Genomic DNA, 275,935 nt, shown 5'->3' on the forward strand with positions numbered 1-275,935 from the left:
GTGCTCAGCTCCCCCCACCAAGCTCCCTGTTGTGCCCCCTCTCCCCGCAAAAAGGGTAACCCCACCCCCACCCCCCAGACCTCCCTGGTCAGCTCCTTCCAGGGCCTGAGGTTGCCAGGTCAGTCTGTTTCAGCCCTTCTGCCCTTCCGCATTCTCAGAAAGCCCTCAGGCTCTCTCCTCTCCCACCTTGGGAGGGTCTCAGGATGGAGAAGACCCATCCCCCACCCTTCCCTGCCCATATTAATGATCACATTTCTGAAAGAGCCTGGAGGGGAGATTCCCAAACTCCTAGTTGCAGAGTTTCAGGCTGAGGATGAACAGATAAATAATGGCTTGCCAAATTAATTAATTATTTTATTAGCCTGAGTAATTATTAATCAGGTCATTAATCACCCAGCTGTGCACTATGAATAGTAATTGCATTGGTGGGGGTGGGGGGAGCAGCGGTGGAGCAGGTTACAGCTCTAGGGCCTGGCAGCATCTGGACCTTCTCCTGGCCCTGAGAAGGTTTGGGAAGGTTTAGAGGCGCGAACTTTCCCCCTACCCTCACACCCATGCTTGGAGACTAGGAACTGAACAGGGTTTACCTGGATCCCTTTGCAAGGGCAGGCATCAACTTCACCCTTCTCCTCACTTCCGGGGTTCAGACTGCTGCAGGACACAAAGGCAGGGACGTGCGCACAGAGGGAAAGGGAAACGAAGAGAACTTTTACTTGCAGGTGCGTGTGTGTGTGTGTGTGTGTGTGTGTGTGTGTGTGGACATGGCGAGACTAGGGCAGATGTGATGGGGAGACCGAGACAGAGGCACGTCCTGAATGTGCCAGATGTCCCACAACGTCAGTCTGACCGGTCAGTTGATACGTAAGGGCAATGCTGCGACTGACTCAAAGTTTTGCCTTTGAACCTGATGCTTTGGGATGGCGTAGATGCCACCAAAGAGAAGTAGAGGAGGGAGAAAGGCCGAGGTAAGACACAGAGGGGAGGAAGGAGGAGGGCAGGATGGTAATGGTTCTTTACCTCTGGACTTGGACCCCTGCCAGCTCCAGTATTTCTTACTTTTCTCTTGCTGGGGCATCTGATGATTTCTTGTGTGCCCTCTTCCCCGCACAACCTACCTGCTCAGGACCGCCTCTCTCCTGCGGTTTGGAGTGGGCCCCAGCTTCTGAATCTTTCCCCTTGGCTATTTCCTGGGACTCTGCCTACTGCCCCTATGGGGTTGGAGGGAGGGGAGATGGGAGAATAAAGGGAAGGGGAAGCGGTGGCAGATTATACTTGCCCTTGACACCAGGAAGTGATCCTGTATCGTCTCCATCTGCTTGCTGTTTAGTGATCCTATCAACTCCTACCTTAGCTCTTGGGCCCCTTCAGATAGCAGTAAACTCCTGTTCCTCGTGTTGTCCCTCTCCCAAATCCTCTTTCTCCCTGGGTCAGGTGTTCCCAGGTCCCCTTCCCTTCCCCACTCACTTGGGGAGGGGTCAGTGATCTTGTTTTTAAGCCTCCCTCCGTGATAGCCCATTTCACTTCTGTTTAGGGTGAATTTCACTCTATTTACAGAAGGTCCCGCTTTGTTTATGACCTGCTTGGGGTCAGTTTCATTTTTGTGTCTCCAGCCTCTTTCCCATGCACTGTGTGTTTATTCCTCCTCTTGGTGCCCTCCTTGCAGGCCCTTCGCTAAGGCCCCACTCTGAGAGGGTGCAGGGGAAGGGAGGGCCTGGGGCTGAGAACGTGGACCCTGCCGCCTGAGGAGATGTTGGGGATGAGAGGGGGCTCTGGAGGCGGGTGGTGGTGGCTCTGACTCCTGGTCCGGGGAGGGCGAATGGAGGGATACCTATTGAGGAGCAGGAACCAGGTAGAGGGCCCCTGGGTCGTGAGAAGGCCTTTCAGGAGAAGGGGCCTTACATGCCCAGGCCACTTGGTTGGGGAGCAGGCTGCCGTGAGAACATGGACCCCCATACTCCTCCAGCCCTGGCCCCCTGGAGGGCCTGTCCACTGCACATCCCTGTTCAGTGTATCCTCATTGCAGAGCTCTGGGGTCAGGCGCAGGGGCAGCTTCTGACAAGACAGAGCCTGTCCTGAGATAAACACAAACACGGGGCCTGGAACCAGCTTCTTGTTTGGAATTCTTGATGGCTGGGGGGTGGTGGTGTTGGGGAGGGGCCTGCTGGCGGGAAAGGAGTTGGGGGGGGGGGTAGGGAAGACCTACTGGAGGGTCTAGGGGCACAGAAAGAGGGGACTACAGCCCTGCAGCCCTTGAAGTTGCTCAAGGACTTGTTGCCGACTTTGAGGAAAGGTGCAGCATCCAAAGTCCCCTGAGATTGACCAACCTTTGCAGGAAACAGTAGTGGGCACGGTGGGTGAGCGGAGGGTGAGAGATCTGGGGATTCTCAGCACCGCGGGGTCAGGAAGGGGGAAGGTAGCCCGTCTCAGAGTTACAAGTTCTTCCTCTTGTCTGACTTCCACCCCTCTGGCTGTCAGGGACTGGGGGGGGGGGGGGGGGGGGGGGAGGAGGGGGGGGGAGGGAGGGCAGGAATGTGAGTGGAGGAAGCAGGTTCTTTGCTCTTCCCAGCGGCCTATTATCATCACCAGTTGTTCATCTCAGCCAGGTTCTGAGTGTTATCTGGAAGACACTCCAGGGAACCAGCTCCAGTTCTGCTGGAGTTTTTATCTTGCCTGCAGACAGACTCAATTAACCTCTTCCCATCCTCAGTGTGTGTGTGTGTGTGTGTGTGTGTGTGTGTGTGTGTGGGAAGGGAACCCTCTGCCCATCCCTAGCAGCCCGGCTTTCCTGTGTCTTTGGGGGCATCACGGACATTCTTCTTTCTCCATGTTCTCTCCTGTCCCCCATCTTTGACATGGCTGCAGAGGAGGTGTTGTGTATTTTCTCTCCCTCCCTTCCCCTGAACCATCTCTCTGTATCCCTGGGAAGCCCTTCCCCAAGACCTTCCTTCATGTCTTCTCTGCCATTCTGTTTCATCTGCCCCAACTTGTCCTTAGAACCCAGGCATTCTAGGGGTGCCTGGGTGGCTCAGTCGGTTAAGCGTCTGACATCGGCTCAGGTCATGATCTCACAGCTTGTGAGTTCGAGCCCCCCGTCAGGCTCTGTGCTGACAGCTCAGAGCCTGGAGCCTCTTCAGATTCTGTGTCTTTGTCTCTCTCTCTCTCTCTCTCTCTCTCTCTCTGCCCCTCCCCCGCTCACACTCTGTCTCTCTGTCTCTCAAAAATAAGTAAACATTAAAAAAAATTTTTTTAAAGAACCCAGGCATCCTAGTCCTAGACTCCAATTTCAAAACAACTCTGGGCTCTATTGCCCTTGGTCCTTTTATGGATTCTGTAGAGGTTTTTCCAGACACTTGGAACGCTGGAGAGAACCTCCCGGCCTGCCTGGTCGTCCTCTCCTTCCAAAGCTTCTGGTTTCTCAGTAGCAGAGGGAAGAGGAGTGTGCAGTTCTCCCCACTGCCAGCAGAGGGAGACACACTCAAGCCCAGGTCGAGGGTGTGGAGGTGAGGGGTATGAGGTGGGGCCCGCTGTGAGGAGAGGTAGGACAGAGGAAGCTTGCAGCATAGGGACTGGCTTGGGGCAGAATTAGCAGGAAATTCCTAGGACCCTAAATGGGGTGGGAATCTTTACTTTTTGCCTTATGTACAAAATCTATAGTAGCTAATAATATTGGCTACGGTTTGGGGCTGGCACTTTGTATAACATGTCAGAGTCTCAAAATAAGCATGAGGTCCTATTATTTTCATTTCACAGAAGGCTAAGCGGAGGCTTGGAAAGGTTAAATCACGTTAGGGCATGTGCCCAAGGTCACACTACAAGGAACTGGCAGCACTGGGATGTAGTGGTCCTTGGGAGGTGGCCCATGCCTGGGGGTCTGCCTCCTCCCCAGACATGCAGTAAGGAGCCTGGAAGGGGCCCTGTGGCGCCCACCCAGCCCCCTCCTTCCGGCACCCAGCAGGGTTCAAAGGAGGGGTTGGGAGGCTGGGCGGGGGACCCCTGCCCCCACAAGCCTCCCTCAGCCTGGCCAGATGCCTTTGGGGCCTGGAGACAAGAGCTGGAGAATGGGGCTGCCATAAACAGTGTCCGGCCGCACCGTGAGGCTGTAAAACCAGCCGGGCAGAGGCTGGAATGTGGAGGGATCCAGGAAGGATTTTCCGGCCTGGGTCTGGCCTGATAGCATCTTTGGGGCCCTGGGGTCAAAGGGGAGCCCGCCTCCCTCCCCTCCCTCTCCTGGCCATCCTGCTGTCTCCCTACCCCTTTCCTGCCCCCTCCCCTCCCACGTTCCTGTCGCTTAGTCCATGTGTCTCTACCTCTGCTTGGTCCCTCTCAGCCCCTCTGAGCATTGGTATATCCCATCCCCACCCACCCCTGCGAGCCCGTTGGCTGTGTAATTTTGCGACTTTTTTTGCCTCACTCCCTTCATCTGTAAAATGAGGAATAGTGCTAGTACCGATCTTAGAGGATAAATGAAGTAATATTTGCACAGCACTTAGAACAGTGCCTGGCTCTTATTAAGTGCTACCTGTCTGTTAATAAAATAAAGATCAGTGTGTTTCTTCCAGTTTTCCTTCCTGCCCAGGGATCCGGGTGCGCCAGTGGGCTTTCTTCTAATTTCTTCTCACAGCCTTCACTGGGATCTTGGAAGGGAAGCAGCTGAGGGGAAGGGTGGCTCTAAGGACAGGGTGCATGCTGGATGTCCCCACCAGTCCCCACCCCAGGCCTGGCTCTGCGGGCCAGGCGGCCATCCCTCCTCCAGCCAGCAGGGGGCAGCAGATGCCCGGACTGTGTGATGCCCAGGAAGGGATGTCCCTCAGCTACCTGGCCCTGCTGAGCGAAGGGGCCAAGGAGGGTGTGTGTCTGGGGCAAGGCCAGGTTGATTCCTGGGTGCTTCCCTCCTGCCCATGCCTCTCTGTGTGTGAGGGTGAGGGAGGGAGGAGGGTATCTTGCCCTGTCCGTTACTATGTTGTGACATGTTTGGGGGCAGGTGTATGCTTTGGAATGTACCAGAACCACGGTATCAGCATGTTATAGCCAGAAGGGACTCCGACATTGTCTAATGGTCCAATTCTCTGCTTCAGATGAGGAGATCGAGGCCCAGAGAGGGCAAGCTACTTGTTCAGGCTTGCACAGTGAGTTCGTGGCACAGCTTTCGGACTCCCACTCTGTTGCTCTTACTAGTGCGTGTGCGTGTCGGCACGATCTACGTGTGTGTGCCGTTCTGTTCAAAAGCCTGGGCTTCAGAACAAGGGCCTGCTCGGTTCCCAGCCCCTGGGGCTGCCTCTGGGAAGTGGTCCTGCCCGCTCCTCCCCTGGCTCCCCTTCCAGGAGGCTCTGCCTCAACCTTTTCTTCATGGCCAGGATGAAGATTTGCCTTCTTCCCCAGAATCTGGATCTCCAGAGATTGGAGCTCCTGTATAATAGCAGCCAAAACATTTGTAGAGCCACATGCATCAGACCATTTAACTCCTTAATCCTTCCACAGCCTTACGAGGGAGGCACTCTCGACTACTCTCAATTTACATACGAGGACGCAGAGGCGCAGAAAGGTCAGAGGCCTGGCCCAAGAGCACACAGCGAGCAGGTAACCAGGCTGTCCTGAGGAAGCTCCGAGCACTGAGCGTAACGTATCCTCCAGTGGCGCAAGCCCTAGCCCCGCTACCCTGACTGCTGAGTGCTCCCCGCATGCCAAGCGCTGTGCCAAACACTTCTCTCTAGGCGTGGGCTCTCATCCCCGCGACGGCCCTGCGAGGTCGGTTGCATCACCCCTACTTTGCCGAGAACAGAAGTTCAGTTAGGAAGCAGAGGAGGCACGCCTCTGCCTGCGCTCTGTCTGGCCCCACGTGAAACCCGCACACTTAGCCATTTGCTGGCACAGCGCTCTCAAACTTTACATCACCTGGGGACCTTCTTAAAATGCAGATTCCGGTTCAGGAGGTCTGGGGCAAGCCCCAGGATGCCGCATTTCTGTAAGCTCCTTCCAGCGGTGCCCATGCTGTTGGCGCATGGATCATACGTGGAGCGCTAAGGGTCTATGGATCCTCCCGATCTCGGCATTATGGGCTTTCTCTGGGCCTCGGTGTCCCCATCTGTAAAAGAGGAGGATCCACAAGTCCGGATTCTTAGTTCAGGGACTTTCCATCCCCACCCCCCTATTATCACTAAGCATTGCCACCCCGTGTCCCAGGGTGGAGGAAGTGGAGGGTGTCTTAAAGACCTCGTGGTGCGCCCTGTTTTCTAGCAGCTGGGGCAACTGAGGCCCTGGGGGGGGGCGGGTGTCCTTTCTCAACATTACAAAGCACATTCGTGGTAGATGTGGAACTGAAACCCACGTCCTTGACTCCCAGTCAGGTGCTCTGCGCTCTTCCTGAAAGGGCCTCGGGTGCTCTAGGAATCCACAGGGAGTCCAAACCACTGGGCAGTGAAAGGGCTGGGGGCTCCCATGAAGGGCTGCATGAACCCTTACTAAGCCCTTTAAGTAGCTTCGAAAGGGAAATTGAGGTACCTGGAAACAGGTTGCCCTCCTTTCCCTGGCACCATCCCATCTGCCTTGGTTTCTTTCTCCTTCTCTCCTTCCTCTCTGCTTCCTGCTGTCCCTACTCCCTATCCACTCGTGCCATCCCAGCCCACCAGCATCCAGAGTCACAGGTGTGACTTTGAATGGTCATTGACCAATTTGCACCAACAGCCCCACCCTCCCTTTCTCTGGCTCGGTCTCATCTTCCCATGCTCCGTGCCCTCCAGCAGCCCTTCAGCAGGGACAAGCCCCCTGCGGCTGGCAGAGGGGGACCTGTCTGCCTGGGAGGGTCTAGAGAAGGAAGGTGAGTCCCATCCAGGCAGGGATGGTCCTCCTACAGAAGCCAGGCTGGAGGGGGGGCCCCCAGAATTTCGCCCCTGCATTCAGTGGCAATATTCAGGTTGATCTCTCTCTCGGCCTTTGGCAGGGGTTGGAGCACCCATAACCCTTGGTCTTTTCATGCTACCGACAGTCTGGTCTCCGGAGGGGTCTGCTGACCTCACATGTCTATCTAGAGGATGAGTGAGACAGCCGCCCGCCAAGGAAGCCCCGTAGCAGAGCGGAGTCCTGCTCTCTCTTGGTCCCTGCATAAGGCTGAGGAGGGACTGGGAGCCAGGGCGTCTGGTTCCTGGCTTCCTGTAGGACTCAGACTGGAGGGAACAGGAGCAAGCAAGCCTCCTCCTGGCCTTTCCCCAGGGACTCTACGGAAGTTTCTGCCACCTGGGCAGAGGCCAGGAGGGATTGACTGATGGAGTCATTCATTCTACAAACGCCTATTGAATACTTTCCTTGTGTTAGGTGCCGGGATGGACATCACACACTCAGGCCCAACTCAGATGCTGGTGAAGAAAGAGAAGGGATCTGTTCCTGCACTAGAGGGTGGAAAGGAGGCCTCAGCAACATCAGGACTGAAAGGCAGGGCCAGGAAGATCTTTCCTGGAGTCGGGGACTGAGGAGGCATGGAGAAGTGAGAGGCCCTCCCTGCCTGCACGTGTGGGGTCCAGTGTGCAGCCGGTGACCTGGGCAGGTGTCTGTGCTTCTCGGGGCGTCATTTCCTTTCCCTGAAAAATGATAGTGTGAGCCGAAGTCAGCAGTTCTCAGGTGCTGACTCAGAAACACTGGGGGTTTGGTGTGTGTGGGGGTGCTGGTTAGAATCCAGATTCCCAGGCCCCTCTTATCCAGGAGCTCTGGGGTCTGGACCTAGTCCTGTTCCCCTAAGCCTGCCATGGTCCTGATAGGCAGCCAGCGATGGGTCGTGGAGCTAGGAGGCTGGAGGACCTCCCTGATTCACTCGCTGGCCTGTAATTGGGAGGAAGCACTGTGCTCGACTCTTTAAAATTTTTTTTTTTTTTTCAACGTTTATTTATTTTTGGGACAGAGAGAGACAGAGCATGAATGGGGGAGGGGCAGAGAGAGAGGGAGACACAGAATCGGAAACAGGCTCCAGGCTCTGGGCCATCAGCTCAGAGCCTGACGCGGGGCTCGAACTCACAGACCGCAAGATCGTGACCTGGCTGAAGTCGGAGGCTTAACCGACTGCGCCACCCAGGCGCCCCTCGACTCTTGACAGTGCTGGATATTGGCTGCATTCGCTTAGATCCCCGACAGGCACTATTGGCCCCAGGAAAGGAAACCCAGGAAAGAAAGACCAGAGCTGTTAAGTGAGACAATCCTGAGCTCCGTAGGTCCCCGCTTCAGGCCTGTGGCTTTTTTCTCCACTCTCTCTGTGCTGGTTTCTTTTTGTGGATGAGACACTTCCCTTTTCCATCTCCTGCCGTGACCCCTTCCTCTTCCTTTCCTCTCTCGTCCTGTCATTTCCAGTTTCTAATAATCTAAAATATTTTCAGAGGATGTCCTCATCGACCTGGCCCCAGTGTCCCCAAACGACCCTGTCGTTTGCACCAAGTCCCTCCTCCAAGCGGTGTCCAATATTCCTTGCTCCTTCCCCATAGATGGGGAGGAGAGAGGGTCTGAAACACCACCTTGCCGACTCTCACCTGTCTTATCTGACTCCTCCTTGCCTCCTGCTCCCTCCCTCTCATCCATCCTTCCTTCCTCTTCAGGTTTCAGAATTGTTTGGTTTATGACCAAGGCAAAGAGCCAGAATAATGGAGCCAGCCTCTCCAATCCCAGCTGGAAGGATTGAGGTTAGATGCCTGGAAGAACTTCCAAATAGCCAAAGGGAGCAGTCTTGGAAGGGGGCTGTGGGTCCGGGAGGAAGCCTGATCTCTGTCCAGGTTTATGACCCTCTTCTTCTCCCTAGTTCCTCTTCTTCACCCCCCCCCAAGTCCCTATGGGGTGACTCTGTACCTGACCTCTTCATGGACGTTGGGGAAGGGCTTGGTGGTCATGGGTTCCTCAAGACCCCACTGGTCTCACCGTCCGCTCCAGCCATCCCCCATCACGGAGGGTCTGCGGGGGGGGGGGGTCATCCTCTCTGTGGAGCCAGGGGTGTGAGGGGCCGTGTCTGGGGATGTGGGCACGCCTGGGTGTCCCCGTGTGGTTTTGTGTCAACCCTTGCCTGGGAGCTGCAGAGGCCCCATCGTCCCGGGGTTAGCCATTGGGTGTGATGAGCTCAGGGCTGCAGACTGGGCCTTTCTCAGAAGGTGGGGCACCAGGGTTTGCCCCTCACTGGGTCGGTGCTCCCCCACCCCTGCTCCCTGGCTCTGAAGGCTGGGCATCCGGACGCGGAGCTGCCTGTCCTGTCTCCTCATGGCCACAAGGGGGCTCCGGGACCAGGTTTTTCTTTTTTCCCCTCGGCTGGAGCTGCAAGGGTTCCCAGCAGCCCCTGAACACTGAGCTTTTCTGGAAGTGTTGGCCATCCTCTGGCAAGTACCACTGAGGAAGGGTCTCTGCCAGGCTGGGAGGCCATCGGAGAGGGAGGTCGCCTTTGCCCTTCATAGTCCTATTCTGGAAGTACCCCTTTTCTCTGTCTGGAAGTCTTTCCATCTGTCTACCTTCCATTTCCACTGCTACTAGGGGGGGAAGAGACAGGGCTCAGTTAGCCACTTAAAAAAAATTCTTGTGTGTGTGTGTGTGTGTGTGTGTGTGTGTGTGTGTGCATGATCACTCCTCCTTACCCCCCAGGCTTGAAGTAAAATATTTATTCTCTTCCCCATTCTCTGACCACGAGAGCTCAGATTCTGCCCTGACATCATAGCTAAGGACTGGATAGACAGCAGCAGGAAAGATGTAAGCTAGACATTAGGAAGGACTTTCTGACAGAGAGCTTCTGAAAGGGGCTGTACACAGGGCAGTTGCCTGTTCACCTGCGGTGAGGCTCCGGTTCTGTGGGGTTGGGAGAGTCCCCGGTAATCCACAGTCCTACCCGCACTTCCCTGGTGGGGATCCGAGAAGAGAGGAGGGCTGGGTACGGTTACCTGCCACTGTGCATCTCCGAGCCTCAGAGGACCATGGACGTTTCTGGGCCTTTGGGTTCTGGGGACAAGGAAGAGATCTGTGTGGGGTCTTTCAGAGGAAAACACCTGACCCACTCCCTCTGCTGGCTTGGTGATCACCGGCAGAGGGAAGGAGGAGGGGCAGTTTTCTGCCTCCTCTTACCTGTGTCTTCAGAGCCCCTGTTAAGTCTTTAGATTTTTAGACTGAGTATCATCAGCCTCTTAGGCAAAGACTGAGTCGATGCAGGGGGGCTCTCCCGGAAGTGGGAAGTGACACCACAACCTCATACCCTTCCACGGGGTGGGGAGATGACTGGTCCCCCCTCTCTCCTCTGCATCTTGACTTTCAAGTGTGATGTGAAATGTTCTCTCTCTCTCTCTCTCTCTCTCCTGTCCATAGTGCTGAAAGGGCCCTGGGGCTGTGGGAAGAGAAGGGTTTTGATGTCAGACCCCGCCTCCTGGAGGCAAATGGAGTACCTACCTCTCTGCCTGGGTCCCTCACATCTGTAGGGTGGGAGTAAGTCCTGCCTCTCAGGTGAGTTTTGTGAGGAAGGGGGTGTTAGGGGCCTTGGGGCACACAGCACAGCGGGTGCTTCTGTCCTCTGCCCTCTCCCCAGCCTCACTTGTTCTCGAAGAAGGAGAGATGTGCCCATTACCCAGACAGGAAAAGAGGGGCAGGAGTGTCACGAAGGCCCAACTTCCGGGTCTCTGCTGCGCATGTTTGAGAATCGGAAGTTTGGGCTCCCTCCTTCTCGCCCCTCCCTCTTTCCTCACCGGCCTTCTCTGACCCTTCTTCCTTCTGCCCCTCACCCCACATCTTTCATTCCTTGTTTTCTTCTCCCTGTCTTCCTTCTTCCCCACTTCCCCTTCGGCTGTATTCCTCTGTTCCTCTACCTTCTTCTCTCTGTTCAATCATTTGATTAGCTTTTAGAAAACCCAGAAGGACACATCCTGAGCCCTTGGACAATCTTCTGGGACTTCTCCTTTTACATACGGCGCCAACCTCTTGGTCCTTCTGTTTGACCTCCCCAACAGGTTGATGCCTCTGTTCCGTGGGCCTGCCTTGGAGAAAGAATGTGGTAATGAAATCTGGTCCAATGAAACGATGTATGCTTTGGCGAAAGAGCCAAGTAGGACAAGTCCCTGAAAGGCTTGTGGTTAGGGAGGGGGGCGGGGCTGTCAGTAGCAATGTGACAAGTACAGCATGCCAGGCTTAAATATGGTATGTGTGTGATGGTGTTGGGGGGGGGGCGGAGCTCAAAGGAACGTCAGGGAAGCCTTCATGGAGGAGGCAACAGCTCAGCTGGGTTTTGAGGGATGAGCTGGAGTTTTTCCAGTTCATAAGGTGGTGGGAAGAAAGGCAATCCTGTTAGAGGGGCCACCATGGGTAAAAGCACGTTGCTGAGGAAGGGCGAGGAGAATTCAGGGAACTGCCAGTGATTTGGTGTGGCTGGATCCCAGGGAGCTTGTGGGAGACTACAATCCCAGCCCAGAAGAGGGTAAGCAACAGTATCTAACGGTTAGCTCACCGGACAGCAAGAGGGGTGCAGAACAGGGCATTGCTCAGGGCCAAATGAATGACAAGGAGAGGGTAGAATGGAGACGTTCAGAAGAGTTCTCATTTTCTCCCTACTTGCTGACCATACTGCCCTGGGAAAGTTACTTAACAGATCCCAGGCCTCAGTAGCCTCATCTATAAAATGGGGATAGTGGTGCATCAGTTACCTGAAGACAGGTAAGGCAAAACGGTGTGGCTTCCTGAGGTGCCTTCCAGTACTGAGATCTGTAGTTTTATGATCACTCTGGACTGTGTGACCAAGGAAATCTTCATGGAAGAGGAGGGCTTGGGGCCTGACCTTAAAGAATGGCTAATGTTGAACTAAACAGAGAAGGGGAAAGCTGGGGGAAACGTGGGGACAAGGTTAGAGGGAGGACAGCGAAAATCATGTCTGGAGGATAGTGTATGGCTGGTGCTGAGTACCGAAATGCTGTCTGTAAGGGAGGAGAGAAGGTGTCCCTTGGCAGGGCAGGGAAGTGTCTTGTGCTGGCGGGAGATGTATGACAGACTCACTGGCACCAGTGTGTGGACCCCACCCTCGCTCCCACCCACCCTCTCTCTGCCCCCAACCCTCCCGGGGGCCAGACTGAGCTCGAGAGAGCCTGGAATTGGAGGGACAAGGTCTGTGGGATGACTGGGAATCAGGGGCATGCAAATGAGATGCAAACACCATGTAAATCAGCCACTCCCCGCTATACCCCTGCCTGAGGTCTGTTTTGTCTGGGGCTGAGCTAGCGGGAGGGTGGGGGGAGCAGAGGGTCCTTCCCCTTCCTGCTGGAACTCCTCCTGCCGCATTGGATAAGCCTGGCCAGATATGGGGACACGGTTCTATACTGCCCTTTCGGTTCTGCAGGCCCAGGAGCTGTCCCCAGAGCTGGAGGCCTTGCCCCTCCTGTCTATCCCTGGAGGATCGGCCGGGTTCCTGTGGGAGCCTCCCCAAACCCACAGGAAGTGTCTGGTCTCCCTGAGAGGGTACATGACGGGCAGGTCAGAGAGATGGCCCCAGACTGGGGTCGCTGGGATGAGACCACAGAGAGGGAAACTGAAGGGACAGGGACACGGCATGGAGAGGCCTCAAGAGAACAAAAATTCCCAGGAAATGATAGTTGTGGACCCAGTGAACAAAAAGCCCCAGAGATCCCGAGAGACACATTCCGGCAGAGACCCTGACTGGCAGGGACAGACAGAGAGAGCGCTTCTCTGTGTCCAGCCTGAAACATGCCGCAGCAGTCCCCTGTCAGCTTCCTCTCGCCTGTCTGCCTGTCCCTGGCTGACGGTCCCTTTGTCTGTCTGGCTCTTTGTTTGTTTGTCTCTTTGTTTGCCTGTCTCTCTCCCAGCCTCTCCTTTCCCCCCTCTCTGCTGTCTGTCTGTCGGCCCCGACCTGTCTGTCTGTTGTTGCCGTCTGCCCTGTCCACCTTCCCAGGGAGACAAAACTGCTCGTTGGGACCGTGGGACCCCTGGGTCCTGGCCTCCTGGTCTTGGACAGGTTCTCACTTTTCTTCCTCCTGAAGCTGGGCCTCAGTTTCCTCCTTTCTGGGATGGCCCCATCTTGTGCCTCCTCTCATACTTATAAGAATCAGGAGTGTGGGTAGATGGCCATATTTATGATTACTCAGGCATTGGAACAAAGCGTCTATAATTCATTGGAGAGCCGACACTGCTTTTCGACCTTCTGAGGACAAAACAAGAAGAAAATAATGGCTGCAGCATGAGGCACAGTGGTTAGATATTCAGAGGGACTTCCCAAAAGGGGGGTGTAGGAAATGTGAGAACAGATGAGCAAAAACGATTTAGCAACCATGTTCATAATCTCCCATGGAAGAGCCCCACGGAAGGAAAGGTGATGGCCAATATGACCTTCCCGGGTCCATGTAGTCTAAATGTCTTTTAATGTCGTAAGGTAGCAGGGACTTGCATGAGAAGTCCAAGGTACCGATCTCTGCCACCACCTACCCGGGGAGTGGGGGGGGTCTCAGCTGTATAACCTCCTAGGTGGCTGGGGGAGGCCCTGAAGGGAAAGGGGTGTGGAGGAAGTGCTATCTATCTCCCCACCTTCACCGTATTTCCCACCATCTTCCCAAGCTCAGGACCACCCCGCCCTTCCCTCCCCCCCCCCCCCAATCCATGAGAGATGGCTGCTGGGGACGGAGTGATGTATGTAATGCAGATAAAATGTCAGCAATTCTAAATGGGTCCGGAGATGCAGCCATGGGGGGGGGGGGGGGAGGGAGAGAGGGCGGAGCAGGGGGGAGAGAGGAAGGGAAAATGAGATGTGGGTCCTTACCAGGGATGGCAGCAGGGGCAGACACCCCCTCCCCCCAGCAAAGGCCAGCGGAGGGCTGGGCCCAGGCGGCAGGAGCCCAAATGAGATTTTGAAGAGGGAGCTGGAGGGTGGGGGGTGGAGGAGAGGAGGAGGCGGGTGGGGGCAGCGGGGCCGGAGCTGCTGATGTATAGCGGTTTCATAACTTCCTCAGTATTAAAGGCAGGTTCATGGGGAGGGCAGCGCCATTAATCACCAGGCTGAATGGGGCTGGGATTTGCTGAGAGACGCGCTTGCTGTCTGCTGCGCCCGCCCCGCTCAGGGCGGGAGGGGGCAGGCAGGGATGCCCCTCCTGAACTGAAGGGTAAGACCCCAGGAATCTATTCCGGGTGTTGGGCAAGTGGGTCCTTGCTGGTACCGGAGGGGGCTGGGAGGGGGCATCGGGGACCTCGGCAGGAAGAAGGAAAAGGATGAAGGGGGTTGTGGCAGGAGCTAGGGGAAGTGGGGTAGGGGCTGGGGGGGGAATGATGGGGATCAGAGGCTGAGGGGGGACCCCGGGGGAGAACAACTGGGTGGGGGGAGGGTTGTGCATTTGAACATGAAATTGATCACATGTAAATATAATGCAAATAGCATGCAAATGAGCACAGGATTTCTCTGGGTCCATAGCTCAGGCATTCTGTTTCTTGGACTGAGAATTGGGGCCAATTTGCATCCAGTTGCATGCCCAGTGCCTCGTTTCTTTATTATTAATATTTTCAGAGGGAGAACTCAAGGTCTCTCTTGCTAAGGGGGTGAGGAAGCCAAGGTGAGGCTGGTCCTCTGGGCTCTCGGCAGAAGGATGGGGCCACCTCCCGGGAATGGTAGCATCAGGAAAAAAATGACAGGCCTAGTGACAGCGAGGGGGCTGGGTGGTAGGACTCCTGGGCTATGCCTGAGATGGTGGCTGTCAGAGAGGCAGAGGCTCAGTAGTGAGGCAGAAACATGGAGAGAGACAGATCTCCACAACTTTGGAGACAGACTCTGAGCAGATAAGACCAGGATGTGTTGCGGATCCTTTACAGTCGGTTTTGTCATCCTCTCTTCCAGGGGAAGAATGAAATGATCAGCTCAAGGACATACAGCTGGTAGTTACCGTCGGCCATTGCCAAACCCCCAACTCCCAAGTTTCCCCCAAAGTTGAGTGCTCCTTCAACCCGCCGTACGGGCATCTCTGAATGAGATAAACAAAAATGCACAGCAGATATTTTTCTGTTTTCAAAAGATATTTATTGAGCACCTAATAGGTACAAGGCAGTGGGCTTGTGCCCAGGAGAGAGGGGAATGATTGCCGACCTCTCAAAACAATCGAGCAGGGGCTGTAAGGTACGTTAGCAATAAGTGAAACACTTAAGAGTTGGTGACAAGGCTCCCCGGGGATGCGCAAGAAAAGGGAGGATCAGAGAATGCTTCCAAGGGGAGTGAGTAGAATGTATTCAGTGCCAGAGATGGGGAGGGAAGAATGTTCCAGGCGAAGGGGACAAGATGGGTCACTGTGCAAAGGCGGTAGAGGATGAATCAGCAAAGCTTTCCAATGTGTCATGGGATAGAGTGTGTGGAGAGGCGTGAGGAAGGTCAGGCTCAGATGACAGGGGCGTCAGGATATGAGAGGGTGGGGAGGCCAAACCGGGGATGTGGATGTCACCTGGAGGCCAGCCAGGAGTAGCAAAGAGGGTAAATCACTCATTGGATTGTCGATTCGGTCAACGGACGTTTCTTGGGCATCAGACACGGACCAGAGCTGTCCTGGTACCTTAGGATGCAAAGACCACATGTGGTCCCTCCTTCAGGAAGTTCAGTCAGCAGCAGTGTCCTCGTCAGTAAGCGGGGATATAGAGTACGGCCCTTGCCGTGTTACTACGAGGAGCTCGCGTAAAGTACTTAGGGCGGTGTCAGGTGTAAAAGGAAAACTCAGGAAAGGTTCGCTACTGTCATCATCCTTATCGCCGTTCTGAAAGGTGTGAAACGGAGGGCAGAGGCAGAGAAAGGGGTCAGCCGTCCATTGTGAACTTGGGGAGAGATGGAGTAGGGCAGCGGGGACAGGTTCAAAAGGGCTGTGGAGACAAGAGAAGGCAAGTGACAGAGGCAGTGACAAGGGCAGGGACAGCATGGCCTGGGAGCACTGCAGGGAGGGAAGCAGGGCTTGGAAGTCTCCTCCTCGGTCAAGTCCCTGTTCGGCTGCTGGTTCCTTGGCGGTGCAGGGTAGGGCAGGGCTGGGTGGAGGGTAGGCCGGAAGGTGGTATGTTGGGCCTCCTTCCTACTTGGCTAGGTGGCTCCCCTCTCACAGACTCATCTAGACTCTTCTCAGTGGCTTAAGTTGGCTCACCCTGCGGGAGAGGCTCCTCCCACTCTGCCACAAGTTGTGCTGCAGGATTTGGGGACCAGTCCAGTCCCCTTGGCTGGCCGTCCATCTGAGATCTGTGTGGTCCCCTCAGGATAATTGCTCCGGACAACTCGAACACCACTCAGACGGATTGCCCGGCCTCCCGGCCCTGACACCTCCCACCACCGCATCAAGCCAAATTACTTAGCACCCCCCAGCCCCGGGCTCCGGCGAAAATCCGATTAGTGAAGAGAGAGCCGCGCTGAGCTGACAGCTCCTCCGATAATTGCTTCCCAAGTAAGCGATGCAAATCAGCCCATCCAGCCTGTCCTGCTCCTCTCCGGGGGACCCCGGCGTCCAGGCCCCAGGAGAAGGAGAACACCTGAGTTGGAGAGACCTGGAAGCCGTCACCTGCCTTCGGTTAAGTGACCATCAATCCGTAAAGCTGGTCTGTGCTGCCTTGGGGCTGAGGTGGGGGTGGGAGGTGGTGAGGCTGGACCAGGAACCCCACTGGCTCTGCATTTCTGTCTTCTCTGGGAGCATGCCACTCTGCCCCTTATCTCACCCCTTGGAGAAGTAGCCTCTGTACCCATTTGCCAGTAAGGTAGAGGAAGGCAGAGCGATAGAAGACACGGGAACAGGGTGAACCTGTTAACAAAGCAATGGATGTGTCCACGGCCAGGCTTCCCCAGTTCTCCCATTCTGGGAGGGAGGGGAGATCGGGACAAGAGAGCGTTCTCCCTTTGTGAGTCACCTCCCCACAAGGTTGGGGGAAAACACTGAACGTTAAGTCCCCACAGAGCTGGCATGGGCCTTCGATATGATCTATTTTTGGAGGACTGGGAAGCCTGGTCAACCTTGAGACTTTTGTGCCTGTACCAAGGAGGACATGTTTTTGGGATGTGGTGGCCCTTGCTCACCCCACACGTCAGGGAGTTCTCTCCCCTCCCTTATTCAAGGTCCTTTGAAGGGCCTGCTAATACCCTTTTTTTTTTAGTGCTTTTCCTTCCTACATCTTTACCTCAAGTTCTTTCTTTCTCTGACCCTCTCATCCAATTTCCTGATGATCTTCGAGAACTTCCCTTGCAATCCTGAACTTCCGGCCCCCACACCTAGCCCATATGGGTCACTGTCTCTGTGGAAATCTCCAGGGATGTATTGCCCAGTCTTGACCTCTGTGCTTGTGCGTCTGATATGGCTCTGTGGCCTGGATCTTGGGTTGTCCGACTAGCATCTGCCTGAGACCCGGACACACAGTCGCAACAACAATAACTAACCTTTCTAGAACACTATTCTGTGCTAGCCACGGTACTAAGCACCTATGTAATGAAGTCATTTTTTTTTTATTAAAAAAAATCTTTATTTATTTTTGAGAGACAGAGCGTGAGCAGGGGAGAAGCAGAGAGAGAGAGGGAGACACAGAATGTGAAGCAGGCTCCAGGCTCTGAGCCGTCAGCACACAGCCGGACGCGGGGCTCGAACTCACGAACTGTGAGATCATGACCCGAGCTGAAGTCAGACGCTCAACCGACCGAGCCACCCAGGCGCCCCTGTAATGAAGTCATTTAATTATCACCAAAGAAAAGATGGATTACAATGACTATCCAATTTTACAAATGAGCTAACTGAGGCACGGAGAAGCAGCTTGCCCAAGGTCAGTAAGTGGCAAAGCTGGGATCCAAATCCAGGCAGTCCTAGTCCTGAGACCACACTCTGAAGGCCTCTGCTATGCCACCTCTCCTCTCCAACGCTTTTTATTTTATTTTTGTTAAGTTTTATTTATTTTGAGAGAGAGAGGGGTGGGGGGGGGGAGAGAGAATCCCAAGCAGGCTCTGCACCGTCAGTGCCAAGATGGCTGTGGGGTTCAAACTCAACAACCACAAGATCGTGACCTGAGCTGAAATCAAGAGTTGGATGCTTAACCGACTGAACCACCCAGGCACCCCTCCAAGGCTTTTTTTAAAAAAAATGTTTATTGGGCTGAGAGAGGGAAACCCCCTAGTGTGGAGGAGCTGGAGGATATGGTTAGGCTGAAAGTCAAACACCAGAAGCCCGTTGAGGTCCCCTAGGGCAGAGGTGGCAGGAGTTACCAAGGGTGACATCTGGTACTTGGGGAGGGGGAAACGCGGCCCTCACCTCTTCCAATCCCTGATACCTATTTTCTACACTGGAGCCGCGCAGCTAGGAAACCCCCCTCTACTCTGGAAGCATGGAGGCAGGGGAAGAAGGGCTAAAAAATCCGCCTAGAAGCCAATGAGCAGAGAGTCAGAGCTAGGACCACCAGAAGCCGATAGATGGCGCTCGTGGCCCAACACAGCCTCGGCAGCTCCAGGAAACCAAAGGAAAACAAGCCCTCCCGTTAACCCCTTCCTGCCTGGGCTCTGGCCCCAGGAGCAGCCTGCTGGGCAGCAGAGGGCCCTGCCCCAAGCCTGGCTGGACCCTAAGGAGTGGCCCAACTCTCCAGGCTCTGTCCAGGCTACAGGTCTGCTCCTGCTCCTGCCAGGTAAGTTCTAACCATAAATCACAATCGGCCAGGCTTTGGAGACTTCCCAGAGGGCCAGGAGACTAGGACACAGGCAAGACAGGTTGGCAGCCCCCACCCCAGCCCAAGTTTCATCTCTTAGGCTTTACCTTTTGAAAATCTCTCTGTCTCTGTTACTAAGCACCCCCACTTCAGGAGAGTTCCTCACCTCCATCTTCCCTGAGAAGGACCCACCAGGTGGGGAAGAGCAGCATGGTCTAGAGACAGAGAAGGCTCCCAGAGCCCTGCGGGGTCAGCTACAAGAACTCACTGTGGGGTTGCCTGAGACTCAGTTTCTGCCTCTGTTGGGACTCCCTATCTTTGGGCTCCTGGTGTAAATGGGCTTACAGGGACAGAAACAGTCCTCTAAGTCTTTCTGGAAGTTGACATTGGGAGTGGGGGTCCTGGGGACATCTCTGTTTGCTTGTCACTCATTTTACTCATTACTTTCTTACCAGGAGTGGCCTTGGAATGTGGAGGGGACGCCATGATGATAAACTGGAAGCAGCTCGCAACCAAGTGGCAAAGGGATGGGGTGGGCAGGAGGGTTGCCCAAAGGATGGTGAGGCTCCTAGCATTTTTAAGCAATAAGATGACAACACAGTGTGGTTCCCCCACCCCGCCCCCATAATTTTGGTTCAGGGACATACAAACGCATAGATCTGTGAAGAGAGAGGAGCCTGACGGGGCAGTTGGTTCTAGAAGCTCAGGATACTCTTATTTCAGTCATTCCAGAGAAAGAAGCAGAGGCATGGGGATAGATGTACACAGAGGAAGACCGAGACACATAGATACAGAGAAAAAACCATCAAGAGAGTAGGGATAGAGAGACATTTACATAGGCAGAGAGAGGCAAGGACAAGCAGGGAAGGAATCCGACACAAGTGCCAGCTCAGGGAATAACAGACTGTGAGGTGGATGATTAACTTTATTTGCAAAGTCTTGCAAAGGTGGGGTGGTTTTTCACCTTTGGTGTCAGAGGGTTGCTGCTCACAGTTCCCTGAAGCTCATGCCGCACCCAGTTAAGTTTTTGTCTGTTGGTAGGAGAGCAGGGGAGGGTTGGGAAGGGGGTGGCATCCTTGTTCTCTCTCCTTTTCCTGTCCTGGGGTTCACTGGTCTCCTTCTTTACCACCTGTAGGGGGACCTTGCTTCTTCTTGATCTCAGTCATGGCTGTGCTGAGGGGTGCAGGGGGTAGGGGGTGGGAGGGATTTAGAAGATAATTAGCCTTATGGGGCTTCCCGTGTAATGAAAATCTTAGAGTCAGGACACAGAAATATACCCAGGTGGGGGACAAGAACAACATTAGGAATGGGACAGCTCTGGACATTGTTTTGGGTTGGGGAGGTGGGAGGGAATGGACTGTTAGGTGCAGCCATGGGATTAGGATTGGTCAGGGAAGGTGTCCTGGACAGAGTATTTGAGGGGAAGGATTTGGAAGGATGGGAGATTATAGGGCTGGGTAGACGGCACAGCAGAGGAGAGAGAGAAATCAAATGGGAAAGCCATGGAAACACAGGCTTGGGCAGTAATGGGAAATGGAAGTGTCTCAAAGCCACTACTAAAGAGTTGTCAGCAAAATAAATAAATAAATAAATAAATAAATAAATAAATAAATAAGAATAAAGTTGTTAGCAGATTCCAGAAGTGCCTCCTTGGATTTTCTAGATACTGTCCTTTGAGGGCTGCAAAGAAGAGATCTCTTATCCCTTGGGCAGCAGGAGGACTAGAAATGGCCTTTTTTCATTTAATACCCTCAGGTGAGCTTCGAGATTGGGGAATGGTTGAAGCTCCTTGATTCGCAGTCCTGTTGGGAAAAGTCTTGTCGATGAACTTTTGGAAGGGTGCTGCCCTTGAAGGCTAACGGCCAGGACCTCTGAGGTCTTTAATGAGCCTGGTCTCTCCTAAAGCCTTCTTGATTTTGCTCTGATGTAAGGAATAAACTACAACCCCCAGAGTCACTTAGGGCTAACTTAGCACGCCTTCCGGGGATTTGAGTATTTCCGGCGGAAGTTGCCGCCGCTACGCCAATCTCCTTCCCTAAGCAAAGTAGACTACAATTCCCTCTGTCCTCCGCGCCCGGGGGCGGGGAAGGGAACCGGAAACCGGATGGAGAGCTGAACCAGGTGAGGAAGTAGGGACCCGGGGACCTGGGGTGCTGGGGGGCCGGCTTGGGGCTCTTAGGGTTGCGAGGCGGTGTCGAGTGGGGAGTCAGAATGTGTGTGTTTGAGGGACCCTTGCTCCGTTTGGGGCTTGCCCCGGCGCAGGGGGAGTCGAACCTCCCTGAGGGCCTGCGGAGACGTGGCTTTCCCGTCGGGCGGAGCCCTAGGGCGGACGCGGAGGTTTCTTACGGACCCCTAGTTGGCGGCCCTCTCAGAACCAGTAGGAGGGATAAAGTGGTGTTTTTAAGTCCATGACCTACTACTGCTGCTATTCGTTTAAGGATTGCTGATTGTCCCTGTGGACTCCTTGGAGTGCCCCCAAGGGATAGGGGAGTGGATAGTGTCTAGAATTACTTCTTCCACTTCCTGGATTTAGTGTCAGAGAACCTAGATGGCCAGACATTGCTGGATCACCCTCCGCGGCCTTTGCACCTAATACGACGCTGTAATTTATAATGTATCGACGTTTCTTAAGTCTCTGGTTCTTGGTGACTTTGGATAGGACTTCCAAGTTCCACCTTTGGGTTCTCGTAGTGCTTTGTTTAGGACAATAAAGCTCAAGTCACAGTGTATGAAAATTGTTCTATCTGTTTCTGAGCGTGGCCTCCATTTTCTTATTATTTATTATTTCTTCTTCAAGAGATGACCACAGTGCCTTTCATGAAGAGACTCATAAATATTGGAAAAAATAAATGAGTTAACAGCTTTTGATAGGTCGGATGGAATTTGTGATTTCATAGGGACGAGAGTTAAATGGCTTGCGTAAGAGAAACTTAGAAAACTAGGGCTAGAAATTGATTCAGTTGACACTCAGACTGTGGTTCTTGTTATCAGATTAGGCTCTGAAACTGGAACGCTGAAAACAAAGCCTTGTCACTCTTTTCATACCCCTCAGCCTTGCTGTCCCCAGCACAGGTCTCTAAAGGTCAAAGGTAGGCTCAGTGGAAGAGGAGAGAGATCCCAGAGCTGGAACAGCCAGTCCACTAACATTGGCACTACATGAGGAGATGCCGAGCAGGGGCCCCTCGAGACATTTGAGTTCTCCACAGTTCCCTTCTGGGCTTTTGTTTGAGCCCAGTTGGCCCTGGTTAGCCATCTGCACAGAGCAGTTAAAGACTTCTGAGATCAGTCTGGGGAAAGATTGTCTAAGTTTGGCCCTGACTTTTTTTTCTCTTCTGCTCCCCTAGGCTGAGGTCAGAGAACAGATTGATGGATCAAGCTGTTCAGTCAACCCCTGAGGTCCCTTCTGGGAGAAGAGGTTGCGAGGGAGAAGAACCCTGACCCCTGCCCTATGGGAGGCCCAAACAGGTTGGAAACGTCCAGAGCCTGGCAAGCCCTCAGGAACAAGCAGAATGCCAAGTGGACAGTTGAACCTTGAGTGAACTCAGGCTGTAGAAATGGAGAGTTCCTCGGGAAAGACTCTGAGGTAGAAGGTAGTTTTAAACAGGATTGGAAAAGATGGAATGGACAGAGCTGAGCAGGTGTTTGTTGATTACCTAATAAAAGCTAGGATCTTGAAGGTATAGAGGGAAACTGAACAGGGCACCCTAGGAAGTTGGTTTAAAATACAGATTCCCAGGTCTCACACCAGACCTTCTCATGTGTGGGGTGGGACTGGGAAGCCACGGCAAATGCCACAGTGTCCTGAGGTGGGAAGGGACCAATGGGATCTCTGGAGCTGCATCTTGCAGGATGGGGCACGATTTGGATGTGTGGAGAGGCAGAGGGGTCACAGTCCTGGTTGATTCAAAGAGTGTGTCTGGTCGGATTTGAAGAAATGGCGTGTGCAGAGTTTTGGGAGTTGGGGTAGGAAAGGCATTTTGAAAGCGTGAGTGGAACGGTCAGGCTGGAACACTGGGTTTGCGGGGGAATTGTGAGAAGGAAGATTGGGAAGAATTGCCTTTGTAGGCTGTAGAACTTGCCGGAGTGCTCCCTCAGCCTCCTCACCCCCATCTTCCCCCTTTCTCCTCTGCTTCTCCACTTCCTCCCCACCCCACCCCCCACCCCCACATCCCTTATGTTACTATTATTGAGTGGATATTATTATTCTTAGTATTTGGATGAGAAAACCTGAAGCTCTGGCCATGGTTACATGGTTGTAAGAGTCTATTCTGAGTCTGGTAATCATCCTACTCACCACTGAGAATTCTTGACTGTGGGCAAGAAGCTGGGCTGGGTTTGGGTGGGGCGGGGGTTGTTGGATGAGCAGGGTGGCTGACTGAACCGTCTCAGGCAAGATGAGATGGGTGGTTAAGAGCGTAGCCTTGAGCCAGACAGATTGGGTGCAGATTTCAGCTTCATTACTTGTTAACTGCATGACCCTGGGCCAGTTACTTGGTCTTACTAAGCCTCAGTCTTCTCACCTGTAACATGGGAGCAATAATAGTCCCCTCATGGGGTTGTTAGGGGGACCAATGAGGTGTACCTGGCACAGAGCAATTGCTCACCACCTGGAAGCGATTGTAATTAGCCTCCTGTAATTAGTCTCCAGGCTCTGGCTGTGCACCTGCATCTCATTCTTCAGCACATTGGTTTTCAGGACACAGCCCATCCTGGCTGCGCTTGTTTTATTAAGGGTGACATTAGAGGCGCTGGAAGTTTGCCACCAGTAAATATATGCTGAACACCTACCATGTGTCTAGCATGGCCTAGGAACTAGTGACTCAAGACCTATGCCTGATGAAAAGGAGGTTTGGAGTGGGGGACGATGGCTTAGTCTAACCAGGTAACATATGGAGAAGAAGTATACTTGAAGCGGGGGGAGGAAGGACCCATCACTACCAAGAACTGAGATGAACTCAGTCAACCCTAGGGGGTTGGGGGACGACTGACAGTCTCTTCTGAGCCCAGGAAAGGGCAGCCCTGGCCAGTCTGGATCCCTCTCACTCTAGGGCTGAGGGCTGATGAAGCTTCTGTTCATCTCTTTTCCAGGTGGCAGTGACATGGCTTTACCCCAGGCTTATCCACTGGGGCCCCTCCATGAACCTGCGAGTGCCCTAATGGAGCCCCAGCCTTGCCCTCAAAACTTGGCTGAAGGCTTCCTGGAGGAGGAGCTTCGGCTCAGCTCTGAACTGAGCCAGCTGCGGTTCTCAGAGCCCGTGGGCATCATCTACAATCCTGTGGAGTATGCGTGGGAGCCACACCGTAGCTATGTGACCCGCTACTGCCAGGGCCCCAAGGAAGTGCTGTTCCTGGGCATGAACCCAGGACCCTTTGGCATGGCCCAGACTGGGGTAAAGGGCTTGGCTTCCCCTGGCGGGTGGAGTGGGAGGCTCCAGGGTGGATGTTTGGTCGTGTGTGCTGTGGGGGGAGGAGCGTGGGCCTGGCTGTGCACATGTGTGGGTGCGGGCCCCCTCGTCCCCTCCCAGGACACATGCTGGCTCCTGTGGTTTCAGACGCTCTCCTGGCCTTGCCGCCTGTAGTTAACCAAGCACATTAATGGTAGTTCCGTTTCCCCTGTGAGCTGTCCACTAATTGCCTCTGCGAGCCCTTCCTTCCGCCAGCTCCATCTAACCCTTACCTTGCCGGATCTCCTCTTTCCCTAGAGCATGGTTGGGGTCGGGAGAGGGACCAGGACTACTGGGTCCTCAGGGGAGACTGGTCGACAGGGGTGGGTATGGAGGAGACGCAGGGCATCCAGCCGGCCTGCTTCTGTTTCTTAGCTGAGGAGAGATTGAAAACAGAGCTGGCTCTGGGGCCTGCCTGCTTTCCTTTCAGACCTCAGGATGAGTGAATGCCCCTCAGTGGGGGTGCTTGGCAGATGGGGGAGGGGAAGAGGCTTCAGGGCAGGAGGCTCAATCGCTTTTATTGACCCCAACTGGGGGATGAAAGGTGATCAATGATGATCGATGGAAATGACAACCTGAGGCTTGGGGCTGAGAGGGCGCCCAGAGAGCAGTGGTCAGTCCTGTCCTTGGGCCTCCTCTACCCCTGGCAGCTTTCTGTCTCAGACCATCTGTCTGTCCCCAGTACTACCCATCATATCCTGTGTAGGACCAGATATTCCCATATAGTCTTTGCATGTGGTCCCAAAGGCAGGTGGGGATAGAAGCAAACAGACAGATTCTTCTGGATTGCAGTCCACAATGAGAAGTTGGAGAAAGATGAGCAGGATCAAACCTTAGGGCCAGAATTTTTGTCTCGAGCCTTTGGGTGAAGGGGTGGGGGTGGGGTGTCCAGACTGGGTCCTCATGCAGGGTGGAGAGGGGTCAGCTGACCCAGAACCCAGGCATCAGGTCTCCGGAATGAAACCCCCGTGTCTCTCTCCCTCCCGGCAGGTGCCCTTTGGGGAAGTGAACATAGTTCGGGACTGGTTGGGCATCGGGGGGCATGTGTTGACCCCTCCCCAAGAGCACCCTAAGCGACCAGTGCTGGGACTGGAGTGCCCTCAGTCAGAGGTGAGCGGTGCCCGGTTCTGGGGCCTTTTCCGGAAACTGTGTGGACAGCCTGAAGTCTTCTTCCGTCACTGTTTTGTCCACAATCTGTGTCCTCTGCTCTTCCTGACCCCCGGTGGGCGCAACGTCACTCCCGCTGAGCTACCTGCCGAGCAGCGAGAACAGCTTCTTGGGGCCTGTGACGCGGCCCTCCGCCGGCAGGTGCAGCTGCTGGGGGTGCGGCTGGTGGTGGGAGTGGGGCGGCTGGCAGAGCAGCGGGCACGGCGGGCTCTGGCAGGCCTGATGCCTGTGGTCCGGGTGGAGGGGCTCCTGCACCCCTCACCTCGTAGCCCTCAAGCCAACAGGGGCTGGGAGGCTGTGGCCAAGGAGAGACTGAATGAGCTGGGGCTGCTGCCGCTGCTAATGAAATGAGTGCCTACGTGGCCCGGCACGGGACACGTTCAAGGTCCCCAAGTCATTCTGGGGCAAGCCACGTGCTTCCTGGACCGGAGCAACAGAGTCTTCCCGGGCTCCCTCCCTGGTTGCTGGGACCTGGCGTGGCAGTTTTGACACTACTCTGGCTTGCTGCTTCCTTCACCTTCCTTCCAGCACTGCCTCTGGTCATGTGGTAACCAACTCCACAGAGACCTGCCATCTGCAAACTGCTCTACCTCAGTGTTCCCTTGGGAGCCTCTGGTCAGCCGAGAGTGACTTCTGAGGTCGTGTTTGCTGTGTTAGAGAAAAGATCCTGCCAGGATCCCCACCCGTCCTCATAGAACAGCTTCCTTCAAGCTGAGCCTTTTCCTCACAGGGACCAGGACAAAGCGAGAGGCATGGATGTTAAGAGGAAACTTCCCCACGGGAGACTGAGGCTGGGTCAGAGAAAGAATTCAGTGTGGCAGAGTGGGGAAAGACCAGAAGACCCGGATTTTCATCTCGGCTTTGAGACTTTACGGCTTTGGGCAAATCAGCGAACCTCTCCAAGCCTCAGGATCCTCATCTGTAAAACGAGGATCCCTAACTCATGCGGTTGGTGTGGGGATTAAGTGAGGGAACACTTGAAAGTGGCTTGCGCAGTGCCAGGCAGGTGGGTGCTTGTTAATCTCGCTTTCTTGCCTCTTGGGTGGGGCATTGCTATATCACACTACAGTGGGAGCTCCCGCGCTCTGCAGACCTTGCTGGGTGAGGGGCAGATTCTTGCCCTGCCAGAGATGGACCAGTCACTTCATGAAACCCCCAGCCTGTGATTTTTAGTCTAAGCATGAAAAGTTCCTAAACCCTTTTGTGTGGTCCTTTTTTTTTTTTTCCTTCCTGCATATGAGTCCGAAGTGGTGGTTTAGATTTTCCCTTCTCTTACCTCTTCACTGTTTGCAAAGGGTTCTCATGGGCATCTGGGAAGAGATGTAAACAGGTCTCTGATTGCCTTACCAGAGCTTAAGGGTCTCTGTCAGGGGTTCGTCTGCTACTCAGGGCCCTGGGGGAGCAGGCAGTGAGTGGGCGGATGGGAGCACGGTATCTCCACCTAACTCATCTCTTCTGTCTGCTGGCTGGCATGCCCCTTTAGGAGGACTGGGAAGATGAGTCAGTCTGGGAATAGGATGGGTCTTGAGGCCATCTTAATGACGACACACTGGTCGGACTCCCATCTCCTGGGACAGGGCATCTCCGGCTTTCAAAATTAATAAGATTTTTACTATAGGGGAACCTGGCTGGCTCGGTCAGAGGACCATGTGACTCATGATCTCGGGGTTGTGAGTTGGAGTCCCATGTGAGGTGTAGAGATTACTGAAAAAACATACATATAAAATAAACTTTAAGAAACGTGAGGTTTTTGTATAATAAAGACTTTTTTTTTTTTGGTATAATAAAGAATTTGGCTGTTGTCCTTGGGTCTTGGGAGGGAGTCTCTCAGTCCTTGGAATTTCCCAAGTAATAGGAGTGTCTTTGTTATTGATGGAGTGCCCCTCAACCACACCAGAGGCTATGCGGAAATTGACTCTGGATGAGGGCTGACTGTGCCAGAAAGGCCAACCATTTGATTAGAGGGTTGGGGCTATGAGCTAGGTGATACCAGCCTGCCCTGGGTGGGGGGAGGTTGGAGTGAGGGCTGGAGATTGAATTTAACCAAATGGTCCATGATTTCGATTGATAGTATCTCTGGAAGGGCGCCTGGGTGGCTCAGTGGGTTGAGCATCCGACTTAGGCTCAGGTCATGATCTCACAGCTCGTGAGGTCAAGCCCCACGTTGGGCTCTGTGCTGACAGCTCGGAGCCTGGAGCCTGCTTCGGATTCTGTGTCTCCGTCTGTCTCTGCCCGTAACCTACTCGCATTCTGTCTCTGTCTCTCTCAAAAATAAATAAACATTATGGGGCGCCTGGGTGGCTCAGTCGGTTAAGTGTCCAACTTCAGCTCAGGTCACGATCTCGCGGTCCGTGAGTTCGAGCCCCGTGTCGGGCTCTGGGTTGATGGCTCAGAGCCTGGAGCCTGCTTCCGATTCTGTGTCTCCCTCTCTGCCCCTCCCCCATTCATGCTCTCTCTCTCTCAAAAATAAACGTTAAAAAAAAAAATTAAAAAAATAAATAAACATTAAAAAAAAAAAAAGATAATACCTATGTAATGAGACCCTAAGGAAAACTCAGGACACAGGTTTTGGTGAGCTCCCTGGCTGGTGAACACACGGATGCAACAGCAGGGTGATGTGTCCTGATTCTGTGGGGAAAGTACATAGAAGCTGTGTTTGTGACTCACTCAGACCTTGCCTTATATATCTGTTCACTTGGCTGGTCCTAATTCGTATCCTGAATAATAAAACATGTTATAAGCAAGTGCTTTCCCGAGTTCTGTGAGTCATTCTAATGAATTATTTGAACCTGAGGGGGTCATGGGAACCCCTGAATTTGTAGCCAGTTAGAAGTGTACTTTTTTTTTTTTTTTAATGTTTATTTGTGAGAGCCAGCGGGGGCGGGGGGCAGAGAGAGGGGGACAGAGGATCCAAAGTGGGCTCCGCACTGACCACAGTGAGCCCGATGCGGGGCTCGAACTTGAGAACCGTGAGACCAGGACCTGAGCTGAAGTCTGACACTTAACCGACTGAGCCACCCAGACACCCCCAGAAGTGTACTGACCTGTGGCCTGGAAGTACAGGTCTCCTGGGGACCCCTGAACTTACAGCTGGCATCTGAAGTGAGGGCGGTCTTGCTGGGGACTTGGCCTTAAACCTGTGGAGTATGTGCTCCCTCTGGGTAGTTAGCATCAGAATTGCATTGCACTTTTGCACCCCCTCATGCCTCTGACTCCTTTCCTCCGGGCTGTCAGTGCCGAGTAGTTACTGTCACATGTGGCAGAGCACTAGATTAGACACGGAAATAAGCGCACAGAGATTGTTCCCTTATGTGTGTAGCTGAGGTAGTCAGAGAAAGCCTTCTGGAGGAGGTGGCACATCACGTGGCCTGAGAGACTGGGAGTTTCGGAGAGCATCGTTATGTTCAAGGGGTAGCAGGTAGATTAGCGCGGACTTGGCCAAGTTGGGGGAAGAAGCTGGAGAGGTAAACTGAAGCCATCTTGTGAAGGGTCTCGAATGCTAGACTCATCTTTGAGTATTTGAAGTCCAGTGCGGAAAGACATGCACAGAACACTCACATTTAAAAATATCCAATAGGGGCACCCACGTGGCTCAGTCGGTTAAGCGTCCGTCTCTTGATTTCAGCTCAGGTCATGATCTCACAGTTTGTGAGTTCGAGCCGCCCTCCTCAGGTTCTGTGCTGACTGTGAGGAGCCTACTTGGGATCCTCTCTCTACCCCTCGTCTTTCTGCCCCTCTCCCACTCATTCTTTCTCCTCCCCGCCAAAGAATAAAAAAAATGTTAAAAATCCCCAACAGATAGGGATGAAGGGACAGGCCCTGTATAGGAGGCAGTGTCGGTGCAATGGGGTCAGAAAGGGAAAGGGGAGGGGGATTATAGGGAAGGTGTCCTCGTGGGACAGCAGAGGCTAGGTGGAAGTCTAGAATTAGCGATGGGAATCATGAAATGGGGTAGGGGTGGGCAGTGTGTAGGGACACTAGAACAGTAATGACCAGGATGATGGCTTGAAGACAGATGTGGCAGAGTCACTGCTGGATCTGCCTTCTAGTAGGGCTGCTGTTCCTCGATTCTTGGGCACATCTTGTCAGCAAGAGACTGATTAGGGACCTGGGCCTACTTTTCCTAAGGACACTGTATCAGTTGGCCAGGGCTGCCATCACAAAAACACCACAGCCTGGGTATTTAATATAAAATAAAATAAATAAAAAAATAAACAACAAAATAAAATTATAAATAAATAAATAAACAACACATTTATTTTCTCACTGTTCTTGAGGCTTGGAGTCCAAGCTGCCAATGGCAGCGGGTTTGTTTTCTCCCGAGGCCTCTCTCCTTGGCTTGCAGACGGCTGCCTTCTCACTGCGTCCTCCCGTGGCCTTTTCTCTGTGTGTGTGTGTGCCTCCTGGTATCTCTTTTCTTATATTCCACCAGTATATTGGATTAGGGTTTTACCCTTAGGATCTCACATAATCTCAATTACCTCTTCAAAGGCCCTTTCTCCAAATCCGGTCATGTTAGGAGTTCTGTTTTTAACACGTGAATTTGAGGGGCATGGGAGACACAATTTGGCCCATAACAGGCATCTAAAGTCATGTCCCTGCTTTTCCTGTCCCCTACCAATATCAACCTCTAACAAAAGAGGATACTCAGGAGTGCCTTCCTCCAGTCTGGGGTAGAGTGGTGTAGTGGCTTAGCTACCCAATAGGGCTGAATCCATCAGACCAGCCCCTACTCCCTCAATTCATTCTAGAGTAGTTTTTTCAGTGCAAATCAGAGTGTCCTTAGGGAGCAGAAGCTACTGGGCCAAAGGGAAGGGAGACTGGAGCAGCTACACAACAATATTATGAGAAGTATTTAAAAAAATTTTTAACATTGATTTATTATTGAGAGAGCATGAGCATGGGAGGGGCAGAGAGAGGGGGAGACACAGAATCCGAAGCAGGCTCCAGGCTCTGAGCTGTCAGCACAGAGCCCGACGTGGGGCTCGAACTCACTGTAAGATCACGACCTGAGCCAAAGTCAGACGTCAACCAACTGAGCCACCCAGGGGCCCCTTGTGAGAAGTATTTAAAAGCCACATTGAAGTGATTTGGGATCATCTAGAGTTTGGGCTGATACAGGAGCCACTAGCCACGTGTGGCTGTTTACGTCAATGAAGTAAAATTAAAAATTCAGTTTCTCCATCACTAGCCATGTTTCAGGTGCTCAACAGCCACACATACACCACAGATATGGAATATTTCATCATTTCAGACAGTTCTGGATAGCGGTGATCAAGAGATCAGTAGCGTGGTGCACAAGGGTGGTTTGGTTGGTTAAGCGTCCGACTCTTGATTTGGGCTGTCAGTTTGTGGGATCAAGTCCCGCATGGGCTCTGCGCTGACAGCACGGAGCCTGCTTGGGATTCTGTCTCTCCCTCTCTTGCTGTCCCTTCCTGGCTCATGCTCTCTCTCAAAAATAAATAAATTTTTTAAAAATTAAAAAAAAAAAAGATTCTCCCTCAGTTCTGCTCCCGTTCTCTCTCTCTCATTAAAAAAAAAAAAAAAAAATCAGTCACTTACAACCCTGCCTGTGAATCAGAATTCGCCTGTGGAGGTTTAAAAAAGGCCCAGGTCTGAGCTACACTTTAAGAGCTTTCGATTCGAGAGGTCTGCAATGCAGCCTGGAATCTGTTTTTCTCTTTGTGCTACAGATGTGCGGCCAAGGTTAAGGCAGGATTGTACTAGGTGCCCTGAAGGCAAGGAGAGGGTCTCTTATATTCCCTACCCCAGTAGGTAACCCAACACCAGGCACAAAGTGGGTGTTCAGGACAAATATGCAAGTAATGCGCAAATGTGGCTTTGGAGATCCACCCCCAAGGTGCCCATCCAAGTAACGTGTGTCCCCAGAGTTTGTTGCTTTTGCCCAGCGACGGTGACCGAAATTCTGGTTCAGAGGAGTGATGGAAGCTTAGAAGTCCCATTCCAACACATGCACATGCATACGCACACTCGGTGGTAGAGGCCGAGCTGTGCTTGGGGTCGCGGTGCTTCTGAGACTGAAGGATGGAGCGTGTTGAAGAAAAAAAAGACTCTTCCTACTGTTTTTATTTGTATTTTTTTTCTTACTGAAACAGGACGGTGTAAAGGAAGATTGAGTCTTGCGTTTGACTGCTATGTGATCCTTCACTTTCGTTTCTTAATTTGTCAAACATTTATTAACTCGTCTGCTGTGTGCCATTTCCCGTGCTAGTTACCATAGGGAGTGATAGAGGTGAATTACATGATTCTTTGCTGCCACGTTGCTCACTGTCCGGTGCTGGGAGATACAGGCATATAATTATAGTATCAATCAATGCGAAAACGTGTTGGGAACAACTTCTAAACCCAGCACCCTGGGCGCACTGACTGTGGAAGTGATTAGCCCTTGGACTGTAGGCAGCAGGTGCGTGTGCCTGTAAGAGAGGGTGGTGATGCAGAGCTCCCTCATCACTTGCCGTCTTGCCACCTCCACTGAGTTCCTGTTCGAAAAAGGGGACCCCTGTGGCAGATCTCCAAGAATTTCTCAGCCCCAAACTGCAAGGGGATAGGAAACAGGATGAGGGGAGTGGCTGGGGGCAAGGGATTGGCACAGCTAAGGGCTGGGGGGGGGGGGCCGCTCTGTGGGACACTCAAGAGGGGCTTCCTCTTTGATCTCTTGCTCTTGAAAAACTGGGTGGTTGGGTGGAAAACTGCAGCAGGTTGGGTCAGGGGGTGTCCAGGTGCGGGAGCAAAAAAGACCAGAACCCCAGCCTGGGCACAGCTGGGCAGAGAACATCAGTGGAATGAAGGGAATAACAATTGTGGCCCCAGTCCAGACTAAGTCTCTACTCCTCAAATATTCTGGTTTAGGAGGAGGTAGGCCAGGTGTTTTGTTTTCTCTTTTTTTTTCCTAATGCCCCAAAGAAGGAAACAATTTCAGTTGGAGTATGAGACACTGAGGTTAGACACACGGATAAACTTCCCAGCTATGACCATCAGGTGATGCAGAATTAAAGAGTTTTGGGGGAAGCCGAATTGCTTTCTTCTTCAGGAGCCTTAATGCCAGCCTGGCCTCAGCCCAAGCTTACCGGTCAAGGTTGAATTATAATGTATTCGGGGAAACTTTCCCTCCCTTCCTGTTTTGACCCTTATTCTGTCCAAAACAAAACAACTGCAATAGAATTTTCCTGCATATCTTCTTGCTCATTCTTCTGCCCCTACATCCTGCTCAAGGATCTCAGCCCAATGCCAGTCTCTAGGCCCAGCTTGCAGAGGGGGTGGCTGAGAGCCCAGAACAGTCCTTCACAGCGTCCTGTGCCAAGCCGGGTTGCCATTTCCATTTTCATTAATTGAAGCAGCTTGACCCTGATCATTTCAGGCCAGCAATTTCCTGTCTACCGGTTGGGAGTGTGCGGAGGACATGCTCGGCAGGTCATTCTGTCCTTCCATCTACCTTGATGATGCTAACTCCTAGTCCAGGCTGCAAAAATGGGTCTCCCACTGATAGGGCAGAAGCCCAGCCTCACACACATGCCCAGCCTCCCCTCTTGGGATCTCAAACCTTCTGTTTTTAGGAAGGCCTTCCTGGTGTCTACCCTGAAGCCCACCTGTTGTAACTTGGGCTCAGGTTTGTTTGTGTCTTTGTTCAGTGGTAAGAAATTTGATGCCCGGTGCAGTCGCCTCTCAGGACCCCATCTGATGATGCTTTCTGCTGTGGCTTGGGAGAACAAGATGTCTCTGGAGGAAGAGTGTGCCTTCCAACCTGGAAAGGCACACAGTCAGGTGATTGGGGGCGTCATGGCCTTGCTCTTGAGTGTGAGAGTGAATGTGTGTTTGCCTCTTTACCTAGCTTTAAGGAAGGTCTGTGTGTCACCCCAGGAGGCCACTGAGTCAGCATGATCTTGTTCCCATGTGTGCTACTGTCTGTCACTTTGTAAGAACCATTCCAAGGGGTAGGGTGATGTGTTTCTTCTGGCGGGTAGGTCCCCAGTGTATTCCCCACATTTGCGGACTTTTGTGATCCACTGGATCGTTCTCGGCTCTTCACTTTTTCACCTTCCAGATGGACACTTGTGTAATTTAGTGTGACCCGTTTTTTTGGTTTTTTTTTTTTTGCTGCTCTCGTGGCTTTGTGTGTCTGCGTTTCCGTGCGTCTTCAGAGGACTTGTTGTGTCTTTCTGAGTGTCCTCTGGCTCCGTTCGGGCGCGGGTGTGTGTGGGGGGGGGGGGGCGCGCGCGCGCGGGTGGGGAACAGGAGAGGGAGCCCAGACGCGCAGGGGAGCCGTCGGGGCGGCGGGGGGGGGGAAGCGTGCGGGGAGGGGGCGAGCTGCAATCTGTGACTCGGAAAACAGATTTGCGGAGGAGGCGAGCAGCCCGGGCGTGCGGCGCGTGCGGGGCGGGGGCGGGGGGCCGCTCTGGCCCCCAGCTCCTCCGCAATCCAATTAAATAACATTTAAATGCATAACCAGCCCGCGCGGCGATGAGGCTGGAGATTGGAGCGGGCGCGGCGGCGGGCCGCGCGGGCGGCGTTTTGTGGAGCTCAGCGATTCTGGCGGCAATTTCCCCGCTCCGCGCGGCTTTTACGAGCCGGCTCCCGGCGCCCGCCCCGCCCCGCTGCGCCCGCCCGCGCCCGCGCCGCCGCCTCCGCTCGCTCCCCCGCCCCCTCGCCCGCGCCGCGGCCCTTCTGCTCCGTCCGTGCGCGCGGCTCCCTTCCGCGGCGCCCCTCGGCCCCGCGCGCCTCCCTTTGTCTCGCTGGTCCCTGCCCCCCGCCCGCCCTCCGGGGCCGGCCGCCTCCGTCTCCCCCGTCGCTCTCCGCCGCTCTGCCTCTGCCTCCCCGCTCTGCCCCGCCACCGTCAGCCGGTGTCTGGCTCTCTGTGGCACCTCCTGTCTCCGGCTCGTGCCATCTGGCACCTTTTGCTTCTCTCCCCGGTTCTGCCTCTGTGCGGCCCCCCCCCCCCCCTTTTCCTGGCCGGTGCCCTCTCGGCTTCTCTCGGGATGGCCAGCTCCTCAAGGGCCTGGTGTCACTGCCTCTGTGACCTCCCACAGCCTTCCCCTGGAGCTCACTGGCCCTCCCCGCGACTCAGGGACCTGGGGCTGGGCCCTCTGGCCTCACCCCTCAGCCTGCCTCCACACCGGAGCTCATGGGGGTTGATGACCGGGAGCAACAAGGAGGGGCAGAGGAGGGAAGGGGAGCGGGGTGGACTGGGTGGGCCAGGCCCTCCTGGTCGTTGGTGGAAATAAGTAGTCATGAGTGAGTGACCGAGGAGACCCGTTCTTCCTACCCCCTGTAGGAGCGCAGCAGGGAGGACCGCCACACTGGGCATCAGGCGGAGCATCAGGCATCAGGCCCACGGAGTCCTGGAGGGAGGTGATGTCATGGGGCCTGCGGTTCTCCTGAGGGTCAGCAGAGAGTGGGGTCCTTCCCGAGGAACCAGAGAGGGGCCAGACCCCTCCGAGGAGGCAGACAGAGCGTGCGGGACAAGCCATTTTGTGTCTTGTGCGGAACCAGACTCCGTTGTCTCCTCTTCCTCTTCGCTCCCCTTCTCATCCCTGCTCAGGCCCCTCAGCATATGGATCCTGCCTTGTGCCAGATGCTACGTACCCGTGCAGATTTCTGGGGGAAGAGCATTCCTGACCCAGGAGCAGCAAGGGCAGAGGCCCTGATGGGAGCCTGTGTGGCATGTTGGAGGAACAGCTAGGAGGCGGACGCGGCTGGAGCAGAGATAGTAAGAAAAGAGAACAGGTGACGGGCCTGAGAGGTAATGGGAGTCAGACCAAGATCTACCAAGCTGGTGCAGGGACTCTTGAGTCGCAGGGAGGCCTGGCTTTCGTGCTGAGTAAGGCGGGGAGTCACTGGAGGGTTTTGAGCAGGAGAGTGACATGACCCACCTTGTATTTTTACAGAAAATCCTTACTGCTCTGTCGAGACTAGGTTGAGAAAACAAGGGCAGGGAGCCCCATTAACAGTCTTCTGCAGCATCAGGTAAGAGATGATGGTGGCCTGGACCACAGGGGTGACAGTGGAGGTGGGGACAAGTAGTCACATTCTGGATATATATCTCTTGCAGAGAGAGCCAGGGAATTTGCTGATGGGCCAGATGGAGGGTGTGAGAGAGAATGGAGTCTGGAGGAGGCTGGGGATTTGGCCTGAATGACCAAAGCCACGGAGTCCCCATGAAGTGACATGGAGACAGCCTCAGCAGGAGCTGGTTTTCCGAGGGGATCAGTTTGGGACCTGTTAGGTTTGAGGTGCCTGTTCAGCGTCCAGGCAGAGGTGTTGAGTAGGCGGATGGATTCACAGCTGTGGAGGTCAGTAGTGAAGGTCAGGCTGGAGACACAAGTTTGGGGGTCATCAGTGACACTGAATGAGATCCCTGAGGAGTGAGCACAGAAAACAGAGGACACCCAATGACTAAGACCAGGCATTTCAATATTTAGACATGGAGTGGCAAAAACCAAAACAAAAATACCCCCTAAATGCTGAGACATCACGGCAGGAAAGATTGGGGGATGGGGTGGGTGGTGGCTCTTGGCTTTGTCATTTTTCTTCATTCTTGGCCACCCTGGTGGGCAGCCCCTCCCTGGCCTGTTTCTGCATAGTCCCAGTTCACTTACTGGGCCTCGGCTTCCTTCCCCTCCAAACTCCACACTCCGGCTGGACTGACCACCTCATGCCACCCCTGCTCTAGAACTGACCAGGGCTCTGGAGAGCTCAGCGTTCTGGTCTCAGGGCCAGGGAAGGATAAACTGGAGTGAGAAAGGACTTGATCTTGGTTTGCCTTTATTGCTTTGCCAGTAGGGAAACAGTGTCTTGTCTAAGGTCCTTGTGTCAGTAGGTGGCCAGCGCCCCAAGACGTAGTCAGGTGCACTTTATATCACCCTGTGCTGCTTTTTGGACCACTTCTCAACAAGCACCAAATGTTTACTGAGTACCTGGTTACACCTGCTCTGTGCAGGACTCCGAGGGCCCCGGTAGAAACAGATGATGCAATTCATGCCCTCAAGAAGCTTGAATGAAGGCCCCCTGAATAATTTCCCCATTTTTTCCCCGTCTCTTCCCTTTCGTTTCTTATGACTCCTGGGCACCTAGGTTTGAAGCATTCCCCAGTTTTATCTCCAATGCCTAGCCCAGCACTTCGCACCCAGTGGGTGCTTATTAAATATTTATTGAAAGGATAAAGGAATGAATGAATGAATGTCTTAAGCGTCCAGCTTCCCTGTTGGGCCCCTGGCCTGGCCTTTTGCTTTCAAACTTTAATGTGTGTATGAACCATCTGGGGATCTTGTTAACCTGGAGAAGTGGATGGACCAGATCCCGACTGGGGCCTGAAAGTTTGAATTACTAGCACGTTTCCAGGGATGCTGATGCTGCTGGTTCTCAGATCACATTTTGAGTAACAAGGCTCTGAGGGGAGGTGTCTCTCAGATGGAAGGAACATTCCATCTAAAATTGAAAAAGAGAATGATGAAGATGGAGAGAGTGAAAGAGGAACCAGAAAGAAAGGAAGCCTACCACCACTGGCTTATGGCCCCCAAAGCCTCTCAGAAGCCCTCATCCCAATGGTCTCAAGAAGCCCAGAAGCACCCACAGCATCTCCTGAAGCCTCTGTCTCCGGGTGGCCCCAGCCCTGACTTGGGGGAAGGGGACTCCGGTGACAGTTGCCAGCCCCGCGTTGGGCGGGGGTGGGGTGTGTGTGTCTCAGTGGGGTTCTCCCACTTCTGAGAACCCTGTGAGTCACAGAAAAGAAAGCTGGGCAGAGAGCAGGTTTGGAATTTTTGTTGGCTTCCACAAACTACCCAGACTACCTCGCGGCACCAGGCACACAAGGTGAACAAGACCTGGGAGACGCAGCTAGTGGGGAGGGAGACAGCTTGCATGAGTGAAAGCAGCTGAATTGACTTTGACCTTGGAGGGAGATGGGGAGAGCTTTGATGAGCATCTGGGAGCCCCAGGGGCTGGTGGAGAGGTCACTCCGGGCAAAATGGGCTGGAAGGAGGACGGTTCGGGGCATGTTCCTTGAGGAGAAGTTGTAGGGGCTCTTCTGGGTCTGCACGGAGGGCTCTAAATGCCAACTTGAGGAATCAGTACTTGGACGTGAATGCAGGTTTATTCTGGATGCGTTAGGGAGCCGTGGAAGGGAGCTCCATGAGATGTGTGTATTGGAAGAGAGGCTTCCAGGAAAGACTTTGCCTTCTGTTGGTTTCCCTGGCCTACCAGGGAGGGACCCTTCTCTGTGTGTCGTCTTGTTAGTCTGTCTGCACTCACTGGAGGCTTGGTCAGGCTTTGAAGTTGACAGGGTGGCGCCTGGGTTTTGGAGGAACTGGGTGTTTCCCCCCTCCCCCACTGCTGGGAAGAGCTAATTTTGTTATGTGGGAAGTTTTAGGAACTTCTGCCATAATCCCAGGTTCTTTGTTTTGTTTTGTTTTGTTTTTAATGTTTATTTAATTTTGAGAGGGAGACGGAGCAGGAGTTGGGGAGGGACAGAGAGAGAAAGAGAGGGAGACACAGATTCCGAAGCAGGCTCCAGTCTCTGAGCTGTCAGCAGGGCTTGATGCGGGGCTCGAACCTACAAACTGCAAGATCATGATCCGAGCTGAAGTCAGACGCTTAACCAACTGAGCCACCCAGGCGCCCCTCTTTTTTTTTTTTTTTTTAATGTTTGTTTATTTTAGAGAGAGAGAGAGAGAGAGACAGCATGAGCAGTGGAGGGGCAGAGAGAGAGAGAGAGAATCCGAAGCAGGCTTCAGGCTCTGAGCTGTCAGCACAGAGCTTGATGGGGGGCTCAAACTCACAAACTGTGAGGTCATGACCTGAGCCGAAGTCAGACGCTCAAGCTCAACCGACTGAGCCACCCAAGCACCCCCAGGTTCTTTTAAGCAGGAGCCCCTGATGAGGACACGCTCTGCTTCAGGAAAGGGACAGGGAGGGAAAGATAAGGTCAATTTTTCACGGTGGCTGAGCAGGTAACAGCAAGGCTGGTCTGTGCTGGTGAATGCTTGAATGCACCAACTCGTCCAGGAGTGTGCTGCCATCTGTCTCACCAAACGCTCGGACCCCCCTCAGAGTGTTTCAAGGCCTTGGAGTGGGTGCTCCTGGGCATGTCGCCGGTGCCACATGCTTAGAGGCTTTCCTGCTTAGGAACCTCCAGCACTGGCCAGGCCAGGTGTCAGCCTTCCTAAGAACCAGCTTTTATGTTTAACGTGTGTATTTCATACACAGGCATAGATCGGGGTTCCCCAGGCCCTTTTCTTGCTGGCTGCTGGGGCAGGGGCAGCATTTTTGTGATTGTGGGAGGGAGCCCCACCCCTGCCAATCTGGAGTTTTCCCTAACAGGGATCCATGTCTTTCCTCTCTGTATGTCCCTGTCCTCTGTCACTCTCTTCTTACTTGTGCTCGTTCCTTCATCAGCTAGAAATTATGCCAGCAGGGAGGGCAGATTTTGTTTCCCTGGGAGAGCCGGCATATCATTTTCCTCTGATGATCCCCATGCTGATGTGCTAATGAGCAGAAGCAGCCAAAAGCAGCCATCTCCAGCATTGCATGGAAGGTGGGTAGCTAGACGGGCAGGCAGGGACTTTGTCTCAAATAGGCCACTTAGGAGTGGGAGGGGGGCTGAAAGGGCTGTGGGGAGAGGGCAGGGAACCCGTTCGAGATCTGTCACAGACATACCTCAGCTAGGTCTCAGCTCTGGGACAACTTTGCGTGGGCCTCGCCTCTCCCTGCGTCCCATGGCCTCTGACTTTTATGTTCCTCTCTGCCCTCCAGCTCTTTCGGCTGAGTCCTGCCAGTTCTATAGCAGACGTGTCCAGAAAGGTCTGTGTCCTCGGTATGGGTCCCATCGTTGACCACGCATGATCCATGGATGCTCAGTATGATCAATGAACACGTGAAGGGGCTTCCGGGGTAGGGGAGGAGGGGTTTAGGCCACTACCCAGCCTCATTTATTGTCGGCCTTAGAACGCTGATAGCTAAGTTTTAGGTTCCTCTGTGGCAACTCTCCATCCTTCCGGCAACTCATCCCTCCTGGGGAACATTTTCTCACCCTCACTTGTTTCTCCCTTCTATTTCATGGGTGTTTTGATGGTTCCACTCTATCTGTTTCTTACCTGGTAGATCATCTCAGATCTTTGGGGGGAGGAAAGCGGGGGAAAAACAGCATCTCTGAAGATAGTCATATTTCTCTCCACCCTGTTTTCTTTTTGTTCCGGTGGGTCCCCAAATGAAGGGGCTGCCCATCAAATGCAGTCACACCAGGTTTCCTGCTGATCACGGGGCGAGGCGGGGTGGGGGGAATACCTAGAGAGTGTACAAACATCCAATTTGAAGTTTGGCGAGGAAGCATGATGGGAAGAGGGGCGTCAAGGGAGGACAAGAGAAGATGAGAGAATTAGAAAGAGGGTCACGCAAAACAATGGGAGATCAGAGATGAGGCAAAGGCAGAGGGGCATAAGATCTAGACCTCAGCTTGTCATCTGTAAAATGGGGTTAATAGGGCTGTTGTCAGAAATAAGAGAGTTAACACAGGTGAAGTGCTTAGCAGGTAGTGAGCATTATAGAATTGCTTGATGATAATGATAATAATAAATGGGGCGATATTGCCTACATCACCAAGGCTGTTGTGAGACTCGGGGCTTGCACAACACTTGTGAGCTGCAAAGTGTGAATGCTGTAGCTGCTATTATTATTATTCCACTCTTGCAATTCTTTCCACTGATGAGGGGGAGCCACCAGAAGGAGGCGTGGACCCCTGGGTTCTGTTCTGCTTTGGGGACTATCTCCTTCCTCAGTTTCTCACCCCCTGGTGAGCAGAGTCCAAGCCCCTCACCCTCCCTGCCGCCTCATCTGCCCTGGGGCACAGTGCAGAGAAGGTAGAGGCTGGCAGGAGGGATATGGGAGGGGGGCGGAGGGGGGGAAGCCAAGCTGAAAATGAAAGCGGGGAGGGGGCAGCGGAGCTGCGTGGAATCATGTTTGCGTGACAAGCTGCACCAGCTCTGGCTTGCTGCTTTTCCACACAGAGCTCTTTCTCCTTTGTCTCTCCGCCTGCGCTCTGGTCTCCTTCCTTCTCTCTCCTCTCCAAGCCACGGCTCCTCATTTCCCTTGCCCCTCGGTACTACCTACAGCCCCCTGCCTCTTCCCTCTCTTCCCTTGACTCCTGCCCCGAGGCTCCGGTCTTCGTTGTCCCTCCTGATCTGATCCTGCGCCTCCCTATCTGCCATCCATTCCTCTCCCTGTAGAGTCCCCCCCCCCCCCCCCCCCCGCACCCAGCTCGCTCTTTTCTCTCAGCCTCCAGGTCTCCAGGTCTTACCTGCCTGCTTCTTTCTTCCTCTTCCATAGACTGGCTCCCTTTCTCCTTAGGGACCCCTCTGCCCCCACCTCCAGCCTTCACCCGTGCCCTCCCCGCTTTCCCTGTCTGCTTTACTGCTTGGATTTAGGGTTCACTGTGTGGCCCTCGTTCACTTGCTGAAATGATGGTAAACAGCAATTCTAAAATGGACTGGGCACTTCCTAGGAGCAAGGCGATTTATGTATGAATTTGTCTCTCATGTAACCCTCTCAGTAACCCTGTGAGGTATTATTATCATCCCCATTTTACAGATGAGGACAGTTGGGCCTAGAGAAGTGAAATAACTTGCTGAAGGTCTCACGGGTAATAAGTGGTGGAACTTGAATGCAAACCTGACTGACTAGGGAGCCTGTGATCTTAACCCCAGGAATCCATGCTGGCCCTGGACAGTGCTGCTGTCACTTTCTCTCCAGTGAGCCTGAGAGCCCTCTGTCTTGGGGCGCCTGGGCGGCTTAGTTGGTTAAGCGTCTGACTTTGGCTCGGGTCACAATCTCATGGTTTGTGGGTTCGAGCCTCACATCGGGCTCTGCCCTGACGGTGCGGAGTCTGCTTGGGATTCTCTCTCTCTCCCTCCCTCTCTGCCTTTGCTCCACGCACACACGTGCTCTTACTCCCTCTCAAAACAAACACATAAACTTAAAAAAAAAAAAAAAAAGAGAGAGCCCTCTTTCTTGAAACATCATCTCAGCATCCCCAGATTCCTCCAAAGGTCATCTGGCCCCTTCTCCTTTCTCTGCACAAGACCAGATCTAACCTAGCCTCAAGAGCTTCTTCTCTGTGACAGTGAACAGTCCACATCACCTCATGTAATTGCCATAACTGCAAGGTAGCTGCCCTCCTCATCCACGTTTCACTCGCGAAGAAACTGAGGCACGGGGAAGTAAGTGACTTGCCCACAGTCACACGGTTACTAAGTGGCAGAACCAGGATTGGAACACAGGCGTTTGGCTCTGGAGACCTTCCCTAAGCCGTTTCGCCCGGCTCTTGGGACGGCAGGCTTTGGTCTCTCCCCACGGTTCGCAGGCCAGCTGTTTGAGAGGCTCTTCCGTGCCTCCCATCCCTGGGCCGCAGCTGGGGTCCGTGGGCACTGCCCACTGCGGTGCATTCTCTGCCAGCAGCACCAACAGCCCTCAAGATTTGGTCAGGCCTCCAGCCCTAATCGGTGCCTGAGGGGATTTATTGGCTGCTGCCCCCAGGGAGCGGGGACAAGTGTTTTCCTCTCCAGCCCTGCTGTGCCGCTGCCCGGCCTGACAGCTCCCTCGTTCCGGCCCATCGCGGCAGCTGATTTACCTCGGTGGCTGGGGGATTTAGCTGCTGTCCTGGCTCCTACTATAAATCCCCAGGCAAATAACCGAGCTCTGCATCAAACCGGCCGACAGGGGAGCGAGTGGGAGCAGATGGCCGCTTCGGCTGTGGGGTGTAGAGGGCAGGGGTGGGCGGGGAAGTCTCCGAGGCTCTCTTGTCCACCCCTGGCCACAAGGCCAGGTTGCACCTTGCTCAGGCCCACGGGGCTCCCCCTTAACTGTCCAAGGATGTAACCGCCCTATCCTGGCATCTATCCACCCTCAGCACCAGTAGGTTCTGGTTGATGTTGGGTCTTATGCCCACTGCCCCATCTGAGGTCTATTTGCCTGACATCATGGGTGCTGGTGAGAACTGACTACCATTCCTGGGGTTGACGAGACTTCAAAGAGTTGAACATTGTTTGGCGTTCTGGGGCCCTGTTTGGCACATATTGGATGTAGGTTCTAGCCTCCCGGGAGAGAGGCTCAAACTGAAACAGGCAGGGGTAAGAACTTCTCAGTGGGAAGGGGGAAAAGGTCCCAGGTGGTAGGTGACCTGAGTGGCACTGAGGGAGACCTCCAAAAAATAGGCTGAAGTAGATTGGGTGAACCCCAAAGGGTAGAGATACTTCGTAAAAGTGAAGGAGGGAGGGTTGTGGTAGCCATGGTCGGGACCCCCAAACCTTCCACACCGCGATCTGGACTCAGGAGGACAATATGGCTGCTCGGGGGTCCACACTGGAACTGGGGATGGTGGGACCGGGTAGGGGTATCCCTCCATCAGTGCCCCCTTTTTTCCCCCTGGTTTCCTTCTGACCCCTCTTTGATTCCACCAACATCTCCCTGCTGCTCCTGCCTGGTCCCCTCTGCTCCTTCCTATTTGCCTTATCTTTCCCATGGCGCCGTCTCTGTACCCAGAAAGCACTTTTCACTTGACTGACCAGCCAGCGCTGGTGGGGTTGGGGCTGAACCTTGGGGCTCTGGTCCCACTCCCCAGAACCTCTCTCAGCCTGGAGCCTGTCCCTGGTGTCCGTGCCATTTTGTTCTTCTACTCCTCATCCATCTTCGCTGTCCCCCTCCCCGCCCCCCTGCCACGGCTGCCTCCGCCTGGGAGATTACAGACCCTGAATCAGCAGCCAGCTCCAGCGTTCTGCTGACAGGGGACTTTCTGCCTCTGAGGGCTCCTTGGTGGGATCAGGGCCCCCTCCTGGAGCCCGGGGACTTGGGGTGAAGGGAGGCAGGGCTGGGGAGAACAGTGGGTGGAGAGGGAGAGGTGAAGGGCAGAGGGTAAAGGAAAAAGGAAGGAGGATGGAGAGATGGAGGGAATGGTGGAAAGAAGAACAGTTTGGAAGGAAAAGAAAAATCTAAGAAAGATGAAAATCCAGTGAGGGAAATAGAAAGAGAAGCAGAGGGGGGGAAAGAGGGTGAAAGGGGGAGGGCTGGAGGGTGTGGCAGCTCAGTGGGGGGGGTGAGCCCTGTTCACCAGTCTGCAAGCCTAGGCCCAGCTCTGCTCTCTCCTCCCCCACAGGCACCCACCCAGGCAGGACCCGTGGAGGCCCAAGTTCACTGGGACTGGGCTGCAGGGTGCAGGCTGGAGCCCACGGGCCCTGGGTCTGGGGCTCTGCCTTGCGCCTCCCTCTCTCCCTCTCACGTGGTGGTTTGTACTTCATCTTGTTTGTGGGGCGGCTGGGCCTGCTCTCGGGGTTTAATGATCTGTGCCATTATTTATAGCTTTGCGCGCCGAGAAACACACTGAATTTATCGCTTGCTTCTATAAATAACCCTGGCAAACGGGTGCCCAGGGAGGAGGGCGGGAAGGGGAGGGAGAAGCAAAGAAAGGAGAGGTGGGGGGGTAGGGCAGGGGAGGTCTCTGTGGACTGTGTCCCCAAAATGGGGTGACGTGTGCTCAAGGACAGCAGAGGCTTGCAGGACTGCTGAAGTGTGGGTGTGTGTCTAAGGGCAGGTTGATATAAACAGGACAGTGTGTGTCCCAGTGATGAGGAGAGTGATCATTTGGATGTTTCTGAGGGTGTGTGTGAATGGACTGTGCGTGCGTCTGCGTTTGTCTCTGGTGCCGTGTTGGTGGCAGTGAGGTTGAAAAAGCACAAGGCAGCCCCAAGGAATGGCTGCTCTATAAAAGGATGTCCAATGGCTGAGAGGCAGCAGCGGCTGGAATCAGGCTCCTTTCTCTATGGTTGAGGTGACAGAAAAAGACCACAATGAGACTGTTTTTCCCAGAGAGGCAGCAGAAGGGAGAACGGAGGGTCTAGGAAGCGGGCTGTGTAGAAGTCTGTCTATGTCAGGTGGCGCCAGTAGCGTCCTATGGAGCAGGTGCCAGGGTCACCTGCTCTAAGATCCAGAGGTCGCCAGGCTCTTGGGCTCGGTGGGTGGAGAGGTGGCAGTGCGGGATGTACACCTATCTACAGCATTCCTCAAAGGACCCAACTGGCAAGGCCTGATCCAAGGGGGGTGCTGCCCACCCAGATGAAGCCAAGGGCCAGAGCTGTGGTCTGCTGATTCTGCTGTGCCTGCACGTGGCCTTCACTCTTACTGTGGGCTCACCTCTACCTCACCCCACCCCCACCCCTGCTCAGGACCACCCAGGACCAGCCCTGGGGAATGAGGGCCCTGGCACCGCTCAGCCAGAGGGCAGTGGTCCTGCCACCACCCTCTCCCCCAGCCCGCAGTCTCCTTCTGCTCGGCATCCCCACACAGACAAGGCTGCAGCAGCCATTAGCTCCGGGAAGCGCTCTGCATCTCTAATGAGGGCATTTGCATATATAACGAAGAACCTTCACAGGTGTTGGCGAAGCTGCCCCTCCTCTTTTCCCTTTCTTCTCTCCTGCCAGCTGCCACCCTGACCTGTGGTCCTAGGGGTGGGGGTGGTGGGGGGGGTTCCTGCCACTCCGCTGGGAGACATGCTGAGGGGTCCCAGGCACAGGTGGGTTGTGGGGTTCCCCTCTTTGGGTCAGAAACAGGCAAGGTGAAAGCCCATTGTGTCAGTGTGCTTGGTACCAACTAAGTGAACACGAGCCTCCGCACACACAGAAAGAAGGTCAAGGTCAACATGCCCATCTCTGCCCAAGTGTATACTGCAGCATGTGGTAATCTACCCAGGTTAGTGCAAGTATGCAAAACACGTCCCAGGCTGCCCCCCACCCCCACCCCCGCGAGATGCGCCACGCACACGGCTGCCAACACACCCTCCACATTCACACCCTGGCACCGAAGCCGGCAATTAGAGAAAAACGCACCTGCACCCACACTTCTGCCATCCAAACACAGCCCCCTCCCTCCCTCTGTTTCTCCCTTCGAACCCTAACCTTACCGCGGTGTTTCTCATGGAGTCACCAGCCCCTATTCAGACCAGAAATCGACTCCCTACCCCCACGTGCTCATTGGGACTTATTAAGCACACAGGAGGCCATTTTCCTTTGTAAAAAAAAATGAGTTAAGAGGGGCCCTTGCACCCTAGAGAAGGGGCTCTGAAGGGAGAGAGAAAATGGCAAGGTGAGGGCTACTGGTGGGCTGTGGGTTAGGAACTGGGGGAGGGTGGAGGGGGGTCTAGGGAGGAGCAGAGACCGGGGGCTAAAGTCCCCACAAGGTCATTTTTGGGTTATCCCCTACAGCCCTCCACTCTCCGTCTGCAGACCAGCCAATCCCCAGCTCCACGGCCTCCCCCAGCCCTGCTGTTGGTCCTGCCTAGCCACGTGACCCTCCCCCTCTCTGGCAGCTGCCCCGATGATGGATGCAGGTGCTCAGCTGTACCTGTTGGGGGACAGGGACCGCACAGCTCCTAATTACCTCCTTCTCTAGTCTGGGCTGGGGGCTGGGCTGTACAACAGTTCCCCCTTTGCTCTGCTGGGGTCAGGGCTGACATCCTGAGCTAGAGTCTGGCCTGGAGGCAGGCATCCCCTGAACTGCTCTGGGGTAATGGGGATGCTGGGGCCCTAGCCTGGGGTTTGGAGTCAGAAGAGTGCTTCTGGAAGGCTGACAGAGGGAACGAAAGCACACTACAGCTCCATCAGTGACCCAGAAAGCTGAGATAGGATTTTGAATAAATGACCTTTCTCCAAGTCTTTCTCACCGAGGGTGAGATTCAGGTGAAACATGGAGAACTTCCTGACAGTCTGGGAAAAGATACACTTGAGCAAAAGTCAGAAACATGGAAGCAGAGGGTTTGGAAGCCTTCTTAGAAGTCAGGGAAAACAGGGCATCCTTTTCCTGCCTGGTGGGAGGCCCGCAGCAAATAGCTGCGGAAGAAGTAGGCTGGAGTTCGAGTAACCGGGCTTGAGGGAGAACTTGGAGTTGTTTCTTGGAGGGGTGCGGATGGGTGACCCTGAATTGGACGTTCGAAGAGGTTGTCACTGATCAGCGTGGGAAGCTGTGTATCTGGGCTGGCTTGGGGAACGATGGAAAAGACCTTGGGATGGTAAAGACGGCAGAGCTCTCCCAGCCTTCCCCATAGGGGCACCCGAGGTCTTAAGGGGCAGATAGGTGCCTTCAGCAATTTGCCAGGGCAGTGGGTGACTGGTGGGCTTGAATGCCCAGGCTGGAGTTGGGAGAACAGATGGTTACAAATGGGTGGGACCTCTACAAGATTTGTTCTGACTCTGAGATCCTAGAAATCCCCAAATTAGGATTCTCCATGGGTTTTAAGAAAGGAAACCAAGGGGGCGCCCGGCTGGTTCAGTCGGTAGAACGTGCACCTCTTGATTTTGGGGTTGTGAGTTCGAGCCCCGCGTTGGGTATAGAGATTACCTAAAAGTAAATAAGTAAACTTAAAAAAAAAAAAAAAGGAAGAAAGCAGCAATGCCTTTAAAGAAAAATTTAAAAATAAATAAATAAAAGGAAGGGAAACAAGGGATGGTGAGCAGAGAGCTGGTGGAAGTACCAGGAATCCTGGCTGCCAGGCCCCTCTGCCAGGGGTGATAGGTATGATGGTGTGGCTGTCATAATTGCTAATCGCTGTTCTGCGGGTCACAGTAATGACCGCCCCACCAGGATTCATTAGTCATAGTCCCCCCATATTTGAGGGTCTCTTGGCTGAGGGAAGGGAGTGGCCTGGACCCCTTTATACCCGAGTCCCAAAGGGGGACAAAATAAAACAGCTGTCCTAGTAATGCAGGTCCCTTCCTTACTTCAGTGAGAAGGTTGGCAGGAGGTAAGGGGCACATGGGCTCCTAATGCCCCCCCGCCCCGCCAAGAGACCCCTCTTCTGAGCGGTGCCCCCATCTCTACTCTGTCTCTCCAGGGCATTTCCCCCTCCTCTCTGAGTTTACATGGGTCTTGGTTGGTTGAACTGTTCTCATCAGCAGTGCTGCCACACCTGTCCCCTACCTGACTCTCACTGCCCTTCTGAGCTCACGGGCTGCTGGATGGTTAGCCCTGGGTGTTCTTTACTACCAACTTGAGATTTGGGGGAAGATGTCAGGTGAGGAGATGCTCACTCTGTTCCAGGTGCGTGTCTGTTTCTAGGAGGGTTGCTTTCATGTGCACGCAGGGGTGTAGCACTCTTGCCCGTTCAGGGTGGTTGGGAGAGGGAGGGAGACAGAGGGGCGGGGAGCTGGTGATCCATCATCTCCCCCCACCCCCAAGCAGACCAGGGTGGTTTGTGAAACCAGACTTTCCTGATCTTAGCATCATGCTTACGTGCATACGTGCATACAAGCCAGCCCAGACATACAGCGCACACACACACACACACACACACACACACACACACACACACCACCCACAATAAATGCACACCTAGAGACAGCACACCAGTATTTGCACTGACACCCTTGGTGTCTCGGGTTTTCTTTCAGGCAGTCTGCCATGGAAGCGGCTTCTAGGGTAAATTTCCAAATTAACCTCTTTGCTTGGGTCCCCCTCCTACCCCAGGTGAAAGCTTTTCATGATTCCCTGGTGCCCGTGGGATGAGGCTCAGACTCCCTAGGCTAGCATTCAAGGCCTTCTCTGATCTGGTCCCAACCTGACCTTCCAGCTTGGTCTCCCATCATCCTCCACCAGGAGTATCTTCCTAAAGAAATCCATGTCATATACACTTGCATTTCTCTTCCTGCCTGGGTCCCCCGGAGGATGTGCCCTCTTCCTGTTCACATCTCTTAGAACTGGGTTAGGCTCCCCTCTTCCAGGAGGACTTTTTGACTGCCTCAGCTGATAGCAACTTCTTTCTTTGTTTGGTTTTTGACATTTGGAGGAGAAGTCTTTCCACAGCTTGGATGAGAGGGCCCCACGTTGTCACTTCTGAGCCTCTCAAGGCAGGGCCTGTATTTGTTCATCTTTTTTTCCCTGTGCCAACTTGGCGCCTGGCCTCTGTGTATGTAAATAGCTGAGAACCTGGCTCCAGGGAATAGCATGGTCTGAACTGGATCAAGTCCCTGCTCTGGCTCTTTCTGGCTGTCTGAGCCCAGGCAAGTGGCTTACCTTCTCTGGTCACCAGTTTCCCAATTGTACCATGAGAAGTTTAGACCTCCATATTCTCAGATTCTGTGTTTTTGCGGTGGTGAGGATGGGGACGAGCATCCTCAGATAGATGCACAGATAGCCTCCTTCAGCCCAGAGGGTAAGGAGGCTGGGGTGGTAAGTAGCTCGATGGCAATTACACTCAAGGGTCCAGAGACTTCTCACTCTCCGGGAGAAAGCAGATTGGTGTCAGGTCTAGACAGGTGCGTGTGATCCTAGACCACTTCCTTGACCTCTTGCACCACCAGTTTATGTACATGGAAAATAGAATTAATGTTGTAGGCTGCTTTGGGGCATTAGAGAACATTAAGTAGGTGGGAGCTTAATTCATGCACAGTGGAGATAGGGACACAGTTATTTGCGGGTCTGGGTCCCCGTCCCATCTCATTTCTCCCTGTGCGGGCTCCGGTCTGTTTCTTTTCTCCTTGATCATTGCCCAGGAGAACCCATACTCACCTCTCCTCAGATCAGCCTGAGTGGCTTGGCATCAGGCCTTAGTGGTGTCCCTGGTCCATAGCCTGCTGGCAGGGTCTGGGCTGCAAAACACTCTGGTGGACTTTTCTGTGCATATGCTGCTATGAGGGGATCACAGGACTTCCCATCACCCCAGATTCCCAAAGTCCCAATTCCCCTGCCTCCGGGACATCCTGCCCCCAACTCACCCTGACCTCTGGGATCGCTCCCAGCCTGAGACATGTCCCCTTTGCCTCATCACCCTTCCCTGGGAATACTGAGGCTGGAATTGTCCACAGAGACCAGAAAAATTCCTTAGAATGTGAGGAAAGGGGAGGGGTCTTCAGTGAGGGGAGACCCCTGTCCTATATTTTGGCCTCTGTCTCCCCTTTGCTCCCATATCACCTTGGGGGGACAGGTTAGGATGAAAGCCCCACTGTGCACCCCCAAGCCCTTATGCCCCAACCTCCAAAGGACCTTAAAGGCAGGAAATCTTTTTTTGTAGAGAGCTGAAATGTACCTGGAGTATGTTCAGAGTCTGGCTTCCCAGGCCCTACCCACTCTGTGATCTCCAAGGTCCTTGGGTGCCTCCAGACTTGGGAGCAGCCACCCTGTTTACGGTGTGTGGGGGTTATTCCTCTGAATGAGTCTCAGCCCAGGGCTCTTGATGGAAGAAGGGGTGGGCCGCGGGAAAACAGAAGAACCAAGCCAACTTTGGAAGGAGGTGAGTTGGTGACTTTTCCCCTCCTTCCAACAGTGGGGAGGATCTAGTAAGATCTAGCACTTTCTCCTAGGAAAGAAGGACCCTAGAAAACCAGCAGGGGGATCAGAGCGGAAGCTGAGGGGAGAAGGGTCAGTAGTTTGTGGGGTTCTAGAGTTGCTAGAAGTGCAAAGTAGAGAGGCAGTAACAGAAAATGTCAGTCAGCGGGTGCTTGGCTGGCTCAGTTGGAAGAGCATGCGACTCTTGATTTGGGGGTTGCGAGTTTGAGCCCCACGTTGGGTGTAGAGATGACTAATAAATAAATATCTAAACTTAAAAAGAAGAAAGAAAATGCCAGTCAGGACTCAGCAAGATTTGTTTGGTTGTGAATGCAAGTGTCCAAGTATCCAGGTCATTGTGAATAAGTGTGTGAGGCCCTTGAGGCTGGGCTGAGTCACAATGTTTCATTTTTCTGCCCGGGACAGTCTCCTGCTGTGGGAGGCCCAGAGAGGGAGGAGGGTGGGACAGAGACGCAGCACTTGCCTCTGACCGGGGGCTGTCCCGGTCTGACTGTCTTTTGCTATTAGTTTCCCAGCCACTCTTGATTTTTAAAAAATTATGTATGTGTGTGTGTGTGTGTGTGTGTGTGTGTGTGTGTGTGTGTGTGTGTATTCTCCACTCTCCTCAGTCTCCCATGCTCCCTCCAACCCCTCTTCCCCCTAAATAGTTATGTGTGAACTTTGACCCCGGGAATCCGCTTGGGGGGAGCATTTTGGGAAAACATGATAGAGCCTCGTAAAGAACTCTGACAGCTTGCAAACAGCCTGCGCTAAATTGCCCCTTCAAGTCAAAATTAAAGCAAATGTCTGTTTTATGGCCATGTTTTCTTGGGCTGCAGCTATGGTGGGAGCGCGGGCCGCTCGGAGCTGGGAAGCGTGCGGAAGGTGGAGGGGCTCAGGGTGGCTTGTACCTGGGTTGTGGACTAGCCACTCTGCGTGGAGCCTTCTGGTTCACTCCCTGCATCCCTCCCTCCTCCACCCCTTTTCTGTGCAGTGAGGGTATGAAGACCATCCTATCCGCAGAAAGTCTCTCATCAGGTTCTTCCTCCTCTCCCAGTGTGGTCTGGAGAGTTCTTGCTCTTTCGCTTCCTAGACTGCCAGTGGAAGCCCTGAGATCATTCTGGCCAAGGGCTTGACTTGAGGTCTGGACACCCCCAGTTTCTCCGGTGGGACTCAGGGGTGGCTGCTCAGGCTCCAGACTACCCCCTGCCCTCACACTAGTTTCTCCCCACCTAGTCCACCCTGGTGTATTGGCATTCTGAGTTAGGTTGCTTTGAAAAGAAATTCTAAGGCGATGATGATGATGATGATTGTGGTGGTGGTGGTGGTGGAGGAGGAGGAGGAGGAGGAGGAGAAAGAAACCACTGGTCTATTTTATTCCCTTCATTATTCAAACGAAGAAAGTGAGGCCCAGAGGGGACGTGTTGGAGAAGATCCTTGAATTCGGCCAAAGGAAGTCTGATTCTGACCCAAATCAGTTCCCCTCTTCGGGTTTTAGTTTCCTCACCTAGACACATAAGTACCTAAAGATGACAACAATAGCCCATGTTTATTGACCCCTAGGATGTGAGGTCTTAAGTGTTATGCGTTTTCCATGGGCCATCCCATTTAAGATTCAATAACTTTATGAGCTATAATTATTCCCATGAGAACACTAAGGCAAGGGAGGTTAAATAAGTTGGCTGAGGTCCTTCAGTGGCAAAGGCAGAATTTGAACCTTGGCGGTCCCTCTCCAGGGCCCGGGCACTCAGTCACCACTCGCATGAGGACAGGATCCAGATGGGTCAGCTGGGAAGCGGGGGCTCAGCCCCACTGACCCCTGGGCCAGTGTTCATGCCACTGGGTCAGGCTGTGTACTCAGCCAGGGCAGTGCGGGTCTTAGGTCGTCTGGAGGCTGCTGGGGTCCTCTGTACTCAGGGCTGTGACCATGATACTCAGCACACACCCTGGAGCAGGGAGCTTTGGGCCAGAGCGGGGCTTTCAGAAGGAGACTTGGAAAGGCCGAGGAGAGCTTTTAGGTTTGTCATGAGGGAATCCAGGAAGTGTAAGGGTTCTTGATCAGGGCCGTGACTGTACAGTATTATAGAGAAGCCTCTCCCTGCTCCCTCCCCGCCCCCAGGTGGCGTGCCCACTTAGGAAGTCCTCTAGTAGGCGGCTCAGTCCACAAAGCCATGCAGTGACACCCCCTCCCTCACCCAGTGTGTCCCTTCCACCCTGGTTATTCCAGCTTCTTCTCAGAGGCTTTACTGCTAGAACTAGATGTTGGATGTGGCTTCCTCCTCAGAAGACAATTTATGGCGACATGTCGGAGACTCTGTTTTAATGAAGTTGCAAAAGTAGGTTAATGGGCTGTGGGTGTTTTTCATTCCCTTCCCCCTGCCCCTTCTCCACCCCTGGGCAGATGAATGATGCCTCTCCCAGCACGACTCAGAGTCGGGCTGAGGTTCTTGGGCCTGGACGTGTATGCTCACATATCTCTTCCTTGGCCTCCACTGGAGCCCTCAGTACCCTCCTCCCTGCTGCTGGCAAGGTGCTCAGCACATCTAGCCCCCATCCCTCCTGCTGTAACTACGGCCTGAAGATGCTCCAAAGTCTGCCCAGCGGGAAAGAGCATGGCATATTTGAGAGGCAGGAACCAGGGCAAGGGCTGGGGCAGGGCTTGGGACCCTGGGGAAGAAGGCAGCCAGAATTATGGCTAATGGACTTCTTTTGGATGAGAGAGGCCTGGAGATGGGAGCTTGGCTGGCATGGACCTGGGGAATTCTGCAAGCTGACGCTGATATTTTGGGGGAGGAGCTGAGTTTCTGAGGACCTCCCCCATTGTTGTTCCTCCTTCTCTAATTCATTTCTGTGTCTCCTAGGGCCATGCCTGATGCATGGCTGCCCTTGCAAATAGTCGCCGAGTGAATGATGGACACAAGAGTGAGTGGGCCTTTTTTCCCGGTCCCCAGTCTCTGGGGCTGGAACTCATCCCCATTCTTGCTCCCTTCCCACCTGTCTTCCCAGTGCTTGCCCCACACTGCCACCTCTGAGGACATTTTCCATGACTAAACTGCAAGAGTAATTCTCCATTTATTTGTCTGGGTCCAACATGAGGGTCTGTCATCCTGGAAGAGTGGGGTCTCCAGGGGGAAGGGTCTATCTCTTTTCCCTCCAGATTCTCCCCTAAGTGATCCCCACGTAGGGCTCTAAGATTGGGGTTGGGGCCCAGAGCCTGGTTGTACTTGAAGGCACACATCCAGGAGGACCATCCTGCTGTCTAGGCCCCTCTCTCCAGTCCTTCCTCCCTATAGAAAGCCGAGAGCACTCATAGTCTCTGGCCTGTAGTCACTTCCAGGGGAGAAGGACCCTTCTCCACTCCCAGCCCCCTCCTGTCAACAAATGAGGTTATTGGTCAGGGTTTGGGAATACCAGGATGGGGTACAGCAGGCCTCACTTCCCTGCAACGTCAGACCATCCCCCTTTTCTGGGAGCCTGGACCTCCTCTGTCCTCTCCACCCTTTGGCTTTCTTTTATAGACTTAGCTCTCTCCCCTCCCTGGGCCTGGGAAGGATCACAGGTTTGTGGCCCTTTAGACTAACGTTGTAGACATCCTGAGAAGCTCTACCATGATGCCCAGAAAGGCCCACCATAATCCCCAGGCCAATTCTTTTCTTCTTTTTCTTTTTTTCCCGACCCAGATAGGACATTCTTCTCGAAGACTCCAAAGACCTCACTGGACCTTGCTCCATACTCAGTTTTGCTGTGGCAGAGGGAAGGGCAGGTGCACAGGGCTGGATGTGGATTGGGGGGAGCTTGGAGGGTGTCAGGGTCTGGTAGAGGGGCCCAGTTGTCTGCCACCTTGTCACAATCTCCGAGGAGCTCAAGCAAGAGACCTAGAGGGTAGACCTTGGGAGGCCTGAATTGCTGGGGTCCAGTTTTAATCAGGGATGGGAAAGCAGACTGAGGGTGTGACTTTTCTTTCACTCAGTTCCAGCCGAAGGCCTCCCCTCACCCGAGATGCTAGGGAAGGGGTCTGGGGGGCCAGGGAAACCCAGAAGCCATGGTAGTTTATGCCTGATGTGGGAATCCTAGGGCTTCTGTGGAAGTTTCCACTGAACAAGAGGTGACGGGACTGCTGGGTTCCCAGGACCATGGGAGCCATATACTGTATGTAGTAGAGACATCCGCTGATGTCTCTGGTTGGGCAGATCTGGTTGGGTCTGAATGGGGAAGAGGGTTGGAGGGTTGGGAGGGAAGACACCCAGGCTCCTTCCCCTAGTGCACGAGAGGAGAGTAACACCCGGGAGCTGACTTAGCACTAGCTGGAAGAGGTTGTTCAGAGCAGGGAGAAACAGAGGGAAGAGAAACCAAGGGCTTCCCATCGGGAAGGCCTCATGGAATGGGGAGAGTGGGCACAGGCACAAGACTGGAAAGGAAGGGAGGGGTGGAGTGGTGGGCTCTCACAGGAGGCGAGGGAGGGGGGCGGGTGTGCCCCCCTTGAAGGTCGGGAGGCGGGTGTCCTGGCCAGGCGGGGTTCCACCTGCAGAGTGGCTGGAGTTTGGAATCTCTGTGTGTCAGAAGTTGCCGAAAACACAAGTGTAAACGTGGAGTTGGGAGGTTTGGCGACTCCAGGCCCTCCATCTTGAGCAATTCACACCCACTTCTAGTGTCTTCTTCCTCTAAGTGTGGAGGGTAAGAACATCAAGCATTCTCGAGTGTTACAAAAGCTTCTCTGGTGGGTGAGAAGACTGCTGGGCAGGGTGGGGTGGGGGGGTAGGCTGTTTGGGCCTCGATTTAGTGGATTTCAGCAGGTGTCAGGCCTCCGTTGTATGTGAGAGGGCAAACTCGGATGGGGGCCAGGACAGCACTCCGGCCCAGTTCTGCCCCTAGCTGGCCCCTCCTACAGCCCTGCTTCCCTACTTGCCAGACCAGGAGAGTTGCTCTGGCTGACTTCTAAAGGCTCCTCCCTCCATCTGAGACTTGTTTAATAATGTTCAAAGTCCTTGAAAGTATCAGTTGAGATCATGGATGCTGAGAAGCTTTGCCAAAATAGAAAGCATGCTCTCAATGTGAAGGTTTGAGGGGCAGTTGGGGGCGGCTATGGGCTGCCATCCGTCTGGACTGGGACCCCTGGAAGGGAAATGCGGGTAGCCTGGCTCAGGTTTGTGCCCGCACCATTCCCTTCCCGCTTCCCAACCCAGCTCCAGGCTCTGGGGACCAAGCCCTGCTCAGGATGGGGGTGGGGCTCCCTGGGGCAGGGGCAGAGGGGGTGGGAGCCTCCCTTCCAAGTGGCTCCGAGCTGGAGCACAGCAATTACGCAGGAGGATTTATGTCCCTTTGCCTTTAATCGGAAACTCCGTGTCAAGAAGAAAAATTTGCACTGTCCTCCGGCCCGGCTTCCTGCTTTATCATTATTATTGGAGGAAGGTTGATTTGGAAACTTAAAGAAAAGTGGGGTTGGGGGTGGGAGCCACCAGGGAAGGGGAGTTGGGGGGCAGAAGGGTGGCCTTACTACTGTTGTCCTGGTTTGTCACTGGAGGGGGACAAAGGGCAGGTCAGGGGCTGAGGGTCCTAGAGCGCAGGTGAGAAGAGACCAGAGGGACGCCAGGGGAAGGGTAGGGGCCGGGGGCCATGGAAGCAAGGGGCACCCAGGAGCTGGAGGGACACCACGAGGGAGGGAAGGGGTGGGAGACCACAAGGGACAAGCAAGGGTTGAAGAGACTTGGAGAGAGAGGAAGAGAACCAGGGCTCCTAGTGGAGGAAAGGGGCAGCTCCATGTGGAGGGAGATGGGGGAGGGGGACAGTCAGGGGCTGTCAGGGGGATGCTGTGGGAGAGGGACAGCATGGGGTCTCCAGAAAGGCCACAGGGCAGGGGAAAGGAGGGCTGGGGGGTAATCAGAAGGGATAGCCAGGGGCTGGGGGGTTGGTCCAGGGGCTCTGGGACTATGGCTGTCAGGAGTCTATACCTGCTGACCTACCCCCACGAAGGCCATTCTCCCCTGGCCCACGCAAGACCCGTGTCTCCTGGCCTCCTGGGTGGAGGGCACTGGCCTCCCACAAAGCCCTAGGTTTCCCTTTCTCCTTCAGGAGCTGTTTCTCTGGATGGTGGGTGTAGTGAGTGGTTATATGCTGAGGGAACCCCTTGGCTCCGGACCCTGCACGTATTGCAGCAGAAGTGTCTGAGGGAGAGGCCTGCGCTCTGGGGAAGGGGAGGGAGCAGGAGAGAAGCCATCTGTCCTGGTGTCCCCCTGCCTCTTTGATGGAAGTCCCCCTGGTGTCTTACCAGCTACCCCTCCTGTGCCCGTGATGTCATGCTGATGTGTGGAACGGGCACCGGCTCTGGCATCGGTCCCCGGCACTGACTACCTGCGTGCACCTCTGTGAACCTCAGGTTTCGTGTCTGCAGTGCGGTGACAGTTGTATCTCCATGGCAGGGTGTTGTCAGGATGCGAGATAATTAGGTAAGGGATCCAGCGTGTAGTAGGCCTTCAGAAGACACCATGCCCTTCTGGGGGTCGGGTCCAATATATGCAGCCTCTTTTGTTTACAAAGTACTGATTAATGCGGGCTCTATGCCTTTCCTTATCTGATCCCTCGTGACAACTCACCGAGGGAGCTGGGTAGGTGTCCTTATCCTCACTGATGACAGGAACCATGGTGCAGAGCCCCCCACGTGACTTGCCTAAAGCCACACACACGTCACTGGGCCAGCCAGCTGAGAGAGCCCCATAACACCTCCTAAGGAGCTTGGAGAGCAACCCCTGGGACTCCTTCCTCCATTCTTCCCCCGAGGGTCCCACACGCAGCCCCTCACCCCTGGGGTCTGGGGGAACTTTGGGATGATGGCTCAGCTTCCGATCCTCCTGCAGCCCGGGCCATGCCCGCACTCATGTACCTCCTCCCTGGCTCAACTAAGAGGTTTTATAGCCGTTTACGAGCAATTTCTGTCCATATATCACCGGAGATATATAGCCAGGCAAATATTAGGGACCCAGGCGGAGGTTTTAAGAGGCAGGTCTTACTGCTGCTGAAAGGAGGCGTGATCGACAGCCCGCAGACACCCACCTCCCTCTTGCTCGTGGCCGGGCGGTGGCAGCATGGACTGGGCTTCAGCCTGGAGAACTGTCTGCGGAGCTGGAGTGTCATGCGGGTGCCCCGGGGGGTGTCTGGTGGCCATCCAAGGCTGGGCTCTGTTCTTCAGAGAGCCCTGTGAGGAGGGGACGTGGGGGGGGGGGCGGTGGTGTGAAGGAGGCTAAAGATCACAACACAGACTGGCTCGACAGGACCCCCTCTCCACACCCAAGCAGGGAGACACTGAGTTCCAGCGGGTTCGATGCGCAGAAACAGACGGAAGTGAGATACCAGGGAAGTACTGCCTCCCGAAGGGCCATGGGAAGAGACAGTCACACTGCTTTTTTGATGGAGGTCTTTAAAAATGGTCTGAATGAGGAAACCCCTGGCCGGCGGCAGAGGGCTGGACGCGTCCTCTTACACTCTTGGGCCCCAGCCCTGGGGACACTGGAAGAAGGTCTGTAGAGGAGGTCAGCCTTGACCTCCTCCACTGCTCTGGCCCCAGCCTGGCCCCTGTGCCCCCTGCCCTGTGTGGACTGCTCACCCTGCCTTGGGTGAGTGCAGAGGGGTGAGGAGAGCCTTCTTGGCTTGCGGCATATGGTGAGAAGATGTCCCGGGGAATCCTCGCTCCTGATTTAAGCGGCTCCGACAGCTTTATGGCGCCTCCTCGAGTGAGCCCCCAACGTTGGCCGTTTAACTTTTTAGCGTCGTTTAACGCTTAGGCTCCGGCGGACAGGCAGGCCCCTCGGCCCCAGAGGCAGCGGTACTAAATCAGGACACTCTGAGGCCCCGATAAATAATTTTTACAGGGCACGCAGCCCATAGATCACCAGTGGGGGTGGGGGGAGAGTGGCTGTGATATTTCAAACGATTGTCATATATGACTACCCCGTGCTCTGATCCAGGTCGTCCACATGGCAGCCGGCTTCATAACCACAGTCAGCTCCAGGGCCCTCTGCATGGGGCATGGGAGGAACAGTGGAGACACAGTTCTCTGGTGGCCCCACAGCCAACAGATGACCCATTGCCTGCCCTTGTCTACTGACGTGGTGCCCCAATCCAAGCTTCCTCTGGCACTGGGATAATGGGGTTGCTGAGAGCAGGGTGGGCGAGAGGAAGAGAAAGAACTTTGTGTAGTCAAAAGGTCACTTTCGGACCACCTTCCTGGTCCCCAGACAACTCCAAGCCTGAGTGCTCCAAGGGACCTGGTGCCGGGACTGTGGCCAGAGGGAGGACAGACCAGAGGGCTGGAGTGCACAGGACCTGTGGTCAGCTCCCTGCCATTCGCACCTCTAGGGAAAGGGGCAGGGCGGCAGGGGGGCAGAGGAGAGGGGAGTGTGGAAGGACAGAGACTGGAACAGCGCAGGGAGAAGGGAGGGAGGAGGACAGAAGAGCAAAGATGGAAAGGTGAGAGAGAGCAAGAGAGAGAGAGAGAAGGGGAGATGGACAGGGACTCACCCACAGGGGACACTGCAACAGACGGGGTCTTTTCCTAAAGCCTGGTGCCAAGCTGGAGAGACATGGTATGGACAGACCCGGGGCCGCAGCATCTGTGCCCTCTGAGGGCGCCCTCCAATTGGCTCCAGGCCCACGTTACTCTGCACCAGCTCCGCACTGCCCCCGCCCTTGCCCCTCCCTTCAGTGCCCTTGCCCCGTCCCCTCATCTGTAAGATCCTGGGATTTGCGGGGACACTTAATCCATATGGAGCTGATTCATTCCCATCTAAATCATCTCCATCAGCTTCCCTAAGAGCCCTCTGATGTGCCAGCCGCCATTCCTCTCCCCCGGCGGTGGCGGGCTGGGGGCTGCCAGTAAACAAACCTCAGCGGCCATCCATCAGTCCAGCCGAGACCATTCGTCTCTCCAGCCCTGCTCCCCCTCCCCGCTCCTCCAGTCCCTCCATCCGTTTGTCTGTCCCTCTTCTCAACATCCCTCTCCTAGAACCTCCACGTCTCTGCCTCGTCCAGGGTAGGATCTTGAGGGGTCATGTCAGCTGCCCCCCCCCCCGTCTTCACGAAGACAGGAAACTTACCCCACCCCTGGCTCAGCAACATGGAGGTTCACCGCCTTCCGAGAAGAGAGGCCTCCAAGTCTGATGATACTGCTACACGGCATGGACAACCCATACGCAGGGACGTTCTTTCCTCTGTCTAGCTTGTCCGTCTGAGATCCACGTAGGATCATGTGTCTGAGCTGGAGCGAAGGTAAGGTGATGGGGGTTTTGTACGAGCACGGGAATCTCCAGTATCTGTAACATGCTCCCCCGTGGGTTAGTGTGGTATATGAAACGCAAGACCAGCGAAATGGCCCTCCTTTGCCCAATCCACCCCAGCGGAGTCCACCCAAGCACACAGTGGGTGCCCCGTGCCGATGGCTTGCTGGCCATAATCTTGTTTATGAGCTCCAGTGAGTCTAATGGCCTTCCGTGCATCCCAGAGAGGTGTCCCGTGGAATGACCCAGTGGGTCTGATTGTGGCCCTCTAGCCTAGCAGGGTTTGCAGGGAACACTAAGGAAACCTCTCTCACTTCTGCCCTCCTACCCAAACTTCTTAGCCCAGTCCTGGGGGGCCAGCTTGCGTGAACGACTCTGTATTGGCAATAACGGGGCTGGTGAGGAGGAGGACGAGCGGCAGGTGGGATGGAGCCTTCCATAGCACCGAGGTGGAACCCTCGCGTTTGGGGGGGAAGCCCTCATGTTTACATGCATGAATGAGAGATCAGGAGGCGTTCCTTCCCATGATGGCCCTTCCCCTGTCAGGTTCTTCAGGTCATTCTGGGAGTGATGATTCTGGGAAAGGGCCGGGGGCCCACTAGCCCCTCAGGAGAAGATGGGGTCTGGTTCCTCTGGTCCCATCTCAGTTTCTCCATCCACAGCACCAGTGAGGGTTGGGGACAAGTCTACCTCTAGAGTAGGGAGTCTGGGTCAGACTCTAGTAAGCCTGCAGGGGGGATGATTTGGGCATGAGTGAAAGGGTTTAGGGAGGGAGAAGTCACAGGGGAGGGGATGAGCCTCACTTAGATTCCACAGTAATGAGGAGCAGGAGAGGCAGAGGAGAGGAGGTGGGGAAGAAGCATCTTCAGATGCCCTAGGCAGAACTGGTGGCCCACACTACCATTCCCTCTGAGAGACCCAGGACACTTGGTTGAGCGTCTAATCACCCCCCCTCCCTGGCCCAGATCAGACCAGACCAAGTAGAGAATCCCACTGCATGAGCTCCCCTAGCCCATGATTTCCCAGCACCTCTTCCCCTTGTCACTGGTCCCCTCAGGGAGCCGCTGTGAGTGCACACAGAACATGTGGGGCTCTTCCAGCTGCTATCCAGCTGTGAGGACCCCTGAGCATGCCCCTGCCACCTCCCAGTGGGAGAGAAGACTCTAATTCTAGTCCGAAAGCTGAGAAGGGCAGCAGGGAAGAGGGGCTGGAGGAGGCCATGGGGAAGCTAACCATGTACCCCAGTTGTGTGGACATATGTGTGGGAGGGGAGGGGCTTGCAGGTGTCGAGGCCCAGCTTAAGAAGGATGGAGTGTTTCCTAGTTCTCTGAGCTAGAGACATATGGGGTATATAACACCAAGAAAATGAATATTATTGCCTAAGAGAGAGAGAGAGGGTGTGGGGGAACAAGAAAAAATCCAAGCCAGGGAGACCAATGCCATCCACCCCCGTCACCATCATGACCTGACTATCTGTGCTTGACGAGGTCAAAGTCTGAGGGAAGGGGGAGCTTGAGAACTGACCCTCAGGGCCTCCCGGAGGGGGGAAGCTAATCCCCCAAATGTGCATTTCCCTGCTGTTACACAGAGCGGGGGAGCTGGGAACAGCGCTCAAATTCTCCAGGTGGGACAGCTGCTGGGGCTTTTCCGCTTTCCTTCCCTGTGCCCTCCCTTTTCTCTGGGCTGTTGGGGGAACCAGCGAGCTCTTCTCCCACTGGCCTGTCTCCCTCGGGTCTCCCCAGGACTGGGCCCTCCTTGTCCTCTCAGTGGGTCCCACCCTGTCTTGTCTCCCCCAGACCTCTTCGTGCAAAAAGCTTCCCATATTTTGTCGCTCCCCACACAATCCCCTCCTTTGAAAATAGTCCACTTACCCAAACTTGTGGTCAAAGGGGGTCCTTTAGGATCCACTTGTAGGCTGGTGCCTTTGTCCAGCAGGGCCTGGAGTTTCGTTCGTCTGTCCAGCCTCCTTCACGCAACATCCATGTGCCCAATGTGGGCCATGACCTCTACGACGCAGGCAAGGATTCTAGAAGCGTTTCTGTGCTCACGGGCACAGCTCCAGGAGCAGCCTGACTTTTAATGGAGTTGGCAGCCCTTGTTCTGATTCCAGGAGAGAGAAGTGTCTAGAAGGATGCCAGTGGGCTTGGGTGTGACTGATGCCGTTTCCTTAGGGGAGGCCACCTCCTGTGAGGTCACCCTGTGATAGTGGTGACTGAGGCTGGACAGCAGGAGGAACTTCTAAAGACTCAAAGTTGAAGGAAAGATTTCCAGGTTTCAGTGAAGCTTTTGGGAAAGGACGATGTTAACCTTTTCAGGCTCTGTGGGAGCAGAGGGGTCTGTGTGTCTGGAAGGGTTTACTTCGACCCAGGTAGGACTGACCCCAAAGAGGGATGGCCACTTCCTCTTTCCAGAACCCTGACTCATCCACACTCAGGGCAATCCCACTCACAGTTTCTTAGATGATTGTTTGTTCCTTGGCCAGAAATCTGGTTCTTGAACTCTGTCTCCTATTCTTTTCATGATCTGGGAACAAACCATCTTTGGGAACCAAATGTAGCTTCAACTTATGGAGCCAAAAGAACAGAGAGGCAGAGTCATTTCTAGACAGTGACACTGCAAACCTACAAGGAGCTAGGAATGTCCCCTTATGGGAATGCCATCTTCTCTTTTTTGCATGGGAAGGGAAAGGATGTGACCCTGGGGGGAAAGGGCACAGTTGGTGAGAGCAGAGAGTGATACCAGCTAAAGAACACCCCGCCCCCGACCTCCGCCCAGCCAGCCTGGATCCAAACGTGCACGTGATGGAAATGTCTTCACAGCCAAGGGCCCCTCCTTCCCAAGGAGAAAATCCCACAAGTGGGGAACATCTGGATCAAACCACAGCCATGAAAGCACAACATCAAACGAGGGTTTCCCAGCGACCCTCCCCGCAGGCCCTGCTCCAAGAGAAATTGCAGATCTTCCTGCTTGAAGCTTTTAAGTGTCACAGAACCCCCTCAAGTTTGGGATCACTCCTTATTCACTGGAGACAGATGTCCCTGAGTGAACATGGTTGGGTTTGATTACCCCCAGCGGGAGAGGGTGTGTGTGACCTGATCCTGGCCGTGTTGGGGGGTAGCCCGGGATTTAAAGCCGTGATGAGGGGCTCCAGCAGTTCAGGCTGGGGGCTGGGGAGAGACAGGGGACAGGTGGGCCTTTTAAAACGTGCCTACATCAAAGGTTTGAGTAGGCTCCCTTCCCAGCGTCGGCGCCTGCAGGGCAAGAAAAGTGCTGATTTCACCACATAACTGCACGTAGGATGGATCTCAGTCTGAGAACTTCTGGGGAATGTGGAGAGGGGAGGGAGGGTGCTCCCGAGAGGGGAGGAGAGGCCAAAGGGGGTTTCTCATTTCCAAAATAGCCTGCCTAGGCCAAGGGAAATGGGACCAGAGTCTGCCTCCTTCCTACTCAGCCCCTGCAGAGGGAGATCAGGAAGGAGGGGTGCGTTCTTCCAAGGTGGGGAGGCTGGAGCAGCCGCAGCAGTGGGAGGTGGGCCCGGGATCACAGATGGAGGTCCAGGCGGAAGCAGGGCCATCTTCCCCAAAGGTGTGAAGGAGGAAGGACCGCAGACCATGTAATTCTAGGAGACAGTAGGCTCTTCCCTCTCTACCGCCCAGGGTCCTTCCAGACCCAGGAATCAGAGGGCACCCGGCCATCATGTTGGCAGCGTGGGATGGACTGCGGGGCAGACGGGTTGTGGGGGAGCACCCCAGGGCCGGAATCCCAGTTCAGATTTGAGTAATCTGCCCAGAGGATGTGTGAGAGAGTGTGCTGGCACGTGGGCACCCCACTGTGATCTTGGTTTAAGAAGCCAATGGTTTATTCTTATGGTGGAAGGTGACCTTCAGTTGGGAGGGGTAAGGAGAAGAAGGGGTACCATTTGCTTCGTTATATTAGCCACCCCCCCCCCCATTTCAGGATGCCTTCCCCTCCCCTTTCCTCTCAGAGGGTTAGAAGTGTGTGTGGTGATCTGATGATGCCAGGTGTACCCATAGTGTTGGTCCCACACTGCTTTATAAAGGTCTATTTACAGTTTCCTTTCCCGTCTGGGCTGAGAGCACCTCGAAGGCACAAACCCCCTTACTCTTCCTGTGTTCCTAGCGCCTGGTGCAGTGCCTGGCAGAGAGCGGGTGCTCAGTGATGTTCCCCGTTTTCCCACGGCCATTGTTGGGAAAACAAAGGACCCCCACATGATGATTCTTCAGCATCCTGGAAGCCTCTGAGGGGATCCTAGCTCCTGGCCTACCTCCTCGGGGAGGATTCTCGCTGACAGCTCTTTCTCCCACCTCTGAAATTTATTATCCATAAAGTTCACCTTCATGGTCAGGTTTATTTTATTCTTATTTTTTAAAGTTTATTTATTTATTTAGTTTTGAGAGAGAGACAGACAGACAGACGCAGGGAGAGACGGAGAATCCCAAGCAGGCTCCGCCCTGTCGGCATGGAGCCCAACTTGGGGCTCAAACTCATGAACCCTGAGATCGTGACCTGAGCCGAAATCAAGACTCCGATGCTTAACCTACTGGGCCACCCAGGCACCCCTATTTTATTTTTTAAAATCTGGGATGGATCTGTCTCTTTTTTTGTCACATATGACCCAATGCTCTTTGGGGCCAGGCTCTTTGCCCCTACTCTTTCTATGGCCCTCTGTGCCAGGAGGAAGAAGTTCAGTCAAGGTCGGTTAGCTATTGACTGGCTGACCCTCTCCTCTGAATGCCGGTGTCTCAGTCTTTGATGTTGTAGCTCATCGGGGACTCTGATGGCTGAGCCTCTGTGAGCTGCTGAGGTGGGGATGTCTTGGCCTGATGGGGTGGATAGGACACATGAAGGAGCCCTTGTCCCAGTCAGGGGAGGACACGGGGGCCTGAATGACCACAGGCTGGGAGAATGCTTGAGGGGGATGTCGTGGAAATGACAGAGGTCAGTAGGTTTTATTCCGAAAGACTCTTTGGGAGTGGAGAGAATGAATGCCCAGAAGGGCGGGCGAGGCAGAGCGTGAAGGAGGGTATCCAGGTGGGTTAGGCTTGCAGAGGGTGCGGAGGCTAAAGCAGCTTTGCCTGCTGGTGAAGGCCCACTTGTGAGCCTGGCAGCCTTATGTCTGGGAGGGACGGGGCAACGGTCAACATTCCTCTAGACCGTGAGGATTGCACCCACCCCCTCCATTACCTGCTCACACCCCTCCCCAGGCTGGAGCCCAGACGGGATCTCATGTCTCCCGGTGATTTCTAGGCCCAGCCTCACCTGTACTCAGGCGACTTCGCCAAGTTCGGGTCAGGCCAGCTTTGCTCCATACCCTCGAGCGAGCCCCTCCCAGGGGACGGAGCTGCCTTTGAAGTCGATGGAGAGAAGATTGGTGAGCTGTGTGCCGAGCCTAGATCTCTCAGCATCGGTGAGGCAGGGAGGGTCTCCCCTTTGAGTCCTTTCTCCGGGGGGGTTGAGGTGTTGACACATTAGCTGTCAAGAGGTAGGTGTTTCACCCTTGAATGCTGTGTGAGGCTGCCTGAGTCCCATGCTTCTCTGGGCTGCAGGGTGGCTGCCCTGCTCAGCTCTGGGAACCCGCATTCACTGCACTCCTGGAGCACAACTCTAGGTGGTGCCATTCACATAGGATTCAGGATGCACGGTGCCCTCCCCGCCCCACCCCCCATGCCCCAAATTGTGTGATGGTGGGCCACGGTCATGTCCTTCTGGGGTCAAGGTTCTGTTTACCAGCTCAAGCTGGTCAACCTGAGGACTAGGGATATTCAAGTGAGGCTTTGCCCAGAGCCCCATGTCTGGAATGATCTCTGAAGTTAAGTCCTCCTGGGAAGTGGGCACCAGGAAACCAGAGCTTCTCCTGGAACAATAGGGCCTCGGAGGAGCGTGCAGTCTTCGACTAGGTAGCAGGGCGTCGAAATGACAAATTCCATCCACCGGGGAAGGAAATGGCCAGATATGCCCGGATTGAGGAGGATAGCCCATATGCAAGCACCCGGTGCGGCCCGGCACTCAGTAGGTGTGGGGCGGGTCGGCACCAGTGTCTGTGCTCCAGTCTCTAGGTCTGGGGCTCCGGGAAGCAGGAAGACCTATAGCCTCCACCTCCAGGCTCGCGCGTGGGAGCCTGCTGAAATCTGAAATGGGATCCTGACCCAGATGGGGCTCAGGAATTTGTTTCCTTTTCTTTTTCTCCTTCTTAGGGAAGGCTTAGTTCACTGTTTAGGATGAAAAATAACAACCAGATGAACGAAGTCAGGATCATCAGAAATGATAAATAATACACTCCAGATGTGGCTCCAGACAACAGCCTTGGAAAGAGCGCACCGACTCTATAGTCACCTTGCGCAGGAGAGCCCCTTAGCGCAACAAGGGGCAATGACACAAGTGTTGGTAACTCCTCTTTGGAGTTTGTCTTCAGGGTGGGCGACTCCGTTTTTTGGATGTCCTTATTGGCGACAAACCTTAACTTGTGCTTTTTGGGGATCCGTCAAAAATTAATTTATAGTTAATAATGGTCATCTTGAATATTTTGTAGAATGGCTATAAAGTCCATCTCCAAAAAAATTTTTTAATGTTTATTTTTGAAAGAGAGAGACAGAGACAGAGCGCAAGTGGGGGACAGGCAGAGAGAGAGGGAGACACAGAATCGGAAGCCGGCTCCAGGCTCCAAGCTGTCAGCACAGAGCTCAACACAGGGAGCAAACTCATGAACTGGGGCTCGAACTCATGAACCGTGAGATCATGACCTGAGTGGAAGACAGATGCTCAACTGACTGAGCCACCCAGGTACTCCCATGAAGTCCATCTTAAAAAGAGGGCAGGGGGTGCCTGGGTGGCTCAGTCAGTTGAGCATCCGACTTCGGCTCAGGTCATAATCTCATGGTGGATGGGTTCAAGCCCTGCGTTGGGCTCTGTGCTGACAGCTCAGAGCCTGGAGCCTGCTTCGGATTCTGTGTCTCCCTCTCTCTCTGCCCCTCCCCTGCTGATGCTCTGTCTCTCTCTCTCTCTCAAAAATAAATAAACACGAGAAAAAGAGACTTCGCAGAAGTGTTTTAATCAATAGAGGTACATGTGGAATAAGTATATGTCCTTCTGAGAACCTTTTGTTTGTTCTCCTGTGTTTGTTTAAAAAGCTAATCACAGGGGCGCCTGGGTGGCGCAGTCGGTTAAGCGTCCGACTTCAGCCAGGTCACGATCTCGCGGTCCGTGAGTTCGAGCCCCGCGTCGGGCTCTGGGCTGATGGCTCGGAGCCTGGAGCCTGTTTCCGATTCTGTGTCTCCCTCTCTCTCTCTGCCCCTCCCCCGTTCATGCTCTGTCTCTCTCTGTCCCAAAAATAAATAAAAAAATGTTGAAAAAAAATTAAAAAAAAATAATAAAAAGCTAATCACAGATATATATCCTATATTGTATTCTATATAATAAAATAATGTAGTATGATGTGGAAGGCTGTATTTTAACCACTTCCTCCTTCTCTTCCTGTTACAAATTAATGCCTCTGATGATGTAGAACGCATTTGCTTTTGCCAAGGAAGGGAGGGAACAGAAGCATCAGGCAGACCCAAGGGAAGATTTGGTACAATGATTGAGGGAGAAGGTTTGGATCCCCATCTACACCCGAGACTTGCCTAGCTCTGCACTCCTCCCTGGACCAGCTCTGCGTTCATTTTTCCAGAAGATTTGGTCAACTAGGCAGAGTGTACTCAGCCCTTTTGTGTGGGGGAGGTTAAGTTTCTTAGCTTGGTTGCCTGTCATTCACCCGCAAAAATTAGCCCTGAAGTCTAAGGGAGGGAAACTGCTGGTTTGTGAATTACATAAAAATGTATTTTTCACAAAAAATGGAGGGGGTGAGGTCAAAATGAATCGACACAGCAAGCCCCTCTATAACAATTATTCGTTAACTTGAACCAAGACCTCTCCAGTTGGCGAAATTGCCAGAAAGTTTCCATTCCTGGAGAAAGACCAGGAAGAAGCGGGTGGCACCCGATCGGGGAGCCTGACAGTCTCAGGAATACTTGCCCTCCCTGAGCAGTGGTTTCCTGTCCATTCGGAGAGGCTCCTGTCTCCGGGCTGGAGTTGGGTGAGTGGAGATGGCAGTGGGCGTGACCACCTGGGCTGGGGACAGAGGGAGGGATGGAATGACCTCCAGGAGGCCTAGCCAGGCAGAACGCTCAGTGCTCCTTCGCTGATAGACCAAGCTGCAAATCAGGGATTTATTAGGAGCTGAGACTCATTTTCCCACCCTTTATAGCCCTGACGACTCAGAGCCAAACTCTGGCAAGGGGCTTCCTCATGGTTTTAATTAGACAATTAATTTTTTATTGGGTCGTTTGATTTCCGGAGCCGACTCCACGCTCCCTCTTACCTCCCACCTGCCTCCCAGCTGTGAACAGCCAAGGGGAGACGGGGGATTCAGGGAGGGGTGCACAGAAAAAACGCCTTGGTCTCCATTTGAGCTGATTTAGGAGTCGGTGGGTGGGTGGGGGCGCGGGAGTCCCTCTGCCACCCTCAGCAGGTCCAGCTCCAGAGACACTATCCAGAGCTCAGACCTGGGCTTGCGGGGTCCGCACAAAGGCATTCTTAGCTGCTCCTCCCAGGCTTCTCCTAAGCTGTTGGGCTAATTAGTAACACGGGGTGGGAGTGGGGGCAGGGAACAGTGCCCGAAGTGCATTAGCGGCATTTCTGGTGCTTAAATCCTGCTGGTGCTCGGAGACTGTTTACCCTCTACCCAGGGATTAGGAACCTGTTTGAGTTAGAAGGGCAGACAGAGGCCAGGGCTTGGCTCTGTCCCCCACCTGCTTGTCGGAGCTGGGGCAGGGGCGCTGAGCCAGCAGAAAAAAAAAAAAAAAAAAAAAAGAAAGAAATGGGAGAAACCTGTCTCCAATCTATCTGCCTTATTGATCTCCCTGGCGTCCAGCTGCTGGCCTGCTTTTGAATCTTGATCCTCTCCACTCCTGCTTCACCCCTCGCCAACTGTCCTTGTGGTCAAATACCAACCTGGCTCGGAAAGGTGGGGAGGAAGGAAGGAGGGAAGTGACGCACGTGTTAGCGGTGGGGATGAGCCCGGCGTCGGCGGGGTGGGGGTCCCCTATTCGCCATAGATGTTCTCTTGGAGGAGGGGGGAGTCGTCTCCCAAGATTTCTGACCCTGCCCGTACTCCACGCCAAAAAAGAAAAGGAGGCTAGACTCAAGAAAGAACTTATGCACTTCCGGTCGCAGAAATGAGTGGCTCCCTCTTTTAGACTTTTATGATTTGGCCAGGCCAATATTTTATTGAGAACGGCATTGCTCAGAGGCCTTAACATGGAATTGTGGGGAGAGAACTATTTCCTCAGGTGTCCTGTTGGTGGGGACATTGTCACTTGTTGTTCCAGCATAAGGACTCCTGAAGACGTGTAGACAGACACACCCACTGACAGCCACTCAGAAGCAAGCTGACAAGTGTCTGCAGACACAGAAGTGGGCTCGAGCATCTGGGGACAGGGCTCTGGGGCCCTCACGGAGAGGACAAGCCCCCCAAATGAATAAGTCAGGATGCCATTCAAAGGGGCTGTGGCGACCCTCCTCACCGCCCATGTCCTCCTCGAGTGGGAACACAACATCAGCACTGGGGAGAGTGTGGACCCCCCCCCCTGCCCCGAACACCCTCAGTGGGGGCGGGGAGAACACCAGCTTCCCTCCAGTCTGGTCCGGGACTGGGAGAAAAAATAGCGCATATTTACACTGGATTGTGAAGACGCAAAGATAAAAGGACCCAGAAATCAAAGGGACCCCAGAAGCTCTGTGTGAAGACCCCTGGATGTAGAATTTGTTCTGCAAATAGATTCTTTTTCTGGGAAAACTCACACTGAGCCATCCCTCTGCTAGGCTTTGAGGTGGTTCTGTGTTGAGAGAAAGGGGGCCGCCCCGAGGTGGGCCTTCTTGGCACACGGTCCTGCTTCCCCCTGGGGCGTATGCCTGTGATAGCGTGTCCGCTATCTCCCCAGCTGTGCAGAAACCCACAGAAGAAAGGTTGTGTGTATGGGGGTGGGGGCGAAAGGCAGAGCAGGCCTGAGGTCATCCATGACACTTGTGCTTCCGCGTGGCTCCCAGGAGGAAAGAATTCACACCTTCCAGGGCTCTGGCGCTGGGTTAGGGGTGGTGCGGCGTGTGTCCGTGGGGATCCCGAGTGGGCACCTGAGACACTAGAAACAAAGGGGGCAGGAGCGCAGGCAAACCTCCATCAGAGAAGTTAGTTACGTGAGGGGTAGGGGAGCTCAGCATCCATCGTAGGGAGAGGGGAGAGAGAGAGAGACGGCGAAGAGAATGTGAGAAAGAGAAGAAATAAAAACGAAGGCACTCAAAGAGAGAGAGCAAACTAACAGAGACCCACACAAAGACAGGCAGGGAAACGTCCATGTGTGAGTCAGGGGAAACGTGTGGCAGGCGGCCGGAGGCGGGGAAGGGAGAGTCTTGGGAGGGTCAGCGGCCAAAACAATTGGCTGCGGACAGGGACAGGCAGGCGGGGCAGGCAAGAGCTGCAGAGAAACACCGGCTGGCGGGGCAGGGGAGAGGGGTGGCCGTGGACCCCGCGTCTCCCAGCCCCCAAGTTTCCGGCACCCGTCCTCTTGTCCTCTCCCTGAGCCCAGGGACTGACGGGACTGCGGGCTCTCGGGGTCCTGGGTGGATTTGAATAATTAAGTCATCTGGATTCTTATGATTTACCATTTTCAATGATAAATAGACAGCGCCCAAGCCAGCCAGTTGGCAAAACTCTGGCTGCTAGTTGTAATTTGTCAAGCTGCCAGCAGATTCATGTTTTATGCTAATGGAGAGAGACTCATTGACTGGAGGAGGCAGTGACCGGGTCAGCTCTTTCCTCAGGCACCCCAGAGGTCGAGAGGTCGGGGGAGAAAGGCCGAGGCTGGTATGGATTTTCTGTAAGGGTCAGGGTAATTTTATAATAATTCAGCGGGTACACACACTCTTGCATACACAGAGGGTCATGTATGCAGAGATATGTTCAGATCTGTGTGCAGCCTGGCCCCCAGCACGCACACGCACACACGCACCTGCTCCCGTGCGGGCGTCTGGGCCCAGTGCACACAAGCCTGGTGCAGAAATGCTTGTCCACCTCCCCCCCTGTCTTGAGCTCACTTGCATATGTACACCCTTGCTGTCACCTTCAGGCACGTGATTGCACCAAGGCGAACCCTAAGTCGGCTAAGCAACCCAGAGAAACACGTCACCCTGCACAGCAACAATGCACACCTCGAGGATGGAAAGGTACCTATGGAGGGCTCTTTTGCTGACCCTCCCAAACCCTTTATTTCAGGGCTTTCCTGTCTGCCAATCCCAGTTCATGTTTCTTGCTCCCCATTCTGGTATTTTTCCAGTGGGGGAAACAGAGGAGACCCAGGGCCGTCCCGTCTTTGCACCGACTGGGTCTGGGCAGCGGGAGCTGGGAAGCCAGGGGCTCTGAGACCAGGTGCATAGAAGGCTGCAGTCAAAATCAGCCTGAGTCCAGACTTTCTTTTCCATTGATTTGTTTATTTGTAGATCTGTCCACACACATTGAAGCCTTATAGGGGCAAGAATTGCTTTTGACAGTCATGACAAACTGAGGTAGGGGTGATGCTTTACACATAGTAAGTACTAAATACAGTAGAATGACCAGCTGAAACGACTGACTTTTAGATGGAGGAAATTTCTCATTTCCCTTCTGTTCCTCCACCTCCACAAGCCTTTATATCATCAACGGGTTTGAAAGGCCAGAGAAGAGGTGTGGGTCTGGGTAAAGACCTTCTATTCCTTTTTTTTTTTATTATTATTAAGTAATTTCTATGCCCAATGTGGGCTTGAACTCACGACCCTGAGATCAAGACTCACATGCTCCACTGAATGAGCCAGCCAGGTGCTCCAAGACTTCTATTCTGGGATGCTAGAAATCTGGGTGTGATTTTTTTAAGATGCTAATTTTATACCAATGGAAGCAACCTGGTCTGACTTTGACCCCAAAAGGCCTTCAAAATGGATCACTGAGCAAGGGAGGACCGAGGAAGGAGCATCTGTCCTCCCTCCTGCCCAGAAGAGAATTTGAATTCACTGTGAGTAGCTTATGAGCAAGGCTGGAAGCTGGAGTTCATTACCGTCAGCAGCTAGAAGGTTTGGTGGGGGTAGGGTACAGGGAATGACTAGGGGAGTGGGGAGGGACATTTTATTTCCCTCAATGAGGGAGAACACAACAGCACGCAGACATGGGCAGAGGCTGAGACAGCAAGGAGAGCGCAATGGCAGAAACTTCTTCCGGCGTCAGGCTCCAGAGCGCGGCTGTCCGCTCTGCCGGCCGAGATTCCGGATCCTGCGAAGTGAAGGAGGTTCCCACCTTCCCTGAGGGGCCAGTTGAGGCAAGGAAGCTGCGTTGGGCAGTCTGTATCCCTTCCACCAAGGCCTGGAATGAGTGGCCTCCCTTCTCAGCAGAGCAGATGGGGGTGGCTGCGGGCCTGGCTAATCAAGGGGTGTGTTCCTCGGAGAGATAGCCAAGAGCCAAGAGAGGAGCAGCCTCTCCATCCAAGGGAAAGAGGACCCCTAAAATGCATCGGGAATAGGGAAACAGGCTTTGCTTCTTTAATAGTTTGAGGCTTTGACCTGGCATCACTGACCTCTCTTCCCCCACCCCCAGCACCCCCATCTACTGAGGCAAGGGGCGCTCTTGGAGGCCCTCACTCGCCCTGGGAGAGAATGGCCTTGGGGACACCAGCAACCCCACCCCCGTGGGCAGGGGCAGGCCAGCAGATCGGTGAGGTGGGGGAAGACTTCCTGGGATGAGCCACTGGGATGTGGTCTCTATCAATCACAACTGATAGAGAAAACCAGTTGATTCATCCCGCACCTGATTAGCAAAGCTTACCCCCCATTTTGCCCTTCATCTCCCAGTCCCAATACTGCATCCACATCATGAACTCCTGAGGGCAGCCCTCAGGTTATTAGCCTGCCTGAAGTTCCCACAGCAAAGCCTCAGGGCAGGGGGCACAAAGACAGTACAAGAGTCCCAGCCTGGGCTAGGTGATAAAGGAAAGAGAGAACCTAAAGAACAAGAAGAAGGAGGGAAGGGAGCAAGAGAGAGAGGGGGAGGAGGAAATGAAGGAAAGAAATAGCTTGAGAGAAGGGGAGGAAGTCTAGAAGCGCAGTGCTGGGAAGCACTGGACCGAGCCCCCACCCCCCCACCCCCGCCCGAGAGGGGCTGCGAGGCTTACTGTGGACACCAGCTGGCCATGTGAAGGTCCCTCAAGCCCATCCCCAAGGCTCGTGCTGCCCTTGGAAGATCTGGCTGACCTCAGCCACTGTCCCCTCTGCACTCCTGGGAGTTCATTACCGTCAGCAGCTAGAAGGTTTGGTGGGGGTAGGGTACAGGGAAGGACTAGGGGAGTGGGGAGGGACATTTTATTTTCCTGTCCCCCTCCCCCCCCCCCAACCCCTCAGTGAGGCAGAAAACAACAGCAAGCAGAAACGGGCAGAGGCCAAGGCAGCAAGGAGAGCCCAATGGCAGTGTCCCCTCTGCACTCCTGGGAAACAAAGGAGTTACCTAATTGGCTTTAAGAGACCCTCTGAATCAAACTGGGCAGCTGTCCCCGGCGCAAATGAACGGGGCGTGGGAGTGTAGGCCCCACGCGCCACAGACACACAATAACCCCAAGTTCATTCCTGTGCAGCGCAGTCTAAAGCCCCTTTGCCAATTAACGTCTTTGTGTGTGTGAGTTCAGTGCTATATCCTGCAAAGCTCAACTCCACTTGCCCCTGTAGGAAACGTCCTCATTCTCTTTCAAAACTGAGGTTCCTTCTCCGGTTCCTCCAGCACTGGACAACCTCATGCCGAGCTCTTTACAAGTTCACACAATCCTTTCTGGTGTAGAGAAACCCTGTGCCCTGGCAGGAAGTTTTCTGGGGCATGGAGAGAGAGAAGGATGGCAAAGGAGGATTTTTCTTCTCGCCAATGAACATGCCCTTGCTGGGGAGGACCAGGCCTCATCTTCACCCCTCTCTCCCCCGCGCAAATACAGACAGGCCAACCAAAATTACAGAAGAACCCTCCAGCACAAAGGACTCATTTGACCTAAGATCACACTGAGGCCCAAGGTCACAGGGCGGAACAAAAGCAGTCAGTCTGCAGCCAGCCTCTGCCAGCAAGGTCAGGGTGGAGGCTCTCGGGGCTGGGGGCGAGGAGACAAGCCAGGGCGGTGTGGCCACTGGTCCCCCCATCTCTAAACCGCCTCTTCGGCTCCGCGTTCTGGTTTTGGAACCAGATCTTGACCTGCTGTGCCTCCAGGCCCGCTGTGCTGGGTTTGAGGCTGGCATGGCTGCAGGAAGAAGTCCTTCTTCCAGCTCAGTCAGCTGCTTCTCCTGGGAGAAGCCGGGCGCAAGGGGATGGCTGAACCCCCACCTCCCTCCGGGGCACCACTGGGGTCCTGGGCATCCGGGGTGGGAGGCCAGGGCCCAGGTAGCCCCAGGGGAAGCCAGTAGGGCGCCCGGGCGCCTGGGAGACCCTGGCTGGGCCACCGCGGCCTCTCTCCCTCCTCCTTCCCTCCCTGTGCACCTCCAAATCAGGATCCCCTTTCTGTTAGGCTGGTTTCCGGCTCTCCTTTTCTTTTTCTCTCTTTATTTCTCATTTCCCCCCCTTCTTTTGTTCTCTTTCTGCCCTACCTTCGCTGTTTTTTTCTCTATATTCTTCCCTTCCTTCACCTTCCTTCTTTTCTTCTCCCCTTTCCTCCCTTTCTCTGTCTTCTGTTGCTTTTACTTTTTTCTTTCTTGTTTCCTTCCCTTTTCTTTTACTTTCTAGCTCCCTCCTTTCACCCCTTTGCTTTCCCTTCCCTTCGTTTTCCCCTCTCACAAAACAGGCCAATCCTGCACATTTGTTCTGTCCCTTATCAAATTTTTTTCATCTTCACTTCTCTCCCACTCAGCCTCCGGGAGGCCCTTCCTCTGTCCCCAGCGCTGGGGCTTTTTCAGATCTTTTCTTCCCTCGCTGGTCTTTTATCTTTGTGGTTCTCAAATTTTTTAGTCCTTTGTGCTGTTTCCTCAACCTTCTTTCCTTTGTTTCTAAGTCCTCTCTCTGCAATGGAAATTTAGCCTAAAACTGCCCCCTCCCCAAGCTGGGGCTCTGTCCTGTGTCAGGCCAGCCATCCTTCATGCCGTTCTTTGTCGACTTCCCCCAGCTTGGGGGCCAAATGCAAGGGCCCAGGAATGGGACGGTTCCCCCTAGTTGAGAAGTCAGGGCCGAGTCCACAGCTCCCCACTACAGGCTTAGAGGAGCCTTGCCAAATTGTTGTCTCTCCATCAATCCTAATAAAAAAGAGAAAGAGGAAGAAAAGAAAGGGAAGAGTAAAAGAGAGAGAGCCCCGCAGATTATGGGAGGAGGTAGGGGGAGTGTTGGGGAGGTAGGGGCAAAACAAGACTGGATTCATCAAGAGGGGGACAAAGCCCAGAGCCAGACACCTCCTCTTGGTGCACCCAGCGCCTAGGCAGCTGCCCTATCAGCTCTGGGATTGGGGCAGCCCGAGACCTTCCACTCAAGTCCTCTGGGCTGGAGAAGTGGTAGGGCCACAGAACGGGAGGAAAGAAAAGGGCTTAGTTTGGGTATCAATCACCTTCACGTCTGCCCCTGGATAGTCCTTCTCAAGACCAGGTCCCTAGGCAGTGCGGGGCTGCGACCCTCCTAAACCTCTTAGCCAGGAGGGCCCAATCCCAGGGGCTCGGGTAGGAGCAGGTGCCGGACAGCCAGCCGCTGCATCACCAGCAGAAAAACCCCGGGCGCAGCGAAAACAAAGGCCTGGGCGATTCTGCAGCTCCTAACAGAGCAGGGCCAAGCAGCCTCTGGAAGTTCGGGCTGGGCAGGGGCCAGGGACACCACGCGCTGGCGTGGGAATTGTCCCTCCTGGGATGCACAACCCCTCCTGGCCCTTTCCAAGAACTGGTTCAAATTTGCCCTCAGCAGCCTGCCCGGTTTTTTAGGGCAGGACGCACAAACCTCCGGTGCAACGGAGACCATCCGGTTTGGGCCGGGCCTCCCCTTCCAAGAACACAGGGCTCTGAGAGTTACCCCCCCCTCCCTCGCCCTGCCCTACCAGTGCACCTGCAGCGGCCTCCGCCCTCACCTGCTTTCCCAGATCACGCCGCAAGCCCCCGCCCTGGCTTGCCTACTCCCCCCACTCTCAACCCGGGGACCCCCAAGTTCAGTCGCGCCTTCCCAACCCACCCTCTGCAACTTGACTCCTTTTAGAAGAGCCATCTCTTCCTCCCAGGACTTCTCTTGTGTGTAGATGAGGGGCAATCTCAGCTCCGGAACTGGGTAAGGGGCTCATCTCTTTGCCCTCCCTTGAGCGCTGGAGAAAGTAGGAAGATTGTGCTGCGGGTCGGGGGTGGAGGGGAGAAGCACTCCTCTGACTTCATCTTAAGGAGATGGGTCTCTGGATCAAAATGGGTTTACAAGGAAAAGAAGAAGAAATGTGGGAGTTGTTCCCTCTCTCGTGTCATTATTAACTTAAAATAATGCCCGCGAAAGGTCCCGGGGCAGCAGGGGCGAGGTCTTCCCGAGCTGAGGCTCTAGACTGATAACCCCGCCCCCCACCCCAGCAGAGTGGGAAGCTATTTTCGGCTAGTACTTCTCTCCCTTTCCGCCGGGAGACCCTGTGGGGGATCTCTAAGCGTCTCTAAGAGTTTGCTGGGTGAGCAGGTTCGGGACACTGACAATCCACCCTGACTGGGAGATAAGCAAACCGATCCTTCCTCTAGTATGGGGATCACCGCAGCCCTCCTTCCCACATTAAGCGTCAAAACCCCAACTCTACTCTCTTCTCCACCTTCCTTCAAAAAACTTTCCTGAAGTTTCCGCCAAGTTGCGGTTGGGGAAAGAAGAAACCAGACTCTTTGGGTCTCCAGGCCCCCAATTTCTCCCGTCCTCCCCAGTTTCACAAGTAATCCTCCTACCTCTGCCAGCTGCCACCGGAGTCCCCAAACTCGGGGGAGGAAAGTCGCTCTGGACCCATTTATTTGACAGACGCCCTGCCCCAACCCAAATTCCTCCAAGGGTGGGCAGATTAGTATCTGCCGGTAGGGGAAGCGGGATGGAGTAAGGAGGAGAGAGACAGAGAGAGGAGAGACAGATTGTCCTCAGGCGGAAACGCACGCACCCCTCCAGAGCCCGGCTCACCTGCCCCAGACGGACTCCTCTTGATTTTTAATCCGTTTAAAAGTTTGTCCTTCTCTCAAACAGTCCCAGGAGGGGCGCAAATTTGGCAGTCGGGGTGCCCCTGAGGGCGCAGGCGCCTGATTCGGAGCGAGCCCAGGGAAGCACCTTCCCCAAAGTGTGGGCTGAAGCAGTGATCCGGGGAGGATATTCAAGCGCCCGGGACAAGGGGCCAGGCTGCTTGCCCTGGGACCGCCGCGGGCCGAGTGGGCGCTGTAAGAGGGAGTGGCCAGCGGGGCCGGCTCGGCCCGGGGAACTGGGAGGAGAGGACCCTGGGTCTCTGGCGACGTCTGTTAGCTTCCTCCAGTGTGTGCCCTCCCGGGTGTGTCCCAGCCAACAACATTCTTTCAACCCCTTCTGGGCCGGCCACTCAGGGCCGGGACAAGGCGAAGAAGGAGAGTGAGGGGGCGAAGAGACCCCTCTCGTTAGCCCCTCCCTAAACCCCGCGCCACCGGTCCCCCCCTTTCCTGCCCAGAGCCAAGGGACAGACAGAGAATTGCAACTAGAAATTCGATCGATTGGTACGAGGGACCACGTGGTCCAGGGTTGGCCAATGACCAGGACGCCCGGGATGAGCTAATAATGGAAGCAATTTGTAACTTTCAGTAGCTCTCTAGGCCTGAGTACTGGAGGGAGGGAGACGCGCCGAGGTGGGGAGGTGGGTACCCCTAGTCCTTGTACTCTCTCTCGAGCAGGGGCACCCGGATCCCCTATTCCTCTTTATCCCCAACACGCAGACACTCGCAAGGTCCCGCGCTCACTTCTGTACGCCGGCCGCCGCTCCAGAGCAAGGTAAGCAGGTCTTCCACCCCTGAAACACCCCCTCCCCCATCCTTTCTGGCACCTGCAAACTACGTCCCCCTTCCTGCCCCATTACGCAATTTAAATCCGATTTTCTTTTTCTCGCAGTTGAAGGGAAGGGATCCTTTTATTTATTGTTTGTATAATCTATTTCAGATTTGGGCAAAGATTAAATTCGGATTAGTATAGTTTTCTCAGGGGATGGTGGGTGGTACTTTTTAGATCAATTTTGTATTTCCTTCTTTTGGGGAGGAGCATTCTACTTACGGAGAGTTTACTTTTCTTTGGGGGTGAGTTACACCTTCTGTTTTTGCAAGTTTCACTTCTCTGATGATGTCAATTTCCCACCTTTCTCCATCCCATTTTTCAATTTCAATATTTACCAATAATCAGTTAATGGATTTTAAGTTTCTTTCTTTTTTCTCCTTCCTCACTCGTTTTTTTAGCTGTTGCTGAATCTCCATGATTTTTTTTTTTCCCTCCGTGTGAAACTGTTAGTCTTGTGTTGATTTCTCTTTTTGTTTGGTAAATGAATTTATTGTTTGGGAAGCTCTATGGGGGTGTGAACAAGGTCTCTTTTGATTAATTCCAACCCCCTCCTCTTTTGAAGAATAATTTACTTGAAGTAGTTTGTGCTTTATCCTCATTTTTGTTTAATCTCTCAATTTTGATGTATTTTACCTCCTTTTAAAACCTGACTTGTTCTTTAAATTTAATCTTTACATGTTAAACCGTTTTTAAAGTTTTTATTTAATAAACTTCACCATTTTATACATTGGCTTACCCTTCCCCAGCCTCCTTTGCACTCCTTTCTCCTTCATTTCAGGACCCTCACCCCCAACCTCCACAATTCCCAGCTTCAAATTTGACTCACCCTGCCAGCCAAAGAGGGACACCTAGGAAGAAGCAATGTCCTGCTTGGGTCAAAGCCTACCTTCAGGGTTCTAGTTCTCCCCCCCTCCCCCATCGAGCCAGCAAAATCAGGGTTTCTGTTTGACTTTTTAGTCTAGGACTGAGCTCTTTCTCCTTGCCTTTATTCTGGGCAACTTTTTGGTACACAAAGTTGCAATTTTAATTCTCATCTTTTCCCTAAATTCTAAGAAAAGTACAAGCAGATCTTTGTACCTCCCCTAAATGTCAGCAGCTAGCTCAGGGTAAGCCTGTTGGGTTTCTTACCTTCTGGAAGAGGATTCCCAGAAGAAACACAATGTTTAGTCCTCTCTTTTACTTTTGATTAAGGTGGAGGTGGCAGGGATCAGGGCACCCCCATTTTGATCTGTGGCTCTGGCTTTGAACGGACACAAAGAAGGAAGGGCGAGCTGGCCTGAGACTCGATCACTTCTGGTCGGAGAGGTCTGGCTTAGGATAGTTTGGGGTATATCTCACCTCTGAGGAGATTCTTATTTAGCAGTACTGTGAAGTAAACCATCAAAATGGTGTGATGAGGTTTGCAGCCTCTTTAGATCCAGTGCAAGTACAAAAATCAAATTGTTAGAGTAATCTGTTTCCCCAAGATCCACCTCCTGTGACTTTGTCTGTTTCGCGGAGGGAAACAGAACCCAACTGGGCAGAAGTAAAACTGCCACTGCCATTGCCCCTCCCCTCCGGGTTCTCCAGCTCCGTCATCACATTGACATTCTGGGCACATTTGGCCCAGCCCCCGTCCCCCGCTTCTCCCAAGTATGAATCTAAATTACTATTAATAAGGGGCCGCTCCAAGTTAATTGGCATTAAAAGAATTCATTTCAATTTGTTAATATTAAATGAACGCTCTGCACTTTAGCTCCCTTCTTCGCCCTGGATTCCCAGATGAGTGATGGCAAGTGGGGGTGGGGGAATAGAATGAGGATTTTATTTCTGACTCTCCAGCCTAGTCACTGCGGTGCCTCCCCTGGGGGCTGGAGATCAAGGCTCAGTGGGGGCCTGATTGGGAAACATCCGGTGCTCTTTTTTTTTTTTTTTTTTTTTTTTTAAGTGAAATTCATCTGATTCTGTGGGAGCTGCAAATGTGGGAGAGGGCAGAGGGGAGCTGAGGGAGAGGGACAGTAGGGTTTGGGGGTAGTTTTGGTGGAGGGATGGGGGACTGTGGAGGGGTGGGGGTGGGGGAGTGGGGAGGAAAAGAGACAGAAATGCATGGGAGTGGCAGGAGCATAAGGGTTGTGGGCTGTGGGGGTAAAGCATATTTGTCAAGGAAGGTGCTAAAACCCCCCTAGAGAAGGAGGAGCTGGGGGTGAGGGTGGGAGATGTGGGGTAAAGCAGCTAGGGGATGTAAAGCTATCTAGCTGTGTGACTTTCGGCAAGTTGCTTAACTTTGCTCCCTTAAGTTTCTTGATCTGTAAAACTGGAATAATATTAACAGTAGCTATCTCAGGGGTTGTTTGGGATTTGATGAAATCCACGTGATGTGTTTTCCACGGGGCTTGGCACCTGGAAACGACCAGTAAATGCTAGCTCTTATTATAAAATTTTTTTTCTAACATTTATTTATTTTTGAGACAGAGAGAGACAGAGCATGAACGGGGGAGGAGCAGAGAGAGAGGGAGACACGGAATCAGAAGCAGGCTCCAGGTTCTGAGCCATTAGCCCAGAGCCCGACGCGGGGCTCGGACCCACGGACCATGAGATCGTGACCTGAGCTGAAGTCGGACACTTAACCGACTGAGCCACCCAGGCGCCCCGGTGCTAGCTCTTATTATAGCAGAGTGGTTAAGAGCATGGATTCTGGAGCCCGACTGCCTGGTTTTGAATCTCAGCCCTGCCTTAGGCTAGCTGTATGACCTGGGGCAAGTTACTTTACCTTTCCAGACGACAGTTTCCTCATCTGCAAAATGGAGTTAATAGTCCTAGCTCACAGGCTGTTGTGGAAGTGAAATGAGTCCGTGTGTGTGTGACGTGCCCGGAACAGTGTCAGTAGAGTGGGCAGTACTGTGTCAGCTTTAGTTATTATGGATGTTGCTTTTCTGACCTGAGAAGGTTGGAGATAGAGGCGTGGAACCCCTTCGAGGTTAAGGGCTCAATGGATTCTCTAAGCCTGATCAGCTCAACCCACTGATCTAACAGCTGGGGTGTACACAGTGGGGGCAGGAGAGAATGAAGCCCTGGGGCTCTGGAGGCTGGGATGCCTGAGTTCTTCTCCAGCCTCTGCTGTGGCTCTTGGCTTGGCCGTCCCTCTCAGTGCCCAGAGACTTCAAGGGGAAGTCACTTCTTTTTTTCCCTGTGGCGGCCATGCTGGGGGAACTACTTTCTGGGTCTAATACGCCCCTTGGGTCAAGAGTAAGTCTCTGGAGTGGGGGCTGGGGTGGGAAGTGGGTAAGTGGGAATGTTTGGGAATGCTTAGTCAGGGAAGACTTGCCGGAGGTGGAAAGCACAGATCCAGGTGGGTTCAGGTGGGAAGGCAGTGAGGACGGGGGTAACGAAGAGGGTGGGGGGGGGGATGGTACACTGGCCAGGAAAGGGAGGGAGAAAAGGCCACGCAAAGGCTGGATGAGGCCAGGGGGCAAGGATCAGGTTGGCTTTGCTGGCGCCGAGTAAAATCGGTTACGTTTCTTGAGGACCTACTCTGTGCCTGGGCACAGCGTTATAGTCTGGGTGTGTCCTGTTCGATGCTCACAACAACCCTGACAAGTGAGTGTCTTATTCCTGTTTCCAGAAGAGTCTGTTGAAGCTCAGAGAGCTGCCCCATTTCGGGTCACACATTTGGTAGCTGGATTTGCCAGGGCAATGACCCCCGTGCCTGAGCTGCCTGCAAAGCATGGCCTCCTCCCTTCCCCGGGGCTCGCCTCCCATTCCTACTGTGTCCCCGCGTTTGTAGTCACACTTAGTGACTGGGAACAGAGGGTAGAGAATGGGGCAGGACCATGAGAAAGCGGCAGATGGGCAGTGGGGGCAGAAGCTTGTCTCACATGTTTGTGAAGAAGATGGATGGAGGGGTATTCTCCCTGGAGCAAGGCCTCCAAGTCACTGTCCTGTGACTGCTGTTCTTGGCATGACGGCCATCGGGGAGCACAGTGACCTCATGGGGGATCACATTGTTTTCTGGACTGTGGTCTCTAGCCCCCGTCCTTTGAGAGGGGAAGGGGAAGAGGGTGGTTCAGGTGTGGGTCTGAGCCCTGGATGAAGACCACTAGTTGTTCAATAAAACCCCTTCTCTCCTTGTTGCTTGAAAGCAGACGGCCTTGCGGCTGGACACCCATTTCGTGGCTGCACTTGCTGCCAGGTGTGGCCAGAGGGGAGCGGGAGCCAAGTAATGTCATCAGAGCCTTAAGACATTGGGTAAGTTCTTCTTTCGCGAGCTGGACCCGATGCACCTGGGACTGAGCTTTGACCATGCACTTGAGGAGAAGTCCCTAAGAGAGAGCAAAGCAACCACATGGAAGGAAGCCACGTCTCCGACTGACCAGGTGGAACCGAACTGCCTGCCGTCGAGAACTGCTCCACTGAGACTGTTACACGAAGAATAAACTTGTTTTCTCTAAGTTCCTGTGTCTGGGGGCCTCTCTCTTACGGCAGTTTTGCCTTCGTCTTTCCTGACGTACCTCCTTACACCAGATTTGTGGTTCAGACTCACCGGCAGGATCACATCAGGTCAGGGAATAGTTACAATAATGACATGTACTGAGTGCCAGATATGACGCACGTTAGTTAATATAACCCCCTTGACAGTCCTCCGAGAGAGGGATCGCTATTATTCTCACTTACACGCGAGGAAACTGAGGCCCAGAGGAGATAAGTGATGTGCCAGTGGATACACAGTAAGTGGTAGAACTGGGGTCCCAACCTTGAGTATGCAGAGCCCGAGTTCTCTATACGGGGCAAGTCCCCTCCTGCAGACGGAGAAGGAGGGGACCTTGGAGATCATGTAACACTTGGCCAGACCCCTTCACAGTCATGACAGGGGCCTCGGCATTTCTCACCCCGCCCTCATTTGAACCCAAGAAGTTCAGCGGGACACCCCATGTTAGCCGTTGGGTTGCTACTTAAGATTTTGAGGGGCGCCTGGGCGGCTCAGTGGGTTAAGTGTCCAGCTCTTGATTTCGGCTCAGGTCACGATCGCCCGGTTCGTGAGTTCGAGCCCTGCATCGGGCTCTGCATTGATAGCGGGGAGCCTGCTTGGGATTCTCTCTCTCCCCCTCTGTCTGCCCCTCCCCCGCTCATGCTTGCTCGCTCTCAAAATAAATAAACCTTAAAGAAAGGATTTTATTTAGAGAAAGGACCCCATAGCTAAAACCAGTTTTGACCCCCTGATCGGTTTCGTCTCCCCCCCCACCCCCCGCTTTGTTACAGATGAGGCCCAGAGAGAGGACGTGACTTGTTGAAGGTCACACTTCGTTTTTCTGTCCATTTTCTGAATCCAAGATGAATTCTCTTCCCACCCCATCAGCTGCCTCAACCAGCAGCAAGGACAGAAATAACCCAAACCAGGCAGGGGGCCTGTATCTCGTCTGATATGCTTCGGGATAGCCAAGCCAGGCTTGCCTAATTTCCCCTGTGCCCCTCCTGTTGGATATCTGCCTCAGAGACCCGCCTCTCTGGGCCTGCACCTTTTTTCCAGCCGCCTCCTCACGCAGATGGTCAAACATGCGGAGGCAAAGGACAGCAGGGGCCAGAGCCAAGATCCCTGACTCCTTCAAGTCTTTCCACATTTATATCTCCCTCCTCCCGCCCAGGCCCCTTCTGAGTAGCCCACCAGGGAGGAGAAGGGGGAAAACTATCATAAATTTCCCCTATTTATACAAGAAGACAGAATGTTTCTTGTGCCAGAAAAAACACAGAGAGGGAGCTGTCAGGGGAGAAGAGACCCAGCCCCATACCTTCTGGGGCCAATTTATCTTCCCGAGTCGTGGCTTGGGGGCTACCATAACCCTGCCTGTGTGATGTGCAGGCTCTGGCTTGAGGGCGCAGCCAGGACTGACAGGCCTCGAGCTTTGTTTCTGAGCACAGCCCCCTCCTGCTCCCTCTCAAAGCCCCTTTCCCTCCTCGCTTGCTCGCTCGCTCTTTAAACAGGTTTCTTGAGAAATAATTCACATACCGTACAATTCACCATTCAGGCGTATGATTTGGTGGTTTCAGTGTATTCACAGATAACGTGCAACTATGAGCACAATTTGAGAACTTTCATCACCCCCGAAAGAAATCTCCTACCCGTTACTTATCACCTTCGTGTCCCCCCAGACCCCCTCCCAAGCCCTAAGCAACCACTAACCTGCTTTCCGTCCCTGTCGATTTCCCTGTTCTGGACTTCCCCGTAAAGGGAATCGTGATGTGTGGTCTTTGTGATTGGCTGATCTCGCTTAGCATAATGTTTGCGAGGGCCATCCGTGCTGCAGCGTGTAGCAGTACTTCGGCGTAGCTCCGTCCTTTTCACAGCCGAATAATATTCCATCGTGTGGATATGCCTCACTGTGTGGATCCACTCTTCAGCTGATGGATATTTGGGTTGTTTCCACCCTTTACTCTTATGTCTCTGGACAGCCTGGATCACACAAAGTGAGGTCTGTGGGCAAGAACGAGTGTGTCTTACATGTGGGAGCACCCGATATCCACAAAAGCAGGGCCTTACTTAGGTCATGTCTTCTTTTATGTTAGTTACGTACCCACTAGCTGGAATTTCCCTCCCTCTGTTAAGTTACTAAGAAGGGGCTGCTCCTTCCATTTCCTATCAATTCTTTTTTTTATCATCCTTGTTTTTTTTTTTTTAATAAAAATTTTTTTTTCAACGTTTATTTATTTTTGGGACAGAGAGAGACAGAGCATGAACGGGGGAGGGGCAGAGAGAGAGGGAGACACAGAATCGGAAACAGGCTCCAGGCTCCGAGCCATCAGCCCAGAGCCCGACACAGGGCTCGAACTCCTGGACCGCGAGATCGTGACCTGGCTGAAGTCGGACGCTTAACCGACTGCGCCACCCAGGCGCCCCTATCATCCTTATTTTGGTCACTTGCTGTATTCCTCAGAGTGGGGGACTCGAACCCTTCTCCAGGTCTTTTAGAGACACCTAAGCAGTTGCATGGATATCTTCCCACTGGGGAAAAGGTTCCTGGAGTCTGGGCTCCAGGGATCCTCCGGTATCTCACAGCTGAAGGAAGGTCTGTGGAGGCTCCAGGTCAAGGGAAAGTTTTGTTCCTGGAGGCGTGACTGAGCCCAGAATGCAGGCCTCCTGCCCCTACCTCCTTTCAGTCTTTTACTTTACTTTTTAAAAAACTGTAATGTTTATTTTAGAGAGAGAGAGAAACAGAGCACGAAAGGGTGGGGGAGCAGAGAGGGAGGGAGACCCAGAATCCGAAGCAGGCTCCAGGCTCCGAGCTATCAGCACAGAGCCCAACATGGGGTTCGAACTCGCAAACCGTGAGATCATGACCTGAGCCGAAGTCGGACGCTCAACCGACTGAGCCACCCAGGAGCACCCGCCATTTCAGTCTTGCACACGTGCCTTGGGCTCCGTCCATTCAGTTACCTACCTAGTCAGTCTTCACTAAGTATCCAGTGAACTCCACAGACCCCGCCACCGACCTCATAAGCCTCGCAGTTCCGGTGGTGAGAGCCAGACAAATACGAGTGAGCAAAATAACGGCAAGTTGTACAAATTCTGCAACATTTGCTGAATGAACGAACGCATGAACCCTTAGTATGTTCCCTGGAAAGAAACTGTAAACATCAGAGTTATAAATCACTTGTGTCGCCACCACCTTTCCTGGTGTAGATAGATGTCAGCCCTTCTCCATCCCTCGGAGGGGATGGTGTGCCGATAATGCAAAATGTTAGCTCAAGTGGCTGCCATTTATTGGACTAGCCATGTACCAAGGGAGTTGTATATGTCACCGATTTTCACCCTTTTAATTAGGTATAATTATCCCCATTTTGAGGATGAGAAAAACTGAGACTCCAAGAGTCTTTGAAATCCCATAGGTAGCAGTATATGGCAGAACATTTGTACTTTGCTCTGGGATGTGTATTTGTTCTCATTCCCAGCTCTCCACATTCAAGACAAACCCATTTCTTTCCGAGGCCCTGGTACAGAGGAGCTGGCCGCCCTCCCCTGTCCTGCCCCTCCTGCTCAAAGGAAAGCGGGCTGAGACGGAGGTGTGTGTCCCTCTCTCACAGCTTGTGTCCACTGGCTATACCTGCCTCGCAGGTGGGAAGGGAAGGACCAGCCATTTCCCTTGCTCTGTGGGAGGGACCCGTGAGACGCCTGGATGTTGTCAACCAAAGACTCGAACAGGCCAAAGAGCTGACGACGACGTTGGCAAGAAAGGGACCTCCATGAGGCAGATAATCAGAAGTTGACGACTGGGGCTCCTGGATGCCTCAGTCGGTTGAGCGTCCAACTTAGTCTCAGGTCATTGTCTCACAGTCCGTGGGTTCAAGCCCCGCGTCAGGCTCTGTGCTGACAGCTCAGGGCCTGGAGCCTGCTTCAGATTCTGTGTCTCCCTCTCTCTCTCTGCCCCTCCCCTGCTCATGCTGTCTCTCTCTGTCTCAAAAATAAATAAAAACATTAAAAAAAAAAAAAAGAAGTTGACGACTGATAGTCCTTGAACATCCCTCCCTGCCGCCTCCTGCTAAATCAGGCCACTCCCGTGGTCTTGACGACAAATAACAAGCTTTCACACGTTCTAATTTTCACATGCGTTAGCTCCCTGCTCACAACAGACCTGCGGGGTAGCTAAGGCTGGCCTTGTTCCAGAAAAAGAAAGTTTGTGGGGCTAGCATCCACAAAGCGTCCTGCTCAACTTCATGTAATGAAATTTGTGTATGTAATGAATTATGTATGTAATGTACATATGTAATGACATTATTTATGTATGTATGGACCGCGTACTCTGAAATATTTCACGACTGTTAGCCCATCTCCTCTTCTCTACCACCATATGAGGTGGGCATGAGCGTTAGCCGCAGTTTTTAAGATGAGGAAACTGAGGCACAGTAATGGAGTGTCTTGCCCTAGGCCACACAGTGGGCGAGTGGTAGAGCGGGGGAGGCGGAAGCCAGCTGCCTGGCCCCACGGTCTGCGTGTAATCGCTGCACCAGGTGGGCTCGGCACAGCGACTGCACTCGGGAACTCTAGTTTGTTTTTCTGGTGACCCCCCTCCCCTTCCCCCTGCCTCCCTCAGTCTTTATGGCCCATTGGAAAAAAAAGCGAGCCAGAGCTGTGGCTCCCAGGGTGACGATCCTTCAGCTGCCTCTTTGGCACTGTCATTCTGGCCTCCTATCTCTTGCCAAAGGCTCCAGCCGGGAATACCGCAGACGGTTTGCCATGGATCAAGGTTTCTCCGGAGAAAGAGCTCACAGGAAGGCTGCTGGGCAAAATGATGTAACTTGCCGTTTCCCCCGTTGCCTCGTCGAGAGCGGCCAAAGGAAGTCACTGCACGTATGAACAGGTGCCATCAAAGCACAGCCTCTGGCCAGTTTGGAGACCTACGTGGGCTGGAGCGGCCAGTGACTCACTGGCCGCGTGGAAAATCTGAGGTGGCGGATGATAGAAATAACACTTCTCTAGGAGTGTGGCGTGTTACTCACTCAACAGTGCTCCCTGACGAGGGCCCAGGGGTGTGCACAAGAGCTGTGACTAGGCTTGTTCATTCATGTACTTGTTATCCACTTATTTATCCAATGCATTCTAATTCATGCACCAAAGAGGCGCTGAGCTAGCTGTGGAGGATAGGCAAAACAAAATTCCTGCCCTCCAGGGGCTCACCGTCTAGAGAGGGGAGGCAGGAGCAGGATCCAGTGGTTTGCACTAAATCCTGATGTCGTACGGTCATTTCGCCTCTCCACTTGACATCATCTCCCGCCCAGCTCTGTCCTGCTGGCCTCTCCCCACGCTCAGGCACAGGTCACGCCTGGCCCAGGCAGCCCTCCTTCCTTCTACCTCCTTTCTGCCTGGATCCGCACCTTCCTTGTGAGCCAGACCGTTTCTGTCAAACGAGGAGTCTTGGATCTCCTTCTCTGTCAGTTACTGTTGGTCTGCAGGCAGGGACAGAGGTGGTGATAAAGCAGCAGAGATAGGCTTCGCCGTCATATGGGGATCCCAGGTGGGGCGGGCGGGTTATTTTGTTTGCCCCTGTGTTCTCCAGGCTGCCCTGGGCCCTGGGGAAGCAGCCCTAAGCAGACCGAATCACCTGGGCTCCTGACCTCCTGATTTCTGTGGGGTTTGGCCAGCAGGGGTCCTGGCAGGGAAGGAGAGAGAAGCCACTGTGTTTATTTCCCATCCCCTGCTGCCTGCTCTCTCTCCTGCCTGAGTCCCAGCAGGGGTTCGGGCTCCTCTGTGGCCACAGCTTTGCTGGGTGGCCCTTCGTTCATGACCCCAGCTCGAATCAGGCTTTGCTGCACATTTCCATTTCCTGCCTCTTTGGGGCTTTCCTTGTGCCTCATCGGCCCTTATTGGTTCCCTGAATCCTGTCTATATCTTGCAAACTGTCATATCATGAAACTCCCTTCCGTGAAGCCCTTCTGAATGTGTCTTTTGTTTCCCGCTGGAACTCTGGCTGGCCTCACCTGGGTGCAGAGGACCGGGTCCCCGGTGGTTCAGAGACCCAGGTCAGCTTTATTACCCCTCTTCTCCAGGGGCTCCCCCGGGGAACAGAGAGGTTGAATGAAGGACAACGCTCTACCAAGGGTTTTCCCTGAGGGATGAGGAATCCCTGCCTTCCTGGAAAGCAGAATCAAGGGGCAGTATGGGACAGGCAGCCGGAAGCTGTGGTCAGGCCAAGGGGAATGAAACAGACTGGTGCCCAGGGCCCTCCTCTGCTGGCTGCTATGCCCAGCTATCTCCTCAAGGCTTTCGAGCCCTGGAATCCCCGCACATACCTTACTGATGAGAAATCTGTGACTCAGAGAGGGAAGAAGGAGCCTACAGGAGGATCATTCTGTCTCCCTCACACTGGCAATCAAAGAGAAACCCCACTGGGTGATCAAGAGGTTGGAGGGTAACAGACAAATCTTGGCCGCGGTGGTGGCCCAGCACGTAAAAAAATCTGGAGCCAGACCGCATAGATGCCAATCCCGGATCCACCTCTTACTAGCGGTGTGATCTTGGACGGGGTACTTGACTTCTCTGGGCCTCAGTTTCCCCATCCATAAAAATGGGGCTGATGAGAATAGCAACCCCCCACCTCATAGGGTTGGGGAGACAGTTAAGTGAGTTTGTGGTCACGAGGCCCCTAGGAACAGCGCTGGCACACAGGGAACACTGTGTAAGTGCTAAAAATCGGAGCTTCTCTGATTCTGCCCCCAGCCTTCTTTTGATTGCGCACCTCCCCTGCCTCCTTTCCAATGTCCCGAAAAAGGGTGAACAACCACCAAGGGAGCCCCTTGTCAAGTCTACCATCACCAAGCCTTTTGTGAGCGCGAGCCCTGCCCCGAGGGGTCACCATTCTGGGGAGAGCAGTGAGGACAGGACGCACCCAGTTGGCTCACTCACCCCAGGTGCCTATGCCCAGTGGGCTCAGCCTCGATGCGTGCAGAACGGCCTCTTCCCCCAGCCCCCTCAACTTCCCGGAGCTGCAGGGGGCCCGGGAGCTCTTGGTAACAGCACATTAAGCCCCTGTTTGTGGGAACTTTAATTTAAACACAAATTAGAGACGGCAAATGACTCTGGCAGCCAGATAAGCCATCCCGGGAGAGCAAGGAATAAGCCAAGAGAATCAGCCGAGGTAAGGCCTGAATTTAAACTACCGGAGATTCCCAGAAGCCTGGAATGGGTGAAGGCTGGAGGTCCTCAGTGAAGAACCCCAGAAGCCCCACGCCCCACGGGCCCTGCTCGGGCTCCATGCCAGTCCCCTTTGCCTCTATTCGATTCTGCAAAATTCCAACCCTCCCTGCTCCCACCGCACTGTTTTGGAGAACTCAATTTCTTCACTCCGTCTTCTCCTCTTCTGTAGTCCGCCATTCTGAGAAAGTCCTACTTACTCTCTAACCTCCATCTACACTATCACAGCTGGAACAGAATACATCCTGCTTATTGGTGGCTCAGGGGATTTCTATTCAGGAAGCAAACGTGATAGAGTGGAAATAACCTGAATGCTGATAGACCCGGGTTTACTCCTCTATACAATGGGGATTTCCTCATCAGTTTCCTCATCTATACAACGAGTGTGTGAGAGGATTTTTAAGTTCCTGGGAGCTCTGACTTTTCACAGGAGAACTTGAGGGCAAGAATGTCCCAGGAAATCTCTAGTGTTCTATAACCCAGGAGTTTCCCACTGTTCTAGATACATTGTTGGTTATTTGGGGGCAGGGGGGAGAAGGGAGAGCAGTCAAGCCTGTCTATTCCTTTGTGGGAAGGGTCTCCAGGCTTTGCTTCTCCCCCTCCACACACAACCCAGGCCCCGGGCCCAGGCAAGAGGCTGCCTTTCCAGGTCTGTCAAGGCCTGCTGAGCTCAGCTCTGTGGGGCTGTGGCTGCTGAGATGTTGTTACTGTCCTCTGGGGTGGGAGCAACATATGTTCCCTCTGTCACAGCACCTGTGAGGGTGGCTGAGGGATGCCAGCCCCCAAGAGGGCAGAGTGCCACCCTCTGCAGCTGACCTTGAGAAATCTTAGCCTGTCTTTCTGGGGAGCTTAAAGTGAGGGCAGAGGGGACAGGTCCCAAACCCCCACCAAATGGGAAGCCGCTGTCCTTCGGAGGGTTAAAGAGCACACCTTGGCTACAGCAAGAGGGAAGAGGGCAGAAGAGTTCTGCCCCACAGGCAGAACTTGGGGGTTGGATGCTAGAACAGACTAGGACTCTGAGAGGTCATCTGAAAGGACAGCCCCATTGCCTTTGGTCTCAGAGGATGTCCGTGAGGCCTGGATCCCAGGAAGCGGTGAGAGGACTGTGACCCCAAAGGTCAATGCCAGCTCGTGACTCAGGAGTCAGAAGGTCCCTGTGACTGGCATAGAAGGACCTTGGCATTTTTTCTGGCCCAAGGCCCTCAGACAGAGGTGGACAGCTGCCATCGGGGCCCAGGGCCCAGCTGTGTCCCCACTTTGCCTGCCTCCCCCCTCTTGTGAGCCTGGCTGCCCCTGGAGCCACAGGCCTGCCCGCCATCTGGGCAACTCAGAGGAGAGCCCACTGCCAAGGGAGTGCCAGCATTGATTTATAGCCCACAACCTTGGCAGGCTCGGGGCTGTATGCCCGGAACCTCCTTTGCTCAGGAAAGAGGCGCGCCTCTTAAAGGGGCAGTGCAGCGGAATGCAGGGAAGTCCAGGATGTAAGCCGAGGGGTCAGGGGGCTGGCGAGGAAGAGCCCCATCCCTCAGGACTCGGGGTGACCTGTCCTGTCTTAGGGAAGCTTCTCCGCTGTCCATCACACCCCTCATCATGCACCTCTCCTTCGTAGGCTTAGCCCAACCCGGACAATCCAATTCAATTGGTTTAATGTCAGTCCCTCTTGACAGACTGCATACTCCATGAGGGCAGGAAACAGAGCCATGGTGTTCATCCCTGCAAATGCAACACGCAGCACAGTGCCCAGCACCTAGTAGAGGCTCAGTAAGCATCTGTCAAGCATAGGAAAGAATACATAAGTGAAGAACTTTGCCCATGAGGTGCGGGGAATGGTTTTCGAGATCCTGCAGCACCTGCCCCTGCCCGCAGGACCTCTCCCTCCAGGCCCCTTCTCCACGCCTGTCACGTCACCTGGGACCAGTGAGGCCAATCTGTTACCCAGACACATTTTCCGCCCTCCTTTCCCTGGGTCTTCTCTCCGAAGTCCTTCATACAATGTTCCTCCCAGTTTCCTGCAACCAAGGAGATTTCGCTAATTGCCTTTCGCCTCCGCTCCCCATTCAGGTTACTTCTCAGCATGGAAACGCTTCATTCATTCATTCATTCATTCATTCAGCAGTAGTCACCGCATATATGCTGCCTACGAGGCTCTGGGTACTGAGAATTCACGAAAGAACAGGCCGGGCACGATCCCTGACCCCAGGGCTTACATTTCAGGGGATGAGGCAGACCAAAAAAAGGAAGCAAATGTGTAAATGCAAGTCGTGGCACCTATACTGTGAAGAGGGCTGAGGTGATCACAGATTTAATGTGGGGACCCATTAAACTGGGTGGCTGGAGAAGGCTTCTCCGAGGAAGTGACATGTGGCTCAGATTTGAAGGGCAAGAAGGAACTGTGTGGAGAAAAGGGGACCAGCATTCCAGAAGTGGCTCCGGCGCCTGGGTGTGAGCGGGGGAGTCCCTCTGTGGCGGGGGGCAGGGGTGTTCCAAACTATACTCCCCCATCTCTCCCAAATTCTGAAACTCATACCCCTTCATTATGCAGGCGCATTGTTGAAAATCCTTGGAGATCCAGCATGGGCTCCGCCTGGGAACTGATTAGAAAAACAATGCCAGGTTCCACTCCAGATATACTGCGTCAGAATCTGCATTTTAACAAAATGCCCAGTCGTTGGGAGGCACGGCGATGTTGGAGTAGCACCGATCTAGAGAACACCTCAGAGGTGGAGCAGTGCGAGAACATCACTGAGGTGATTGTCGTGGGAGGTGGCGGTGGCTGCTGAATAGTTCAGATCTGAACCCGAGATGAGGTGTGATAGTGGATGTGGGTTTATGTATGTGCTTGTGTGTGTGTGTGTGTGTGTGTGTGTGTGTGTGTCTCCAGCCCTGAGGACTGCGAGCTATCTGGGGCTTGACATCTCCTGGCCTTTTTCCACACCCGGGGATACATCTTGACCTCACTGTGAAAACACCCCCTCTTGTACGTGCAGCTGCAAGTCGAATGGAATCTGCCAGCCTCTGGGTGGTGGGGGACACCTCTGAAGCAAGGCAAGGCGAGGAGATCCCTTGTTCCTGACCTCCGGCAATCCATTTATCTGACCTGAGTCTCATAAATGCGTCCTGATGAGCCCAATCGCTTGCTAATGGTTATGAGCTGAGACCTGGGGATTTATGGCTGAGGCCTCAGCGGCCACGGACAGGAGCCGGGCTGCGTGCAGGAGACCAGGCTCTGCGTGGCTTCAGTTCATGACAGTCTGTGCCCAGAATCATACTGGGGACACCCCCACTGCCTTCATTTGGAACAAAGAGCACTGCCCTGGGTAGGAACGGGTGGGCCGAGGAGAGGAAAGACCTCTGACTGCAGATGTCCTAGGGATGAAGCGTGAATGTCTGGGAAGCGGGCCCGGCTTGTCCGTGTGTGTGTTGAGGGCAGGGGAGTGGATATTGAATCAAGCACTGGAATTGGAGCCAATCAAACTGGGGTTCAAATCCTGGACCTGTTGTTTACCAGTGTGTAACTCTAGACAAATCACTTCCCTTCCTGAGCCTCATTTTCCTCATCTGTAGATGGGAATTATAAAACAACCTCACAGGTAATGTCTGCAGAAGGCACTTCAAGTACTAACTGTGTGTATTTAAGTGGGGCAAGAGATTGGGATTCTAACTCCTGCTCTTCTAACTTGCTGGGATTCTCGCATCGGCTCTGTCACCAACAGCCTCACATACAATTTCTGGGACTCAGTTGCCCCGTAGATATTAAAGAGGGGGCAAGACCTGACGTTCCGTTGGCTCCTTCCGGCTCTTATATTTTGTGATTTTGATGAGGAGTCCTTCAGTTGGAAACAGAGAGTTGGAAGGGCGTGGGCCTCATCCTGGCCATACAGAGGGGGTCCCTGCAGCTGTGGCCTCAGGGACCGATGGGGGTGGGGGTGGAAGCTGAGCCAGAATAGCCCCTCCCTCAATGGTGCTTTCTTGTGAGTTCCACTCCTGGCAGGGTGCTGGGCACTGTGTTTGGGAAGTCTGGGGCAAGAGAAGAGATCAAGAAGGGCCCTGCTGAGGGGTAGGGGGTTATCGATGGTTATCGATGGAAATGCCTGAATCACTCATGCTTTTTGCATGGGTAGATCTTCAAATAACCTGTTTCCCTTCCCCCTGCTTCCCTCCCCCACCCAAAACACATAGGGACACATGTGTGGGTGGGTACACACACACACACACACACACACACACACAGCAGGAATTTTGAGGCTGACCTGATTGGAGTGTGAGCCAAATGGAGTAGAGAATCCCACTCCCACCCCCACCCTGAGAGCTCAGGTACAGACCTAAGGATTCCTATACCACAGTGCACGACAGTGTTCTCAGCAATCCCCCCCACCCCCTTGCCCCATTCCGGGAACATCCTGGAGCCGGTCACCTGGGAAATGGACATGACCCCCAACCCAGCCTCACAGATCCTGCCTCTCTTCCGTGCTCTGTCCCACCCTCCCCCCATGTGCTTGCATGGAAACCCTGGAGACCTCTAGGAACACAGACAGCATCCAAGTCAATGACATTTACTAAGCACATGCTATGTGCCTGGCACTGAGCCAGGCACAAGGGCTATGTAGGGAAATTAGACCTGGTTCCTGTCCTCAAGATGTCATAGCCTAGTAGCGGGACAGACTTTAAACCATTTAATGACAACACAATGTGCTAAGGGACAGTAATGGACAGGCCAACAGGTCTATGGGAGAGGGAGGCATAAAAGGAAGATACTCGAGCTGCTCTCTAAAAAGTTTTGGTAGAAAATTGAGAAGATACACATATAACAAATCCTTGTGTCCTCATCACCAGCTGCAACGACCATTACCTTGTGGTCAGACGCGGTGTCACTCCCTCCCACCCACAGGGCACCATTCCTTTGGACGGTTTGGATGGAGAGGCCGCAATCCCCCGTGTGGGCAAGCACTGGAGGGACACTGCAGGCAGACGGGGAACGCAGCGTCCGCGGGCGCCAAGCAGGGCTTCGTGCTGATGCATCAAATTCGAGCTGGACCAGTGGGGCGAGACGCTGTGTCCACCGCGCACGTTGGCTCCGGAGCCATATTTCGCCCATGTGACTTGTCACTGTTTATGGAACTAGAAGTCTCTCGAGGCAAGCCTTCCGCAGCGCCCAGGACGCGAGAGCAGGCCCTTTGAGAGCTGGGAGTGAGGCGGGTACAGTGAGGCCCGCGAAGGGCGCGAGGGGGGCGGGGGGGGGGCGGGAAGGCGCGCACCGCACTGACGGGCCCCGCGGGCGCAGCCGGGCCCTCCGCCCCGCGTCGGCGCGCGGCCTTAAATATTACCCCGGAGTTTTCAATTATCTCTTCTTAATGGATTTGCAGGGGCTCTTTCATCAAGCGCGGGGTGGCTGGGTGTGGGGGTGTGGGGAGCGCGCGGCGAGGGCTGGAGCTGGGAAAATGGCCCATATTTCAATATTAAAGCCCTTTACGATCGTCAGCAGCATGAAAGATGCTGCAAATAAAACGGAGCCGCCCGCGCCAGCCTCTCCATCTCGCAAGTTTTAATTAACGCTGAGGGGGAGGCGGCTGCCGGGCGGGGTCGGAGCCGGGCCCCGGGGCGGCTGGCGGAGCCCGGTCCCGGGCGCGAGCCGCGGGGATGTCGCCGCCGGTCTGCGGACGCGGAGTGCGGACGGCCGGTGCGGCTGCGGAACGCGCCGGCCGAGGTGGCGGAGCCGGAGGGGAGGGAAGCGCTCGGACGGTTTGGGAGCGTCCGACCGGGAAACGAACATCACGTCACTGAAGGCAAATGGCTCTTGTTATCGAAGGGGAGGGGGCGTGGGGCCGGAGGACTGAGCGCCTCGCCCCGACCCTCGTTGGGCGTCTTTCCCTCTGCCCTTTCTTCCGGCCCACGGCTCCCGCCCCCACCCCCAGAGCTGGTTCCATCCCCCCACCCCTGCCGGCCCTCCGCGGCTCCCCGCCAACCCCCTTGCTGTCATCCCGTGGCCCTCGCTTCGCGTGACCCAGCGGCCGCGGGTCCCCGCCCCTCGCGGCTCCTGCTCCGGGACGTCTGCTTTCTCCATCACTCCCGCGGCCTTCGGGGCGGCTCCACTCTCCAGGCACGGAGCAGCGCGCACAGAAGCGCCACTGTTCTGCCTTGGCAGCGGCCCGGCCTGACAGCTTGTGCCTGAGCAACAGACCCATCCGTCAGGCGGGAAGGATGGAGCGACGTCCGGCTGCCCGCTCTGAGGACTCCCCTGGGAGCCACCTCTGGCCTTGGCCCAGACTCCTCTCTTCCCCTCTCTCCACTCCCCAACCCTGCCCCAACTGCCAGCCCAGTATGTATGTCTGTCTCTAGTCTGGCTCTTCCCACTCCCCCCTCCCCCCACCTCCCTATGCACACAGCCAGGAGCCTGCCGCCTGGGAGAACCTCCTTCTCTCTCATGGGTCACGCTTAAAGGCCCTTCTGCTACCTACATCCACATGGCAGGGTGTAAACTCTTTAGCTTAAAAGGATCTGGGGATCTTAGTGGACCACAGTCCAAACCTAAGTCAACCAATTAATACTCAGGGTTTAAGCCAAGGACTTTGGGCAAACCCCAGGAAGAAGGGGGCGGAATAGAAAAATAATAAGTGTAAAAGACATGGTCTTTATTCCTGTGTACTTACAGATACTTAATGTGTCCTGAAGTTTTTGCAGAAATCAAATTCTCTTCCCATTGTGCTAAGGAGCTTGCAAGAACCAAGATGACAAATTCTACATTAAAGCAGCAAAAGAAAAATCCTCCTCTACTCTCTTTTTGGTATGTATTTTTTTTTTCTTCTTGTCAATTTGTGATAATCATCTGTCAATCCTGCTTTTAAAATAGTGCTTGCTTGGGGTGCCCAGCTGGCTTGGTGGGTAGACCAGGCGACTCTTGATGTCAGGGTGGTAAGTTCCAACCCCCATTGGAAGTAGAGTTTACTTAAAAAAAAAAATAAAACAAGGGTGCCTGGGTGGCTCAGTCGGTTGAGCGTCCAACTTCAGCTCAGGTCATGATCTTGCAGTTCATGAGTTCAAACCCCGCACCTGGCTCTGTGCTGACAGCTCGGAGCCTGGAGCCTGCTTCGGATTCTGTGTCTCCCTCTCTCTGCCCCTTCTCCGCTCATGCTCTGTCTCTCTCTGTCTCTCAAAAATGAATAAACGTTAAAAATTTTTTTTTAATAAAAAATAAAATAAAATAAAATAAAATAAAATAAAATAGTGCATGCTTATGCAGTATGGTTAGGAAGACAGAATTCACATTTGAACAGTTAGGAAACAAACCAATGCTGTTGGGACAGAGAGTAATGGGAGAAGGGGGTGAAAATGAAAATGAAAATGAAAACATCCTTAGTTTAAGGGAGACTTTCTGGAGGAGGCCTGATTTGGAAGTCGAATGGTGATATGAATTGGAAAAGAAAGTTCCAGATGGGGAAACACTGGGCCTGAAGTAGGACAGATCCTGTATTTTATTTTGGGTTGAGGAACAGGTACACATGGCTAAAACACGTCTCTGAAAATAGCTTAAGATGAAACAAAACTTGTGGGGTAGCAGGAAGAATTCAGGGAAGATGATGGGATCTCGATGATGCTGGAGACTGAAGTGAGTGGGGAGGGGCCCTGAGCACCCCTTCTCCCAAGGAGTCCTCCTGTACTTGGGATAGGCCAGGGGAGAGATGCCCGGCCCCAGGGACTCGGCCATCACCTTTTGTTGTACCTTTAGAAGGTCCAGGAATATGGCCATTGGAGGCAGGGCTCCACAGTTTCAACCACCAGCCCTGACACAGGGGAGGAAGGAGAGAGAAGCAAAATCCTTTCCCTGCATCCAGAGTGTAAGGGGGAGAAACAGAGCTCCAGTCACTCAAATCGACAAGTTTTTTGAGCACCAGATATGGGTGCCAAGCACTATACAAGGCACTGAGGACCGAGAGGTGACCAAGGCCCAGTCCTGGTCAACAAGGTGCTCACAGTTTGGTGGGGAGGACAATCCACTCATTCAGAAAAAGTGCTGAGCTCTTATCAGGCAGTGCCACAGGCACTAGAGATACAAGTGCAAACCAGACAGACTCCGTCCCTGCTTCTCAGAGATCACTGTCTGCTGCAAAAGATAGGAGCAGAACCGGCAGTTAGAATTCAGGGTGATGTGTGCTCTGCAGGGGACTGGACCGTTGCCATGCGTGGCGGGGGGGGGGGGTGGGGGGGCGCATGTGTGGGACATCCACCCTAGTCTGTGAAAGGGGAAGCGAGGACAATGTAGAAAAGGCAACACTAGGGGCGCCTGGGTGGCTCAGTGGGTTAGGCGTCCGACTTAGGCTCAGGTCACGATCTTGCGGTCTGTGAGTTCGAGCCCCGCGTCAGGCTCTGTGCTGACTGCTCAGAGCCTGGAGCCTGTTTCGGATTCTGTGTCTCCTTCTCTTTCTGACCCTCCCCCGTTCATGCTCTGTCTCTCTCTGTCTCAAAAAATAAACGTTAAAAAAAAAAATTAAAAAAAAAAAAAAGAAAAGGCAACACTAAATCTACCTCAAAGGATGCACAGAAATCAAGGGCAGAAGAGGGGGGGGCACCTGGGTGGCTCAGTCGGTTACGCGTCCAACTCGTGATCTCGGCTCAGGTCGTGATCTCAACGGTTCAAGGGATCGAGCCCTGCGTCAGGCTCTGTGCTGATAGCGGGGAGCCTGCTTAGGAGTCTCTCTATCTCCCTCTCTCTCTGCTCCTCCCCCCTCAAAATAAATAAACTTTAAAAATTAAAAAAAAAAAAAAAGAAATCAAGGGCAGAATGGCATGGGGAGGATGTTGGGGGCCCAGAGTTTGTGGGTCTGTTCGGCATCCCAGCAGGGGCTGTGGTCACAGCAGGCCCAGGCCATGTTTCCTTCCTCTAGGCACAGGATGGCACTGGCCTGCATTACCGCAGCTCTTCCAACAGCTGCAGGGAGAGCCAGACGATAATCCCAACAGAGCCAGACCAGGGACCGAGCTTATCAGTTTTCCTTATTCTCCCGAGAAGCTTCTGCCTCAGGGCTAGGCTGTTTGGGAAGGCTGGAGGGCAGGGGGGCTCTGTGGAGGGTCTTACTCTTTCCACATCCCCCTTACTGATAACAGTTTTGAAACAAACCAGATTTTAAATAACAAGAAACAAAGTGATCGTCTCTCTGGCTGCAGCTGAATACAAACCAGGACAAGAAAGAATTGTCCTCTCTAGAATGTTTCTGCCTCCCCAGTCCTAACCAGCTCCCTACACGAGCCATCCTCACTACCCCACTGGAGCTGAGTCTGGAAGGGCAGGGGTGAAGCAGCAAAGTAGGAAAGGCACTGGGAGAAGGGCCTGGGCAAAGGCCCAGAGGCAAGAGCGCCTGTGGTCTCTTTGGGGAAACTGCAGGTCCTCCAGTGTAGAGAGGAGAAGTCGGCACAGGCTGGTGAAGAACCAATTTGTCAGGCTAAGGGGGTGGGGACAGTGAGGGACCCTGGAAGTATTTATGGTATAAATGCTGACAAGTTTTTCTATACTCTTGTTCCCGCTATCCAGAATTGAGGTTTTATTAAACTATTACTAAACTTTAGTCAACTTTGCTCTGAAGTTTTAAAAATAAAACAAACAGGTCACTACCGATAAAACTAAAGCTCCCTTTCCCCCCTCCCCAGTATCATTCTCCTCCCTCCCAGAGGCACCACCATAAATTTGGAGTTGTTCATCCATCCAGTCTATGTTTTCATATTTTTAACACACACATATGTCCATTGCTTCAGTGCTTTTTTTTTTTGAGACAGAGAGAGAGAGCAGGAAGGGGGCGGAGGGGGAGAGAGAGAGAGAGAGAGAGAGAAAGAGAGAATCTTAAGCAGGCTCCACACTCAGCATGAAGTTTGACACAGGGCACAATCCCATGACCCTGGGATCATGAGCTGGGCCAAAATCAAGAGTTGGATGCTGGGAGCACCTGGGTGGCTCAGTTGGTTAAGTGTCCAACTTCAGCTCAGGTCATGATCTCATGGTTCATGAGTTTGAGCCTGGTTTGGATTCTGTATCTCCCTCTGTCTCTGTCCCTCCCCCATTCATGTTCTCCCTCTCCCTCTCCCTCTCCCTCTCCCTCTCTCTCTCTCTCTCTCTCTCAAAAGTAAATAAACATTAAAAAAAAATTTTAAAAATGGGCCCCCGGGTGGCTCAGTCGGTTAAGCGTCTGACTTTGGCTCAGATCATGATCTCACAGTTCATGGGTTCGAGCCCCGCGTCAGGCTCTGTGCTGACAGCTCAGAGCCTGGAGACTGCTTCAGATTCTGTGTCTCCTTCTCTCTCTGCTCTTCCCCCACTCATGCTCTGTCTCTCTCTCAAAAATAAATAAACATTTAAAAAAAAATTTTTTTTAATTAAAAAAAAAAGTCAGACGCTCAACCGACTGAACCACCCAGGCACCCCTGCTTCGGTGCTTTTTAAAAAACTCTTCAACTATTATGATATAATTTACAACTTGATTTTTCTCATTCCACATTAAAAAAAAAAAAAAAAAGTCTTCATTTGAGGTTTTTGGCAAAGCACTGACCAGATCTGGGTTTGTAAGATCACTCTGGCTACCAAGTGGAGGACTCCAGGTGACAGGGAGGATTGAGGATGGTAAGAGTGGAAAAGGGGGTAACAGATATTCAAAAGGTAGAATCCACAGCAGAGGTCACTGATGGCGAGCCTGGGAGGCACGGGTTTGTTTTGTACACGCTGCTCTTCAGCACCATGAACAGGGCCCTGTTGACTGAAGATGCTCAATAAATACTTGTTGAATCAGAGAGGTTGATAGGGACGGAGGAATCCAGATCGACTCCCAGATTCTCATCCCAGTGTGACTGATGGGATGATGGTGCTAGTATCCAAGATGAGGGTCCCAGGAAGAGGAGCTGGATTGCAGGCAAAGATTAATCCAGAAGCTATCTTTCTGGGCTGGAGGAAATGGGGCTGCATTGCACAATAGGGGTTGATGATAGGGAGCAGAACAGACTCCCACTTCTCAGGACTGAGGGCAATGAAGGATTTGAAGTGATCCAGAGACTGGAGGGGGGGAAAGTTTCAGTCATGCTGGAGGCAAAGGGAGACTTGAAAACCAAGCAAGATTCAAACACAAGTTTCCTCAGAAGGCCAGGAGGGCAGGGCCCCGCTTCCGCGTTACCCACAACGAATGCCTTGTTGCCCTTTGTGTGGCGAGTACTGCAGCCCATTAGCCAAGGCAGAGGAGGAGGAAGAAGGTGTAATAAGTGATTCTAGAATCATAAAGACCTTGTCAGGTGCCCACACTACCAACTTTGCTCCCACTCCATATTCATCAACAAGATGGACGGGCAGGGTGCTCACAATTGCTTCCTAGGGACTTGTTCTTGACCAAATCCAATCTCTCTATTCAGGGAAGGATGTGAAATATAACCTGCTCTCCTGCTCTTAAAACCGAGAGTTCTGGTCATCACCTCGAAAGGCTGCCCCCTCTGCGAAGAGCTCCCTCAAAGCTACTGTCCCTCCTCCTTCCCCTACCCCACCCACCCCTGCCCAGGCCCAGCCACCTCCCACCCTCCGCTGCCAATTCACCTTTAAACAGTCTCTCATTTGTCTTCTCCTTCTCTTTCTCTGACACACTCCCCTCCCCTGGAAGCCTTCCCTGCCCCACCCTCCCCTGCACCCTAGCACTGATTTCCTGAACTGAACCCTGCAGCTCTCAGCTCCAATCTCATCCGTCTTTGTCCCTCTTTCCAGCCCTCACCTGAGCCTTCCATGGCTTGGCCGCAGAGTTCTTTGGGTCCTGGGTATGATTAACGGCATTTCCCTATGTCATCCCTGGGTTCTGGGGCTGGAATGCCTTTACCATCCCCGGTGCTCCTCTTTTGGGGGGGCCAGAGCATCACTTAAGTTTTGTTTGGCAGAGTAAGTCATTTCCTTCTCTCAGAATAAGAGCCGTTGTAGATCCACGTCACTCGACGCCCTTTGCTAGGAGTACTTGTAATTTAGACTTGTTCTTTATTCACGGAGTTTTAAATATCACCAAGAAACGGAGTAGGCGGAGGGGGAAATCTTGGAAGAGCTGGTCAGGGTCCAGTCAGCCCACTTCTCCATGAGCCTGCCATGTGAAGGCGTGCTGGGATCCACTCGAAAGGCCTTTTGTCCTCTGGATCCAACCCCTAGAGTCACCAAAGGACCAACCTAATGATCCTCAAACCATGCTGTGACCAGTCCCCTCCCACCTTGAACTTGGGCAGGCTTCTGACTTTTATCAGAGCAATACACCCGGCAAAATACCACCTCACTGAACCCCCTACACTGACCAGAGCTCTAAACCGTCAGAGTCACACTGTGTGACTTAAACAGGTAGACACTCAACATGGCTACCCCAAGTCACGTGCCCTCCCCAGCTAACCAAGGTTCTTCCTTGGCGGGGAAACTATTTGGATTCTTTTTCCTACTTTTTCACTATCTGGACGGTTAAATTTCTCTGCAATCAATATATATTACTTGTGCCATTAAGAAGAAAGTAAAACTTTAGAAAGACCAGGAGTTAGGAAGTATAGCTACAGGGGGCCATGGAGGTGGCTTCTGCTGAGTTGGTAACACAGCCCGAGTTAGGTGTGTGTCCTGTGGATGTGCTAATGAACAAAGGGCCACCCCACGGCAGCCTTGAGCCCTGGGCAGCCCCACACCCGGCCAACAGGGGCACCTGCAGGGGATGAGAACGCAGGTAAAGAGAGGAAGGGTCGACAAGACCTGGATGGTCGAATTCCTTTCACAGCCATAAAACTTAAAAGATCTAAGTGACAGGAAGCTTTGGGGTTTTTCTGTAAGAATCCAACCGATTTTAAGTGTTATGCTTTGCAGCCTTCTATAAAGTATGCTGTTCACCCAGTTGATGATTAGTGGTTCAGCTAGTAATTATTAAACAGGAAGGAATCAGGAATAAGTTGCTGTAAATTTAAACTGAACACTTCATGTTCTGAATGCTAAACTTGAAGGTTAAACATTGGGCAGGTGGGAACAGTAGCGTGGTTTGTATGTTTTGCTCTTTTAAAGAGTAACAAAGTTAGAAACCCTGGCTCTTGTCCAAGCTCTGTCCCTAATGTAAAGATTCTCAAACTTTTCTGCCAAAGTCCCTTTGATATTAGAGAGAGGTGAGTGAATGGACCCCAGCAGTCTGGGGACTCAGCTTGAAGGGCTCTGGCCAAGGACCAGGCCTCTTTTGAAGCCTTTGGTTTTATTTTTTATATTATTATTAAAAAATTTATTTATTTGAAAAAAAATTTTTAATGTTTTTTTATTTTATATTTGAGAGAGAGAGCACACAAATAGGGGAGGAGCAGACAGATGGAGACAGAATCTGAAGCAGGCTCCAGGCTCCAAGCTGTCAGTACAGGGTTCGACGAGGGCCTTGAACTCATGAGCAGTGAGATTATGACCTGAGCCAAAGTCAGATGCTTAACCAACTGAGCCATCCAGGTGCCCCCCAAAATTTATCTTTATTTTAATTTATTTTTGAGAGAGAGAGAGTGTGAGTGGGGGAGGAGCAGAGAGAGACAGAGACACCGAGTCCGAAGCAGGCTCCAGGCTCTGAGCTGTCAGCACAGAGCCTGATGCGGGGCTCAAACTCACAATCCAGACCGTGCGATCATGACCTGAGCCGAAGTCAGATGCTTAACTGACTGAGCCTCCCACGTACCCCAGGCCTTAGGTTTTAGCTTTAAAACTATGCAACCTGGGCATTTTATTACATAGCATATTTTGTGTGTGTTAAAATAAAATGATGTTTTAAACTATTTGCCATCAAAACCTCTGTGGTACTCAGAGAAGCTTCTTATGTATCCTGTGACACCTTTACCATGCGGCCACTGCAGTGTGGCCCTGGGGCACCGGCACCCCGGGTGAGCAGTGCTTCTGTGTGTGGCCCCCTAAGTTCCTTCTCTGATTCTTTGATTTGTCATACTTTTCCGCCACTGTCCAAAGTTACATCTCTGATGACGACCACTTAGCGAGCACTTCCTGTGTGCCAGGCTCCATGCCAAATGCTTTATATGCATTGTCGTTTAAATTGTCACAGCCACGTGGAACTCAGCGAGGTGAAGTGGCTGGCCTAAGGTCACACAGGTGTCAAGGGGCCAAGTGAGTATTCTGACAGCAGTCTGATTGACTCCAAGCTGCCTCCCGCTGCCTCAGGGAGGCTGGAGCCCCTGGCTAAGTGAGTGGCAGCCTGCCTGGGAAGGAGATCGTTGTGGTGCATCTAGAAAGAGCGTGTAATATAGGAAGCGTCATTTTCTCCAAGTTTCAGCGATAAGGAACTTTCTCTGAAGGGACGCCAGGTCTTGACCAAAGATCACCTCTCCATTTCCCTGCTGGGCCCTTGCAGCCCACCCTGGAGGGAGTTTCCCCCAGCAGGCGGGGCTTCCTGAGCGGCCAAGATGCTGTGGGCGGATAGGCTCTCTCCTCCTGGGCCCTTTCCCCCTAAGCCGGCGTCCCAGGCACCTCTCCCAGTTTGGAAAGCAGATTATTTATGGTTTATTTTTGACACCAGATCATCGCTGCCCAAGTTTCATCAATTTGTCACTGTTTTTATTGTCAGCAATTGCCCATAACTGGAGCACATTTAAAATGTCATTGATCTTGGTATTACAGTGTCATAATCTGACAGTAATAGGTGTAGCCAGCACAGGAAGCCCAGGCCCTGAGATTGATGGCGTTCAGCACACCAATTATATTCTGTCCATCTAAGTGATAAAAGAGTACGTAGGAGGCATTCAATAGATAAATTAGATATCGCTCCCAATTATGTCCCTTTATTTTATGGAGTCATATGTTCCCCTTAGAACTTTTTTTCTTCATTTGGCTTGTAAAGGGAGCGTTACTTGACCCCCCAAAGACGAGGGCTGCTCCCCTGCCTGACCCACCTTAGGTTTCTCCCTGGTCCCTGTCTACCTTCTAGAAGTTTCTCACCAAGGCTCTTCCTGAGCTCACCTAGGAGGTGCCTGGCATGCAGTAAGTGGGCAGAGGAAGGAGGTAGAGGTGCCCCAGTGTCTTTTGGAAAGGACTAGGAGGTCGGATGGTGCCTTTTGTTAATGTGACCCTGGCTGATAAGTCAGATGGGGTGGGGAGCCATTGCACAGGCTACCATCCTGCAATCCCAAACCAGCAGAGCCTTCAAATTAGGACAACTAGGGAACTGCTAGGACTGGGGAGGAAGAGGACGGTCAGAGAGCTTTCAGTCCGCGGGAAGTGAATTCATCCAGCTCCTACCTCCACTCCAGCCTGAATTGAGCCAATTCAAACCTTTCCTCAGAAGAACCCCCAGAGCCACCTGCAGCCCCGTTCCAGGCCGATGCCTTCCTCAGCTTGACTCCCAGCACCACCACTGTGCCGGGAGAGTGAGGCAGCTCTCCTGGGGAGGCTGCGGGTTCCCTGCTGGAGAGCAAGCCCCACAAGCTGCTCTTTTTTCCCAAGACGGAGTGCGTGGTTAGAAATGAGAGACAGGGAATAGAGGTGCCCAGCGTATAAAGCCCTTAAACTCCGAGGACAGCCTTGGCCTGGTCCAGACCCCTGTTCCCCAAACTCCATGTCCCCCTGAAGCCGGAAGGAAACACACAAGAGGCCGAGACATCAGGTGGTAAACAGTGTGCCAGGTCCATTTATTGAGCTTTGCAAGCGGAGGCATCCACGGGCCGGGTGGCTCCCCACAGCCTATTGCCACCTCAGCTGTTATAAATAATCCTGGCACTAAGTGCCCTGTTACACGGAGGGGAAGTTGTTCTTACAGTGTGAAACCTGAGCATATGGGTCAGGGGAGGAGGGATGACGGGGGGACAGGAGAGAGAGAATGGGGAGTCATCGCCCCGAGGCTTCTCAAGTACACCCCCGAGCTGGTGATAGATGAATTTCTGGAGCAGCGGATGGCATTTCAAGTGAAATGTTTATAGGAAGCGAGTGTGATTTAAACAACGTCTTGGCCGATAAACACCAGCCAGATGGGGGGAGAGGGCAAAGCGAGGGGTAGAGGAATCAAAGGCCTGGAGGCCCCCAGTGTTAAGTAGCTGTCTGAAGCTCTGCTCAAACACACACACCAGCTTTGGTCTTAACATGTTTTTAAGAGCTGGTTATGATTTCCTTGAGGGCGGCTCAGATTAAGACTAGAGTAGAGCCCCAGCTGAGCGCCTTCAATAACTGTCCATCACGTCGTCTTTAAAGACAGCAGCCTCCTTCCTCCCCTCGGCTCAGGGAGCCTGAGACCGGGGGAGGACTGCCAGGCTGCCCAGCTTGTCAGCCTGTTCCTAGGCAGCACTGGGCCATCTGCCCTTGAACGGGTGCTGCCCCAGGTGCCGGGGCAGATCCTGGGGCAGGAATTGAGCCCCGCCCTCAGAAAGCTCTCAGTCGTCCAGGAAAGAGAAAACACACAACCTGGAAAAAAAGAAACAAAGTGAACAGAGCAAAAGGACGGAAGCCGAGGCAGAGAAAATGGTCACCAAATCCAGAACCCTTGTCACCGCGTGCACTGCTGCCACCTGGTCTGAGCCACTTGCCTCTCACGTGGACTAGTGCAGTAACCTTGCCACAAGCCCCCTGTATCTTCTCTTGCCCTGTGCAAACCATTCCCAGTACAAAAGGCAGAAGGACCATTTAGAACCTGGCACCGCATGTCTTTGCTCCCTGCTTCCCTAAGAGTGAATGAAGATCAAAGTCCTTAAGACAGTGTTCAAGGCCCTGCATCATCATCTCGCCCCTCAGTGCTGCTGTCATCCTCCCCCGCTGTCCTTGCTCACGCCCTTCCAGCTACTCTGGCCTCCAGGCTCCACACACTTGCCAGGCACGCACCTGCCCTAGGGCCTTTGCACCCCCTGCTCCCTGTGCTTGGAACACCCTTATTTATAATATCTGTGGGCCTTACTTACCCCTTCACCTCTAAGTCTTTGTTCAAATACTATATTCTCAATGAGACCCCCGCTGACTCCATATTTGAACTTGCAGACCTCTCTACCATCCTGTTTTTTTAAATGTTTATTTATTAAAAAAATTTTTTTTTAATTTTTTTTCAACGTTTATTTATTTTTGGGACAGAGAGGGACAGAGCATGAACGGGGGAGGGGCAGAGAGAGAGGGAGACACAGAATCGGAAACAGGCTCCAGGCTCTGAGCCATCAGCCCAGAGCCCGACGCGGGGCTCGAACTCACGGACCGCGAGATCGTGACCTGGCTGAAGTCGGACGCTTAACCGACTGCGCCACCCAGGCGCCCCCTCATTAAAAATTTTTTAATGTTTATTTTTGAGAGGGAGAGAGAGACACACACACAGAGTGAGAACAGGGGAAGGGCAGAGAGAGATAGAGACACAGAATCTGAAGGAGGCTCTAGGCTCTGAGCTGTCAGCACAGAACCCGACCTGGGGCTTAAACCCATGAACTGCAAGATCATGACCTGAGCTGAAGTCCTAAGCTTAACTGACTGAGCCACCCAGGTGCTCCTAATGTTTATTTATTTTTGAGAGAGAGAGGGCACGCTCGAGAGTGCAAGCTGGGTGGTGGTGGTGGGGGGTGCTGGTGGTGGGGAGAATGCAAACGGGGGAGGGGCAGGGAGAGAGGGGGACAGAAGATCTGAAGTGGGCTTTGTGCTGACAGCAGAGAGCCAGATGTGGGGCTTGAACTCTCGAACTGAACTCTCGACCGGCGAGATCGTGACCTGAGCTGAAGTTGGACGCCTAAACCACTGAGCTACCCAGGTGCCCCTGGCCCCTGGACTTCTCCACCATCCTGATCCCGCTTCCCCTGATCTGTTTTTTTTGTTTTTTCTTTTATTTATTTAAAAAAATTTTTTTTTTAATGTTTGTTTATTTTTGAGACAGAGAGAGACAGAGCATGAACAGGGGAGGGTCAGAGAAAGAGGGAGACACAGAATCTGAAACAGGCTCCGGGCTCCAAGCTGTCAGCACAGAGCCCGATGCGGGGCTCGAACCCACGGACCGCGAGATCATGCCCTGGGCCGAAGTCGGAAGCTCAACCGACTGAGCCACCCAGGCACCCCTGTTTTTTCTTTTAACATTTATTTATTTTTGAGAGACAGAGTGACAGAGCATGAGTGGAGGAGGGGCAGAGAGAGAAGGAGATACAGAATCTGAAGCAGACTCCAGGCTCTGAGCTATCAGCACAGACCCCGATGCAGGGCTCGAACCCACAGACGGCAAGATCATGACCTGAGCTGAAGTCGGATGCTTAGCCAACTGAGCCGCCCCCCGCCCCCGCCCGGCGTCCCGACCCTGATCTGTTTTTTTTTCTATACCCCTATCACCTTCTAATATACAATATGGTTTACCTATTTAATAAATATATTGTGTATTATCTGTCTCTTCTGCTAAAATGTAAGCTCCACAGAGGCAGGGGTCTTTCTCTGTTTTGTTCACTGATGCATCCCAAGGACCTGGAATAGTGCTCAATAATTGCTTAGTGAGTAAATATGGAGGATGAGGTTAACCAGGGGAGGGTTTGGAGAGGAAGACAGGGGGAGGCCATCCCAGGTGTGGGGTTAACTTGGGCCTTATCTCACTACGGGCCACGTGTGAGGATCTGGGAGTCAAGGTGATGGGTACGGTGCAAGATTGGGCCAGCGCATCGCCCAAAAAGGAGAGATTCAGTTGCCAAAGGGACTGGCCTGGATTTACCCCCTGCTGGAAGACTTGGCTTTGGGTTGGGATTTCCTCATCTCCACGGCCAAAGTGTAATTTGGGCTAATAATACCGAAGGGATGTGCCAAGCAAGCATGACGTGGTTGGCAGTAACGGCTGGGCCAGGAGTTCAGAGGCCTTCAAGGTGGGGAGAGGGTGGCTGATTGCGTACGTGGGGCGGGGGAGGGAATCAAGTCACCATCTCCAAAAGGAGGATCCCCCCCCCCCCCACCGCCACTGAGGGCAAAATAAAAGGTCCCTGGCTGCACCTGGAGTAGAAGGAAGTGGAGCGAGGCATCAAGAAAGACTTGCCAACCGTGTAACAGGTGGTAGAGGGAAGGTGTGGAGCCTTGTGCGCTGGGGATCCCGAGCAGGCTAGGCTGATGCCGAGGGCCCTGCAGGCCTGTGAGAGAGACCATGGGATGGCAGGGTGGAAGGCCAGGCCCTTGAGCAGCTTCTGCCTCTGCCCGGCCCCACCCCTCCCTGTCACCTGCAAGGCTCCCAAGTTCCTAGGGCGTGGGAGGGGAGACTGACAGCATTTGGTGCCCCAGACCCCACCGGTCCACGTGCGGGCCTTTAGCACTTCTCCTCAAATCCCCAGTGCTCAGCTCAGCTTTGAGGTGACTTCAGGGGACAAGCCAGGCGAGGTAGAAAGTATCTTTGGAGACGGATACAAGATAGTGGTTGGTGTGGTAATAATGGAGACAGGACCTGGGTGGCCTGGGAGTGAGACTTACTTGTCACTGTATCACTTTTGGTGCCTTTTGAGTTTTCAACCACGTACATGTATTTCCTATTCAAAAGACATAAAATAATTAAAACGGGACAAAACAACCACAGCAGCAACAAAGAATAGATCCAGGGAAGCAGGAACCTAATGCCTGCAATGGCTATGCTGAGGACGCTGACCTGGCCCTTCCGTCCCCTCTGCACCCTCCTCCTCATCTGGTATCTCCGTTCTCTAGAGGGCCAGAGAGGGGTGTGGCTGGTCTGATGTCACACAGCATTTAGGGGCTAGCAAAGGTCTGTGGCCAGGTGTCCAGACTCTGGAAAGTTGACAGGGTCAGCTTTCTCTCTTGGTCTTCAGTGGTCTGTTCTCCCCCTTGACCTGTCCATGTTGTTTGCAAGGCTGTGCATATGCTACAGATCAGCCTTCAAAGAGGCATCCTTTTTTTAAAGATTTTTTTTTAATGTTTATTGATTTTTGAGAGAGAAAGAGACAGACAGAATGCAGGCAGGGCAGGGGCAGAGAGAGAGGGAGACACAGAATCCAAAGCAGGCTCCAGGCTCTGAGCTGTCAGCACAGAGCCTGACCCAGGGCTCAAACTCACAAACAGCAAGATCATGACCTGAGCCAAAGTCCAACGCTTAACCTACTGAGCCACCCAGGTGCCACCACCCTCTCCCTCCAAAGAGGCATCTGAAAAGGTGCGTGGTCTTAAAGCTATCTTTCTCAGAGTGTTGCATCTTTACGGAGCTCTCCTCTGTGCCCCACTCCCCTCCATGTGCATCTGATAGTTTATTCCTTCCCTTCCTGCCTCCCTCCTCTCCACCTCTCCCGACCACCAAAGTGGCTCTCCACTGCAATTCAGCCCTGCCCGTGACAAGACACGTGACCCTGAGCCAGTCATTTAACCTTTCTGTGCCTCTGTTTCTTCATCTATAAGCGCGGAGCGTGACCTTCCTCCCACGGCTCCTCATTCATCCATTTGTACAACAAGCGTGTATTCTGTGCCAGGCGCTGAACCCAGCACCAAGGATCACGCGAGACAATATGTGTGGAATTAGTACAGAGACACAGAGAGTTATTGCCCAGGCCTCCTTCCTTGGATGCTTTGCTGGGCTGGACGCTCTATGTCCTCGTCTACATGCCCCTGGAAGAATTTCTTCAGTCTATGCCCAACCTCTCAGCTTCCAAAACCGCTCCTGACATCCTCCTCTGGAGAAAGTGTCAGAGGCTGCAGCAATAGCCTTTTTCCCAGGCGTTTCCACTGGACTAGATCCCGAGGGCCTCACTTTGCCTGCAGTAAGGAATAATGCTGAAATTCGCCTGTGGGTCTTTGGTCTGGAACTTGAAGAGTGTCCACCTCTCTTGCCCTCTGGGGGCCCCATCCCTGATAATCTGCTCATGTCCTCCTCTGCTCATGTCTCTCCCTTCCTGAGCCTCACACCGCCTTGGGGACTGGCACAGAGGCAAAGATTCTGGACTGGAAACTCTCACATATGCCTCCCTCTAAATCCAACCTGGGCTGTGGATGAAAGCTGGTCCCTTCTGTCAAACAACCACCACAACCTCAGAGCATAAAAGAGAGCTTGTTTCAGATAGAGGAAAGAGAAGTTTCCAGAGCTCTTGGAGAGAGATTGTCCCCACTCGCTGCCTGGCCATTGAAGATTGGGTGAGTATGACTTGGAGGGAGGGATGTTTGTGGAAAAGGTGTGCCGCTTCGGCCTTGGTCACGACAAAATCCCAAGTCAAGTCAAAACGATGATGCTGGACAATGGGGAAGGAGGGAGACACATCCTGTTTGTTGGGAACAGGCTTGAGGAGAGAGGTTTCGTGAGGGGTTTGATGGAACCACTCAGGTCCCCCGGAGGCAGGAGGAAGGAGATGACCTGAGCCTGCAGAGGATTTGGGGATGCCATGATGTCGCAGGGACTGTGGGGAAGCCAGGGACATGTCAGCTCATCTGTGTCTAGAGCACAAACCCCACGGACAGGGACCAGGTTCTCTCAAACTGCACAAAGCCTCACACCGGGCACTGGAGAATCTGACTGAGGAGGGCAAGTCCTTCCCTGGAAGATGCTGCCAGCCCCGCCCTCAGGAAAGGACAGCTGCTTTAGAGTCCCAGCAAAAAATGATTCCAGACTGTGGAACCCGGAAGTGCTTCATGGACAAGTTCCTCAGTCCTGCCTACCACAGCCTGCTTTGATCTCACGGTTACTGTGGGATGTCGCCCATCCCCAGAAGACTAACTGAGCAAGGAATAAGGGTCTTGCTTTCAGGTCTAGTCTGTGGACCACGGGAGGCAAAAGAAGTTGGCCAAACTTCCAAGCACCTGTCTCAGCTCCTGGGGAGCCCCATGGAGCATGAAGGAAGGGGTTCCTCTATGGAGCTGCCACAGGCCGTGAGAATGGATGCACAGCAGCAGAGGGCAAGGGGGGTGGAAAGGCCAGAAGAGGTGGGGCTCCTAGAACCCCTCCTGGCTGCAGGTGAGGGAGCTCCTCTGGGTGGTCAGGCCCCTTCCCCCTGCCCAGGACAGACTGCAGCTTCTGGAAGGCAGGAGCTGGTCCTGCATCCTTTAGGCAGCCCCGGGGCCCAGCACAATGCAGACACTCAAAACTCATGTGTTGACTGAATAAATGAGCCTGGGGGCCAAAAGCTAGGCCAGCCAGCAGCTGGAGTCGGCCTTGGATACGGGCTCCCCCCATTTGGGCCTCAGTTTCTCCATGTGTATGTAATGTGAGGGGGCTGCCCTAGCTTATCCCTAAGGTTCCCAGCAACCTGTTTGATTGCTCTCTTCTTTTTTCCAAATTCTCCTCCCCCCCCCCCAGTAAAACCCTTCTCTCCCACGAATTCTCTCCCATTCTCTGCACCCCTGCTCAGTGCCTCCCCCCCACCCGCGCCAGCCAACTTGCTCCTGTTTCGCCCTTTACAGGTGTTTCTCTTTCTGCTTCTGGCCATTCCTCCCAGCATGCCCCGGCCCCCTCCCCGGAGCCTCCGTATTGGGGCTCCCCTCCCTGCCCCTCGCTGGTTCTAGCGCCCCCTTCAGCGCCCTTAGGCTCCAGGGCTGGAGCTGGGAGGAGGGGGATCCCAGAGCAGCCTTGGGGCCTGCCCAGGTCCCCCTCCCCGCAGTGGTGCCAAAGCGCGCCCTCTCCCCTCGCTAATGCGATCTGGAGAGACCCCGGCGGGCGGCGGGCAGTCTGGGCTGAGCGTCCCGGGCGGCGCTGATGGATGGTCCCCTGACAGTAATCGCGGAATGAGGACGCGCTGGCGACGCTCTCGCCCGAGGCTGGCTGTTTGGCTAGCCCGGGAGTCCCTCCTCCAAGGCGCGGGGCCCCCAACCCACCTGGCTTTGGAGAGGCCTGCGGCCTCCGGGTCAGGGCTGAGATGGGGTCTCTCCCTGCCCTCTCTCCCTCGGAGACCTCGGTTTCTGTTTTGAAATCATCCTTGGGTCCTATGCTGCAACTGTGATTCTGAACAAGCCACTCACTCATCTGTCTCCAGCCTCAGTTTCCCCTTCTGTATAATAGGAAATAATGGTCTTTCCAAGCCTGGATGGAGAGTGTTAACAGCCAAGGAGAAAACACGGGGGGGGAAATTACCGTCTCCCTTAAGCTGAAATTGATTTTCACTTTTAGTTCACAGTGCTCAGAAGAATACAGGCTAATGTACTGCTCGGAATGAGAGCTGGGTGGATATCCACACACAGAACATATGTTTATGCACGTCCGCATGTCATATAATGTTTTGGGGTGTCTAATAAGTATACCTGAAAGTAAGAGATGGCAGTCAGCGTTGCTAACGTGTGTTTAAAGAGAAGCACAGCAGCGCGACATTTCTCCAGGGAGGTGGCCGCCTGGAGCAGGACCCTTCCTCCACTCTACTGAGACCCGCCCACTCACCTAAACCTCATTCCTTATCCTGTCTTGGGATCCCCTTCAATCCAGGGCTAGGCTGACTCAGGGCTGTGAGGAGAGAATCCTTCTTGGGGAAATGTTCTCAGACGATTTCCCAGCCCCCTCACCCACTTCCGGGTGACACAGAGTTCTAAGGCTCTTCCACTCCTTCAACCCAAGGGATCCCCATGGGGGGGGCGGGGGGGGGGGGCTGGCCCTGCAGAGGGGCCGGGGGCAAGGATCCAGAACCAATTACAATTCTGAGAGCACACCCAGACGCCTCCTCACTCCCTTTTAACCTTTCTCTCTCGTCAGGAACCAAATTGAGTTAGTCTTGAGTTTTGATTTAATTCCCGAAATGGAGTCATAATCTGTTTAGTGTCCTTTTTCCCAAGTCCTGGGTACTGAAGTGTGCGTGGGGGGTGGGGGAGTTAATGAGAGAGTTGCTCTGTGGCCTGTGGAGAACCCTCACACACACTTAACCTCCCAACACCACCAAAGAGCAGGAGACACCAGGAATGCCACTGGTGGTATAATGGTGATGGTGATGGTGATGACAATGGTGATGTTGGAGATGCCGGCTAGTATTTACTGGGCGCCTACTGTGTGCCAGTACTGAGCTGGGCCTCGTACATGCATCTCTCCCAATGACCTTCCAGGGAGGTACCATGAATGTTTCCAATTTACAGATGTAGAAACTGAGACTTCAGTTAATTTCAGGAGCTTATGCTGCGTCCACAGCTATTCATTGAACAGCAGAGCCCCAATGTAAAACCACACCGTCTGTGCTCTTCTCCACTTAGCTGGGTGAGACAGAAAGTTCTACAAGCCCCAGCTCCCTCATTTGCACAACACAATAAATAGGGATAATAACACGCTCCTTTCATAGGGTTGTTCTGTTGATTAAATGAGATACGTATTTGCTGCATTCAGGGTAAGCATTTAATTGCTTAAGTGCCTTCAACACTGGGGTGAATGGAGTAGGGCAAAGGAATGGGTACAGTGCTGGGGGGGGGTGACTGTTTATTATAAGTTGTTCCTGCTGATAATAATAGCATGTATTAGAGAACGTGCTGGGCACAGGCAGTCCTACAAGGAAAAGATTGCTACGCCTGTTTCACAGATGAAGAAACTGAGTTTCAGATAAATTAAGTAAATGGCCTAAAGCCAACTGGTTAATAAATGGCAAAGTGGTGCTTGTATTCAGACAGTGAGCCCTTGGACTCCCAAGCCTGCCACCCCCGGTGCCCCGGGGGGTCACCAGAAACTGGCCTCCCCTGGGGGAGGTCTGGGGGGGGGGGCCAACACCCTCTACCACCTGCAACCCAATTTTCTCCGGGTGAGCAATGTTTCCTTAAAGGAACAGGAGGAAAGTCAACAACGAGGCAGCTGAGACAGGTTCTCCCTCCCCCAAAGCCAAAGCGGAGCCTCCCTTCCCTCCCTCTCCTCACTCCCCTGATTCCTCTGTGCTCAAGTTTGTGGCCATTAAATAGAAGAGGAGAAAGTTTGAATCAGGCATGAAATATTTATCAGTTAATTACAATATGCAGATTCTGTTCCTGGGGGTGATTTATCTTTTTGGAAATATAGGAAAAGATCCTGGAAACTTGTATCCTAATTGCTTGGCCTATTATTGTAGCAACCAGGTAGAAATTCCATTTACTATGGAACTACAAATTCTCCTACTGGCTGCCTCTGCCTCTGTCACTGGTGGTCTGGGACCGGATGCTTTTTTGAGGAGAGAGGGGCCTCTCCGAGGTCAATCTGTCCATTCCCGTTTCCTCTTGGGGAGGCCCCTTTCAAAACCCTAGTGATGGTAGGAAATGAAAAAGATGAGAGTCTCTAAAATTCTGAAGTGTCCAGAGAAGCCAATGCTAAGTGGCACCCTCCCCCAATGAGACAATGAGGGCTGAGGCTGCGAAAATGCCCACACTTAGAAGAGCTCTCAGCTGGCAGCCTCTCGCCTCCCATATCACCTCCTAGGGCCCATACCTCAACCCCAGGCTGCATATTAGCATCACCAGAAGAGTTTTCCAACCAGATGCTTAGGCACTACTCCAGGCCAACCAAATCAGAATCCCTGGAGGGGGGGACCCGGGCATCAGTATTTTTTAAAGCTCCCCAGTGGGTTCCAATGTGCGGCAACAGATGAGACCCTCCGGGGCTAATAGGAGAGTATGGCTCCCTGGTGAGGGGGCCCTGCTCCTCTGTGTGACTATGTAATTTTTTCACTCCCTTTCAGGTGGTGGAGGGGACAATCCCTTCACTTTTATTGGAATCTGAAGAGCATCCTTTATTCCCCTTACCAGAAGCTTCTAATATTAATAACTACCATTTATCAAGCCCCTGCTGAATGCTCGGATCTATGCAAATAAAATTTAATCGGATCTACACAACTCTGTGAGGTCAGTGGGTATGTCCATTTTATGGAGGGCTCAGGGAGGTGAAGGAATCTGCCTCGGGTTCTACAAACTGGCAAGTGACGGCTCTGGGATTTGAACTCAGAGCCTGTGCTGTAACCACTGTTACAGATTCTCCCAGATTCTCCGGGCTGGAAGGGCTTCAAAGCTAGTATGGGAAGGGCCTGGGGATCATCTTGGGGAGGGGAAAGGCAAGGGAGACAAGAAGGGGGCATGTGGATGGAGCTCGGAGAAAAGAGGGCTGTGGGGGGAGGGGCCGGGGTGTGTGGGGATGACCGGAGGTACCAAGAGGAAGAAGGTGTGGCAAGGGAAGGGGGCAGTGGTGGTGGAGAAAGCCGGGGGACGGGGTTCAGGAGCGGGAGCCGGCAATCAGAACGCTGGGAAAGGTGAGTTGTGCCCACCGAGGACCAGGACCGGGTAGCTGGAGAGGGGGAGGGACCTTGTGTCAGAGGAGGGGTCTTTGTGAGGCACGCAGCAGTGAGGAATGCCCGCCATGAATACTAAGGGCAAGAAGAAGAGAAAGGGCCAGAGGGGGCTGGGTGATGTTTAGCGGCCGGGGTGATTAATGGGGGTGAACGGAGGGTGAAACTCAAACCCTTCGAACGGAGATGGTGGGGAATGGTTGTCCAAGAACAACAGCGCACTGTTTCATCGAGAAAGCCAATGTCCAGAGGAGGGGCGGGTGGGGAGGGCGCCTGGGCGCAGTCGCTCCTTCCCTTTTTCCCAAGGTCTCTTTATTTGCCATCAGACAGTAAATTAAAATATGCTCGCCAACTCCCGGGGACTCTCCAGAGGGGCTTCCTACCTGCCTCCTGGCTTGGGGGAGACCAAGGATGCTGGAGTGACTTGGGAAAAGAGCAGCTGAGGTCTGGGATGGCAGCTGAGATGTCTCCACGGCCTGCTCCACTGGGACATGAAATGGCCATGTGCTGGCCGGGCCACAGGTCCCCTCTGGACCAGGCGGGCACTGAGCGAGTCACAGGGGCTGGGTCCCCACACGTCCTGTGAAAGGTGGCGGTGTTCTCAGAGTAAAGTTCTCAGGGCAGTCACAGCGTGAGGGAGGCGTTGCCTCCATGAGGCAGAGTTGGGGGAAGGAGGAGGGAAGGCCCTGGATTGGGGTGCGGATCTGGGTTTGAGGAACAGAGGTTAAAACTCTCAGGAAATAGGAGGTTTGAACCCCCTCCTTCATTTTCTACCTTCTGCCTTTCTCTAGATGCAACTCTGGGAACTGCCTCTGCCTCCACCCCCCCTCCACCACCCCTATCCCGGTCAGCATTCTCAGAGGGCAGGGAAGGAGAGAAGAGGGGATGAAGAAAATGTCTCCGTGCAGGGGGAGGTGAGCTGCAGGCAGGGATTCGGATGGAAATTATCTCACAGGAGACAATTTTCTCCCTCTCTAGGCCCTTACAGATGTGAAACAACGGGCAGATCCCACTCCCCACCCCCAAACATCCAAGAGCATGGTGTATCTTGAAGCCTTTGCCACCTCAAGGGAGTGGGGTAGGAGGAAAGGGAGGCCAAGAAAAGGAGGGGCCAGTATTCAGGGGTCTCCGGAGGGCTGAGGGAGACCAGCTTGTCCTAGGGCAGGGGAGGCAGGAGGCCCACCCTTGATCCCAGATAACTTGGATTGTCGCACCTGGGTGTCCTTTGCCACCAGGCCTTACCCCCTGTCTCCACACACAGCTCGGCCAACCTGCTTCTCTCGTTGGAGTCTCACTCACAGTCTCCACTCCACCTTTCTAGGAGCCAGGCCTACAAAGCGCTTTGAAATCTGAAGTTAGTGGGTGGTGGTTAATGGAGCGCAAACACTCTGCGAGGTGCAAACATGACCTGACTGGTAATGCGGCAACCGTTCCACACAGGGGCCGAGTTCAAGGGCTGCCTTCCAGAGGACCAGGCCTCAGTTTGCTTGTTCTGAGGGCAGGGGCTAACAGAGGGTGCCCTGTGCTTCACAGAGGAGAAGGAAATAAATGAGCCCACTGGAGAGCAACGGCCACAGTCAACGGTCTTAATTATGAATTAATAATTCATAATTATTCCAGACTTGCAGATAAGCACAAGCCCGCTGAAATTATTTCCCAGGGAGGAATTCAGTTGGAGGGGGTGGGAAGGGGACTGCATTGCGGCCATTACTTCTAGAGGCCCTGAAGATCATTCCTCTGCTTCCCAACCAGAACGTGGAAGAGATTCATGAGCTCCTTGGTGGGTTCCCCCTTACGGCTATTACCCACCCCCCATGCTTCTAAACACAGGGCCACACTTCCTCCCCATTCTACCCTGCCAAAGGGACCTCAGAACCTAGACCCTGGATTTCTGTGGTCTCTCTGGCCCCTGCTGCCTGTTCTGCTTTTTATACAAAGATGGGTGTCTCTTCTCCCTCTCTCTCCTCCCTTCTCATGAGGATTGGCTAGGAGGCCTCATGGTGGTAGAAGATCTTCCAGTTCTAGGTGGGAAGAGAAACAGGGAGTACCCCTTCTAGTGTGGATGCTGTTGGCTCCAGGGTCTGGGTTCGAGGGGCTGACGCTGACCTACTGAGAAGACATCTACATGGGATGTCTTGGTGGTGGGGCCTAAACAGGGCCAAGGAGGCATACCCACCCCCAGACCCAGCTCCCTGCTGCTCTCCTCTCCAACACCCATAATTCCAAGTTCCCATTTTTTAAATCTCTTAAAGGAAGCTCAAAGAGCTACTCAGACCCTCCCAGCTCCAGATCTCCTCTCTCTCAGGGAATCTGAAAAGGAGAGATTCCTGTTTCTCCCCAAATTCAATGCCTTAGACCACAAAGGGGCCTTATTATCTTCTGGCCATTAGGAGACCCTTGACCACCATCTCTGCTGTGGAACCACCTTCTTCAATATTCTAGAAGGAAGAAGGAGCAAGTGGCCAGTGGCCAAGAGGATCTGGCATTAGAAAGAATTTTCAATCCCAATTCTATGATTTTCCCATCAGCCTCAGCAGTTGCACCAAATCTGCATGTGAGGCTACATCTCAGGATGAAGGGAGTTGGCACAAGCGGACCTAAAGCACTCTTCCAAACCTGTGGGTGCAAGGATGTGCTTGAAAATCTGCTTCTGGCCTAGGTGGATGGTCAGCGCGGCACACCCAGGGGGCACCCACTGCCATGGGGACCACACATCCACCCTTCACTTCAAGCTCCTTCCCTGGCCCCACTTTTCGTCTCAAGAGAGGGATCAGTTAGGCGTGATCCAAATTATCCAGATAATTAATTGTGGAAGCACGACTTGCGTTCTCTTAAAATGCCACTCCTTTGGCCTCCAGAGATCATTAAATCCCTTCCCTAGCTCCTCCTATTCTCTACCCGCCTCCCCAACGTACTCCAAAATCTTAGCTACGAAAAAATCCTAAAGTAGGGGAACAAACTTTCCTGATCTACCATTTTTTCCCCACCTGCAACTCCTGTCCCCTCCCCCCAAATTTTCTCTCTTCTGAGCCTCCGCTCTTCGCTTCTTTAAAAAAAAAAAAAAAAAAACGAAGAAGAAGGAATTTTCAATAGTCCCACTTGTCAAGCGAAGACCATCTTTTAACCTTCAACAGCAGCGAAAGCCGTGTGAACTCTCGGTGAACCAAGATTGAAGTCATAAATCACGCGTACAAAGGCGGCTGCGGAGGCTGGCGCGGGCTGCTGCACCTTTAACGCTTTCTGGGGCTGACAGGCGGCGGCCCAGCTAAAGTTCACAGCGCCCGGGGAGGGCCCGCCCCCGCCTCCCCTCCCCCGGCCCCGGGCCCCGGCCTCGGCCCCCGGCCCGCCCGGCCCAGCCCGCGCGAGCCTCGCCCGGAGGCCCCGAGCTGCTCTCGCGCGCGCAGGAGGCGAGGGGGGGGGGGGGGGGGGACATTCTCTCTCCCGCCGCCCGCTCGCTGCTCGGCCGCCGCCCCCACCCCGCCCCGCTTGCTGTATTTAAATAGGCAACTGGATCCACACGGACACAATAATTTAGCTTGTCTATGGCATTTTCTACAGGACCCCAAGAGATGGACCTTCCACTCCCCCTTTTCTCTCTAGAACTGGCATCTTTCATCTCTGTCTATACGGGCCCAATTATACAGATCCTTGGGGTTCCAACAGGATCTGAAGCATTGGAACCAAGAACACCTGGCTATAATTAGAAAGGATTTTCTTTTTCGTTACCTTGTCTTTCTTTTCCTTTTTTCCCCCTTTCCCTTAAAAATTCTATTGTTTTAATTTCAGGTATTTATCCGTTTTTAAGAGGGCTAGAATTAACCACGGTGAGGACGGGGTAGGTGGGGTGGGGGGAAAGCCCAGCCTTCAGCCCCTTGCAGAGATCGCCAGCCTTCCGAGCCTGCCCCGCCTCGCTTCCTTTCCTTGGCCTTCGGCCTCCTCCTCCTCCTCAGATCGTTTTTTTTTCCCTCCCCCCACCGTCTTCTCTCCGGTTTAATTAAAGTTTAGCGACTCCACTTGCCTTTTTTCTCCTCTCTCTCCGAAAGCGGAAACCAGACAGACCAGCGGCCATGGGCCAAGCAGCCCCGTGGCCCCAGCACAATCTGGGCCCGCCACCGTCAGGGCCTCCCCCTCGCCCGCCACCCTCCGCCGCCGCCGCCGCCGCCGATGGCCTCCTGAACTGGTGCGCAGCCCCTCCACCATCCCGCAGGTGTGCAGCCGCCGGCCTGAGGGATCTGAATGACCGGGGCTAGGGTAGGGGTGTCCTGCCTTCCCCTAAACCCACCCCTACACTTGCTCCAGAAAGTTAGGAGGGTGGGTACACCCCGACTGAGGTAATCAGCTCCCCCAAACCCATGGCTGACTAATATGATATGACAAAAGCTGGTGATGGATTTGGTATATGTTAATTCACAATGCCCTTTCCTCCAGAATTTAACTATAAGTTAATACACACCGGAAACCACGCGCATACACGCTCGTTAATGGGCTTAGGTATTAGCGAGTCCTAACGATGCATACAAATGTGCTCTGCGCTCTGTAGGCCCCTCAAGATTTATGGGCCTTGAGCTCTCTGAAGCTGTAAACAAGGAGAAAAAAAGAGAAAGAGAGAGAGAGACTGGGGGAAAGAGACAGAGGCCTGACTCACCCCTCCAGGTTGTGGGAGAGAAGGGATCTCTGCAAGTGGGTTCTTATGTATTTTGCTTTCCTTACAAGCTCGCTGTCTGTGGGTTTCGGCATGGGGCTGGGGCCGGGGCTCGGGTGGCGGTTGCCCTGAATGCTGCAGGGATGCGTGGGCAGTGTGGTGTTTGTGTGCTGGGGTAGGAGGACTCCTGCCTCCCAGGCCGGGGCCTGCGTCTAGCAGATTATCTGTGGGCATAATACCTGTGAGTGTGCAGTGTGCTAGGTGTGTGTGTGCACGCAAGTGCATGTGTGAGAAGCAGGCCTCCCTCTGGGCCTGGCTGCTGTCCCCTGAACCCGATGAACAAATCTCTAACAACAGTCATAATAACAATAAATAATAAATAACAATAAAACAGTAGTTAACAGTCCCTCCCTAGCAGGGTAACAATAAAATGCAAGAGGAGATATTTTGAGGAGGGGCCAGGGGAAGGAGTCATGATCACAGCATCTGAGGGGAAGACAAGGAAGGGAGGGAGGGAGGAAGGAAGGAAGGAAGGAAGGAAGGAAGGAAGGAAGGAAGGAAGTTAGCTTCTTCCTATGCCCTCGGGGGGCTGGGTTTGGGAACCCCCTCTCCAGACAAGGTCCTCTGGCCAGAGGAGGAGAGGGAGAGCCAGTAGGCCATTCTTTCCTGCTTCTTTTACTCTGGCTTTTGCTTTGTGCGATCAGGGGAGGGACCCCACATATGGGGGTGATTAGTGGCTTTGGGGTCTCTGGAGCCCCTGTTTTAAAGAGAAGAGCAAGCGGACAGGGTCAGACGAGGGGGCAGAGATGGATGAGGCGATGGCCAGAGCCAGGGGTCCCGGCCAGTCGGGCCACAGAGGTGCTGGGGGAGGACCTGCCGCCGGGTATGGACAGAAGCAGAAAAACATTTATGGCGACCTTCAAGAGAGAGGGGAGAGCAAGGCCGGTTTCCGGTAGGCCCAGGGAAAGTTCCCTTTCTAGGGGCTTTTCAAACAAACAAACAAACAAAAACAACCACCACAACAGCAACAACAACAAAAAAGGAGAAGAAGAAGGGAGGGGTTGAGGCGCGCTGAATTTTCCCTCGCGGTCTTGGAGCCTGCGGATTTCCATAAAAGAAGAGAAGACCACGCTCCCGGATCCTTCCACATCTGCCTCATTTTCTCCAGGTACAATTTTCTGGTAATCTTATCTATGTATTTATTGTGTGTGGTGGGGAGTCACATGTGTAGGGATACGGCGCTTGCCCAGAGAGAAAGCCGCCCCACAGTTTCGGGTCTAACGAAATCCACCACCACCACCACCACCCTCCCCCCTTTAAAAACAATTGTATCCCCCAAAAAGGAAAGAAAAAATCAAAGAGGAAATATAAAAACGCAAATTAGCCAACTTTTTAAAAGAGAAAGGAAAGAAAAGGAAAAAAAAAATGACCATAACAAACAAGCGTTGAGAACTTTTAAAAGATTTAAGTCACAAACCTTTTCAGAGGTTTTGATTCTTTTTCAACAGCCGGTGACCCATCTGGTCTGAAAGGGACGGAGAACTACACTTGCCACTGAGTCACTTCTTTAAGACCGGTGCACACACAAAGATTCGCAAGAGAACCCGGGGCGTCCTTGCATTTGAACACCACGCGAGGCGGAGGATACTGATAACCAGTCGGACAAAATACTAATAAAATAAAATGAAATCGGGGGAAGCGCTGAGGGCAGGGCGAGCGGGGAGAGGCCGGATCTTGGGTTCTAGGCGGCCCGGGGCGACGGGGGGCGCGGAGCGGGGCCGGGCTCCTGCTGGCGACCCTGCTCTGTCTCGGCGTCCCCAGCCCGGCCTGCGGCCCCCTTCTCTCCAGCCTCCGCGCCCCTCCTGCCCTCTCGGCTCGGCTCGGATGCCTGGTACGGCCTCCCTGGTGCGAGGATTTGGGACCTAAGAGGGGGCAAAGTGACTCAAGCCAGACTCTCCATTTTTCTCCCCTAGGCCTCTCCACTTGCCCAGGCGCTCAGCCACCCGGGGACCGACACAACAGGGGCTTCTGGGCCGCCCCCTACCCACTCCTGTATGGTTTCCCCAAAGTCTAGCGACCTCCAACCCTCCTTGGTGTGGGGGGGGGGGCAAATATCAGTGGCCAGACTCCTCTGCACCCTGTCATGGGTGACCTCACTTCAGGAATATCTTGAAGGAGAAGAAAAAGAAGCCCGGCTTAGAGCCGTGTTTACATCTAGTTCTACTGATCTGTTCACATCTGGAGAGTTTATTTATAACCCCCACTATAACTCTCCCTGTTTGGAGGCACTGATGTCTAGAAAATATTGCTCTATCTCTAACCATACCTAAATGTGCTGTGCTTGTATTTACAGATTTATGCTCGAGGAAAATATAATTATTTCCATTGTATTCGTGCATATACAATAGTTATAGAAGTAGATTTATATATGAGAAAATATACGACTCTCTTACAGCCATCCAGTTTTATGGACATTTGATATCCTGACATTTATATCTCCGAGCAGCTATATAGATAAATGTATATCGTTAGAATTATGTATCAGGAGATATATACTTATTGATTGTGATATAGAGTAGTTAGAACATTCACTCAGAGCCATATATGGCTGTGGAGATATTTCTATATTATTATCACTATATATAGGCATCTCTATTTATAACTACATAGTTATAAAAATAGACATAAGTAATTATAGTCCTATATGTACATGCTGCTATCTCTCTGTAGAGTTATAGACACTTGTGAATATAACTCTGTAGAGATATCTGTATGTATATAAGGGTGTAATTACCTCGTGATGTGTGTGTATTGGGGCTCAGACCAGTCTATCTCTGTACAGACATATTTATACGTAGGGGCTGAGAGAGACTTATTCACAGAAATATTTCCAGAGAGCCAACTGAAAAGCAGGATCGGGCCATCTAGGAAATCAGCTAGCAGAGTTCTTTACTTACGGGGAGAGGGCCACAAGGTAAACAGAACATAGGAAGCCCTGAGAAGAGGAGGCAAAATGACTGGGGTGTGGCGGGAACAGTCCAGGAGGACAGCGGTGAACCCCAGGCACCCGCCTGAAGACAGGGAGCTGGTTTTGTGAGGGGCAGGTACAGATGGTCGTGGGCGTGGGTCTTGTGGAAGGGGAGGCCGGGAACAGTACCACAACCTGGAGGTATGCTTCAGCTCCGCGGCCCGGGAGCAGGCCTTCGGTTTGGCTTTCGTGCACTAAAGGTCAGCTACCACCTAGCCCCTTCTGCGTTCCTGGCACATTGCTCTTGAACCCCAGTTTCAGGGTCTCAGAAAGGTGGCTTCGGAGGTGAGGAGACTTAGGGACAGGACAGGGAGGGGTGCGCTTTCACTGCCTTTGCTCTCTGGGGATGCGGCCAGGAAAGCCAGGGACTGTGGCCAAATAAAGCTTGCTTTCACCGGGGCCTCCTGTGCCCCTGGGGGGGCTCTGTGGTAGGAGCCTGTGTGGTAGTTTGAGGGGTGAATTTTCAAGTGTTGGGCTTATTCTGATGGGAGTTTCAGGAGGCCTTGCTCAACCCCCTTTTTTGGAGGCCCAGGCCTCAGGAGCTTAATCCTGCTCCTTTGGGTCACTCCTCTGTTGCTCCCCAGCTTGGGGTTCCCTCCCCTCTGGGTACAGAAGGCTATACCCTCCAGCTTCCTACCAGCACTGCCCTGGGCCTTGAGGGGAGAATTTGGCTCTAATGTGTGGGGAACGTGGATCGGCACCTCTAGACCTCATTTCTCCCGCTCACATCTACCTGGCTCTCTCTCCAGCCTCCTTCCAGGTGCCAACTGGGCCCGGACTCCACAATTCTCCCCCTGCCACCAACCATCCCAGGAGAAAAGACATTTTTCCCCTGGCCCCAGTTCTTTCCATCTTTCTTTCTTTAAACCAGGAAGTCACAGACCTCTTTGCTCAATGGTTTGAGGGAGTTTCCCTGCACTCAGGATCAGTGGCCGGTCAGGCTTCCAAGATCTCTAGGATTCTGGCAAGGAAGTGAAGACCCCTGGGCTGGGGTTAAATGCCAAGTGCCACCCTCCACACACCCCTGCCCACGGGATTGGAGCTTCTCCGGGACAAGGACTCTATCTTCTGCCTGGCACAGAGGGGTAGCCCGATACATGCTTGTGGAGATAAACCGAATGGCGATCAGTGCAACAGCTTTTGGTGGAGAGAATCTCACCTTCTGTGGCCACTGCTGAGAGCTAGCTAGCAGGCACCTGGGGGCCCTGGCTGGAGCCAGGCCAGGAGCCCATGGTGGCTGGAGATTAGTGCCCAGCAGAGAGCAGCCTGAGCTGAGACGGGCGAGTGGGGGGTGGAGTGAGGCACCGAAGCCAGGCTCTGCCCCCGTAGAGTGACTCCACCCCCCACCCCCCACCCCAGCCTCCTGGCTCCCCAGACCCCCAAGCACATGAAAACTAAACCAGAACTGAGACCTGGACTGGGAAGGAGCTGCCTGTCAGCCTGAGGGCTCCAAAAAGGAACTACCACTTGGTCCATTAAGAAATACATAAATAGGGGTACCTGGGTGGCTCAGTCAGTTGAGCGTCTGACTTCGGCTCAGGTCACGATCTCACGGTTTGTGGGTTCGAGCCCCATGTCGGGCTCTGTGCTGACATCTCAGAGCCTAGAGTCTGCTTTAGATTCTGTGACTCCCTCTCTCTCTGCCCCTCACCCACTTGCACTCTCTCTCTCTCTCTCTCAAAAATAAATAAACATTAAAAAAAAAGAAATACATAAATAAAACAAAAAATCAATCAGCATGAGACAGGCACCCTGGTAGAAGGAAAGCCCTCAGCCGGGCTCCAGGGATACTACCAAATGCATCAGAATAAATATTTTAAAAGTTTTTTCACTTAAAATGTTCACAAATTTTCTGATTCGGTAATATTCTCTAATTAGGTTGTTTCATATAGTTCTTTTTTTTTTTTAATTTTATTTATTTGTTTTGGGGGGGGTGCAGAGAGGGAGAGAATCCCAAGCAGGCTTTGCACCACCAGGGAAGAGCCACCAGCACAGAGCCCCATGTGGGGCTTGAACTCGTGAACCACGAGCTCATGACCTGAGCTGAAACCAGGATTCGGACACTTAACTGACTGAGCCACCCAGGTGCCCTTCTTTTTTAACCTTTCATCACTCCCTGTAGATTTGGTCTGTGCAGAATAGGTCCTGGAGTTTGGAGAAGGCAGGTCACCGTGAGTGTATGGGGTGAGTGTAGGCAGTTTCTCTATCTAGTGAGGATCTTGGTCTGCAGGGAAGGGTCAGCCTTGCCTCTCCCATCAAGGCCTGGAGCAAGAAAGACTCTCCCAAATGCGATTCCTTTTTTCCATAAGAGTCTTTAGGGGCAGTCTGTCCTGTGTCTGGGTGAGGGTCCAAGATCCAGAGAGGGAGCTAAGTTAAACCTTAATTCTAGCCCCAGATTCTGACAGTTTCCTCCTGAGACACCCAGCCCTTCCCTCCCCAGAACACCTAATGCCCACAGAGATGGTGGGTGCTTTGCCTAAAGAAATGCTGAGTGGGAGAACAGAGGGTCCGGCATTTACATGGGTTTGCCTAAGCAGGACTCTGGGCAGGTGCCTGGACTCTGGCCAGGATCGGGCTGGGGTGGGGGCAGTTGCTGTAAACCTCAGAACCTGTGGCTTCAGACAATGATTGTTCTTGGCCAAAAGACGGGAGATGAGAAACCCTGGCCATACATCATTAATCCTGGAGAGTCCTAGCTCTCTTACCTGGGCTGGAATGGCTCCTAGCTGTTTCTGGGTCCCAACCTCCTTTGAGAAGCAGATAAAAACAATCTGCCCTCTCCCCACCAAAATGTGCATACCCACAGTGTTGTTGAGGGTTGCTGGGCTCATACAGAGACCAGGAAGCCCATGATCTCTGGGCTGAGTCTCCCTTGCTTCTTGTGACCCATCTCCAGTTATCTCCTTTTGCTTTTACCCTCCCTGAGTGCCTCTGCTTAGGAGTCAGGCAGTTCTTCTCTGCCATTCTTGGCAGAGCTCTCTTCCTTCTTTCCTTTTCTAGAGCAGGCACCAGGCACAGGCCTTGCTTATGCCGAGCTCCCGATCGGCTCTCCTGCAGAAACCAGGAGAGTGGCTATTAACTGAAGCCTGGTCTACACTGCCCTACTACTCCACTCATGGGGGGGGGGGGGGGGGGGGCAGGGGGAGGGATCCTGAGGGCATAGTGACAGCATGGAGGCCTGGCTATAAGGGGTCTAATTCCCATTTCTAGTGGAAACTTGGATGCAAGGAGCAAGTTGCAATTGCTATGATAATAGTCATAATAATAACAATAATAATTTATTTAGCATATCATTAGATGTGTATTTACTGTCTTCCCTCTGCTTTTTTACAAGTGTCTCCTAAGGAATTCTCACAACACCCAGGGGAAACAATAATAAGCTAATTACCACCCTCCGGCTCCTCCTCCTCCCATCCACGGAGCACTTACACAGCCCCTCCTCGTGTTTACACCTATTTAGCACAGTCTCCCCTTCCCAATTCTCCTCTCCCGTTCCCAGTTTTTCCCATCCCTGTTAAGGGAATTTCCCCCTAATCTGGGGTGGGGGGAAAGGTTGGGGAGGAGAGTAGCTGAGCCCCAGAGAGTTTTGGGTATTAATGTTGTTTCCCTGGCCTCACAGCAATGTTTAGGATGATGTGGGAGGAACCAGATTCTTCTCTGATTGTGCTTTGGGGGGCAGAAATTGCCTGCACATCGTTTAGAGGCAGACTGGATTAGAGAGGGGACGGGTGCCTGCATGATGCCAGAACATCTGAGTCAAGTGCAGGAGAATGGCTGGTCCTGCAAATGTAACGTCGGTATCAGGGGCTTTCAGACTGTTCAGGCCAGACCTCAGAGATGCCGGGCCCCATCTATCCCCCTGGTCCCTTTTGGCATTGAGAAAAAAAAAAGGGAAGGGAAGGGAAGGGAAGGGAGGGGAGGGGAGGGGAGGGGAGGGGAGGGGAGGGGAGGGAAGGGAAGGGAAGGGAAGGGAAGGGAAGGGAAGGGAAGGGAAGGGAAGGGAAGGGAAAGGAAGGAGACATGTGCATATATATATATATGTGCATATATACATTTGTATATGCACACATTTTCACACATATATTTTTCCTGAGTGAATAATCATGACCATGGCTACACTTTTAAAAATACTCATTTCCTTCCACTTTAAATAAAAAATCGTATCTTCTCAGAGATTACAATGAAAACACAAACCAGACACGTGTTTTTGGATGACGGATTGCAAGTAGTCTCTTGGACCACCTAAAAAGCCCCCTGGAGTCCCAGTGATCTGTGGAGCTCACTTCCTCAGCCCCAGCCCAGGGTGGAGAGCCAGAGTCAATGTCATGAGAGTCTTCATCACAGACGGAGCAGCTTGGCCTGTCATTGAGATCCTGGGTGTTGCTGCCCAGATACCCAGACCCTGAGGTCAGCCTCCACCTCGCTGCCCAAGTACGCAGTTCACCTGGGAAGAAGCGAGTCTAGGCTAGAGGACACAAAAACCAGGTAGACTCAATATAAAGATGAGCTGGAAGAGTTAGAATTGAATCTGCTTCTTAGCTGTCTAAGCCATAGGTGGCAGAGTTGACGTTTTTGGCGGGTCCCATAGCCCATTTGGTGTCTTTTCCTCTTTATACAGTCCTCACGCTTTTCTGCTGCCTACACTTTCCGCTGTTAGCCTCTGGCCCTTTCATATCCCCCGGTTCTATCAAGACTTACTTGTCCCGAGCCCCACTCTAATCTCGACTGGGTAACAATCAGACTGCCAGATCAGGAAGCCACCAATGTGTTGGCATGTACATGTACATTCTCCTGGGAAACAGTGTGCTTTTTGGTAGAGGTCTTCAGGAGCCACTGCCCAGATGGAAGGAAATAGCCATAATGATGGGATTTCAGACTCATGGCAGGTGGCATGATAGAAATTTGTGTGAGGGTAGTTTATGTTTTTGTTTTTTTTTAAGTCCCTATCATGGAGGCAGCCATCCATCCTCTCTGTGGATAAGGCTATCCTCACCCCGAACCTAAGGTTTCCAAGCTGCTTAGAGGAATATCCAGAACTCTCTCTCTGCATCTTTATTACTGATAAAGTCATATTACAGTAATATTACTGATTACAGATCTTGAGAGATGAAATGAAGTTGGAAAGAAACTGGATTCATCCAGGTAAAAAGAACATTATGCACAATTTATCACGATGTGAGCTTCTGTTTGTTCTGAACATGGTGGTCATTCATTCCATGACTTAGTTCCAATTTATGGACAGTGTCTTGAAGCCCCCTCAATACTCATAACCATAATCGCTTCCATTAAGAGAAGATGACTATATGCCAGGTGCTTTATACTGAATTTGATGAGGAAATGTAATCTCAGAAAGGTTAAGTCACCTGCCCAAGGTCACATAGCCAGGTTTGAACCAGGTTTCCCCATCTGCTATGTTTTAACACTTCCAAGTCATGCCTCGTGGGGTAGATAAACAGCAGATAGTCATGGCAATGAAACTGATATTTAAAAAAAAAAAAAAGTTTTACATCCTATGGACATACCAGGGGGCGGGGGGGGGGGGGGGGAGGGCACTTGTACACTGGCTCCTACAGTGGCCAATCCAAGTGCATGCACACTATTGGCATTTTTCTCTCTCTGAATTCAGTGTTACTGGCAGCCCCTGTGATTTCTCAGCATAATGACTGCCCTCACCACTTGGAGTCCACCCCTTTCCCATAGCTGAGGCCTCTGGGTTCTAGGGGAGCCCTTGACTTTCCACTAGCCCAGGCAGAGTCTAGCTTCCTCACCAGGGTCAGCCGATGTGAAACTGAGAAGTATCTCGAGATTAATCTTCAGAACCCCTCACTCCCTGAGAATCCCTCCCCCAACTCCCCAGCAGTGCTTTCCTTGTTCTATCCTTGTTTGATAAACTACCCCAGCGGTGCTTTTCTATTTGAAAGGATGTGATCTGCAGAGGACCGCACTTAACACCTCGTGCTCTAATGGTGGAGCTCACGGCATTTCAGTGGCGAGATAATTGGGGAGGGGGAAAACAGAGTCTTCCCAGGGGCTTTAAACTGCATCAATGCATAAGGCTGATCCTGCACCTCATTATCCATTAACTTCAGATGAAAGCTATCAAATTGGATCCCTTATTCTGATATTTGAAACTGAGCGGACAGGGGGCTGATTTCTCTGCTTTCACCTGACTGCTGGCACCAGGCAGATACCCTGCCATTGTCCTGCCTCATCTTGCCTTTGCCTCCCTCCCATGGGGGGCAGGGTCCCTAAGGGACACAGCTCCCCATGGTGTGGCTGCAGGGGCCCTGTGGAAAAGGTTGAGTTGTCAAATGAGGAGACACCACAGCTAACACCCCCTCTCCCCCACCCCCCACCAACTCTGGAATGAAGATGGAGAGTTTTCTGTGCCTGGTTTGGTTCACGGAGACACATAGTCCATCATTTGATTTTCTACAAAGAGTATTCCTTCCCTGCCCCCCAGCATCCTCTAGTTTTTTTTCTCAGAGCTGGAAGGATCTTAGTGATGTCCTAATCGAACCACCTCATTGTGAAGGAAGGGAAACTGAGGCTCAGACAGACACCAGGACCCAGGTATTTCGATCCCTAAGCCGTGCTGCATCTGGCTCTCTTTGCACTTCAGCTGAATACTTTTTTCATCACTCCCTCTAAACCCCAGGATCCAAGCTTACCTTCCATGGCAGTCTACACAGACACCAACAAACGCCATGACGGCGGAGCCCTCCCAGCCCAGGAGCGACCACTTTTGGGCACAGGCTTCAGCATACCCACACCATGCTCCATAATCCCGCTAGAGCCCATCTGTGATTTCTGTGAAGTTAAAGGGTCTCTCTGTTCCCCTGGTTTCTGCCCCACTCCCCAGAGCTGGCCAGGGCCTGCAGAGGGGCTGGAGGGCTCAGGCAGAGAGCAAATGGGTAAACACAACTTTTGTTCCTCGCAGCCTCACATGAGGACCGAGGCTGCTTTGAATAGAGAAGTTTCCTTAATATGCTGTCAAAGGAAAGAAACCTGTCTCATCGTCCAACTCTGATGACTGAAGCCCGGGGAAGGGAGTTGAGCTTAATTAGCGTTAGGAATGCTGATTCCACATAAGAAAGAACTTGCCAGCGGGGAGAGTCGTCTGACGACTGGGATCTCTGAATACACCAGGTAAATTCTCATCCCCTCTCCCCCATATAGTCAAGTTAAGCTCACAGGGTTCCTTCCCGTCCAAAGATTCTGGTTACTTTTCCCAGTATTTGGTGGTCTGTCTAATCTTAGATTCCCATTGGGCCTTGGCCCTGGGAAACATTTTTAAATCTCACGTTGGTCCTCAACAACTTCCCCATCCTTAAGAAACCAAACAAAATCGAACCAGTTCAGGAACAAAATCCGCCAGATCCCTTGTCAGTCTGATGTGGGTACAACAGCACTGGCCCGGGAGTCCAGAGTCTTGGTGTCTCTTATAGGCTGAATTATGTTCCTCCCCAAATTCATAGGTTGACGTCCTAACCCCCAGTACCACAGAGGGTGACTATATTTGGAGGCAAGGCCTTTAGAGAGGTAATTAAGGTAAAATAAGGTCATATGGGTGGGCCCTAATCCAGTATTTCAGGTGTGCTTATAAGAAGAAATTAGAACACAGACACAAAGACCACAGGAAGCCAGGACCACGTGAAGAAGACCATCCACAAGCCAAGGAGAGAGACCCCAAGAGAAACCAACCCTGCCAACACCTTGATCTTGGACTTCTAAACCTCCAGAACGGCAAAAGAAATAAATTTCTATTGTTTAAGCCACCCGGCGTGTGGTACTTTATTAGGGCAACCCCAGCAAACTAATACAGTGTCTAAGTATGTCTCAGCCATTGATTTGATTTGCCGGGAGATCTCGGACATTTAAAACTCTCTAAGCCTCAGTTTCCACATGAGCCCAAAGGTCCCATCTTGTGAGTCCCGGGAAAGGGAAAGCCCTGCTTACACTACACAATGTTTACTTTCATGTCATTGTAAGTGGGCACAGTTCCAGATACATGTCCTCATCCAGTCACACACACAGCCCTGCATCACCGCCTTATCCTTCCAAAATCGTACAGTCAACGTACACAGCCCGTTCCCTAGCCAAAATGCCAGTGTAGATTCAACTTTCGACGCAAACGTATTTGGGTCCCCTGACTCAGAGGCTGTGGCTGCTCCTGCGCCTCACCAAAATTGGTTGAAATGACAATATTTTAGTCAGTTGACTGGTTTTGGTGAACTTGGTGCCACAGAGCCCCACTGGTCTATCCCCACTTAATTGATGGATTTTATTTTTAAATTGTCAGATTCTGGCCATCTATTCCCCCCCCCCTCCTTAAGTATATCTATTCATTTTTGAGAGAGAGAGAGAGAGAGAGGACAAACAAGAGAGGGGCAGAGAGCGAGAGGGAGAGACAGAATCCAAAGCAGGCTCCAGGCTCTGCGCTATCAGCATAGAGCTGGATGCGGGGCTCGAACCCACAAATCATAAGCTCATGACCCGAGCCAAAGTCAGACGCTTAACCGACTGAGCCACCCAGATGCCCCGTGGCCATCCCTTTTGATTCAGAATCACTCTGTGGCCATGCAAGGCCTAGTCAACCACCATCTGATCCATTGAGCAGCGTCACCTTTTTTCTTTGAATGGATTGGCAAGTTCACTCAAAAGAGTCAAACTCAGACAATGACAATTGACACAGCCTCACTCAGGCCCTTGAGAAAGCACTCTCCGGTCATGTCTAGAAGATGCCACAACACCCACCTGGGTTAACCAATTCAGTGAAAAATCAGTCCAACCTATACCTATAATACAGCATAGGCAAAACAATGTTCCTTTGTCAGTCTGAGCTTAAAGTCTGTATATGGCCCGTGTCCTTCCCCCTTCTTACTGAGCTGACTTCTTAGGACAAGAGACGTACGTTCATATGGACACACAGTACTCTCAGTCTTGTCTTTTGAGGAGAGAGGACTGGGCGATAGAGAACTTGTGCTGTCAGGGGCAGTGGGAAGACCTTGGGATGACTTATCTCAGGGGTGTGTCTACGTGAACATGACACAGATTGTAGCTTTGGCTGCTACGTGACCCGTTTGATGGGATGAGAGGGAAGGCGCCAGCTAGAACGGACCTTGGCCATGTTAACTGGTCTTGAATAAAAGCGGGCCAACGTGTATTTGCATGCATCCCGGCTTTTGTATTTGACTTTCTGTATTTTTGTACCAGGGCTTAGTTTGTATCCCTGCATATTCACACATGTCTGAGAGTTTGGATTTGTGTCTCAGCGTTTTCCCATGTGGTTAAGTCCGCTGATATGTACTTGGACATTTGCATCTGTCTCTGAGCATTTGCATGTGTTTGTACATGGCCTGTGCATGGATTTGCCTGTGCCTCTGTCCGTATCTTCTTTTGGGTTTCTGTAGGAGGACGCTGTTACGTGTACATATCTGCATGTCTTTGGAGATCGGTAGCTCCAAGGAGACTTCAGACATTGTGAAGTCTGTGCCTGGCAAGCCAAGGATGAAATCTGATGCTGGAGGATGGTCAGGCAGGCCCTCTGCTCAGATTCTTTCTGGCTCAACAACTATTTTCCTCCAAAATGAGGTTTGCAGTGTTTTCCATGGGCCCCTTCTGGCAGCCTCCACCAGCTCTAGACCTCCAGGGTCCCCTCTCAGGCCATTTTTTAATGGACCTAATGAGTGGAAGGGAGTGTCTGGAGGTGAACTGAGAATTTAAGACAGGAATAGAAGAGGAGACTTTATCATTTCCTGCCCATTCTATCTTTTCCCTTATTAAAAAAAATTTTTTTTAATGTTTATTTATTTTTGAGAGAGAGAGAGACAGAGCGTAAGCAGGGGAGGAGCAGAGAGAGGGAGACACAGAATCCGAAGCAGGCTCCAGGCTCTGAGCTGTCAGCACAGAGCCCTATGTGGGGCTCGAACTCATGAACCGTGAGATCATGACCTGAGCCGAAGTCGGACGCTTAACCAACTGAGCCTCCCAGGCACCCCGTCTACCTTTTCCCTTATTGATATTTGTCAACTCTGAGCACGAGGCACAGGGGAGCCAGCTGGTCTGAGTTATTAAAGCCCTTTCTCCACTCTTTGAAAGCTAATTTTACTAAAAAATTTTTAGGTGGTTATGAGAAGCATATTGTGGTTATGTTGTAAAAAAAAAAAGTCTTCATCTTTTAGAGACATCCATTGAATTGTTCACAGAAGAAATGACATGACGTCTGAGATTTGTTTCAAAATATATGAGGTAGTGTTGGGTTCGATCTAGATAAAAATTAGATTGGCCATGGGCTGATCATTGTTAAAGTGAGGTGACGGGTATATGAGAGTCTGCTCATATTATTTTCTCTGCTATCGTGTTTGGACTTTTCAATAGTAGAAAAAGAATCATGTCCACTTAGGCATCTCCTACTATTTTCCCCCTGCACTCCCCATCCAGAGATGTAGCTATAATTGTTTCCCCCCATTACACAGGCGAGGAAGTGAAGGCTCTCGCTGGGTAAGGGATTTGCCTGAGGCAACCGGGAGCAGAATTCAGGCAGCCTGACTTCCTACCAAAGGTTCTTCTCATTGGATCCTGCATAAACGTGAGCCTCGTGCAGCCATAAAATACAGAATTTGTGAATAAATACCTATTACGTTAATGAAACAACTAAGACTCCACTTGCTCATACGTTTGCACGGGGCTTACCCAGACAAGTATCTGGACCCCCAAGGGCTCCCCACCTCCGTTCACACAGCTCTGCTTCCCTTTGTTGTATGCTTGTAGATCACTTATTTTGAAAAGATGTGTTAGACACAACGTGTGGGGTGGAGGGGGCGGGGAAGAAGGGGATCGGATCGTTACATCGGTTCTGTGTTCTCGTGTGAAGATCTGGGCAATTTACATACCCTCAGTGAGAAGGTACCGACAGGGGACCTGGAAGGAAGAAATGTTTCCCGACGATGGATGGATCAAGCCCCAGGACCACAGACACGTGGAGAGTTTGTCAGGCTGGTGCCCTGTACCTCTTGACAAAAACTGCAACTTTGCGCGCAGGTACAAGATAGTTTTCTCCTCTCATACACAGATATGTTCAGATAAATATAACTGTCACATATGCTTCCTTAAAGAGTTCGTGCATGGCGTACATCCACGTTCGGTACACGTTACACAGCCTTGTCTCTAGAGAGAGGGGTTCTGAGTAGGTCAGTGCAGGTGTAGGAGTTAAAAGGCAGGAGTTCTAGTCTACTCTCCACCACTTGCTGAGCATAGATCTTCAGCAAGTCACATCACTCTCTTTGGCTCAGTTTCTCCTCCTGAAAGACAAGACTGATATTAATAGCTAAGCTGCCCATCTCAAACGACGCTAAATGCAGGAAGGCCGTTTTTGCCTATAAATTTGTATTTTACCCCACACTGTCATACTAAAAATGATGGCGATGAATCTATGACATGCATAGCATATATGCACGTATGCCTGTATATCTGTTCATCGAATCCATGGGACAGAAAAATTGAATCGACTGCCTAAGATAACACATTCCAAAGACGGCATGGAATCGTGAAATGATGATAGGTTTTAGAGTCAGAAACACCACTAATGAGCTAAAACGGTGTCCAATATAAGTGTTATGGAGTGGCTTCTGCTGGTTAGCTCAGTCAGTTCGATCAGTGTTTCTTAAAATGTGACCCGAGGACCCCTGGGGGTTCTTGAAGACCCTTTCAGGAGCTCTCAGAGAGGTCCCTCCTCTTCCAACTACCTATCTGCGTGAGGCTATGTACTTCGTATACTTCAGCCAAAACAATGAATGTATTGCAGCAAACTGAATGCAGAAACAGGCGTGAGAATCCATTTGTCTTCTCAGCTAGACATTAAAGAGATTTGCGTAGGGGTGCCTGGGTGGCTCAGTCGGGTGAGCATCCGACTCTTGATTTCGGTTCAGTTCATGATCTCGTGGTTTTGGGGCTCTGCACTGAGTGTGGAACCTACTTGGGATTCTCTCTCTCTCTCCCTTTTTCTCTGCCCCTCCCCCTGCCCTCACTCTCTCAAAATAAATAACTAAGCTTTAAAAAAGAAAAGTGATTTGCCTAAATGCGAAACGAGGACATCCTTTTTACTAAATTGTTTTGGCAAATATAGTTATTTTTCCCAAAAGTTAGTTATGTATGTTACCATGTAAGAGCTTTATTATCTTTTTTGAGAAGATTTTTAGAAGGTGTGAGTTTTAATTCTAATAAGGTAAATCCTGAGAGATAGTATTTTTAAAAGCTCTTTGAGATTTCAATAATTTTTAAGAGTGTAGACAGTGCACGAGTGTGAGGACCAAAAAGTTCGAGAACCACTGGGGTTAGAGCCTGTCGATGGCAAGAACCGGAGGTTACTGTAGGCCCTGCCTGCGCCCAGGCTGGCGCTGTCCCACAACCTCACCAATGGTCCCTGCCAACCTCATGGCATCCTGAAGGCCAGTGCCCATGTCCATCACGGGCAAAGAATTGGAGGAGTTCAGAGCGCCCACTCTGGAAGTCCAGCAAGTCTGACTGGAGTCCTGGCTCTGCCCATGGGGCATATCTCTAGCCTCCTGGGCCTCCCTCAACTTCCTCTTGGGTAGAACGGGAATACAATAGCTTCCTTACAGTGTGGTCATGAGGCTCAAGTAAGATAACAAATTTAGCACAGTGCCTGCTCCATAGTAAGCGCTTAAGAAAATGCCTATTATTGTTAATAATAATAATAGGAAGGAGGAGGAGGAGGAGGAGGCGGAGAATAGCACTAATTGAAAGCTCACTGTGTGCCAGGCACTCTTCGAAGTGCTTTTCATACATTAACCCACTTACTCCTCCAATGCCGCTGTAAGGCAGTTAGCAACCCCAGGAGAGAACTGTTCTGCAGTCGTTGCTGTTAGTGTGGCCGTGGCAGTGGTTTCCTAGGTCCTGCCTCCGAGCAGAGTAGTGCAGACTAGAGGGTTAGATACATGTTTGTGGTTTTGATTGAACTGTGAACAAGTGAAAGTATTTGGTGAGGAATCTTATCGTCCGGAGGCCTCTAACTCCACCTGCCTCTATAGCCACCCAAGGCCTAAGGAGCCCAATTGCAGGATCAAGGGTGAGTCCTCAGGCCACAGGGTCTCCAGTAAAGGAGCAAGCCTTTTTGAGCAGCATTCGGGGAACAGGGGACAGCAAAAGCCTCGATTACCAGGGATAAGTCAAAGAAGTTACTTCATAGGCGCTCTACTTGGGATGTTATTGTCTGTCACAAATCACCTCCACACACACATGCGCGCGCGCCTTCAACAAAGTCACCTACCCACACATGCAGGAACAGAAGAAACGAATGTGTTGAGGTCCTAGCATGAATCTGTCATCAGTGTTTTGAGGGTGTGTCTGTAGGTAAACGTGTGCAGAGAGAAAGGACTGTGTGAAATTACAGGCTGGAGGGAGGGACTCTCTTCCCAGTCTTTCCTCTTCCGTCCCCATTAGTAAAAATTCCATAACAAAATGCAGACTCCCACCACCTCCTGTATCTTTCTTGGGTCAGGTTCCCCCAGAGAACATTCTGGCTGGTATGGGTCTATCCAACCAGTTGAGGGACAGGGGGGAATAGTTCAGTTGCCTCTCATTGCCATGGAAACTGAGTGGCAAGCCACGGGGAGCATGAATCTGGGGCTCTTGGCCAACCACTGGTCTTCAAGGACACAAGAGGGAGCAGGATGCCAGGCAAGGCTAAATCTCCGGAAGGAGCTGGAGGGAAGGAAGGGAGGAGGGGAACTTATGCTCTCCTACCAGCTTTCAACTGTGGGCACTAGGGCAAAGACCTTGGGATTATTCCAGTCTGGGGCTCTGGGATATGAAGTGGGTTCTTGCTAAAGACCGGTCTCCCAGGCAGAGTTCAAGAGTCTTGGCCTGAATTATCTGGACTCAGACCCAACTGGATTGACACAGAGAGGAAAAGATAGCCTATTATTTACCCTGACTGGGTTTACCGTACTCTCCTTAAGCTTCGGAGACCACATATTCCTGGATATGAGTGTTGGAAAGGAGGATCTCAGGGAGTCATTTTTTCTTTTCTTTTTTTCTTTTTTGAGAGATAGAGAAAAGAGGCCCTCCCTCCAGTGTGCACAGTATGGACACTGTCTTGATTTCTTCAGTTTGGGTTATGGAATTCTGGGAGCTATTGAGGGACATTCTAATTGCTCAGAGAATGCGTTTGCCATCAAAGGAAGGGGCAGAATGACCAGACAGAGAGGTTAGGAAAGGCCATCTCCCCTCTGTGGTCAGGATAGGAAGATATGTTCAAACTCTGGAGCCCAAAACAGCCCTCAGAGAACTGGGGCAATTATTTAAAAATTCTGCACCAAACCTTTCGACCTCAGATACCTTGCTTTTACCTGAATTTAATGGATAGCTGTCCCAGTGAGAGAAGAGACTGGTCCCTGGGGGCCAGGACTCAGACTGCACCTTTGTGGGGGGGGGGGGGTACCTCTCCAGCTGGGAAGGTGAGATTCAAGTGACTTGGGGTTGGGAAAGCTTCTCAAGGGTTGGCCTCACAGGTCTCTGAGTCCTGGGGTAGCAGAGCCCTCTAGAAGCCAGAGGCCCTCCATTTGGGGGCCTCTTTGATTCCCAGAAGTGGAGGGAGGAGGAAAAGGAGGAAAGGAGGGTGTGGGGGGGGAGGGGCAGGCAGGAACAGATGCTTCCAGATCTAAAGAAATAATTTGAGGGGGAAAGGCAGGATCAAACGGAGCAAGAGGAGGGGGAGGTGGGGGGAAAGGAAAGAGAACAAAGGTATAGTGGGGATTGGAGCCTCTTTGGTGGAGGAGATAAAGGGGAATCCGAGTGAGTTGGCTAAGCAGACATCTGCCCAGGCTGTAAAACCTTGCTCTATTTGCTGCTGGCTCTGGAGCAGTCAGATCAGCCCCTGAGGTGGCCTGGACTGGAGGCTCAGCCAGGAACCTTTGAACATCAGCTGTCCCTCCAGATTGCTGCCCCCCCCCCCCACCTTTTGGTTCTCCTTCTCCACTTTCTCAGTTGGAGGGGAGTTCTAGGAGGAGCACTGGGGCTGGGGAATGTCCTAGAGGATTGCTGCAGGATGAAAGGGGCAGAGCAGCAGGGATATGAGGAAACACCGAGCACTGAAAGCAGTAGAAATGCCAGGCAGAGACCTTGAAACAGCTGAGCAAAGACAAGCAGGGCTGCAGGCAGTCACATTGCAAAATGGGTCGAAATCAGCAGAGACAGAGTCCAAGAAGAAAGGTTTCCAACGAGGGGTGGGGGGAGGCACACATCTCTCCATGTGACCTTTGAGCTTGCTCAGGCAAGACAGGGCTTGAGGTGGGGGGCTGGGGAAAGACGGGAGCAAATGTACATGGGGAATATTCCATGCCTCCCCCATTTTCTCCTCTCACCAAACTGCCTTCCTTTTTTGCCTCCAGCTAGAACCAACTGCTATTCAGCAACCATATTTTCCAAGGGCTATTCTAGCTGAGTAGAAGGACTCCACACGCGCAAAGTTACAAACACTGTGCAACTGACAAAAGGGACAGAGTCACAAACAAGAGCCAGGCCATCGTAGGGATGGGGAGAGATGGGGCGAACAAGAACAAACTGGTTGGGGGACATCTCCCAAGTTACTCACTCTGTACCCACCCCACCCTCCCGTGGATCACCCAGCCCTGTCCCTGCCCATCAGATTTAAGAGCAAATTCCCCCTTTTATAAGAGCCCTAATCCTAATCTAGTGCCCAGAGACAAAGGCCAGGGGAAGAGGGAAGCAATTCTTCCTGAGTTGGGGTGGAGGTGCCGGGAGGACCCATTGGCCTGGAATTCCTGTGATGGAGGAGACCATTTGTTGGTTTGATGACCTGGGATGCTTCTCTCTCTGTGCCCACAAAAATCTTGAGAGGGTCCCATTTCCCCGCTCTTGTAACTCGGAGAAAAGTATGCATTCATTGCTAGCGAAAATGAAATCTCATTCGGTGGTGGTAACTGTGGGGGATCGGTCGGTCGAGGAGCAATTGAGAGTGTGCTCAGTTTTCCACGAAAAAAAAAAAAAATGAAGGCCGAAGAGGGCAAAAAAAAAAAAAAGGCGGGGGGGGGGGGAGCTTGGGCTCTTAAAGGGCGAGACCCCGGAGGTGGAGCGGAGTTCACCGCGCAGTGAACCCGCGCGGCCAGCCGCGCAGCCCGAGGCCCCCGCCCAGAGCCCTATTGTCCGCGGTCCGAGCCCGGGGTCGTGACCCAGCCGAAGGCGACACGGCGCCCGGGGCGGCCGTGGCGTGGAACCCGGAGGGGGCGCCGGGCCGCTGCCGGCCTCTCGCACCTCACCTTTGCCCGGGCCGGCCCCATCTCGCCATCCTCAGGACCCCGGTCGCTCCAGAAGGGAGCCGGGACCCCCGGTGGCGGCAGCCGCTCTGGGCCCCATTCTCTCGCACCGGCTGCCTGGGAGGCCAGAGGCCGGCAGCGGGGACCTGGGGTCGGACTGTTTGGCAGTGCCTCCCACACGCTCCGTTTTAACGCTTCGCCCCCGGAAGTTCAAATATACTTCCCTCTCTAGATGCTGGAAGTGGGAAGAGAGGGTCAGAAAGGAGGAGTGAGCCGAGGTGACACTTCTTTGGGTTTGACCCATATCCCCATCACGGCTGGCAGAACAGACCCTGGAGTGCCCTACGTTTTAGGAAATCTGGCCATTGCTGCTGGGGACTGGAAATTTTAAATAGTCCTTTCCATTTATTAGGCTATGTAACCCTAGTCACCCTCAAACATGGGAGACCCTCCCTACCCATCCTTGTCTTTTCTGCCTCCTAATTTAATTCATCAGCTAGCTGGGTCTACAGGAAGATGAAACTGCAAAGGCCCTTGACCCTGTTTGCGCGGATGTGGGCTCCGTTGCTGGATGGACCCTTTTTAAAAAAGCAGCTACAGAGCTGATGGCAGAGAGAAGAGAAGACAAATCCTGAGGAGTGGAGACAGAGCCAGGTCTGAGAAGGGGCTCCTGGACCTAGAGGGCAGAGGAGCAAACCTTGGTTTCTCCCTGCTAGCAAAGCCAAAAGGGATCTGAGCTCCCGGAGGTACACAGACTTTAAGGTGGCTGAGGGACCCCTTCAGGTCTCTGGTTCACACAGTGTACCCTACCATTTTTAACCCCCAAGAGGCAGCTAAAATTCCGATACCCCAAACAGTCACGCGCTGCAGAGAAAAATTAAAATGGGGCTAGCTCTATGGGGTGTAGCAAAAGCAGGCCAAGTTGGTAGGGGGTGATCAGTTCTACCAGAAAGAGTGGTCAGAGGCAAAGGCTCTTTTTTTTTTTTTTTTTTCCTACCAAATCCCCCAAATGTTTATTTTGGGCTTCTGCCCACCAGATAAATCAAGCTAACAGATTAGGAAGTTCATAAAATTGTATTCTTAGATAATGATATCCAGAGAGGTAATAAATATCCTCTCTGTTCTGATGGCCGCTGGTGTTGGGGGGGAATCCTTCGTCTCTTTCTCCGAGGCTGGGAAGGGTTTCTTAGAATTAGCTCTTCGAAGGTGGGGTACCAGATAGAAGCTGTGGAAAACCACGAGAAGGAGCTTTGTGAGGGCAACACCAATGCTCCCCCCAGGACTTGGCAAAAAGCAGAGGCAAAGATGTGGAATCACGTCGGCATGCTGCTTCTCCCATCATAGCACCCTCCACCTCAAGGGCCCCCTTTGGAGTCCGTCTCCCCTAATCTTGGACAAGCAGACAAATGGTGCCTAGCAGAGGGTACCCTGGTCCCAAGCTCTGAGAACCCCCTGTTTTATCTTCCCTACCACTCCCCCAAACACACACATACACATCCATCTCACAGCAGGAAGGCGGCTCTGCACTGCAATCTGCTAAGTCCACGCAGGAGAAAAAAAAAACAACCCAGAAGCTGATGCCCAGATTGCAGAGAAAACTTTGTAGGAAACTTCATGCAAGCAGCAGCGAGAGGCCCTCGGAGAAGTAAAGTTCCCCAGTCCTTCCCCCACCCCAGGCTCACTTTCCCTCCCCACCTTCTCCTTTTGGAGCGAAGTTTCTTCACTCCCCAGGTACAAGACTCGGCCCAGAAACTCCATTTCCCCCAAGCGGAAGCCCTCCGTTCAGGATTGGATTTCCCGCCTTCCCTCCCCAAGATCGGGAGTTGAGCTAAAAACTGAATGGCAAAACGAGACAGAGTTGCAAATGCTGTACTCCTTGCCCTGAGCAGATCGAGTGCTAACTACTTACATGTCAAGGGGATTTTTGACCTGTGGGGATCTCCTGGTGCTTGGAGAGAAGGACCTTGGAAGACTGGCGTTGCCGCTTTCACCCCGTCTTCTTTTAACTTAGCCATTGGAGAGAGAGATACAACGCGCTGGCAGGCATTCATGCGCCTTGCCTCTCCCATTACTGTGGGCAAGAAATCTCCAGCCCTACAAAAGCAGTGGCATCGTATCTGGAGACCAGGGGCTGAGCGAGGGGCTGGTTTGGGAGGGTCGGAGATGGGGGTGGGGGAGAGGTCAGAGGCGCTGCCGAATATAATGGCGATGGGAGAGAAAATGCTGTGTCCTCCCCGTGAACCTGGGTTGCGTCCTCCCCGCACCCCCCCCCCCAGCAGCCTTTCCCCTCTGCTCAACCCAACTTCAATAAAAACTCCAGCCCTCGGCTTCCCAGTGAGGCTGGAGCAGCCCCGAGTGGAGCAGCAGCGGGGACCCAGACCTCTGGAACTAGGGGTCCGGCCAAGGGGTCGGCCCTTCATGCCCCTCACTCCCTCCTCCGCCCCCCCACCCCATCCCTCTCCGGCACCCTGATCCCATTCTGGGCAGTCAGGTCCAAGGAAAGGAGAGCTTTGGGGAAAGAGGAGAGAATGGAGCCCACTGGAGGGAAGGCCAGAGGCCAAAATCTTCACAAACTCAGATGTAAGGGGGTTTCGTTTTGTTTCATTGGTCAAGAATTACAGATTTCTAATGTTTCCCCTTTTCAGACGGAGCGGGACAGAGAACTATGTGTACAGTATGTGTGAGAGGAGAGAGAAGCCCCTAAAGAAGGGGAAATAAAGGAACAGTCCCAATCCTTTCCGGATGTTTTCCTGCGCTAGACAGCGTCCCTTTCGCAAGTTCAGAGAGAAGCTTAAGAAATAAAAGATGGTAATTTTTCTCCTCCTTGCTTTCATCTCTTCCACTTTTGGGAGGAGAGGGGATTAAATTCCTCTAAAACCAAAGAAGCAAAGTTAGAAAAGACTATGGATCTTAAGTTCCTTTTCTTTCTCCCCACCCCCCTTTTCCATTTAAACTTCCTTACAGGGTTGAAAAGACAACCAAGTTCCCCCCCCCCCAGACCTTCTTTCCCTTTTCCCAAGCACAGTTAGACCCCCTTTTACTGCCCCAAAGTCAATTGCCTCAAGATGATAGGAGCTACAGTCAGATTTGGCTCCTAATTCACTTGATCACATAAAATAACTCCAGATAATTGTTGGCCCTGCTTCCGCACACTGTAGGCAGCATGTTTTGCTGTCTCCAGGGCACCATTGAGGGAGGGGAAAGTAGACCTCCAGGACCAAGTGATTCCCCCCAACACACACACACACACACACACACACACACACACACACACGCATGCACACACACTCCACTCCAAGTACCAGCCAGCAAGTGGTTCAAGAGGAAATAAATCCAAAGCATACTGAACAACAGCTTTTCACAACTGGTCCCATTGTTACCTTCCACTCCAGAATTTAGGGAGAGAGGATAAGGGTATCCCTGGCTCCTCTACAAATCCCAGATCTCTTCTCCCTCATCTCTTCTACTTCTTGGAGCCCTCAATTCGGAAATTTGGATAAACTGTCTGAGAAACTCACCAAATACTACCCCCTGCCCCTTCTCCCAACAAACAAGCAAAAATTTGAGCAGGCCTTGCTTAAGGCCTGGTCTTCAAGATCAGGATTATTTGGGAGCCTTTGGCTTAAATTAATTATTCAGGTAATTCAGGCCAGTTTTGGTTGTTGTTGTTTGTTTGTTTGTTTGTTTCCCTCATTTTAGCCCCCGGGGAAACAACTGGAAAAAAAATTTTTTTTTAACAGCCGGAGAGCCTTGTTTCAGCTAACTTCAATCCCTGCCAGGACCTGGGAGGTTATAGGAAAAGGGGTGGTCCCTGCCTCTCCCTGTGTCTTTTCTCAACACCTGGCAGGTCCATGATAAAAGTTATGGAAAAAAATAAAAGTTCTTCATTATCTCCAGGCATCAGGCTTTGAGGCCTACCCATGCAAGGGGGCCTCCCAGGCCTCTGGCCTCCACTTCACCCTTCTTTCCAAGTCTAAACAAACAGAGAAGCCACCCTGACAGGTCACTTCACTGCTACAGAATCACGAGCTCAAAATCTTCCTTCTTTTAAGGAGCACACGCTGTTGAGGGGGCATCTTCCTTAATCCCTCATCCCTAAACGGTCCAAAACGATGAAAACTCTTCTCTGTCCCACTCCCTAAACTTGCCTTCTTGTCTACAAATCAGGCAGGCCTACTCAGCAGAGAGAAAAGAGAAGAGGGGAGAGGGAAATCAACAAAAAGAAGACGGGTACCTAACTACAGAGAAGTGAGACCCTCCCAGCTCCACTCTAAGTACCCCCAGAAGAGTCTGGCCTCTGCAGACTCAGGGAAGGGACAGGAGAGATCAGCACTAATCCTCCATATGCCCTCTTCTGAGGATCCCCTGCCCCAACCCCCTTGCTGGTTCTTCTAAGGACATTGGAAACGGAGTGGAGAGTTAAGATTTGTGTGTTTGCTTAGAGTAAACTTAGGCAACTATTGAGAAGGGGGGATGTTATCAGGCCAGAAGGAGGAGGGGATAAAAAGAAACCATCAGACATTGACGTAAAACTAATTCACATCCACTGGTTTATTATTGATCACGGGGCATTTCACATCGACACTAAAATTCTTTATTGCAAGTTTTACAATAATCAAGTAAATTCAGTCCAAAAACACAATAACCACGATGGTGGGGGGGGGGGGGGTTCTACCTATAGACTGCCTCTCTGAACTGAAAGTTCATTTTTATTTTCTTTTGGCTCCTCAAACTGAACAGCTCTGAGAGGCTCTTCAGATGCATTTAGCTTTGTCTGCTGTCTTCCCCCCTCTCCTCCCAGCCCCCCCCAACAATAATACAAAAGAACTTCATAGCTTTGTTCTCCTTAAAATGACTTCCCCCTCACTAACCTCCTCTGGTGCATTTTCAATGCAAAAGGCCTAAGGAAAGAGGGGGGAAGGAGGAGGAGGAGAAGGAGGAGAATTGGCTTAAAAATCTCTTTCCTTTTTTTCTGTTCCTCATTTCCCCTGAAATTCACCCAAACCAGACCATCGCACCTTGCAATATATAATTTTTGCAGCTTTCTTCCTTAAAAAATAAATAACCCCCCAAAAATGGCCTTAAAAAAAAAAAAAACCCAGCAGGTACCATGCTAAGACAACATCACATGCTTAAAAGGGTCCTTAACAGTGGAAGGGAGAGAAGGGCAGAGGGCTTATCTGTTTTGTCAGTTTGGAATTGACAAGGGATAAGGTGGGAGGAAGAGAGAAAAGAACCAAAAAATATATATATATTAAATTCTATAAATAAGAGTCAATTTGTGTGTGAGGGGGAGGATGGGGGCATGGGGTGGGGGCAGGGTGTGAGTTATGTTTTATAACCTGGTAATGTCCTCTGCCCGTTGCTGCTCCGGCGGCGTGGCGCTCTGGGAGTGGTCTTCAGAAGTGCCCGGGGTGGCTGCCGAGAGGGTGCTGGGCGCAGCGCCGGCCGGGGGCGCTGACCTGACTTTGGTGTTGGGGAGTCGGTGGTCCTTCTTCCATTTCATGCGACGGTTTTGGAACCAGATTTTGATCTGCCTCTCAGAGAGGCACAGCGAGTGGGCGATCTCGATCCTTCTCCTTCGGGTCAGGTAGCGATTGTAATGAAACTCTTTCTCTAATTCCAGGACTTGCTGCCGGGTGTAGGCTGTCCTCGAGCGCTTGGGTTCCCCTCCGTTATAATTGGGGTTCACTGGGGGGGGAGGAGGAGGGGAAAAGCAAATAGTGGGGTTCAGAGGCAGCAGGCTCCCGCCCCCCACCCTCACCCCATCCTCAGCTCTGTGGAACAGGAGGAGGGGGTGGTGGAAATAAAGTCATCAAGCTAAATGGGTTATAAAGAAGTTGAAGGAAGCTGGAGACTTTGTAGTGTAATAAGAGGGGAATCCTCATTGTAACGACACTGAATTATTTATGCGCCCTTAGAAAGCGAGCATAGTTTTCACACATACATAACAGATCGTAGCACATGGCTCGGACTGCCCAGAGTAGCTAAGCCATAAAATTTATGGGGGATGTAATTACCCATTCTCGCTCGTAAATCCAGTTCAATTGTGCTAACCCAGAGTCGCTCCTGGAGAGAGAGGGGGAAGGAGAGAAAGGAGGACGGGGGCCGGAGGGGGCCGGGGAGGGTGGGGAGCGCTGGGGAAGAGGGGAGGGAGGGGGAGAGCAAAAAGCAAAGTTGCCTACCCGTGCTAACGTGGATTTTTTTCATCCATGGGTAGACTATGGGTTGCTTGCTGGCGGCGCTGGAGGGATGGTCAGGGGCTGGCTGGCTGCAGGCTGGCGGGGCTGGGGACGGGGAGGCGGAGGCGCCTGAGAGAGGCGCCGGCTCGCAGAGCGGCTGTGATTTCTCGGGGTGGTGGTGGCCCGCCTGGGCCGGCCCGTGGCCTCGCGAATTGCCCGGCCCCTGGAGACTGGTGCAGCTATACTGGCGCTCGGGGTAGCTAGGGCGCGGAGGCGGTGGTGGGTACAGCTCCTGGTGGTGATGCTGGAATCCCGATTCCCTGGTCCGGCCGTAATATTCCGGACTGTGTTCAGGGATGTAGCTATTTTGCGAATATTCTTCGCATGGAGGAAATTTCGGATCGATGTAGTTAGAGTCCATCAAATACGAGCTCATGATCATTAATTTCTGGAGTGGAAAATAATTTTTCTCGCTTTGTCGTTTTTCTGCTCCATAAAGCCCTCCTACTAGCTAGCGACCCTGTAAAGTTACTTTCACCATGTGACTCCGCCGGCCAATCACACGGAGCAACCCAGTCCCCGGATAAGGAACCGAATCGCTTTATTCAAAATGTATCCAATTTTTTTTGTGTGTGGTGGTGGTGGTGGTGGTGCTGGGGGTGGTGGTGGTGGTGATGTGGGGTTAGCTGGCGGGGGCTGAGGTGCCCCCAGTGAGCACGCCGCCGACTGACAGCCCTCCCCTGCAAAAGGAGATGGGAAGCCCCCAGCTCCCTTCCAAAGCCTGGGCACTGGGGGGCTGTCGGGAGGCTGTGATTCAGCCCCCTCCCATGGTCTCCCCTTGGGCCTCCGGTGGGCCCCCTGGGCCTCGGCTCCTGAGATTTTCCAGAGGTCTCCATTCATGGCGATCCTGTCTCAGTCTGTGTAGGTCACCGGGCAGCGCCCCTCTTTTGCAGGAAGAGGAAGTTGAATGAGGAGGACTGGAGTGGAGGTTGGATGGGGAGGGGCCCAGGCTAAGCCCAGGAGGCTGGAGAGCCTGGGGTGCCCCCCATCCAAGGATACCAGAGTCCAGCCCCCTTCCCCGTACACACTCACCCAACCCTCTGGCCATGGGGCCGGCGAGGCAGGGTCCCAGCTGGACCGGGCAGGTAGAGGCAGCGGGATGCAAATGATTCTGACGTCATTTCTGGAAGTCTGGGGGTTGAGCCCCCGCTGAAGAGAGACAGGAAGTGGTTGGCAAAAGCAGAGTTCAGAAGCCTTGCCCTCCTCCCCTAGAACCCACTGACCCTCCCTGCCCCAGCCCCAGAGCAGATGATCTCTTCCACCGCTGGCTGCTGTTTCCACTCTCCTTCCGTCTGGCCTGCTGCTTTCTTACAACTACCTCCAGGGCTGGTTCCTAAGGACCTAGGGCGAGGAGAAGTGGGATCTGCCAGGAACCAGTGCCCTGTGATGGTGCCCAGCCACGGCCCTGAGCGCTCTTCTTTCTTCATCCCCACAGTGAGCCGACCTAACTGAGAGGGAGGCCTGTGTGGGTAGAGCCTGCTTCCGGCCAGGGATTGTATCCATGTAACACATGTGTTTACATGTAAACACACACTCCCAAGGGCCAGCTCCAGGCTGCCTTCCAAAAGCTGAGGGGTGAGCTCACCGAGCTGGGGAGGCTGGGCAGGCCTCGGGGGTCTCCAGCCCATTCCTCCACGCTCCCCTGTCTCTGCCACCCACCCACAGGAACACCCTGATGGCGGGGTGGCAGGGCCCTGGAGGAGGGAGGGGGCAAGGAAGGGCTGCTTTTTCCGACGCCCCCCCCCCACCCCCCGCAGCCAGGGGTGGCCACGCCGTGCCACCGATTCCAATTAGCTGATCCCATAACTCAGAGTTGGGGGGTGGCAGAAGGGAGAGCCCAGGGAGGGAGCTGGGTCCCCTTGTTGTACTTGATAACAATTATAGTTTAAAATCATAGCTTGCCGGGGCTCGGCTATATTTTACTTGATAACAATAAAAGTGACACATAAAGTTAACTGTTTATGTTTTATTTATTAGACTAAATCTGCCAGCGGTGGTAGGAGCGCTTGCCTCGTCGCTCCAGCTTTTATAGGGCTGTAAAACGTCATAAATCAGTCTCGCGGAATCGCCCGCACTCTTTGTGTCGGCGGCGGCGCAGGGCTGGCGGCCGCTGGCTGCCTCCTGCTCCCTCCTTTCCACGAAAAGTCGTAATGTGATTTTTTTCCCTCTGATTTTATTATTATGATCGCCGCCGTGATTAGTCAATCTACCTTTAATTCGCCGCCCTACGCTGCCTCCTCCCAGCCCAGCCTGGTTGACACTTGAATAAGTACCTTTTAAAACGGCATAACAACTATTTGAGGGTTTAATTAGAACATCTGCAATTAAGGGAATGAGGAGGGGAAAGGGAAAAAAAAAAATAAAGCTCTCTCTTGAGAGGGAAGACCGAAGGCAGGAGATTCCCCACCTATCTTTCACCACCTTAGGGATGCGGGAGAGGGGGGTTTCCATCTTCAAATTAGGGCTCACCCTGAGGGCAGAAATGAGAACCGCCTGGGCCCGCTGACCACCTTACATCCTCCGATGTCATGCCGAGGCCCCCCTCACCCCAGGCTCACCAGGAGTGAGGAGTGCTTGGGGGCTCCTGGATACCCTCTCCCCAAGAGGACAGTGCCCTGCCCCCCTCCCACCAGGTGGCTGAGGAAACAGGAATTCCCTGAAGGTCCACCATCTCTTAGAGGAGGTTCCCAGATTTCCCAAGTGGGTTGAGAACCTCTGCCCATTCCTGTCTGGGACCGTGTGCATGTGAGGACTGGCCAGTTTGGCTGGAAGAGGAACGTGAAACTGTGAGGAGGAGAAGGCTGCTACTTGGGTGATAGTGGTGTGGAGTCTGGGAGGGTTTGATTTGTCGTCTTTATTGGGGGTAGGGGCAGGTTAATCATAAGTTGCTGGAAGAGGGCAGAGGGAAACCAATGCTGGATGCTGCCTACATAAAGAGTCTGAACCGCAGCCCCAGACTGCCCCACAGGGAGAGCCAAAGCTCCAGAGAGCTCAGGTAGGGTGGGGGGAGGGTTGCTGAAGAAGAAGAAAGCCTTCCAGCCCCACCCCCAACCTCCCTTTCAGGCCAGCACCTGGATCAGGTTGCCCCACCCAGTCCTGGCCCGGAATATTCTCTTCCCCACCTTGGAAAGGTGAGGTCTGGGCCTGGCTCTTCTGCTCCCAGCCCTCCCACTCTCCTTCTACCAGCCCTGCCCCCACCACAACCCTCTTTTCTTCCATCTCTTCACCTTCTCGGGATTCTTAGGGAGTTCTTCCCAAGGCATTGCCGGTCCCACACCCCCACTCCCCAAGATTCTGAGCTCCTGCAGGTGGTTCAAGGGAGCAGGAGCAGAAAACCCACCTTGGGCCAATATGTAGACATAGATACAGAGTTCAGTTGCCTCCAGCTGAATGTCAAGTCTGTCTTTGGTTATTACGGCTAACAAATATATATGCATACATACTATTAGTACTTGTTAATACATCAGATGCTTCCTTATGCAGCCATAAATATGTGGGGTTCTCGTTCCACGTTGGCACAGCCAATTCAACACGCACCTCCAGAAAGTGAAATCTGGGAGACTCCCCCAAATTTGTCCACATTCATCTACATCACTCGCCATAAAACTCCTTCTGGGTGCCTATAGCTTAATAGCAAGAAAGTCACCTATCACAAGGGAAAATAGCAAGCCAGCCAGACTCCACCATACACATACATGCAAACATTTTCACCTGGATATTATTATAATCACAGAAATGAAATCCTTCTGGAGAGGCAGTGCACTTAGCATTGGCTTTATGGAGGGGGGAGTACTAAAGCCGCTCCTGCCTGTGTTGAGCCCTCTTATCTGGTCCTGTCTCCTTTTGTGCTTTGCCCTCCTGCTCCTGCCTTGCCAGCCCATGGGTCTCCACCCCCCCCCCCCCACCCCTGCTCTGCCCTCTACCTCTCTCTCCCTGACCCAATTTTATTTTTAAATTTTTTCTGACCACCTTTTGCCAGCTTCCAAACACTCTCTGAATGCCACCCTCCCCATCTCCTTTCTGAATCTCGATCTGGTTTCTCTTTCGGAAACCTGTTTCAGTACAAAGCGCTTCCCTTCTGACACCACTGAAGAAAAATATGTGTCCATTGTGTGCGAGGCCTTATTGTGCCCGGATTACCATACTGACCGTTGGATAACCCATATTCCTCCCCTCCCCAGTAACAAGCAGCCGGCTGAAGGACCTCGGCGGCTCCACACGTTCTGTGCTGCATTAAAATCTCACCTCTCAGACTCCCTAGATTTTCCTAGGGAGAAAATAAATGGGAGAGCCAACTCAGGATTTGGAGGGCAAAGAGAAGGAAAATGAGGGTCATTCCTTCTCCCACTCTCAGAAGTGCAGGATTGTGTGTGTGTGTGTGGTTTTGTTGTTGTTTTAGAGATTAAAAAATCACAACACATCTCTTTCCTCTTCCTCAAATAAATTGACTTTTAGATGGTATGCAATCAAGTAATTCATTTCATTTTTATTTTTTCTCCAAGCAACTTGAAAACCCCAAACCAAAGCAAGACTCCTATCTTATTTCTTGTCGTGTGTGTACGTATAGATGGGTGTTTTTGTCCCTTTCTAATGCCAGCAGGCAGAGGTAATGTATGCAAAAGAATATGCAAATGCTTAATTGATTTTTTCTTAAATCTCTTGTCAGTAAAAGTAATGAATTGGTCTAAAATGATTTTAATAACCCGGACATGTCACCAGAAAATACTAAACCTTTTTTTTTTTCTCCTGGAATCGCTTATAGTAAAAAAAAAAAAAAAAAAAGCAATCATGGAATGTTAATTTGCCCCCCTTTAAAATATTAAAGATGAATTTCTCTTGTTTGTTCGGAGACCATAGGCAAGGTCCTCTCGTGGATTTCCCCCTCCTTGCCTTGCCTTCCTTGGAATTCAATTTTCCTCAAATCTCGTTTAAAGTGGCTTTTTAAAAAGTGGCCGCATTTTAATATTGGTTAGACAGAGTGACCTGCATTTCACCTCGGGTGTTTGACTTGTTCCAATAGGTCACTGCCATGGGGTTATTGATGGGGAAACTCCATTGAAATTTGTCTCTTCGCAAATGGCCTTTAGATCTTCCAGCGAGTTCAATAACTAGTTATAATGTGGAAGAGGAAAAATGAAGGCCCTGGGCTAACGAATTTGATGTTTCATTTTTATGCTGGAGAAATTGTTAGTTAGAGGTTGGGTTCCCCACCCCCTTCCTTGCTCATCCTGGCCTCACTGACCCCCCTACCCCACTCTCATCCAAGGCTGCTGGATTATATCCCCTTTAAAACTTGAGCTGGGGTGTCCCTTTCTCCCTTTGATGCAAGCTTTAATTCTTATTATTATTAACATTGTTGTTGCTGTTGAAAATTCTGACTTAAGGCTTCAGGAAGCTTGCGCTGCTGGAGATTTGTAACCTAAACTTTCCTGTTAGAGGGGGGAAAGGACTTTTACTTTTAAAGGAGCTGAAAGGCAGTTTTGAAAGTTCTAGGAATTAGGTTGGCTTTAGGGTAGCTTATGGAGGGCACCCTGGCCTGGTGCTTCCAGAATTAAAGAAATGATAGGAGGCTGGGAACCCAGAATTAAGGAAACGATAGGGGCTTGATGAGGGCATCTCAAAATGCCCCAATCTGTTCTTGGCTTCTGAGAGGCCAGAGACCCATGGTACCAGGCACCCAGGACCAAGGAAAGCAGAGCTTGGGAAAGGCTAAGGATAGAGGGAGAATTCCATGGAGCAGGCAAGAGAATCCTGGATCTCTCTCCTCCAGGGTCAGAGACAGAATTCCTGGGGATGTGGAATGGTAACTGCTTGCTTCATGAACAGGGCACCCCAGGAAAGCCCACCTCCCGAAGAAGACGGTGCATTTTCCATGAACTGCAAAGAGGAGAGGAAAAATAAGGGGGGTGGGGAAGGTGATGGCGATTTTATAAGGTTCCTTTTTTTCCTGGGGTCCTCAAGGAGTCAGAGAGGAAAGGGCAGGGAGAGAGAGGAAAGGTCTTTATTTTATTCTCCTCCACCACAACCAAGTTGGGGACCCCTTGACTTCTCCAGAAAAGCTTCTGTGAGGAAGGACTGTGGAGAGCTTGGTCTCTCTGGACTGACCCAGCCATTCAAGATCATTACCATTATTAACCTCTGTAATAACAAGAGCATCATTCCCTCACAAAACAGAGTTCCCAGTGTGCCTAATTTTCTTCTTCCAGGAATCTTCCCTTCTCCTTCCCTGCCCAAAGGGGCCCAGTTTGCTCAGCCCCAAGTTTCTCCTTTAATAAGTCTACCTGCCTCCTACTCCCCTTCCAAGCCTTGGCCCACAGATGGGAGTCATTCCAAAGGCTTGCCTTGATTCCTGGGTTGGGGGAGTTAAGGCCCAGGACAACATGTAAGGGCCGAAACTAGGGTGCCACCTCCCTCTATCCCCTCAAACCCAGAGGCAGCATCTTGGTGCCACCTGGGCTCCCGGACACACTTCCCTAGACACATCCCTGGCACCACTGGAATATGGGGAGCAGCCTTTAATGCTGCACCACAGCTCCATAAAAATGGGGGAGCTCGATAAGGGGCCATCGGCGGCTTCAGGACTTCCCAGCCAAGCGGGAATCCATTGCGATCTGATCTAAACTTGCCCGCAGCCCCCTCCGCACTCTGGCCGCGGCGGGCGAGCCCCATCCCCAGGCCGCTCGCCTGCCTCGGCCCGCACCTTGGCCACCTCCTCCGGACCCAGGACCCCCAGCCTCGGGCCTCACCCTCTCCCCGGTTTAATTACGTGATTGATTTTCGCTTTGGTCGCGTCGGGACGCCTCTGCCTCCGACTGTTTAAATCTTTCGGCTCCCTTTTTGTGTTTCCGAGTCCTCCTGACGGGCTGTAATTTAGAGACTGCCCCTCGGGTGGCCTGGGTCCGGTGGGTCCGGGCTGCTGCCTCGCCCTACACGCCAACGAAATGGTCCTCCCACGGTGCTCGGCGCGGCCCTGGCTGCAGCAGCCCCACGCCGCCGGGCTCTGATACTCGGGTCCTGCCCATTCGCCTTCCTGAATTATTTTGTGCTCCATTATCCTCTGATAGAAAAATGTTCCATGTTTGAGTTATCACTCCATGCCTGGGCCCGGAGCTGCGCTGCTCCGCGTTTTTGTGTTTTCTCTTCCCCCCGAATGTGGTGTGCATTAGAAGGTCTGGATGGAGACCCGAGGCGGCACCACGCCCGGCTCCAGGCTCCGCGGGGAGCTCGAGCCGCTTCCCCCAAAGAGCAGCCCCGCGCGGGAGCTCGAGAAGCGCCGGGACAAGCAAATTCGGCCACAACCTTGCACCACCGAGCGCGAGCGGGCCCTTGGGGCTGGCGGCCCCCAGCCTGCCGTCGGTCGTTGAGTCTGCTCTGGCTTCCGGGCCCCAGACAGAGACCCGTCGCCCTGGCAGCCCCAGCGGGCCCGGCCGCGGGCACCTGCGTCCAGGAACACGCCGGGCGACAGCCCCTTCCCCGGAGGGACTGAAGGTGAGGCAAAGGAAGGGAAAGAGGGGAGGAATTCTCATTTATGAGAAGTGTAGGTTTGGGGTGGGGAGAGGAAGGGGAAGCCATGAAATAAAGAAAAGGAGCCCCTTTGCCCACCGTGGCTGACCTCTTTCCCTGTCTCCGGAAGAAAAACAAAACAAAACAAAACACAACTCCCTTTCCTCCCCAAACCACTGCTTTTCCGCTTACTCTCTCATCTATTTACAACTAATAAACACTTCTCTGAGTATTCTCCCACGTCCTGTTCATTCTTTGATCCCTTCCAATGAGGCAAGCAATGAGTTTACTATTAGCAGTATTTTATGACTACACACACACACACACACACACACACACACACACACACACATTTTTTTCCTTCAGGGAGAGGAGGGATTCAGGAATGTGTTGCCCACGGGGGAAGAAGTTCAGGGAAACTTGAGTTGGTCACAACCTTCTCCCTGTCCTCCGACCTACAACACCCCCAACCCCTGCTCCCCCCAACCTCCCCCCCCAACCCCGACCCCGCAGCAATGTTGCCGGGTAAATAAGAGTCCGCCTGCCTGGCTATTAGGATTCTGGAGACGTTGGCATCTGTAGCAATCATTAGTCAAAGCCGCGGAAGCCAAAGGAGCCGAGGAGTTGGACAGAAAAAATCTTGGAAATGATATACAGGAGCCGCGGAGGCATCAATCCCGGGCCGATAAGAGAGCGGCTGCCGGGAGTGAGGCGGCCGCTTAATTGGGCCCTGGGCACCAAGAACAATTGGGGAGGGGGGCACCTAGGGGTTGGGCAGTGACCCTGGCACCATTTGGGCGCCCTACAAAAATAGTCGGGGACTTGAACGCCCTTTTCCCAAATTTCAAAGGCCCGTTTGGGGTTGGGGAAGACTTTCATGCCTGTGTCAGCCTCTCCACCCTGAGAGCCAAGACGAGCCCAGCTGAGGGCTCTCCCCTTCTCTCGCATTCTCCTTAGGCTGTCTTGAGAGGTACTGCAGGATGGGGAGCCTGGCTGTCACAGAGACAGCCTGGAGAGAGAGGCTATGGTCCCTAGAGTGGGTTTTGAAGGGGCAGATGACTCAGTTGGACTAGTTTTTGAGATAGCCTTAGAGATAGCAACAGAATCACTCACTTTAACAAGCAGAACATCCAAAAGGTATTTGTTCTCCATCCCCACTCGCCTGATGTCTCTATTGATCACAGAGATAGAGAGATGCAGGAAGTTTAAATCCTTCCAGAGGGAGATCTATGCCCCTACATACAGATGTATGCATTTTGGAACCCCTTTAAACATATGTTCAAATGTTTAAGTTTGCAGCAAAACTGCAAAGGCCGTAAAGATCTCCAAATGTGTAGCCTCAATATGTAGCTATTTTACGGGTTGAGAGGCCCTTGCATAAATCTAGATAAAATTTTCAAAATAGCGATTGAGCAACACACACATAGTTCTTTCCCATCGAGAGAAAAAAAAAAAAACCCAAAGATTCATCTAGATGTTTAGAGAGACTGTACCAATACATCCCAGCGTATACATCCAAACACTACAGAAAGATTGGTAATGCGCACGCAGGAATTCGACGGAGGACTGGTATGTTCACTGTGGATCTATAAATCTAAAGATCTATATACCTGCATTTAAATGTGGAGCAGAAAGTGATATAAAACATACATCCTGTTATATAGACATAGATCGATCTATAAATACATTTTCACGTGTACAGCTATTGGACTGCTCAGCTCTCTATAACAATATTTGCATTGAGTCCTAGGAATGAGGGAGATTCTCTAGTGATTGTGCGTTTGGGATGTCCTAGCCCAGACTTCTCTGGGAAACAAATGAGGGTAAACTAGGACCTATGCAAGTGCTAAGAAGCCCAGGAACTCATAATCTATGGCCTCATTTCCAGCATATGGGGGCATTTCTCTGGCAATGGATAGGGGCCCTGATCCCTGGGCCTGAAAGCGTCCTGACTTGATATAGCCCTCGCTGAGACGGAGGTAGAGAGCTCTTTTCTTCCTTTCCCTTCTGCTCCCTAGCCCAGGGCTGGGGAAGGTGGGGGGGACCCTTGGGAAGTTGGGGTGTCTTTAGAAGGGGAAGGCTCATTAACATTACAAAATGGAGCTATTCAGGTAAAATATGATTTTGTTTGGAGACAGTTCAGTTACAGTGAGCTGTCAGAAGGCTGTGGGCTTTCACACACACACCTACACCCATCTTAATTACATAAAACCCAGTCACAGAGGGTTTTCTCCATTCATTCGGTGCTAGGTGCTGGATGGGTTCTTCTATATGCTCACTCCCAATGCCTCTTTTCAAGAGCTCTTTCTACCTCTGAAGTCCCGTCTTGTCAAGAAGGGGTTTGGGCTCAGGAAAGGGGTCACAGGGAGATAGCAGATCCAGAAGTCATGGTAGAGCCCCCAGGAGTCATAGTATCAACCACCAGGCTCAAAAGCTGATTGCATTCTATGTTAGTTCCTTTTTAATTGAGGGGTTGGGGACACCAAGGTCTGTGTGGGCAAAAGAAAAATGAGCGATTGCATGGTTTTTAAATCTGGAACTTTGAGGGGGGAAAATTCACCAACAAGCGCTTTTCTTATTGGAGGCATAAGATTTGGAAAGCCCTGGACTTCCTTTTATTTTTTCTTCTTTGGTTTACTGGGGAAAGGGAGGCAAGAGGGCCCCAGGTGGGCTTCGGGAAGTGCAATCCAATCTAGCTGGCCAGCTTGGGGGAGAGTGATTTACAAAGCAAAACCTCAGATGCTACTTCCTGAGAAGTCACCAGATCAAAACAGCCTCCTCTAGGCTTTTATGACCCCATCTCTACTCCCAACAGGAAAAGCACCCTCAATAAAACCTCAGCCCACGCCCCCATCCTCCACCCAGAGAAGGGGGAGAGACCCAATCTAAAATGAGGGACCTGACCCTTACTCCCTTCATTCACACCACACACACACACACACACACACACACTGGGTTTTCCAGAAAGTTGACTTTTTAAAGAAGTATTTACTAGACAGAATTGTCCCCCACTGACCAAAGAAGCAGCCCTGAGAAATTTGGAGTTTTGGAGTTTGAGCCTAGGATAGCAAGTAAAAGGAGAATCTGATCAGAGACGGGTCTTCAAAAATCCCAGTTCAATGCCTTTCAACACCCCACAACCCAACAGGCTAACAGGACACTGAAGGTCACCAAGAGCCTGGCTGCCCCCATCTGTGGGGGCTGCTCCAGCGTTTTGGTGTTCCAGGGAGGCAGGAGAGAGGAAACTTAACAGTTGCCCAGGGCTTGAGGGGCAGGGCTGAGCTGGGGAGGACAAATGGTCTTCAGGCTGAACCCGTGGGAAAAATGGGGCAGGACAATGAGTGCGAGGTTGGCTCAAGTCAGTGGGTTTACTGGGCTTCTCTGGGCATGTGCATATGCTACCGTGTGTTCTGGTGTGGTGTTTGGGGCCGAGGGCTGGGGATTTTTCAAGGGTGGAACCCAACCTGCTCTGCCTCTCAGAGAGCTGAGACACCTGCGGTACTGAAGGAACACCAGGTAACTGAACCCACACATCCCACCCAGCCCGCGTGGGGCTGCAGATCATGGTAGAACTTTCTCTGTATGAGTGTCAGGTGTAGAGAAGTAGCTGCCTTCCTGCATAAACCTATCCAACCTCTCATTGTAGATCTTAAGGCCTGGTCATCAGAGGCTGAAATAAGGTCCTGGATTACCTAGCCCAACTTTCCCAAGTCCCAAATTGCATCACACACACCCCCAATTTCTCTCTCTCTCTCTCACAGACACACACACACACACACACACACACACACACACACACACACTCAGCAAATCTCCTGGGTATCTCTGTTCTCCTTTTGCCCCACAGTGAGCCTTAGCAATGGCAGAAGCAGGTGAATCCCAGGGTTCTGTAGGATTCAAGGACAAAGAGATCTCTTTCACCCCAGTTCCTCAGTCCGGCCTCCTTGGGCCTCTGGGGTCCCTTCAAAGCAGCCAAGGGAGATATACTATTAATAGTATACTACTATTAGTAGTATATACTAGTATTAGTATATATACTATATACTATACTATATACTATACTAGTATATATACTATATACTATACTATATACTATACTAGTAGGATAATAGTATATATACTAATAGTATATCTGGGAGTATACAGATATACTATTCTGGGTGACAAAGACCCAATAAAAGGGAATGTGATTTTCTTGGCCCTCCAGCAATCTAGTTCCTGCCTTAAATGGAATCTCTAACCCAGAAAGCCTTAGCTTGGGGTCTCAAATCCAGATTGTCTCCCTTCTCCATCTGAAAGGGCTCCAGGGTCTCCAGTCCCACCAGCAGGAGGCTCAGGGTAATTCTTGTTTCCCCAGCAAAAGAAAACACAGAATTGAAGCCTAGGACAATGATGTTTCAGCTCAAAAACTCAGCCCAAAGCAATTATACACAGAAAGGGAGAGTCAAAGAGACAGAAAAAGTTCACATGGGTATTAGAAGGGACTGGAGCAATCAAACCTCTCTTCCCAGTGCCTGTTGGGACAGAAGCAAGCCCCCATCTTTCTTTTCCCACCCTTCATGAGATCTCGAAACTCCAGTGTGAGAAATCCACAGTGGAGGTGAAAGTTGGTCTCAAAGACTCCCACACCATCTACCAGGGAAAAATAAATGTGCGTGCTTTAATTCAAACTCATGAAAGAGGTCAGTGGTGCAGTGTGGTTGACGGAGACGTGGGAAGTGGAGGTCCCATGCTTTCTGAGAAGAGCTGCCCTCCCTCTGACTTCTCATTCTAATCCTTCCCCTCTGTCCTGTGGCACTGTCCCCAAATCAGGCCCACACAGAAGACCAACAAGCAGAGTGGTGCTGACAAAGCCCAGCTCAAACTGGGTTAATACTTGCACTCGTGCACTCCTGATGCCCCTAAAGAGGGGTTAGAGGTCTGAGTGGCACAGGCCATCAGAGCTCCTGCCCCTCAGTCAGCTCAAGGAGGGTAGAAGATCAAGAGAAGAGAGGGAACTCAACCATAAAATTAACCACAAAACAAAGCCCTAGAGCATGGGGGGTACTGGAGGGAGAAATCTCTGGGTCTGGATTCACGAGTGGATTGGCTTAGGGCCCAGCCCCAGCATTCAGAAAACACAGCCTTTCTGTCCTACGTGCACAGTTTCTGTGCCATTAGACAATCTTGCTCCAAAACAGTTTCTCACCCACTGCTTGTTCTGACTTGATCCATCTAAACACAAACACAGAAATCCACACTTTCAGTGGCTGTGTCCTTTGTGGCGAGGACACGGGATCATCACTTAGTTTATTATTGTTGTTACTATTATTGTATAATAATTGTATAAGATTGATATTATTATTATTATATTAAAAGAATGGAAAGGAAAGGGACTTAAATTGATCAACTGTTTAATATAACAGGGGAGGATCCTAATTTTCTGTGCTCACTTCCTTTACCAAATCTCTTTTTCAACTGGCTCAAAAGTTATTCAACAAACTAAAGATACCAAACACAACTTGCAAAAATCTCCACGTCTGCTCCCTTCCCCAACCACCTCAGAGGTCCTTTGATAAACCTAATGGCTCCTGAGCACTTCCAGAATGATAAATCAAAAGAGGTCTCTTCTGATCGCCCCCACCTGCCTCCAGGAGGATCTGAAGAGAATGAAAACTCTACAAGGTAAGTGTTTAGGGAATAATCACTGTCAGAATTTGAATTCAGGGCTGGAGTCCCTATCCACACCTACTGTACACCCTAATCTCGAGTCTACGTCTATAAAGCCCAGTGAATTGGGTAGGACCTCACGGGGGGGGGGGGGAATGGGAATGATGGGAATGACCCAGAGACCACCTCCAACTTCAGATCCCCGTACAATTGATATTCACCTCGAGGCACATTGTTAGAACCAGAGAACGCAAGCCAAAGACTCTCCAGAACTAGTTCAGGGACAAAGAGAGGGGCTAGAATATTCTCAGTATCGCTTGTCCCATTTGCAGCTGAGAAAGGGTAGACTCAGGGGCTAACGCGGGTGGTGAGGGAGGGAAAGAGGAAGAGGAGTTGAGGGGAAAAGTGAGACAGAGACCCAAGTACTTTTTGGCTGATTGGTTTGTGGGGCCCATGTGACCCTGCTTAGCACATTTCTGATTGGTTGTTTGACCTTTTCTAGGGTTAAAGACCTAGGAACAAAATCAAAAGCTTCCCAGGTTGACTGGGGCACCTTGGCACCTGGTTGATCACCCATTCCCTGCTCCAGGAGACCCCAAAATCAGGTGTGGGGGGCGGGGTGGAAAACCAAGAGTCTCAGGCCCAATTTGTATTTGTCTTTCTTCCATTTGTGTATTGTGTATTTGTCCTACAAAACAGCATAAAACTGGCCCAGGTATTTGAGAGGAAGGACGATCTATTACTACTGGGGCAGGAAGAGAGGGTGATACTTAAATGGAACTGTTGAGCTTAAGACACAGAAAAGGAGATGAAGAAGTCATAGAACCCCCAACAGACGTTGCATAAATCTGTGAAACAGAAACACACACCCCTCTCCACGGACAGGAAGGGAATGGACTGCAATTTGGCCAGGAGTCTGGGAAGGCTGAGTTTGCCTGGGTGTGGGACTCTGGCCCCGGCTAAATTCTTGATTAAAGGCCATTAGACTCGCTCCCTAAAGCCCTATAGAGGCCGGCGGAAGGGCAGAGTCAAGTTAGAGACCGAGGAAAACTCCAGTCTCCCTGAGGTTTGAATGGAAGGTTTCCAGAAACCCTTAAAATCACAGACTGGTGGGGAGGGGAGAATGGAGAGGGCCGCTTATGAGAAAGGGAGAACCTGAGAGTTAACTTTTTGAATGGGCTACTGGGGAAATCCTCTGGGATGCTCACGCTTCCCTGGGAAATAAAGGAGTGGGGGGGGGGGATGGTGGGAAGGCCCAATCTTGGCGTGGGACAGAGGGCTCCAGAGGGAGGGCATCCGGGAGTTCCCCATGTCCCCTGCCAGCGCTCCTCACGCAGGCGAGAGCCCGCTAGAGCCAGGGATGGGGATCGGCTCAGACACCGATGTCTTTGGGTCTCTGTTCCCCTTCACCCTCCTGGAGTCTGCCCGGGCTCTCCGTCTCTCTGCTTCAGTCCCGCTTCTTCCTCAGTTCTTTGGACGGCAGGGGCACACTGACAGCGTCCTCTCCCCGTCCCCCCCAACACTTCTCCACAAAAACGGTGTCCAGGCCCCCCTCGAGCCCTAAGGCAGTCCTCCCCCCTGGGTAGGTGCTGACCTGGCTCGCCCCCTCCCCTCTCCCCTCCCCTTTCCCTTGGCCTAGGCCAGTAGCCCTCCATGGGCCCGCCTTCCTCCCTGCTTCGGAATCCCTCGAGATATGGGAGATATGGTCGGCCCCTTCAAGGAGCCTGAGTTTCTATGTCTTCGCCATCCTGGCTTAGCTCCGGGTGACTCATGGGGAGGGGTATGCACTTGCAGGTGTGGAGGACACGTGCCTCCCGTGCCCGACGCCTTCACTGCTCCTTCCTAGAAATCTTTAGGGTGCCCCAGCCTGAGACTGGCCCCAGGAATCATTGCCCATATTGGGCCCTGATGGCTCCATCCCCCAGAGGCCACTCTCTCCTCCGGGCTGAGGATCTTTCCTGGCCAGCCCAGTAAAGACACTGCCTCCACTCTCCCACTCATTTACACTCCACTCACAGCAGAACCTCTAGGCCTCCCAGCCTACTTTTACCTCAGGCAAGGGCTAGGGGTGCCAGCAAAGACCCCAGCAGCTAGAGGGAGGAGGCACGAAACCACACTGGCCCCAGCCAGACTAAGACCCCAGACTACAGACGCTGGGACAGCTGCCCACCCAGGCCTGGTGGTGAGGAAAGAGAAAACGCTTTGGGACTCCCTGGATTCAAACCAGCCACCTTCAAGATGCTTCTGCCATTTCAGGTCGCAGCCTATGGGCTCAGAAGTCCCAACGCCTTCCCTCCCGGCCTCCCTCTCCAGCTGCCTGACCTGCCCTGGCCCAAGGGCCGAACTGGCCCCTCCCTGGCCCAGAGCCCCCCAGGTGCGTTTGCACCTAGAGTTTACACACTCTCACCAGCACCCAACACCCATGTGTGTGCCGCAGTCTTTCTTCCCAGCTGAGGAGGAAGAGGGGGTCAGGAAGACCTAGCAAAGCTCTAAAGAACCCAGGCCTCTCTTTACCGCAGTTGACTCGCAGCTGGAGGGAATAAAGGGCAGGGAGGGGAGGGCTGGTCAGAGGAGACAAGCTCCCCCATCCTCCTACCTCCCAGCGGCTTCTTCTCTTCTTCTTCCACCCTAGCCTGGGGATGCCCGGGGAGGCCTTCTTCCCCTCCCCTTAATGAGTGGGAACTGCCTCCTATCTTGGGGAGGGGGATTAGGTAAACGGGAGAAAGGGTCAGAGAGAGAGAAAATTAACTTACAGCGTTCGCCTGGGATTCATTTGCGAAGATGTAACTCTCACCATCATCCCCAGCGCCGTAATCCCCTCTAACTGCCAGGCCCTCTGTCCTAGCATTAAACCTCACCAGCAGCTGCGTGGCTGGACAGTTAAGATTATATATGATGTAAATATATTGTGGGTTTGTCAGCTCTCCCTACACCATAAAACTTGGTTTAATGACATCACGTGGTCCCCCAAGAGCCACTCACGGGCTTGCCTTCGGGCCATTCACATAAATAACCTCCAAAAGTTTCAAACTCCTAAATTCACATAGAAGCCGTGCGTATTTCTCTAATGCTCAGTTACACTAAAAAGCCCTTGTGCTGCTCCTTTGCCCCACCCCCACACCCCCCTTGCAGGGTGGGGAGGGGGGAGAGGGTGGATCCTTATTTATTTATTTATTTACTTACTTATTTCCATAAGGACCTGTCGCCTTCGAGGTCGTGTTGATATTTTTTTCCTCCTATTTTTTTTCCTCCTCTCTCCTCTAATTGCTCAGAGTGGGCCGTGTCCCCCTCTTCCCACTCCCCGGGGGAAGGTAAGTCACGCTTCTTGCCCTTTTTTTCTCGCTGCCAGAGGGGGTGGGCTTCAGGGCAAAGTGGAGAGGCAGGCTCCATGGTCTCTGCTTGGGACCCAGAAGCCCCTCCACCAACTTTCCCAGAGCAACGCCAAATCCTGGTACTCGCAGATTGTTCCAGGAGGCTGGCTGGTGGGAGAACCACCTCAGACTTCAAAGCAGAGGCCTCTGCTCGGAGAGAAAGCGAGGGTCTGGGCGGTACCTACTCCCAGTGTAGGGGAGTGCGTCCGAGGCCTCTGGCTAGGTTGTGGCCGCTGACGCCGCTGGAGCAGAGGCTGGGGCCTGGGCGCAGGCCTGCAGACTGACAGGAGGGGCAGGGGCGGGGGCGGGCGGGCGCGGCTGCGTCTACCCCAGCCCGGCCAACCTCAGTCAGCCCTCCAGCTGCTCCAGGGAAAGAGAGGCCTTCACCCTGCCCTGCCTTGGCGGAAGGAGGCCTTCAGTGCAAGGTGGGGCCGGTGCGCCCTACCCTGCGGGTCTGAGTCACTTAGGCCCTGGCCCCGGCCAAGCCCCTGGTTCTATCCCTGGGGCGGTGCGTCCCCTGGGGAGGAAGCTCAGGGCCTCGGCAGCCCGGGATGCCGGCTCGCGCGATGGCGGGCGACACGGCTTCTTTCTTAGTTAACTGTTACCCACTGGAGACGCCAGTGCTTCTCCACGCTTCACCGCTCGCCCAATAGTTTTCCTCAGCATGGAGAAAAAATTAAAATAACTCCCTGAAGAAAATTACACATTTTATTTGAGAGAGAGAGAGAGAGAGCGAGAGTGAGAGGTTGAGAGAGGAGCCGAGTTGGTGCTAGGCTGGGCAGACTGCTGTGTGCTAGTCATGGAGAGACACTACGGGCGCCCTAACCTGGCCTGAGTGCAGGGCGAAGGTAAGGGTACAGCGATGGGTGCAGTTCAATAATCATTTGTCCAGACCTCCTACGTGCTAGGCATGGGGTGACGAGAGGCTCCTGGGTTTAAAAAAAAAAAAAAAAAAAAAGACAGATGGATAGCTTAGGCAGTGGGATGCAGAGAAGTCAGTCCTTATAATAAATCCAAGGAGCATCAGCATTAATAATCATAAATATTCCCCTTGCCCCTCCCCAGAGTCTCTCTGCTCCCTTTCCCTCTTGGCTGCTATAGCAGTCTTCTAGCCCAGCTCCTGAACCGCACCCTCCCCCAGTGTGGGGGGCCTAGGCTTGGCTCCAGGAAATCACCCCGTTGTGGGAGGCGGGAGAGGAAATGCAGTAAAGTTTTATGGACCCTTCCCACATTTGTTTCTCCTATAAAGTACTTCCTCCCCCATCCCATCCCAGGAGCCTGGGGCAGAGCAGAGCCTGGGCCTCAGCCAGCCTCGGGCACCACCTGAATTATCTGCCTTTCCCCCTTCCCCTTAGCCCACCCTCCCCCTCCACACAAAATCCCAGAGACTGAGACAAATGATGGCAAACAGACAGGACTCAGGCACCAGTCTATGCAGCTCCTTTCCCAGCTAATTGTCCTGCATAGCCTTAGGCCCTAGAAGTGGGGAAGCGGTCAGAACATTTCCTGCCAGGCAGGTACGCTGTAGATTGCCCTCCCTGCTCCCATCTCCCCCAGTATCATAAAAAGCTAAGACACATTTCCTCCAACTCCCCCACACCCCCTTCACCAAGCAGTACCAACTCTTCCTGAGGATGTTTCTGGGACCAAATGGGCCCCTGGGCTGAAGGCTCAGCCCTCCCTCGATGTCCAGCGAGGCCCCTCAGGGACCCCCTGGCCCTGGGAGAGATCTTCAGAGGTATCACGGAGCCACCCGTCCCTGCAAGTTAGCTCTGGCAAGCAGTGGAGGCTGCTGCCAGTCTAGAGGCCTCAGATCCAGCCAGCCAAGGTGGGAACGGGGTGCAGAGGCCTGCAAGCCTTGGAGAGCCACAGCAGGGAAAAAGCCAGTACAGACTGCCTAGGTGCCCTCCCCTTTCTCCAGAGGCCCTTCTGGGAACCAGGGATCTGGAAAGGAGCGCACTTTCACCTTCCTCTTCTCAATACCCCTAGAAGCTCCTAAGAATTCTTTAAAAAAAAAAAAAAAAAAAAAAAAGAGGCTGAAAGGCTGTGGGCCTCCCCTACACCCCAGAGCCCACTTAGACACTTTTACCCAATACATGCCCCAAACAGAGAGGCACTGCTGCATCTTTAGTCCTGTTCTCTCTTTGTCTTTATTTGATATGACAAAATATAGTTTCAGGAAAGACCTGGAGTCAATAAATAGTTGGACAACAGCGAGGGGGCAAGAGGGCACAGAAAGTCGTGGCAGGGACTACTGGGCAGCCAGGAGCCTCTAGGACTGCTTGCTGGGGTCCAGTGGCAAGGAACCCCCATAGTTGAGCTAGCTAATGGTCTGCGGCGGGGGTGGGGTGGGGAGGACCTGAGAGGACATGCAGAGGGCGCAGGCTGGAGAGGTTACCGGGCTTAGGGATGGGGGAGAAGGTTTGGAGAGCCGAGGGCAACCGAGGGGACCCTAGGCGGATCTACAGTCATTCCCCCTTTCATATGCAAATCATTTAAAAACCGAACAAGGAGTTTAGTCGCTACAACGAAGCACCCCGAGTCTGGCGCCGGACTCCGCCAGGCACAACCACTCTCGCCAGCCCGCAGCCCGCAGCCGCCTGGCCAGCCTAAGCCAGGAACAAAGGAGAGGGGAGGCTGGAGGGTCGGGGCGCGGGGCCTGGGGCGCCCGCAAGGCCGACCTTAACTCCGGCAGGCCGCTCTGGGGCTGGAAGCCTGAGAGGCGGCCCAGGCCAGGGTTCCTTCGGCACCAGCCGATATACCACAGCCCTCTGGAGAGCCCCTGCGGAGCTTGCCCTGCCCCCCCCCCCCCCCCCCCCGGTGCTAAGCAGAACTGAGGGGAGTCCGGGCAGCGCGGGCAGCCCCGCGGGAACCTGGGGTCGGTGGGGATGCGGAATGCCAAGGAAAAGCGCTTTTGTCTGTGAGGCCCCGGAGCCGGTGCTGCAGCCCCCGCCCTTGCCCCAAAATATAGAGAGCGGAAAACCGAAAAGGAAAGGCGCAGGGACCAAAGCGGGCTCAGGGCGCTATCTGCGGGCCTCCCCGCTGCCTCTAAAGGGCCTCTTTGCTTTTCATTTTGGAATCTTTCTTCCACTTCATCCTGCGGTTCTGGAACCAGATCTTGATCTGTCTCTCGTTGAGACACAAGTTGTTGGCGATCTCTATGCGCCTGCGGCGAGTGAGGTAGCGGTTAAAGTGGAATTCTTTTTCCAGTTCCAGAGTCTGGTAGCGCGTGTAACTGGTTCGGGACCGCTTGCCGTCCGTCTCTGGAATATAAACCCCCCCAAGCCAGGAAGGGGTGAATAGCGTGCAGCGCCCCAGCGTCCCGACCCCAGCCCAGGCCCCCACCCGCGGCCGGAGGGAGAGGAGGCGAGCAGGGCAGGAGAGGCCCAGCGGGCCGCAGGCGGGCCCGACCCAGCCCAGCCTAGCCCAGCCTAGCCCCGGGAGAGGCGCCTCCGCCCTGGCAGGAAACTTTCCGCCGCAGCCTTCACTCAGCAAGCCGGAGGGGCTGAGGGGGTTGGGGGGAGAGGGAGACCCAGGCTCGGACCGAACAATAAGCACCCTCGAGATCCGAGCACCGGGGACCCCCCTCCCGCCCCTCCCGGAGTCGCTGGAATCCTCCGGAGCGGCCAGCGCCGGCCGAGCCGGCTCCACAGGGGAGGGAGGGAGGGAGCCGCGGGGGGATCCCCGCTCTGGAGCCCCGCGCTCCTCACCCTTCAGATCCCTCTATTTTTTTAACTCCCTCCCTCTCCCCCCAAAATTGAATATTGCCTTTTATACACGTTTTGTTCCTATGATCCAATTATGTCGTCGTAAATTTGGGCGCACACAGCCTCTAAGCCTTTTAGTGGACAGTTTTACGAGCCATTGATGCCTGGATCGTAAAATTTATGGCCGCAGGTTTTTTTTCTTTATTTGCCCCGCATGGCCTATAAAACCCAGGCGGACCCGAGCGCGCAAAATGAAGTCCTAAAGTTTACCGTGGCTCATGTGCAGTTTGGTCATCCACGGGTAAATCTGTGGCGGGGCCGGTGGCTGGCTCAGTCCGGCGGGCTGCCCTGTCTGCGCCTGCTCCTCTTTGATCTCCCCACTGCTCTTAGCTCGCTCCTCCAGCGCTGGGCGAGCCGCCTTCTGACTGTACATCCCGGGGTTCAGAGGAGCCGCTTCATCTCTGCCCAGAGCGTGTCCCGGAGCGGCCGCGGCGCTGCAGGCGGGGCGGTCGGGGTGAGCCCGGGGGTTGGCAGCCATGTCTACCCCGTGGAGAGAGTTGGAAGGCGCAGGCGGTGGGAAAGTGATGCTTAAGTCCAATCCACCGTAGCAGTACCTGGATGCCTGCACCTCTGAGGCCGATCCATAGTTCCCACAAGTTTGCATGTTATAGGCAGGGATATTGGGGCTCTGCTTATAGAATGAATTGGCTACGTAGGAGCTCATGGCGGGGAGGGCCCAAAAAAAATTTCTGCACCCTTTTTGATTAAGGGTGATTTGTGACTCTTTGAAGTTGAGGGGTTTTTTGTTCTCCAAAGTGCACAATTTATAGGTGGAGATATCTCTTTCTTTATCCTATGCGCTCTTCCCAAATAAGGGAGCCTTAAATAGAGTCACGTGACTCGAGCGGCCACTCATAAATTTGGCTTGATGACCTCCGGGAGGTTAGTGATGGAAGCCGGCGAAACGCATCTTGATATGTTGGCAAAGCCCAACCAAGGGGGAGAGGGAGTGAGAGAGAAAGAGAGAGAGAAGGGGGAGAAAAAAAATGGTTCTTGGAATTGGGGGGTAGCCGGGACAACGAGCCCACAGCGACACCTGGTGCCTACTTGGAGGAATTGCAGCCTGGCTTCTCGGCTCGCCTTCAGACCGCTGGATTTTCTACCCTGTAGAGGAGAAGCTGGTTGTTGCTGCAACAAACCCTTGAAATGGCCTTTTAAATTGTGTTTAATTTTAAGAAAAGATGAGGCCTCATTTAGGATACAAAAACTAACGGATATCTCTGTCCTCCCCACCCCCAGAGCCTTTCAATCTCCAAAAATGGCTGAGGGAAGATTTGGGGGGGGGGGGGCGGGGGGAATCTGCCCAGGCTGGAGATCCCAGGGGATTTATCTCAGTTTCTCTAAACTAAGTGTTGAAGTCCCTCTCCTTGGAGGCCCCAAGGCCCTGCTACTGCTGAGGAGGTGACTGTCAGCATGGGGAAGTGAACCCAGTCCCTGGAGAGGTGGACAGGATGTCCAGAGAAGGAGGGGTCCTGGGTGGGCAGAACTGGATAGGGGGGGTTGAGGGTCACAAATCTGAGAGTCCTGGGAACTCTGGGATGATCCTGGAGGTGAGGATACAGGGGGGAGTTGGGTAGACCTCACCATGTTTGGACTCCAGACTGGCAAAAGGCAATTCTGTGTGTGTGTGTGTGTGTGTGTGTGTGTGTGTGTGTGTGTGTGTGTTGGGTGTGTGTGTGTGTGTGTGTGTGTGTGTGTGTGTGTGTAACCAGACACAATGGGCTTGGAGGACTGCTCTGTATCCCTATGCATGATCCTCATGTGGTACCTTTGCCAGATATTTGAGATAGAAAATAGATGTTAATTGAGGGCATAAAGAAGCAAGATTCAAGATTCCACAAATATATGAGCATGGCAGAGGAAAAGGCCTGTTTTGTGCCCTTTTTGGAAAATGCCTCTGGAACAGGTTTTCCAGGGACCTAGATACAGAAGGTCCACAGGAGAGCAATTTCTGAGCTATTTGGAGGCGTGTAAAGGACCTGGCTGGGGGTGGGGGATGGGGGAGGTGGGCAGGTCAGGCGCCTGGGCAACCTTCACAGCCTGTGGCCAGGGGCTCCGCAGCCATTCGGCCCCTTTCCGAACCCCCTCCCCTAGCCCCAAGTCTTATTCTTTCTTGCCTGCCTCTCCCCAGGAAATCCCCGCCCCCGCCAGGAGAAGCCCCCCTCCTGCCCCCCCCGCTGGCGGAGGCGCTGGAGGGGGCGCTGGCGGGGATCTGGAAGGTCTGGAAAACTCTGGCGGATTTTTTCCCTCCGGGAGACCCCCTCACCACCTCACCCCCTAGATCCACTCAGGTTTCTCTGTCTGGGCTTAAGGAGAGAAGGCCTGAGTTGGGGAAAGGGTTAGGGTAGGGTCTGGCCGCGCTCCTCACTCGCCGAGTTTGAGGGGAGAAGAAGGAGGAAGGAAGCAGATTGGGACTGGGGTTGTAAGGAAGAAGGAATTTTGTCCCAGCCCTGTCAGGAGTCCCAGAGCAGGCTCAGTTTCCAGGCTTTCTTTTTCGAGATGTCCTTGAATCGCTCAATCCCTGCGGAAGGGCTCAAATCCCGCGGTCTTCTCTTTCCCCTCGGCTCTCCGCCTCCGCCACGTTTCGCAACAGTCGGCCTGGCGCGGGCCCGGGGGGCTGCTCGCGCGGCGCCCCCCATCCTCACTCCCAGAAGTGGACGGGAGAGGCCCTGGTGCCTGGAGAATGCTTCTTTTCTGGCCCTTGGGGGCTCGGGGTTCAGAAGCCGAGGACCCCAGACTACCACAGGCTGGAAGAAAGGCCTGTGTGCGGCTGGAGACCAATCCGAGCAACCGGGTTTCTCCCCCCACCCCCAACGAGATCCTATGCAGCCTTTTTTTTTTTTTTTTTTTTTTTTTTTTTTGCGGGGTGAGTGTGTTGCTCCGCTGGGAAGCCCAGAGAGGCCTCCCAGCTCCCCCAGCACGTCCACTAGGAGAGCGGGGAGGCCCCGGCTCTGCGCCCAGCTCCCGGGAAAGGCGAGCGCAGGGGGCTGGGGGCTTGCAGGCGGCGGGCGGACGCGGGAGCGCTCGGAGCCTGCTCCAACTTTCACCCCAGGCCGGCGGGCGAGCGAATTAACAGAAATCCCAATATAAACTTTTAAAAATAATATCAGTTTTATTAAATATTCGAGAACGGATCCAGAGGTCGGATTTATACAGGAGGGTAACACGAGGGGGATTTTTTTTTAATTTATTTTGTTTTCTCCTACTGGCTAAACAAACGTCATTCACTTTTTTTTCTCTCTTTTTGTAATTTTCCCTCTTTTTTTTTCCCCTTTTAAGATGGGATTGAAACACGGACGGTGCTAAACATAAATATAAATACAGAGACCACAAATACAGCTAAAAATATTCACACAGAAACGGTCACAGTTTGTAATATGCCATAATGACCCCCAGGATTCTTTAAATACAATTTGCCTGGGCTGGGCATTTGCTGGGGCAGAGGGGCCGGACAGGGGCTGCGGGGAGGCCCTGGGGGTTGCTGTGGGGCCACGACGCGCTCTCCTTGGGCCTCCCGCCCTCCCCGGCTGCCAGGCCGGGCCCTGAGGCCCCGGAGCGGAGGCCCCGGCCCGGGAGCCAGCTCTCCGCGCAGGGGCGGGGGTGGGGGCGCCGAGGGAGTGGGAGGCCAAGTCCTCATTTGGAAGGAGATCTGTGGAGCTGAAGCTAGGTTCAGGGACGGAGCCCCCAAGGCCTGGGCGGGGGAAGGGGCCTGCAGAGGAGCCGAGAAAGGAGCTAGCGAGGGAGCAGGAGGAGGAGGCGCGTGGTGAAAGAGAGTTTGTGCGGTGAGGGAGGGGTCCAGAGTTGACTTTCAGGTCCATATTTGACTCCCTAATTTTGTTTTAGGGAGTCAAAACGCATCAATTGTGCCAGTGATAAATATAGAGGGTGTGATTAGGAGGGAATTGGGGGGGAGCAAGGGAGAAGGAGAGAGAGGGGTGGCAGGGACAGTTCTGGTCACTCTTTCTGCTTCTCCTCCTCTGTCTCTTCCCGCTTTTCCTCTTTTCCGCCCAGGCTGTCGGCCGCGGCCCCTCCGCCGCCCCCTGAGAGCGTGGACGTGAGATTAGATTCTTTTTTCCACTTCATCCGGCGATTCTGGAACCAGATTTTGATCTGTCGCTCGGTCAGGCAGAGCGCGTTGGCGATCTCGATGCGCCGGCGCCGCGTTAGGTAGCGATTGAAGTGAAATTCCTTCTCCAGTTCCAGGGTCTGGTACCGCGAGTAGATCTGGCGACCGCGCCTCCGGTCAGCTCCATAGCCGACCCCTAGAGATCCGGGCACAAAACACACTAAAAACAATCAGCAAGGCATCCTCCGTAGACGATTTAGCCTAGCAAAGTCCTGACCCTCCCAACTTGGCCAGCAGCTGACGGGCCCCCTCAGACTCCAGTCTTCTCCCTTTTGCCCTGCCCCACCCCCACTGGGGGTACAGCCAGGATCCCAACTTCATTCAGTCCCCCACCGTATGTGGGTGGGTGAGTGTCCCAAAGAAAGGTGGGGGGGGGGGGGAGGGCAAGAATCAGGCAGAAAGCTGTAAGTCTAAAAACTGGTTTTTGAAAAATCCCAAATACTGGGGATGAGGGCCCCATTTCTCAACGACTGGGCTCCCCCACTTCCCCAAGCACCCTAGCTCCTTGGAAACTTCTCCCCACTTCTCTGCCTCCTACTCTCCCCCTTTCTCCTCAGCCTGACTCGACTTTGGGGGGCTCCCCTACCCTTTGCCCCCTCCCCTCATACCCTGCCCTGTTCCTGCCCCCTCAGCCTGGAGCCCTCCAATGCGTCAGGGGCCGAGGGGGCCAGGCCCCTGCGAGCAAGCGGGAGGCGAGCAGAGGGGGCAGAAGAGGGGGCCCTGTCTCGGCGTCGGCGAGGAGACGAGCGTGATTGTTTTTATGGGGCCATAAAAAACTCTCTCCGCCCGTTCTTCTAGGGAAGCCGGTCATAAAGCCAGTTCAGTTTATTTAATTTATATCTCGGAGCTGTAAAACTCACCACTGTGCGAATTCATTCGCTGCATCCAGGGGTAAATCTGGATACTGGCTTTCTGGTCCTGGGGCGCAGTCCTGCCCTGCTCAGAACTAAAATCCTGAGCGATTGAGGTCTGTGTGTTATGTCCTAAGGTGTTTTGTCTGCAGTTTGAGAGCATGTCTTTCTCCTGGTAAAAGGAATTAGATCCATAGTCATACGGCCCCCGGCTGGAACTGAACACGACATTCTCCTGTGGCGAATAAAAGGGAGTCGAGTAGATCCGGTTCTGGGCAACGGCTGCTCCATAGGTCGAGAAATGCCTCACTGGATCATAGGCGGTGGAATTGAGGGCGACGTTGGGGAGGACGTCCTGGCCCCCGGCGAGGTGGCAGGATAAGGAAGGGTTAGTGAAGTAGGAATTCATCCCTTTGCCTTTACCTGGTCGGGCTATGATTTCTTTAATATTTATTTCTGTCTCCAGTTTGTACTCGGAACTAGATGGTTATAGGGACGGCTCCAATCCAGGACAGACAAAATGACAAAGTCAGCTGACCCCCTTCCAGCCAATCGCAAGCCAGATGTCAAGAAGGGGGAAAAAAATCGCTTCTGCTTCTGTTGATTCCCTAGTTGAGACTAAGTGTGTGCTTTGAAAGTAAGACTTGGATTTCTTTTAAAAATATATATGTTAGGGAACTGATTTGGAGGTGAGAGAAGGGTGAATATGCATTAGCAGGGCCTTGGGGCCCAGGAAAGAGGGGCTACACTGCTAGGAAATCTCTAAGCTCCAGCTAACTTTACTGTGCTGTGGCTAGAGCCAGGGCTGGAGAAATCCCTCTATTTTCGATCCGATTTCATCGTTTATATCTTCCCCCTTCTAAAATTACACCCTGATTTCTCCATGGGAAGAGCCCCTTCCCAGCTCAGGGGGGGAATCCCCAGAAATCCTGCAGGAAATCCTGGTTTGACCCTCCATGGAGTGAGTCCTCATCACTAAGCCAGGATTCCCCCACCCCAGTAATTAAAAAAAAAAAAAATCAAAAGTAGAAAGAAACTGCATAAAACGTGGCGCTCAGAGGAAGGAGAGTGTGGCTGGTAGGCTTAGGTGTAAGGGGGATGTAGGGAGTAAGTAAGTCTAAAGGGGGTAAGGATGAGACTTCAGGGTACAGTGGCGAGCTAAAGTGGGCAAAAGGGCCATGCATCCGCTTCCTCTTCCTTTTAGCCTCCTTCTGCCTCTCAGAACCCCCTTTTTGGGGGGAAGCTGCTGCAGCATTTTGGTAGAAAAGGGAAAAATGTATGAAAATACAATAGAAAAAGAGAGAAAGGAGTAAAAGGTGGGAGAGAGAAAGGAAAATAAGGAAGAAGAAAGAACTCTGAGAATCTTTCTAGACACATCAACTCCTGTTTATGTTGGTGAGAATTTATGATTTGGAGCCAGGGAGGGCCGGTGGGGTAATTCACATAAGATCCAGGCAGAGAGACAAGGCTGGTGGGGCTCTGAAGGACAGTTAGCGTCTGGCAGGCTCGAGCCCCTACACAGGTCAGAAGCCCCTTGCCCCTGCCAAGGGAGGCACCCCTCGACCTGAGCCCTGGGGGCTTGGGAGATTCCAGCAAAGGGCTCCTGGGGAGCTCCCTCAAGGGCCAGGCACACCTGGTAGAGCCGGGCCTCTCAGCAGCCCCCACCCCCATTTTCTTTCCACCTTGGGGCCGAGAAAAAGGAAGGGAAGGTTAGGAAAAAGGCAGCTGAGTACGAGGCTTCTGAGGGAGCCGCAGTGGGCGAACTGAAACAGCGGAAGGTGTGCAGATGTGGGTTTTCTCCTGATTAATCCAAACTTAATTTGATATCGTGACATAGACTGAAAATGCTTTGAGTTGACAAAGAGGGGGCGGTGGGGCTAGCGAAGGAAGCAGTGGAAGCTCATATTTTTCTCTTCACCATTTTGGGGGGGGGGGTGGCTATAACAAGAACCCGGATGTCGCCGGATTTTATGATCTTTTCCTTCTGTGTAACAAAGCGGAGTAATCAATGGGTAGCAATAAAGCCATAAACGGGACTACGCTGGGAAAAAACTCGTTTATTCATCTTCTGTAACGTTAAGGTTTCCCTGGAGTGTCGCTAGGGGGGAAAAATAAAGTTTCGAACCCAAAAGCAGACAGTGTGTAGGAGCTGGTGGAGACAACATGTTAGTTAATACATGAACCTCGTTAGGGGATTGAGGAGTCTCCCTGTCTGACAGTTTGTGTTGGCTCTTAAAAATACAGCCCCAAGCCTTCAGAAAGGAGGGAAATTTGCTGATATTTAAAAGGGTTAAGGGAAAGACCCCCATATTATAAAGGTTCCCCCTTGTGGACCATACTTTCTTCTACCCAGCGAGATAAAAGTGAAAGACTGAGGAGGGTTCCAATTTAAGAGGGGAATTCTGAGAGGAGTTGTCTCATTTGGGGGTGACATGGCAGGTACATAAACACAGACACCAGCGTGACTTGATTTTTGCTCTAGAATCCAGCTGTCCTCAAATTCATGGCGTGCCTGGACAGAGGTTTTCAACAGCTGGCTGGGGCTCCAGGCCCCCTGGAGGGCAAAGAAGTAGAGTGAGAAAGAACTGGGGTGGGGGGGGCCGCGAAGACCCAGAGGGCTGAGCTAAGAAACAAGTCAGCGCACCCCTGGACACAAGTAGCCGCTCCCAGAGTTCCCAGCCTCATTTCTGCCCTGAGGGTAACAGTGTAACACATAGAACAGGCCGGAAGAGAGAATAAGTTCCCTCCTCCCCGCTCCCCCCCCCCATTTCAGAGAGAGATTGCTAGAGGGATAAATCATGTCAGTGATATTTCCTTCAAGATATTAAATTGTTGCAATGTACAACAAATTGAATGATGGAAGATAGGATGTCTTAATGAGGTTTCGTTTTCAATGAGTGTTGATTTTCTATGTATTTTTAAATCTCTTTTATGGGTGGGTGGGTGGGGGAGTGGGGGAAGGAAGGACCTTGGAAGAAAGAAGGGACTTCTAGGGAAGCATGTGCTGCAGCTCCCCAGCAAGGATGCCTGGCTTTCCTTGAGCCCCTCCTAAACAAAGTCTGGGGGGGAAAGGGGCCCCAAAGTTGGGGATAGTCTCATTTGGGGCCTAAAAGCAGTGGGCGCGGGGGTGGGCGACCTGAGGAGCAGAATGTAAGTCTCAGCCCCGGAAAGTTAAGTGTTTTATTACGTCCCTAAACAGAGGGCAGAGACTGAAAGGTCTCGCCGATTTATAATGAACAGAAACCAGCTGCTGGGGGAAAAAAGGCAGAAATACTAGAAGGGGGAGAGGAGGGGAAGCAGAAATACAAATAAATTCCCCCACTGCTTAAAGATTTTCAGCCAAATTAATTTCCAACATACTCTCCCCCATCACCTTCCATTCCTGAGAAAAGAAGCCTCCTTCTTTCAGTTGGATCTTTAATTATGCAGCTGAAATTTGCTGGAAGGATTCGCTCCAAGGGGGGAGAGCAGGTCAGATGAGCCCGATTTTCCCTCCATTGGATTATATTTTCCTTTTCTCATCTTACGTTAATTTTATTTTTTTGGCAAAAGAATGACTGTCTATGGGGGGATAGCTGGGACTTGGGTTTTTCTAAATATATTTATATTTTCCTGTTAAATTTGTCTGAAAACAATTATGGAAACTCATCAGCAGAAGCAAGAACAGATGTTTTATTAAAACTGCAGTTGAGCTCTGTAAATATGCACAAGTCCTGGGAGGGGTTGGGGGGGGGGACTTGTTCTTTGTTTCTATAAAACAAGCCTAGAGCAATCAGAGAACACCCCCATCAGGCCCGCAGGTCTCCGAGTTGCTCTGCCCCTTGGGCCTCCGGAATCAGGCATTCCGAGGGGGTTTGGCGGCGAAAACAGATTTTCACTTTCGGAGCTGTAATTAGTGGATTCGAAACAGAATTCAAAAAACACAGTACAGGAATAAAGGGGGAGCGTTGCCGCTCGCTGCTCCAGTCCCCCTATCTCCCCAGCCCAAAACACATGCTTTTCATGAGCGCTAATTATAGGAGAGGGACCTTCTGCAGGCGCCATGGGCCTGCATGGGGGGCAGTCACTGGCCTGGAGTCCCCAAGGCTATGGGGTGCTCTGGAGGCTGGGCACTTGAAGGTTTCTCAGAACGAGTCAAGCGCTCCTACCCCAGCCTGAACCTGCTCCAGGCCAGGGGCTGGAGGCCCGGGGCAGCTCTGAACTGGGGAGAGGATAGGTGTGACTGGACTCTGGCTGGGAAGGGGTTCGTGGGCAGGCCTCATCTTGCCTGCCTTTGCTTTCCACTCTGCTCTGCGAAATATATTAATTTCTTGGGGAAGGGGATCTGAAGTGAGAGGGATGAGGTCTGGAATTTTTGCTGGACAGTCTTTTCCAGAGGTCCCGGTTAGTTTGTGTTCTGCCAGTCTTCTCTCTCTCCCTAGATCCCCCACTTCTGCGCAGATGTCTGTGACTCACCCAGCCTCGCACACAGATACACACACAGCCTTTCGGGCTGCCCGCGCGCCACAACTATAGCTCGCGCCTCCGGAGGCTGCTCAACGACCTGGACACCGGGGCCGCCAGGACTCAGCGCTCGGCCTGGGTGCTTGGCTGCCCGGAAGCCTCTGCAGCTGCCGGACCCACCCCTGCCAATTCTCAATTCTGAGAGCAGGGGAAGAGCGGTTGCCCCACCAGCCCCTTCTGTGCCACTGGGCAAGGGCCGAAATCCCTCTTGCAGAGAAACCCCAGTTTCAATAATTGTTCAGCTCACCTTACAATTGCACTGTTTGGTTAAGGCTTTGCTGTTCTAGAGTGGTTGCTCAGTTGGCCCGACTGGCTTATGATTAGAATTCTTTCAATTGAAAAATTGAAAAATAAATCCTACTCCAAATGTCTAGTGTTTTGCGTACAAGTTCCTTTGATCTCCACAGAATCCGGAGTAAAAGGATTGCAAAAAGAGAGTCTCCAAGTCCGCCAGAGAACCTGAATGCGGCAAACTGGGTCGGCTTGGGGACACCAAAGCATAGCTCACCCAAGGAGCCTCCAGTTTCTGCCAGATATGCTCCGGGGAAGTTGTCTGAGCGCATGCCTCCCCATGCACACACTGCATTCCAAAACAGAACGTTCCTCCTCCTTTCAAAGTTCAGGCATGGAGACACTTGGAGAAAAGCGAAATTTGACACATCCAACCCGGAAATGGATCCCATTTGGGGGTGCTGATATTCTGGGGACAGGGGCCAGGCTGGCCAGCTGAATGGAGTTGGGGGTCAGCAGGGAGGGGAGAAGGAGGAAGAGGCCAGATGGGGCATGTCAAGTGCCTGAGAACTGCCCCAAACACCTCTGAGGCCTGGGCTGGCAGTTCCTTTTTTGAGCTAAGAGGCTGAGAGGCTGCCCAAGCTGCTTTTGCTTTATTTGCAATTAAGCAGAGAAGAAAGGTACATGCAGAGGCTCTGCTAACTCACGTCCTATTTTCTCTCCTCCCTCTCTCTTTCCAGATTTCTTACTGACCTTTCTTTACCACCACTCCACTAGGCCAACACAAGCTCCCACAATGCCATTTGTTTAGCTTCTCAATTCACTTCACTAACTGAAGGTTAAAAAGGAAAATAGATCCCAAGCATCTCTGTCCCATCCCACTCAGCCCTGAGCCCCTTTGGGCTCCCTTTGGAAGAAATCATTTCTGGCTTTTGGGGGCTTGGTCCCAAGCAGCTGAATACCAGCTGAGGAGAGGGCCTTTGGACACAGTATCTCATCCCCGCTGGGCGTGGGGAGGGAACTCAGATGCTGAGTGACACTTCAGGGCGGAAAAGCAAGTGGCCCTGGTTGGCCCAGGAGGAAGAATGAGAATCTAGAATATTAAGAATATTTTTCGCCCCCAGAATGAGGCCAAAGGATCCTCAGATTCCTGGCTTCTCATATCCCCTCCCCACTAAGCACTGCCTGGACCCACTTTGTTGGTTTATGAGCATTGTAAAATTCAGGAGCATGGCATTTATGACGTCACAGTGAGTTGTCATGAGGAAATTGTAAATGTCATATAAGTTATATACAGTAGGAGTTTTGTGTGTGGGGGGGTGTGCCCTGCCTTTTTTTTTTTTTTTCTTTTCCCTTTCCCCTGGCGTAAGTTCTCCCAGTTGAAAATAAAATGTTATTATGTTCTGGAACAATAAGCCAACAATGAAACATCGTCCTCATTTCCCTATAAATAATTTTATCCTTTATTGTTTGCAGATCTGAGAGAACCATTTAATCTGCACTGGCGAAAAGAGAGAGAGAGATGGGGAGGGGGGAATTAATTTCAGAAACGAGAATATTACTTACTTCGATGATACTCTTTTAGATTTGATAGCCAGGAGCAAGATTAGAGGCAAACAGCGGCCTCTCCGACTCTATACCTGGCGGGATTGGAGATTTATAGGATCTTTAGCGAAGGGGCAATTTAATTTTGTAGGATTTGCTTAAATTCACTGCTATTTTGGGGGGCTGAGGAGAAGGGAGGGTGAGGGGAGAGTGACAACACTTTATCTAGTTTTATGCATCCGCCAACATTACCCTGATTTAAAACCCAACAACCTGTGTCTCAGGGAAAACTCCTGCAGAAAGGAGTGAGGAGTGGGGTAAGGGGGGCTCGGCTTCCTCAATGACTGTGGCCCCCTTAACCAAGCAGTTGCCAAGGGGAAAGAAGAAAAGCCGGAGGCGAGGGGAGGGCAGCTCTAAGTCTCTCCACCACCAGGACACCCGGAGGTTTATGGTGTCCCCATAATTCCCCCAACCCTATAAACAGCTGCCCTATTTTAGGCCGATTTCTGCTTCGTCCCCTGGGAAAGAGAGAGTGAGGGAGGAGGTGATGGCCGGAGCAGGGTGCCGGAAAGGGGAGGGAGCAGAGGATAGCGCCGCACTTTGTTCTCCTGGGTGAGTTTGCTGGTTTGGCGGGTTTCTGACGCAGGGTGGCAGCAGACAAAACAAGTAAACAACTCACAGACACAATAAACAGGGGCGGCTGCAGCCACAGCGGCAGAGGCCGGGGGGGGGGGGGGGGGCTGCGTAAGGGGCACAATTTGGGGGTCATGTCACTCCAGCACCCACGGGTGGCCGAGGTCCAAAAGCCCAAGGCTGCCCCCAGCGCTGGCAGGAGAAGGTGGAAGAAGGCTGCATGTCTCGGCACCCGGCACCCGCAGCGTGTCTGGACAGGAGTCTTGGGAGGAACCTGATTGCCTAGGGAGTGGAGGAAAGCCCCACTAGCCCCTTTCCTGTTCTTACTTTCTTTCATGAGCTTTTCACGGACATTTATATTCTCCCCTGCTCTGTCTTTTCGGGGCCCCAAAAGGGAGGAAGGCTAAGAAAGGAGGCTGTTAATTCCCAGCCCCGGGCCACACTCAGTGCCCCAGGCCCACAGGCAGCTAGACCCAGTTTCTTCTCCGGCTCTGCCGGTCAGCCTTCGCCCCGCTTCGGTCGGTAGCTGAGAGAATTAAAACGAAATCTCACCCGTAACCAGATCTGCCTATTTGGGAAGCGTAGAGAGCCCCTAATCTGCCCCCCAGACAACGCAGGCAAATCTGGGGTCCGGTGAGCAGGGGCAAGAGCGGGGATAGATGTTCACCGCACCCCTAACCCATTCTGTCTCGCTTTCTCCACCAGCCTTTTCAAACAGCTGCCCCAGACTACTTCCCAGAGGCCACCTTATTAACTAGCCACTCAGATCTCCTTTGCTGTCCCAGCAATGCTCAGGCACCAGGGCCTAGCCGAGTGCTCAGAACTGCTCAAACGTCCACTTTACCCACGAAAACACGAAAAGAGCTTCCCACAAAACTCTCACTTTCAACACAACAGTGTTCCCCTGGTAAACAGCCTCTGAGTTGGGGAAGTTTGGGGGGGAAGTGTGGAGAGAAAGCCGAAGGGATTCAATATTTCCCTGGCCCAGCTGCTTGGACTGTGAAGGCAATAAGGTCTGAGAGAGCCTTTGTGGCATCCGTTGGTTACTGGAACCCGCATACTCCGATTCCAGCGTGCACACATTTCCAGGAGAGCATGCCCAGAGAGCCTTCTTGGTGCACCCAGTGCCTCCTTGAGCCCAATCCCATCTAACAAAATTTTGCATGCACATAAAACGGTGTTTGAGCGAGTATAAGCATGGTAATATACAATTAACCACCGAGGAAACATGAGTCTGTATATATTCACGCATAAGTCAGAGTCTGTACATTTGAGCCTGTATATAATAAGTGTATAAAGCTACCAAGCCTGGTTTTTGCAACACAACAGCCAACCCAACAAGGCCGCCTTCTCCAAACAAGGGTGCATTCTTCGTGGGGATCACAACTGTCAGACCCAGGGGGAGAACGGGTTTGCTCTGCCCATTTCTCCTTAGCTAGGAACTGGTGCATGAAATACAGTCCATGGCAGGGCTGACAAAGCCTAGAAGGGGCAGGCCTGAGGTGCCCAAAGAGGGGAACGCTAGGGGCTCTGGGCTCTGGGGAGTGTTGCCAGAACCTGACCCACAGATTCAGTGCCTCTGCCCAGCCTTCGTCCTGGGCGTCCTGGGCGTGTGCAGAGTCCTTGAGCCAGATTCTAGTCTCAGCCGCCCTGGCTATTATTAGATAATCACACCAGTGCTTTCCTGCACTAAGGACCACGTTTACAGGGAATCTGGCCTGCAAGGATGCTGGGGGTTGCCACTGGTGGCCCCTCTTGTGCTTCTGTTTGAGCACCAGGAGGGAGAGAAAGAAGGGAAAGAAAATCGAAAGTAAGGAGGGAAGGAAGGGGCTGGCGTTTGGGGCTGGATTTATCCCCTGGCCAGACTAGAAAACTGGAAAACCAGGATCAGTCACTGCTGCTATGCTTTCTCTGCATCCCTCTGTCTCATGAGGAGGATCTAGGGGGTGAAGGACGTGGGGGGCTGCAGGACCCTAGCCAGGAAGGGACAGAAAATCAATTGATAAAAATATTATATGAGGACACCTCGGATGCAGCCGTTAACCCGCCACCCATGAACCCAGCACCCTGAAATTTCGCCAGCAGCACATCTGTTTAGATCCCTGTAGGCCGAGATAAATACCCCAGCCTTACCCAGGCCCAACCCTCCGAAGGGAGGGGGCCCCTCTAATATCCCAGGTGAATCCCCACTGTCCTGAGTGGCCTTCCCCGGAAACTGTTTTCCTCGGGGGGCAAACAAAGGAGACTCGCGCCCCCCCCCACAGTCAGTGCGGCCTTCGGCGGCGGGGCGGGGGGGGGGGGCAGACAGCGGGGGCAGACAAAATACAGGCGAAAGAGAGAAATAGAGGCCTCACCGGTCGGCGGTTCCCACATTACGCCAGGAGAAAGGCTCCCATTTTCAGGCCTCCAGGGCCCCTCCACTGGCCCACCGCACTCCCCTTGCCCTTCTCAGGTCCCACAGACACGGGGTCTCGCGGCCGCGGCCTGGTACCCGGGGCGTCAGCCCCAGGGCCGCGCTGGAGCGGCGGGAGAGCGCGCGGCAGCCTGAGCAGGCGGCGGGCTGGGCCCATTTGGGGAGAGCCAAGCGCTTTTCTGGATCGTAAACAAGGAACGCGAAATTAGCCCCTCGGCAGACGCCTCTGCCGACACACAAGTCCTATTGAGGGGGGGGAGTGAAAGGGGGAGAGAAAATGCCATTTCTTCCCCCGGGAGAATACCTCAGAGGCCTTTATGTCGGATATGAAACGGGAATTTTGGGGGGGCAGCAGAGGAAGGGAAGGGGATTGTGGGGGGAGGGGAGAGAAGCTTCACCATCAACTCGGACCCAAGGGGTTTGATTTGAATGCAGGCGAATTATGTTTTTTAAGAATTTGATAAAAACAGGTTCTCCCTCCCACCCCACCCCCCCACCCCCCCACCCCCGACCCCCAGGCGACGGGTCAGGGTTTAAACAGGAAATCGAGGAGCGTTCCCCTCCCCCACTGGGGCTTGGCGGAGAAGCCCAGTCGAGCCACGAGAGAGAGGACTGGAGGTGGGGGGCAGCTCTTAGCTCGGATTGAAGGTGAGTCTGGCCCCCAGACTCTCAAACCTCTCCAAGGAATAAGCGCTTCCCCTCCCCCAGCTCTGGGGTGTGTCTGCCTGGGTGTGTAAGCGTTTGTGTGTGCATCGCCCTTTATAAACAGAAGCTCACACATATAGGGGCCGCCTCGGACCCAGGCCAGGCAGCAGGGCGGGGTCATATATCAAACTGCAACACATTCAGGGCCACGTACATTTGGAAGAAATTAAGCCACTGTGTTATGAAACCATATGTGTCGGGTTAAGACCATACAACACGCCATTAGCACCAATTATTAGGAAGATCCCGAGCGCCCAGGACCCTCCGGGCCGCCCAATTCTGACGTCCCTACCCCATGAGCCAGCCGCGCCTGGAGTCCTCACTGCCTCCACTCACCCAAGAAGCCCCGCCAGCGAGACCTAGGCCTGTCCCCACCCAGCCTGGGGCCTCCCCAATTCCCACCTCCGCCCCAGACTAGTTAGATCCTAGCCCAGGGCAGCCAGGCGAGGCGGGTGAAGCAGCCCAGTGGGTATCCCTGGTGCGGTGGCCGCGGTTGGGGGTGGGGGACGCTGGGCCGGGTGAGAGAAGGCAGATTGGCCCCTTTTCTCCAAGCACAAGATGGCTTTTGAGTACCGCGTCCCCCACCCCCACCCATCCACCCATCCACCCGCAGTGCAGGGCACCTCCCATCTTTCGGTCCGTTCGAGTGGGGGCGGGAGCTGGGGGTGGGCAGACGCACTCCCCTCCGCTGACGCGCACCAGCCAACAGCCTCCCCCCTAATTGCCAATTAACAGGCCCCGCCGTCAGCCTAGCTGCGCTCTCTTCCTGCTCCGCAGCCCGGCCCTGGGCCCGCACTGCGCATGTGTGAGCTCTAGCGGCGGCGCTCTCCGGGAGGGAGGGGGCTGCGGGCAAGGAGGGGGCGCCGGAAAGTTTGTTTGGGGGTTGGGGGGCTGACTTTGCTTAGGGGGCAATGGTTACAGCCTACAGGATCTCTCTCTTGCCCTGGAGTTTGAGTTTCCGGGCCCCCTCCATCCCAGTCCTATTAGCCAAGAGGCGGCGGATCTATAATAGGTAAGGACAGGGCGGGCATAAGGCAGCGGGTCAGCGCACTAGACCCCGGCCTTGAGCCCCACAGGCGCAGTCCTCTTGCCCCCCAACCCCCAACTTCGGCGCACAGTGACATCAGGACAACAGACTTCCCACACTACCATATTACAGCTTAACCGCCCCCCCCCCACTTTTCCTCCCCATAATTGCCCGCACGCCCACCCTCTCGCCAGCCCCCCTCTCCTCTCTAACCAAGACAAGCCGCTGCTGTCCTTATCTTGAAACCGCCACCCAGCTACGGACCATTAGTTACATATTTGAACCAATAAGGAAACACTTACCGGGCGCTGCTGTCACTCTCCCTCTCCCTCTCTCTCTCTGCCTCTCTCTCTCTCCCACTCTCTCTTTCTCGTCTTCCCTTATTCTGTGCCGCTGCCGAGCCTGTCTCAGCTCCACACACACATATATACTTTATATAAATTTAAAAATAAAAAAGAATAGTCCCAATGATCAAAAAGCCAAATAAAATTAAGGAGAGTTGCAAGAAGGGGGCAGGAGGGAAAGGTTGGGAGGGGAGGGGCGGAGGCATCTGCAGCTCCCTATCTCAACTCCTGCTCCCGCATTCCTCCTGCCCCTTGGGGGGCTAGAGGATCGGGAAAGGAGAGAGAGGTGCCCTCAACTCCTGCCCTTCCCCCCCATCTTCCCTCCCCAGGTGCCCCCAGCTTCCGGCAACTCCACCTGGGAGAAAAAAAAATTAAATGGGGGGAGAAAATAATTATTAATCAGATTAATAAAAAAAAAAATACTGGTAATGAAAGGAGCGCCCAGCGCAGGTTTCCCTGGCAATGGTTAGGCTCTTACAGGGAGGACTGTTCTGCGGAGCGCTCCGAACGGACAAACCACAATAAAAAGTTCACGTTCATGGATGGAATCCACATGACTTCTTGTGGCCAATCCAACTTGTGAGTCGATCGTAAACTTTTATTACTCAGCTGTAAATTTTCTGCAAACAACCGGGAATGCGATGCATTTGTGTAGCGTGTGCAAATGGGCGCCGCGGTCGCCATGTTTACCCAATTCTCTCGGAGAGGGAGCATCCCCCGACCCCCACCCCACCCCCACCCACCGCCCACTCCCCACGGGCCAGGCAGCTCCAGGCTAGCGCCGAAAGGGCAAAGGAGGGACGCGACAGGAGGGAAGGAAGGATTCTGGCGCTGAGTCGGCCGCCTCCCTTTGCCACACGGAATTTTAAATCTTTTTCTTAATAAATGGGGTATTAAGGTCGGATCTGGGGGAACCGAAGCTTTGCAAAGGTTTGTGCCATTGGTGGAGCAGTGACTGCTGAAGGGGTGAAGGGACTGAGCAGGGATGCGCTTCCTACTCCGACCGTTTTTTTTTTCTAGGAAGAGAGCTACATCCTTCCCAGTGGGGAGCCCAGGCAGCCCCCCACTCCACCCTAGACGGGAACAGGAGACACACGCCGCTGGAAACCTCCTAGCCAAGGCTGACCTGGCCGTGTTCTGACGAGCGGAGAGGGTTTAGACCCATACTGGGCAGCCCTGCGGAGGCAGCAGGAGGGGTGAGAGTTGGGGGCGGCCTCCAGAACCCCCAAAGAGCCCGTCATCCTCAGGCTCCTTTCTCAGAGAAAATGACATTTTTCCTTCTCCAAGACTATCCCTGGTGTCAAGTCTCCTCAATTCCTAGGTTCAGAGGGCAGCTTATTCCCAATCTTTTTAGAATTGAAAATAAAATGAAAGTCCAAGATCTTGGTTCCCGCTTTTTTTTCCCTTGAGTGTAAGGCAGTTTGAAGCCTTTTCTGCCTTGTCAAGTGACCCACACCCACCTGCCTTTTTTCAGAAAAATTCTGGTGTCCCAGCAGCTGGGATACACCTTGGAGGCCCGGAAAAAAAAAGAAACTTATCCTTCTCCAAATTCCACCTTCTGTGCTAATTTCCAAGCACCCAAGGTGTCCCCCCACTTTCTCCAGACCCCTAATTTTGGCGATGAGTCCAATGTGGGGGAACCCAGAATAAATTCCCCCATAGAGATCATTTGCCAACCATTTGCAACCCAGCCTAGTCAACAGCCCAAGACTCTGCACCAGCTGGAGATTTGAAAGCCCAAAGCTCTCCCCTTGATCCCGCTTGGAGCTGGCACAGGGACTTCCAGGGCTGGGTGCCCCACCCCAACCAATAGGGGGTCCCTCATCCCCTCCCCAAACTTCCTCCCCCAGTGAGGGAAGCAGTTCCCTCAGCCGGATGCAGAGACCTAGTTTCTTTTACAAACCCACCCATAAATTTTATAACAGGTAGTTAAAAATTACGACAAGGAAGCTCTGGCCCAGCTTTTCACAATGGGCCACTGGAAGAATGGGACGGCACTGCGGCCTGCTCACGGGAAATTTTACTTCTAGTCTGTGGCACAACCTGTCCCGAGTTCACTCTAATTGGGGCCACGTAACTTTCTGCAGCCGCCAGGCAGCCAGTGGGGCGTCTCATTTGAGGAAGATGAGCCTGGGGAAGGCCAGTCAACTCTTTCACCCTAGGGTCCCCCCCCCAAAGCCCTTTAGAGCACTCACTACCTCCCTCAACCCCCCACCCAGGTCCCCTGCAGGCCCACACCTCCCTTGGCCTCTGCAGTGAAATGGGAGGGGAGACAGAATGCCGAGAATTAAAAAAAAAAAAAAATCCAGAGAAACGAATTTACCCCCCAACTTAATAGCTGCATTATCCCGTCTCTACGGTTGAGATTAGAATAATAAATTCAAGGCGAAATGAGCGAGATGCTTCAACTCAGCATTTTGAAAGATACTATTTTTCACAAATCACAAATAGCTTTCGGAAGCCACTTTGATTGGCTAATAAAAAAGTAAAGAATGGGAGAAAGTCCTATCTGCTGCAGCCGAATGGTCCCCATTCCGGTAATGGGACGGCGGGAGCATTTGGGAGGACGCGTTTCTAAAGAGAGCGCATCCCGCTCGCAATTAAGTTCCCCCATAAAACGGGTTTTACCTCCTTTTCTCTCCAAACGAGAAAAAAAGAGGCGGTGGGCAGAAGGGGTGGGGGAGCGGGTGCTGCAAGAACGGGCGGCTGGAGCTCTCTTGGTCTGGCCCACCCGAGGCTTTGCGTCTCAAGCGATGCCGGGCGCCAGACGCACCCCGCCCTCCGACGCCCGGCTTGGGGCCACGGGCATTGCTGAGAAGGCCAGGGATGAATGGGGGCATTGGGTGTGGGGAAAATTCGGCGAGGTCCTCCGGAGCCACTTAGTGTAGGGTTCAAGCAACTTGGCTACGGGGCCGGCGATGTTTATTAGAAGAAATCATAATGACACATTAAAAAATGAAACAGCCCGCGGCCGGCCCTCGGAGTCTGGAAGGGGCGCCCGTGGGAAGGCCTGAGGTCGGAGCGAAATGCTGTTTATTGGGGCCTCCCCGGTGGGTAGCCCGGGCCTCCCGCAGCAAGCGGGGTTACCTGGCTGGCGCAGCGGCTCGCAGCAGGGACCCCAAGTTTCCAAAGATTTCCCCCAGAGCTGTGCAAAGCTGTTCCCGGCTGCTTGCAGCCTGTGCTTGCAGTCGGCAGCCTCTCTCCGGCCGCAGGCATCCCCTATCAAGGATGCCTGACCCAATCCTGTATTCACGACCACTTTGCGTGGGTGCCAGGGACCCAGATGCGGGTGAAATTACACAAAAATAAGAGTCAGCCTGGGCCTAAGGGGAAATAATTGACCGGGAGAGAGAGACAGAGACAGAGACAGAGAGATATCTGCTGTCAAAAATATTTCCGTCTTTTGGGGGGATCTGGTTTTAAGGACCAGAAGATCCCATCGCCTTCCCTTTCCCCCTTCTCCTGACTGAGTCAGAAGACTTGTTATCTCTGGAATTTGGTATTATTTGACCAGAATCTTATTGGCATAAACAGATTTCTCTGTCTAGGACGCTCCAGGAAGGAGTGAGAGACCCCTTTACCCCCTGAGTCCCTTAGCCTTCAACCCCTTATTTTGGGGAATGAGGGGTCCCATGAAGACCCCCCTTCCCCTGCTGTGGCTGGGATGGAGGACTGTCCACTCAGCAGGTCCATCCTACCCACCCCCCAGGCCAGTGGCCCACACTATGAGGGCAGGGCTGGCTGCCCAATTGCCAAGGTGAGGCCAGGGGCCAGCGTGAAACAGCCAGAACAGAGGCTTGAGTAGATGCTAGTGACCTGGGGGACAGTGATGAGTCTGCTGGCAGAACCTGAATATCAGAATATGGACCCAGGCTGCTTGGTGTACCAACTCCCTCACCTTCCCCTTCTTTCCTCCCCCCCCCCCCAGGCTTCAGCTTCCTCCTCCCCACCCTTAGCCACCTTCCTCCAGCCAAGTCCTCCAGGCGGCCTTCAGCCTCATATCCTTCCCACCCTGCTCCCTGTCCTAGTGCTGGGTGCTGGGTGCCCAGGGTTGGTCACAGTCACGAGGGGCATGTGGAGATCAGAAAGGACCCCAGTGCCTCATCCTTAGCCCCTGGAAGAAAAGAGCCTAGCTGTGGGAGGGGCCCAGGGGGGGCATATTCTTTGTCTGGGCCCAGCCCAAGGCTGAGGAAGAGGAAGGTGACTCAGTGGGGGAGATGCTTTCTTCCCACTGGGATCCAGAACCCCACTTTGTTTGGAGCCAAGTTTCTCCCAAAAGCACACTTGCAGCAAACTGCTTTTCTTCCTCCTCCTCTACACCTCCCCCACCTTTCACCTGCCCTCCCTGCCCAGCCTGCCCTCTCCACTCCTAGGCGCCTCTCCACGTGAGCTCCCCCAGCCCAGTCAGACCAGTGGCGGACACCTTTTCCACAGTGTTGGGAGAGGAGGATAAAGAGGGAAGGAGGAGTAGAGAATTGGGGGGGGGGGGAGGGGAGGAGGGGGCGTTGGGAAAAAAGCAAGTCATTCCAGCTTCAAATATGTTTTTCTCCTTTTTTTTTTTTTTTTATTATGACTCACGTATACAATACAAAGTACTTGGACCAGGAACAGGGCTGCTGCCGGGACACAAAATCTACATTCATAGCTGGACATAAAGACAAATGACCAAAAATTATTATTATAGATATATTTTAACGTTTTTTTTCTTTCGAGCACATTGCATAAACAGAGAATTCAAGACAGAGTTAACTATACATTCAGTGCAATTTAGCTCTACTCTACTGGGGTTAGAAGCACAATAAAAGCGCACGGGACCGGTGGGCTAGGCAGTCTCAGTTGTTGGGGTTTTCTTAGTGAAATTAAGCAGCAACAAACGACAACAAAACCGCATTACGAATACTCTCAAAGCAGGATTTCTCTCTATAGGTAGTGATAAAATACGTTGGAGGTTTCTTTCTTTTTTTTTAATTTTAAATTTTTTCTCTTTTTTTCTTGCATATTAGGATTTTCAAAAATGTCTTTTTTCTTTCTTCAAGATTATTGCAGGTTCCCTTTAGGTAGTATGTTAAAGATTTATTATCAGTATTATTATTATTATTATTATTTTTATTATTATCATTCTTATTATTTTCATGATTATGGTGATTTCTGAGCGCTAAGACTAGTACAGCTCAGAGGAAGCTGGGCCCAACAACAGAAATCAGACAGCAAAGGGGAGGAAGGCATGGGCCCGAGTGACCATGGGATGGCTAGGTAGGATTTTAACGGCGACTGCAGGCTCCTATCTACCCCGAGGGGAGGGGGGAGGGGAGAGACCCGCATCTCCTTCAGGTTTCCATCAGGTTTCTAGAGAAAGTCAAGGGGGGGGGGTCTTTCTAAGTGGGGGAGCCCCAGGGAGGAGGAAGGGACATTCCTTGCTATCATTTTTAAACGTTTCTTTAAACATTGCCCTTCCCTTCCTTCCTTCCCTTTTCTTTCCTTTCTTTTGGAAAAAATTAAAAGTAAATCTAATACACTAACCCTAGCATAAAAACAAAGCCACAAGTCTTCTTCTGCATTTTGAGAGGGCTCCCCTCTAAAATAAATACCAGAGAAGCAGGGAGGTGGGAGAGTGGCAGGAAGGGGTGACAGAGGGGCAAAGAGGCCAGGTCTCAGACCTCAAAATCCAGGCAGGACTCCGAAGGGTGGGGGTAGGGACAAGTGTGTGTGTTGGGGCAACGACTGAGACAGAGTCCGAACTTTTCGCTGTGTCTCCGTCTCCCCCCCCCCTCCAGCCCCCAAACAAATAAAGATCGGGGGAAGTCCAAAGGTAATAAAACCAGAGCTGCAAGTATCTGACAGGTAGTTAGAGTTGTGAGTGTCATTCTATTCTCTATAAAAGCAAATGACAGTCGTAAACTTCTCAATTTATCCGCTACCATAAAACGAAACTTCAAGGGAGTTGCTAAGGGGGGGGGGGGTCTCTCTTTTTTGCTTAGTCCTTGTTTTCTTCCTTTTCCTCCTCTTCTTTCTCCTCTTCCTCGTTTCCTTCTTCCTCCACCTTCTCTTCATCTCGGGCTCCGGGCAGTTTATCCTTGTTGTTTTCCTTTTTCCACTTCATCCTTCGGTTCTGGAACCAGATCTTCACTTGTCTCTCAGTCAGTCCCAGGGCGTGAGAGACTTCAATCCGGCGCTTTCGTGTCAAATAAGGATTAAAGAGAAACTCCTTTTCTAGTTCCAAGGTCTGATACCGGCTGTAAGTTTGCCTTCCGCTGCGCCGCCCCGGAGCTGGACAGAATAGAATCCCAGTCTGGTTATGTTTGGGTGGGGGCTCGGCTTTCCCCTGCCACTCTTCCTCCCCTGAAGTCCCCCCCTGATCTCCCCAGTTCCCTCCCTCCTGAAGACCAGGCGAGAGAGCAGGGAGCAGGCAAGGGCAGGAAAGTTTGGGGGCTTGTTTTGTTTGGTTTCACCTTGGGAGGTGGGGTGGGGGTGGGGGCAGGGACTGGGGTCTGTCAGGAAACTGGGGGATGGCAGGGGCCAAGGGAGCACTGCAGAGTCCCCCCCAGGCCTGCAGGCTCAGGAAACTGGCCGTTGCAGCTTTGTTTACAAGTGCAGAGTGGCATTTGGTGAGCAGAGCTGGGGACAGTCTTGCTTCCAAAAGAAAGGAAAAAGGTCTGGGGGTGAGGAAGAGGGACTCTGCTCACTGCCCCCTCCTTGAATCTCTCTGCCTAATGCCTTGCCAGGAAGAAAAATAATTGATCTCCTGGAATGTATCACTGCTTGGCCTGATTGCTAACTGGAGACCAGCAAATAAATCATGGGCCATCCCCGCTGGAACTTGTCGCTTTCTCGCTTCCCCTTTTACTTCGAAATTGGGCCATGAGGGGCCACCCTTGGAGGGGCTCATGGCCTGAGCCACTCTGAAGGTCTCAGGAAAAGCCCACAAACCTTTGATTGGGGGCAGCTGGGCTTGGGTCCTCTGGAGCCCAGAGCCCTCTAATCTGCATGGCCCCTCTCCTTCCGTGCACTCTTTTTCTCTCCTCTCTGGCTCCCTCTCTTCTCTCCAACTGAGGGAAGTAAAGCAAAGTTGGGGTGGTGGCCCTAAGGCTAGTTCTCTGTGAGGAGGCAGTGGGTACCCCCAGAGAGCCAGGGCACCTGTCCTTGGGGTCTTGTCACCCTCTGATCCCGCTAGGGGAAGGAAACAGGAGTCTCCCTTTGCCCCCAAGAAAGCCTGGCCACTGTTCTGGACTGAGGCTCTCTGCCTTATGGAAAGACTGGTTTGCTCCAAAGGCTGATAACCTCAGGGTCCTCGGGGCCCCTGCCCAGCCACCTCCCCAACTTTGACTGTAGAGATGGCAAGGGAGGGAGACAGAGGGGGAGACGGGCAGACAGACAGACAGTGGTGGAGAAAACGATTTTTAACCCTTTGCACCCGGACACCACCTTCGCCCCCCGTCCCCCCAATACCCCAGGCGAGCCCCGCGCCCCACCCCCAGCCGAACCTCCCAACCTCGAGAAACCCACTCAGGCCCCCGGGGGTGGGGCCGGAGAGACCCCAAAGCCAGGAGGGAAGGCGAGGGCAGACAAAAAGGAGGCGAGGGAGGGGGGAAAGACCCCGGAGCGCGGGAGACCAAGGGGGAAAGAGAAAAGGCTTCTCACCGTGGGGTCTCATCCATGGAAACATGAGGCTGGGAGACGAGTTTTGATTTAAGTGGCCTTGTCCTTCGCTACTGTTAGTGTTGGCGGAGGATTTACAGTCGGGATATTGCACCACGCTCGCCTCTTGCTGAGCCCCATAAAGGGACTGTCTGGGGAGCGCCTCGTAGCCATAGAATTTGGAGGCGTCTCCGTGGCAGCTCAGCGAGCACGGGTTCTGCTGGTAGCCCGAGTTGGAGATGCCCGAGGTGCCGTGGTGGAAGAAGTCTTGGACGTGGTGCGAGGCGTGCTGGAAGCCGGGCGCCGAGCCGCCGGGCCCGTACACCAGTGCATGGCTCCTGCCCACGCTCTGAGGGAACCGGCAGTCGTAATAGGCCGGTTCCAGGGACTCGCCGCCTTTGTATTTGGAGAACAGGGGGTTGACGAAGTAGGAGCTCATGCTGGGCACATGAAAACCCGCCGCCCCCTCCCCTCTGGCTCGCGACTCCCCCCCGCCCGGTACCCCCGAAAGTCCCCTCCCCCCGGGAGCGAACCCCGGGCCGGCCGGCTCCCCGGGGCTGGGCTGGGCAGGTGGGGGGCGCCTGGGTGCCGGGCCCGGCCGGCTCGGCGCGCGCGGCTCCCGGGGCTGGGCGCGGGCGGCGGCGGCGGGCGGCGGGCGGCGGGCGGCGGGCGGGCGGCGGCGGCGGCGGCGGCGGCGGCTCTCTTCACTGTCGGTAGGTAGAGCTCGCGCTCTCGCACTTAGCTCTTTCCTTTAACAGCCCAGGCGAATTCCTCAGACTCCCGGCGGTGGCGGCGCTTACACGCGATTCGCGTTCATCAATCCACGACATGAAGACAGGCGAGAGAGAGAGAGAGAGAGAGAGAGAGAGAGAGAGAGAGAAGGAGGGATGGTGGCGGGGGGTTGAGGGGTTCAGGGCTGGGGGGACCTGGAGGAAGGGGAGGAGAGGAAGGGGGAGGAGGGGGGTGTGGTGTCTGTGTGTGTGTGTTGGGGGGGGGTGGTGAGCCAGCCCCAGCTAATGGCTGGGGCCAGCTTCTCCAAGGTGCGCGTTTGGATTTGAAGGTGCCTCTCCCCCCTTCCCGTTTCCTTCCTCTCAGAGATACCTGAGCCAGCAGGTCAACTCAGGTTACCTCAACAGGTATGAGACTCTCCCCCCACCCCGCCCCAGGGGGTCGATGCCGCCAAGAGAGAGCAGGTCCCCTAACCCAAACGATGGGCTCCCCAGGGGGTCCTTAAGCCTGGCACTCAGAAGGAGCTAGCACATGAGTACCTCGTATCCCCCAATACTTCAGGCATCCGAACCCTGCATGTCTCCTGCCCCTCCTCAGGGTGGGAGGCCGCCCTGTCTTCCACCATCCCTAACATTCCCTGGCCTGTCCGCTGTGGGTAGAGGAGAGGGGCCGGAGGTGGGGCGCTCTCCATATACCCAGTCAGGGCGGCACTGCCCCTTCAGACACCAGCTCCTGCCTGAGGCTTGGCTGGGGGCTCTGAGAGCAAAGCAGTTTATGGGGACAGAGGAGAGGGCCGCTGGAGGGTCCCTGGCCCTCTGGCGGGGCCGATCCAGGATGTTTCTTCTCAGGAGACTATTTGTATCTGGGTTGGAAGGGACTGGAGCAGGCCTCTTACTTGTCTCCACATACTCTAACCCTATAGGAAATGCCAGCTCAGCCCGGAGGGGCCCCCTGGCTTCACTGCACCCCCTACTTCCCCAAGCCGGCTGCCCAGGCCGGAATGTGGATGGGAACTGTCAACAGACACTCTTTAAATATTTACCCACAGTTTCTCTAGGGGGTTCCTCCCCTATCTCCAAGACTAGGGAAATTCAAGGTAATTCTAACGGATAAAAGAACCCTAGTCCATCAGGACCCTTTTCTGGCCATAAGCGTGTACAGTTATGTGGGGCTTAACACAGACAGAGAAAAGGGAGAAAGGGGAGAAGAGGGAGAGCTGTGGATACGTGTGCTGTGTGCATACGAATGAGGAAGAGGAACAAGAACGATTTTTCCGGTCTTCCCCTTCCAAGGCTGTGCGGGGATGTCACACACAGGGCAATACTGGGGCACACTCAGGATACACACATCCTGTATGTGCCACCTTCCACCCTGAGACACATCGAGTGCATGCTCCTTAAACTATCATGCATGCGTAGAAGCGCCCCTGTCACCTCGCAGACCCTGTGCACTCAGGCACACAGGAAAATAAGACCTGACAGACACACAGGCATCTTTAGCTTTTTGCATCATGAAAAAATTTGCCACCTATTTTCTTTCCACATCCTGGGTTTCCAGGTTGGATGAGGAAGGAGGCTGTTAGGAATCCAGGTCTCTGCCTTCCCCATCTGGAGCCCAGCTCTGGGGATGGATAAGGAATGGCAGTGCAGGAAAGGACGGTGTAGAATGACCCCTCCCCCAGTCCCTCTATTATCTAAATAATTGCTGGGAAGATGGCCACTCTCAGCCCAATTCCCAAAGGAGATTCCCTGGTGCCCCAGCAAAGGACACTTCCAGGATCCCTTGAATTTGGAGGAACCCACCTCCACCTGAATTAGGGACTGCCCAAACTCTGCAACATCCGGGAACTCTGGCCCTGGAGCAGCAGGAGGGGAGGGTCAGAGGAGGGCTGTGCCAGGGCTGCAGGCCTCCCTAGGGTCCAGGACAGTGTGGGGCATGACAGAGGTCTCCTTCACTACCAGAGCCAGCTGCAGCCTTGGTCCCAGCCCTGCGGTCTCTGAGCCTACTCCGCTCAGAGTACCAAGCTGAAGGAGATGGGCTCTGGGTTCCCAGCATCTGAGTCATTGGGGACTGTCATAAATATTTTCCCTTCTCCGCCTGGAAAGAGGAGGCTCCGCAGGCCAGATCCGCTCTGGGGCCTGCGCCTTATCTTTTAGAGGGTGGGGGGATATCTCGACATTTTATGGTCCAGCGAAAACCCTGCCACAGAGCTATTCTTCCAGGCCTTTGTGTCTTGGAATGCAACTGTCCCGAGTGTGCCGCCACCACCGTCTGCTCTGAGAGCCCACCAGTCCTGAACCCCCTGGCTGGACTCGATTTCCCCTTTTGGGGGGGGCCCCTCGCCTTTTCTTTTTTCATTTGATTGTCTTTTTTTTTTTTTTTTTCTTTTTTCTTTTTTTTCTTTTACACGTATCTGCTTGATTTCGCTCCCGGAGCTCGGATATAAAGGAACCGCAAGCAGCCATCCTCGCTGGGGCGTCTCTGCCCCTCGCCCCGAGGCCTGCTCCGCCCTCCTAGGTACCACGGATTTATGTTCGTTTGTCCGGGTCATTCTGCCTTTTTGTGTTAATTACGCGCTGCCTGCTTGGTGCTTATCTCCTTCGCAAAGCGATTATTTTCGACGCCCGCCCTCCTGAGCCTCTCGAGCCGGCTGCCAGAGCTAGGGCCCATCTCCCGCCGCCACTCGCGATTTATTTACACCTCGCAGGTGAGAGGATTGATTTGCTCAGAGCCATTGGGGCCGGGCTGGGCCGGGGCGCGGGGCCTTCTCCCGGTTGCTCCTCGGGGCCGGGCCTCAAATGTCAGTGCGGCCAGGCCGGCCAGGGGCACTGCCGCCGCCTCTAACATTGAGCAACAGCGCCACCTCGCGTCCACTTTCTCCAATGCAGTCGGGCCAGGAAAAAGCCAACAGAGCAGGCAGGTCCCAGCCTTGGCCCAAAGGTGGGAAGTGAGAGGAAGGAGTTTCCAAATGGGTGCGAGAAAGAAAGAGAGAGAGACAGAGAGAGAGAGAGAGAGGAGAGAGAGATATGGGGGGGGGGTCCCCAGAAGGGAGTTTCATCGGGACCTCTGTCCTTTTGTTTTCCAAGTTCTCCAAATAAACCTTGTCAAAGGTTTCACACAATTTTCTCTTTTTGTCACCCTCCCTTCCCACATTAAGAGACACTGTGCAAAGGAACTGCCGCGATCTCCCCCCTATTCAGGCGCATTTCTGGGCTCAGAACACCTCCGCTCACGCAGATGCACGCTCCGAGGCTCCCGCGACCTCCTGCCCGCGGCGCACACCCTAAACTCCTCGCTCCTCTTACCCTGCCGTTGGTTCCGCACTGCCTATTCCGCCGCCGCCTGCAGGACTTTGGGGTGGGACTGTGACTTCTCCCGACTGTTTGCCCCCTGGTTTGTAGCCCATCCCTCTCTCTGCCTCTCACGCGCGCTCTTTCTCCACCTCTCCCTCCCAGCCAGTGAGGTCCCGTTCTCCGTGGGCCATAGACAAAACATTCCTATAATCCGATTTCAAAGGAAAGAGTGTCCACCTTATTTAAACCATAAAACAATTAAGCCCAGACGTCTAGCCAGCTCCGCGCTGCTGTTTTGTTCGGCCCCATTCAGAATCCAGCGCAGGGAGACAAACAGCGCCATAAAAGTGGCATTTCGGGGCTGCGGAAATGTACCTATCCGCTGCCTTCCCAAGTGGAACAACCTTTAGGGTTTTGTGATTCTGACAAAGGAGCAGAGGAGAGGTGGGAGGGGAAGATTAGGGCAGGAGGGCGTTTGCCAGCCCCTCTTTCCCCCCGCTTTCGTTTCTTTCCCTAGATGTGGGTTTGCGTTGTGTTGTGGTTTAAATTCACGAATTGTAATAAATAAAAATTGAATCGAATCCTGACCTGCAGGCTGGAGGCTGAGCTGGAACTGAACAGTGGGCTGGGCTGGGTGGGCCTGCTCTGGATCCCACGGTCTCGCCAGGGCCCTCGGAGCCCGGCGGCCCTCCTTCCTGCCCGGAGTAAGGCCGGCTCGGGCGGGCTGCAGGAAGCAGGCCGCGCTGACGGAGGAGGGGAGGCGACAGGGCCTTGGAGCAGGGGCGGGGTGGAAGCCCGGAAACGCCGCGGAGCTTGGGCTGGGAGAAAAGCCCCAGTCCCCGCAGTCAGGACCCAGGGACACGGATGCCCTGGCCTCCGCCCCGTGCGAAACTGACGCCAGGGTCTCAGAACAGCGCAGTGGCCAAAGGGGAGAGTGAGGATTTGCGAAAAGAGACAAAACTACGGGCAAAGCACCATTCAAAAGGACCAAGAGAAAAACTGCTTCTGGAATTGGGGAGGAGGTCTCTTAAGTGGGAAAAAGGAGAGGGTGCTTCAGCCACTGGGAAAACCAGCGTTTGCGACTTTTGATGGCTCCCCTCAAAATATCACCCAAACAAAATGTTTGTGCCTTCCCACCTTCCTCCAGCCCCCCAAACTGGCGTGCTGGACGGAAGGAGGGGGTAGGAGATTCAAATGATGGGGAAGGGGCTGGTCCCTACAAGTGCCTCACCAATCCTGTTAGGCGATGCTATGGAGGAAGCGACGGAAGGACTGGGATCCCCAATTATTTTCTTTTACGGTGGTATTCCCCAAGTATTCAGAACAACACCCTGCACCCTCACCAGAATGGGCAGCCTGAGATATTAAAGGGCTATATTTCAAGCAGTCTGAGTTTAATAGTTTCCAGATTGGGGGATTTCCGAGAAAGGGGGCGCCGGGCCGAAGCATACCCAGCAGCTTGTGTCTGCTTCTGATTAGCACATGAAAACTGCCGGTTCTGGGGAAGGCGCTCTGGGGTGCAGTGCAACTGACCAGCCCCTTCGGGCTGTTGCACACGTATGGCCGCCTACCCTTGCGCCTGCGGTCCCACCACCACCAGGGAACACCCCACTCCTGGCTAATCCCTGACCAACTTCCTTGGGCCTTGGCCACGTCATCTCCCAGAAATGCTGCAGCCACTCAGCAGAAGCCCATTACCCCCAAACCAACATTCAAACTAAACACCAGAGAGAGATTGAGAAGAAAAGAGAACTAGGAGAGGGAGAGAGAGAGAAGCTGAGAATGCACTGACAAGTTGAAAGTGGATCTAAATCTGATTGTATTGGTTTTGCCATCTTTCTCCTTCCTCCCTCCCTTCCTTTCTTCCTTTTTTTCCTCCCTACTTCCTCCCTCCCTCCCTCTCTTCTTCCCTCTTCTGTTTCTCTCTCTCTCTCTTTCCCTTTTTTCACTCGCAACGTATTCCCCAGTGCCTCTTCTGCTCCCTGAGGCCTGCTCAGCCTTCTTCCTCACGCTCACCGCACACCCTCCCTCCCTCCCAGCCATCCCTCGAAGCACCAATGCAGACAGGCAAGAATCCAGCCCGGGCCCTCACCCAGCACCCAACTTTCATCTTCACCTATCTCTTCCCTCCGATCTCGTGTACTCATAAATTATTACAATTAATTACAGCCAGGGAAAACCATTCATGCCATGCCCCCACCCCCCACCCCTGGACTCCGACGACGAGCTACCAGGAAACTCACAAGGCAGCCAGCCGGGGCAGGCACGAGCTGGGCCCGGGCCTCAGCAGCCCCCACCCCACCCCTGGAGTCTTCACGCCCACCCCACCCTGCCTGGAGAGCAATGGCAGGCACTTGCCCTTCCGAGGTAGAGGGAGCCCCTTCCCTGGCTCCGGCTTCCCCCAAAGGATCTGAGCACTTGCCTCCTCCACGACAGCAGCCTGGGAGCCACAGGGAGGAGAAATAACGAGAACTGGATGCGGTTGGGTTTCTGGTTTTTTAAGTGACTTCGATATATTAACACAGAGCTGTTCTACCATAACAAACAGAAGCACGTTACAGGACGGACGCTGGGGATCAGAAGAAACACTGCTATGTACACACCCGAGGCGCCGGCCTGCGCCGCCGGACCCAGCCTGCGGCACGGTCCGGGCCCTCGCCCCTCAGCTCCTGGGCTGGGAATTGTTATTGTGTATGTGTGTGTGTCTTTTTTTTTTTTTTTTTTGTACAAAATCTGCACGCAGAGCACCCCAGGCCTGGGAAGGGATGGCCCGGACCACATATGATACAGAAAAAAAAAAAATAGAAATATAGCGATTCAAGTACTGGCTTCTCTGAAGAAAGGAGGGGAAAAAAATCACATTTGTGTGTGTCATTTATTTCAGTTGCGCTGGGAGAAGAGAATGCGGTTTCTCTCCCCGCCTCCTCCTCCTCGCTGGGTAGAACTAACTCTAAAACACCAATTTCTCAACACTGAACCCTCCCAAATCGCAAGAGTTTTCCTTTTCCCCTTCCTTTTTTTTGTCTCTTTTTAAGCTGATGGGCTTTTCTCTATCTTGCTCTTTCCTTTTCTTTTCGTGCTCTCTCCCGCCTGGGTTGGGGTATTTTTGTGGGGTTTTTTGTTTTTCCCTTGGCTGTGCCGAGGCAGCAGGCTGGGGCAGGGTTTAGGATTGCTCCTTGTCGGTTTTCTCTTTATTCATCTTTTTCATCTTCATCCTCCGGTTCTGAAACCAGATTTTGACCTGCCGCTCGGTGAGGTTGAGAACCCGGGCCACCTCGTACCGACGGTCCCTGGTTAAATACATATTGAAGAGAAACTCCTTCTCCAGTTCCAGCGTCTGGTACTTGGTGTAGGGGCAGCGCTTCTTCCTCGTGGAGCGGGCGTGGATCCAGTTGGCCACGGGGTTGCCTGGAGGGCCAAACACAGGCAGGGGTCAGCGGAGCCCCTTTCTAGCCCAGGACCCCTGCCACCCTACCCCTAGGCTTAGCCAGGCTCCCCAAACGCAATGATTGAACCTGAATTTGGACACGTTTGGTTTTTGGAATTTTCTCCCTGACTCCTTTAGCGTTCTGCCCTCTCCCCATCTTCCCCCTCTTCGGTTTCTAGCACCTAAAACTATAGGAAATCAAAGCTATCAAAGCCCCTACAGTCTGGTCCTCAGCTTCAAGAGTAGTAATTCGAGAATATGCTCATAAAAAGTCCAAATTCCCAACTGTTTCATAGGCCCATAAACGCTTCTCTCTCTTGTTTTTTATTTTTATAGCGAGGTCTCTCTCCTCCCCACTTCCCTCCTCCTCTGCCCCCTCCCACCCTCCCAGCCCACGACCAAGTCCTGAAATTTCAGCAGTTCTGTTTCCTGACCCTGAGAGTCCCTAAGCCCCTCACCACCGTCTTCAGCGCCCGTCTCTGCTCTCGGAGTTCAACCCTGCTGAGGCGAATTCTCAGAGTGATGCTGGAATGGGGAGAGCCTTTCTCCTCTCCCCAGAGAGCTGCTGGCCTTGGGACAGGCTCCCCTATATCTTAGCTTCCCTGTTTGGCTTCCAGTGCCCCCCTCCTGCCAGCCCCAGGACAGGCTCTGCAGGAGCCAAGCCTCCAATTTCAGGTTTATGGGAGTAGCTGAGGGCAAGGAGGGAAGCCTTCAGAGGGGTATAATTAGGCCCTGGCCCCTTATGGGGCTGGAGGAAAGGATTTCCTGCAGCCCCCTCCTGGGACTCCCCCAGACACTTCCTCACACCCAGGGGCTGCACCCCCTCCCCTGCTGTTTCTCCTTCTTTCCCCTTTTTCTGGCCCAGCAGCTCCCACCTGCCCCCCCCCCCACACACACACACCTACCCCTGCCCTTCTCTGCAATACTCAGAAGGCTCCAGTCTCCTTGATGGGGAGTGTGTGTGTGTGAGTGTGTGTGTGTATAATTCTCTAATCTGGGGAGATGCTCCCCCCCCCATTCCTCATCCCTGAGCCCGGTTTTCAACCCTCTTTCCTGCAGACCCTCAGAAGAGGGCTCTCAAGTTTAAGGAGACTGGGACCCCACTTCTCTTCCCCAACTCTGTAAGTCCTGATTTCTCCAAGTTCCCAGGCTGTGAAATCCCCCAGACCCCTCACCTAGTGCTCCTGGGTATATAAGAAGTCCATGCACCTTCTCTTTAAGGAATTCCTCCTGGGGTGAGACTCCCCATGCTGGCTGGGAGGTAGGGGTGATTTTTCTCCCTGGGGTATTTCCTCTCTGTCCCCAGTGTCCTCCTCATCTCCCCCCCCCCACTCCAGTCCCACCTCAAACCATAAAATGAACCTCAACCCTACCCCATCCCCTGGCCCTGTCTGCATTTCTTCGAAAGTAGCAACTGAGCCAAAAAGCCTGGGCTGGGGGTGTGTGTCTGTGTGTGTGGGGGGGTCTCTCATCAAAGCCAGCTCCAGGGAGAGGAGCCCCCCTCAGCCCTCTCCCAACCTGGCTCCCTGGGCTCCCTTCTCAGACCTTCCTGCCCCTGAAAGCTCCCCAAGGTAATTCGCTTTTATTGAGTCCTCGCCCCCTCGCCCTCGCCCCTCTCCCGCGCTCCCTGCGCCGCTCCGAGGGGCTGTAATCCGGCTCCCCCCCGCCCGGCCTCCCCTCCCCTCCCGCGCTGGTTGTAAAGGAAAATTGCTCCCAACTTACTGGGGTCCAGGTCGGCCTTCTCCTCTTTGTGCTTGCTGCCGGCGAGTGCGTCCGCCTCGGGCGAGGGCAGTGTCTGCGGGGCGCGGTCGCGCAGCTCCCCGGGCGAGCCGTACATGTAGTCCGGGTAGCTGCGGCCGTCGCCCGGGCCGCAGTCGGCGCGGCGTCCGGGGTAGGCGTCCGGCTTGAGGGCGTAGTGACGGCCCCCGGCCGGGAAGCTGGGGAAGGAGACGGCGCCGGACAGCGGCTCGAGCCAAGTCCGCATGTAGCGCGTGTCGGCGCCGAGGTGGGGCTGGGGGCCGTACGGGTGGTATACCACGGACGACTGCGAGGGCACGGGCGCCCACGACGTGCTGAACACTGCCGGCTTGGGCGCGAAGCTACAGGACGGAAAATCGCTACAGTCCGGCACCAAACCGCTGGGTCTGGCGGCGGCGGGGTGAGCCCCCGTGGCCGGAAACCTGGACGCTAGGAGGTCTTCATTGTCGTGAGAGATGAGCGAGTCCACGTAATAGTTACTGATGGGCCCCGTCGCCGACATCGTAACAGGGTTTTACATACATAAGATTATTGTATGAACTGTATATGTACTTTTTATCTGCTCACAGAACAATCAAGGCAGGTAATTATTTTTCCAGCCTTTTCCCCGCAGCTCATTGGTTCCCCGGCCCCCACGTGATCGTATTTACCCAAAAATACGGCGCGGATCAATGCGCAGGGGCTTTTTTTTTTCCTTGCTTTTTTTTTTTTTTTTTTTTTCCCTTCTCCCACCCCCTTCTCTCTGCTGATCCCCGCGACCTGCGTTTTCCTGGGGGTCCGGAACTCTGGACCCAAAGCGTCGGCCACCCCCTCAGGACAACTGGTATCTCATCAGAGCACTCTCTTGCCCATGTCCACCCATAAGCAGATGGCCTCCCGCACCCGCCCCCCACCCTGGAGGATTTCTTAATGGGGTGAAAATGCCAGTCCCCGAAGCCAGGGCTCCCGGACCCCCAGGGCCGAGCTGGGCGCGGGAGCCCCGCAGGGGCGGAGAGGCCGGCTGAGGTAGGTGGAGGAACTATTTCTTGACGTAATCCGTCTCTGTCGCCCCGACGCTCCCGCAGTCTCTGCGCGAGCCGAGATCAGCGATTGTCAGTTCGGAACGTGGCTTTTAAAAATGCGTTTTTAAATAGTGTGTATGTATGTATTTCTTTCAGGAGCAGCAGCAGCGAGGGAGGGAGGGTGGGAGGGGACTGGGGAGGCTGGGGTGGAGGGAGGGAAGGAGGGAAAGGGGAGCGTCCTTCTGCCACTGGCCAACTCAGCCCCCCAAATCTGGGGTAGGGCAGCTTGGGGAAGGTGGTCCGCCTGTGGGAGGGGTAGGACCTCGGGACCTCATACACCTTTATCCTCAGAAGTCCTCTCTTTGCTTTGGCACAGATATGCAAGCTCCTTTATTTTAAATTTATTGTCTCTATCTATTTATCTTTCTTTGCCAGCTTGAAGAAGTGGAGGAGAGATCAGCACAAGTTAAGTGGGGCGTCCCCATCCCGTCTTCCTGCTCACCCTCCTTTGCCCCCAACTCCATCTCTGCAACACCCTGCCCCCCCAAAAGAAGTCACTCCAGGGCTCTGTCTGCAGAGAGCCAGGGTGAGTGCGGGCAAGGCGAGAGAGAGAGCGACCTCGGTCGTGGGCAAGTAGCTTGTTTTTACGTCCTTCAATAAAATTTTTATGAGGATCATTTGATTGTTCATAAATGTGTCTTTCATTAAATAAAATTGTAGGCTGTTTTTGGAACGGGAAAAAAGCAACGGAGGGATGGGAGAGAGCAGTTTCTTTGGGGTCGGACGCAGGGATTCCGGAGGGGGCAGTGTGATTGTAGGGAAGATCAGACAACTTGGATTCCTCCCCCCAATAAGTTGGTTGCTACCTTCCTCCTTGAATTTGGGGTCTGTTGCCCAGCCCTCTGCTTTCCATCAGACTGCCCCATGGTGGTTTAGTAAAGGTGGGCTTTAAGCTGGCAGGGAATTCTCAGTGTGGGTGCAAGAGAGGGGGCAGGGAGGTTGGCTGGGGGTAGGGAGAAGGGCAGGTGATGTCCCCAGGGACACAATGCACCCTAGGTATGGCAGAGGGAGTTTGAAGGAGGGGTGCAATTTCAGGGTCAGAAAAGAAGGGTCCCAGTTTGTGCTATGGGAGATAGGCAGGAGCTGAGGCTCAGACGCAGGTTCTGAGGCAGCAGAAGGACAAGGATTCCCAGACATGAGACGCCTGCCCTTCTTTCCCACTCCTGTCCCCAGGAGGGGACCAAACGCCAGGGGTGGGGGGTGGAGGATGGTTTTCTCCTGCATCTCTGTCGACCTGTCTCCTCTAGGGTGGAGAAGGGCTAGAGAGAGGTGTCCCAGAGAGTGTAGCATGCATGTTGGGGGGGGGGGAGGAAAGTTGAGGGGGGAAGGGGAGATCTACAGCCTGCAGCACTGACCCCAGCTTTCCAGGCCCCCTCCCCAGTCCCTGCTCCTCCCCCTCTCCGGTTCTTTCCTTTTCGGTCTAGCGGGGCTGAGATTTCGACTCACGGGGGGTGTGTGAGAAGTGCCTGGCTGGGGATAGACAACCCGGGGCCTCAGCCTCTTCGCCCTCAGCTCTGATTGTCTTCCCCTCCCCCGGACTGGACTGGTGTGGGAAATCCAAATTACAGCAAGAAACAGAATATCTCTTTGGCCTTGATGGAGTCGGGCTAGCTGTCAATCAAAATTTCTCCCTCACTAGTTCAAGGAAAAGACAGGAGGTTCCCTCCTGTCCCCCTGCCGAGGCTTTCTCCAAATCCCCAGCACCGTCAGCACCTCCCCCAGCCCTGGCGGCTGGGGACCCTGCCTGGCTCTTGGGCGGCTGCTGACAGCAATGAGCAGAGACGCGTAGCCTTCAGCGGGCCCGGGGGCCAGACAGAGACCTAGAGGACATCAGGGGACAGAGCCTGAGAGAGACTGAGCCTGAGACATAACAACTGAAACGCGGCGCCAGGCCCATGGAGAGGAAGGAAGGAGGGAAAGAGAAGAAAACGGAGGGCTGGGATAAAAAGAAAAGGAGAGGGGAGAATTAAAGGAAAGAGGGGGGGCAAGATGAAAAGAGATGGGAGAGCAGGGAGAGGAAGGCATGCGGGGAGTGTGAGGGAGGAAGGGCGGCGATAGGCAGGCAGGACGGGGCAGGGCGCGAGCTGGGAGCAGCCGTGGCATTGTGCAGTCCGCTTGCTTGCCGGGCCTTTGCCGCGGGACCCGGCTCAGGGCGCGGCGGCCACTTCTGTCCGGACACAAAGGAGAAAGAGGCCTCCTCTCTGGCCCCTCCCGGGCGACCTGCTGGGGTGGGTACACTAGGCCTCCGGGGGATGTGGAACCCCGTCTCAGCCCAGGCAGCCACCCAGGCGGCTGGGGGCTGAGCCACGCTCTAGCCAAGGAGCTAAGAAGACATGATGAAGGAGAAGGTCTCAAGCCCTGCTCCTCCTTTTTCGTCTTCGCCAGGCGACAGGGCCCATCTGCCCCAACCTCAGGTCTCCTAGAAGAAAGGCGCCCCGAAAGACCGTCTTCCATGGGCCTCTACTATTTGGGAGAGCCCTTCAGACAGAGTGGCTGTAAGCAGATGCCCCTTTCTCTCCTACCCCCTTTGGCCACTGCCTTCTTTTCAACTCTTGAGCTGCCTGCCCACCCGGCTTGCCCACCCAGCAGAGGCGACAGCAGCGGGGCAGCCGGGATCCCAAGGCCCAGGCTCCCTGCTGCCGTCAAATTCCCCGTGAAACTGAGGGGAGATTGTCGCCTTCGTTTGAGAGCGTGAACTCAGACCCTCCCCACTCAGGCACAGACACAGCTGTGGATCAGGAAGCAGGCCTCGCCCACAGCCCCCTCCCCACCAATGCCCCGCTTTGCCTAGGCCTTGCAGAGAGCAGCAGCCATGAGGAGGGGGCTGAAAGAGACTGGGAGTCCCTGAGTTCACCAGGCCGAGGCCCCTCGGGCTCCACAGCTGCATGTGGGCTGTACCCCCTAGTCTCTGCATTTGGAGGTGGGATGGCAGGCAGGTCAGGGCCCTGAAGCAGAACTTCAGGCTCCCCCCACACACCCCCAAAGCCAGGCCTATAGATGTGGGGGCACAAAGGATGTGGGGGCACCAGTAAGGAATCGCTCGTCTTTCCAGGATCACCTACTCCTTCTGAATCTCCTGCCAGATTCCCAGACTCCCTCTTACCCCCACCACTCCCTTCAATTTTCCTCAGCACCGATGGGGCAAACCCGAGGGACTGGAGGACACTGGGAGTCCCTGTTGGGGAGGGGGGGAAACCCCAGCTTTAGCTGGCACTTCTGCATCCGCTCTGGTGCTTAGAGCTTGCCTCCGACCCCAAAAGATTACACTAGGCACAGGAGAGCCCCCTAAGGGGGAGGGGCACCTTTACTCCATCACCTCAGACCTGCACAGCTGCGACCACAACCAAGCTAGCACCACCGTGGGAAGGACAGACAGACAGACAGACGGACAGGTTAGCGTCATCCCCTCCCCTTGCTCTGCGCCTCCCTCTCAGTGATTTAAATTCCCTCCGGTTCAATCCACACCGTCAAGTTCGGATTAAATTTAAAACAGGCTTTTCTCCCGGTCCGCAGCCGCCGCAGGCAGGGAGCCCGCTCCCCGGCTCGTCAGCACCCGCCCGCGCGGAGGAGGCCGTGCTCCATTTGCTTTCATTTTCCTTCTCCCCCTGAAATGGGCTCGTTTCACCTCTCCGCTGCCCTCTCCCCCTCCCCGCCCCCTCCCCGGTTCCCCTCTTCTTTCCCCCCTTCTCGTTCCTGGTCCCTCTTTGTTGGGAAAAACACACCCACACACAACTCCTCCTGGCTAAGGCCTGCGCTGGAAGCAGAAACTGAATTCTCCTGGCCCGCCGCGAGGAGACCGCGTCCTGCCCCCACCCCAGGTGGGTATCTGGGATCCCTACAAGCCAGGAGTCAGGCCCCTAAGCCCAGCAGGAGTGAAACCCCTAGGGCCTGTGAACGTGGCCCTCTCAACGCCACGGCCTGCATTCCCGCCGGCCCCCCGCCCGCCCTGCCGCCCCGCAGCAAACGGGGCTGTTTCCGGCTCCCCCAACCCGGGTCTGGTTTCCCAGCCTGGGGAGTGGCTGAAGGAGGAGCGGCCCCAGAACCAGGGGTGCTCTCTGCCCGAAGCCCCCATGGCTCTGGGCGCCTTGTTACCTGATCTTTGTGTGATGTGTGTGTCGCAAGGAAATTTGCAGTGACTTTGGAGCCCAGACTGAGGAAGCGGAGGTGGCGAAAGGAGAGACAATACGGGGCCCGAAGTACAATTAAGGGGCCAGAGCCGCTAGTCTCTCCCCCGCCCTCCCTGCCAGACTAGGAGCTGTCTGGCCTCAAACCTCAGGGCAACCCGCGAACCTGGAGCCGGAAACTCAGCCCGTGCCGGAGGGAACCAGAGGATCCGGCATCCAGAACGTTGGAGGAGAGCTCCCTTCCAACTTGGGGGCGCAGCAACCAGCCCTGCTGTGTTGCGGCGAATCCAATGAATGAAAGTGCACATTCCGACGAAAATTCCCGTTTTTTTCAGCTTTTGGAAGGAGAGCCTAGGGTCTGGGACGTCTCAGACAGACAGACAGACAGACAGGCAAACCGCATCTCCGGAGGCAGACAGACTCACAACATGAGTGTGAGCCTAAAATCAAATGCAGGTTCAACACTCCCGAGGCCTCTCTGCCAGGCCAGGCAGGCGCCGATCTCCCTACCTTCTCTCCCCTCCAGGGCGTTGGGCAGAGACCCGGAAGACTCCGTCCCTCTGGCTTGGTCCAATCCCGCCTCGGGAAGCGCCTTCGTTACCTGCTCCTCGGCTCCCCACGGCCACAGATGCAGGGCAGCCGCCTCCCGCCGGGGGAGGGAAGCCCCGGCCACCGCAGCCGCCGCCGCCGCCGCTGCCCGCCCTCCTTCCCTCCCTCCCTCTTTCTCGCCCTCCCTCCCTCTCTCCCTCCCTCGCGCGCTGCCGCTCGCGGGGCCCTCCCGCGGGCAACCTGTTCTGGACCAAATCCAGGTATCTCCGAAAGAGAGAGAGAGAGAGAGAGAGAGAGAGAAGGACCTCTTACGTGGAAAAGAAAGAAAGAAAGACCTTTAACCGCGTTTATTTTCCAAGCTCTGACCACTGGCCGCCCTCTGTTCAGACGCCCTGGACACGGCCCTGTAGCAGCAGAGGTGTGCGGGGCCTGCTGCCTCGCCCACGCTGACCGCCGCGCCCCTCGCACAGCGCGCTCCACACTCTGGGCCGCCGCCCCCCGGCAGCCCAAACACCAAACAGACCTCAAGGTCCTTCCTACAGACTCAACATCCGGTCGCCCGCCTCGAGGCTGGCCTCCGCCCGCCCCGGAGCCCGCTCTGCTCCGTCTGCGGCCAAAGTCCACACACAATCCACCTTGCCCGTGCTCTCGCGCCGGGCCCGGACGCCCCTCCTGGCCGAGGCGCCCGCCGGGCCACACTCGGCCCACGGTCCTGCCCGGGACTGCAAACCTCGTCCCCTGCACGGGACCCACACAAAGCCCAGTGCCCTGACGCTCCCACCCGCAGCCCCCAGTCCCCAGCCGCTGCTGCCCTTCACCTGTTCCCGAGAAAGGCTGCGTCTCCGAGCCGGGGCAAAGCCGTGGGCCTGGGCGGAGGGTGCCGGGGGAACCGGGGAGCCGAGGTCCCAGGGAGGCTACAGAAGATCCGCCGGGCTAAGCCGGAGCCCCCGTAGCCCGCGAGATTATCTCAGAGACCAAAGCTCTCCTTGGCGAGCTCTTGCCTTTTCCTCCGTCTCCCGCAAGTCTTAAACACTCACACGCCGAGAGTTCAGCTCTATAAATCCTGCTCCTCTTTCCCATATCATAATTAAAAAAAACCAGTAGGGGAGGTTTTAACTTTTATTGCGATTTCTGGAGTTGGGCTGCGGAGCATATATTAAGTTTACGCTTATGCGCTCTCGGCGGGGAGGGTCCTTTAAGAAATAAAAATCCATCTTAATATCCGCAGACGAGAGAGATAATTTTTTCCCTCCTCTTCACGCTGTTTCTTCTGAAGACTCCCTTCCAGCGAAGCGAATAAATAATCACCCTCGCCTTAGCCATAATCTACAGTCCCAGGGCCCCGGGGTGGACTCTGGCCACCAGCCTGGCCCTCACCTTGGCGGGATGAGAACTCACCCCATTTCCCAGGATTTGGGGAGGGGGACACCCCAGACTCGTGGCTCTGTGGCCACCCCCCATCAAGCCCACCAGCTCTGAAATGGAAATGGGGGCAGAGAGAGACTCAAAGAGCAAAAGTCGTTCATTGGTGAATTTCGGCCCATGAGGGACGCTCTCCCCAAGCCAGGCACTCCTGAGCACCCCGCCCCTGCCTGGGACTCCCTTCACTCCAACTGGCCCTGTGATTCTGACAGCTTGAAAACTCAGAGACTGCTAAGGGCTCCCAAACCAGGGGAGCCCCTGCCTGCCTCGCACCAGCTGGCCTTCCTCTCTGAAAACCTCCCTATTTCCCCGGGAGCCATAGAGAGATTTGAGCGTTTTCCTTCAAGGGAAGAGATTCTTTTCCCCCACAAAGGGCTGGGGGACAGACGGAAAGACAGACTAACAAATTCAGCTAGGGAGAAGAAAGGCTCTATTCCATTTTCTCCTCTAGCCTCCCTGGGGTCAAAGGAAATCTCTTTGTATAAGAAAGAAAAATACGTGAAGTATTCACGTAAAAAATAGACGTGGGATTTGAGAGAGCCTGGAGGAGCCAGAGATACAGAAACAGAGACTCACACTCATACAGGGTTAGAAATATCCCCCCAGCAGACCACTGTGAGAATATAGAACTCCAGGTATATATTTTGTTACAGGGACACAATTGTGTTCCCGTCTCCAAGTTGAGAATGTGTTAATAACCATACTATTTCCAAAGTAAGAGAACCAACAGCCTGTCCTCCTCCTTTTGGCTTTCTCTTTCCCAATCTTTCTGAGAGCAGGGGTGTATCTCCCCATTCTCCCTGACACCCCCCCCATTTTTTCTCTGCAGGCAGAGAAGCCTTTTTGGGGAGCCTTCTCTCTAGCCACCAGGGCCAGGATTGAGGAACCAGATGGAGAAAGGAGGGGAAGAAGCTTTGCAAAGTTTCACATTGCTCAGATTCTCCTTTACTCCATTATCCTCCCCTCCTCCCCCTGGCATCAGCCAACAACCTTCCCAACAATATGGTAATGGTGGGCGCTGGCAGCCTCCGTTCACCCAGACATTTCCACACAGCGCAAAGACAAGCAGCTGCCTGACAGCCACAGACACAACAGACCCAGGCCTGTGGGCCACAGACAGCGAGACAGAGACTAGAGCCAGGTTCCTGTCCTGATGTTTCCCAGTAGGGCATGTGGGGGGGGGGGGGGTTTCTACTTGGACTTGATGGCTTCCCTCTAACCTACTAATACCCTAAATATGCCCTTTCTCATTGGGGATGGAACTATAGAAGGGGAAGGGGAGGTGGCTGAGCTGGCGCTCAGAGTTCCCCAACTCTTGGGACCCCCCCCCACCCCAGTCACCCCATTTTTCTAAGGGGAAGCTCCAGCCCCAGCCAACTGGAGGCAGATTTTTGTCTTTGGAGGTGGCAGGTGAGAGAAACTGGCCCTTCCAGAGACTCCCTTCTCTTTCTGTGCTCTCCTCTCTTCTACTGATCCTGCCCCACCCAGCTACCCAACTGAGCTGGCCCACCAGGCCACCTCTTACTCAAATTCCTGAATTTCCTTGGAATTGGCTAGACTTTCTTTGTCTGTCTCCATCAGCTGGGCCCAGGAAACAATAGCTGCAGGAAAAAACTCCTCTCCCTCACTCACAGGGATTGGGACAGGCTGAGGAGTGGACAGTATAAAACAGGGCTCTCCAGACTTGTCCTGCGGCCCCACTCACAGCTTGCCCTCATCAGTCTGTGCCCATTTGCCCTATCTGGGAGGGGGCTGTGGGGCAGTCCCACTGGGGAGGGAAGGAGCCGGGTAGGTGGGTAGGGGCCCTCGACGAAAACCGACTGATGTAACTCAGGCAGTTTCTTGTTGCCGAGTTCAAAACTCAATCCCAACAACATGAAACTACCTAAGCCACAGATCAGCTGAGCGAGCAGGGCGGGAGATTCGGCTTTGCATCTATCGGGAGGAGAAGGGAAGGGGGTTGGGGAAGGAAGAAATTCAGCCCCGTCCCCCTTTCCGCCCCCACAACCTCCCTAAGGACTAGAGAGTAGACTTTGGGTGGCTGGGTGGGTAGGGGGTCTGACTGCCCTCATCAGCCTCTGGTCTAAGCAAATTGCTCAGGGAAACTCTGGTGAAATGGGACCTCCAGCCGCCAAACCCCCCGCCCCGCCCCCAGCACCGCAGTGGAGCTATTCCCCTGCCTCTGGCTCTGGCCCTGGGGGAGGCTGGAGGGTCCTTCCACTCTTGAGCTGGGTCCCCTGTCTTGTCCATCTGGCTCTCCTGTGCTCTCCTCCTGGAATCCCTCCGATCCTCTCCCTCTCTCAGCTCTGCTTTGCTTCCCTGCATCTATGGGTGGCTGAACCAAGGCGCCTGTGCTCCAGAGCCTCTTCCAATCAGGCCACTTGCCTGGCAAAGCCCCACGGCCAGGGAGCGTGGGGACCGAGAGCCTGAATAAGGCTCACATCCAAACCAGCAGAAAGCAGGAAACCCAAGCTTCAAGCTCCAGCCCTTTCTAGCCCACTCTCCCCCTGCTTCCCCCAGCAGACGACCAGACTGAGCAACATCTAGACCCATGTGTCGACCTCAAGGCGACCCTAAGTGCCCGTGTAGCGAAAGAAGCCAAAAACCACCAATTCACCCCTTTAACAGCCGAACCCCAAGGCAGCGGGGTCGGGGAGGGGAGGAGAGGGAGCTCCCGGCCACTGCCCTCCACTGCGAGCGGCCACAAGGCAAGCCTGGGTTCTCAGCAAGCTCAGATGCCCGAAACACCTTCCTCCCTGTTGTGCCCGCGGCACGGCCGGGCACCTGGGGACGCCGCTAGTCCCCACTCCGCCGCCAAGAGAAGAACAAGAAACCGCTTCTCTTACCTTGTCGCCGCCTCCTCCTCCTGCCTCTGCCCGAGCTTCTGCTGCTGCTGTCGAGGGGGGGGGGGTGGTGGCTGAGCTCCTCGTCCCCCTCCGGCGGTTAAGTTTATTCCTCTCCTTGGATAGGTGGGGGGCTCTTGGGGTTCCCCCAGAAGCGGTGGGGTGTGCCTGGCCCAGCACCCCAGGCAATCAGATCCGTCTGCTCCTCAAGATTGCAGTTTGCTCTCTGCCTCTTTCCCTCCTCCAGTCACCTTTAAATGCATCTTTTACTGCAGCACCACATTATATTTGCAGATCATAAAATCCACCTCTCGCGCGCACCAAGACCGTCCTGACATTACTGTTTTATGACCTTGACTTATTGTGGTCACCTGGATAATATTTAAATCAACGTTATGGTCTCTCACTTACATTAAACCCGCCAAGAGACATTCTAGAAAGGCTCTAGGAGATGAGTCAAACACAAAACACACACATCCACACACTCAGCCTCGTTGTGGGGGGGGTGTTGCTAAAAAAAACATTTAAAAACAAAAAACCACCCATTTGAGGATTACGATTCTGGAAATTTATTAGGATTTTCTTCTCCATTAAGGAAGCTACATGCAAAAGATACAACATACAGAATATCTTTAAATAACACAACTCCCAGACAGGGACAAGGCGATATTTGGGAGGGGGGGGGAAATTCTGTCTTTGCTTCACTATGTTCTATTTTAAATTTTTAAATTTTTTTTTTTGTATTCCTCTGGATGGAATTTCTGAGGTGTCAGTGGCGGGGGGATGTGGGGGTGCTGGGAGGATTGGGAGAAAAGCAGAAAGCAGTACAAATACGAGACTTCAAGCAGATTCTCAGAGCAACCAGGAGGTAAAGACACGGAGAGGGTTTGCTGGAGGCGCTGGGCGCTACGACAAACACACAAAACACTAGCCGAACTTTCCAAAACGTCTATTATCCTAAGGAGGAAATGCAGCAAGGAAGGAGCGATTCTGACTGTGCTCTGCGAGATTACAGACCTTCTCTGGTTGATTTTTTTTTCCCTCTTTTCCCCCCTATGATCGGGTGGATTCGACCTTAACTTTGCATGGAGGACAGGATGGTGTGTGTGAGTGCGTGGGTGAGTGAGGGGTTGACACACACACCAGCCACACTCCCACCCTTGTCTATGCGGGCACACCACACCCCACACCCCGGCACCCCATTTCTCATGCTTTAGGTGGATGCATCTTCGCAGCACGAACCATAGGTCCCTTGGAAGGAGAGTCTGAGGTCTTTGCCTTTTTTTGCAGGCGCGTTGCATTTATACTCAGGGAGGGAAAAAAAAAATATACCACCAGGCACAAAGGGAGGAGGGGCGGGGAAAGGAAGGAGCGGGGAGAGGGGGGAGGGGGAGGGGAGGCCGCGCGCTCAGGTGAAATTAAAATTGGAGGTCAGTTCCCGGATCCGATTCTCTCGGTTCATTTTCTTGAGTTTCATTCTGCGATTTTGAAACCAGATTTTGACTTGTCTGTCTGTAAGGTTAATGGTCTTGCTAATCTCCAGGCGGCGCTCTCGCGTCAAATACATATTGAACAGAAATTCTTTCTCCAATTCCAGCGTCTGGTGTTTAGTATAGGGGCACCTCTTCTTCCTTCCGCTCTTTGCTGTCAGCCAATTTCCTGTGGTGTTTTCTGCCTTTATCTCCTCTGTTAAAAATAACATTATTTACATAAGTATCCCTTGAAGAGGCAAACCCTCGCTGCTGCCAGCCAGCTGTGGGGGCGGCTGAGGGAGCACAGGGGGGCTGCTTTCACCCCACAGGCCTGACTGGTGGGGTCCTCTTGGGCTCAGGGCTCTTAGAATTTCTTTGGGGTCCTGACTTACATGGGGGGAAAGACAGTTCTCGCCTCCAAAGCATTTATTAATTAAATTACCCCAATCCACCTTGACCTAGCAGATTCTGAGTACTCCCACTCTCCCTCAGCTTCCTGACCCTGGCACGCGCTCTCAACCTCACCAGGCCCTCCCTCCTCTGTGTTTCATTCCAGTTCTGGAAAAATCCAACTAGAAGGAAAAGCGCCTCCCAGGCCTCATACGGGGTTGCAGAGTCCCCCCTGCTGCCTAGAGCAATTCCCAGAGAGCTTTGACCCCTTTCAACTCAGTGGAGGGATGTTGTCGCCTTAGGCTCTGTGGCCAGAGGCCACCGCAGCTGTCCCTGCACCAGACCCCCAGCCCTTGTTCCCACCTGAAGTGCCACAGAGCAACTCTGCCCCTTTCAATCTCCCGTTGCCAGCTCTTCCTCTCCTGGCCATTTCCCCCAGGTGTGAGTAGCTGAAGCAGGGTTGCTGGTGCAGGCAGCAGAGGTCAGGGGCAACAGCCCTGGGGCGTGCTGAGGGGTCCTCAGACAACTGCCCTAGCCATGGGACCTAAGGTCAAGGGAGAGAGATATCCTGAGGAAATGCAGCCTCCTGGAAATCTCCACCTAGTCTACAGAGATATGTATGCCTGTACGTACATGTGTATTCCTGTAGAGATGCACACTGTCACACATATGTACACACATAGGCACACACGTGTCTATTTATATAAGGAGACGCTATAGACATAGTGTGTGTTTCTCATTATCTTATTGACAACTTCTCTCCTTGGTACACATGTTGGCTGGAATGGACCAGCCTTGCTCCTCAAGCAGCAGAAGAGACCTTGGCCATCTTTTCTAGGGAAAAGAAACCCAGAGTCCAGACACTCAAGAAGGGCACCCAGCAAAGGACTCTGCTGATGGCTCTGTGCTCTATCTCCCCGCTTTGCCAAATGAAACTGCCAGATTCCTCGCTCTTATCTTCCTGGGGAGAGGGACGGGGCCCTGGGGGAATCAAGAGGCACACACACACACACACACACACAAAAGCAAACTTGAGGCTATAGTTTAAGACATTTGAATGTCCTTAATTCCGCTCCGGACTCTGCACCTGCAGCCTCTTGCCAAATTGTTTCAAGGCTCTCCGCATCTAACTCTGTCCTATTTATTTTCTTATTGGGGTTGTTGGGTTTGGGGGGGAAGGGAGAAATTACAAATGAGGAAGTCTGGCCAAAAGCCCTCTTGGCTGTGGCCTGGTTGAGACACCATATGGGGGAGGGTGGTGAAAGCAAGAAAGGCAGAGGCAAAGTGCAGAGTTAGAGGGATTAGTTGGGGTGGAGGGGCTTAGGTTGTTGTGGACAGGGGAGGAGAGGAAGGGTTGCCTACCCCAACGGGGGCAGTCCCAGTTAGGAGGTAGACTTGTTAACCTTGACTTTGCTTTTGGTGGGGGGTTAGGAGGCAGGTTTTCCCATCCTAAAATTGTGTCCCAACAAAGCTCAGAGCCTGGGGACGGGGCACAAAATTAAACTTTCACGCTGCACATGTGCCACAGGGAAGCCTCCGTGGGTGTGTGTACCTCACTCCTGCAGCCTCATGAACACACCCGTGCTCATCTTCTGGCTGAGGAGATACCCAAGAGGGCAAAGCTCTACCCTTGCCCGCCAAAACAGTGTGTGTGCGTGTGTGTGCGTGTTTGAGAGGGAGCGGGCATGCGTGAGTGTGCGCGAAGCCTGAGAGAGGCGTGTGTGTGAGTGTGACACAGGTCGCCGCCAGGCATGCGTGTGCGCCGCATCCATATACAAAGCGCCACAAGATCCAGGCCGCCCCCAGCCTGCTCAGCTCTCTCTCAGTATTCCATCTCCCTCTACACCCAAAGAGCCCCATTTATATACAGCCTCCAGTAGCCAGTGCCATGGGAAACAGGTTTATTCCTCTCCTCCCAGTTGGGCCTTTTCTGATGTTTTTTGTTTCAACTTTTCAGGGAAAGTCGGTCCCCTCAGGCTCCCTCCGCTGCTCCCATTCCCCCCACATTCTTTCTCCAGGTGTCAGAGAAAGGTCCTGGAGGCCCCCAGTTCCTGCAGCAGAAATGAATCTTGAACCCTGAGCTTGAACTCTGGATAGGCTTTCTCTCTCCAACCCAAATCACGATGAAATCCAACTAAAGCAACATTCCCTTTCAGGAGAAGACCGCTTGCCACGCACACAGAAATTTTCCAACCACTCATTTGTAAGCTGCTTTTGGAAGACAACGAAAAAAAAATTTTTTTTTTGAAATTTAAGTAGAGAAAGAAAAAGGAAAAAAAAATTAACAGGGGAGACAAAAAAGAACTTACAACATCCCAAATGCCCTGTTCCAACGCCATCCCCAAGCCAGGCGTTTGGGGGAGGGAGGGAGGGAGGGACGTGGCGGTCAGCCCTTCACCTCCACCTCTTTCTGCCCCAGCCGCGCTGCCTGAGGCCCCCCCAGCTGAGCCCAAACCGCAGGAGCCCAAACCACAAGCACAAATCAGACTCACAAACAACAAATCGCGCTTCGAAGGAAACAATTTTCAACTGGGAAAACGCAGGAAAGCGAAATCCCCCTTCTCCTAAGCCTTCCCTAGTCCCTGGCCCAAGATCGCCATTTTAAGCTTTTTGCCAGCTTCTGACCCGTATGGGGGACATCAGCCCCCCCAGTCACCACCGCAAAGCAAGCAAACCGAAGCCAGCACGCGCCCGGGAGCCGTCATCAGCCCTGGGCAGCACAAGGCGCCTGCAGGCTGCCCGCGGTGCGCACCACTCCCGGGTCTCGGCGCCCACGGCCGCTGCCGGCCCGGCCCCTCCACTCTGCCGCTTACCTTCCTTAGCCAAATGACGCGCCACCAGCCTGGCGCTCAGCAGACACGAGTCGCAAGCCGGGATCACATTCCCGGGACCGTCCAGGGCCTCCTCGGCCCAACCCTCCCCTTGCCCCCGCCCCAGCCACGAAGACCAAGTGCCCGAGCGTCCCAGCCGGGCCGCGGCCCAGGCGGCCTTACCTTTCGCTTCGTTATCCGAGGTGTCTGGGCTGGAGTCCGCGGTTTTGGCCCGCTCCTTTTCGCTCTCCAAGGGGCTGCCTTTTGGGCCCGCCAGGCTCTGCTCGGTCTTGATCTCATTGGGGCTAGGGGTCTGGCTGTCGGACTTGGGGGTCTCAGGGAAACTCACTTTGCCCCCGAGCTGGGGCGACTCCAGATGTTCGGCGCGCGGGTTGAGACTGGCCCGCTGCTCAAAAGGGGCTTCGAAGTCGTTGGCCCCGGCACAGTGGGGCGGCTTGTCCAGCGCGGAGTAGCTCGGGCTGGCGCGGTAGTAGCTGGGCACGGGTACCTCGTGCTCCCCGAGGCAGGACTCCTGCAGGGGGTGGGAGTAGAGAGCTGCCTCGGGGCCACTTTTCGCCCGCTTCTCTGCGCTGTACATGCAGCAGACATTCTCCTCCTTGACACTAGGTGGGTAGGAGCAGGAGGACAGCGGCCTGCCAACAGGTTGTTCCAGGCGGTAGGTGGCTTTGGGGTCGCCCCAGGAGTCCAGCTGCGAGAGGTAGGACGGGTAGGTGTTGAGGGCGAGGTTGGGGCTGCTGCCCTCGTCCCTCTTGGAGAGCGAGGGCGCGAGCCCGCAGCCCCTCATCACCCCGCAGTTGAAGTCACTCCCAGATTGCATATACATGCCTGCGCTCCGGCTATAGCGCTCTCCTCCGCCGGGCGCAGCCAAGGGCTCAGCGTACGAGTTCGGAGTTACATTGCGAGGGCATGTCATTTTCAGAGAGAGGGGTTTTTAAGGAGCAATACTACAGCGGAGGAGCTGACATCTTTTTTTTTTCCCATCCGGGAGGGGGGGCGGTTGGAGGGGCGGGAGGGAAAAGAAGGGGAGGGGGGGGAAATATCAGCTCCATAATTATCCGCGCATTCAGTCCTCACCATGTGACGGCTAGACCAATGGGATTTGAAAATGGCCTTGATGATTCAGACGGCCGTGACGTCAGCGGGGTCAAGTTGTCGGCAGGCGGAGCGCGCAGCGTGGAGTAACAGCGCCACCTAGCAGCCGCCTCGGGGTAGGGGCGCCGGAGCCCTTCCCCGCGAACAAAGGAAGCGCCCCCGGGGCGGCAGGGGCAGGAGAGGGGTGGAGGAAGGTGGGAGGGGGGGGGGTTCTAGGAAGAATGGGGTTTGTTTACCCGGGAACAAGCCTGTAACTCTTGGGGAAAGTGGGGCGGAGAGGGGGGAAATGCAGGAGAGAGGGAGAGATCAAGGCATCTCGGGGCTCAAAACAGTCAAATTCAAATTAAAAGGTCAAGACACGATTCAGGTACTTCTTCCCTTCGCTTCACCTCTTCTTTTCCTCTCCTGGCCTCTGGGCCCCGCTTCTTCCCTTGGGATGGGTGTGGGGTGAACTTGGTGGGGAGGGCTCCAGTGGGCAGAGAAAGGGAGAAAAAGTTAAGGAATCCCAAACAGAACTAAACTTCCTGCTCTCCCGCGTCCCGGTTCGCTGGGCTTGGCCCGGGAGCTCAGTTCCCGGACCTCTCCGCTCATGGAAGCTGGTTGAGTTCTAAGTGCCCCGTGGGGCTTGACGGAGGAACCTCCCGTGTCTGGAGTGGACCAAGGAGGGGGTCACCATCACTTCAGGACTGCTCCAGGAGGGTAAAGGAGGTTTCCAGTGGATCTAGGGGTCGGGGGAGGAGGAAGCTGAAGACCAGAGGCACCGGCTCCCCGACCCCAGGAGCGCAGCCCGGCCTTTGCAGGGTGGGCGGCTCCTGGGTCACCATCTCAGGGGCTGGAAGGCTTTGGCCTTGGAGTCGGTTCGGCTGCTTTGCTGCAGGCCTTGGCGGCCCTCGCTTTCCAATTGACCTTGCCCCCACTAAAACAGGGAATATTCCCAGAGAGAAAGAGGGAGCCTGCGGGGCCTCCGCTGGTTTGTGGGGAGTCACGTATCACACGGGGAAACTAGGACACCAGATGCGACAAAATCCTACCCAGAGACGTGTCCTTTGCAGAGCGAATGGGCTGGGAGGGGGGGCGTTTTTAAATGGGGGAGAGGAACCAGCCTGTTTTTGTGGGTTTTATTTTTTAATAAAGGGAAAGGAGAAATAAGGGACAGGGTATATTTTAAATAGTTCTTTCCGTTTCTCCATGGCCTTTCTCCCAAAGCGAACTAAACTCTCCACCCCTTCCTCAGGAAACGGAATCTGGAGAATAACTTGTCTTTCCGGTTGCCCCGCATTTCCCCCCACCCCGGACGAAGCCCGGGGTTTCGATTTTCCAAAGGGCTGGAGTCTGGCAAGGCAAGGACCGGTGCTCAGGGCGCCCTGGCGTGGAGTGTGGAGGCTGGATCGCTCCTGGAGAGGCCCAAGCCAGCGGCTGCTAGAAAAGGACTTCGGAAAGAAATCAGCCGAACTCTCTCATCCAGGGGGCAAGAGAGGAGGCACAGGGGTCCCTGGACCCCCGGGAATCCTGGAAGAAAACGTGTAATGTGTGACTTGTTTGCAGGGCCAGCCAGGGGGAGAGTAGAAAGGGTTTTGTGTTTTCATTTGCAGGGGTCGCCGTGGGCTCGGCGCAGGGGTTGGCCGGGGCAAGGTTAGGCTGTTTAGGCCCCAGACGAGACTTGGGACAGCCCGGGCGGCACTCAATCCAGGGAGCCATTTGTCCCACCGCCCACCCCGCGGGAAACGGCGGAGACTTTATGGCCACTCTGTTTGTATTATCTGCATAAGTCTTTCCCCACCAGTTTGATCGAAACTGTTCGCTTTTACGAGGACCCAACGAAAATTCCCCGTCATATTTATCAGCCGGGGATAAAAATTTAGTATGGGAACTGATATTTCCTCATTTATGGGGCGATGAAATTAAAGACCAAAGCAATTGAGAATTATATGGCTTTGGGGGGGTTCCCTCCCCCCCTCTTTCACATCTCCTTTATTTTCCCGCCTGGTGTGCCTGTCCCTGGAGTTTGGCGTCCCAGTCTCCTGCCCTTGCCCCCTGTTTGGGGGTCTGCTGGGCCCTCTCCTTCACACCCAGGTACCGCTTGGCCAACCTTAGCTTTTCCTAGTTTTTCTCTCGGTGTCCGTAGCTGGGGGCCTCCCGGAGCCTCTGCCCCCGCCACGCTGGGATCTGGCTGGGGTGGTGGAGGGTTGCCAAGAGCTCCGCAGGGGAAGAATGGGAGCCCAGCCTGGGAGGGGGCGAGGAAGCGGGTGGGGGTGAAGAGGACAAACTCCAGATTACCTCTCAAAAACAGCAAGCCCCAAGACTTAACCTGGGGAACTAACGGGAGAGGAGCGGAGTCACTCCGCCTCCGGACCGGCTCTCCCTACCAGCCCGACACCCACCCCAAACTCACTCCTTACCTCAGCCATGGGAGGGGTTGGAGTCGCTTCAGAATTCTTGCCATTATTAATGGAAATTATCCCCCCCGGGAGAAGGAGCCTCCCGCCTCGGCTCTCACCTCCTCACAAGAACGAATAGTGTTTAAAGTTGAAATAATTAAAAGTATGATAAACACGGCCCATTAATGAAAAAAGAAATCAAATTCATCAGCCTAAGTGGGACCCCCGGTGGGACAAACGTTTGCCTCTAATTACGCAGGATAAACGCAAACCCGGAGCTGTTAAACGAGACCCCGAGCGGACGCAGACTTGAATAACTTGTTGGGTTTTTGCAGACTTTGGGATTCTGCCCCAGTGGAGGCGAAAGAAAGGAAAGCGTGAGGGTGAGGATGGGGGCGAGGGGGGCAGTTGAGCGGGTCCAAGGAAGTACAGTCGGATGTGGGTCCCAGCCCTGCCCCCTTGGGCTCCGTCTTTTCCGAGGCCACGAGCAAAGGCCGCTTCCGTCCTATTGTCCGGGCCTGGCGTTCAAAGGCACTCGGGCTGCCACGGCCAAGCCGCTGCCGGCACCCACCGGCCCTACCCCGCAGAGCCAAGACCCTCAGGCCTGCGCCCCTGGAGAACTGGATTGGGGTCCAGAGAAGTCTGCGCTGCTGCATTCACCCTGTTAAACCATTTTCCCAACTTTCCGGGAGGGCTGAGAGACCTGTGCCTATGTCTGACGCCGGGGCTCCCCTTCTTGCCTCAATTTGGGGATGTGAAAATCCAAGGGCTGCCGGCCAGACCAGTGCTCAGGCTGTGCCTACTTGTCGACCAATCCCACCCACCCGGAGAACCCTGGCATTGTGTGCGCCTCTTCCCGGTAGGACAGCAGAACCTGGAAGGGCAGCAGGGATGGGGGGCTGGGCCTGTGGGACTGGGAGTAAGAGAGCGGACAAGGGTGCTCCTTGCTAGCTCCTTGCATATTCCAGGAACATCGGTGGTTCCAGAGGGCAGGCTGAGGGCTGGGGCACTAGGGGTCCCCATGTGAAAACAGAAGAAGGAAAATGTAGTGCTCAACGAACAGAAAGGGACCGCGACTGTTTTCCGGGCTCTAGCCCTCCAAGTGCCCCCCAGAAACACCCCGATTTTTCCAAGAAAAAATTAGAGTTTCCCAAAGAGGTTCAGGAAATCATCTGGGAAATTCCAAAGGTGAAGTGAAAAAAGGAAGAGTGTCTCTCCCTTTGGGGTAAAATAATAAAATAAAATAATAATGAAGTTTGTGTGTTGAAATCTCTTCAAGTGAAATGGAAAACAAAATCACACCAGTGGTGAAAGTTGCAGGAGGTTTTCCTCTTGTTTTGGAGGCCCAGACAAATCATTTTCATCCCAAAACTTGAAGGAAAAATTTGCTTTTGACTTCACTGACACAAGGCTCTGGCCAGGCTGAGCTGGGAGCAGGGAAATCCTGGGCAAACTGAAGAATGCTCAGAAGCCCAGGAAGGCGATTTTCAAACAGGTATGAGAGAGACATGGGAGACCCAGGACACTTGGAGGGACCTCTAGTCCACTCCGGATCTCACAGCCACCCTGGCAACCCGGCCGTCAGAGTTCCTCTCACATCTGGACGTTGTACACATTTGCACCCAGATGCTATGGAATTTACCCGTTCACGTACTTGTCGAAATTGCGCTTAGTTGTGTGCACACAGCCACAAACAGTCACCTTTACCTAAAAAACACTCTCCCTGCACTCCCCATATCCTGAAGTCTGATAATCTAAGCCAGCACAACTGCATTCTTGCCCTGCCGAAGCCGGCCAGTAATTTTGCTTTGCCTCTTGAATCGAAACCAGACAGAAAAGACTTTGGAAAGAAGCTTGGAGAGAAGGAGACAGATGGGAGTGTGTCTTTGTCAGGGGGAGCCTTGCCCCCCACTTTAGCGATTTGCTCCCAAGTTGCCCCAGTAGATTGGGTTTCCAGCGGGAAGTCAGGGCTGTGGTCGGGCCGGCTTGCTCCGGAGAAAAACCCCATTCCTCCCTTACCGACTAAATTCCTTTTTGGAGATCCGTTTTCCATCTTTTTTTCTCCTTCCTTCCTTCCTTCCTTCCTTCCTTCCTTCCTTCCTTCCTTTTTGTTCATCCTTCTTTCCCTTTATTTGGTTCTTTCTCTTTCTCTTTTTCTTTCCTTCTTTTCCCCCTGCAATTTATTTTTTCCTTCATTTTTTCTGATCTCTCCTCTTTCTCAATTCATCGTTTTCTTCATGTCCTTCTTCCCTTTTTCTTCCTTTATTACACAATTTGTTCTTTGCTCTTTTCCTTCCTCCTCAATGTTTTCCTTCCCCCCTGACTTTCTCCATACCCTCCCCCCCCTGCCAACCTTTCTTGTTTTTCTCTGTTGTGCAGGGTTCAGGGAGGGGAAGGCGCCAGGCTCGGTCGCATCTCTCCCCAGCCTCACTGCTCAGGCTTGGAGTTGACCTTCTCCTGCCTTCAGCCTTAATAACTCGGCTCCTTACAAGGCGAAGTGTATGGCTGCCAGCGGCCGGCGGCCAGGCCTCAGCAGTCGCCATTAGAGGAAAAGAAAAGCGGGCGCTGGGGCCCGTTCCTACTGACTCCGATGGCTCCCTGAAGGGCCCGGTTCGAGGGCTCAGGTGTCTTCAATTCCATCACCGCAAAGGAGGCTCGTCCACCAGGTCTGTCTTTGGAGAAGTCGCTCCACCTTTGTCCTGATCTCCAGAGCTGAACAGTAAAATAGCCTTGACTTGAGCCCAACTGGCATCCCCAAGGCTGGGGAAATGAAGGAGTGGGGTTCTGTCAGTCCCAGATGAGTGTGGGGGGGGGGGACAGATCCAAGGGGTCACTGGTGGGCTTAGCAGCCCAAAGCCATGTTCCCACATGAGCACCTTTGTTCTCTGAGCTTCCGGACTGCAGCCTGCTGGCCCTCCTTCTCCTTCAGTCTTGCAACCACTCAAGCCCTGGAACCTCTGGGCAGGAATTTCTTGGCGTTTTGAATCCTGTCTTTCTTCAAAACCCAGTGTGGACCTTGCAAGAAACAGGGAGGCAAAACTATGTGTGTAGACTCTCCCAAATCAGCGGTCTGAGTCAAGGTTATGGGTCTCTACTTTGTGCAGTGGGTTGAGGGAGTGTTTGGGGCTGTGTGTGTGTGTGTGTGGGGGGGAATGATGTCTGCAAGAGAACAAGAGGGTGTGATGGGGAATGTCTGGGCCTGCTGACATTGTCCGAACTTTGGGGGTCTGTGAGGGTATGTCTCAAGAGCTGAGTGGCGGGGACTCTTGCAGGCCCACAGCCTCTGTTAGCCGGTAGCCCCCAAAGCTGGGTTCAAGGTGGGCCTCAGGAAGAAGCGGACTCCAACCTTTAAGCCTTGTTTTGCCTGAGGCAGAGCGAGGCAGCTTCAGACACCACTGCCTCCCCCACCCGGGCCCCAGAACCTCTCTCCCCACAACCTCCCAAAGATCCTGAAATTTCATTCCATGGCGAAACCAAAAGTTTAAGTTTTTTAAAAAGGGAGGAGGAATCTTGTAAAACTTTTATGCCAAACAAAGTTATAAAAACTTCCCGGGCGTTGCCTTTTCCAAAGGTTTATATGAATAATAAAGAGTGTAGTCGCGTGCACAGGGTTCTGGCGGGCTCGGAGCAGGGAGGGTTCAGCAAACAGCATTATCCCGCCCTGGGGCACCAGGAAACCCCTGGGACTGCCCCCTTGAGGGAATATTGGCCCAGAAACGAATTGCCCTACAGAGTCCTGAGAGGGGCGGGGAGAGGGAAGGGGTGGCGCCCTTGACTTCCTTGAAGTTCAAAGTTCTTCTTTGCTCTGGTGAGAAAATCCCTCTCTGCCCTCAGTCCACTCGAGAAAAAAGCCCCAAGTAGTTTTTCTCCCTCTGGTGGAGAAGTGGCTCTAGGTATGCCCATGTCGGTTTACCTTTCAGACACCTGGTCTGCATCTTTCTTGCTTCCCCAAAGCAGAACTGCCCGTCCTCTCCATCCGGGACACCTAGAACGTGTGGGCTTTCTCTCAGGGGTGCTTGGTGGGGTTGTGTGAGCTGTCTTTCAAGGGGCCCTGGCATCCCAATTCCTCAGCAACCCAGGGGTCTGAGGGACAAAGAAACCCCAGCGTAAGGCTGGCCCCAACCTATTTCTCCCTGCAAATTCCCAAAGTTCCCCCTGCACCCCTAAAGCCCGTAGCGAGAGGGGGAGGGGCCCAGAGTGCTCTCTCTCAGCCCACACCACTTAATACCCTTGTAAACTCCCACGTGCGCTATAAACTTGGATTTTTACAACCAACATTCCTCCTTAGCTCCGAGAAACTTTGAACTCGGCCTCGGGTTTATTTACTGGGGGGTGGGGGTGGGGTGGGGAGCTGGGAGCTGAGAAAAGCTGGAAGAGAAGAGGGGGAAAATGCGGGGCAAGAGGGTAATGGCGTGGGGGTCTGGGGTGTGTTGGGGGAGCCAAGACCATCCGCTGTGGGTTTGTTTACTATTTAGAGCGGAAGCATTTTCTAACACAGGCCAGACTGGGTCGTTAAGGGCGAAATGAAACTGGGTTTAGAGGCGCGGGGGGGTGCTTTATGGCGGCGTCTAGACGAAGATCTTTTGTTCCCGGCCAGCGCCTCGGCTGGAGGGGATTACCCAGAGAGGCTGAGCCCAGAATGCCCCTGACCGGCGAGGGGGGTTGGACGTCCCAGGGGCCAGAAGGTGGGTTTGTTTGGGGGACAGAGACCCCTTTTTTCTCTTTTTAGAGGGTCGCCAAGGACTAGCAGGTTCCTGGGCCGGGGTCACAGAAGCCTTTGTTTTTCTTTTGCTATGACCCCCCCCCCCCCACACACACACCCACACCCCCAGCCTTCCGAAATCCCTTCTGGGGCCAGGGATCTTTCCTGGGATGCATCTTGCAGGGAAAGTGGTAGTTGTAGGTTTTAAATCTTTTTCTCCAAAATCACTATCCATTCAGAGATTAATATTTTGCCTTATAAACAGGTTTGCTCTATAGAGTTATCTCCATCTTATTTTATAGGCAACATGGCCAGCAGGCCAACAGTATTCCTTCATACGACTAGGGGATAAATATCATGGCTAGAGGGGTCTTGCGCATACACATACATACACACACAGAGGACCCTCAGTTGCATTATTGCTGACGCTCATAAACACTGCCAGTGGTTACACACCACAGAGGACACAAGCCCTTAATGTGCATGTGGTCAGGTTTACTCCATCCTACAGCAAAAAGTATACATATAATATCCCTTCTCATGTGCACCCATAGGTACACTGACTTAAAATATTTGTGTGTGGGCACATAAGGGAATTGTGGGGCTGCCTGTATACCTTAGCTTGCAAATTCCATCTGAAGACTCACATGTACACATTACAGATTCAGATACTTAAGCTGCATGGATCCCTGTCATCAAAAACAACGACGGAGCCTGGATGTGATTGTCCACCCTCAAGGTGTTTTGCCTTTCATTCCACAGAGGTGTACTGACCAAAACATTTTCTTTGACTTATATAAGAACAGTTTCCAAAGAGACGGAAAAGATGAGAAGAATTAGTTCCAAATCTTTGCCCCTAAATAACGAATTTGGAGCAGAGACTGACAGAGTGCCCCCACTGAAAGCACTCGAAAGGACTGTGGTTATCTTTATACCAAAAAAAAAAAAAAAAAAAAAAAGCAGCAAATATAGATGGGTGTGGTGAATCTCCCCATGGGTCACCTCCTTATCCGGTACCCCACCTCATGCCAACCCTTTACAAAACAAATCTCTGGGGCTTTCTACTCTGGGAGACCCAATGTATAAACATCAGGGTGGCCCCAATCTAGCATCTAGTTGTGTCTGGAGGACGGACCCTGGCCATTTGTGCCTGAGGGGAGGGGGGCCCCCCGGCCCTACCTTTCCACCCTCAGGGGCCAGTCTTGGTGAAGAAAGGGAGGGGGCTGGTTTCTCCTCCTCTCCCCTCCCTCCTTCAAAACTGTATATAAAAATTCCAATACAGTCTTCTCATGGAGAAAAAAAAAAAAATGAAAGCCCTACCCTCAACCCTGCACATTTAACTGCGACAGACGGAGACATCTGGCGGGAGGGCGGTGGAGCCAAGAAAATTCCTATAAATTTAAATTCGATGATGGTTACAATTAACTCCACAACAAACGTGTACTTAAACAGAAAGCGTTGCTGGGAGTTTGGACGCGGCTCGGGCTGCACGTGAGAAAGGAGAGCTTTAAGAGTAGCACCGGAATGTCCTCAGCTTGAGAGCAGGAGGAAGCTACCGCCAGGCTCTGCCCCAGCCAGTGGAGTGAGGGTGCAGGCTCACCAGCTCCGGCCTACCTCAACTTCACCAGCCTGTCCTCACCAGCTGGGCTCTCCCCGCCTTCCTCCTCCTCCGCCTTGGGAGCACTGAGGATTTTAAGAGGAGAGGGGCTAATAAAAGGGTCAAATAAAATCATAATATTGAACAGAATGAAATATCTTTATTTGCCACCAAAAAAAAAAAATTCACAGCAATCCCTCTGGGACGGGAGTAGGGTGGGGATTGCACACGTACACGCGCACTCACGCACATGGAGAGAGATAGATGATTGGAATCTCATTCCAGGCGAGTCCTCCCCCCCCCCACCCCGTCCCCTCTGGGTAGAAAGCAACGCTTGTGAAATTTATTTACAAAAATTCAGGCCCCAGCATGGGGGAGGCGCCCAATCCCACCTCCCTACGGCTTCCTCCACCCCAATCTTTTTTTTTTTCCTTTAAAAAAAAAAAAAAAGGGAAGTAACAACTGCATAGACTATATAGCTATAAATCCATGGAGTGGGGCACGTTTGGAAATAGGTTAGGAAACCTCAATGCACCAGTTAAGAAATTTCAAAAAAGGACTCTACACGTTCACGGGGAGAACAACTAGGCTCAGGCGGGGCCTGGGCGCAGACGGAGGTAGGACAAGGACTTTGCACACCTAACACCAGGTCGAAGGTACAGAAATTTCACAGCAAGGCAGGATCACATTTAGCTGCCCCCTAGCAGTGGGGCTAGGTGGGATAGGGGCGGGGAGCCCGAGATGTCTCCCCTCGCAGACACGGTGTCTTAGCAGATCTTTTCACTTGGGCAAGGGAAGGCTTTTGGTTCAAGGATTGTTCTCTCAGGCGCCCACGACTCTCGCCCCTCCCCCACCCAATCCAAGCAGCAAGACATCGTCGCGAGGTGTGTTTTCTTTTAAATAAAGAGTCTTGGCCTCGGCGCCAGCTATGTCCACTCGCCTTGGGTCGGACACTTCCCTTCCACCCTCTTTCCAGGCTCGGTCCCTGTCCCACAGCGAGAGTCAGACGGAAGGTGAAGGAGGTTCCAGAAAGAAGTGCGGGCGACGGCAGTGGGGGCCAGCCCTGGCCACAGTCCAGTTTTCCACCCGCGGAAAGAAGGCGAGTTAGAAAATAAAAAATAAAAATAAAATAAAATAATTTCCCCCTTTTCCCCCCCTCCCCCAAAAGGGCCCGGTCTGCGGTTACAGCAGAGGGTTTCCCGAGAAATACTGCAGCCGGTCTCTGCTTAGTTTTTTTTCTTTCATCCTTCTGTTCTGAAACCAAATTTTCACTTGTCGGTCCGTCAGGTTCAGCATCCGGGACAGCTGCAGCCGCTTCTCTTTGTTGATATACACGTTGAAGAAAAACTCTCGCTCGAGTTCCCGGATCTGGAATTTCGAATAAGGGCAGCGCTTCTTGCGGGTGCGGGGGGCGTCTGGAGGGGAGGGGAGGGGGCAAGTGCGAGGAGAGGGGAGAGAGACACGTGAGACCCGGGCGACCCCAGCCCGCTGAGCGCTCAGCGGCCCTTCTCCCAGCCCACCGCCAGGCAGCCCTCCCGCCGGGCCGGCCTGCTCTCCTCGCCCCGGGCCGCGGTGCTGGGGCAAGCCCCGGACCCCCTGCCAGGTCCGGCTCGTCCGATCCCGGCCACCGCAGGGTCGGCGCCCCTCCCCTCGGGCGAGAGCCTTGGCTGACGGAGTCTGGGGGAGAAGGAAGCCACCGGGCCAAGTGCGTCCCGGGGCGGGGGGGGGGGGGGGGGGGGGGGCGCCTGCCCAGCCGCTGTCCTCTGCCCCTTCCTGCGCTGCCCTCCTACTGGCTCTGAGAACCCACCACCCTTCCCCCCCCCCCCCCCCAAATCTAGGGGGACCGCGGAGAACAGGCGCGAAGAAGTGAGATCGGGCGGGAGCAGTGGGGAGGAGGAGAGGAAGCGAGCAGGCACCAAAGCCACCCGAGAGCCGCTTCCGGGGGCCCTGGCGCCCCAGGACGCCCGGCGGGGCCGCGCCTGCCCAGCTACCGGGCTAGGCCGGCGCTGAGGCCGAGGACCGCAGTGAAACACGGAGACCCAGGCCTGGAGCCTAGGGAGCCCCCTGAGCCGCCTCTCCCCACCCCCTGTCGCCAGGCTCCCTGGCTGGCTGGCTGGGGTTCTGCTCAAGGACCCGCGAACACATAGTTTGAACATTTCAAAAATAGTTTTTAAAAGAAGCAGAGCAGTCCCGGCTGGCCTCTCCGGTCTCAGGTTCTGCTCCATTGCCTCTCCCCCACCACTCCCCCTCTCTGAGTTTCTCCCTGTCTTTCCCTCGCCCTCCCCTTTCTCCCCCTCCACCCCTCCCCTCCGTCCCACCCCCCGGCAGCCCGGCTCCCCATCCTTCCTTAAATGCTCTTCTAAGTTCACGATCAAAGTTAATATCGCTCGCGATGGTGGCGCTTTTAAAAATTTCACAGACCGAGGGAGATAACGGGGAGGGGGGTTCACCCGGCTTTTCCAAAGAGCCCTTTTCCCTCCCTCCCCACCCCTTCTCCATCGTAAAAAGTCGAGTCGTTGGGAGAGAGGGCTTTGTAGGTTATAATAAAATCCTTTGAATGCTTATAAAACTCCACATAAAATCGGACTGACCCAAAACACGAGGCCGTCCCCGCTCCCCTCGCCTCCCCCCTGCTCTCGCCCTCCCTCTCCCGCTCCCTCCCGCGCTGCCCGCCTGTATCCCGGCCGCTGCTACCTACTGGGGGCGGCTCCCTTGGCCGGCTCCTTGGCCGCCGAGTGGGCTGAACCGGACGAGCTGGGATTCGTGTTTTCCTCCTCGGCCTCGGCCTCGGCCCCCGCCTCAGCCCGGGACGCCAGTCCCGAGGCCGGGGGCGCCTCAGGCTCCCCCTTGGCCTCGCCCTTGCCCGGGCAGGGGGGCTCGGCCGGCGCGTCGCCGCCGCCGCAGTAGGCGTTGTCGAAGAAACGGTCGAAGGCTTGAGGCAGGACGCTGTTCTTGTTGACTGAGGAGTAGAAGCCGGCGGGGGCTGCGTGCGGGGCGCTGGGGTGGTGGTGGCCGCCGTAGGAGCCTTCATTTTTCATGAGGATCTCGGTGACCGTGGAAGGAGGCAGGCACTCCCGGTGCATGAGCTCGTCGGCCGCCGCATAGCAGGAGGAGTAGCTGTTCCGGTGGTGCCACTTGCCGGATGGCTCCAGGCCGTAGGAGACCTCCCGGACCGGGGGCACTTGGGCTGAGTAGGGGTAGGAGATCTGTCGAGAGGGGGCCTGGGGCAGGAAGGAGGAGACCGTGGAGAACTCGGGCACGTAGTAAGTGCAACTGGGCAGATAGAGGTTGGAGGCGCAGCTCCCTCGCTCGCCGAAATCAGCGCCCCTCTCCTTGCGCGACGGCGAGCAGAAGTTGCCCAGGTTGACCGAGTTAAACATCGTTCTCTTCTCCTGCCGGCTCCAGATGGAGGTTTTGGACCCGATCTAGCGAGGGGGGAAAATTTGGGAAGGCGAGATGACGCGTTATCCGTCTTAGTCTCTCTCCCCGAGCACGTGATCCAAAGTAGATATTGTCATATATCAGTTCGGAGCACTTCGCAGACGTAGGAGGGGTTCTCTCTTAGGTAAGATGGGGACGTTCAGGCGATTGGTTTGCAAACACCGCAGAAACATTATGAAAATCAATTGCAGATTTGTATTCGTTTTTCTCTCGTCACTCCCCTCCTCTCCATTCCACAGAGCGAGCAAAGGAGGAGAGAGAGGGTTGGGGTGGGGTGGGCGGTGGGATGGGCGGGGGCGGTGGCTGGGAGGGGGTAATTGTATTTTTTTTTCTAGCCGCTGCTCTTCCCCCCCACCCAGGATTGGGGAAAGGAGGAGGGCTGCCACGTTTGGGGGTCTTGCCTCCTCCCGGTGATGAGCCCAAGATTGAGGAGGGGAATGAAGACCTCTTTCCCCACTGCCTGGTCCCACAAGAGATGTGAATCCTTCCCCCCAACTCTCAGGGACTCTTACCCTGCCAACCCGCAGAGGGCCAGTGCCTGTTTACAAGAGTTTGAAGAAGTCCATTCTTTTCTTGGCCAGGGCTGTATGTTAAGACTCTCTTTCCCCTTTGGAGAGACTCCCCAGAAGAGTATATGAAGTTTTCCAAAGGTGAGGCAGCCCAGCAGCAAGCCAGTGTCCCAACTTTGTCTGGCTTGCTGTGCTGCCGGCGGCTAGGGACTCAGATTAGTCATAAACGAGTGGTAAGCAGTGCGCCAGCCGCCCAGCCGGTGCCTGGCGAAGTCTGGGAAAAACCTTCTCTAATGTTGTGTTAAATATTTAGTATGAGAGAGTGGCCCTGGGTGAATATTTCATGCCTGCCTTTATTGTCAATCAATGTGCAGAAAGCTACATCCACTGTGGATTTTTTAAATCTCCAACCCCAAAGACAAAGATTGAAATGAGATCTGTGTATTTTCTCTGTCCCAGGTCCTTTGGGTCTGGGGCTCAGCCTCAGCTTGGGGGCTGAAAAGAAGCCCAGAGTCAGGGTCCAGGAAGGACATGATGGGGGACTGGGTTTGGGGCTCCTGTCCTTGAGTGATTGGGGGGCTGGGGGTGGCCAGTGGGGCCAGCTGTGGGTCCACTGGACAGACTAGCAGGGCAGTGGAAAGGAGCTGAGGAACCTGGGTGGGCAGGTCAGGGCCGGGGCCAGTCCCTAGTGGAGGCCCCCAGGCCCTGCTCCCAAGGGGGCTGTAGGCAGGCCTTGGTGCCTCTTTCCCATTTCTCAGCCTTTCCTTGCCCTCATCCACATTTGCCAGCCTCCTAGATAGCTGTGGCCCAAGAAGTGAACTCAGTGGTTCTTTCCCCCTCTGCCTCTCATCCCTCTGGGCACCATGGACACAGTTAGGCAGCTGTGAATCACTTTATTGAAAGGTTCTGGACTGGATCCAAGGGGCCTGAGCAATCGCTACAAGCAGAAAGCACCCTTGGATCCCAGGAGAAGCTGCCAGGGCATGATCTGTTCAGGTAAGAGGGGAAGATCACCGTCCCCAAGGACTCAGGAAAGCCAGAAATGGCCCAACCCCTCTCTTTCTCTCTCTCTCTCTTTTTTTTACTCCTAACCCTTGGCTAAAATTGATTTCCACTTTAAAAATATCATTTGGATTTTATTTTCCTTTCTGATCTTGGTGAGGTACTGCGGCCCCCAAACCAGATGGACAAGACACAAAAAATTGCATCCTGTTCCCAGATATAATTCCCCAAATCCATTCTTTCTCAGCCTTCTTGCCTCCCCAGATTTGACCAGCCTTTAGAGCATCACCCAGGGTGGAGTTACCTTGGCCGCGGGTCCCATTGTTGAGCTAGCTCTGGGATACCCAAGGGTAGGCCTCCAGCACCCCTCTACCCATTATTTGCTGGGCTGTTCTTCCTGAGCCCTTCTTTAGTCCCAGCCGGATCTTAAAGAGGGCAAAGAGGACCGGGACTGGGGCTTTGCTAAAGTGTAGGACTTCTCTGTCAGGGAGGGGCTGCAAGAAGAAAATCCTGTTGCTTTTCCTGCATCCTCTACCCCTTTTTATAGGGTGACCTGAGGCTAGCGTTTTTAATTATAATGATGGGGAACTATGGACTATGGCTTTTATGGGGTTCTTGCTGACCTCATTAAACTCAAGTTTATTGGAGGCAAAATGTTCCCCAAACAGTGATAGGAACCAGCAAGAGGGAAGTGAGAGGTACCCCTATCCCTTGCAGAGGTGTGGATAAGGGATCAGAGTCTCAGCTTCAGCTTTTTCCCAGTCCCCCCCCCCCCCCAGGGCCCTGCTTCCCTCTCCATCCTGGTCTCCGGGGTGTTGTGGGGCCTAAGCCCCCAAGGCAAATTCTGTACTGCCAGGGCCGACAGTAGGGAGGGGGTATGCTTCCTGTGAGGAGCCAGCTGTGGGCCTGAGCACTTGAATTTGACCACCAAAGTTTATTCCAAGGCCACCATAAAAGTGAGCAAGGCGGCTGCAAAGAGCCACAGGCAGCTTTATTTCCTTGAAACAAAAACGAAGGCAAGAAAGAATGTCAAAGAGGTTGATGTCCAGGAAACTCTTAGGGTCTCCCAACAGAGGCTTCTGAGAATTAATATTCTTACCCCTAAAAGTCAGGCATGAAGATCAATTTTTTGTTTCCAGTTTTGGTCTGACTTTTAATTTTTCAACGACTTTTTTAAAGATCCTAGCAACTGGAGGTTGCTGCTGGGGTCAAGGAAAGAAGGCCCTAGTTGCTGAGGTCAGCAAGGCATTGATTGGCAAGAATGCCCATGGTGTGGGCTGGCCCCTTCCCTGCCCAACCGTAGGTCCAGGCCCCCTCCAAAGCGTACACTGAGTTGTTCGCCCCAGGTTGCACCCCAGGAGTGCTTCCCCCAACATGAGACTCAGTTGTGGCCCCAAATCAGTCCCTAAGAGCCCTGGCAAGCCTCACTCCTCGGTGCGGAGGTGGCTTCCCCTCCCCCACCTCGTGGGTACCTGTGGCCCTTCCACAATCCTGGAGTCCCATCTTTCACCCGAAATCCTCCAGGGCAGAACCATCCATCCTGCCTACCTCACCGGCTCTTGGGGGCCTCAGTCACCACCTCCAGCCTGCCTGCCTGCCCGGCCCCTAGCAGGCAGCTGCTTCAGTCTGGGCAGCTGATGCGGTACCCTGACCAGGGCCGTGACAGACTCCAGGGATGTTCCAGTCCACACACGGATACCAGAAGCGGCTTCAGAAGGGGGCGGTAGCTCCCGAATTCCCAGTTCCCGCCTGGGACACCCCACACATGGTGTTGGCTGGCCTTCCGGCTTGCCCACCTCCTGATTCTAGAGAGCAGACTGGGGTAACCGGGAAAGGGTCCCATCCCACGGACCGAGCACTGGGAGGGAAAGCCAGGAAGGAGAAAAGAGGGGCCGTTAGAGCTCCGGTGGGTTTGGACCGTAACTTCAGTCCCATGTGGAGTCAGTAAAAGATAAGCAACGGGAGCGTGAACAACCTCAGCGGGCCAGAGGCTTGGCCGGCCAGGGTGAGCCCCCGTTAGAAATCGGCATGCACTTTCTGCGCGAATTTTTCTCCCTTAGAGCAATACTGAGGCGTTTCATAATCCCTTTCATAATCCCAGCCAGAGAATTGGAAAGGGGTGGGATTGCTTGTTCTTGGCCCCCACGTCTTCTCAGCCTTGGCCATCGCCCCAAGGCCAGGGGCCCAAGACAGGTCACCCAAGCCGGCCGCCGCTGCTCCGAGGTTCCTCGGGCTCCTGGAGGGGATAGGGGCAGGACAAGGGCAGCTCCTCTGCCCCCACAGCCCCACCCACCTTCCTCCGCTGAGGGATTGTCCCAGGAGGCTAGCAACGCGACCCCATTTCTCCCCATAAAAGTCCCATTTTACGAGCCAGTTTCACTGGGCCCCTCACCAAATGCTCTAAAATGAGGGAAATGCCTTAAAAGCAGTCTGAAATGGAGCCACTGCCATTGGACCTTGGTGTCCAAACCCAGTCGCAGCAGCACAGAAATGCCCCTTCTGGGCGGGATTTGCCCTGTTGGGCCACCCGGATCCCTGGCCTGGCCGCCGCTGAGCCCAGCTTGGCCGGAGCCGCCATTCCCTGGCTTTAGCGCCTACTTAGGCTCGGACCCAGTCCGCGCAGATCAAAGTGAGCTCGCGGCATTTTTATGAGATGAACTTCAGTGGCTCTTTACTTGTAATCAGATGCCTAGGTCGAAAATGCAAAAGGGAACAGCCCATCAATCCAAAAAGGAAAAGGAAGAGAGAGAGAGAGAGAGAAAGAGAGAGAGGGGAGAGTAAGAAGAGAGGAGAGACAGAGAGAGAGAGAGAGAGAGAGAGAGAGGGAGAGGGAGAAGAGGGGACTGGGGTGAAAAAATTCAGGTGACACATTGCAGGAAGATCGTGGTCACCAACAAAAAAAGACCCCTTGCTTGCAGCAGAAATGGTTTGTGGGTCTCTCCCAGCCTCCAGGCCCCGCCATCTGCCTGCACGCTTCGCTCCGATTTCCGGGGGGCCAGGAAACCTGACTCGCCTGTGTTCTGAAGCTTGATCCGAAAGCTTCCACAGTGTGGACGCGCCATGTGGGGCGGGCGAGTGTGGCCGCCTGCACTCTCTTGCCCCGGCGGGGAAGTTGCCTTCGGCTCAGGATTTAAAAGTCTCTCCCATTTTGCTGCTTTCCTCTCTGCGGTCTTCGTGGTTCTCTCGTCACTGCGGCCAGAAGTTGAGTTACAGGAAGATTCACCAGAGATTTATCGCCTGGCTCCAAACTTGGAGAGCCCCGTTGTCATAAACAGCCATCTATTGTCTAGACTTTTATCTCCGGGTATGGATCGTGCATTATTGAGGCTCAGGAGACGCGGGTCTGGCTCTGTGGGGTGTGTGTGCGGCTGAGCGCTTGCCCTTTGCCCCCAAGGGTTTTTTGCTGGGGGGGGGGTAGGTTTAGGAAAGTGCACAAATTTGTGTGTGCTCCTGGGGCTGGGCAGGTACACCTGGGTGTCCAAGTGGGGAGGCTCAGGGTGGGGAGGGTCTCGCTGTGCCTGGGAACATTCTGGTGCATGTACTTTTGTGTTGGGTGAGAATTTGTCACGGTGCGCTTTGTTTCTGGGGCATTTTAAGTGTTCCTGTCTGGGTTTTTGCAGGTTTTATGAACCTGCATCCGCTTGGCCTGTTTATGTCCCTTCGAAGCAGATCATCTGGTGTTTTTCAATATTGGGGCCCATTGTGTACGTGTTTGGCTTTTCTTAAGGGAACGGATTTAGGTGGTACCTTTCTAGTCTGGCTCCCTCAGATTCCCACCTCCCCTAAATCACACCTCAGCCTCTGCCTTCCCCAGAGCCTCTGGCTTTGCTCTACTCCCTGAAAGTCCAGAGGCGGCTACCAATTTTGTGTCACGGGGACAGGGACGAAACACATTTTTGCAGGATGAGGTCTGGCTATCTCTGTCTTTCCCAAACTAGGGGGAAACGTCCCAGCTCATAAACTCCCTCACTTCCTGGGGCTCCCCTTCCCAGGGCTGAGAGGGACATCAGAGAGGCCTCCCCCATTTCATTCTGACCTTTTAAAATAGTCTCCACACAACACTGAATAATACCAAAGTGGGCCTGCTTCTCCCTTCCTGGGGCTTTCTGGCAGCAAATGTCCTCACCCTGGCCACCTCTTCTTGAGCTCAGCCAGTAGGACATTTGCCCAGATTAAATGTCTGTGGGAGAGATGCCTATCACCTTAGATCTCAGGGTCAGAGACTGGTTTTGAAAGCCTGGCTCCTTTAACACAGCCAGAAATAATCAAATCATCCCCCCTTTGTTTTTCATTATCAGAACGCAGGGGGGAGGGCTCTAGACACTAGGCCTGGAGCTCCACTGACCACCCCAGTGCTTCTTGCTGCTCCTACCGGGGTCCCAGGCCCTATTTCAGGTGCCAGTGGCCCTTGAGCACCTTAACCAGGTAGGTAAAGTGGGAGGGGACTGATCCTAGAGGCCAGAGGTGACAAAATGAGGGCCTTGTGGAGCACCAGATTGAACCAGAGGCCCCCAGCATTGCTTTCTGAGCATCCCTCCCTACCCTTGCCCTAGAGTTCCCATTTAAAAAGCATTGGTTAGCCCTAAAAAGGGCTCTGTGGGGCGCAGAGCAGGAGGAAACAAGCTGTCAGGTTCAGGAAAAAGAAGGTGAGCCCTTCACAGACACCCCTATGCTATATTCTCTCTCTCTCTCTCTCTCTCTCTCTCTCTCTCTCTCTCTCTCTCTCCTCCACTGCTACCCTGCAGGGAAAAGCTGGAGGATTCCACTTCAGGTTCCTTTCTCCCGCGCCCCTCGTTTTCGGCTGAGCAGCGCGCTGACCCCGGCCCGCAGCCAGCCAGCCGGGGTCGCCACTGCTGCTGCGGGTCCGGAACTCACTTTCCTCCGGCTGGCCGGCTGCGGCGCCGCCTGCCTCGGTCTCTCCCTGCCTCCCTGCGGCCTTGCTGCTACCCCCCCCCCCGCGCCCCCTTCTCAGGCTAACAAATATTTGATATACTTGTTTCTCTGCACCCCAGGCCTAGGCTGAGCCGGCTTATGCTGGATGATCGCTGCGGGAGGACCGGGTCCTTGGCCGGCGGCTTTGCTCCCAACCCCATCGGCCGCAGTCTCTCCTTCATTCAGCCGGGTAAAACGCTTCTCCTTCCTTTCCTGCTTCTCCCCCTTTCTTTCCGCCTCTGGATCTGAGAAATAAATAAATCCAAGTCTCCTACCTCATCAGCCCTCCCCACTGGCGCTGCCTCACTTCTCCTCCTCCTTACCGAGCGAACCGCCTTGTTTTCAGAAGGAAATTTTAATAGAACAGAGGCTGTAAATGAACTTTTCTCTGAGATGGCTAATTCGCTTTCCAATTCTTACGTCCTGCTGCTTTTCACGGTGGAATGGAAAGGATTTAGAAGTCTGCAGTAGGGGAGGGGGGTGTGGGGAGACGGAGCCCAGAGTTACAGACAGTGGTGAGAGATACAGAAGACCGAGAGATACAGAGAGCAAAAGAGAAGTTTGGTTGGGGAGAGGAGGGAGAGAGGGAGGGAGAGAGAGAGGGAGGGAGGGAGGAAGGGTGGGAGGGAGGGAGCCCCAGCTGGCGGGAGCAGAGCCAGAGAGAGAGAGAAAAGGAGAGAAAAGTTTCCTGGAGTCTTCATTAGTTGACTTCTCTGTCCGCGGCTTCCCCCAGCCAGCAGGGCTCACCCTCAATAAAGGAAGGAAGGGGGTCTTTATTTTTTTTTCTAAGGCCCCAAAGAGTCCGGTGTTTACAAGACTAGAAATGCTACAGCCATGTCCCGGCAGAAAGAAAGGCTGAAATGGAGGACCGACGCCTTCCTTATAAGGTACGATGCTAACTTGACCTTCACTTTGTCATGGCGCCCCCCGCCCACCCAGACTGCTGCAGGCAGCCTGAGGCAGCGAGCGCCCTGCAGACCCTGGCCTCTGCCTCCCTGTTTCCTCTCTTTTTCTTCCAAATTTCTCTTTCCTTTTTAAACGTCCCTCCTTTCCCATCTTTTTATTTCCTTTTTTTACCTTTTCCTTTCTATTTCCTTTCTTCCCCCCCCCCCCCAGGTTTCTCCTGCTCTTTTTTTTCACTCGTTCCTTGTATTCTTGCCTTCCAATTTCATGGTTTCCCTTGACTCCCTCTTGCCTGGCTCTCTATCATAACCTCTCTCTCTCTCTCTCTCTCTCTCTCACTCACTCCCCCCCCACACACCCCAGCCTTCTGGTCTTCTGCATACCAGAAACAATAAAGCATGTTTTCAGTTTTGTCTCCATCCCCATCCCCACCAACCTCCACAGTCCTAGCCTGGCTTCTGCCCCCATCCAGGTGTCCCTGGGGAAGAGGTGCAGAAAATAAGGCAATTTGGGATCAAAGGAGGCTTCACTCTGGACCCAGTGCCCACTTGGGGATGACAATGAACTTGGTTTTGGTAAGACCCTGTCTTCCTCCCACTGGCCTAACCTAAGTCTCTGTGACCCTAGTAGTCTTGAACTGAGGGCGAAGCCCTTCATTGTGGGGAAATATGGGGAGAGCAGAGACCACTGCTCCTGAGACTAAAGGGGAGATTTAAGTACCAATTGTTAAGTACTCAGCCCTTCTCTGAGCTCCCAGCCCCTAAAATTTTAGAGATTTCCCTTAAGACATCTGGACAGGGAACTGAGAGAATTAGGGATTTCTGGAGATTCACACTCATGTAAAAATCGGAAAGAGAAATGCTATCAGGCCTCTCTACCTTGCCTCTTGCTGCCTACCAGGCTCCAACAGAGCTTCTGACATTAACTCTAATCATATCTTGTGTGGCTATAAAATAAATGATATTATCAACACCCCTATAATTATCTATTATTCGCTTACTTGTGATAATTACAATACTAGATGAGGCAGGTCTATACAGACAAAGTAAAGCCAGACAAGTATCTTGGAAAAATGAGCCTGGATCACTGGGGCCTTTGAAATCTCTAAGAATCTATAAGCTCCTGCTTAGGACCTCCTTGGTCTAGGAGTCACCATGGTGTGGGTGATAGGGTGACACTGGGAGACCCTACTACCTCCTTTTCCTCTATATGCCATCTAGCCCCCCCCCCTCCTCTGAGCTGACACCAGAGAGGATCAGACAATAAAAGGGAAATGCCTTCTCTCCCTCCCTAGCGCAGGGGACAGGATTCCAAAGGGGGGAAGTCGAGAGGGTCTTGCGTTGTTACATTCCCAGACTTTATAGTTCTGTCTAGTGTTACATTGTTTCTTCAGGCAAAGATCTTTGTTCTCCTTCAGTCATATTTCTCCCTTCCCCCTCCCTTTCTTTCTCTCTCCCTCCCCCCCTGTTTTGGTCCCTTTAAAGGAGACTCAGATCATCTTGTGCTCTTAATAGATGACTATAAAAGTAAAATTAATTCCCCCCTGCCCTTTAATATCAATATCTCTTCGTTAAATATGCACATTGGTGAGAATAAACAGAATTAAGTGTTGCAACCCAAACCAGCAATTACATCCAAGAGGTTTTTTTTTTTTTTTTTTTCTTCTATGGGGTCTGGCTTATCTGGGGGGTGTTCACTCTGCCGCGAGATAACCAGGGGTTATTTGTATTATTATTATTTTTTTTACAAGCTCACTGGGGCCTGAGCCAGCACCAACCTGGTAGAAAAAGCAACCACGAAGCCAGAGAGGGAAGAGAGCTCCAGACAGCGATGAAAAGGAACCACGCGGTTAAGTAATGCGGGGCGGAGGGGGTGGGGGGAGGAGGAGGCGGCAGGTCTCGGAACAAACGTGGCCGAGAGCGAGACAGGCACTCACAGACACAGGTTTACGTATTTGTATTAACTTTTTTTTTTTTTAATTCGGGGCTCGATGAAGAAAAGGGAAGATTCGGGGGAGTGGAGAGGGAATTATCCGAGATCACAGCACGAACGCCCCAGAAGGGGAGAAGGGAGAAGACGGAATAACCGCGCGCGGATGCCGGGACAGCACCAGGCCCTGGCCCTGGCTCCGATTCCCACCCGCCGCTGCCCCACACGCTGAGGGCTGGGCCTCCAAGCCCCCCCTCGCGGCCGCCAGGGCTTCCTCGTTCTCCTTATCATCTCCATCTTTATGACGAGGCTTGTTAACAAGACCAGCGAGCTGGCCACGCACATCTATCTCAGCGCTCACGCTCAGCCAAGCATCGGCCGGCGCGGGGACTAGCGAGGCACTAATTAATTGATTCCTCTGGACAGTAAAATATGGCAGCGTCTACACGGAACCCATAAACAATATCTCTGCGGGGTGTGAGTGCATTGTCTCTCAAAGAATTTTTCCATAGGCGTGTGTCAAGTAGCGGATTTTTCGCCACTAAAGAAAGACCCAAGTGGGACTCATTTCTCCAGGGGAGACAGAGCTAGCTCAGTGTCAGAAAATGCTTTAAGCTGTTACTGCCTCTCCGAAAGTGTTTAGGAGTGGATTTTGTTGAGAAAAACTTGGGTCATGCGATAACTTTTCCCTGCTGCTGGTGTAGACCTGGCCAACCTTAGGGATGGGAGTCAGAGCTGAGGGGCTAGGTGGGCCAGAATCTTCTCCCTGGTTGGCTGAGAGGGAGTGGAGCTGCTCTGTGGTTTGAGAGAGTCGTAGAAGAGTAGAAGACCAGGTCCAGCCTTTGCTTTAGGCTGTCTCTCTAGACTCCAGATTTTAAAAATAAATTTTAAAAAATGTAAACAGACTTTGGCTTTCAGGAGCAGTGCATGCCCAGTGCACACCTGAAACTTGCCTGTTACCCCAACCTGCCTGTTACACACCTTGTCAGGCCATTGCATTTCCCTCCCGCTGCCCTCTCCCCCCCTTTCCAACTGGCAGCCTGGAGTAACTGTAATATATTTACCTTAGGTCTAAAAGAACAAGTCCGGAGACACGGAGGGAAGGGAAGTAACCTAATTAGATAATGTTAATTCTTTACCAGGCTGTGATTATTCAGTCAGACTCCGCTGCAAACAGGACTTAGGATTCTAAATACAGACCCTGACTTCAAGAGATGTAACAGGGAAATAGAGATCAGCGACCAGCGATTATTGTATAAATAGTCCATGTAGACATAGAAGGGGTTTTCAAAAGATGGAAATAATAGAAAAACAGGAAAACAGAAAAGAGGCTCCGTTGATGGAGACTGTCATTGCCAAAGCGCGAGCTTCCTCCAGCTACTGTTTGCAAAACAGCCAAATAAACGCGTATTATACATACAATAATATGCGAGCTCAAAGAATTTACTTCCCTGGATTTGGTACCTGCACACCATGTAAACAAACTAATTTACAGGGCATAGTTTTCATACATTGGGTAGATATTCAATTTGCATATATAATGATGCCTTTTCCATGTACTTTTTATGTGGATACATTAATATCGGGATGCATTTTCCATGCATGATTTTATACGTCCTATGGAGTGTATACATCTATGTAGCTCAAGAGATGCGGGACTGTGTATTCCCGGTGTGGGATGGATATGCGAGTGTACTGTTTATGTAAATGAATCTTTACATGTGGTGTTTATCCATGCTATGTGTAACCTTTTCCCAGAAGGTTGCTTTCCCGTGCAAATAAAAGTGCCTCTGTATGTACATTTTCTACAGAAATATATTTTCCATGCCCAGGGTGTACATATAACATGGATATCTGTGCGTTCGAGACTATTTCAATACATCGGTTATGTTGGCAGAAACCTCTCTCTCGTGCCCCGTATACGGACTCTGCATCTTTCACAGGGAGCTCTCCTAGCAGGAACTACCGGCGAGTTCCGTCCGCGCAGACCTGTCCTTGGAAGGAAGTCCTCCACTCTGGGATATGGAAACTGACAAAGTGAGGGCTTGTCTCTTAGTCTCCAGGAAGTGGCTCTGGCTCAGAGAGGAGGGATCACCTACCGGCGGCCGGCTGGGTCACCCTGGCTAAAGGTCCGGCTGTGTTTGGTCTCATCCAAGCCCAGTTCCCCGGCTCCTTTAGGAGCCACCGGCTTCGGGAATCTCCGCCGCCGCTGGCGGTGAGAAGCCCAGCGGGAGGGCGGGCCGCCGCTGTGGGGACGCCGCGTGCCCAGCAGAGGGAGGGCACTTAGCAGAGAGGCCTGGTTCCCACAGCCCGGCAGCGCCTCGACTCGGGCTGTCCTTCCAGGTCTCCCACAAACTCGCGGGGCGCCCCCAGGCCTAGGGTGCTCGGGGCTGGGCGGCCGGGCGGGGCGGGGCTCGGCGGCCTCCACCGCTCCCGCCAGCAGGGGTCATCCCGTCCTTTGCGGGGGCCCGGCGGCCCTCGGGCGCCGACCAGAGCTGCCGGCGCTGTTGGGCGGCGAGCTGCGCGGGGCAGCAGGGGCTGAGAGGCGCGCCGGGTCCCCTCTCCCCGGGACCCTGCAGCGGATCCGGCGCCGCGGCCCGGCCGGCCGGCTAAGTGGACCGACTTCCCAGAGCCCTCTCCACCGGGCCGGGCCACTGGGAGCTCCAGGCGCCCGCGTCATCCACCAGCGGCCGCCGCGCCTTTGTCTCGGAGCGTCCCCGAGAGCTGCGACCGCGAGCTCGGCGCCGGGCTGCAAGCGGTGCGCGGCGTTCGGGTCGGCGGGCGCCGGCAGCACGCTTCTCCACGGAAAACCCGCAACTCCGTCTCGACGGAGGCAGCCGCCGGAAGGCGGCCGCGGGGGTCTAAGGCTCGGCATCCACGCGGCTGCAGGATCCGCCTCCTGCAGCCCACCTCGCTCTGAATTACACCGGACCCTTCGGCGCCTCCATGTGCCCGCCGCGCGGAGAGGGCTGGGGGCTCCGGGGTGCGTTTCCCGCGCGGGCCCGGGGCCTAAGAACCGCTCCTGCTTTCCTGGTAATGGCGGGGAGGATGGGCGGGGGCTCCGGCCTGTCCGGAACCCAAGGTCCCCGGGGTTTGCTTTGTTCGGAGATCGAGCTGGCGGTCCCTGCTCTGCTCTGGGTCTGAGCCATCGATCGCGCGCCCGGTTTCCGGCTGCATTACTATCCACGGGACCCGGGCTGCCTGGCCCATCTCCCGCCCGCTCGCTCAATAGCTGCCTTAAATACCCTAGCTGTGTCTATGCAGGTCAGAGTGGAGTAGAACCGGGTGGATAGCCAGGGCCAAATACACAGCTCATTTGGATGATATAAGCTTACAAATAAACAGCAGCAGAATTATTTCCACCCGCATTGCATTAGCCAGATAATTCTCTCCATTTCTTGCCCCTCAAGACCCAGTTTGTGACACGGAGCTCTTTGTCTTAAAGTCCGTGGAGTAAATAGTAGTTTGAGGGCTTAAATCAGACAAACGGTTGCAAAATAGATGCACTCCTTGCCCAGATGCAGAGTTCAGCCTTACCCTGCGTATTTGGGTTGCCGCTGCCACCACTACACTCTCCTTGGCAGAGAGACCCAAGGATTTGTTGTTCAGCCATGGGGAGGAGGTTATAGTGTCTCTCCTTCTCTGATAGTCTCTCAGTTATTGACTCTTGGGACCTGTGTAGACACCACCCAACAAAGTACCTCCTCTCTCAGATCTGCAGTGTCTCTGGGACTAAATCAAGGGAATAAATTAAAGGCCAGTTATTCCTAACTTCTTTAAATTTACTCCTTTCTTTTTAGCCAGAAATGCCTTCACTGTTAACTCTCCCCCCCCCCCCCCCCGTATAGATGTGTCCTAAGAAGAGCTTAGTCTCTGGCCTGGATTCACTGGGATTCAACACGCCCACCCCCCCACTTAATTCAGACGCAGGCGCAGCCACCCAGTCCCTCTCCCAGCTCATGGCTGCCAGAAGCTATCCTGTCCCCAGCTTTGCCTATACTCTGTGGGGGCCTTTGTATGAGTAACTCCCAAAGCTTGGGATCTCCTTCCTGCCCAAACCCCTCAGCTGCGCAAGACAAGCTGTGGGTTAGGGGCTAAAGGAGAATGGGATTCAATCTAAATCTGTTAGTTTTTCTAGTTGCAGGAGTAAGGAAAAGAAGGGAGAGAGAGAGAGAGAGAGATTTCAAGGCAGGGGTGTGGCTTGGATAGTGGGCTCTGTGGGGGCTCCTTATTCCAAAGTAGCCCCAGAAGGGTGGAGAAGGAATTTGGAGGAGACTCCATAATTGGAGCCAGGCTGTGAGAAAGGGAAACTCAGGGACCAGAGGCACAAGCGTGGAGGCAGAGGAAGGATGACCCACTCGGAAGGAAGGGGCAAGGTGGAGGTACAGAGGGCCCCTGGGCTCTGCTGGGACCTGGACTCTGGTTCTGCCCTGGGTCTCTGGCATGGCCCAGAAGAAGTTGCTAGCTGGGGAAGATGGAGCCTATCTCACCAGCTCCAAGGGGTTTTTAGTCCCCTGCCTATTCATTGTGCAGTGTTCAAAATGTGCTCTCAGAGTGAAGCCATGGGGTTAGACCATGGACTTGAAGTGTCCTTCCACCAACCCCTGCCCCCTATCCCAGGGCACTCCTGCCGTCCCTGCTCCAACCTGCTAGAGTCCCTACTCTGGCTTCACTTCTGGGGATCCTGCAGCCCAGACTTCCTCTTTCTGGCCCTGAAAGTGGTTACAGTCTCCTCTGGGCTGTCTACATTATTTTTATGGCCCCATGACTCCTTAGCTGTCCCTCTCCTCCCCCCCAATCTACTATCCCCCAATTTTCTCTCTGCTAATAATTGCTTGGGACTAGGGACGGCAGCTCATGAACAGATCTTGGTTGCTCGTATGTTTTTTGTTGCCCCTGCACCGTTCTTCCTTTATTATTATACACTTATCATTTTTATTATTCACCTGAACTGGAGAAAATAAAGTAGGGGACAGTCAGGAGCCTGGGAATCCCATTCTTTCTAGGCAGAAAAGACCGTGTATGGGGACCCAGTTCAAATTTTTTTTCTCAAAAAAATCACATCATCATTCAGTCATGTTTTAATTATTATTATTAATATTAATATGATGAAGCAACTCTGTACAAGGACTCTATAAAGGGAAAACGTGCTAAAGACAGACGTTTGACTAGGAGGGCACACTACAGAGAGTTGGGGAGGGCATCTACCCACAGAGACTAGACTAGGTACTAGCAAGGGACACAGAGAACAGGACACAGATTGACAGAGAAGCTCACGGAAGTCAAGTTTAAAGCGACAGGAAGAGAATATTGCATATCTTTACACCCCCACCCCCTTTGGAGTGTTCTGGTCTCTCTTCTCTAGTAGGCTGTGGGAGTCAGGCTGGAGGGGTGAAGCTTGAATCCAGCACCCCAGAGCCCACAAGGTCACAGGAGAGGCTGCATGAAGGGGTACATGGGTGACCAGGCAAAGGGGAGAGTGCCTCACACTCAGGGCCAGCCCACAAGGGATTGTGCAGACAGCAGGAATGGCGCTGATTTCTGTGAACTTGTTGTATATGGGTGAAACAAGTTTATGTCAGTGGGGAAGTGTGGCAGGTGCCCAGTGGCGATGAGGGCATGTGATTGTACCGCCACTCTGCAGGGCTGCATTTGGGGACATGAGGCTGCCTGCTTACAAGTACTGGTGGGGGTGGGGGGGGGACCAGTGGGGGTGCAGGGCTCCGCTGTGCCTGCGTTTGCCCATGCCTCTGCACAGTCTTGTCCAGGGACTTGACGCTGTGTGCTGGTGGGAGAGCGGCAGGCTCTGTGGATTGCCATTGGAGGGGGTGTTAGGAGAGACTCTTCCAGGGCAGGAAGAACTCCCAAGCTGGCAGGCCAGTTCACAGTGTCCAGGCTGGGCTTGACTCTCATCAGCTCCCTGTTTCTGCCCTTCTTGCTCCTGCAAGGGTGGGTGGGTGGGCAGAGGGGAAGTCGGGGGAACTCTCACCAAGAGGGATAAAAACGGAGTGCAGGAAGGTGCCGAGCTTCTCCACTGCTTCTCTCTCCTAAGCCAGCCTAGATCTAGTGGGCTGGGGCTGGGGCCTGAAGGGGGCTTTGAATAAAAGGCCCTCTGCAGAAGAAGCCACTCTTTGGCTTCCGACCGGTTCTGAGGATGTGTCCCTCCTTCAGCTCTGGTCCTTGTACTGGGCGCCTCGCCGGCCAGGGGGAGGCGGAGGCAGAGGATCCTGAGACAAAGGGCGACGTTGTGGGGTGGGGGGGGGGGCGGGTGGAATGGGGGTGGGTAAAAGAGAGAAAGGAGTTGTGTGGGGGACTGCAGCGCCCCCCTCCTTCATTGTCACCAGCCTGGGAAACCAGGGCGGAGCAGGGGCCTCTGCGGCCGGTAGCCCCTTTAGGGGCAGATTCTCCTCCTGCCTCGTAAATTATGCCGGTCCAGCCTCTGGCCGGCCGTGACCGTGAACGCCAGCGGGGAAGGGAGAATCAGCGGCGGTAGCCGCGGCTGCCAGAAACTCTCCCGGCCAATCAATGCCGCGCTTCGCAGACTCTTTCACAGCCTCTTGGGCTTCCTGGAGGGCCAGGTGGGGGTCCCTGGGGTGGCTACTATGCCCGAGGCTGCGTCCGCTGGGCTCTCAATTCCGCGCTTGCGGCTTCCGGTCCGCAGCCGCCTAGGCGGCAGGAAGAGTGCCTGGCAGCACACCTGTGAGCGAATGGGCGGGCAGAGGCGTCGGGAGAAGGCTGGAGACCAGGAGACTTTTCAGGCAGCCCGCCCCAGAGAGGACTTAAGGCTGATGGTCGCCTTGTCCGCAGCCGGCTCTGTCAAACGCCTGTGCCTCGGCCTCCAGGCCTAGAGGACCAGACCCCAGCGGACTTTACCGGGCGTTGACGATCACTCTGTTCTCCCAAACCGCACTTCCTCCCAGGTTTCTCCACTTCCTCCTGCCCTTGCATAGCTACGCTGACCCCTGCCAATCTCTCCGCCGCCGACGCTCCACTCTTGCTCCCTCCTCTCCACCTCTCCTAACCGCAACCGCTGGGAGTTTGGGGAGCCTCGGTTCCACTGTCCCCACGTTTGCCTACTGCAGGTTGACTTCCGACCACGGAAGGAAAGTGGTGGGAGGGGGGGCGCCTGGATTACCTTTGCTCCAGCTCCTCAGCCCCGGGCCCAGTGCCCCGGTCCCACTGCAAACCAGTCCTTCCCCAGCACCTCAGCCTTCCCTGCCCCTATCCCCTGCCTGCAGCTGTGGGCTTCCTCTCTCCTTGGCTGGCTTCTTCCCTTCTCTCTGGGACCTGGCAGGGCCTGCTGGGGGTGTGTGGGAGGGAACCACAAACAAAACAGACAAGAGGATGTCCAGGGAGGGCCTGCCAGAGATGCCTGGCGTTCTAAGCGGGGACTGGGTCCCAGGCAGCGCCCTCTCTTGCTCCCTGCCAGAGACAGGCTCAGTCCGGGGCCGGTGCCCGTGTCTTGCCGCCTAAAAGAAGGAGAGAGCTTGCTCCCTCAACAGAAGTCTTTTCTTTTTCATTCTCCGGTTCTGAAACCAGATCTTGACCTGCTGGTCACTAAGATTCAAGCGGTCTGAGAGTTCCCTCCGGCGCTGCCGCGTGATGAACTCGTTCACCAGAAACTCCCCCTCCAGCTCCGCCAGCTGCAACTTCGAATAGGGCTTGCGCTTCTTCCGGGAGCGGCTGTGGATCGGGTACCAGGGCGCGCCTGGGTGGAGACGAACCGGCAGCGTTGGCCAGAGGACCAAGAGGTGACAAGCCCAGTGCCCTCGGTCCTTCCCCAGCCCTTTGCACCTTGGCCTAACCGCCCAACCCCAGGCCCCTGCTCTCCCATCTCCCATCTCCTCTCTTCTACGCAGACCCCCATCCCCATCAACTCTCCCACTTTCATCATCCTCTTTCCCCCCTTTCGCTCCTCCTGGCCTCCTCGACTGGACTTCCCACCGTAGTATCCCTGGACCCTCTGTGCTTCGAACCCCTCACTTCTCCCCAAAGCTCTTCTGCTCCCGGATGTCCTGGCCCCTTCCTTTCACCTTCTCCAGGATGTGCTGGGTCCCTGATCAGCTAGAACAGACATGAATGAGCCAGTGGCCAGAGTTAAACCAGGTCCACTGGCGTTTCTTAAGAGAGAGAGAGAAAAAAAATGTAGGTAACAGAGTCTGTGCGAAGGCGGGGGGGGGGGGGGGGGGGGTGGTGAGGTCCTAGAGAGCAGAGACCAAGCTCTCGGTCCCCACCCCCCACCCCTAGGCCTGGGGAAGTCTAGGTCAGAATCCCCTTGGCCGGAGCTCCCTGCCCCCTCTAGCCAGCCGCAGGTTCAGAAAAGGGGAATCTCTCCAGTTCTTTTATGGGGATATTTACATGTTTATAGGCGCTCCCCCCACCCCGCACTTCTTTTTAAAAGAAGCCCTTCCTCACCACACATTCTGTCACCCCAGGCGGCCCTAGCTCAGTCCTACCCTGCCCGCCCCGGTGAGCTGTCCGGTCCTGAGTACGCCTCAAGAGTGGGCCGGGGTCCTTACCGCTGGCCGAGAGCCCGCCGCCGGGGTTTAAAGGCGATACCAAGCTGCCCGGGTCGCCGGCGCCCTTGTTGCCCTCGTTGAGCAGGGACGAACTGGAGTCGGATTCCAGTGACTGGCACGAGGGCGGGTCGTGCGGGGGTCCCGCGCCCCCGTCGCCGCCGCCGCCGCCCGCCGCGTAGTCGTACTTGAAACCGAGCGCAGGGGGCCCCGACGGCTCCAGCGGCAGCAGCGCCGCCCCCGGCCCGACACCTGGGCCCGGGTCGCGCCCGCGCTCCTCACGCTTCAGGCCCCCGCCGCCCTCGGCGCACGGCTCGCGGTAGTAACCCTTGCTGTCCTCCACGCGCGCCAGCTCGCACGTGCGGCCAAAGGGCGGGTTGAGCGACACCGGGCTGCCGAGATAGGGCTGCGGGTAGCCATTGCAGGGCTCCGCCGACGGCCAGGGCAGCGAGCACACGTTGTCACGGCGCGGGTAGGACAGCGAAGGCAGCCCTGGCAGCTGCGCCCCGGACGCGCGGAAGTTGGGGAAATAGAACGTGTCTCCCGTGTGGATGTTCACCAGCGGCCCCACAAACCCGGGATTCAGGAGATTATGCTCGCCCATTTCCGCGGGGCCCGGCCGGCAGCTTCTACTTTATTGCTATCTGACATTAAACATAGTTAAACCTGCACCGGCCACCCATTGGCCATCCGGCTCACGTGGGCGCCGCCGCCAGGGGGATGGGTGGGGACAGCGAATCCCCCCACCTTGCACCAACTCCAACTTCCCCCTTCCCCACTCTGGGGTGGGGGGGGGAGAGACAAAACGGGGGCAGATTTAGTCTCTGGTTTCTGGTTTTTAAAAATATCATAAAACCTAACGCAGACAGTGAGTCAATCGCCCGACCCGGGGCAAAAAGGAAAAAGCCAAACCAAAAATCCCAGCACATACACACTTCTGCACCATGCACCCCCCCCCAGATGTATTATCTTCTCGCCAACAGCTGGCCAAGCACAGCCTGTCCCTCTTTAATTAGCTCCTTTATTAACTAAAACCGTTGGAATTTACAATATCTCCCCAATAAATTACTATTAGATATTGTGTCATATAAAGTTTACTGGCTGTTTAAGGAGACGGATGAGCCCTTTGGCTCGGGGTTTATTTACAGTAGAGGCGAAGTGGGGGTAAGGACAGGTTTCCCTGCCACGGTCTTTCCCAGCCCTGCTACTGCGGTACTCCCCCTCCTCAGCTCTATCTGCACAGGAATTTGGGGGGACACTTGGGGTCCTTTCCTCCAGGAAGGACTATGAGAGAATTGCAATGCTGGGTATTCCCACCTCCTCACCCCCCCCCCCAAGCTGGAAGCCACCCTAGCCTCACATTTCCACTCACCATTATAGGATGCATGCAGAAAGGAAGCAGGAAAAGGAGGTGCCCAGCTCGATGTGGACCTGACTACCTGCTCTTGAAAATCTGGGGGCCTGAACTACTCTTCCTTGTGACTTTTGTGGGTCACATGAGCTTCTGGGGGGTCTTCCGGGGTCTTTGCAGCAAGAGGCTCTGGGACTCCAGCAGAGCTTGGGCTGGCCTGAGAGGCTCCCGATTCCCACTTCGGAGTAGACCCCCACACTCCAGAACCATCTAAGCCTGCCGCTGGGACCATCAGATGGCGGTGCCAATGCCAGTAGGTGTGCTGGGGGTGAGGGAGAGGGATCTGGAGAATGATCTTGTTGGGGGCTTAAAATTATATTTACGGTGCTAACCTCGGCAGCTCCTTTCAGAAAAGGCTGAGAACCCGACGCTGGCCATTGATGAGATTAATCGACATCTGGAAACCACAATCTGATCTCAACTAGGTCCACAGAATACAGACAAGCGGATTAAAATGAAAAACAAAACAAAGCCTTCAGCACTAGGTGTATCCTATTGATGCCTAGTAGACAAAATACTCGGATTTCTATTTGATTGTTTCAGGCGCCTCTACAATATGAACGGCTTTAAGTAATACAAAGTCCAACAGATAGTTCAGCAAACGTCTAAATACGGGGAAGCATCAGAAGAGCTAGATGGAGAAACCGAGGGTCTCCGCGAGAATCGGGCAGAAAGCAACCCACGTAGGTGAAAGTTAAGTATCTGAGAATGAGCTGAACCTACAAAAGCAGATCTAAGCTGAGGCTTCTCATCTCCCCTTTTCTCCCTCTCTCCTCTGCAGGACGCGGCAGAGAGAAACTCAGATTCTTCGAATTCCACAGCTCGCCAGGCGATTTCATTTCCTAAACCCGAACTGCTCCCTCGGACAGAAATTTGTCTGCAAGAGAGTCGCCCTGCCCGGCGCAGCTCAGAGCTCCCAGCGCGGCGCCCGCCCCTCGCCCCGCTTCCCCTTCCCCTTCCCCGCCCCGGCTGCCCCGGCTGCCCGGCCAGGCCCCTCCCGCCCCCAGGAGCCCGCCCCACGTCCGCCGGGCCCACTTGCCGGAACCGAGGCCGAGCGGTGAGATGCTAGCCCCGTGCAGTCACCTCCAGTCAGAACCGCGCGAGCCGGGGCGCCGAGCGGCGGGCAGGAGACCGCCTGGATTGGCCTTTTGGTGCCTAATTGATTACGGGGCTGCGCGGCTGCAGAAGGAAGCATCCCTGCGCCGCAAGTTCCACGTCACAGCATCTCCAACATTCTATTTATGCCCCCTTTCCGAGATGCATTGATGAGCACCACTGAAAATTTAATTTTTAAAACATTTATTTGGGGGTGAGTTGGGTCCTCCAGATTAAAAAAAAAAAGGGGGTGTGTGTGACTTGAAGATTGTTGCTGTTTTCGACCAGAACACTGCGCAGGCAGCAAGGTCTCCAGGCCTCCAGGCCTCTGTGCTCAGCCGCTATTGTTGGTGTGAGGGATGCCGAGCTGAGCTGCGCGGAGTAATCACTAGTCCGTGTGGGGCAGAGGCTTCTGCCCATTCTCTTTTACTCTTCCAGATGACTCCAGTGTCCTCGAGAGGGGACCCCAGGAGGAAGGCCTCAGCCTCCCCGTGTCCCTCCCTAGTTGGAAAATCTCAGGCCCAGAGCCCGGCACGCTGCCCTCCGGCCAGGCCGCTGAGCACACAGCCGCGGCCACAGGGCGGCAGATAGAACGCTGGGGGAAATGAGAACGGAGTGAGGGCTTCCTTCTTCCAGTGTCTCCCAATCGGATCCGGCCCCAACTGAAAAGGCCACTTTCCCCAGGTTTCGGACTCTGTGGGCAGTGGCACACGCACACATCCCTCCTGGTTCCGTGCAGCTGGCCCTGCTTCCTCTCAGGGAGAGCCGCCGAGAACCACCAGCCACGTTCGCATCCCCGGTCCAGCTCCTCGAGGCCCATCGTGAGCCTGAGGGTTTTCAGGATGCCGGCGAGGACCCAGGCAATCCCAGTGCGCCACCGCTGATCTGCCCACCTTCGGGGAACCCAGCCACACACGCAGCTCAGCCCCTGCCTTAACTCAAGCTCCCACGAACAGGCCCCTGAGCGCCGCGCCCAGCCTGGGTCCCCGGGGCCGGCGGGAGGCTCGGGTGCGAAGCCTCAAATTTAAAACCGGCCTCGGCGGCGGGAACCGACTGGGGCTGAGGGAGGGGGACCTGGAGGGACTCGCAGCTCAAAGCGCCGGGTAGCTGCGTCTAACCGAGAGTTTTATCCAGCCGCATTTCGCAGCCCACATGCAAAACTATAATTGGCCAGACCCAGGCTCTGGAACCGCGGAGCTATCTGTGCGTCCGCTCGCCCGCACATTCATCAAATCACAAGGTTAGTGGAGGCGGCCTGCCTGCTGGCCCCTGAGCCACGGGCTCCTGCTGTAGCTGGCCTGGCTCCACCATGCCCCGCTCATTAACTCAGGGGTTAATTATAACTGAAGGCTAGGAAGCGGCCCAAGGCTCTCCTTGAAGACCCGAGGCAGCCCTCGTGCGCCGGCGCACCCACCAGCTGGCCCCCGCGCCGCCTGTCTGCATCCCTCCCGCGTCCGCGAGGGCTCGGGTGACAGGGGCCAAGCGGCTGCGTGAGGCTCAGGCCACCGAGGAGCGATTGCTAGCTGCTGTGATCTGGCTCCCCCACCGATCCCAGGTCAGAATTATTCCGCGCGGTGCTGCCTTCTCCACGGTCACTTGAGAGGCCTCGGTGGCCCAGTTCAAGGTCACTTCCTAGTTTGCAGAAAGCGGTTCTGCCGCGTATGCAAATGAGTCAGGGCCTGGGCCCCCGATGGGGGGTGTGTTGGCACTGAGCGGGCGGGGATAGGGGAGATGAAAAGCGGCCGATGAGGAAGGTCTGGACCCCCATCCGACCCTTCAGACCTCTCTATGTCGTTCCTTTGGGGCGGGTCCGCCTTGGTTCAGCATCTTTGTCGGGTTCAGACAAGGCTGAGGGATGGAGGTAGGGGGACTCGTCTCCTCTTTCTTCCCTTCCCTAACTCCTCCATGGAGCTCACCTTGGTTCCCAGCCACCCCTCCGGGTGTCCAAGACTTAAGAAGAAAATAAGGAGACCCCTTCTCCAGGTGCTGCTTTCTAGGGATCTGCAGCCTGACGGAAAGAAGGGGGGAGGCTTTAAAGGAACCTTGGGTGAGGGGCCCAGTCAGGCTTTCAAGCTCACACAAGAGGCCTGGGGTCAGCAGCGAGCTTCCTTACCTCCTCTAATCCTTCTGCGGCATCTCTGGGCCCGCTCCCACCACAATGGCCACTCAGGAAATGAAGGGGGGGTCCCAAGCGGGGACATCTGGAAGACCATGTCTCCACCTCTCACCTGAGCATCCCTAAATGGGCCCTCTTCCCCCCTTTTCTCCGTTCTTTCGGCGCACCAATGGTTAAATAGTTTCGCGGCTCTGACATTTTCCCCCTCCGCCAGCAGAGGATCTCCTCCGCCTAGTGAATTACTGAGTGTCAGGAAAGGTGTGGGGACCAAGTTAAAAAAAAAAAAAAAGAAAGAAAGAAAGAAAGAAAAAAAACCACTCCCATCAAACGCCACACCCACAGCCGCCTGCACCGTATCCGGGAGCCCAGGGCCTGGTCTCCGCGACCTCGAAGCTCCGTAAGGGGTGAGGACTACCCGAGTGCCCTCTGCCCCACAGCCAGCGGCTCGCAGTGACCATGGCTTCTCGCCAGGCCTAGCCCTGGGGAGAGGCCAAGACATGCATGGGGTCTACTCTGCCCAGCCATCCACTGCTTCCCAAATCCAAGCCCCAAGTCCAGGGCTGGGAGGGGGTAAAGGGGGGGGTGCGCGGGCGGACTGGGGTGGGGGCAACCGGCCCAGGAGACGGGTGGAGGTTGGAGACTGTGCTGCGAATCTCGAGGCTGGGCTGGAAGAGCGGGAGTCTACTTACCTTTGGAGACAGAAGAGGTTCAGAAGGGTGCGGGGCGGGGATTCTCAGCCTCTAGAAACCTTCTGGATGCCCCCTCCCCAAGGCCGCCGCCGGCCCAGCCTGGTATCTGAGAAGGGCGGGGCGGAGGAGGCGGAGGGAGCGGCCAGCGGTAGGCGCGCGGGAGCTGAGTTGCAGAACATCTCTGGAGAGGCCGCCTTTTATGGGCGTTATTAGCGCCCCTGTCTAGACTGGAGACGACACCTCCTCTGTGTGTAAACAGAGGCGGCGGGCCCTGGCGGGAAGGGGGATGGCGCGTCAAGGGGGCGAGCGGCCCTCCCCTTCTCTGGCCACCGGAAGATCAAGGCCTTTTCCACCCTGCCCCCCTTCCCTGTGTTCCCTGTGATGTCAAGGTCAGAAAGACCTAGTCACGGTCAAGGCTAAAAGAGGAAGAGCCTGGTTGGTTGTGAAAAAGCTCTGGCCCCCTCCTCCTCCCAGAAGCCCCTCACTCCCCAGGGCCCCTCAATCCTCCACCAGCACAGGTCTGGATACACATCTGCCCGAACCAGCACTTGGAGTTTTTTGAGGGGTGGGCTCCCGACACCATTCAAGTCGGACACAGGTGGATCCTAGGGTGGGGAGCTCATTTTTGAACAGGGGGACCTGCCTCAGGGTTCCCAGCTCCAATCCCTGAAAGATGGAGACTGGCCCAGGGACCGCCCCTGCCTCACACCCACACTGGCCTGCTGACCCAGCCGCCTGTGGATCAGCCTCAGGAGCAGATGGTCTGGAGACAGTCGTGGAGGGATCTCCTTGAGAACTACTGGCCTTGCTCTCTCAGGTGGGTTCTTGGCTGTGGGACTACCGGCTGAAAGGCCTATTCTGCTGGCCCTGGGTCTGGGGACTAAGATGTGGGTGGGGAAGGGTTTTTCCCCCAAGCCCAGGAAAGGATCTAACTGAGACTTTCCTGGCAGCCTGGTAAAGTGACCTCCAGATGGAGAGTCCTGTGGGGTTCCCACCCAGCCAGGTTCCTTAGTCCTGGCCTGGGGGACAGGGGGAGGCATGGGGAGTGGGGAGTGAGACTGGATCATGAGAAAGATCACAGGATCCTCAGTCCCAGAGGAGAAAGGCTGTTGTCTGTTTCCAGGGGAAACAGCCCTTCACACCTCCTGTATCCCCTTGCAACCTAATGTGTATGGCAGCCTCTCACACCAACACTAGGAGACTGGCCTTGGGAAGAAAGGCTACTTATAGATTTGAATAAAGAAAAGAAAACACACCCTACACTCTGAGATAACAACATTCCTACTTACATGCTCGCACACACACAAGAGGCAGTGAAGGCTGAGGAAATTCTCCACTCGTCAAAAGCTCTACACACACACACACACACACACACACACGCGGCTGCACACGAGTGTGCACATGCACACATACACCTTCACAGGAATGTCTCACTGAGTCCCCAAAGACAATGCCAATTCTTGGAGGAAGAAAAGTTAAGGGACCCACACAATCGGGAAAAGAATAATACATCTTCCCAACTTGGCCTCCCCAGAACACACACTCACAGGATACCTGTCTCGCACAGGAATGGCCATTCTCATGCTTGCTTACTCTTATGGGAGAGGCATCTCCAAAACAGATCCAGGCACGATAATCCTCCAAAACCCATCCAGACACATCTAATCCAGGGCGGGAGAGGGTCCTAAACACCCTGGCACACTGGGGCTCCCAGAGTCTCAAGGAACTGCAGTCTTTGCCTGGGTTTCCAGTGGCCCCAGGAGTCTGCATGAGCTTCCTCCTTTTTTCCATCGCCCCCTTCTGGGGCCTTACGGAGGGTCCCTCTGTGTGGGAAGACTCGCTCATAGGTGTGGGTTTGCATGCAGGAGTGGAGAGATCCCTTGGAGAACTCCAGACTTCTCTTTTCCCCCAGTCTCCAACTTCCATTTCTCTGGCTGTCATGGGACTAGCCAATGTACCCTTAACTCAAGAGGGATGGGGGGCCCATATCAAGAGAGGCCCAGGCTTCTTGTCTACTCAATCCCTTTTTCTGACACACATTTAGTCTTCGCCTCTTTCCACCTCAGGAGAGACTTGGGGTTCTGGGAAGAGGTTAAGGTGGTGGGTGGGGAGATGGAATTCAGAACCAGCCTTATTCCTGGGAGGTTCACCTATTCCCCCCTAAACCCCCCACTTCCCAGCATGTGATTCTTTGATGGCTAACCCGGAGTTGAAATGGAGTAGAACAGGACCAGGACCGGCCGCCGCGTCAGTAGCAGAGGCTCTACCAAGAGTGAATTCTTGAGGCTCTTTGTCTGTGAGACTCCGTGGCGTGTGTGTGTGCGTGCATGCATGTGTCTCACCGCCAGAAACGTTTATTTAAATAAAATTGTAAGAATTTCAGCCATTGGGCAAAGGGAGATCGGAGAACTCTGATTTCCAACCCAACGCCTCCGGTCTTTCTGTGTCTCAGGAGAGAAAAAAATATTATATATAAATAAAAATTGCTGCAGTAAAGATTTAATCTGAGATAACATTGTTTTAGGCTATACTGCTTTTTAAAAGTCTCTTAACCTGACAACTTAACGATCTCATTAACTCCGCCAGATAGGGAGATAGGCACGGACGGACGCGACGGGGGAAACAAATTAGTGGCAGAGTCCACGCGGCTCCTGACTGCCTGGAAGACTGTGGTTCCCAGCAAGGCTGGAGAGGGAAGGTGGGGTTGGCTTAGTGAACTGCAGGACCAAAGGGTCCTATCGGCCTGATGTCTCGGCATAGATTGATGGAAGACAAAAGAGAGCAGCCCAAGAATGCTGAGCTTGTGGGCTACACGCCATCAGGACAGGCTGTGCAGGCCCTTCCTAGACCCAGCCCTGAACCGGCTACCCTTCTGGGGCAGGAGGGCCCCTACCACCGTCCGCTACCGCCACAGCATCCAGCTCCAACTGGGTGCTCGCTGCCTTCTCACCTCCTAAATCCAGGCCTGACGCCCAACTATTAACCGGAGGTCAATGGCAACGTACTTTTCTCACTCACCTGCTTCGGGGCCTTCCCAGTTGCTAATCACACCCGTTTCTTCCCAACATACACTCATCTATTCTGAGGATGGCGTTTTTCTCCTGTCTAGATCACGTCAACAACCCAAGTAACTCACTTTAGAAATGTAAGCGGAACAAAATAGGAGTTTGGAATTTACCCGGCTGGGGGTGATGTCTACATTCCTCCCCTTGCTCGCCCGGGCTGAGTCAGGGTATCAGGGATGGCCCTGACGAGCAAGCGGACAGAAGCCTCTTCAGAAGGAATCTGAGCGATAAAATCAAGGCAAAAAAAAAAAAAAGATTTTATTTTAAAAACAGGTTTGTGGGGTTCTTTTTCTTTTTGCATTCAGTACGTTGTCATTCAGACATCACAATACTATATACAGATACACACATTTTAAAAAAGCCTATTTCTGATGAACATTTCAAAAGAACACTGTTTTGTAATGCACCAGTGGGAAGGGAGAAGGTGAGGGGCCTCCCCCCCCCCTCAGCAGTGAGTTGGCCTTTGAGGAGGGAAATGTTAGGCGGTGTCTATATTAGCTGGTTAATTGGGGGCTGGTTATTTTGGCCTTCTGGAAGAAAACTGCTTTCCTCTGGACAACCAGTAAAAGTGAAAGTGTGAGGCTGTCTCCTCAGCTATTGCCTCCATGGAAGGGCAGCTGGAGAGGGGCTGTGCTGGGGGACCCACTCTCCATCCCATTGGAAGAGAAGTTTGTCCTTTCCTTAGAAAAACGTTCTGCTTCTGTGCCTGGCCTGATCCCCAGTAAAGAGAGGGAGAGGGAGAGAGGAAGGGGAGAGAAAGTGAGAGAGAGAGAGAGAGAGAGAGAAAGAGAGAGAGAGAGAGAGATTTAGCAGCGTGGTTGGAGTTTCCATCTCCTTGGATCTCTGCACGTTGATGGAGAGCAGAACACAGGAGGCAGTGGGGACTCCGGAGAAATTCAGCTTCCTGGTTGAAGTGGGGGCGGGCAGTTCCCCCACCGATTCCAGCTTTTGTTGAAACAGGGAAGAAAGAAAACCTACGCGCTGTCTGTACTCCAATCACGATGCCAGATCCCTAACAAGTATCATTAATATTAACGCGACTTTTAAAATATGCACAGAAAATCTTAACTGGGAAATCTTGCCTAACTAAGGAGCGCGGGAGGGACTGGGAATAGGAGGAGGAACTGGGGGGATGGTATGAGCTCACCAGGTCCTGCACCGAGGCCCCACCCTCAGGAGGGTCATCAACCTGCCTGGGCAAAGGATGAGGCAAGAATGGGGTCATTCGGGGTCCCCCAACCCTGCTTTGGTTGGAATGATCGGGCTCTGCTGCCATTAGGTTTTCTGGCAAGCCAAGGTCGAGGGCAAAGGGATGTGGAGGCAGTTAGCCTTCCTCCCACAGCCCACCCACACCCACCTCCAAAGCTGTAGAGGCTAGTAGGTCCCATCTGCATGGGGGTGGGGGTTGAGGATGGGGTGGGGAGCAGGGGGCTGCGGAGCTCGCCCTCGGATCCTCTCTGCCTCCCCCGACGCGGTTACTCTTTCTCGTTAACATTAAATATTCGTCCGCACCGGCGAAGCGTCCATCGGTGGGTTCGGTTATGGTACAAAGCGGCGACATAAATAGATGGGGCGGGTGGCCAGATGGGCGGTCAGGTGGAGTGGAGATGAGGCGCTTTCGATTTGCTGACCACCTTCTTCTCTTTGACCCGCCGGTTCTGAAACCAGATGGTGACCTGGCGCTCCGAGAGGTTCGTGGTGGCAGAGATGCGCCGGCGCTTCTCTTTGGTGATGAACTTGCTGGCCGCGTACTCCTTCTCTAGCTCCTTCAGCTGCACCTTGGTGTAGGGCACGCGTTTCTTGCGCCCTCGCCGATAGCTGCTCACCTCGGGCTGTAGGGGGACCACGTCTGGGGGGAGAGAAAGAAGGCGGGCGGCGGGAAGTGAGTCGTGTGTCTGGACCCTGGACCGACCAGGCTGTGCGCCCCAGGTTGCACCACCGTGTAGGCGCAAGGTTGCGGCAGGGATTCCAAGGGGACGGAGGGATTGCCCCCCAGTCCTTTGTGCCTCTGTCATGAGCAAGGCCACCGCTAAGGCGAGGTCACGGGTGTGTTGCCCCTAATGCCAACTTGAAAAGAGGGGAGGGGGCGCCAAAAACTTGGGAATCGAAATAAATAACATTTTCAGGCAATGTTTAAAAAATAAGTGCAAAAAAATCCATGACAAACAAAATCACAAATTTTAAAATAAACGTGGGACCAGTAGTACTGATTTTTTTCTTTTGCCTCAGGCTCCAATATGGCTCTGCACAGCACTCATTATTAGACTCCTGTACCTGTAAAAGGGTCCCTACAAATTCCACCCTGGTCTGAGGGTCTAGAGGATTGCAGGTATTCAGGAAAATTCCTCCTTCCTGCAGTTAGATTATTTGGGCAACCATTAGTATAGACTGTGTGCATTACCAGGGGGAAAATGTTCTGTTGTGTGTTTGAGGGAGAGCATGGCTGAGAGACAGCTTCGGCGGGCACAGGCCACCAAGTGGGGCCTCATGCCTTTGGTCACTGCCTCTACCCTAGGAATCGGAGACCTGTACGAACAGGTAGAGAAGAAAAGTATCCAGGTGAAGCCAGCCTGCCTGGGAGCCCATCGCTCTAGAAGTCCAATGTTGTGAGCCATTTAACGACATCCAAGGTAGGAGGTCCTGGACCTGAGTTGTAGGGCATCAGGCCCCTGGAGCTAAGGGGTCCACACCCCAGGGTCTGCCCACCAAAGGAAGTACCAGGAGAGACCTCTGGGCTAAAACCCACTGTTCATATAAGTCTTCTACAAAAAGAACTCAGTGCCCCTCCTCTTGCTCCTACAAGCGTCCACTCACCAAGACAGCAAATTCTGCTCCAAAGACCTCTCTTCTCCATTCCTCCAAAGTTGAGGGAAACTGTGGCCATCGCATGCAGAAACACTAACCTTAAACCCTAAGTACCTTGTTATCCCAACCACTGCTAGTTCAATTTCTTTATGCTCTGTGAATTTCCCAGGAACTAAGAACAATATATTTCACGTATATCCCCCTTCCACTCCACTCTCATCCCTGTTAATAAAAAGGTCATGGCAACACCTTCAAGGGGAAGTGGGGAGTGGGGGGGGACTATCTGAATAATTCACCCCTCAATTTAAGAAAAATGTCATTGTTAGACTTCTTCAGGTAAAAGCCAATGATGAGGACTGAATATTTGAGGACCGCCCCCCTTCATTCTTAGTGCCCTTTGGAAGTAGAGAGGCCGTCCAGAACATAGACACAAAGCTCTTCCTGAAATGCTTGTTCTCACCCCACCCTCATAAAACACCTTCTCTACACCATTGCCATTGGGTCTGCTCTCATCCAGGAATACTTGTCTACACAGGCTGGAAAGAGAAGAGGGTCACAATCAAATGCAGCGGGAAATAAAGCACTCAGGAAGAATATGTGAAAAGGGGGGTTCCAATGGCCTGGTTTAGCTGTCGTCATGATGCCAATTTCTCAGGAAAATTGTTGGACTTGTCACCTGTGTCTGCCTATGTAGGAACGGGCCAAGGCTTTTTTAAAAAATCTGAAACACAAAACAACTTCACTTTCACAGAGCTCCTTTGGGTTAAAAAGGATTTTTTTTTGTACAAGATAATTTTTAACCATCTCTCAGTGCTCAAATCTGTTTTACTCTTACAGATGTAGCCATGATTCAGGAGATGGGTGATTCTGGGACAAGAGTAACATGAAGACAGTAAGTAGTGATACCATGAGGTATCTGTCTTAAAAAAAAAAATCCTTAGAACATTTTTTTCAGGTTTATTTTATTAAGCCCAACTTACAAGAGGAGGAATGTGACGCTTAGAGTGGGTAAAATGACTTAAGAAGCAGAGCCAGATTTTAAGCCGAGATTTTCTGACTCGACATCATGATGTAGTAAGTTCTGAAATGGAAATAGCATATCTTGTACAATCCAGCTCCAAAATACCTCCTTGTCACTGGAGAGCAAAATGAGATAAAGTGGGTTTGGGTTCCTGAATTAACCAGCTAATTGTCCTTGATTTTTTATCTCATTTTCTCAAAATGCTCATAGTTACCTTCCCAATTTTGGATCCCCTAAACCCAACTCTAAATTTCTGATGAGGGTCAATCAACACAATCCTTAAAAATCCGTTTTGAAACACAGACAACTGGTCTAAATTGGTTATTTTTCTCTATAGGATGTCGAGGCTTGATTTGCCCAAGTTTTTAATGGATCTGACCAAAATGTTGGTTGTTTTGGCCTCCTGGAAAAATACGTTCAGTCTTGCCTTCTCAAAGAAGCCTCCTTTAATTGTCCGCTGTCTTGTCTGGAAAGGAATTGGGATCCACAGATGTAGAAACATCTGGAAGTTTAGACCTCAAGTTGTGTCTATGCTGCCTAAAGTAAGTAGGGGACTTGGTTATTAATTTTACGATCAGGCCTTCCCTAACCTCCCTCCAGAGCATCTACACACACACACACACACACACACACACACACACACCACTTCATACCTGAGGATCTAACAGACACCTTTGAAAAGCGAATAAAAATCAGATCAATTGCTCAGCTCTAGCTTACTCTAGAGGTGGGTGAGATGGAGGAGCCTGTGTATGGTTCCTACTGCCCACTGGTTCTTGACCACCCACTCTTACGACAGAGGTCTGCGCCCTGTAGAGGACTTTGTCCAGCTAGGAATCCTAGCTCCTCTTCTCAACCATAATCCAAAGCTTATCAGTAGGGACTTCTAATATGACCCAAAGAACCCACTATTTCATTTTATTGGTCTCCCCTAATCCTATCTGACTCTGTCTCTCCCTGTCCTCTCTGCCCCCCACCCCCCATTCTGATTCTATCTTGGAATTTTTGCTGATTCTCTTCTGGAATTTTTGCCTCTCTCTGTTTAAAAAAAAAAAAGTGTCTATCTCACCATAGGAAGGGAAAAAAAAAAAAAGAGCAATGAAACAAGGGTCTCTATAATTGGGGGAAGGAAGAAGCCACAACACATCTTGGCCCTAATTATCTGGATCTTTCTGAACAATTGCCTCCATATCCCACACCAGCCCAGACTGCCATAGATGAGGTTTCTCAGAGCCAGAGGCGCTAAAGAGAGACAGTAGTGTTTATGCCTAGATGCTGCCGGAAAAAACCACAATTGCATAGACAGAGTTATCTGGAAATCTCACTACTTCTAAAAGATCTCTGTGTGGGTAGAAAGGTGGAGGGTGTCTGAAGATAATTTCTTTTTCATCTGCTTTTTTGCCTGGACGTCTGCACTCACTGAGATACACCAGCCTGGTTCTATTTCTACACAGGGAGTGTGTGAGCCCATAGCTCCTGAGAAACAGTGGGTTTTATATCCATTTCCATGCCGTAATTTGCAAGTGTATTAAATCTCAATTGGGCTGTATTTTTTTTTTATTTCAAAGATATTTTTCTCTAGGAGGCTATGATCAAAAAGTGTTTATTCTGAGCAGTTTTCCCCCCCGCCCCGGGAATCTTTAAGATGTATATTTTGCTCAAAGATATTTCTGAGCTTCTCTCCAATCCTTCACCCCCACCTCCCTCCACATACACAAGGATGCCAGAGTATCCTTCTCTTCACCTCTCTAAGCTAAACCCATTGCCCATTGCTCTACATCTGTGCCTCTGCCCACAGTGGGCCAGGTGGCCATCTGCTCCCCTGCCCCTTGGCCCCTTAGCATGGCCTACCGGCTCCCCCTGCTCCAGGAATTCCTGCTGGACCCCTGTCTCCAAAGGAGTTTTCCATTTGGGTGAGATGGAGAATTAAAGGGTCGTCTCTCTGTAATACATGATTGTATACTTACATGTGAATTGCCTGTCGTCTAGAAATGTGTCATCATGTGTTTCATATTAGGTAGTTAATAACAGAAATTATTCTATAAAAATATTATGGCCAATACAGAGTCAGTAACACATGATACCAACGTACTAAAATTCTATCATCCTGCAATCTTCTGACAGCCAGAAATGGGGTGTCTAGTGTGGGTCCCACCCTGATATTCAGTTGTGTTATACTAAGTAATCTCATAATATTTGCAAGAATGTTAGTTTCTACAGTTTTTAACACCATTCAGTGATTTTTTTTTTTTCACCATCTGCCCTTTCCCCAATCCCGGATGCAGAGGAATTTCAGGCCCACCCTTAGGAGGTCTTCAGGTCTATAATTCCCGGTGAAAATGTCCCTGGGCTCACATGTAGAGCTGGGGGCCCCTTTACATAGTATGGGGAGACATTTGTGGCTTCTCTGGGGCCCCCAGGACTCCTGTAGGCAATAGAATGGAGCCAGTCAACCCTCTCCCACCAGGCTCTGCATACAACTAGAGCAGACTTAGGCTCTGGATATGTAATTTGTCAGCGCAGTGCTGAATCCTAAGCTCCTGATGTGAATTTGACAAACCTGGAACTGACATTTCTCATCTGGGGAGTGGTGAGGATTGCAGGATCCCCTCTGGTTCAGTAATAGCCTCAGTTGAAAAACAAAACAAAACAAAACAAAACAAAAACCCAGGACACTGGTAAATCCCCAGCACACACAGGCAAAGACTTAGGGGTCCCTAACCTGGGCCTGGATCCCAGCTCTATCCAGCACAGGTCTTCCGTCCCCTACTTCTCATCCTCATTCCCCTTTTTCTGTGTTTGAAACATAGAAAACTCTCTTTCTCCCCGACATTTGGGAGAGTTGGTGGGGGAACACCCACAGGATTTGAGCTCAGTATGCCAGAGAGGCAAAGAAAATTTTCTATCCCTGGAGAGAGATGCAAACTCCCTTTTCTCTACACCCTCTCTAGAGATTTTAGTTGGGGTCCCTTCATGATCGGGACATTCGTGGCCGAATTCTTAAAATAAATCAATGAAAGAAAATATTCTGCATTTCTTTAGAACCGGCAAATTAGACCCCTATCCAAAAAAACAAAAACAAAAACCTGCCTAGTGCCTGAACGATCTTGAAAATTCAGGCGAGGTAGTTCTTATTCCCCCCCCCCCGCCCCCAATTTTTCGGTGAGTTGAGGGTTTTGTCCTGGTGGTTTCAGATTCCAAAGCACCCAAGGCCCACCCCACCCCCATTCCTGGCTGGAAGCGGGCTACGGGGGGCCAAGAGCCGCGCGTGAGACTGGAGCAGGCTGGGGGAGGAGGAGGCGAGCTCCCTACCAGAGCGGAGCCGGCGGCCCGGCGATCGGGCGCCTCTGATTGCTTCACTCTCGGCCGGGCAGCTCCGGGGAACGTGTCGGAGCAGATTTCTTCCCCGGCGCATTCCTCAGCGCAGCTCGCCGGGCCGGCTCCATCGGCAGCCCAGCAGAGCCGGCGCGCCGGAGCCAGACGGCGGGGGTGGCTGAGGCGCGGAGCCCCGGGGCAGGCGGGGCGGGGAGGGGTCCCTGGCGACGGCGGGCGGCGCTCGGGCCCCTTCCTTACCTGGAAAGGGAGACTTCCAGAGGTGGGCGGACTGCGACTGCTCCTTGGAGCAATACACCTGACTGTCCCAGCCGTTGGAGAGAGCCCAATGCTGGTAGCCTTCGACGGGGATGAGCGCGTCGTGACGCGGCTCTGGGTGCCCGCTGATCCCAGGCACCACCGACACGTCCAGGTAGCCGGGCATCGCCTGGTAGGAGCTGGCGAAGCTGGGGTAGAAGGCGAACTCCTTGGCCCTGGAGGACAGGTCGTCACCCGGCAGGGCGCCCGATGGCTCCGGGTATTTATCACCCGGGTGGTAGGCGCAAGGCTTTTGCTGCAGGTTCACGTTGTGCGACAGGCGGCAGCCGTAGTAGCTGCCACCGAACGGGTAGCCGTAGCCCAGGGTGGCGCTGGACGAGGTGGGGGGCGCCGGCGGCGGGGCGCACTGGCGCGCAGCCTCTGGGGCCGGGATGTCCGTGTAGACGGCGCCCTGTGGGGCGCCCAGGGGAGCCGGCGGGCGGCCCAGCACGGGGTGCGGAAGCAGGTCGCGGCAGTGGCTGGCCGGGCAGCTGCTGCCCAGCCCATCCATGCTGGGGGCTTTGCCGGGGCTCGCTCCGCTGCAGCCGCCCCCCGCGCCGCCCGCGCCGCCGCCTCCCCCGCCGCCTCCTCCGCTGCCGCTCTCCGCCGCGCTGTCCTCATAGACGTACATAAGGCTCTCCGGCCAGCGCGGATGCAGGAGCAGCGAAGTCGTCATGACATGATCTGCTCGAGCTTTTTAAAAACTCCACTTGCCAGAGGCTGCGAGCTAGGGAGACACCTCGCTCTCTTTTCCCCTCCCCCATCCCTCCTCCCTTCCCTCCCTTCCCCTCCCCTCCTCCTCCGGGTGCTTCCACCTCCCTCCCCACAGTCCCTCTACGCATGCGGGGACACTTCATTAAGAAATCCGCCGTCTCCCGCCCGACTCCCCTCTGCACCCCTCCCGCGCCCGTGTGACGCGACCGGTGCACGTGACGCCGGAGCCAGGTCTCCTGGGGTTCCCACCCCTGGCGGTGGGGCGGGGCAAAAGGAAACTGATCTCTGCTGATTGGCTCTCAGGAGGGGCAAAGAGGAGGGAGCTGGGAGATTTAAAGGGACAGGGCAACGCCCCCCTGGCAGGCCCGAGGGAGGGAGAGGGAGGAGGGGGAGGCTGAATTTGGCCGACGCAAAGGGGTCTGGAGACGCTAGGACTGTTCCTGGGCGCCTCCCTCTAGGTTTAGGTTTAGATCGTCTGTGGGGAAGACCGACCCCTACCCCAAAAAAACGATCCCTGGGACTGGATTGGGGTTGGGGCTAAGGATAGGGGAGAAACTGATTTTTTTCCTCTCTTAATAAATACACTAGACAGGCGGAAGCGCGTGGGCAAGGCGTGGGGAGCCCTGGTTCTGGCCCTGGCATAATCCCCTGGAGCTCACGGACGGAAAGAACCTGACACCGCGCACCGAGACTTTGGTGTCGGGATTGTATTTCCACTTCCGACTTTCAGCCACTTTCCCCAAAGCCCGGGTTGTCTGAGAGGGACCCTTTCGGCTCCTTGACCGCAGGGCAGAGAGGGCTGGGAGGATGTGATAGCCCCAACCCACGACACAGACACACACACACCACTACATGGAGGGGGTGGAGGGATGCTCTCAGGGAAAATGGAGAAAGAATGAAGGGAGGAAAATGAGGGCAATAGAATAGACTGATATTTCAATGTACAATAGAAATAAAAAGCCTCAGAGAGATTTTCAAAGAAAAGGGCAGGGGCGTGGGGGGTAGGGAGTGGGGGAAAGATACGGTCTAGAAAAGCTAAAAAGCCCGTGATGAGAACAAGAGCAAGCACTCTCAGATCGGTGTACAAAAGGAAACGTGGAAAGCGAGACAGACGGCGGAGCTGCCCCTTTGGAGGCACAACTCAGTAAGACCCCAGAAGGACCGACCTAAGCCCCGGGGCCCCGTCTCCGCCCTCCGTTGCCTGGGCTGATCGGCCTAAGAAGGCCGAGGGGCAGAGCCAGGATCAACACAGTTCTCAGCTGGACAACGCCAAGTTTAGCTCCCACCGCTTTCTTGGGGTCGCTCCTTTTTAGTGTGGAGTGTCTTCATGTTTAAAAATTGCCCCCTATTTCAAAGAAAAAATTAGTACCAACTTCCTGGGTTCCCCCCCCCCCAAAAGCTCCCCTCCTCCTTCCCAGTCTCCAGACTTGGGTTTCCTATGCCTAATTTAGCTCATCAGTAGAGTCACCCCTTTCCAGAGCGCATCTCCGTGGAATTGAGCCAAGTTCCCTTTCAGCACAGGGCCTCCCTGAGGAGAAGAGGTAATAAAGAGAGAGAGGAAAAGGGGGGAGAGGGGCTGCAGCATCTCCCTCTTCCCTGCCACTGCCACAGATTTTAAATGCTGGGTGCTCCTGTCCAGACAGCACACAAGCGGGGGCCGCGCGGTAGCCCCAGGCTAGTCCGGACCCACTGGATCCCTCAAACCTGAGAGCAGATGCCAGGTTTGTACTGAGATCTGGCCCACTGGCCGCCTCCTTTCTCCCTGTAAGGGGAAGGTGGTATTTGACGATGGAGAGCGCCCTGGGGTCGGTGAGTTAGGATGAGAACCGAGTAATCTTTATCAGTGTGATCTTCCTCCGGCAGGGTCACGTCAGCGACTGAAAAATAGGCTTTGGGCCGGGCTGGCAGGAGGAGGAAAAGACAGGAGGGAGGCTTGAAACGTAAGCTGCCTTCGCTTGAAAGTGTGTTGAGGGCAAGGATGGTGGAGGGAGAGGAGGGGAGCCAGGGGAAGGTGGGGTCTCGCTGAGAGCCGGCTTTAGGCTAGGAATCTGGCTCCCCTGCCTCAGGGTCCAAGGTCAAGGTAAAACTAGGAGAGCAAACAGGGTCTGGCCAGTCTAGACTGGGTCGTGTGACCTTGGCCCCCGTTGGCCTGCTGCCTTGCTGCTGTAGGTGGGTGGTGAGGAGGCCTGCCGGCTGGCAGCCGCAGGTGTAGAGGTAGTGCGGAGACCCAGGCTTCTCCTCCTGTGAAGTGCTGGGTCCCGTGGAGAACCCGGAGCTACGTGGACCGGGCTCTGCGGGGCCGCCAGGAGAAACAAAGAGCCTGAACCGCCCACCCCATTCCTGGGGCTCCCTCCCCAGTCCAGGAATGCTCTAGCTCAATGCCAGCCGCCTCTTCCGCGGACCCGGACCCAAAGACACGCTTCCCCCAGCCTTTGGGAGTAGGGGGCAGAACGGCGGGAAGGATCTGGGTGCAGGGCGGCCCAGCAATAAATAAAATTAATAGTATGTTCTTTTCCAGGTTTATGTAAGGACATTAACTGTTCCTATTGCAGTGAGATATAGATTTAATTAACCCGGCAATTTTACAATTCCATTTATTAGGGGCACGATGCGGCCAAATTTTAGCGACGAGAGGAGAGGCAACCAAAGTCTCCTTCATCAAGAAGACCAGCCAAAGAAGATGTAGGCCCCCCCAAGAGATCTGGGGGTGTGGGAAGGCTGGAGGAAGAGAAAGTCTAGGGCTACGGGGGTTAAAAGCGTCCGGAGAAGTGTCCGCATACTCTGAACCATTCCCGGCTCTTTCGCTGTGTTCCCGAAGACATTTCGCGCCTGAAACTGGTTCCACGACAGGGGCGCGTCGGGAGCGGGGAGGGAGGCGGCTGTGCAGGCGCCTTCGGGCAGGCGGTGAAAAGTAAAGCCTGGTTGGTTAATTAACTTTAAGCCTGGGGTCGCTTCTCCCTCCTCCCCCGAAAAAAAATGTGGATCTCGCTGAGACACAAATAAAACCAAATTAAACACTCCAGGAGAATGTGCACCACTGGAAACGTAGTAATTACATCTCCGAGGCGATCCCGCCCTAGAAAGCCGGGCGCTGAAACCCTCGGCCCGGCGCTCGCCAACCCGCCCCCCCCCCCCCCCAGTCGCACCGCCACACCTCGCCCGCCGGGCCGCGTGGATGGGGCGATGGAGCTGGACTGTGGAGGAAGTTTAGAGGAAATCAAGAGAAAGGAAAAGAAATGTGACTCCTCCATCTCTCGCCGAGCGGCCGGTGTGGGAGTAAAGATGGAGCGTTTCATTAAATCAAAGGAAAATGGAAAATAGCCCCTCGGCCCCCGTCGGGAAGACCGGGCTCCGCTCTGGGGCTCCGCTCTGGGGCCCCTTTCTCAAAGGGACTTTTTTTTTTTTTTGTCAGGGCTGGGCGGCGGAGCCACTCTGTCCTCTGCTTCCTCTGGAGACTGAGTTCCAGGCTCAGCTCAACTCTGAAATTCTTCTTTTCTAAGTCTCTAACATACGAAAGAGATATTCAGTGTGCCTTCTCAGTGAAAGTGCGTGCGTGTGTGTGTGCGTGCGTGTGCGTGTGTGTGTGTGTGTGTGTTTGCTCCAGGCCGGTGGATTTGGGTCCGTGTGCAGGCTGTATGCACTGTTCCAGCTCATGCCCTTGTGGACACAACCCAATGTGTTCATGAAGACACCTAGCTCTGGCCAAAATTCTCTGTATGCAAATAATGCTCTCTACTGGTCTGTTTCTCTCTCCCTATACATATTTCATTTGCATGCCCATCCTAGCTACCTACGCCTCCCCCAGGAAAACACTAGGAAAATGAAGAGGCAGATGTTTGTGCCTTTCTGAAGTTGAGGCTGGAATTCCTGGCCCACTGTATTAAAGACAAAGTCCGAGATGTAAGCTGGCAGCGCCTGCGGCAGGAGGGTGCAAGCTTCAAGGGCACATTTGAGCGTGGGGTGTAGCTTAAATGCCAGGCTGGGGAGCAAGGGGAGAGGAATGAAGTTGACATGTCCCCTGTTCCCAGATTCTTCTTTCTGGAAATTACACCTCAGTTGATTCCCCTTTCTTTTCCCCTTAATTTCCTCTGTTTCTTTCATATTCCCCAGGATTAAAAAAAAAAAAAAAAACTTGAAGCTCTTAAGCTCCTGCCCCCCCCCTTTTTTTTTTATGGGAGAAATTCCAGTTTAAAAAAAGGAGGGGGTGGGTTGAGGCTGCTGGAGAACAAAGAGCCTCACCACCATGGGGTCTGGATTCTGGCCCAGACTTGGGGCCTTGGTGGGCGGGCATAGTTTGGGGGGCCGTTTCCTGTCCAGAACACGGGCTGGGCTGCAGAATGGAAAAGGAGATTTGTGGATGACAGAGGACATAGGGCTTGAACTATCCAGGAAAGAAAGGGATGTTCTGGATGGAGAGGCCACATACAGGAAGGGTTTGGGGAGTCAGAGAAGGCCTATGGGAAGGCACCCCTAAGTGTGTGTCTGAGTGAGACACATGCAGAGAAAATTCCTGGTGGGTTGCAAAGGTGAAGCAGGTGAAGAAGGAAAGAAAAGTGACTGACCCTGAAGCTCCCTGGCCCAGCCCAGTCTTCTCCTCTCCTTTTTCCCTCCACCTCTCTGGGCTCTGGAAGGTTTGGGATGACCCAAGGAGTATGGAGACACAGATGCCACCTCCCAGGCACCTGGATCCTTCTGGAACCTCCTCTACTTTATTTTTTCCACCCCCACTGCCTGGCCTCAGAAAAGGGCCACCCAGACCTCTCCTCCCAGTATGGGAACTCACCTCCTGGACAGTGGCTTCCATCCTGGTATCTTCCATTTCTATTCTCCCTCCCTGGGCCCCCAGCTTGAGGGAAGATGAGACCAAGATGGCCGAGCATCACTTTGCTCCTAGTTTCTGGGTTTTCCATTCTCAGACCCAACCTTGCCTTGCTCAAGACCCCATTCACTTCCCTCTTTTAGACATGAGGGAAATCCACTCCCTTCTGCTGCCAACTTAAGACCTGTGGTGATGGCCCCGAGCTTGGGGAGCCATATCAAACATTCCTGTCTGGTCCTGCAAGGATCCACACAGGAGTTCGGGTTCAAGCTTTTCCTGGATTCTCCTCCAGCCTGCCCACAATTGTAGACCCTTCCTGGTGGTGCACTGGAGTGGGTAGGGAGATCAGCCCTGTCCATGGAGAACTGTCAGGAAACCTCCTCCAGTGGCCTCCGGGGTCCCTACCCCAGCCCTCTTTCTTCCACTGCTTCCCAGGCCCTGCCCTCCCAGCCTGGGCAAGCTCATCTCAGAACCCCTTCCCAGCCCTCCTCATCTTCTCCTTCCCTAGCGTCATCTCCTTTCTAATCTTCATCCCTCCTACTCCCTTTTCTCTTTCAGCAACATCTCAGCCTGTCACTTGCCCTCTCCTCACCTTCCGCCAACAAAAGACATTCAGAGAATTAACATGGAGTTAAGAAATTCACAAAGTATCTCCTTCCCCTTCTTGCCTCCCCAGAGCCTCTACCCCTACCCCATCCTCTGTTGTGGGAGAGAGCCCTCTGTGCCCATCCCCTCCCCCCCAAACACCTCCCCCTTTTAGGAAGCCCTTCAGAAACAGACAAATAAAATCTCTCCTGGTTTTAGGGCCTGTCTGCGAGGGAAGTCCAAGTTCATTTTCAAGTTAGACAAGGGAGTGAGGGGGGTGGGGAAGAGGTGGAGGAGTGTTTGCTGGGAGCTGGGTTTGGCTTTCTTGCCGAGATCTAACAAAGGCCCCTTTTGGTCAGAAAGCCAACACACCGAATGCTTGGAAAAGGCATTTATCACTTTCAATAATTTCCGCCATCTTTTAGGGTTTAGATTTGGGGCTTCTAGAAAGGAGGCTGACCAGTCTCTCTCCCTCTCTCTCTTTCTGTCTGTCTGTCTAATTTCCAGTTACTTTAAAAGAAGCTATGCAGAAGCTATAATTTTTTTCCCCTCAGGACAAGGAGGGGTTGTGGACCCCAACACATCATTCTTCTGTGTCAAAGTGGACTGTTAAACCTGTCCCAAAGAATGACAAAATATAAAAGAGCTGAAAGGTTAGACATTTCATCTCTAACTAGGTGACAGACCCCCTTAATGCCACCGCTGGGAAGCGGAATATGGTGGAACCCTAAGAGGCAGATGGCAGAGGGTACATGTACATTTTATCAGGAGGAAGGGGGGAAATTCCACCCTAAATGGATTACAGCCTCATTCTCCACATGACCAGACACTTTCAGAAGCCACAGAAGAACATAGAGTCTCATCATTCTAATTTGAAAAGAATCAAGCAGGAGACAAGTAACTAAAGGACCTTCAGAAGATGCTTTATCAAAAGAAAGAAAATGTAATTTCCCCCATCTCCAACAAAGATGGAAGTGAAGACCCAAGGACTCAACAAAAGGGGCAGGGTGGGGGGAATAAACCACTCTTGGACAAAATAGCCAACCTTGCCTGAGATCTGTGGCGCAGAAAGGCAGGAGGGAGTTTGAGTGTCTGGGTCCTTGGAGCAAGATTCCAACTGGTGGTAATTAATTCAATCTTCCTGAAAAGATGTAATGTGGTGCAGTTTTAGTGACTGGTGGGCAACTATCGCTAGGATGATATCCTTGGGGAGAGTCTGCTAGACTTTCCTTCCCTCACTGCCTCCTCCCTCTCACCCAAATTTCCCTTCCCTCGGGAAGTATTTTAGGATCACTTTTTTTTTTCTCTCTCTCTTAGTTGTGGTGTTGCCTTGTACATTCAGCAAAGTTGATGAAATCTAAAGAACCAGAAAGAACAGGAACATCCATTTTCTCTCTTCCCCAAAATTACCACACTTACTTGCATAGTCAGGGAAAAGTTAACTCCAATAAGAAGAAATACCTTTCAAGGCAAAGAGACCACCCCATGCTCCTCATACTTGGTGAACTTCAGTATTTCCAGGGAGTCTGATTGTTGAGTCCTGGCTTTTGGACACTACTGGACAGTTAGTGCCCGTGCTGGGGAACATGTGTTGTGATGGGTGTGTATAGTGCTTGTATAGCATGGAGACATTTACGGGTTAGTCATGACAGGGGTGCCAGTTGGGGCGGACTGATGGAGTGGGTAGGGGTTAAAGGAAAGGACATGAGCTTGGGGAGACTCTGTGGACCCACCAACTCCAACTGTCCCCAGAGGTGGCCTTCCCTCCTTCCTCTAAGCCACCATAAACAAATGGATGTGACAAAAGACCATCCTCAAGGTTTGCAGAGATGCTTTCTTAAGGCATGGGGAGGGAAGGACTTGTGCAATTCCTTGCCTACTCTGAAGCCTTAGGAAGATCCTTTTCTGCCAGCATCTGTGTTGTGACTTAAAATACTTGCAACTCTCTTTTCAATGCTTGGCTTATTAATGAATTTCCCTCCAAAGAAGTAATACAGATTTATTTATCTCTCCTCTATTATGGACCTATCATCTTCAGACAAGTAAGCACATAATAGATGCTTTGTTAGGTGTCGAGGGAACTTTAGATAAATATTAACACAAGATATGTGCCCTCAGATACCCCTATCCAGATAATTAAGTAATCTTTGTAAAAACTTTGAAAATATTTCCCTTGATTATGAAACATAGTCACGTTTAATTTTTAAAATATGAAGCCTTTAATTGTCTTTATACCCATGCTGATATGTGTGTCTGGGAATGACCTACGGTTTTGTGGATAAAGATATACGTGGGCACAGACCTGTTTATTAATTCACTTCCACCGGTGTTTTCTCTGTGCAGCTAGCTATTAAGGGGAAATGGTATTCAAGCATATGTAAGACATAAACGCTTTTTTACAATTTTATTTTTAAGAGGGAATAAAGACACCAGGTGTGAGGCTATCCAGGAGCAACTTCGCAGTGTGTGATTCTCAGATCCGTCCCCCACCCCTCCCCAGCTATCACTTAGCGGAATTCCGCGCCTGCGGGAAACCAAGTTGCCCTCTCGCCAAACTTGGCAGAATCCTGGCGTTGACAGGGTTCCTTCAGCGCATTTTTTTTTCCCTCTGCACAGATTTTAGGAGATTCGGGTCACTTCCGGAGCCTGGATGGTGAGTCCCCTCGGCCGGAGCAGTCACGGCCGCCTGCCTCCGCCGGGAGCCCGGCGCCAAGCCTCTGACTCCTTTCCCTTTTCTCTCTGGATTGCTCCCAAGACCTGGAGAGTTCCTTGGTTTCTTTTAACAGGCTGCTTTGGGGGGGTTGTTGTTGTTTTGCATGTAGTAATTATTGAGTATTTGATTTCACCAACTCTGGCCAAGCTGAAGCTTGGCGAACGCCGCTTGCACACAGGACAATAAATGGCCGACATGGGAGGACCGCGGGATGAGCGCCCGCATCGGGAAGCGCCCCCTCCACTCGCCGCGGCCGGTCGGCCCCGCAATCCCGAGGGATGCACTTGAGTGCACTCGGTGGGCACCGATGGCTGAGCGCACAGGTGGGTACGTTCATTTGTGGCTACGGCAGACTAACCAGGTTGCTGAGAGCTCTGGGCGTGGGGGGAGGCGTGGGCTTACCCAGTGCCTGGCCGTTCCTGGGAGTGCTTGAGTGAGCCTTGTGTTGGGGAGGGGGGGGGGGTCGTTGGGAGTCAGGTCCCTGTACTTCCAGGGGCTCCCGTGCCCATTTACAGGGTCACATCCTAATTGCAGATTTCTGTTGACAACCGCCACGCCGCGGGACCAGGAATCGGCCAGCTTTCCCTTCCTTCTCAGCCTCCGTCTGCTTGTTCCTGTAAAAAGGGCATCTCCCAAATGGGAAAGAAAGGGGGGAAAACCCTCTTTTCTGTTTCTTATGCCCAGTCTTAGGATAAGGAAGCGGTTTAAAAAAAAAAATCATGCACCTACTAAGATTTTTCAAAAAATTTAGAGAGAATTCTTGGCTCAAAAAGAAAAGTTAGAAGCAGTGGGGGGAAAGGGCTAGAAGACAGAGGCAGGGAAGCCACGAGAAAAGATTTATTCAAAGCTGTGTAAGTTTTAGCTGGCACAGGGGTAAAGGAGAAAAGCAAATTATTCACATGATGGAAATCTCAGTATGAATTCGGTATGGCTATGTATTTGTGGCATTTGCTGCAACGTATTACGTGCATATGAGGCGGCATGGTCACGTTTTGTGTAGAAACCCAGGATGACAAATCCCCATCCAGTAGGACATAATTGCAAATGTACTTCTACACTTGTACTCGGAGTCTACAAATTTCCTATATTAAATCTTTTCTTCGGGATGCTCTTCCAAAGAGCATTGAGTGAGAGGTGAGTTTCTCTCTTCGAATATTGCCAGTAAGAAAAGTGGGCTCACTACCATCAAAGCTTAGTCCCTTCCTTGAAAAAAGTTTCCCCAAAGTGATTTATCCTGGGAAGAAGAAAACCCAATCCTAAGCACCCACCCCCACCCCCAAGGTAACTGCTCCCTTGGTCTCAGGCCCTCTGGGTGCAGCCTAGCTCCTGGCTGGGTCCGGAGACACCCCCTTGGTCTCCACGCTGGCCTGTGAGGGCTCACTCCCCAGGCTCTGAACTCAGTAGGGATTTCTCAGATGTCTGCCCACCTTGGAATAAGGATCTGAATCTACAGTTTCAAGTCAGGGGGAGTAATGCTCCAGATTCACCTGCAAGTACATATTCAGAATAAGGATTATGTGGAGGGGGCTGGTCCTACCCACCTTTGATCACCCTGGAAAAAAACTAGAGCCCCAGAATGATTTCCACCAAGAAATATGTTTTCCATCGATATAAGTAGAAAACCTTTGTTCTCCCCCTGACACACACACAGACACACACACACACACACACACACACACACACACACACACATTTTGGTAACTTTATCTAGCCCTATGTCTTTTACCACAGTGGGAGCAGTCTCGTTCGAAAAATGGATGCCCCAGAAAGGTGGACTCGGTCCTTTTACACCAGAAAAAAAAAAAAAAAATGCACAGAGGGACCCATTGCACACACAATGGGTCAGAACACAATCCACCATTCTCTATTAGATTTTCCTTTTTTTCTCTTCTCCAGCGATGAGGACCCTCCCCAAGCAACCAAAATTCTCCTTTTCCTGAATTCTCAAATAACCAAAAGACAAGTGACAGGAAAGGTTGCCAGAATTTTTCCACGATGTCGCTCTGATGATGTTTTTTAGGATGCTGGAATATTGTCCGCCCACGTCCATGGAGAATCTTGCCGCTGTGACCCGCCCCCCCCCCCCCCCACAGTGGACCTGAAGAGTGAGGTCCACGCTCCGTGAACAGGGAAAGTATTTGTAGTCGCTTCAAAATCCGCTTTGTTACACACCCCTAGGACAATGAAAAAAACCCCTCAACACCTCCCTCTCCACCATTTCTTCAGCTGTCATTTCGCACTTGAATTTTAAGTATCCAAAGCTGGGGGGGGGGGGTCCTCCTGCTCAATGCCAAAAAAGCATCTTTTCGTGCCCTCCCGGACAGAGCCAGCTCGGACATGCGTGGGGAGCGTCAGCAGAAAAGCCAGTGCGATCATAATCTCGCTCCAGATCTTTATTTTTGATATCAGTCGGTAATTTCCTTTTCTTCTCTCCCAGGGCCGGTCAAGGAACTCAGGAGTATTGCCTTCCTATCTAATTCCCCAGCAGCTTCGTCTTCTGCCCTCCAACACCCACGACCTCCTCCAGCCGAAATCAGGCGGAGGGAATAGCAGAAGCTGAGGGAGGAGAACAGGCTGAAGCCTCGGCTTCTCCTCGCCCCGCAGCGGCGCGCGTTCCACCGGGCTTTCCCGCGGGCGACTGTGAGGGGTGCGGGCTCCGGCTCTCAGTGCTTTCTCTTTGTCCCCCACAGTGGTCCGGGGTCCAGTGGTGCCCATGGTCTCCACGGAACCTAACGAGGCTTGGGGCAGTTGGGAAAGCGCACTCCTCTTCGAGGGAGCCCCAGAGGTTTGCACAGTTCAGAGGCAGAGGTCCCCACGTTCCCACCCTAGGACAGGTCGACCCTTATTTCCTCAACCTGAACCAAACGAAATCTGTCCCAATCAGAACCTCAGTTCCCAGACCGGGTGGCGACCGCCCGTCAAAGTGTTTGGTTTTTGGAAGGGAATAGACTTAAAGGGGGGTGGGGAACCGAATGGGGAGAAACTTGATTTTCAGACATTCCTAGCGGAACTTGGACGTGTTGGCGCCGCACTGGGGCCGGGCGTGAGCCCAGCGCCTCCTCGCCCTTTCCTGGAGCGGGGTCCCGCTGCAACGTCTCCACGGTGGGGGACCCAGTCACTTTCCCGCATTGGCCCTCCCGGGACAGATAGCTCCCCAAAGCCGCTTTTGGAGAGGGGCGGCCCCCTCTGCAGGCAGAGTCCGAGCTGCGGCCGCTGCGGGCGGCGGGCGGCTGGCCGGCGGTGGCGCGGGGACGCAGCCCCGCAGCCGAGCCCGGGGAGCAGGTCTCCGGACCTTGCAAGCCTTCGGACCCGGCTTTCGCGTGGACGGCTGGGAGGAGGGGGGGGGGCGTGGTAAACTGAGGGATTGCTGACACCCCAAGCCTCCAAAGACCGCTCTTTGCTGCTTTGCAACCCCCAGAGCCGCTCAGATCGGGTCCTTCTTAATTATGTATGGCATTGCAGGGATGGGGAGTCATTTCAACCCCGCGGTATCTACACTAACGGATTATTTCTTTCCCCCAAGTCCTTTTCATTTACTTAGGAAGCCTTGGTTGCTCTTTGCTTTAGGATATGACAGACCGTCTCCCCTTTCCCCTTTTGTTTTACCAGAGTATGTTCCAGCTCTTCTCGAGAAACAGGGCAGGGGAGGGCGCTTAGTGTAAAAGTCCACTGCAACTTCACACAGACACGAATAAGGTCGTGAGTGTCGCTCAGAATGGTGGGTCCGCGCCCTTTGATTTTTGATAGCGAGCTGGAGGCCCAGGATATAGGTAACAGAGGAGATTGACTTGCAGGAAACTTTGCCCTCCGTGATGGTTCCTGCCAAGCTGTTTGCTCTACCTCAAGCGAGACTCAAGAAGAGGCGGTGTTTTGTTTTGTTTTATTATTATTTTTTATTGCACATATTCAAACTCTTCTTGTGATGACCTCATCCCTGCCAGATGTGTCTTCTTATCCTACCAAAACGAGGCACTTAAAAAAAAATTAAATTCAGTTTGGGAATTAATCTAACATGATACATGATTTTGCTTAGGGTCAAAGAGCCAGGCAATTCTTCTGACTTCACTGGTTTTTACTGGCTTCTGGGTCCACTGGCAAGTTTCACTGGCAATTCTTTTTGGTAGCAAAAAGGCATATTTTTTTGTTTTTTGTTTTTTGTTTTAAGAGTACTGTCCACTTCCAGGCTCCTGAAGACCTGGGGGCTACAGGCACATTTCACTATACAAGAAGTCAGAGGTTCCATGGGGGGAAGGAACCAGTCTCTTGCAAGTGGAAGGTCTCAGTAGTCAAGCTACACCAGCCTTGCCCATCTTCATGGTACCTGATTGTGGTTACTGCTGATCTTCCCCTGGTGTTTGCTCTGTTTCTACCCCATTCCACCTTTATTCTCCCCCATTCGTCGACACACACGACCTGGCGAAAAGTCTCTTTGGGGAGTGATGATCTTCCTTTTGAAGAAAAGAGCACTCTCACAGTTATGCTCTCTGTTGTGCCTGAACCACTGGTTCTCCATGAGGATCTTCCAGGATGGTCTCTATAGCAACTGCTCCAAATCTGGGAGCTCTTCTCCTGGGCTCACAGCTGGACTACATTCCCCAGCTTCCTTTGTAGTATGATGTGGCCATGTGACTGAATTCTAGTCAATGGAATGTATATGCCATTTCCTGGCCAAACCTTTTAACAAGTGGATGTGTCCCCATCCACCTCTCCCATGCTTTCTGTCTCCTTCTTCAGTATGGATGCTGGGCTCGAGGCCCTAGGGAATAGTGGACATTCATACTGGAAGAGCCCGGACCCCTGAATCACATGTAGAGGAGAGCTTTCCACTGACAAGAAGCATTTGCCTAGGACTTTACCTAAGGGATAAGTAATTTTCTATTATGTTTGAGCCACTGTACGTTTTGGAGTGTATTATGGCCACCCATAGTCCATCTTAACTAACACACCCTTTAACAGACAAAATGCAACTTGATTTTTATCTTCCATCACCCCTTGTAAATGTCAATGGATGCTAGGCAATCCTTTTTGACCCTTGGATTAAAACCCTAGGAAGCCCCAAGACTCTTCTGTTCATTCTTAGGTAACAGATAGTCCTATAACAACTTCAAGTTATATACACAATTTCAAATCTATAGTTAGAATGTCCAGTCCGATGTATCTTCAAGACTCTGAGTTTGATTTAATGTGAAATCTTCTCCCTTCCCTAACTTGGGTTGCTGTAGCCCAGATGCTTGTGGAGGGAGAAAGGGGATGATTTTGGCTTCTCTATTTATTTTTTCAAAGATTTTTATTTTTAAGTAATCTGTATACCCCAACATGGGGTTCAAACTCACAACCCTGAGGCCAAGAGTCACAGGCTCCGCTGACTGAGCCAGCCAGGTGCCCTTTGCTTTCTTTATTTCTTAACCTTATGTTTCTCTTCCTCTATCCTCAGCTGCCGTTTCAGACTCACTAGCAGTTTGAGAGGTGGAGAGAGTGGGGGATGGGCTCAAGCAATGTTTTGTGACTTGGAGTTGGAGAGATAAACCAATTATATCAGGGCTACTGTAGTGGAAACTACATATCACCAAATGAAGCAGAACCTTAGCAATTAGTTAATTTGGTACATAGACAAGGGAGTGTAGATCTAGATGGTTTAGAATTTTAAGTAGATTTTATGAATTATTTGGTTTGGTATATTTCCATATCTAAATACAGAATCACTGCTTGCTTCGCTAGACTGTGTAGAAACGGCCCCAATTGGTCCCTTGCAAAGATGGCTGGTATGAAAGCATTTTCTCCAAAGGTGATGAAGATATATTACTTTGAATTGGTTCACCCATAACCCCACCCCAACCCCCATTGTCTTCCTAAGATATATAGACTAGACTCACTCTCAGGAAATAAATTCCCATTTTTTGGCTCCTTCCAACACTAGCAACTGGGCAGTCTCCTTCTTGCAGTTCTGTTTTGCATTCTGCTTCTTCTTTTATGGGAATCACAGCAGCTGTCTGATAGTCAGGATGCTTGCCAGACTCCCTGGCACTTTGGAGATATTGGCATCTCTCTTTATGACCAGTGCCAAGCCACTCAGGCCAGCCTCGGGGTCACCAGGTGAAGAGTAACCCCGTCCAGTCACAGCATGCCAAGTAGAGAAAAGAAGTATTAATGATGCAGCTATCCATTGCCCATGGATACTGCTTGGCTACAACACTTTAGGGCTATCTACGTGCTGACAAAGAAGAACTTCAGTGGATTATTTCTTTGGTCATTTGGTCAGTTCCAAATATCTAGATATATGGAGGCGAATAGACGGATTAACCAGATGACATTTTCCTCTGCTTCCAACCAGTTGCCTGGCATTACATAGGCCATTGGTAAGTGTGTGTACTTTTGACTGGCACCAGCATTCTCTGAGCCTGAGCTGGGGAAAGAGCTGTAGACTGGAATGTGCATAGACAAAAAGCATTGAAATCTGGGGGTGAGACTCATCTGAACTTGGAAGTCTGCTTACCATTGTGATCCAAGAAGAATTTTGAATGTCTACATTTCGTTAACAGGTAAGTCCATCTGGAAATTACTCTCGTCTCTGCAAAGAATGTAGATTGTGTTAAAGATTGAGTTACTCGGGGCGCCTGGGTGGCGCAGTCGGTTAAGCGTCCGACTTCAGCCAGGTCACGATCTCGCGGTCCGTGAGTTCGAGCCCCGCGTCGGGCTCTGGGCTGATGGCTCGGAGCCTGGAGCCTGTTTCCGATTCTGTGTCTCCCTCTCTCTCTGCCCCTCCCCCGTTCATGCTCCGTCTCTCTCTGTCCCAAAAATAAATAAACGTTGAAAAAAAAAAAATTTAAAAAAAAATTAAAAAAAAAAAAAAAAGATTGAGTTACTCATCATGGTTGACCACTTGGCCCACTTTCTCTGGATTATATCCAGTCTTCTTAGTTTTTCAAGTGTACAGCAGGTTATGCTCTCACCATCATCTTCTTTCTGGGAACAGTCATGGAAAAGGCCTGACATTAGAAAGGAAAGGTTGTGGGTCCGTATAACGAAATATTATTCTGACAGTGAGGGCTGTTAGATAATGGAATGAGAATTGAAGAGTATGACATATATTACCTTTGTGTAGCACTTTGAAAACCAGATCTTTCTAATTTACCTGAGCAGAAATCTATGGGTACCAGGCCAGAGACAGGGGCATGTCCAAGATGACCTCTCAAGGCTTTTTTTTTTTTTTTTTTTGC

The 275,935-nt window shown here is 53.4% G+C and overlaps 10 protein-coding genes and 12 long non-coding RNA genes across 53 annotated transcripts; 11 read left to right on the forward strand and 11 right to left on the reverse strand.

Moving 5' to 3' along the window:
* The first annotated feature begins 13,924 nt into the window (after window positions 1–13,924).
* LOC147579122 (uncharacterized) lies at window positions 13,925–17,900 on the forward strand. The gene is made up of 4 exons (XR_015253569.1): window positions 13,925–14,090; window positions 14,816–15,091; window positions 16,201–16,536; window positions 17,469–17,900. It is a non-coding gene; the product is annotated as an uncharacterized LOC147579122 (long non-coding RNA).
* A 1,950-nt stretch (window positions 17,901–19,850) lies between these two features.
* On the forward strand, window positions 19,851–27,967 carry SMUG1 (single-strand-selective monofunctional uracil-DNA glycosylase 1). 4 transcript variants are annotated; one of them, XM_086713195.1, is made up of 4 exons: window positions 19,852–20,733; window positions 21,957–22,202; window positions 23,701–24,002; window positions 25,047–27,967. In XM_086713195.1, the coding sequence occupies exons 3-4, from the start codon at window positions 23,712–23,714 to the stop codon at window positions 25,572–25,574; spliced, it is 819 nt and encodes a 272-aa protein (XP_086569321.1). In that variant the 5' UTR covers window positions 19,852–20,733; window positions 21,957–22,202; window positions 23,701–23,711; the 3' UTR covers window positions 25,575–27,967. The 4 variants fall into 4 exon arrangements, with proteins under 4 accessions (XP_025785903.1, XP_086569321.1, XP_086569320.1 ...); XM_086713194.1 differs by having other exon boundaries at window positions 21,957–22,195; XM_025930116.2 differs by having other exon boundaries at window positions 21,957–22,077.
* A 42,351-nt stretch (window positions 27,968–70,318) lies between these two features.
* On the reverse strand, window positions 70,319–76,626 carry LOC147579123 (uncharacterized). 3 transcript variants are annotated; one of them, XR_015253574.1, is made up of 2 exons: window positions 75,996–76,626; window positions 70,319–71,377 (listed from the first exon to the last, which is right to left on the reverse strand). It is a non-coding gene; the product is annotated as an uncharacterized LOC147579123 (long non-coding RNA). The 3 variants fall into 3 exon arrangements; XR_015253575.1 differs by having other exon boundaries at window positions 70,319–74,128; XR_015253572.1 differs by having other exon boundaries at window positions 70,319–75,252.
* On the forward strand, window positions 75,208–81,307 carry LOC147579124 (uncharacterized). 2 transcript variants are annotated; one of them, XR_015253570.1, is made up of 2 exons: window positions 75,208–76,823; window positions 81,002–81,307. It is a non-coding gene; the product is annotated as an uncharacterized LOC147579124 (long non-coding RNA). The 2 variants fall into 2 exon arrangements; XR_015253571.1 differs by having other exon boundaries at window positions 76,727–76,823; window positions 80,999–81,307.
* Window positions 81,308–93,528: 12,221 nt separating this feature from the next.
* Window positions 93,529–106,860, forward strand: LOC147579125 (uncharacterized). Of its 3 annotated transcripts, none has more exons than XR_015253585.1 (3): window positions 93,529–93,732; window positions 95,206–95,317; window positions 106,144–106,361. It is a non-coding gene; the product is annotated as an uncharacterized LOC147579125 (long non-coding RNA). The 3 variants fall into 3 exon arrangements; XR_015253583.1 differs by having other exon boundaries at window positions 93,530–93,732; window positions 95,186–95,317; XR_015253584.1 differs by lacking the exon at window positions 93,529–93,732 and adding an exon at window positions 106,368–106,860 and having other exon boundaries at window positions 94,486–95,317; window positions 106,144–106,244.
* On the reverse strand, window positions 104,135–140,849 carry LOC147579126 (uncharacterized). Of its 3 annotated transcripts, XR_015253588.1 has the most exons (5): window positions 120,762–120,895; window positions 107,674–107,976; window positions 107,453–107,586; window positions 106,835–106,939; window positions 104,135–104,929 (listed from the first exon to the last, which is right to left on the reverse strand). It is a non-coding gene; the product is annotated as an uncharacterized LOC147579126 (long non-coding RNA). The 3 variants fall into 3 exon arrangements; XR_015253587.1 differs by lacking the exon at window positions 120,762–120,895 and adding an exon at window positions 140,520–140,849 and having other exon boundaries at window positions 106,835–107,586; XR_015253586.1 differs by having other exon boundaries at window positions 106,835–107,586.
* LOC147579127 (uncharacterized) lies at window positions 118,480–130,090 on the forward strand. Of its 7 annotated transcripts, none has more exons than XR_015253577.1 (7): window positions 118,480–118,849; window positions 120,310–120,452; window positions 120,793–124,397; window positions 126,485–126,797; window positions 127,253–127,454; window positions 129,253–129,461; window positions 129,899–130,090. It is a non-coding gene; the product is annotated as an uncharacterized LOC147579127 (long non-coding RNA). The 7 variants fall into 7 exon arrangements; XR_015253579.1 differs by having other exon boundaries at window positions 118,480–118,822; XR_015253578.1 differs by lacking the exon at window positions 118,480–118,849 and adding an exon at window positions 118,857–119,322.
* A 2,288-nt stretch (window positions 140,850–143,137) lies between the features above and the next one.
* Window positions 143,138–181,603, reverse strand: HOXC4 (homeobox C4). 7 transcript variants are annotated; one of them, XM_086713206.1, is made up of 4 exons: window positions 181,479–181,603; window positions 145,885–146,001; window positions 144,796–145,736; window positions 143,138–144,301 (listed from the first exon to the last, which is right to left on the reverse strand). In XM_086713206.1, exons 3-4 carry the CDS (start codon window positions 145,232–145,234, stop codon window positions 143,946–143,948), a joined length of 795 nt encoding a protein of 264 aa, XP_086569332.1. In that variant the 5' UTR covers window positions 145,235–145,736; window positions 145,885–146,001; window positions 181,479–181,603; the 3' UTR covers window positions 143,138–143,945. The 7 variants fall into 7 exon arrangements, with proteins under 7 accessions (XP_086569332.1, XP_086569330.1, XP_086569328.1 ...); XM_086713204.1 differs by lacking the exon at window positions 181,479–181,603 and adding an exon at window positions 146,171–146,391; XM_086713202.1 differs by having other exon boundaries at window positions 144,796–146,001.
* HOXC5 (homeobox C5) lies at window positions 163,502–166,804 on the reverse strand. Its single transcript, XM_086713217.1, has 2 exons — window positions 165,353–166,804; window positions 163,502–164,638 (listed from the first exon to the last, which is right to left on the reverse strand). The coding sequence occupies exons 1-2, from the start codon at window positions 165,804–165,806 to the stop codon at window positions 164,424–164,426; spliced, it is 669 nt and encodes a 222-aa protein (XP_086569343.1). The 5' UTR covers window positions 165,807–166,804; the 3' UTR covers window positions 163,502–164,423.
* HOXC6 (homeobox C6) lies at window positions 168,232–208,522 on the reverse strand. Of its 8 annotated transcripts, none has more exons than XM_086713216.1 (3): window positions 208,365–208,522; window positions 170,129–170,474; window positions 168,232–169,404 (listed from the first exon to the last, which is right to left on the reverse strand). In XM_086713216.1, the coding sequence occupies exons 2-3, from the start codon at window positions 170,280–170,282 to the stop codon at window positions 169,097–169,099; spliced, it is 462 nt and encodes a 153-aa protein (XP_086569342.1). In that variant the 5' UTR covers window positions 170,283–170,474; window positions 208,365–208,522; the 3' UTR covers window positions 168,232–169,096. The 8 variants fall into 8 exon arrangements, with proteins under 8 accessions (XP_086569342.1, XP_086569337.1, XP_086569341.1 ...); XM_086713211.1 differs by lacking the exon at window positions 208,365–208,522 and adding an exon at window positions 204,058–204,201; XM_086713215.1 differs by lacking the exon at window positions 208,365–208,522 and adding an exon at window positions 193,766–193,908.
* On the forward strand, window positions 181,603–182,901 carry LOC147579130 (uncharacterized). Its single transcript, XR_015253595.1, has 2 exons — window positions 181,603–182,099; window positions 182,541–182,901. It is a non-coding gene; the product is annotated as an uncharacterized LOC147579130 (long non-coding RNA).
* On the reverse strand, window positions 186,193–189,634 carry HOXC8 (homeobox C8). Its single transcript, XM_086713208.1, has 2 exons — window positions 189,159–189,634; window positions 186,193–187,787 (listed from the first exon to the last, which is right to left on the reverse strand). The coding sequence occupies exons 1-2, from the start codon at window positions 189,592–189,594 to the stop codon at window positions 187,495–187,497; spliced, it is 729 nt and encodes a 242-aa protein (XP_086569334.1). The 5' UTR covers window positions 189,595–189,634; the 3' UTR covers window positions 186,193–187,494.
* Window positions 190,150–193,764, forward strand: LOC147579132 (uncharacterized). 2 transcript variants are annotated; one of them, XR_015253592.1, is made up of 4 exons: window positions 190,150–190,291; window positions 192,320–192,401; window positions 192,493–192,591; window positions 193,042–193,764. It is a non-coding gene; the product is annotated as an uncharacterized LOC147579132 (long non-coding RNA). The 2 variants fall into 2 exon arrangements; XR_015253591.1 differs by having other exon boundaries at window positions 192,320–192,591.
* On the reverse strand, window positions 195,655–203,066 carry HOXC9 (homeobox C9). Its single transcript, XM_025930634.2, has 2 exons — window positions 198,327–203,066; window positions 195,655–196,585 (listed from the first exon to the last, which is right to left on the reverse strand). Exons 1-2 carry the CDS (start codon window positions 198,862–198,864, stop codon window positions 196,341–196,343), a joined length of 783 nt encoding a protein of 260 aa, XP_025786419.1. The 5' UTR covers window positions 198,865–203,066; the 3' UTR covers window positions 195,655–196,340.
* Window positions 202,338–205,323, forward strand: LOC147579133 (uncharacterized). Its single transcript, XR_015253594.1, has 2 exons — window positions 202,338–203,241; window positions 204,074–205,323. It is a non-coding gene; the product is annotated as an uncharacterized LOC147579133 (long non-coding RNA).
* A 392-nt stretch (window positions 208,523–208,914) lies between the features above and the next one.
* HOXC10 (homeobox C10) lies at window positions 208,915–214,083 on the reverse strand. Its single transcript, XM_086713197.1, has 2 exons — window positions 213,217–214,083; window positions 208,915–210,047 (listed from the first exon to the last, which is right to left on the reverse strand). Exons 1-2 carry the CDS (start codon window positions 213,965–213,967, stop codon window positions 209,770–209,772), a joined length of 1,029 nt encoding a protein of 342 aa, XP_086569323.1. The 5' UTR covers window positions 213,968–214,083; the 3' UTR covers window positions 208,915–209,769.
* Window positions 214,084–214,352: 269 nt separating this feature from the next.
* LOC147579135 (uncharacterized) lies at window positions 214,353–216,702 on the forward strand. The gene is made up of 2 exons (XR_015253593.1): window positions 214,353–214,513; window positions 215,381–216,702. It is a non-coding gene; the product is annotated as an uncharacterized LOC147579135 (long non-coding RNA).
* Window positions 216,703–222,961: 6,259 nt separating this feature from the next.
* Window positions 222,962–228,522, reverse strand: HOXC11 (homeobox C11). The gene is made up of 2 exons (XM_086713198.1): window positions 225,522–228,522; window positions 222,962–224,238 (listed from the first exon to the last, which is right to left on the reverse strand). Exons 1-2 carry the CDS (start codon window positions 226,201–226,203, stop codon window positions 224,006–224,008), a joined length of 915 nt encoding a protein of 304 aa, XP_086569324.1. The 5' UTR covers window positions 226,204–228,522; the 3' UTR covers window positions 222,962–224,005.
* Window positions 228,523–230,616: 2,094 nt separating this feature from the next.
* Window positions 230,617–237,338, forward strand: LOC147579137 (uncharacterized). 2 transcript variants are annotated; one of them, XR_015253590.1, is made up of 5 exons: window positions 230,617–231,079; window positions 233,498–233,594; window positions 234,083–234,185; window positions 235,361–235,463; window positions 235,607–237,338. It is a non-coding gene; the product is annotated as an uncharacterized LOC147579137 (long non-coding RNA). The 2 variants fall into 2 exon arrangements; XR_015253589.1 differs by lacking the exon at window positions 230,617–231,079 and having other exon boundaries at window positions 233,351–233,594.
* Window positions 237,339–241,799: 4,461 nt separating this feature from the next.
* Window positions 241,800–244,742, reverse strand: HOXC12 (homeobox C12). The gene is made up of 2 exons (XM_086713199.1): window positions 244,059–244,742; window positions 241,800–243,247 (listed from the first exon to the last, which is right to left on the reverse strand). Exons 1-2 carry the CDS (start codon window positions 244,657–244,659, stop codon window positions 243,009–243,011), a joined length of 840 nt encoding a protein of 279 aa, XP_086569325.1. The 5' UTR covers window positions 244,660–244,742; the 3' UTR covers window positions 241,800–243,008.
* Window positions 244,743–252,664: 7,922 nt separating this feature from the next.
* HOXC13 (homeobox C13) lies at window positions 252,665–260,602 on the reverse strand. The gene is made up of 2 exons (XM_086713219.1): window positions 259,831–260,602; window positions 252,665–254,280 (listed from the first exon to the last, which is right to left on the reverse strand). The coding sequence occupies exons 1-2, from the start codon at window positions 260,561–260,563 to the stop codon at window positions 254,024–254,026; spliced, it is 990 nt and encodes a 329-aa protein (XP_086569345.1). The 5' UTR covers window positions 260,564–260,602; the 3' UTR covers window positions 252,665–254,023.
* Window positions 259,777–263,633, forward strand: LOC147579139 (uncharacterized). The gene is made up of 3 exons (XR_015253596.1): window positions 259,777–260,002; window positions 262,465–262,541; window positions 263,203–263,633. It is a non-coding gene; the product is annotated as an uncharacterized LOC147579139 (long non-coding RNA).
* Window positions 263,634–275,935: the final 12,302 nt, after the last annotated feature.

The sequence above is a fragment of the Puma concolor genome, chromosome B4 (assembly GCF_028749965.1).
Source record: "Puma concolor isolate L17-30 chromosome B4, mPumCon1.1.hap2, whole genome shotgun sequence".
NCBI classification, from domain to species: domain Eukaryota; kingdom Metazoa; phylum Chordata; class Mammalia; order Carnivora; family Felidae; genus Puma; species Puma concolor.

Coding starts and splice junctions, on each gene's coding strand:
- SMUG1 (XM_025930118.2), top strand. CDS start 23,712: ATGGCTTTACCCCAGGCTTATCCACTGGGGCCCCTCCATGAACCTGCG. Junction 24,003..25,046: donor TTGGCATGGCCCAGACTGGG/GTAAAGGGCTTG, acceptor CCCTCCCGGCAG/GTGCCCTTTGGGGAAGTGAA.
- HOXC4 (XM_086713206.1), bottom strand. CDS start 145,234: ATGATCATGAGCTCGTATTTGATGGACTCTAACTACATCGATCCGAAA. Junction 144,302..144,795: donor AAAAATCCACGTTAGCACGG/GTAGGCAACTTT, acceptor CTCCCCCCCCAG/TGAACCCCAATTATAACGGA.
- HOXC5 (XM_086713217.1), bottom strand. CDS start 165,806: ATGAGCTCCTACGTAGCCAATTCATTCTATAAGCAGAGCCCCAATATC. Junction 164,639..165,352: donor CAAACTGCACATGAGCCACG/GTAAACTTTAGG, acceptor TTTATATTCCAG/AGACGGACGGCAAGCGGTCC.
- HOXC6 (XM_025930653.2), bottom strand. CDS start 170,528: ATGAATTCCTACTTCACTAACCCTTCCTTATCCTGCCACCTCGCCGGG. Junction 169,405..170,128: donor GCGAATGAATTCGCACAGTG/GTGAGTTTTACA, acceptor CCGGATCTCTAG/GGGTCGGCTATGGAGCTGAC.
- HOXC8 (XM_086713208.1), bottom strand. CDS start 189,594: ATGAGCTCCTACTTCGTCAACCCCCTGTTCTCCAAATACAAAGGCGGC. Junction 187,788..189,158: donor TCCATGGATGAGACCCCACG/GTGAGAAGCCTT, acceptor TATTCTGTCCAG/CTCCGGGGCGGCGCAGCGGA.
- HOXC9 (XM_025930634.2), bottom strand. CDS start 198,864: ATGTCGGCGACGGGGCCCATCAGTAACTATTACGTGGACTCGCTCATC. Junction 196,586..198,326: donor GAAGGCCGACCTGGACCCCA/GTAAGTTGGGAG, acceptor TTGGCCCTCCAG/GCAACCCCGTGGCCAACTGG.
- HOXC10 (XM_086713197.1), bottom strand. CDS start 213,967: ATGACATGCCCTCGCAATGTAACTCCGAACTCGTACGCTGAGCCCTTG. Junction 210,048..213,216: donor CTCGGATAACGAAGCGAAAG/GTAAGGCCGCCT, acceptor TATTTTTAACAG/AGGAGATAAAGGCAGAAAAC.
- HOXC11 (XM_086713198.1), bottom strand. CDS start 226,203: ATGTTTAACTCGGTCAACCTGGGCAACTTCTGCTCGCCGTCGCGCAAG. Junction 224,239..225,521: donor GGCCAAGGGAGCCGCCCCCA/GTAGGTAGCAGC, acceptor CCTCCCCTCCAG/ACGCCCCCCGCACCCGCAAG.
- HOXC12 (XM_086713199.1), bottom strand. CDS start 244,659: ATGGGCGAGCATAATCTCCTGAATCCCGGGTTTGTGGGGCCGCTGGTG. Junction 243,248..244,058: donor CGGCGGGCTCTCGGCCAGCG/GTAAGGACCCCG, acceptor GTCTCCACCCAG/GCGCGCCCTGGTACCCGATC.
- HOXC13 (XM_086713219.1), bottom strand. CDS start 260,563: ATGACGACTTCGCTGCTCCTGCATCCGCGCTGGCCGGAGAGCCTTATG. Junction 254,281..259,830: donor CTGGAAGTCTCCCTTTCCAG/GTAAGGAAGGGG, acceptor CTCTCCCCCCAG/ACGTGGTCCCCCTACAGCCC.